The 288,358-nt window shown below is 37.9% G+C and overlaps 11 protein-coding genes, 3 long non-coding RNA genes and 1 other non-coding gene across 36 annotated transcripts in view; 6 read left to right on the forward strand and 9 right to left on the reverse strand.

Moving 5' to 3' along the window:
- Positions 1–15,665: 15,665 nt before the first annotated feature.
- mdm1 (Mdm1 nuclear protein) lies at positions 15,666–30,740 on the reverse strand. 2 transcript variants are annotated; one of them, XM_032589888.1, is made up of 16 exons: positions 30,495–30,740; positions 29,595–29,694; positions 29,359–29,481; positions 28,266–28,346; positions 28,132–28,193; positions 27,977–28,072; positions 25,986–26,138; positions 25,522–25,655; positions 25,353–25,440; positions 22,114–22,331; positions 20,374–20,499; positions 20,089–20,171; positions 18,661–18,725; positions 18,334–18,583; positions 16,981–17,043; positions 15,666–16,168 (listed from the first exon to the last, which is right to left on the reverse strand). In XM_032589888.1, exons 1-16 carry the CDS (start codon positions 30,510–30,512, stop codon positions 16,059–16,061), a joined length of 1,770 nt encoding a protein of 589 aa, XP_032445779.1. In that variant the 5' UTR covers positions 30,513–30,740; the 3' UTR covers positions 15,666–16,058. The 2 variants fall into 2 exon arrangements, with proteins under 2 accessions (XP_032445779.1, XP_032445780.1); XM_032589889.1 differs by having other exon boundaries at positions 25,353–25,395; positions 30,495–30,738.
- A 1,303-nt stretch (positions 30,741–32,043) lies between these two features.
- Positions 32,044–45,387, reverse strand: LOC116736693 (ras-related protein Rap-1b). Of its 2 annotated transcripts, none has more exons than XM_032589344.1 (8): positions 45,280–45,387; positions 39,554–39,626; positions 38,463–38,531; positions 37,484–37,540; positions 37,270–37,410; positions 36,186–36,329; positions 36,017–36,109; positions 32,044–35,019 (listed from the first exon to the last, which is right to left on the reverse strand). In XM_032589344.1, the coding sequence occupies exons 2-7, from the start codon at positions 39,608–39,610 to the stop codon at positions 36,023–36,025; spliced, it is 555 nt and encodes a 184-aa protein (XP_032445235.1). In that variant the 5' UTR covers positions 39,611–39,626; positions 45,280–45,387; the 3' UTR covers positions 32,044–35,019; positions 36,017–36,022. The 2 variants fall into 2 exon arrangements, with proteins under 2 accessions (XP_032445235.1, XP_032445236.1); XM_032589345.1 differs by having other exon boundaries at positions 39,554–39,623; positions 45,280–45,383.
- On the forward strand, positions 39,610–45,273 carry LOC116736694 (uncharacterized). The gene is made up of 3 exons (XR_004342656.1): positions 39,610–39,728; positions 44,648–44,709; positions 44,869–45,273. It is a non-coding gene; the product is annotated as an uncharacterized LOC116736694 (long non-coding RNA).
- A 5,107-nt stretch (positions 45,388–50,494) lies between the features above and the next one.
- cand1 (cullin-associated and neddylation-dissociated 1) lies at positions 50,495–69,831 on the reverse strand. Its single transcript, XM_032589465.1, has 26 exons — positions 69,521–69,831; positions 64,730–64,805; positions 64,583–64,650; positions 64,346–64,500; positions 64,105–64,228; positions 62,957–63,044; positions 62,714–62,882; positions 62,538–62,643; positions 62,320–62,465; positions 61,469–61,620; positions 60,309–60,449; positions 58,964–59,105; positions 57,695–57,903; positions 57,452–57,620; positions 57,254–57,343; positions 56,195–56,348; positions 55,884–56,121; positions 55,485–55,673; positions 55,256–55,399; positions 54,744–54,879; positions 54,133–54,309; positions 53,961–54,056; positions 53,272–53,441; positions 53,029–53,193; positions 52,307–52,414; positions 50,495–51,668 (listed from the first exon to the last, which is right to left on the reverse strand). Exons 1-26 carry the CDS (start codon positions 69,586–69,588, stop codon positions 51,444–51,446), a joined length of 3,705 nt encoding a protein of 1,234 aa, XP_032445356.1. The 5' UTR covers positions 69,589–69,831; the 3' UTR covers positions 50,495–51,443.
- grip1 (glutamate receptor interacting protein 1) lies at positions 68,648–136,286 on the forward strand. Of its 13 annotated transcripts, none has more exons than XM_032589478.1 (26): positions 68,648–68,722; positions 111,180–111,260; positions 113,928–114,063; positions 114,714–114,859; positions 115,920–116,003; positions 116,081–116,156; positions 116,231–116,376; positions 117,483–117,630; positions 118,868–119,037; positions 120,082–120,219; positions 120,309–120,458; positions 121,301–121,487; positions 122,061–122,206; positions 123,132–123,212; positions 123,825–123,894; positions 124,502–124,647; positions 124,749–124,893; positions 125,704–125,843; positions 126,104–126,301; positions 126,372–126,510; positions 126,855–126,893; positions 127,107–127,218; positions 129,671–129,781; positions 129,866–129,982; positions 130,053–130,199; positions 130,386–136,286. In XM_032589478.1, the coding sequence occupies exons 3-26, from the start codon at positions 113,960–113,962 to the stop codon at positions 130,680–130,682; spliced, it is 3,237 nt and encodes a 1,078-aa protein (XP_032445369.1). In that variant the 5' UTR covers positions 68,648–68,722; positions 111,180–111,260; positions 113,928–113,959; the 3' UTR covers positions 130,683–136,286. The 13 variants fall into 13 exon arrangements, with proteins under 13 accessions (XP_032445369.1, XP_032445363.1, XP_032445365.1 ...); XM_032589472.1 differs by lacking the exon at positions 68,648–68,722 and adding an exon at positions 79,187–79,549 and having other exon boundaries at positions 113,913–114,063; XM_032589474.1 differs by lacking the exon at positions 68,648–68,722 and adding an exon at positions 79,188–79,549.
- Positions 136,287–137,080: 794 nt separating this feature from the next.
- On the forward strand, positions 137,081–139,750 carry lsm8 (LSM8 homolog, U6 small nuclear RNA associated). The gene is made up of 4 exons (XM_032589482.1): positions 137,081–137,283; positions 138,133–138,173; positions 138,491–138,618; positions 139,423–139,750. Exons 1-4 carry the CDS (start codon positions 137,253–137,255, stop codon positions 139,511–139,513), a joined length of 291 nt encoding a protein of 96 aa, XP_032445373.1. The 5' UTR covers positions 137,081–137,252; the 3' UTR covers positions 139,514–139,750.
- Positions 139,751–139,772: 22 nt separating this feature from the next.
- tymp (thymidine phosphorylase) lies at positions 139,773–187,128 on the reverse strand. Its single transcript, XM_032589480.1, has 10 exons — positions 187,111–187,128; positions 183,927–184,050; positions 183,658–183,860; positions 146,423–146,521; positions 146,221–146,350; positions 146,029–146,147; positions 145,014–145,176; positions 141,856–142,083; positions 141,131–141,271; positions 139,773–141,062 (listed from the first exon to the last, which is right to left on the reverse strand). Exons 2-10 carry the CDS (start codon positions 184,042–184,044, stop codon positions 140,893–140,895), a joined length of 1,371 nt encoding a protein of 456 aa, XP_032445371.1. The 5' UTR covers positions 184,045–184,050; positions 187,111–187,128; the 3' UTR covers positions 139,773–140,892.
- On the forward strand, positions 140,069–140,140 carry trnad-guc (transfer RNA aspartic acid (anticodon GUC)). Its single transcript has one exon. It is a non-coding gene; the product is annotated as a tRNA-Asp (tRNA).
- Positions 155,265–156,699, reverse strand: LOC116736742 (uncharacterized). The gene is made up of 4 exons (XR_004342662.1): positions 156,679–156,699; positions 156,314–156,504; positions 155,883–155,954; positions 155,265–155,437 (listed from the first exon to the last, which is right to left on the reverse strand). It is a non-coding gene; the product is annotated as an uncharacterized LOC116736742 (long non-coding RNA).
- A 2,068-nt stretch (positions 187,129–189,196) lies between the features above and the next one.
- On the reverse strand, positions 189,197–236,016 carry shank3b (SH3 and multiple ankyrin repeat domains 3b). Of its 5 annotated transcripts, XM_032589056.1 has the most exons (28): positions 235,756–236,015; positions 226,094–226,463; positions 212,958–213,129; positions 212,779–212,818; positions 212,615–212,710; positions 211,085–211,156; positions 210,895–211,003; positions 210,325–210,476; positions 210,122–210,251; positions 209,934–209,971; positions 209,715–209,831; positions 209,553–209,630; positions 208,631–208,697; positions 207,479–207,701; positions 207,234–207,409; positions 206,525–206,638; positions 206,368–206,443; positions 205,768–205,850; positions 205,397–205,521; positions 205,191–205,323; positions 203,922–204,002; positions 203,778–203,795; positions 202,378–202,508; positions 201,530–201,623; positions 199,555–200,115; positions 198,391–198,681; positions 195,866–196,824; positions 189,197–189,387 (listed from the first exon to the last, which is right to left on the reverse strand). In XM_032589056.1, the coding sequence occupies exons 3-28, from the start codon at positions 213,092–213,094 to the stop codon at positions 189,253–189,255; spliced, it is 4,236 nt and encodes a 1,411-aa protein (XP_032444947.1). In that variant the 5' UTR covers positions 213,095–213,129; positions 226,094–226,463; positions 235,756–236,015; the 3' UTR covers positions 189,197–189,252. The 5 variants fall into 5 exon arrangements, with proteins under 5 accessions (XP_032444947.1, XP_032444948.1, XP_032444945.1 ...); XM_032589057.1 differs by lacking the exon at positions 212,779–212,818; XM_032589054.1 differs by having other exon boundaries at positions 212,615–212,818.
- Positions 189,269–207,598, forward strand: LOC116736556 (uncharacterized). Its single transcript, XR_004342609.1, has 3 exons — positions 189,269–189,446; positions 200,511–200,514; positions 207,566–207,598. It is a non-coding gene; the product is annotated as an uncharacterized LOC116736556 (long non-coding RNA).
- An 11,902-nt stretch (positions 236,017–247,918) lies between the features above and the next one.
- Positions 247,919–257,464, forward strand: LOC116737074 (bestrophin-3). The gene is made up of 13 exons (XM_032590035.1): positions 247,919–248,334; positions 249,646–249,740; positions 250,466–250,553; positions 251,055–251,200; positions 251,527–251,681; positions 252,837–252,914; positions 253,030–253,182; positions 253,806–253,886; positions 255,269–255,420; positions 255,531–255,621; positions 256,233–256,351; positions 256,433–256,693; positions 257,092–257,464. The coding sequence occupies exons 1-13, from the start codon at positions 248,183–248,185 to the stop codon at positions 257,456–257,458; spliced, it is 1,938 nt and encodes a 645-aa protein (XP_032445926.1). The 5' UTR covers positions 247,919–248,182; the 3' UTR covers positions 257,459–257,464.
- Positions 257,465–258,551: 1,087 nt separating this feature from the next.
- On the reverse strand, positions 258,552–264,943 carry nots (nothepsin). The gene is made up of 9 exons (XM_032590037.1): positions 264,328–264,943; positions 263,419–263,599; positions 262,590–262,707; positions 262,267–262,385; positions 261,981–262,180; positions 261,077–261,202; positions 260,842–260,986; positions 259,815–259,913; positions 258,552–258,763 (listed from the first exon to the last, which is right to left on the reverse strand). Exons 1-9 carry the CDS (start codon positions 264,381–264,383, stop codon positions 258,590–258,592), a joined length of 1,218 nt encoding a protein of 405 aa, XP_032445928.1. The 5' UTR covers positions 264,384–264,943; the 3' UTR covers positions 258,552–258,589.
- Positions 264,944–268,219: 3,276 nt separating this feature from the next.
- cct2 (chaperonin containing TCP1, subunit 2 (beta)) lies at positions 268,220–276,872 on the reverse strand. Of its 2 annotated transcripts, none has more exons than XM_032589842.1 (16): positions 276,759–276,872; positions 275,375–275,450; positions 275,196–275,261; positions 274,997–275,108; positions 274,412–274,488; positions 274,231–274,343; positions 273,187–273,389; positions 273,008–273,108; positions 271,812–271,939; positions 271,136–271,239; positions 270,902–271,021; positions 270,254–270,382; positions 269,624–269,727; positions 269,441–269,540; positions 268,521–268,662; positions 268,220–268,442 (listed from the first exon to the last, which is right to left on the reverse strand). In XM_032589842.1, coding segments are annotated over exons 1-16 (1,608 nt in total). In that variant the 5' UTR covers positions 276,761–276,872; the 3' UTR covers positions 268,220–268,411. The 2 variants fall into 2 exon arrangements, with proteins under 2 accessions (XP_032445733.1, XP_032445734.1); XM_032589843.1 differs by having other exon boundaries at positions 275,375–275,449; positions 276,755–276,868.
- Positions 276,873–283,066: 6,194 nt separating this feature from the next.
- myrfl (myelin regulatory factor like) overlaps positions 283,067–288,358 on the reverse strand; it is a 23,506-nt gene continuing 18,214 nt past the window's right edge. For all 3 annotated transcript variants that reach the window (XM_032590211.1, XM_032590209.1, XM_032590210.1), the window contains exons 18-24: positions 286,992–287,165; positions 286,860–286,904; positions 286,609–286,693; positions 286,431–286,505; positions 285,482–285,593; positions 284,603–284,674; positions 283,067–284,384 (exon numbers count right to left, since the gene is read on the reverse strand). In XM_032590211.1, the coding sequence (XP_032446102.1) occupies positions 284,292–284,384; positions 284,603–284,674; positions 285,482–285,593; positions 286,431–286,505; positions 286,609–286,693; positions 286,860–286,904; positions 286,992–287,165 (656 nt within the window). In that variant the 3' untranslated portion in view covers positions 283,067–284,291. The remainder of the gene's footprint in view (positions 284,385–284,602; positions 284,675–285,481; positions 285,594–286,430; positions 286,506–286,608; positions 286,694–286,859; positions 286,905–286,991; positions 287,166–288,358) is intronic.

Consider the following 288,358-nt stretch of genomic DNA (forward strand, 5'->3'; position numbering starts at 1 on the left):
GTTAGAGGTGTGGACCTTCGAATTTTTCTTGTCTTCTGGTTTCTGACTGCAAATTCTCCAATATATTGATTTATCGATTTGTTGTCATAGAACAGTACTTAAAGAAAAGGAAGTTATATTATTTTTTACAGTCTTTAGTACTTTAGATAATATGCAATATGTATTTAGTTGACAAAGGATGGGCCTGTTGTAAGTTTAGACGGAGAGATAACTTCTGCTCAGTGAGATCAGGGAAAACTCACTTCTGTTTCTAAGCTGTTAAACCAAGCTTTTCATGTTTCTTTTTGTATATTTATCACCTATTTCCATTTGCGGAAAGTCAGATTTCTTTTTTTTTGTTTGCTCGTTTGAGTGAAACTTTCCAAAAAGTTTCGCCTAAAATTTCTTTCAGTCGGTTTCTGTTGTACATTTAACACTGTAACTGGAAAACATTTAAAATATCCAAAATAAACAAACAAGCGAACAATAATTAAAATGGATTATGAAATCTGCGTAACCACAATGGTTCAGTGCAAACTAACTACTTCATAGTGGGTCTCAAAATGGCGGCTTTTTAACCAAATTTAGTCTGTCGTCCAAATAAAAATTATTATGGTTGTAATTTAATCAGGCGATTAATTGATTTATTGCTAAATGTGACAGGCTCACTGGATTGATTATTGCTTATTAAAGCAACTGTACCTAAATACAACTTATTCTGATATTTTAAGAATTTGCCACATTTTGGCCGCACAATTTGCTTCCCTCAGATGAAAGAAAATTAGTTTGGATGTTCAGAAACAACCCAGGAATCAAAAATACTGACCTCATGGTGAATACTGTGGCGTTGTCCACAGTGAGCTTCTGCCTACCTGGATGGGTCAAATTCACTCTGCTGAAAAGTTTTATGCTCAAAATTGAGCCATTTGACCAAAATGTCGGAAATTATCATACTTTCAATAGTCTTTTAATAGTCTTAAAAATGTAAAATGTTGATCTAAAACACTTTTTAAAGAGGTTTTAGAGTATTAGAGCCTAATATTATGTTAAAGTGATGGCAGAAACTTGTTGATGGCCACAGGAAGTTTTCATTTAATCATGTTTGTTAGGCACAGTGTCCATGCATCCTTAAAAAGTCTTAAATTAGCATATCTAAAATTAAAGCCTTAAAAAGTCTTAAATTAGCACATCTAAAATTAAAGCCTTAAAATGGCTTAAATTGATTGTAAGACAGCAAGTTGGCCTTTAATATTCTACTTACAAGTCTTAAATTTTGTCTCGACTGAAGTATTTAATCTAATATATTCTATGTGTTTTGTTTTTTCCAGCGGGAATATTCTGTCAATGGTTTGAGTCACACGCAGACATCTTCACCTCAGGCTACAGCTAACTAGCAGCTAACATATCCTTGCTAGCTAACTAGCTATCTTGGAAGCTTTTTTGCTTCATCCAGCCTACTGGCTGGATAAAGTTTGTACATTTTTGTGGAGATATACAGTACAGACCAAAAGTTTGGACACAAAGTTGTGTCCAAACTTTTGGTCTGTACTGTAGGTCTTAAATTCCATTCATAATGGTCTTAAAAAGTCTTCAAGTTGACAAAACCTTCAGAAATCTTGTTTGTGTGCATGATTTCATTTGACCCTGAATGGATTGGAGAAAATCTAAAGCAAATCATTTTAGCAACATCCATTCTCATGATAAGTGGGTGGAAATTTGTATCCAGACCCAAAACCAGTTGAAGTAATCCCTGAAGACCAGTATGAAATACTTCAGTAAAGCTTTAAGCTACAAGCCAATTTGCTGTGACTCAGAACAGCCACTCCTACAATCATCTCAGGTCACAAAGCTGCAGACTAGCAACTTTTTAGCATGCCCAGATGCAGCAGAAAGCACCAGTGTCCTATTTAAGAGCTGCTGCCACAGAATGTTCTAACCACTGCTCACCCAGCGGGCGTCGTAGCGCTTAACTCTGCTGACTGTGTGGGGCGGGAGGGAAACAAATGACTGAGATGACAACCTGCAGATTCATTACCTGCTCTTTAGTTTTGGATTTCCCGGGAAAACTTTAACTCCAGCAGAAACTCAGAGGTTTCTGGTTAGAACATGTTATGTTTGGATTTATTGCAAATAAAAGTTTCATAAATAAGAATTGGTGACTGGGCCAGTCACAATAATCAGTAAATCAATTAATCGGATAATAAATTAAAACGGGCTCAATCATTTTCATTGTTATGATCATTTTTCTCTCTTTCTACCAGACTGGATAATAAAACTCTTCAGTTTGGGGCTTTGGTCTGTTAGAAGGACAGTGTTGTTTCCAGAAACTTCATAATTCATTTTATTTGTTGTTTCTGTTGTTTAAAATGTTTTCCAGTTCCAGTGTTAATTTTTTATAAGAATTTAAAGTTTATTGATCTTTGAGAATGTGTTCTTGCATTATTATAATGTCATTAAAATGGCCTCAAAACAACATTATTGTTTATCGCAGAAACTTCTGAGACAATTTATCATCCAACAAAATTTATCATGACAGGCCGATTGGTGATATAATGTTAATCTAAGAACTAAAACCTTTCAGAAGCTGCTGAGAAACATTTTGTTTCAGGGATTTCTGTGAATTTACTAATAAATACACCCATTTTGAATTGTTTTATAAATGACTCTCTCCTGTAATAAATAGGGTTTATTCTGCGCTCGTCTGAAAGAGCTTTAACAGCAGCATTTCAAATCAAAGCAAACCTACTGCATAGAAATAAACCACTGGCACATATTCGGTTTCATTTCCAAGCTTTTAAAGTTGTGCGTCAATGAAGCGATACTCGTTTAGATGATTTAAACGGTTTCTATCTTATAACGACAGCAGATACTAATGAATCGCTGACATCAGCGGCGAGTCGGCCTCTGCAAACTTCTCACTCGTCTTAATTTTGGCCCGTTTTCTTATTCCCAAACTTGTTCGGAAACTGTTGGTGATGTCGATGCGTTTAGAGTGTCGTGAGAATAGACTGTAAAATACTTCTGCTAGCTTTTAAATCTCCAAACGTCTGGTCGACTCTGGTTCTGGTTCTGATTCTGCAAAACTGCCAAAACACGATCTTTGTTTTCCCTTAGTTTGCCAGTGAAGTATAATATTTGTTGCTTGTTTTCTTTCTAATCATGTGAAGCACTTTGAATTATTACCCTGTTGATGTACAAATAAAGTTGCCTTGTATCACCTAAACTATTGAAACATGTAGTGATTAAAACACATTTTAAAAATTAGAAATAAACCAAACAATTCACATTAATTTAGCAAATTGATATTTTTGATTAAAATATAAATTTATTATAAATTTTATTTACATGATCCAGATATATATTACTTAGAAAAGTAATTATATTACTTTTCTAAGTAATGTAATTTTCTAAGTAATTATATTACTTAGAAAATTAACACTCAACTAAAGTACACTGCTCAAAAAAATAAAGGGAACACTCAAATAACACATCCTAGATCTGAATGAAAGAAATATTCTCATTGAATACTTTGTTCTGTACAAAGTTGAATGTGCTAACAAAATCACACAAAAATCAATGGAAATCAAATTTATTAACCAATGGAGGCCTGGATTTGGAGCCACACACAAAATTAAAGTGAAATAACACTACACGCTGATCCAACTCTAATGTAATGTCCTTAAAACAAGTCAAAATGAGGCTCAGTATTGTGTGTGGCCTCCACGTGCCTGTATGACCTCCCTACAACGCCTGGGCATGCTCCTGATGAGGTGGCGGATGGTCTCCTGAGGGATCTCCTCCCAGACCTGGACTAAAGCATCCGCCAACTCCTGGACAGTCTGTGGTGCAACGTGACGTTGGTGGATGGAGCGAGACATGATGTCCCAGATGTGCTCAATCGGATTCAGGTCTGGGGAACGGGCTGGCCAGTCCATAGCTTCAATGCCTTCATCTTGCAGGAACTGCTGACACACTCCAGCCACATGAGGTCTAGCATTGTCCTGCATTAGGAGGAACCCAGGGCCAACCGCACCAGCATATGGTCTCACAAGGGGTCTGAGGATCTCATCTCGGTACCTAATGGCAGTCAGGCTACCTCTGGTGAGCACATGGAGGGCTCTCCAAAGAAATGCCACCCCACACCATTACTGACCCACTGCCAAACCGGTCATGCTGAAGGATGTTGCAGGCAGCAGACCGCTCTCCATGGCGTCTCCAGACTCTGTCACGTCTGACACATGTGCTCAGTGTGAACCTGCTTTCATCTGTGAAGAGCACAAGGCGCCAGTGGCGAATTTGCCAATCCTGGTGTTCTCTGGCAAATGCCAAGCGTCCTGCACGGTGTTGGGCTGTGAGCACAACCCCCATCTGTGGACGTCGGGCCCTCATACCATCCTCATGGAGTCGGTTTCTAACCGTTTGTGCAGACACATGCACATTTGTGGCCTGCTGGAGGTCATTTTGCAGGGCTCTGGCAGTGCTCCTCCTGTTCCTTCTTGCACAAAGGCGGAGGTAGCGGTCCTGCTGCTGGGTTGTTGCCCTCCTACGGCCTCCTCCACGTTTCCTGGTGTACTGGCCTGTCTCCTGGTAGCGCCTCCAGCCTCTGGACACTACGCTGACAGACACAGCAAACCTTCTTGCCACAGCTCGCATTGGTGTGCCATCCTGGATGAGCTGCACTACCTGAGCCACTTGTGTGGGTTGTGGAGTCCGTCTCATGCTACCACGAGTGTGAAAGCACCACCAACATTCAAAACTGACCAAAACATCAGCCAGACAGCATAGGTACTGAGAAGTGGTCTGTGGTCCCAACTGCAGAACCACTCCTTTATTGAGTGTGTCTTGCTAATTGCCAATAATTTCCACCTGTTGTCTATTCCATCTGCACAACAGCAGGTGAAATTGATTGTCAATCAGTGTTGCTTCCTAAGTGGACAGTTTGATTTCACAGAAGTTTGATTTACTTGGAGTTATATTGTGTTGTTTAAGTGTTCCCTTTATTTTTTTGAGCAGTGTATGTTAAAAAAACAAACAGGTAAAAATGTTTTAATCAGATTTGATTTTATAGTGGATTGGTACAGAAAAATAACCAATCTGAATAATGGGAGATTAGGTGGCGCTAATGGGAGATTAGCGCCACCTACTGGTGTTTTTCCAATTAAACTCTCACCAGTTTCCAGACAGTTTGATGGTTCCATTGGTTTTAGCTGGTCAGATCCTGTTTCCTGTGAATGAAATAAGTTTTTAATAAAACTAGTCTCAAAGTGAGTTAACGGTTTTACATTTTGGTCAGTCTGGACCAAAACGATGATTCAGTTCAATCTAATGTCACGTTCCTGGTCAGAATCATGAAATTTACATTTGAATAAATAAATAAACTCCTTCCACATTTATTCTCTTTCCACTATAAGAAGTAATCTTTCAATGTCAGAAAAAACCTAAATAAACACAAGAAGCTGTTTTTAAAATTATTTCATTTGTTAAAGTGAAAGTTTATAACGTTAATGAACCACAAAACCTTTGTTCATTTTCACCCACATGTGGACTCAGCGCATCAATAGAACCGAACTGACGACTTGAAGTGGGCGAGAAAATATCAGCTCAATCTGGGGCTGAAACAATTAATCATGATGAATAAATTATTACAATTATCGTCAGATAGTTTAGTAACTGATTAATCGTGAACTGGACCATGCTGACTCAGTAAAGGACCATTTCCCGAAAGAAAAACAACCAATTCAGGGCAGTAATTAAACCAAAACTGTACTAAATATTTCACATTCAATATGTTTGACCCAAAACTCCTCCAGTGGCATTCTTTACATTCACACAGTTCAAATTCACTGAAGATTCAGGCAACAAAATGTTTATTTTTTTATTTTAAAAAGGAGTTGAATGAATTCTTTATTTTCATATTTGAATGTATTTGTGATATTGCACAAAAAAGGCTTATTTATTTTATAAAAAACTGCTAAATGTGCCAATTTTTTTAGCCGATTAATTATCAGAATCATTTATAGATTATTCGGTTACTAGAATAATCATTAGTTGCATTAGTAATCATTAGAAAATCCGCCTGCTTTTCTGGGTTTTTCTGGGGAAAAGCTAAGAAAAGCAGCCATCTTGTTTCACAGATTTGATTTTATTTTATTTTATTTTGTATTTCAGTTACTCAGAGATAAATATGAATTTTCTCTTTAATAAATTAAGGTTATGTCATCCGCAAATAAGATGAACTTGAAAAATGTAGAAACTAGAAGAATATCATTAATATACATAAGAGAAAGTAAAGTATCTGTCCGAGGACGGATCCCTGTGGTACTCAAAACTAATATGGTAATAAACAGCAGATTTTCTATTATTAACAAACTCATTTCCTCTGACTCCATTTTTCTATCCAGTAATATTGTATGATCATTCGTATCAAAGGCTACAGAAATACTAAATATTTTTTATCTAATGTTGTGAAATTTCTTCTGCCGGTTAAATTCAGGTTCTTTAGTCGGTCGACTGCATGCAGGAAGTGAAGCAGTCCTCACTTACAGACAACACAATCGATGTTTTCCAAGCTTTTTTCACTTGAAACAGTAAATATTACTGTTTGAACATTAAGCTACTACTCGGATATTATGGGAAATACTCCCAGTTTGTTTGAATATATTTAGATAAAAACTATTATGAGGATTTTTGAGCTTAGTTTTTAAAACTCCCCTCAGTCTTTGGATGTTGAAGATGTGATTTTATCTTGTTTTTGTTTATTATTTCAGTTATTTATTGACTCATTTATTCAGTTTTCCTTCAGGCGCAGCAGCGTGGATGAAGCTGTTAAAGTTTGTGTTTTTATAAATGTGATTTAGTGAGAAGAAAACAAACCAATAATGATTTTATAAGTTACATAAAATAAAATGTGACCCATCAGTGTTTTCTGGCGATAAACTGATATGATGGAGATAAACTGATAGTTTCTGTATGGAGATAAAAAAACGAATCACAAGACTTAAAGTGTTTTTTCTTTATTTTAAAAACGTTGCCAATAAAACATATAGCAAGCAGTTCAATGAGCACAACCAGGTTGTCTGAGGTCCAAATACTGTAACTGTTTTAAAACTCAGCCATAAAATGGCAACAACATAATGAACACCAAAACCTTCTCAGCTCCGGCATTCAACAACAAATATAAATATTTTACGTGCGTAATAATAAAAAAAGAAATTTAATATAATTTTCAATTAAATAGACCAATAAATAAAAGTACAAAAGTTGCTGCAATAAAAATTTAAATAAAATAAATATGTTAGGAAGGAAGCAGTCGGGGAATCAGTTCCTGGCGGCGCCGGTGGCGTTGGCGTTGGCGGCGGCTCTGGGCTCCTTGCAGAAATCGTGCAGGTACGTAAAAAGGATGTCGATTTCTCCAACGGCTTTGTTGATGCCGCGCTCGCCCTCCATCTGAACAAAACCATCAAAAGGAACATTTATTAAATCAATTTAAAGCTAACAACTAAATCCAAACATGGATTAATAATGGAAATTAATTTTGTTTCTTAAATGGTTTTCAGATTTGGACCTTTGCTAATAATATAAGTTCTTCTGTAGAATATTATATTATAAGCTTTTTAACAACAATGTCATAAATTTCACACTAGAGAGGCTGATGGAAGTGTAAATTGAAATAAAATTTAACCTTCAGCCTTTATTCCAAATCCTCAAAGGCAATTGTTTTGGTTTCACTGCAAAAACTCAACTCTCACAAAGTATTTTTGGTTTTGCTTTTAGTGCAAATATCTTAGTAGACTTGGAAAAAATACAAAACCAACTTTTCAGGAAGACATTTGCGCTTATTTAAGTAAATAAAAAGTCAGATTATTTCATTAACAAGACATTTTTCCCATGTCATAAATGAAATAATCTGCCAATGGAAGTAGAACTTTTTCTTCAATATTAAGAAATTATTGACTTAAAACAAACTCCTATATATTCCTGAAAAGATTCTTGTAAGTTAGTTTTGTGCTTTTCCAAGTTTCTAGTCAAGTCAAAGTTTATTTATACAGCACATTTACAACAACCTGACCAAAAAGCTTCACAACAATTAAAACATCACAGATAACTGACAAAATAAGAAACAAAATTAAGTTTGATAATAAATGAAGAAAAGAAATTAATAACCTGAACAGAAACCAAGACATAATTTCAGTTGCAGCAATTTTCCAAAAACTCTAATCAATCGATTCTGTACTTTTTGTCAGATATTTACACTAGAAACCAGATTTAGCAGTTATTAAAGGAGCTAAATAAGGACTTTATTTAATATGTTGACGATCCAAATTATTGCCAATCTTTCTATTTTTTTGCAGTCTTTTGATACGAATTTCTTTCTGTTGTAATAATAAAACCCAGGCAGCTTTAAAGAAGTAATAGAATCAAACAACGGGCTGAAATCATGAACTCACCCTCTCCAGCTTCCTGCGAAACTCGACGGCGTGGCGATGGTCGTGGTAGTGAGTGACGTTCTGCAGACAGAGGAAGATTCAGAGGGTTATCAGTTTGATCTTTCTGTCTGCGAGCGCGAACCGCAGGGAGTCGTTATCAGCGCTGGAATCGACCGCAGCGACAGAAATAGCCGGTTTCACGTCTGTTCTACAGCCCTGATATGAAGTACAGTTCTAGCCTCAGACTGTAGCGCTTCCTGTGCAGCTTTATGAAAGAAGTGAAGACTTACGCAGCCTTGGGTCTGCAGGTCGCTGCTGACGCGATGGAGGTCGGTCTGCAGCCGGTGCATGCTGGGATGCTCCTCGCTGTATTTGTTCAGGATGTTGTTCAGGTAGAAGTTGAGGATGTTGGCGTGGAGGCAGCAGATCTCCATGTGGTTCTGGAGGAGACGGAGATCTTCAGTAAAGGTTGGAAGCTCTGATGGAAATGTTTTAGCTGAATGGGAACCAGACTCACCTGGTCGGTGTTGACTCTGGGCATCAGCCTGATGCTGGTGTCCTCCTCCAGCTCTTTCCTCTGAGCCTAAAAAACAGAAATAAACACCTTTAATCAAACAAAGCCACTCAGAAAACATCCGCCATGTTCTTTTTTGCGTGAACTTACATGCTGCGACAGTTCCCGGATATCCCCGTGCGTCTTCGGGTCGTTCAGCGGCGGGGAGAGGTGCGCTTGGTGCACGGGGTGCGACACCACCTGCCCGGTCCAGCCAATCAGGAACAGGACGGCGAGCGCGGCAGTGGCCGTTCGCAGGCAGGAGAGAATCGTAGCGTTGTTGAGCTTCATGATGATCCGTTTGAGGAGAGCAGAGACGTTTCAGCTGAAAGAAAAAGGCAGAAATGTTAAAAAAATTAAAATATCTGCAGCAGGTGATGGAGGAAGCAGATCTGCTGCTGAGTGTTCACCAACCTGTCTGCAGGTGCTGTAGTGAAGATGCTGCAGCGTCTCGGCCCTTTATAGTGATCAGCCCTCCGCCCCCACTCCAAGAATCTAGGACAAGCAAAAAACCCCAGCACACACACGCCAACACACACGCCAACACACACACAGGTCAACGCTGGTCTGGCGTGTTTACTGTTAACAACACAAAGAGGAAATTACAGGTGTCATTCAAGGTGTGACGACTAATATTACTCTTTATCCACTTGTATAAAAATATTTCAATTATACTTCTACGTACAATTTCCTCTCTGTATCTATTTGTGTGTGGGTGTGTGTGCGTGCGCATCAGTTCCCAGGTGAGTCAAAAACTGGAAGTGACTATTTCCCTAGCAGGTAAAAAAACACGTTCACGTCGGCTCTGCTTACAAGTCAAAGTTGCGGGGTTATTGTTACGGTTCAGAGAGCAGTTAGCATGAAGAGAGTTTCACTGCTGCAAACTCATTACTGCTTAAAAACAAAACGCTAAAAATGTGCATCAGATCTAACCTGCAAAAAAACTGATCGACATTATTCAGCTGTGATGTCATTGCATGACGTTTCCCCTAATTATTTACCTCTGAATGGAAATGACCTTCAGTCTGTTGGCATCATATTTTGCTGATTTATGTGAAAAAGTCGCCACAGTTTATTTGCAACAGTGACCTTTCACCTCGCAGCACCACAAGCGTGGATGTTATGTAACCTGGCTTTGGCACAGTGATGGTTATCTAGATCAATGTCAGCGTTTGTGCTGTGGTTCAGTGTCAGCTGTCGAATGGAGAGCAGCCCTTTATTTATTCATGTGGGACTTGAATAAATAAGTCCCACATTTATTAATCGGTGCCAACTGGGCTGATCCTCACTTACATAACTCAACAACAAAAACTATTGTAAAATCTCAGGAAGTCACCTGAGATTAAGTTGAGAAAAAGTTAATTTGGATGCAAGATTTTTTTTCCCTCATTACATAAACGGATAAACGTCTTTTAAAGCTCATTTACAATGCCTTTTCTCTCCTGGTAAGAACCAACGCCGCTTTTCCCGTCAGCCATCCAAGTTTTCCTGGTTCCGCCTTTAAAGATCAAGTGGCTCCTTCCTTTGTGTTTTCCCTCTTATTGTGTCGGTTGTGGGTGTGAATCCCGCGGAGGTGTAAAGGTTTTCTAAACTGTGGCATCAGGGGACAAATTGCCTCATCTAGTAAAATACAACAGAAAGAGACAATCCTCCTGTCTAACTAAGAGATAAACAAATTGGTTTTCTGCATGATTTTAACTGATTTGTGGTCAAAAATTGTGATTTTATGCAAAACGCAGTAAAAATATTCAAATTATCTAACAAAGATTGAACTAACTTGAGTCACAGGAAAAAATCTGAAGGCCGGATAATCGTCTTTATGGTTGATTCAAAATGGAGGCAAATGACTGAATGAATGAATTTTACAACATAATGACAGAAATAGCCATGAAGACACAGGATTATGACCTCCAAATGAAAACAAAGATAAAATCTATCAACGCTATCGTATTGCTGAACATGATGGAATGTAATTAAAGCATAATTAAATCTTTTACAACACAAAATGTTTCAATTTATGGTCAGAATTTAAATATAAGCTTCTATTTGGATTTAGCCGATTTCAGCTGCGTTCAAAAGCAAGTTGATCATTGATGTGCAAGGTCTTCTGAAACTACGCTGCGGTTCTTTTTGCTGGAACTTTTTTCATTATTTCAAATAAAACTGACAGAATAACTCGTAGCATCAGGTCTGCGTCACAGACGATGTCCCCGCTCGTGACCCGTTGACACACTTTCTGTCTGTTTTGAAAAGGCAGCGTAAATCCGGAGCGCCGAGTCAGCAAAAAAAAACAAAAAACGATTTAATCACAAATCCAGAGAAATTTGATGTAATCAGGAGCAAGTTAGTGGAGCTGACCCTGGTTTTTAACGAGTTTATATTTATATTCTGCTCAGTTTGAAAAGTAGAAATGTTCAGATTTGCATGATGTGACCACAAACTGAACTTTCCGATTGATTGCATATCCTGTTGCCCTAAAATTCAGTGTCACGCAGTGTAGTATCAGAAACCTGCATCCTTTACACAAATACAATGTCTTACCATCTCATGCAGTAACAATGCATCCAGGCTGCACTGCAGAAACAGGAAAACGATCATTTCTAAAGCAATTATGCAGAAACTAAAGAATAACTAAATGTTTTGAGGAACAAAAACTAATTTTCCATTTTCTGAATCTCATTAAACCTGTCAGGTTGAATATTTTAGGTTTCAGTCAATCTTATGACAAGTTGATGTGACATTTATTACAGTATCTGGGAATTGAACCGATAACTGTCCTGCTTCTCGAAACAAACTCAGTAAAACCCTGAATTGGAAATTACTGTAAGGTCTGTTTAGATTATTATTTTTCAGCCCAAATATTCTTTATTTTCTCTTGCTAATAGTGTGAATTATTATAAATCTATTCCTGTGTTTTAAGATCTAACGCTCTGCAGTACTATTGTAAGAACAATGAAAGTGTTTATTTTGTCTTTTTTAGGTTACTGTGTCACATTAATTATAGCCCCACAAACACAAATACTGTTCTTGAAGAACGTTCACATTTCTTTCTTTAGGACTCCAATCACATTAAGAAGTCTGTTTTATGTCACTAATCTGCAATATTTTCAAATTTATTGGTATTAATTGATGGTTTCAATAAACAAACTGTGGAAAAAAATAGCAAAACTATCAATCCTGACAATAAAACTTGTTTTGTTTTTTATTAAAACATCATTAAATGAAGTTTATTATGATGATAAATCTAAATTTTTATCAATGATAAATGATAAACAATAAGTGCCGACCCCTATTTTTTGGGAAATTGTTTTTTCAACAAAATAGGTTAAATGTACAATACCTAGAATACCAGTTGCTTGTTTGGTAAACGTTGCCGTGTTTTCTTTAAGTTTGATCTATGTGATAGTTTTTGCAGTGTAGCATAACAATTAATTATTAATTAGGTAGACTGATTTTTTTTTTTTTTATCGCCCCACAAGGGGTCTTTTTGTGGGCTCTAGTGTCCCTTTTTCAAAGTAGGCTGACAGGAAAGGAGAGGGGGGAAGACATGCGGTAAACATCGTCAGGTCCGGGAGTCGAACCCGCGACGGCCGCGTCGAGGCCACGTTGCCTCTGAATGTGGGTCGCGCTAACCCCTCCGCCACCACGGCACGCCAGGTAGACTGATGTTTTATTTAAACTGGTCGAATCCTGTTTAAGACCAGAAGTAGAAATCGGTTTATCGGACTCAATCCAAAAGATGTTCAACTGAATTCGACGAGTTTTTCAAACATTTACATAATGTTCATTTGTATTGAAGATTGAAAAAGACAATAATATTTACATTTATGGTAAACAAATGTACAATAAAAGTTTTCCTGGACGATAAATTACCCCTGTAATAATTGCGATAAACAATACTGATCGTCGTTTATCGCTCTCTCAAAGAACGATATTGCAGGAAAACAGATGTGCAATAACAAAAATGAGTAAAAAGAGAAATACAAATACAGTAATTTCTATAATATCCATCCATTACCCAACACATTTGTCCTTGATTACTGTTATGATTTAAGGTCATTTTAATATGTCACTATAAAAACTTTTGCTGGATGATAAATTGTCCCAATAATTATTGTGATAAAAGATATTATTATTGTTTTGAGTTTTAAAATAATCTAATGAAAGTGACAGTAATACAAGTTCGCTCTATAAAGAACTAGACGACATTTTAAGTATCCAAAATAAAACCATAAGCAAAACTGAAACCATAAGTACTATGGATTATCAAAAAATATTAATTATCAGAATGGAAATTATTGAGATCATTTAAATTTATGTTGCAATTAATTTCTTATTGCCACAGGCTTAGAAAGACAGAAAGTTTACGAAACAGTTTTACTGTAAAACTTGTAAAGCTCATGAAAAGTAGATTAATAAGACTATTTCCCAGAAGTAGGTCATTAATATATTAGAGATTACATGCGAAATTTAGCTTGAGTCCATTCTCATAAAGGATAATAAAGCAGTTAATGACTAATGTTTCGTTTTCTGTTACGTCTGTGGGAGATTTAGTGAAATCTGTGAAAGTCCTCTGGTCAAACGGCTGCAGCGAGGATTCGTGTTCGGAGACGTTTCCTCTGATGAAATGGTTTGAGCGACGTCACGGGAGCGCCCGCCGCCGCCTCCGTGAGCTCAGCGCTGTTTGTTCTGCTCTGAGTTTATGAGGGGAATTCACGGTCAGCCGCCGCTCTGCAGCACGGACACACCTGGAGGCGTGGCCAGGTGTGTTTGTTCAGAGCCGGCGCTGTTTGTTCTGCCGCAGCGTCACCGCGGAGCCTGGAAAAGGTTCTGTGTTTCTGCTGGAAATTCCTGCTTTAATTAAGATCTCTGAACACACACTGGATTTTACTGCACTGATTTATCGCTAATTCCAGTGAACTGTAAAACATAAATAAAAACAAAAACAGAATACAGAGATTTGCAACTTAATTCACTACAAAGACAAGATATTTAATGTTCAAATGTCTTTTTCAGATATTTGGTTTTGCTCATCATCATTTCAGTTTTTACTTATGTTTTACACGTTGTCCCAGCTAAGCCTGTCGCAATAATCAATCAATTAATTGCAAAGTAAATTTAAATCAGCTCAATAATTTCAATTCTGATTATTTTTTTGAAGGACAATTTTGTTATAATCCGGGTTTTTTTAAATAGTTTTGGTTTTGAGTTGTTGTTTTGGATATTTCAAATGTCTTTCTGTTCCACCATTATTTACAAAATATAAATTTATTGATTTTTGAGAGAGAAAAAAATCAATACATTACTATCATTATTTGAAAATAGTCTCAGAACAACAATATAATTGTTTATTGCAATAATTTGAGACAGTTTATCATCCAGTAAAATGTTATCTATTCTTCATCGGGTGTTATTTTTAAAAGTTTATTCGCTTTACTGTCAGGTTTTGATGCTTACTGCCCTCTTGTGGCAACATTTAAAACGACAACAACAAAACTCGACGTTTCTGGATAGATTGATGTTAAACAGTTTAAAGTTTTACAGTTCTGCCCAGCAGGTGGCACTAATCTAAATATCAAACCAATGCATTTTATTTCCTTCAGGAGAGACAGGCCAAAAGTATTCATACAGCAGGCTTGGTTTGTTTTTGAATGTCTTTATATCAGGACACTATGGGTTTATTTGTAATGTGCTGCTGAAATTAAACCCAACTTTCCAAAAACACGATAATTCATGACTTTTAAAGGTGAATTACGTTTTCACAAAGTGCCAGTTTGGTTTGGATAGAAAATAAAATCATAAAAACTGTTTGTTGTATTTACTCGGGTTGTCTACATTACCAAAAAATCCCAAAACCACAAGAAAAAAAAAAACAAGCAACAAATTTATTGATAAAAAAAACAACATTTAATTGAGTAATTTTCCTTCAACTTTACAATTTTGCACTACATTTTCCCCAATACATTACAATCAATTAAACTGAGCGGAAAAGAAAATTGTTACAAATAATTGTCACGAGCCGAGAAACAAATCTGCAAATCTAGAAAATAGAAGAAATTGAATAATTTAAACAAATCAGGAAATTGTTGGCATGTAGGAGGTTCAACACAAACAAATGTATCACATTCATAAGTGCTTTCTGTCATTTTCATACCTATTGGCTCAAATCAGCTGAGTTTATTGGTTGTTCGTTACGGCAACATGTTTTTACTCAAGTAAAAGTAAAAAGTAGCCGTCCATGAAATAACTCAGAGTAAAAAAGGTCTTTTTTACTTTTTAAATCATATTAAATGATTAAAACTTGTGGAAATTCTGGGATTTCAAATGGTCAAAATAATGAAAATAGTTCATATAAATAGCATAATAACAAAATCAGACAAATGATTTTCTTTCCAAATCAAATTCTCGTGATTTAAAACTCGTTAACATTAAGAAAAGCTGCATGTTATTTGGTGAATTTTTGATTAAAATAAGTTTATTTTTCATTCAGTGAAGTTACAGATGCTTTTACTCATTTAAAGTAGCGATACTTCATGATAAAATATAAAAACACTCATCTCAACAAAGTAAATTTTGGTACACTGCAAAAATCTTACCAAGTAACTTTGGTTAAGTTTCTAAATATTTCTAAACAGATAAAACTAACTTACAAATACAAGAAATTGGAGCTTATTTTAAGTAAATGATTCCTTATAATTTAAGAAAAATTATTTGTTCCACTGACAGATTATTTCACTTACTGTAACAAGACATTTTTTCCCAGGTGTACTAAGATATTTGCACTAGAAATTAGACAAAAACTACTTGGTAATGTTTTGTGCTTTTGCAGTGCAGTTACTACCAAACTCTGGATTACATTCTCACTACAAACAAACCGCTCCACTTTGCTTTGGTCCGGTTCCTGCAACCGAGTCGCACCAAGACAGGGAGCAGTTTTACACAAACTAAACACCTCGGGTGTAAAAACAAGAGAAGTCCTGCTGGCTTCTACTTAAAAACTTATCATGTTCACTTAAGATAAAAACAATTCTGTTAAACATAATTTACATCTGCTACAAAAATAAAGATCTCTACTGTCTACAACGTTTGAGTTTACAGCGTCATCTCTTTCCCCAGAAGTCTTCCCGTCTCTTCTGAGCGCGCTCCAGGACGGCGGACGCTGCCGAGCACGAAGCCGCCGAGCGCCATGACATCACTGACAGTCGGTCGTCTGGGTGACAAAACGTAAAAAGATTTACTGTCGAGTTTTGAATGTTTTCTATCAATCAAGTTTATTTTTATAACACATTTCAGCAATAAGCTTTGCATCATAAAAACACAAAAATCAATAATTGAAACGTTACATTTTGCCATCATTACACTTAAAAAATGTTGGTTAATGTTTCATTTTTTATGTTCCAAAGCAACATTTGGGTTTTTAGTCTAGGTTTAAAAGAACTCTGTGATTCAGCGAAGGATCCATGATATATTGGCACCAACGTCGGTATCGGCCGATATTAGTCATTTTTTAACATATCAATATCGGCCCAATAAATACAATTGGGCCAATATTAGCAACCAATATTTATTTTCATCTTGTTGCCTTTGTTTCTGGTCAGTTTTTTGGAGATATAATAATAAATAACATCAGTAAGTATTGGTTATTGGCCAAAACAGCAATATTAATATCAGATATTGATATTGGTCTAAATGTTCATATCGGTGCCTCCCTGGTTTCAGCTGTTTTGCAGTTTTTTGGAAATTTGTTCCAAATTTGTGGTGTATAGAAGCTGAATGCTACTGGTTCTGATTCTGTAGAGCAGACCAGAACCAGAACAGCAGATGTCTGATGTGAAAGAAGACTGACTTTGTAATTGTCTTTATGTGTCTCTGAAGGTCCAAATATGTCAGTATTTTAATGCTAAGCTGTTAGTGATTTCTAAACTAACAGAAGTGTTTTAAAGTCTATTCTCTCTGGAAGGACTTCAGAACCGGGTGATGTGCTCCATCTTCAGATCAGAGTCCGTTTAATGGTTTTCTCACCTTCATCAGAACCGCAGCCTCCTCTGGAACATGGCAGCTCCCTGAACCTCAAACCCAAATCACCTGAAGAGGAAAAAACCTAATTAGTCTCAGAACCACAACAATCGCCGCCTTCCTCTTTTCTCATTCATGCGTTTGTCAAATCTTCCATCTTTTATATGAAAACTGATCCGTTGAGAAATAGATGAGGAAGTAAAGAGGGACAAACCCGTGTTGTTATCCAACACTCTCTCCTCTCTCTGTGTGGGTTTAGTTTCCCTCTAATGCCTCAGCTGTTGGGCTGCACGGCATAACGTGACAATAAAAAGGGTTTTTCTTGCTGATTCAGCTGCAGAGCATCGACTTTCTTTGATTCTCTGTAACTGGAAGGAGGAACTTTTTATCTCCTTTCCCTTCTAATTTTCTGAATTTAAGCAGAAACCAGTGGGTTTTTGTGATTTACTCCTGGAAGTATATTGTTTAAATCCTCTTTAAAGTTTAAATATTATATTAAGATGCGTTTCTAATGCATGAACTGACAAACTAGACAAAAATTTAATCAATGCAATCCAAACAAGTCAGTTCCTTCCTCAATTTTAGATTTTATATTAACTATAAAACAAATATTAATTCAGTATTATTATTATTTGTATATTTATTTTAGTTTTTTTTTATTTTTATCTGCACCAGTAACACTTTTATATATGTATTTATAGTTACAGTTAACAGTTTTTTGTATATTTTGTTCCCAAATTCACTGTTGTGTTTTTGTGCAATAAAAACAAAGTTGATTATTTTGATTTTATTGAAATCATAAAACCTTAGTGTAAAATATTAATTATGGGAAGCCTTCAGTGCCAGAAATGCTTCATGAAAGCCTTTTTTAATCAGTAGGAATAATTTTTACAGTTTGATCAGAGATGCAGATTAAAGTGATCACAACTGTTCTAATTATTAAACTTTCTCTGACCTGAAACTGGTTTTAATTCAGTTTTACTGAATTACTCATCCGGCTTTTACGTTTCCGATGAGTCTGGCGTTGCCGTTCTTTGCTTTTGTACGGCCTGAGATTAATCCCATGTTGGTCTGATTTCACTGTTTTTGTTGGCATTGTGGACTCGGCTGTTGCATCATGAGGAAACCTGATGCACAAAAATGGCTCAAATTACAACCTCCAAGTCGAAACTCATCCCTAAATACGTTCTAGAACCGTTTACGAACCCGTAGTGGAAACGGATCTCAGTAGGAAGACTTCTGATTTGTTGGTAAATAAATAAGAAACTAGTTGTTCACAAAGCATTTCAATAGAAAGTTTAGTGGAAGGAAGGATGTAGAAAACCAGAAACAGGAACCGCACAGGATTCTGAAGCTCACCGTTGTGCTGGAAGTCCGGGTGTCTCAGCATTCCCTGGATCCCATGCTGCGGCGGGGAGCCCAGAGGGGGCGGGGCTACTGGAGAAGGAGGCGCCTGCTTCGTCCTGATTGGTTGAGGCTGAGGGCTGGGGGTCTGTTTGTTGGTAGGAGGGGGGTTTAAAGACATGGGGGTGTTCTCTGGCCACGCCTCCTTCAGTTTGACCGGCTTGTTGACGCTGACCTCTGACCCAAATTCTGGTGAAGCGAATTTCTGGACAGATAAAAGGTCACATGACCCTTTATTGTGTGACATCATATATATAAAAAGTTTTATTAGAACTAAGTTACCTGTTTTTGTTTGATAGGAGAAGAATCATCCCTGTTGGTCGGCTTTCCAACAAGAATAGCTCCCCCTGGAGGGCAAACAGGACATATGTTTGGTATGTTTGGCTGTAGAATATGACTGAAAAACTCAAATGAAATGGATACAGAGAAAGTAATTATTAAAAATACCACCAGGATGTATGCAGAAGTTTGACATGTGCAGCGCTGCATGTATGAGCCTCAACAACAGAAAGATGTCCGAGCATGCTGTCAAATCTAAGATCATGCTGTGATTTTAGCTCATCGTGGATATTTTGGGTTGGAATGCATACGTGCTGACCGGATCGCTCCAAAAGAGCAGGGCATTCTGGGTAAATACACCCAAAACAAACATGTTAGCCTAGTGCTAGCAGGAAAAAATTACTCGTTGTTCTTTTACCAAAGACAAAAGAGAAATCCTAAAACTCCTCAAATCTGACGCTACTCCATTTTTGTTTGCATTTAGTGAAGAGGAAAGCTGCATTCAGCGTCTTATTCAGAGGTTTTTCTGTTGTTTCCTTCAGTGGTTCTTTGTGCAGCGGGTGAAAAATAACATTTTGCAGTTGCGATCTTTCCATTAAATAAGAAATGTAATTAAAATCACATGTGAATAAGTTAGCTCATGTGATAAGTGCACATGAACTAACTTTTTCTTTGTTGTCTCCAGCAGTAGTAACATCTGTTTGTTGATCATGTGACTCGTATGATTAAAAAATTGTTTCCATTGCAGTTTTGCAAAATAAATCAGCTTCTCATTCTAGTGCAAAAACCTTTTATCTAAAATAAAGTGATTTCAAAAATGACGTGTTTCCATTAAACAAATCTAATTTCAAAATGTCAAATTGTGCAATTATATTGTTCATGGAAACGCATCTACTGCCTCTGCATGTATGAAACCTTATGTTATACAGCGTGACTGCTTATTGCATTGTGATGTTTTATCATTACCTTAGAAGTAAAAACAGTCAGTCAGTTCTGTGTTCGCTGCATCTGAGCGAGGAAGTGGTTTATTAATTGCAGTGAGCACAATAGAGAGAGGAAATGTTGCATGTTTCTGCAGGAAAAGAACATCCTTTAGAGAAACAAACACTAGAAGCTGCAGCCTGATCAGTTGTCTTCTGCTCTACCAGCTAACAGAAGTGTAATTTCTTTTCTGAGTCGTTTTCTCGGAAAGCTTTCTAGGTCAAGCTGAGGTCTTTGAGACCTCAGCTTGACCTCTGATCTTCCTGGAAACACTTGACTCTCTGTCAGCTGCGCATGCAGCTTCTTAAAATGGCCAAATCTGTAAGAACTTTGTCTTTAACTCTAAACCAGGATTGCATGCAATTTTTTCCTTGTTGGGAATCAGAAACGTTAAGGTATCATCAGGTTTTACGGCGCTGGGTGGTTTCCGTGTCCTGTAGGAATGTGTACCTGTGGCAGGTGTGGTCAGGTCGTGGTGGGTCCTCTGAACCGGCCTCGTTTTCAGTCTGGGAGTCGGTAACCTTCCCTCCTCTCTGAAAACACACGGTTGGTTCCTGAAAGCTGAGGTGGCTTTGATCTGACTTTCACACTTTTGACACACTTTCTGTCAGTGCTGGAGATTATCTTCAGGCAAAAATAGACTCAAGTTACAACTGCTTAATTAAAACACCACAAACACTTCAAAACAAAGTCAAGAATATATAATTACTATAATAGAAAAAGAAAAAAACCTACTCCTCTGTCTCTTCTTCTTCTTCTGCCCAGGCTGTGTGGCGTTCAGCTCCGGGTCCTGGAGGCGTTTCCCTCCCAGCGTTTCTCTGAGTTTTTCCTCCACTGACTGACGACCTCCTACTGGACATACTGGAGCGACCAGACAGAAACCAGTTCAGGTCAGAGGTCAGATCAGGTTCCAGCCTCCTGCCTAGAGCTGGGCGATACGGCTTAAGAATAAAATCTCAAATTTTTTTTTTATTTATTTATACCAAATCCGATTTTAATCTGTTTTTTTTCTCTACAAATGAAATTATTTTCAACAAGTGGCTTTTATTTCAATCATCTCTTTTGTGAGTGGGACAACGGAGCATCGGGATTAATTACGAGAATATATTCAGAATATTAGCAGAAAAAAGGCACAATTCTACCGAAAAAACTTTACAATAAAAAGTTGTTCTATTGAAAAAAAAAGGCTTTTTTAAAATCAGGATGGGATGTGAGCAGCTCAGGTCATGTGGATCTTTCTTCAAAATAAACTCATTGTTTGCAGGATCGATTCAAAGTTTTGTTGCTGATAATAATTTGATGCTGGTGTGTTAAACAAATAAGCATTTCTTATTTGTAAAACTTATGGAGCCTGTTGCATGTTATTGTTTACCTTTGGAAATTTTGCGAATGCGTACGAAGCTGGACGGCAAAAAGACGATTAACAAAATGAAACCGGGAGATGAAGGCATTAGTTTAGTGCAGTGTGTCACAGCAAAGGGAAAAACTGTTACAGAATTACTCAAAACCACTTTTTTTCTCGCTCTGTGTGTCGGCTGTACTACACCCACACCTGTTGCCACGGCAACTGACAACAACACCACTTTATGTTTTATGAGTCAACACCATAAAACACGTAAACATTTTCCCACACAAAGAATAAAATATTCAGTCCATTATAGTTTGTTTTCGGGCTTGATGAGATTATTGATAAGTGATCGCTGTGGCAGATTAGCTACCGCTAACCGCTGCTATTAGCTAAGCTAACACAGTGGTGGTTGATTAGCTAATTTAAACACCTGATGTACTAATGGTCTGTTAGAGTGGGTGTTTAGGTTTCCTTTTTTATTTTAACTGAACCGAAACACCAAATTCCACAGCACATCTACATAAGATTGTCATAGTCAAGCTAGCATAACTGAATTATTTCCTTTTCCCTTGCTATTTTCTTCTTAATTAAAACTTTGTCCTGACTTTGTTATCAAGCTGTCCTAGTGTTGATAATTAGTAGCAGAGCACTGCGTCCCTTTTTATTTTATTTATCAGGCTCACATTTAAGATTTAGCTCATTATGTTGACAACAGCTAAAACCAATGCTAGTCATAATCTGCTAGCAGTTTTTTGCCCTCTCGCAGAGAGATGGGGTGTGAATTTGTGCAGTTACGTTGCAACGGTCCATACCAAAATATAACTTCACAAAATGCTCCACATTCCTCATTTTTGTTATTTTTTATTTTGGTGTTTTTATAAAATTCTCATTTTATTCTCATAATTAGAAGAAAATCAAAGTAGTCTAGTCCTAATATTCTGTCATAGAGTTGACTTGAATTCAAAGTCCAAATAAATAGAAGCTGTAAAACAAGATGGCCGCTCTGGGCGTGATGACATCACTTTGAGGACTGCATTGGTGGAAAAAAAAAAATCCAGATTTTCTCTAAATTAATCGCTAAAATTGATTTATCGCCCAGCTCCACTCCTACCTGCGTCGCTCCTCACCTGGCCAGGTCCAGGGCTTCTACGCAGGAAGCGCTGCGGCTGTCCGGCTCAGGTGAAAGGTCACGGTTGGGTGGTGGGGTGGAGGGGTCTGAGTGGGAGTCGGTGGGCTCCCACAGAGCGTTGTGTTCGGACAGCAACTGGCTCAGATGGTCCCTGGAGAAGTTGGTTCCCCAGGCTCTGCGTCGGTACGCCTGGGCCTGCTGCCTGCGCTCCTTCACCTGGACAAACAGGTGAAACTCTGAGCCTAAAACCCACCTGGTCAGCGGCTTCCAACCAATAATCACTGACCAACATATTGATGAGTTTAACAAAGACAAAATATTAGTTACTAGTTTCTCAACTGGTGACTGTATGATGCGTTTATGACTTTTTATTTCTGTGTTTTATATTTCTGTGTTTGAACTGCATTTGAAACTTGATTTTATTAATAAATAATTTGGGTTTTATTTAAAAAATCTCACAGTCAGAAAACAGGAGATGCAATAATTTTTTCCACTGGTGAATTCCTCATTTTAAATAAGATCAGAAACATTGAGAGAATTTTGAGCCATAAAATATGACTTCAAAACATCAATTTTTCCATATTTATTGATAAAAATCTATTTATTATCTTAAAAATATTGACTTTAAAAGAGAAATAAAAAGTTTGATATGCTCTGAGAGAAATCTGGTAGTTTGTGGCGTTAATTATTCTGTCTGCCGTCAACCTCAGCTGCTTCGCTCCAGTCGTGTCACTGCAGCTGAAGTCGTAGATTCTGGTAAACCCGACGTTCTGGACCCTGGATAACCTCTGACCCCGTTTGTGAAGCTAACCTCAGTCTGTCCACGGCCCAACCTCGACAGGAATCACCTGTCAGCGTTTCATCACTTCCTCCCACTGGTTTGTTCGTGACGTCGGCTCAGAAAAGAAAAAGACTGAGTCAAAAAGACGGAGAGAAAATTGATGTGATTCATTTAGAGGATTAAAACTTTTGATGATGATATTTAAAAAACACATAAAAGCTCCACTAGAGAGGTAACTTTTAAAAAGTTTGGACTCAGTAGTTTTTATTTGAGTCTCAGCAGGTGACTCACTGCATCTGCATCGTTTCCATTCGAAAGGTGGAACTGAAGTAACGAGCTGACGGGTCAGAACCCCGCCCAACAAGATGGCCGCCGAAAATATAAAAACCCCCAACAGACAGAAAAATGTCTCCTCTGCTTTTCCACCAGTTCAGCCTGAATTAGTTTGACTTCTAAGCAAGAATATTTCAGAAAGCTCAACAAAAGTTATAATTTATCTCCAAGTTATTGACTTTACGGTGATTTTTCTCGAGTTTTAGCTTCTTTACAAGCAGCTCCACATTTTCTCTCAGGGTTTCCTGATACTCATAATAAGACATTGAAATGATTGAACAACTTCACACCAGAGTTTTAGATCTTTCTTAACATTTTAAGATGTTTTTCTGGTAAAATTATTACTATATTCTCATGATTAAACAAAAAAAATGTCCTGTCATGATAACAAACTTTGCTTCGTCCCAGAATTATCGCGATAAACGATACTATTGAGACCATTTTCAGGTAATATAATGGTAACGGCATAATAATAATAATGCAAGAACTGAGTCTTAAATATCAATAAATCTTAAATTTAAATGAACATTTGACAGTGGAACTGGAAGACACTTTAAATATCCAAAATAAATAAAATAACAGAAACAACAAATAAAATGAATTATTAAAAAAAGAGATAGTCGCGACTGAAAAGAGAAAAACAGTAAATGATGCAAATGGAAATTATAAAATTATTGTTTTAATTGTCATATAGATTAAATAAAAGCAAATTTTTTGGAAATATTTTCTGTCATCCATAATATAAAAATAGATTAAAATTGAATCTTGTATGAAATAAAATCTGATTTTGTTTTTAAAAATCACCCAGCTCTGGTTTTGCTGCACTCACCTCCCTGTTTTTGCCACCAGGTGGCGCAGCAACTATTCGTTTTAGCTTAAATTTTTCCAACTGGACCTCTGGGAACATTTTAGGTGTTGTTAAAAGTCGAATGCAACTGAAACGCGTGGTATTGTTTTGGATTGTTGGTCATTTCAGGCCCTGTTATTGGTGCTGCATTGATTTTTTTCTATTTATTACATCAGCAGATTAACAGCTGGTGGTTTGAAAACACACCAGCAGCTGCAGAAACGGTTTTTTCCTGCAGAGCAAACAGATGCAGGTGCTTTTCTTAGTATTTTTGATGCCTTGAGGCGAAATCTTTGATGTTGTGCAAACGGCTGCCCCCCTCCTCAACAACATTTTCCACAGGGCTGTTGGGAACCGACCTGCCTGTGAGTAACGCAGAGAAGTTTCCCTGAAACGAACCACTGTGGTTTCTTCTGCTGACACTCAGCACTTTGGTTTTTCATGAGCAACACAGAAAAACACACACCGGCCGAAACAATCCCCTAAAACACAACTTCAGTGAGATTTCCTGCTTCTCCTGCAGACAGTGAACTCACCACAGGCGCTGGACTGTCCTGCTGCTTCAAACCCCCCTCCTCCACCTGATCTGCTTTCCTCTTCTCTTTTAAAGAGGCAGAGCTTTTATTTTCTGTATTCTGTTTGGTTAAAGGCAGAAACGATCATTTAAACTTCCCGTGTGAGTAACTAAGGACTCAAACCAAAACTGTCCGTCCTGCCAAAGGATGAGAGGAAAATTGTTGCTGCTTAAAACTGTGAAGTTTTATTTTTGCAGCCAAGAGCAGAAAGAGAGAGGGAAGAAGTTCAAACCATCTCTTCTTTCTTTCATATTGCACAATGATCATATCCCCTACTCCAACATCTCTCTAACCACTTGGCCAGAGATTCAAAGACGAGTAGCAAAAGCAAAGGAGGTGGATTAGCAGCTGAAGATGTCATCCAGGACGTTACTTATGAACATTGAGCTGTCAGCATGTCAGGATACTAAGTGCCATACTGCAACATTCTTCTGTCAGAGATTTCTTCAGATTCGTTGCGAGACTGACTGCTACAGAAAACCTTAGAATTTCATTGAATTTCTAACTTCAAAGTTCAACTGAAACTTGTAGGTGGAGTTTCGATATCGAAGGCGGCATTTGAAGTCTTTTTATAACTTTCCAACAAGGCAGACTCTGATGTTCAATTGTTCTCTACCAAAATATTTTACAGTAGGAAATAAAAAGTGCTGAATGTCACAGAAAGTGAAAGGCGGTGTGATGAATGTAAATTGACCTCTGACCTGCTCGGTGAAGTCGTCCGTGGCTCCGCCCCCTTTTGGGTTCCTGCAGAGAGGAGAACGAAAGCTGGACTGATACTCAGTCAACATCCTGCCAGACACACAGGAACGGTTCCACGCATCATTTCACCGGCCTGTCAGAGACGCTGAACACACTCGGCCTGGAACTCACCTGTGTCTCCTCCGCACCTGAGCGGGCGGAAGGGCCGTCGTCAGGGGCAACCGGGACCCACCGTCGCCCTGAGCGGTTTCCTGTTTGACAGGAAGTTTGTTATTCTGTCCATCCAAACTTTTCCTTCTGTGAGTCTGCAGGTAAAAACAGGACAGCAGGTCAGTTAGCAGGTCAAAGGTCAAAGAGCAGAGCTGAACAGAGTGGCTTCAAGATAATAACAAAAAATCAGATATTTTTTATTCTTTTTTTTTTTTTGCTTGATTTCTTTTCTAAAAAAGAAATTACAAATGACAAATTTTCTAAAAATTTTAATCTTAAAGAATTAAAAATTAGATAAGATCAATTAGAAGCAAGAAGATTTCCTCTCCTACAGTCTGCATAGTGTGTGTGTGTGTGTGTGTGTGTGTGTGTGTGTGTGTGTGTGCGTGTGTGTGTGTGTGTGTAGGCGTGTGTGTGTTACCTACTCTGTATGTGTGAAACACCGGATGTCCCAGATTTCTCCGAAGGCGCAGACCGGAAGGCGGGGCCAGACCCTGGAAGCTCCGGCGGTACTCCGTTTCCATGGGGACGGGGTTCTTCTTAAAGGGCGGGATGGACCTGCTGCTGGAGTGCAACACCTGCGAGATGGGGTCAAAGGTCAGCAACTGAACAACCACTCAGAAAACCTCCAAAGAGTTGCGACCTAATCGGTTTGGATGAGGCTGGTGTGCCGCCATCTGGTGGACAAACAGGAGAATTACAGTTATCGTTCACTGATAATCAACTGAATTCTATCAATTTCTTTCTTCTGTTCATCTATTAATGTTTTTTTTTTACCCAGAATGAAATTTTAAAATGACTAACTTTTATTTGTGCAATATTTCACATAAAAACTGCATCAGAATGTGATAAATTACACTTACATTTAAATTACAATTTTAAAATACAACTTTATTTCATTTAGTTAGTAACAAACACATTTTCTACCTTAATAAAAACAATTATTTACTGAATGTGTTTACGGTTCCCTTATCTGATGAGTTTGATTCATTTTGGTGGAAAATAATTTTGAGAAAAGTCTGATTTAAAAAACGCTGCCCCCTGCTGAGATAGTTAAGGTAAAACATTTGCTGCTTTTTTTATCTACAAAATCTGATTGAGATAAAAGCTGCTTCAAGAAACAGTGGATGGCAAAAATTGTGACAGATGTTTATTATTATGCAACAGTCCGATAAGATGAGAAATCATTCATTTACCAATAAAAAATTATTATTATCTGTATTACTGACTAATATAACACAGACTCCGCCTCTCTGTGGTCACATTAAGAAATTTCTCTGAAGCGACTGAAGTTGCTTACCTCATCATGATACCTAAACTGAATTAATCTGATTAAATTCAGAATTTTGCTGTTAAACAAAAAGAAAAACTTTCTGTGATGTAATAAAAGCAAATTAAAACCTCCTGAATTTAGTCAAAATTTCTGTTTTACATTTAATATTTCATTATTCTATGTTTTATATCCAAATTCAGTTAGCTGTATTTTGTTGGACATTATTTTACATTTTATCACAATTATTTTGATATTTGTATTTCTGTTTACTGTTTAAATTTCTAGTTTTACTAAACCGCTGAGTTCCTCATTCTGTCGTAGTTTGACTGTTTTTGTTTCTTTTTCCTTTAATAAATCAGAAATGAATCCTAGTGATATTCATAATAAAATAAACAGTATGCTGTGAGCTTTTTTGTGAAATTAACTGATTAATTAATATTCATTTATCCCACTCAGCTCATTCCAAGGTCTGATGGGATTAATAATCCCCCCGGTGAGATTTGGGTAACAACATTTGTTACTCAGCTGCTGTGGTTCTCTTTGAATAACTTGTTCCCCTCCTGGCCTATAGGGGCGCTGCACCAAGAACCACTGAAGGAAATGACATGAAAACCTCAGAAGAAGATGCTGTGTGATACTTCGCAAAACAAAAAAAAATGGAGTGGCATCAGATTTCTGGTCTTTGGCTAAAAACGTCTCCCGCTAGTGCTAGGCTAGCGCGTTTGTTTTGGTTGTATTTACCCAGAATGCCCTGGGCTGCAGTCTACTTTCTGCTTTTTGGAGTGGTCTACACCTCAGACATCTCTGTAAAGATGTTTTTCCATCAGATTGGGAACCAATCAAACCCTTTGAGCAACTTGTTCCCCTCCTCGCCTGCGGGGGCGCTGCACCAAGAACCACTGAAGGAAACAAATCGACACTGAGCACAACTTGTTTCTTCACGAAACGTAAATAAAGATGGAGAGGCGTCAGGTTTTAGCGGTTGGAGGATTTTCCTTTTGTCTTTGGTAAAAAAAGACCATGAGTCATTTCTCCTGTTAGCGCTAAGCTAACTCCGATTAGCATTCACGCCTCCCCAAGCGAACGGAGTTCATGCTTCCTGATGGAAAACAGGAAGTTGTCATGCTTAGACGTCTTTCTCACCTGCTCTGCTGTCAGTAATGGCGACGCTGCAGGTACAGGCTTCTTCCAGCCAAACTGCCTGTGGTACTCTGACCTCTGACCCCACGCCTTGCCGACCTGCAACACAAACCGGTCACATCCTGCTGCTTCCGGTTCAGCGTTCCAGATGGTCTCACCTGGTTTCCCGGCTGCTGCTCCGGTTCTGCAGGTCCGCCGGGCTCAAAGGGGCGGAGCTTCACTGAGGACACAGAGCAGATGTGAGACCAGCGACGATCTGGGGCGACAGAACCTCAAAGTTCTGCACATTTACCGGATGTTCCATCAGCTACTGGTCTGGATCCAGGTTCTGGTTCCGATCCAGAAACATTTGGTGGTTTAGAAACTGGAGAATCTGGAATTTAATGCAGAATCATGGTGATCATGTGAAACATCCAGATTATTAAAATCCTGGAAAATCCTTGAATTTGGAAAGTTCTTGGTTTTCAGTAAGTTTATTAATAAAATCTAATCTAATATTTTTATAAAAGCCTGAAATTTGGAAACAATATTTACAATTGAAACCAAATGTTTTTACACACCTAATAAAAAAAGGCACATTTTTTTCTGACCATCTAAAGTTAAATCAGATCAAATTTTTCTTGTTTTAGGTTCGGCAGAATGAATAAAATTATTTCTATTTGCTAAAAAAAAAACGAGAATATATTTTAGTGCTTTTTTAATTTGAGCAGGAAGGAAATTTACTTTATCATAATTTGCTTGGATTACTTGAATGTAATGAATATTTATTACTCCTAATTTCTCAGTGAATTATTGATCTGATCTGTTTATTTGAAATAAATTAATTAAGCGTTATTGAAATTGGGGGATTTTTTTGTTAAATTAGTGTTTGGTTCTCAGATAACTCAAAACATAAAATAATTTCTTTTACCTAGAATACTACCACAACAAGTTATTAATAACATTAATAAATTATAGTGAAATGAAACTGTCTTTTTTAGTTACTTTGTATTTTTTTATTATTGCCAAAGTTTGATGCAGAAAAGGTTTGATAACTTGAAAATTAAAATTTTACTGTGAGAAAATTTAGAAGCAAAATTTTGAGATGAATCTAAAAATCTTTTGATTCTTTTTAGTTTTTCAAATAAAAAAAATTAATAATGGTAATAATTTTTTTTTCCTGGTGCTTGTTCGACATTTCAAAGACGCTTTGCAAGAGAAAAAATAATCCCTTCTAGAAAATTGATTGACTAGATTATTTCCAAAATTCCTAGAAATTAACTTTTTTCCTTTTACTCCTTTTTATTCTTTCATGATTTTTAAGAGGAAATTGTTAAAAAAAAAAAAAGTAAAATAATTTCACCCAGACAGAAACGATCATCTCCTGTTCTCCTGCAGACACTCACCTTTCCTGCCAGTAGAGGGTGCTGTTCTGCAAACTGGATCTGCTGGAGAACCAGGCAGGAAGTCACCGGACTCGGCCGGACCGGGTCTCTTCAGTGGTTGAAGACTCAGAGGTCTGCTGATGCCTGCAGACACAAACACAGCAGGAAGCTGCTGATTCTTAAAGTATCTCCATTTGTTGCTTCTAGATCTTTTTTTGTTTTGTTTTTTAGATAAAAACATCATAAGAGGTTCTTACGGTTCTGATCAGGGCGGAATCTGGCCAGCGGACGGCAGCGCTGAGGCGACACGCTTCTGGAGCGAGGGACACCGTAGCTCTTCTGGTACTCGCTCTGACTCTGAAACAGAAACAGCTTAGCTCTGAACTATCATAAAATAAAAATTACCAACATCTCAGACCAAAGACAAGCAAATATATCGAAAGAATGTCGTTTCTCTAAAGTTGAAATAATAAAATAAATTAATTGTCCTGGATTATTCTATCTGTTGGTGAAAAAGCTCTGCTAATCAAGCTCCTTTGCTTTTGCAATTGATTGTGTACTTCTGTGGTTGTCCTTATTTCCATACTGGAGCAAAATGACAAATTGAATCATAAATGATGTTTAAAAAATAAGTAATGATAGCAGCTATATTACACACTTAGAGTAGTCTTGAAATGAAGTATCTGGCGCTGACCTGTTTGTAAAATTCAAATTCAGAAATGTCTGAATATGAATTTGAATGGGGGGCCCAAAATAAAAATTCGCCTAGGGCCCCTAAAAGGCTCGGACCGGCCCTGTTTGGGCTACTAGACTACAAACAAACTCTGTGCCTGTAAAAATCTGTTCATATTAGAATAAAAAACAGTAAAGTCAACATTTAACTTTCCAAATTGGTCTAGATGGGTAATAAAAAATAATCAGTCAGAGGGAATCCAAACTTGATAAATTGGATTATCAGATTATATCAGATTAAAACCTTATTGATCCCGTTTCTACTGAGCTGTAAACCGAAACGACGCTTCACGACAACTCAAACTTAATGTAATGCATTTTATTATTTCACAGCGATCTTTATTCGGATTCCCAGCGGTTTTTAATCGTGATTAGCAGCAGCTACGACCGCTAGCATCCCTCTGTTTGTATCACCTGTTGTTTACCTTGAAGCGGACCGTCATGGCGCTCCTGCTTGTTCAGGTAACACCGGGAAAAGTCGCTCCCCGGAAACAAAACCCCAAACTGGGCGTCCTAACTGGCGCTTTTAGTTCGGTTTACCGCTGATTCACCCGGAGCTACGCGCTAGCTACAAGCGTCAAGCTACAGGTGTTGTGCCGAGCTGAGTTACCCCCCTAGCTAATCGCTTCCCTACCATTTGCGCCTCTACACCTGGAGTTACGGCCGCGGTTGATAATATGGTGCATTCAAGTCAAATCGTACATTAGAAAATCTATACTGAAATTACTCTAAAATGAATAAATGTATTTTTTTTATCAAATTGCACTGAGGTGTTAATCAATGATTTATATATATATTAAAAAACAGCTGTGATTATTTTCAAATGTTCCGTGTTGTTAAACAATTGTTTCATTATATTTTCAAATATTTTAAATTGTGAATTGTAAAGAAATTACTGAAGTTTTTTGTTGTTTTGTTGTTGTTTTCTTTGCCAGATTTAACTTTTTACTTTTGTTACGTCCATTGTAGAACAAAAATCTGCCAAAACACGCAGAAATTTTTAGATTAATCTAAAAAATTCTCTGAAACCCCTTCCCCCCAAAACCTTAGTTTCAAATGTTTGACTATTGAAATTCAGAAATGTCTGAAATTAACCTAAAAATTTCTTTCTTTCTTTTTTTTTTACCCCACCAGGGGCTCTTTTTGTGGGCTCTAGTGTCCCCCATATGACAGTAGGCCGACAGGAAACGGGGAAGGAGAGGAGGGAAGACACGCGGCAAACGTCGTCGGGTCCGGGAGTTGAACCCGCGACGGCCGCGCCGAGGACCCAAGGCCTCCAAATACGGGTCGCGCTAACCGCTACGCCATCACGGCACGCCCCAACCTAAAAATTTCTGAGTTTTTCCTATCAAAATTTTGACTTTCCATATTCAGAAATGTTTTTATTTTTTCTGTGATTTTTGGCTGGAATTAAGTCACTTTTTTTGTCTACAACGACCCACTTACATCGTCATAACCCTTTATTAAAAACTTACAATAAAATTAAATTACGATATTAATGATGTGTTGAAAACAATTACAGTATATTCCTGTTAACGTAGATATTCCAATGTACGAGGTGTACTTGAATGCACCATCGGATCAGCAGGGCCGACCAGATGGGAAATCACATCCTTACGGTGGAACTCCTCCCGACTCAACACCAGCGTTGCCATGGCAGCGAGGCGTCACACGCAAGCGCGTTATGACATCGTTTTTCTTTTTTTTCCCATTTAATCAAATGTAATTATTTTGTAATTACTGAGAATTCAGGACAAAATGTAAATGTAACAATCATTAACTCCGAGGGGCTAAATACAGATTTTTATTTTAAAAAACTTTGGAAAACGATGCATCCTTTTCCTACCACCTAATTATATATTATTATGTCAACTTATTTTGCAACCCCAATAAAAATCAGAGTTTATAGGATAATGTGAAACTTTTAAATTCGTCCTTCTCCATCAATAACAGGGAATAACCGACCAACACGTGTTTCTGTTACAAAATTGCACCAGTTTTATTCATTTAAGGCTTCTTAGTTTTGTTTTGTTTTTACATTTGGCTTCGCCCCCCTCCACTCTGCTGCCTCTCCTGCTGCTGCGGGTTTCTGGAATGAAAAAACCAGTTCAGACGACCTCCATACCAGTTCTAGCCTGGTGCTTCACTGGCTGAACTGGTTTCTTTTACATTTCACTGGTCACTGTGCCATACAGTGTAAAAAAAAGAAAAAAAGACGTTATTTCAATCAAGGGAAACTTTTTCCACTTTGCATTTAGCTGCAGTTGCAATCGTCACTTCAGCGTAAAGTTGGGCGTTTTGGGGAATTCCAACAATTTAAATTAAACGTATAAAATGGTTCATAAAACATTGTAATGTGGGTGTAAGCAGATAGATGGACAGGAGAAGTTTATTATTGCACACCATTTGAACTTTTGTTACATTTCCTTTGAAAGCATCACACAAACATATCTGCTTATAGCTACATCACAAAGTTTTATTCCATTTACTACATTTTTTTACAAACCCCACAACTGAAAAATGCTAATTATTAGTACAACCACTACTGTTAAGGCCTCAATATTCTTTAAAACAAAGAGATTTCCAAGCAGACATCCAGAATCTGAGTTTGGCAAATGACGAAAGCCCCTGCAGCCCGATGTTTGGAGGCCGGAAAGGTCCGCCTGCAGCCACGGCTCCCACAAAACACACCAACTCACTGAAACGTCCGAGGAAATCAGTGTAAAAGTAGCTGGAAAGAGGTAAAAGGACATTCATAGGCATTTATAAAACAGGCATTTATAAAACACATTCTTAGAAAGCCGGGGAAAATAAATTACCAAGCACTGAAAAACGAGACATTAATGTGTTAGATTCTGTTTAAGCACACTGTCGCCCCCTGCTGGCAGAAACGTAGCGGTCCGATCACCGCGGCTGCAAATAGACCCTCCGTCTCCTCTGACCGGCATGCAAACCGTCACAGCACCTCCTGGAGGTCAGACCGAGTACTTACTGAACATCAACATGCTACATGACTGAACGTACTGGAGGAGAAGCAGAATACTGGCAGCAGTACCGCGCCGTACCACAGTACAACACCGCAGCAGAACTCACAGAGGTCCGACGTACTGGTTCTGTAACGCCACCACACTCATTAAAAACAAAAATAATCTGCTGTTCACCGACTTTGTGCAGCTTCACAGGCTGAATCCCCACCTGGGGAATGAATCTGAAACCCAAACTACAAACACTTTTTCTGTTTTCTGTAACTCCATCTCAGCTGTTCTGCCCAAATAAATATTCTGGACCAGTGTGAGTCTGCTGTCTGAAGGCAACATGTTCGCCCATCACAGCAGGTTCTGACTGAGCTCACTGTGCTGCTAACACGTTCGCTAACTCACTAGCTTCGCCCTTTCATCAAAGTTTTCTCTTCCTCAGCTGATATTTATCCACAAGTTTACAGCAACGTACAAATATTTATTACTCAACAAAAAGAAAAGCTTTCAAAAATAAGCACAGAACGGTTGCAAAAGCTAACTTACTAGCAACTAATTTTAGAATTTTCTTCAGCGACAGGCACTTCAAGCTAACAGCTAAAGCTAGCATTACTTAAAACTAATAGTTTCATTGGTAGTATATACTTTTATCTATAACCTAACCTACAAGATCCTAAAGTTAATAATTAAAGCTAGTATTAGCATTAATGCTAACATTAGCTATTGGCTTTAAGTGGCAGTAGCTAGTAACTTTAGCAACTAGAGCTTAAAAGTTATGTAGCCTCAAGAGCATCAAGATAATGTATTAATTTAGCTAAAAGCAGCGCTAACGTTTTAGGCTAGCCAGGTAGCATTTAATTTTATTGTATTTTATGAAGCTAATACCTTCCAAATAGTGGAGTATTAGTGTTTATAGCGATTAATTATTTTATATATTATAATTATTCTTAAAATTACAGTTTACTGAATTAGAAGAAAGCTGTTAGCATACCTTCTAGCTAAATCAATTATTTCTTTGGAATAATGCCATCAAAAACAAAAAGTCTGAATTCACTAACAAATCTTCCATAATTCACACATTTTCCTATTTCTCTTCTCAGTTTCCCAATAAATCCCAGTAGAACCATAAATCGCAGCTGATCTGCTTTAATAATCAATTTATAAATTGATTTTTTTATTGATAGTGACGAGTGTCCTGTGGAACAACATGAACATGATTCACTCTGAAAATCTCCTCAGCTTTATTGAAACCTGGATTTTAAACTTCTGCATCGTCACTTGATGAAACTTTTAGTTTTGAACTGAACCGGTTTGAACTTTAGCAACACAGTGAGCTGACCTATGACCTGCTGACATCGTTAGCCCCGCCCACCCGGAAATTAAAACTAAAAAACATCAACTGACTTTAGATTTGTTTTTTTCTTTTTACACAGAATTATAATAATAAGCACTGCCATAATAATACTACTAATAATAATAACCACTGTAAGGATCCACAGGTTTAACCAGAGCGGTACACACAGACAGCCGTCACCGTGGCAACAGCAGGGCCAAGATGGCTGACGGTCAAGCTGCATGCGGTTGAATTAGAAAAAAATGCTGGAAAACGAAAAGTGAAAGAAAAAGAAATGATAAGGAACAAAAAATATAAAAATAAAAAAAGTTGGAGGCGGCTCCCCCAGCCCAGAGCAGAGCCTCAGCAGAGAGGATGATGGGAACTGGAGTTTTAATCTGGGAAGTTGTTTGGAAAAGCCCGCCCTCCTCCATCACCGTCATCATCATCGGATGTTTTTGAGGGATCTTTTCATGTTTCCAAGGCAACAGTCTCCGCTGAGGGGATGGGACTTGGTCGTCATGGTAACAGAGGGTATAGCGGTGGCTGATATTGATGATGCCGTGGTTGTGTTAAAGGGGCGTGGCCAGCTGGAAGATGCTCTGTGATTGGTTGGCTTGAAGGTTGTCGGTCAAGTTGGAACTAAAAGACAGAATGTAAACAGGAAGTGATGGATGAAGAGTTTTCAACATTTAAATATCAAACTAATGTTAATATTGCAAATCTTTGGGTATTTTTATTTTTTGCCTGAACACGAGAACAGCCAGCAGAGGGCGCCGGAGAGAGGCTGTAAAAACGCTAAAACTCTACATTTTCTTTTTAAAGAGTTTTAAATTAAAGGGTTGCAACTATTAATTTAGTAATTGAGTCATTTGATTAAAAAAAATTAAATGTAACCACATAAGCCTTTTTAATGCAGTATTAGAAACCCATTAAAAGATACAAATAAACAATTTATTGCCTAAAATGCAGTAACATTTTATTCCTTTAGTGAATTTGAACCAGGTGAAAATGAAATTTCAGGAGTTTTGGGTAAAACGTATTTGGAGATAAAAAATTTTATTCTGTATAAATACATACTTTTTACTGCTCTGATTGTTTTTTATTGCCTTTATTTGAGACTGTATACTCCAGTGAATGTTTAATTAATTAGTTGATTATTTGAATAATCAATTAATTGGGACCAATACAAATTAATTGTTTCTGAAATAAATATAAAATCTAATAAATTTCACTGTAAAAAGGCCAACAAAGTTCACAAAAATTATTCTGAATAGGGTAGAAATGTTTCTTTAAAATATTTAATTATAGGCAGTAACGACAATTTTAGCTGAAATTTGTAAATACAGTTCTATATTATATATTTAATGTCAAAATATTTAAACCAGGCAGAAACAAACTCCTAGGCTTCGTCTTTGTTTCTCTTCTTTTCCATTTTAATTCAATTATCTGGTAAACGAAGAGCTGCGAAGTTTAAACCATGGTGGCTTTAACTAGGACAGTTAGAAAATTGAAGATCCTGAGAGGCAAATGGACTTACTGCCGGGTTAATAAATGAAAACGGCTTTTTTCCCGTTGACTGGCTCTACAAGCTGTTTGGTCTGAAACATATCGACGTGGAAAAGCGTTTTGGACTCACCTGTCTTTAGAGAAGTTGGCAGACGGGCTTTTTGCGAGTATTTCCTGGAACGGGAGTCTTCCTGTTGATCTGCCGGACGAGGTCGTAGAAGATCTGCGGAAACAAACGTCGCGTCGTCGGTTTGTGGAGGGCGAAGGCGTCGTTTGCTTTTCGGTTCAGGTGCGCTCACCTCGTTGACGTTTATCTTGCTCTTGGCCGACGTTTCCAGGAAGGCGCAGGAGTTCCACTGGCGGGCGAGGCCGACGCCCGACTCTTTGGCCACGACGCGCTCCACCTCCAGGTCGCATTTGTTCCCCACCAGGATCATGGGAACCTGCGGCGTCGCAGCAGAGGCGCTTAAATCACCTTATGTTTAATTACTTCATCCTGACCTTTTCCTTCTGGTTCCTAATAATCTGACAAAATGTAACATTTAAAATTCAATTTATTTTATTCAAAGTCTAGTTCTTAAAAAAAAAACTGTTAGACAATCCTGATGTTTTTATTTGTTAAAGTTGGACTTTAATACTTTTTAAAATTGTTTTATTGAAAGTAGAAAAATAAAAACGTTTAAATCTAATTCTTAAAAAAACTATTAAGACAACCCTGACTTTTTACATTTAAATCCTAATTATTTATTAGAATCTGACAAAAATGAAATATAAACAATTATTATTATTTGATAAAATTGTGTTTTCGTCAATAAAATGCAAAATGGACTCAAATAAATTATGTTATTCAAAAAAAATTAAACCTAATTCTAAAACTTTTAAGTGAAGTAATTTCTTATCGTCTTAAAAAATAAATAAATATATATGGTAAATGTTTTAATTGAGGTAACTTATTACTGCAAAGACTCTCCATGTTAATTATCCCAGGTAAACAAAACCCTTCACATCATTTACAGGTGAAAGGAAGCAGGAAGAGGGAAAACTGTGACCAGCAGGGGGCAGCACAGCTAAAGGTCAGTTATTTTTAACATCTAACCTTTAAAATTAGTTTTTATACACAGAGTTAAAAAAATTTAAGCTGCATAATTCTGACTTTTAAGACTGAAATTATGTTTTGTTTCTCGCCGTCTTTCCTAAATCTTCTATTAATTATTTATAGATGGATTATAATCTGACATTTGTAGCCAAAGCTTTAAATATTTTACAGGAAGTAGTTTCTTTTTAATTACAGGAATACTTTAGTACTTTCTGACAGCTGAATATTTATGACCATCCTGGTTTGTGGACTCGTGTTGAAGCGACGTGTGTGTGTGTGTGTCGTACGTCCTCGGTGTCCTTCACTCTGAGGATCTGCTCTCTCAGGTCCTGAAGGTCGTTGAAGGTCGACTGAGCGGTGATGGAGTAAACCAGAGCGAAGCCCTGGCCGTTCTTCATGTACAGGTCCCTCATGGCCGTGAACTGCTCCTGTGGAAACACCGGCGGAGGTGAGGAGACGCTCAAACGCACGGCTGACCTCTGACCTCTGACCGGCTCTTACTGTTCCAGCCGTGTCCAGGATCTCCAGCATGCACTGCTGCCCGTCCACCTCCACTTGCTGCAGGGACAGGAAGTCAAAACTCAACTTTATTCTCCGACTTTTTACATAAACTTACTCACTACGTAGCTTAAAACCTCATTTTGTTTTTACAGTTTATTGTTTTCTTAAAAATCTATAAATTGAAATATGTTTAGCTTAACATAATAAAACAACAAAGAAAATCCAAATGCAGAAAAATTCACACTAATTAAAACATATATATATACATATATATAATAAATCAATAGAATTTATTGATAAATAGAATATAAAATGTTTAATTTAATACATATTAGTATGAAAAATAATTAGAACTATGATATAAAAAAATATAAACGATTAAAAGTGATAACTGAAAGACATTTTATTTCTAAATAAAATACATGAATAAAACAAATTAAGCCATGCATTGGTCATGTAATATAGAAAATATGTTATAATGAATACATCAGTAAAAAAACTACAATATGTAAATTAAAAAATACTAAATTATAGGTCTCTGAATAAATCTAGAACCAATTAAAATAATTAATAAAAAACATTTTAAAATGTTATTCCTGTTTAGAAATAAAATGTTACTAAAAGTCATGTACAAATATAATATATAAACAAATACATTAAAAAAATAAAACTATTAAAAATAAATACATAAATTAAGTATTGATCAAAAATAGTAAAGAATTAGAAATATGATTAAAAAAAATTGTGAAGAGTGATAGATTTATTCCTAATTAATTTCAAATTTAAATATTTAAATTTTGTTTAGTCTCTGGTTTTCACACGTTGATTAAATAATTTGTAAGGTGACATTTCTACATCTAATCTTTCTGGATTATTTCTACATCTAATCTTGCTGGATTGGAGAGGAGTCCGCCTCAGGACATCCCATAATATCAGTTTCTCTGCTTTCAGCCAATCAGAAACAATGCGGCGCTCCTACCTTCCTGTACGAGTCCTCTATCGTCGGGTCGTATTTCTCCACAAAGATTCCCTGAACAAACTGGACCGTCTGCACAGAGAGAGGAAGAGGAGGAGATGAAGAGCAGCTTCATCAGGATGGAAACCAGTTTACTGATTAAAAAGCAACATGTCTAAATGTTTACAGGTATTTATGCTTCATTTTCCAGGTCTGGTTAACAATTAGTCCTTTTATCAACAGATGAAATCTGAATTTCTAAACAATAAAATGCTTTTTACTCTGATTTGTATGTAATTTAGACCATTTACTCTTAAATCTTTGTAAACTCTGTGAAAATAATTTAAGTAAATAATAAACCAGAAGCTTTTACTGGGTTAAAACCCAACTTTAACATCGTTGGATCATAATTTCTAGGATGAATTTGGTTTTTGGAGATTTTATTTTTGGAAAATTGGGATTTTTTTTTTTGTCACCAACGTGATGTCAGCCAGGGCGGCCATCTTGTTTTACAGCTTCTATTTATTTACACGTCAACTCTACCATGGAGTATTAAAGCTAGCATAATTTATTATTATTATTATTGTCATTATAAAAACAAAGTAATTATATCAGCAAAATAAAATCTTAATTTTACAAGAATTGCAACATTAAAATAAAATTTGATTGGTTGAGCATCTTGTGAAGTTATACTTTGATATAAGTGTTACAAATAATATTTAATACTAAATACAAGTATATAATCTTTCTTTAACCACATTAGCATAAAATTATCAGTAGTATCAGGACAGAGTTGGTCATGTCAGATTTTAACTTTTCTCTCATTAAAACAAAGTTTCTATCGTGATTTAATTATTTTCTAATATTATGACTATTTTCTGTAATTAAACAGAAATTCTCATAGAACTTCATCAAATAACACCCAGAAGGTGAGAAAGACAACAAGCAAAAACAAGTATTAAAATCTGAAAATATTTTATTGTAACATAATGTTTTGCTACTTGTTATAAACATTTTAAAAAAAAAAGTTGATTTAAATGTGTTTTTGTTTGCAGAGCAGCTCTGAGATGTTTACAGGCAGGAAAACACAACCAGGAAGTGTTAGCAGGACTTACCAGCGCTGACTTCCCGACGCCTCCTGATCCTAAAACAACCAGTTTATATTCACGCATCCTGACCGTCTGTCTGCTGGGCGAGGGACAGGGAGAGAGAGAGACAGAGGGAGAGAGAGAGGAGTGTTAGAGCGGCCAATCAGAGCGCAGCTCACTCCACCTGCAGCTGAGCCTTCAGGTAAACTCAGAACAGCTTCAGGTCATGTGATCACACAGCTGGCGGAATTCTCCCCTTCCTGGTTACGGTTGCTATGCGCAGGCATGTGAGCAGCTAGCGTCGTCACGGCAACGCAGGCAGAAGAACTTTAGAGTCAAACAGATCTGACCATGAAAAAAGGCTGAAATAAATCAAAAGTTTTAATGTGGTTTAAAATGTTTTGAACCTTTATATGCTTTTATTTAATAAGAACATCTAAATCTGGACTATTCTTTAAAAAAAATCTGAATCCATAAACATGAAATAAATATATTTTTATAAGGAAGCTATATTAAAATTAAAGGTTTCTGCCTCTTGATAGTTTCATAGTACTCACAGTAAACTTTAAACCAAAAACATATCTAATTTCTTTCAATTAAAAACTAAATCTATTTAACATTCTATAACATTTATTTATTATTTTAATTTTGATGCTAATAGTTGAATTAGAGGATTTATATGTACTAAAGTAACATTTTTAAAGAGCTTGTTGTGTAAGATATTTAATCTTTTCTCAGAGCTGAGGTCGGCTGTTAACAACTCAACTTTAAATACTTAAAAAAAATTTTTTTAGCATGTTTACAGGTAATTGATAAAGATTTTATGCTTGTAAATTGTTTAAGCATAAGTAAATCTGTTATTAAAACAATGTCCTACTTTTACCAACATTAATAACTACAATACTACTAAGATCAGCTGTTTTAACAGAAGATATGTGGAAGAAATCACTTTAACAGGAGGAGGAGATTTTTAACACTTAAAACATGCAGTGCAGATCATTCTGACAGCCCATAATACTCTGGTTGAATGTTATTTGGCTGAATTTAGACAGAAAGCTCATAAAAGGTGCAGAAACTGAGAGGAACTGATCATCTGGCAGTAATACTGTCAGCATTTCTGCTGCTTTCTAAAAATAAATGTAAAAATAAACTGAAAACAAACTGAACACCTGTCGCCTTTTCGGGATCATTTAAAGTGTTCGGCTTAGATCTAAAATAAGAAACGGCCACAGCGTCCGCACAAGCATAGACAATCTCTCACAATCAGCTAATGAGGGCCACTGAGGTTGCCATGACGATGAGGTAACCATGTTTAAAGCAGGAAAACAGAGATTTCATCCGAAACATCTAAGAGACAAACCGATCAAACACTAAGAAAAAAATCTGATTTTTCTCTCTTATTGTAGATAAACTCAGAAATCCACCATTTCCTCTCATTTTTTTTACATGTAGCAGTCATTTTCACCACTTTGGAGTGAAATTAACTCTGAACTTTGACTAGACCATTCCAAAACTTAAATCTAACTCTTGTAAGATTACTTTAAAAACACAACAGAGTCCAGCTGTGAAGCGATACTTAGCTGATTAGCTGTTTGCTACTCATATCTTCATCTAATCCCCTAGCAACAGTAACCAGGGAACCGTAATTTGAGAAAACATTCTCAAATTACGCAGAAACTCTTGCATAGCAACAACATCCCATTTAAACCTTGTTTGTGTTGCTCTGATGTTTAAATTCAGTACCAGCTGAGAATCAGAGAAAAACAGCCGATTTAAAATGTTTTTAAATTTTTAAAGGTCGATATTAGTGGATAAAGTGACATCTAGTGGTGCGAAGGCGGAACTGCAATCTTCTCCACTGTTGCAACGTTAAACTTGGGAGATTTAATCTGGATTTTTAATCTAGAAACTAGATTCTCCAAACTCTAAAATGAGAGCAATTTGTAAAAGTTTGAAATTGCTGACTTAAAACGAAAAATTACAATTATTGTAATGTTAATTCCAGAATCGAGGTATGCATGCTGAACCGTCATGATTAATGCGATTAATCCTGATGATTCTCACTAAATTAGAATCAAAAAGTTCTTTTATTCCAGAATTTATTGGTGTTAATTTTCATAATTATGACTTACAGCCAACACAAAATTCAGTTTCTCAAAAAACGGATTCAAATTAGCAATAAAATAAGTAGGCCTGAGTCGATTAATCAGATTAATCATGATGAAACGAATATGGAAATAATCGTCAACCAATTTAGCAATCGATTAATCACTAACCGGATCATACAGACTCTGAAAAATGGGTGAAAAAACAACCAAAACTGCATAAAATATATATCCACATTTAAGACAAAAACCTTCTTAATATGTTTTAGCTTCACCTGGTTTGAATTCTATAATATTGCATTTTCAGCAATAAAATGTTTATTTTCTTACTTGAATAAGAAACAGTCGTTTATTTGGATACTTTAATGGATTTCTAATGTTGTGTAAATTAATACTCAGCAGAATGTGCCAATTTTTTATCCGATTAATCATCAAAATAATCGTTAGTTGCATTTCTAGAGTTATTCCTGCATTTCAGGCTGCAACATATCCCCAACAAATGAAGCAGGGACAGATTTTAATCCTGATTTGTTCCTGAAGATGTTTCTTTGTGGAGCGGAGACGTTCAGGAGATTGTAATGAAAAACAAAATCATTAAAATGACAAAAAACAGAAAGCAATCTGCAGATTTCTCCATCTGCAGAGCATTATAGGAATCTCAGCACGCAAGCCTGAACTAGACATCCATGACTCTGAGTTTCAATGTTCGGACTGCTCCTGAATGCATCAGCAGAGGCAGATTTTATTGCCTCAGGCTCTGTAAAAAGGCTTGTTTCTCAATGATGCGGCTCACGTCGATGCTACAAGTCTACACGAGTCAGGACTCAGGAATCTGAAGTTTCCCAGAACATCACGACTAAAACACGAAACCTTGAACACGTCACAACAGGAGGCGAGTTAAAGATCAGAGATAAGCTTCCAAACGCCTCATTTTACCATCAAATAACAATAAACACAACAGCAAGCTTAAATGAGGCGCTACGTTGATTTTACTGCTATTTAAATGATGATTTAAATCCAATCAAAAACCTAAGTGAAGTTTTCAGTCGAGTCCGAAAGACCAGCTGCTGTTATTCATTATTCGTTTGAATATAAATGTTTAATTCATGCCGTTTTCGCCCAAAAATATAGACGGAAGTAAAAGAAATTACAGAAATAAATCAAAAGAAAAGCAAATATTTACGTAAATAAGTAGCCCCAATAGAAATAAAATTGAATTTTTCTTTTTGTTTAATAAAAAGGCTAAAAAAATGAAGTGGTGATTTAAATTTAGAAGAAGACCAAATAGAGACTAAATATCAGAATCATTCAGTTTTCCCTCAAGGTAATGAAATATCTGATTTTCTTTTTAAGTCATCAAAACTGAGAATTGCCACCATTTTTAACCTGAAATCAAACAGCAGCATGCAGTTTGAGATTAATAACATAGTAAATTATATAAATATAATCCAGAGATGGGGATAATCCTGTAATTTCTTTGTTAAAAAATAAATCGATGAGATTTCTCCCAGTCGGAACCAGAACTTTTTAGTTTTCTTTGCTCCACAAACAACTGAAGTCTCAGAAAAACTATCAATTTTAACTCTCTAAAACCTGAAAAACAATTAAATAAGCTGATTAAAGAACGACTTTGACGCATCAGAAATATATTTAAAGATTTGGGTGATTCCTGCTGGATATTTTATTAAAATATCTCTAATAAAACCAAAACCAGCAGCTGGAAAGTCACTGAAATCTGAAGATGTCTGTCTTTTGTTCATTTCTGCATTCAAGTATTAAAAGGAAGTCCTGGTTTATAAAAAGATCCGTTATTTTAATCCAGTGTGATCATTAATAGTATTAATCTCAGTGCTAGAAGGATAAAACAGCAGCTGAGACGTGACATTTAATGGTTTTGAAGATTAAATCTTCTAACTTTTTAAAACACTTTGGTTCTACTTCGTGTAATAATCACCCAAACATATCAAGATAATGTATTTTTGTATGATTTCTGGGTAGTTTGAAGCAAAATGGATCCTATATCAGGTTGTAAAGCGTTTTGAGTTGTAATTAAAGCAACAGAAAACCAATTAGTCCAGTAAGGCTTGGAGCTGCGCTGGACTGATGGAAACGGTTCAACTTCTGCTTCTCTGCAGCTCAGAAAGTTTAACTTCACAAATTTATCAAATGTTTAGTTTCAAAATTCAGCAAAGAAACTGAAATTACCTCGTTTTCATGCTCAGCTGTGACGAGTTCATGTTTTTAGACAACTTCCTCTTTATTTTCTATTTTTTTACCCAACTCTGACATTTGAACTCTGTCCTTGCATGAGAAACATTTTTAATTTGCTAAAAAAATAAATAAAAGCTCGGATAAGATCTTGTAGATAAATTTACATTTTTCTTCAACTTTAGCTGGAGCGTAAGATCCTGATGGTTAATGTATTAAATAAAAACACTTTAAAAATGCTCATCTATTTCTGCTTAATCAACTAATTAAACTTAATTTTTATTATTTTTTTCTCATTTTCAGGACTTAACTATAATATTTATTTGTTAAATAACTTTGTCTTAAATGTGATTTTCTAACTGGACAAACTTCATCATGAATACTTTGGCTTAACATTTAAAATTAAATTCAGGATTTATTGTGATTATTTTCTGTAAATATTGTTGACGGACATAAATTACAGCAGAATTTTGTATTTTTACTCCCTCAGATTTGATTATTTGTTAATTTTGTTATTATTTCAGATTAAATACAATTTAAGCTGCTGTTATATCAATATAAAAAGACTTGCATTTTAACACCGAGTACGTTCTTCGCCTGCATACCCACACATGTTGGTACCAGGCCTTATTTGTGTTGTTTGTTGTTTCTGACACCAGCATCTGCAGTTTGTTTATATGTGACACAACAGGCCCAGTTAGTGAAAGTGCCGCTGATTAAACAGAACTTTATCAGAACCTATTGTTTTTTTTCATCACCATGCAGCTTTATTAGCCAACCTGCCTTTTTGCCTGTTTCCTGACTGCAGGTTAATCTGCTGGAGTGAAGTTGGACCGAACCGCCACAGATCCCTGAGTCCAGCAGAACTAGGTGGGGCCTGTCAATACTCCTCTGTTTGCTGCTGACATTACAGCAAGCAAGGGAATAAACCCGAGCTTTGTGTGGAAATAACAGATCCAGTGTGAGGCAGACAGGATCCTCTGAACTCCTCCACTCAGTCTCACTTCACTTCCTTTCTTTATCCTCCAGCGGAGCAGCGGGGGTTCCTCCGTGCCGCGGCCGCCCCACAGCGCTCCCTGTCCGGGCTGCTCATGCGGCAGGCCCCGCTCCCCTGGAGAACCTGATGCCAAGTATAAGCTAGAGCCCTAACATTGTGCTAGCGATCGGATACAGAGTCGGAGCCGGGTAGACAGCCGCCCTGATGCCACCCAGCTGTCTAACATCCGTTAGCTGTCCGTCGGTCTGTCCGCCGGTCGGTCGCTTCCGCAAACCCAGCCCAGCTCGGTTCGCCTCGGCACCGGACAGTCCACCTCCCTGACCGTTCCTATCTGCCTAAACCAGCCCTCCTACGACCGGAGGTTAACCTCCATCCAATAAATGAGAATGAAATCAGAAGAAAAGGAATAAAAAAAAGAGGAAATCAGCAGCGACGGTACTTACAGTCATCCACCCGTCCGCTGTGCTGCGCGTCGCTCTCTCTCCCGCTCTCCGTGAAGCTCTCTCGACCAGAGCCGCTCCCTCCTGCCGCTCCTGCGCGTTGACGTCAAGCTGGACGCCGTAAACGTGACCGTTTCCGGAAAAAACCTTTCAAAATAAAACCATCAACGAACCAGAACATGTTCTAGGAGGAAAAACATGTTCTCCACGCCACAAAAGTTTACTTATATAGTACATTTACAACAACGTGCTTCACAATAATCACACCAACACAGGTAGATACAAGATCAAATAGATAAAATGAACTTTGATTGAAAAAATGTGACAATAAAATTTATTGTATTTTTTTGACATATTTACATTTTAAAATTATCAATAGACTGCTTGGTAGATGAAATACTGGCATTATTACTTCATAGCAATAAACTCTGGTGTTCAAAACCCAAACTAAATAGTTTTAACCCACAAACTTGTCTTTTTGACAAAATTAAGGTATATTCATTCATTGGAAACATAATTAGTAAGAACAAATGAAAGTAACACTGTTTAAAATGTTATATAATTATTTCATTTTATCATGTAACAAAAACTGGTTACATTCCAGATACTTCTGTTGTTTGCACATTTCAGAAATTAGCTTGGATGACACCGAGTTTCTTTTTGTTAGTTTTATTATTTAAAATACATCTATAAAACTAAAACAGGAAATTCTTAGCATCTTGCTTTAAAATGAGCATTGATAAAACTTTTATTTGTAACAGCAATAGATTCAGTTATTCTGGCCTCCTTGGTTTTTGTTGTTTTGGTAACACTTTATTTTGAAGGCAGAAAGTCTAATTTCCAGTCTTGCTCTAATTCTGTCATTTAACATCTTTTTTCGATCTCTTACAGCTGGTTCCCGCTTCCTGAAGCATAAATTACTTTTATTCTGTTTCAGTTTAATTTCAAATATTAGATTAACACAACCAGTGTTTAAAAATCCAAAACAGAAATACATTTCCTTGTCAAAATACACTGTAGTCATGGAAGCTATGTTAGTTTAGCCACAAGAAAACCACTAATCAGTGATGCTGAGTGTATAAAATGGCTTCAGTTTGCAAGAAAGTGTGGAAATAGGTCATGTGGTCCAGATTTACCCTCTTCCACACTGATGGGCACATCAGGATTTGAAGAAAGGCTGATACTGTAGCTGCCTGTGGGGTCAACTCTCTGACCTGAGTTTCCTGCAGTTGGTCACATAAAAGCTCAACAACATTATGAGGTCAGCAGACTACCTGAAAGTGCTAAATGACCTTATTTATTTAATTTATTTCATAAATGGATTGTTTCTTCACTGATGACAATGCAGGCTCCTTCTTGACCTGGCAGATATTTCCTGCCAGGTCTTACAGGAACAAAACATAACCAAAATAAACATTGGCAAACATTGTTGCTGTTGTGTGAGTCGCATTAGAGTACACATTGATGAATCTAAGTATTACACAGTGGAGCAACACAGAATCTACAGCGTAACATAAACAGGTTAATTATGGTAAACAGCAGAAAACTCCGGTTTGGCTTTTCCCAAACTAACAATTAAGGTAACGCAGAGCAACACCGGAGTTGTTTGCTCTCTTGGTTGCTGGTTCTCCAACTTTATTGATTCACTGTAACTTTAAAACTTCAAAATGCTGCATTTTACTCAGAAAAAATATCTATCTAATATTCAGATCCAGCAATTTAATGTAGTGGAGTTCATGAATCTTTCAATAGTTCACTGGTTGAGCGAGTTTATTTAATGGAGTTCCTCAGGGCTGTAATCTCGGCTCACTATTATATTTCAGTCTAATTGCAGTTTTATGTGTTTGGTATGTTTTACTCCTGCCAGTTAAAGTCTTAATTATGATTTTGATTGTTAAACTTTCACTCAACACATGCAAAAAAGATGATACATTCAATAATAATTTAACAAATCTACTGAAGATGCAAAATGTTTTGACAAGTTAGACAAACAAAATAATGATACAATAATAAACATTTCTCTAAACAGTTACAGCAATAAAAAATTGTTTTCTTAAAAAATATATCTGTCTACTTTTTTGAGGTAATGGCTGGCAGAAACTGAAGTAACAAAAATTTAGAATTTTATTTGAAATTGTTTATTATTGAGCAGTTAAACTTTAAAAAAATAAAATATCATTTCAAATTTATTTTTGCAGTTTAAATTTAATAAATTTTGTGCCTCACAAGTAGTTTAAATTTACCAGTTTTGGCCTCAGGTGCAAAAATGTTTTTACAGCCCAGTTGAAGTCTTCATTGTGATTCTGATCATTAATCTTTCACTCAACACATAGACATAAAAACATATATAGAAGATAAATTAAATAAAAACGCTGAAATGTTTTGACAGAAGTTGTAATTAAACTTATTAACACAACTAAATAATGCAAACTATCCTTCAACAGTTACGGCAATTAAAAATTGTGGTTTATTTAAATATCTATTTTTTCTCTCCATTTTGAGATGGTGACTGGGCAGAAACTGAAATAATTGTCCTTCCTGTTTGCAGTTTGTGTCAGAATGACAACAAAAAGAACCGAAAATGACGTGGCGATCTGTGGGTGGGTGTCACACTGTAGAGGTGATGCTAACACCTTGACGGCCCCACATGCTTCTCAGTTACTGAAACTGATCTTCAAAAGCCCAGCATACATATCTGCAGGATGTCCAGCCAGCCGAAGCCCCGCAGGACGAGGCGTTTTCTGCTGTGAAGCCACACCCAAACAGGAAGGAGTCACCGAGAATAGAGCGGCCCTCCACCCAACCAGCTTCCCTTTCACTGACACACACTTCCTCTAAGTCTGTTTGTTTGCTTCATGCAAAGTTCTGCTCATTTTCCACCCAGAACTACAAGAAATTAACAACCTGCACACAACAATAGAGGAGATTCCAACTCCTTGTTGTTAAATTGTGACACTTGGTCATTTTTACCTTGTTTTTTCCCCCAAATGAAATTATTCTGCTCCCTCCCACACAGCTCTCACCTTTTCTACAGGCGGCCCATCAGAGCAGAATAAATTACCGAGCTTCAAAGAGGTAAAATCATCAGCATGTCAATGAGCCGGCTCCAGGCTCGCCAATATTCACATGTTGCTAAGAGACCAGATGAATGAGCATCACTGCGTTTGTTTACTCTCTAACGAGTTTCTGCCTCATTTAAGCAGCCAATCAGAGGCGGAAGCAGCCGAGCGAGAAGAAAGTCATGTGATGGAAAAATCCATGTCCAGGTGAACACTGCGCCAGGTAAGAAGCTGAGTTTTATTCACAGGAAATATCTCCGATTAAACTCAGCACTGAAGTGAACTTTGGCTCCATCTGCTGCTGTGGAAACAGAGCAGAAACTTTAGAATACGGGTGTCCAGAATAAAAAATAAAAATCACCAAAAAGGTTATTTTTTATCTACTCAACAATAAACTCAGCATAATCTATTTTAACTAAATATACTATCAGATCTTTTTTTATAAAAACAGGATTGTTTTCTTTGCTAAATTGTAAAATTTTGGGCTCAATTGAATAAAATTGGAAATTGTTCTCAAGAATAAAAACAAGATCTAGATTATTTACTTTAGAGTATAAGTCAATGGACAGATGTGGCGAGTAGAAGAAATCCAAAAAGCTTGGAAATGATTATTACTTTGTGTATTTTGGGTTCTACAATTTTACCTTTGAAACTCCAAAATACAGTTTTCTTCTGAAAAAAACAGCCCATCAAATATTGATGTACCGGAATTCCTCAGGGCACTAATCTCAGCTCACTGTTACAGTATGTTCATCGCTTTGTGGATGACAATAACATATTTCAGTCTAATCCTAGTTTTATTTGTTTGGTATTGTTCTACAGAAAGGAGTATTTTTTTATGTAAAAGTTGTAGTTTTGTGCTAATTAATCCTGGTGGCCCCAATCGGCCCTCTGACCCTACTTTGAACACCCTTACTTAACAATTGTGTGACTGAATTGTTTGTCAACTTTCTAAATGAAGCTAAATGTAACTAAAAATCTTCTGATTTCACATTTTTATCCAATTTTCTGAATGTTTAAAATATTTTTTAATTTTCTAACATAAAAATCTCACTAAAGCTGTTCATAGATCCTGGAAATAAGTTTTCAGGATCAGTTTCAGATTTGACTGAATCCTGTTTGTGACTAGCAGTTCAGTGGAAACATTACAAAAACGAAGGAAATGATCTAATTTAGCAGCTCATGCTGACACACGCTGGGATTTCCTCACCACGGTGAAGCAGGATAACTTCCAGTTTCAACATGAAAATATTTCCCAATATCTTCTCCCTCGATGTTCACCTCAGGTCAGAAATGAATCCTGTTTGAAGACATTAGTTTCTCCCTAAAGCAGAACTAGATCACTGTACTGTTAATGTGTAAACAACTCAAAATATGCATTTTAAGTTTAATAATTATCTAGAATACACTTTATATCTAAGTTTTAAGCAATGTTTTAAAATGTAGAGTCACAAAAATGCATTTTCATGAAATTCACATGCAGTATTTCCATAAGATTGTTTTTTTTGGTTGATAGGTTACAAACTACACCCGTTTTGAATAAATTTTTTATAATAATAAAATGACTAATTGAAGAAAATTTTACTTTTGTGGATGTAAGCAATCTTTACAACTGAACTTAAGGCATTTATTTATATTTGCGTACTTTGGGGTTCAGCCAATCAGCGTTAAGGAAAATAAATTAGCTTCTTAGCACATTAGCTATTAGCATGTCATGTAGCATTGTGGCTACATATTTAGCTTCCCAAGCTGCATTTTAAAACAATATTTCAGGTATGAAAGATGAAAAAGCTGTAAATATGATCATTTTTCACTTGAAGTTCTGCTAATAATTTTGACCTGCTAACACAGTACCGACATGAAGACTTTTATTTATAAACTCACTTTGCTTTTTGCTGTATATGGAGCTAAAATAACACCGACGTCTCACTGCTATTTTAATCATATATTCTTTCTTATTATTAATATTTGGAATACTTTTTATTTGATAAAGTAACAGATTATTGCTAAAAAAAAAAATTAAAAGGCCAAATAAGATTTCTTGGCCTCCTTTTTCCCTATATGTAATGCAGCCACAGTGTTTTATTGCTACACAAGTGGCTCATTAATGCGTGTTTGTTTATGTAATCTGATTCAAACACAAATAAAGCAAGTTGGAGTACGTAGGCAGGCAGAAATGGACCTTTTTTTATTTTTCTCGGGTGATAAACAACAGTGGATTGTCCTGACCAGACCAAACCGGATTAAACCGGTCTAGGCCAGACTAAAACAAGCGAGACATAGTAGAACCAAAATCCAACCACAGCTTATCAGACCGAACCGACCGGAACCGGTTCAAGGCAGCTGAACTCCCAGAACAGCCAACAGAAAATCAATACTTTGTTTTACTCTATGTAACCATGGCAACAGCCAGCGTGGTCCAGTCGGGTCTGGTCAGAAGTAACCTGGTCCGGTAATCTCTCCTCTTTCTTGCTTCCTTCCCTCCTTGGATTGAAGAAGTCAAGGGCACATCTACTTACTCAGAAGAACGGAGAAGCTGATTGGTCCACAAACAGTAAAGCCCCGCCCATCAGTTCTCTCCCCCTCCTATTGGTTGCCTATATCATTTGCAAGGATTAGGGCGGGCCTTTCTCCAATTGGTCGCCACAGCCTGAGGCAGAAAAGGCTCTTTCTCATATATTTTCCTCCTATTGGTCCATTCAAATAACACGCCAACTGTCAGTCACTCAGCAGCGGCCAATCAGGTTACAGTACCTGCAGAACTTTCTGGAATTATGTAGAAAAGAAAGAAAAGAAAAAAAACGATGCACAGGGAGATCAACCAATCATTTCAACTCATGGGAGGAGCTTCCAATTTTTTTTTCTAGATTTCATTTTTTCAATCTTTGTGTTTTGTCCGTGTGAGCCGTCCGTCAGTCTTCGTCCTTTTTTCCAAACGCAAAAATCAGTGCAATGCATCATGGAAACAATCGATCGCGAGGAGAGGGTGTATCACTACAACTTGGTGTGTGTGTGTGTGTGTGTGTTATGTTGGTATGGAAACATGCTGCGGGGTTAGCGCTCCAGCAGCGGGATGGTGCATTGTGTTAATTTGTTCTGTCCGCGTGTTTAGCTGGTGTCCATGGACTCCATGTTGGCGGAGCTGGAGTCTCTCTGGATGGAGTCAAAGATGGCCGCTAGCTCCTGATTGGACGAGATCTGGGACTGGAACTCTGACATCAGCGGCGACTTCTCGGCCTCTGGGATCGTCAGCAGTGCGACGACCGCTCGCATCGCCGACCGCTTCAGCTCGTCCTGCTTCTCAAACTCCTGTTTCACCGAGTTTGCCTTCACCTGCAGAGAAGCGCCATTTTTATTCTGCTGGTAGGCGGCAGCTCATCTCATCCAACACACTCCAATTTAATTTACTACACACAGCCCAATTCAATTTCTATTTATGTCGCAGACAGTCCAAAACATTTAAATTGACCAGAAAATTTATAATTTTTCAATGTAGTTAGCTAAAATTCTCCACTGTAAAAGTTCAATAAACAGTCATAAACGGTGTAATCCATTCCTGTTGAAAATACATTTAATTATTTTATGTTTAAGTTGCACACAGTCCAAATCGGGGATGCCCAAAGTGTGGCGCAGGGGCCATTTGTGGCTCTTGAAATTCTTATTTGGACCCCTGACTACAACTGGTAAAAATTTGGCCAACAAAACAGAAAACAACTGATGATCCCCCCAAAATGTGGAAATTGTATGCCGTTATATACAGATTTCATACAATTTTGTTTGTTGTCAAGTAAAAAACAAACAACAAAAATCGGAGTAAACTAATTTTTGCATTTTTAATTTAAATTTGCCAGACACCTCTGGTCCAAAACATCTCAACTGAATCAAATTCAAGAATCAATATAGTATCAACTAAAGACAGAATGGAAGAAGCTCAATTTGAGAAGAAACCAGGTGTGTGTTTGTAGCTGTACCTTTGTGGTGCAGGTGGCTCTCAGCGGCTCCACCAGTCTGTCCAGTCTCTGCAGCACAGCACTGGGACAAAGTGACGACAGTCTAGCCAGCATCAGGAAGGTCAGCATCTATCCGAACCAACGAGAATTCAACCATCACTTACTGGAACCGACCATATATAAGAAAAACCATTAACCCATTACTCTGGTTAATGAGGGCAATAATAAAAACTGAGACTAACAACCAGGATTAAATGATGAACTATTTCCTTATTTTTTAAAACTGATACCAAAGTATAACTTTACAAGATGCTCAACATCCCAAAATTTTTATTTTGTATTTTTTTGTGTTGGAGTTCTCATAAAATTACTAATTTATTCTCCTAACATTAACACTTTATTCTGTTAATACTGTGGCACTTTATTTAATAATAATAAAGTCGTATTATTTTGACTTTATTTATTCTTGTAAATTTTGACTTTATTCTTATAATTAAACATAAAAAATCATAGCCTTGTCCTAATATTCCATCATAGAATTGACCTGAATTCAAATAAATAGAAGCTGTAAAGCAAGATGGCCGCCCTGGGTGTGCTGACATCACTGTGAACTATGGAAACCCAGGAAAAAAAAAAGTACATTTTTCAAAAATGAAACCTTCAAAAGCCAAAGTACTGATCAATCGCCCAGCCTTAGTAACAACAGAACCCGGACCGGTGTGGTTTCGGGTCAACAGACCGACCTTGATGTCGTAGTGGTCCTTCAGCCCGTCCTCTACGTGGTTCAGGAAGGTGAAGATGTCCAGCCGGTCCAAGCAGCTGTCCAGCAGAGTATACATGCACTCGAACGCAGCCTTCCTCAGGTCCAGCCCGTCGTCCACCGTGTGTTTGAAGGGACCCATCTCCACCTACGCACAGCCAACAGTTGGTCAGCCACCTGGGCCACGCCCCCCTGCAGGTCTCCGCCCGGCGCCGGCTCTCCTCACCTCTCGGATCAGCTCCTTCCTCACTTTGGTCTCGTTGTAAAGATGCGGTAAAACTGAGTCCAGCAGTTCTCGGATCAGGCTGGGTTTGTTGTGGGCAGCGGAGTTAAAGGTTACCAAGGCAACGCGGCGCACGTTCAGGTCCGGGTCTTCCAGCGTCTTCAGGAAATCACCTGGGAGAAAAAGCAACCAATGAGGGATCAGACTCTTAACCTTCTACTGAAAATATTCAGTTCAACTTCTCAAGTAAAACCAGATGACCACTGAAATTAAAACGGTGAGAAAGTGTTTCACGATGGCGGCTTGACCAATTTCCGTGGTTAAGGTGCAACAAATCCCATAAAATAATGTATTTACTGGAAAGACTGGAGCTTCTTGTCTGAAATAGTACTTCATGAGAAAAATGGCTTAAACATAAAGAAATGTTGAGTTTAGGGTTGCAACTAACAATTATTTTAGTAATCTATTAATCTGATTAATCGGATAAAAAATTTGGCACATACTGCAGATTTTTCACGTAATCATATAAGCTAAAAGATTAAAAATACATTAAATATAAAACAAACAAACAATTACATTCTTTATTAAATAAGAAAATGAAAATTTATTGCAGTGTTGTCAGTGTTAACACAAAATCTGCTTACAAAAAGAATAAAAATCCCACATATTTAGGATAAAAACAGAGGAATTACCTATGCAGTTCTTGAGCAGTGGGTCGATCGGCTGCGGCTGATCAGAGATGGTGAACTTTACCGCTGTTACCACGGAGCTCCTGGCATACGATGAGCCTACAGACAGAACCCGATAAACGTCTGACTCTAATGCTACTGCTGTTGGTTATCTGGTGATTTTAGTTCTGCTGACCTGACAGCAGGTATCCCTTGAGGCGGGGCAGCAGAGTTTCCGGGTCGATCAGCGTCAGTTTGCCCAAACATTCGGCCACAACGTTCCTGGTCCCCTCCTCCTGACACTCGCAGTGTTTGAGCAGCAGAGACCAAACCGACTCCACGTAGGGCTTCAGGCCCGACACGGACGCCGAACCTGGACACACACATGTTAAAACCAAACACACACACACACTACTACAGGCCTTTCTAACATCATAGAATACAGATTTGTAAAGCAGAAGTGGAGCCTCCTGCACAACCAACAAGAATGTAGCAAGTTGTTTCTGTAAGTCAACAACAAAACACTTGTCTTTTCCAGCGGCCATTGTATAGCAGTAAAACCAACTGAACAAATGTTCTGGAACTCAGTTTGGGTTGCTAGGTAACGAGTGGAACTCTGCTGAGGTTATTAAGTAACAAGGTTGCTTGTTCAAATTGTGACTGAACAATCTGGAGAGATGTCTTAATTTACTAATACGTCTAGTGATAAACCAGCATCAGATCTCTGGGATGTAAGTGTGGTGAATCTGATTTTATGATAAACCAGCCTGCCATACACACAGAGCGTTAGCGGATGCTGTTTCTTACTAATGATTTCTTTGAGGGAGTGCAGCAGCAGGTACTGCCTCTTGGAGGAGGAGATCTCCTGCAGGACGAAGGGCAGATACTCCGGAAGATTCCCCACTGCGATGCTGCCGAGCGCGTACGACGCCGCAGACTTCACCTGAGACACAGCAAGCCCAGGTCAGAGGTCAAGTCACTTCACACACTCAAATATTCCAAGTATGGTTGGGCAATAAATATAATTTTAGGGAAATGTGGGCGGCCATCTTGTTTTACAGCTTCTGTTTATTTGGACTTTGAATATTAATTAGGGCCAGGCTAAATTTTTTAACAATAATAAAATAATAATATTAGGAAGTCCAACACAAAAAATAACAGAAAAGATTAAATCAGATGTTTTTGCATTATTACCATTATGTTACTTGAAAATGGCCTCAAAACAATATTATCGTTTATCGTGATAAATTCTGGGACCATTAATTGTCCAGCTAAATTTGCTTGTTAGCCCGTTCCAGCAGAAAACTGGTTGTGTTTACCTCTTCACTGGACGAGGAGAACGCATCCAGGATGACGGTCTTGAGTTCTGGTTGGCCGCTGAGGTCCACATGGTGTCCCACCTCGCCCAATGAGAGCAGAGCTAGCAACCTGATGGAGTCTGTGGAGCGACTGTTCTTCACATCCTGGCAATCCAAAAGACAGAAATCAGATTTCACAAGCAGAACGTGGAATAATCTAAACTTCCTCCATGAGGTTTTATTGTCTCACCTGGATGAACTGCCCCACCACAGCTGGCCCCTCGTTGGGGCAGGCTCTGGTCAGAGCCGCCACGCATTTAGCGATGGAGCAGTACGCCTGTTTGTGAGGCAGAGCGGCGCTCTGACTGTACACTGGACCCGTCAGCATCCTCAGCAGGTCCATGTAACCCAAACCAGAGGTTTTAGTGGCGACCAGAGCCTGAACAGAGTTAATAAACCTGTGATTATCACAAAGTCATAGTCAAAAAGTTCATTTGGTTCAGGATTTATTACTTAATTTTCATTATTCTGACTTACAGCCAACACAAATACTTTGGTCCCATATCAGGTGAGAACGATACTTTGGTACCGTTCTCACCTGACAGTCTACCGGACGGCCAGGTGAAACCAGAAAGAAATGAGTGTGAACCTGGTAGAAGTCCAGCATGGCGGCGAGCGCTCCTCCCTGCAGCAGCGGTGACCGGACCAGCGTGATGAGCTGCTGCAAGATGTTTCCGCCGGCCAGCTGGCCCAGTGAGGACGGGTGCGTCACAGCCAGCGTGGACAGGAAGCTCAGCGCCATCTGAGACACGTGCATGTCGCTCTCCGAGATGAGAGGCGGCAGCTCGGCCAGGACGGCGTCCACCATGACGGGCGTCACCGCGGAGCTGCAGGGCAGAAACGAGCGATGAAGTGGGCGGAGCTCAAGCGGTGGGCGGGCCGCGCAGGTGTGGCGGCTACCTGTAGTTTCTGAGCAGGATGTCCAGAGCAGCCAGCGTGCAGAGCTTCAGGGCCCGCTGGTTCTTCCTGAGGAAGGAGGCGAGGATGGGAACGGCGTCAGGAAGTACGGGTCGAAGGTCGATTTTCAACGGAGAGCCGGCGATCAGCGTCAGAGCTGCAAACAAAACGACAACATTACGCCTACTGGTTGCTGCTCGCCGCTGCATGGTCCGTACCATCGACTCACAAGAAATACTTTAGGATTATTCTTAAAGGTGAGCTATTACACTTCCTTCAACTGGTTAGGGTAGACCTATGGCATAAACAAAACATTTTTATTACACTTTTTGCACAAAATAATTCTTAGATAAGGGGATTTTAGTTTAAGACATTTTAGGGCATCTTGTCACTTGTAATTCAATAAACTGCTGCTGGCCACGCCCCCAAATCAACGTTTAGAATGTCTGCAAATAGATGCGCAATTTCACCATCATACATGTTTGAAAAGCATTAGTAGCGACTCCTGTACAACCAACAGGAGGGCAGTAATTGGTTTCTGGATGTAAGTGAACAACAAAACTCTTGTCTGTTCCAGCAGCCACTGTGCATCGCATACAGGGGTAAAACCAGCGGACCAGATGTGTAGAACTCAGATTGGGTTGCTAGGTAAGGAGCGAAACTCTGCTGGGGTTGCTAGGTAATGTGTCACTGCCGTTGAAGATGACTTAATCGGGAGGTTTTGAAACTGCTCACTTTCCAGACCACAAAAAATATTAACTTGTTGCTAAAAAAACCAGCTGCATATTTGTTTTTTAAGCTCTTGCTCTGTTTCAGGAGCAGTTAAGACCCAAATGGAAGCACAAAAACGTGCAAAATGTGAAATAAAGAAAATACTCCTAGCTATAAGATGGCCTATTTCCTTGACAATATTGTAATTATCTTAATGAATAATAATAATTTAGTTCAAAGAAAATAATTCAGTAGAAAATTGTGTATCAATTAGGGTTGAGCATTTATCAAATAATTTATCACTGAAGTATTTCTTTTAGCTCCTGTGCGAATTAGCTGATGCCACCTGACCTTTGACCGTCGTCAGCCGTGTGATCTCGTTCTTCAGACGCTCCAGAAAGATCAGCAGCGTTCCTGGAAGCTCGCTGGGCAGACGGTCACCTGCACAACAAAACCAGTTAGGAGCAAAACATTTGATGATGTCACGTCTTATTTTTATTTATTTCTTTTTTCTAATGTCACATCATGTGACTGACAGGTGGCTGTTACCTAGGTTACAGATGATCTGCCCCATACAGGAAATGGCTCGCTCTTTGACCTCCTGGTCAATGTCGGCGGCTTTCAGGCGTTTGATCGTGCAGGTGAAGAGGTCATTGATGTAGGGGGAGGGGTCAAAGCTGTCCGAGCCTTCTGATTGGTTATCCAGAGGTCTGATCACCTGGAGACCGTAAACACATCAATAAACACCGTTTGAGACGCCGAATCCATTACAGTCGCTGGTTTGAATCCCACCTTGACGAGCTGCTGGGTGACGAGCAGAGCCTCTGAGGTGATCTTGTAAAAGGGGTCTCCCACGCAGGCCACCACGGGCGGCACGAGGGCGGGAACATGGGCGTGGAAGGCGTGAGCGGGGTGCGTCACCATGATGACGTGGAGGCAAGACAGAGCGTCGATCTTCAGGTTGGAGCTGCTGGACTTATCGTTCAGAGAGAAGATGATACCTGAGACACAAAAACCATCACAGGTTAACAATCAGTAATATCATAAGTTTAATAATGTGTTTTCTGCTGGAATGGACAGTAAAACATGTTTGTTCTATTTTAAATCTGAATATTTTTATTATTTTGACACATCAAAGTATTTCCAAACCCTACAGATTTTTTTAATTAGCTTTTTTTGGTCATATTTTAGTTTGTCCGATCAAACAAATTTACAGTTTTACTAGCCCGACCTGATTGATTTAGGGTGTTTTCACACCTGATCGTCCTGAAGATTCGCTTTGATTCGGGACCAAAGTTGTAACAATTGTTACATTTTCAGCAGCTGCTGTTCTCTTTCTCACTGAACTGGGTCCCGTTGAGCAGCCTGTTCCCCTCCTGGCCTGTGGGGGCGCTGCATCAAGAACCACTGAAGGAAACGATGCAAAAACCTCTCAAGACACTGAGCGCAACTTCCTTCTTCACCAGATGGAAACAAAAATGGAGCGGCGTCTGATTTTAGCTGTTGTAGAATTTCTTTTTTGTCCACCAGCCATTTCTCCTGTTAGCGCTAGATAGCTAGTTTGTTATGGTTGTATTTACCCAGAATGCCCGGCGTCGTAGTCCATTTCCTGCTTTTAGAGGAGTCTCCAATCCGCTTGATGTTTGCATTTGCATTCCCGAGTTCTTTTCAACCTCTTTTCGACCGAGGTTTTTAAGTGGACCAGAGTTTGCTTTTTTGGTCTGATTAGCATTCAGACCTCACCAAACAAACCGGACTTTCTATGCAAATGAACTCTAGAAAGAAAATGACCCAAAACCTCATCAATGACTCGTCCAGAAGAACTTTATGGAGTTGCTTAGTCACTAAATCAGATTTACCAGCTAAGATATCACCTTAAATAAGCAGTTTATTCTCAAAAACTCCATTCTGAAAAATCCTCCCGAGTGATAATGTTGCAAACACTGATGGTAATTTTTGCTGCCAATGGGGGCAGAACTACGTATTAGGTTTGGGGGGTGAATACTTTTTAATTTCACTGTAAATCTACAGGGTTTCTGTTTATTTGTGGCGCCGCATTACCTGGTATTAGTACTGGGATGTGCTGCGTCAGCGCTCCTGGGAGGACGTTGACCAGTTCGGTCAACATGTTGAAGCAACACTGCCGGGTTTTCACGCTTTTCTCCTTCAGCTGTTTGTGAAGAGCTTTGACGATCATGGGCACCTGCAAAGGACGAGCAACATTAACAGAGAGAGAGAGAGAGTGCTACTTCCTGTCACCTGCTTCAGTCTGTTTGGTAGAGCAGGATGCTGATGATTTCCTGTCACCGTGGGAACGGGTGAGAAAAAACCAGCAGCATCACTAAGTAAGCAACAGTGCCCCCTGCAGCACAGAAACTACACTGCAGACATTGTGGTCCAGTTAAAACATAAAATCTAGACTACAACCACTTTTTTATTAAGATTTTATTCTAAATTATGAAGAAATCAAAACTGAACCATGTTAAAGGATTCAGTGTTGTTTGCAAAGAGATTTAAAGACAAATAAATAAAAGTTTTTAAACATTTTCTTGTTACTTTACCAATAAAGTAAAGTAACACCAAAATATCTCAAATTAAACTTTGAAACTTCTGCTCTGACCTCAGTTCATCAGCCAAAGTGTGAGACAGGTTTTAAAATCAGGTTAGAAATCACATTAGAAAGGCTGAGAGGAAAAATGCAAATACATGGGTTGAAAAAGCTAAAAATATTTAATTAATGGCAAAAATAAAAGGATGTTTATCAAAAACAGAGGATTAGGGCAAGGCTAAGAAAACAAATTTTAATTAGAAGAATAAAGTCATGGCATAGAGAGAAAAAAGTCATACGACGAGAAAAAAAGTTGTCATAAAGTCACAATATCACCAGAATAAAGTTATAATAAAAGTCGTACGACAAAAAAAATAATGTTCATTAAAAAATAATAAGTTAAAATAAAAAAGTAAAACATCTTGTGATGTTATACTTTGGTATTGATTTTACAAATAAGAAAATACTTCATCTTTTAACACATCAGCAGCTAATTATTATTTTGTTTATTCTGCTAATATATTGACTTTATCCTCTTAAATAAAAAAGGAAATTAAAACAATCCCTTTAATTTGACTCTATAGCTCTGTTTTAGATACATGGCCGTCCAAACGTGATAAAAAGTGGAACAAAGTTGATTCTGACGGCGCCATCTAGAGGGAAGAAACTGAATTCCCAGTTTAATTGGGAATCATCACTGAAGAGGAAATTAATATGATAGATTACTGTCCCTCTCAAAGGCATCCTGACCGTTTACACATTTTCTCACGATAAAACAACAAAATCTCATGTTATTGAGATTTCATGCGCCAGCCCATGAAGTCGAGCATAACGAGTCGTCTGCCTTGTTTTTCCCACCTGACTCTGCAGCATCGTTAGCGGCGTCTCGCCCTGCTCCATGGCGTCCGGGTCGGCCAACCAGCTCTGAGCCGGCCTGGTCTGTTTCAGCAGCGACAGGTAGGCGTGGAAAACATCCGCCTTCACGTTCTCCTCTCTCTCCTGAACACACAGGAAGCAGACGGCCGTCACCGCCGGGACCGGAGAACCGCCGACAAATATCACCGGACCCGGCACGCGCCACCGCTACGCGTCGAGTCCAGAGAGAAACGCAATAACGCAAAGAATCTGAAAACTAACCAACTCGCTCTTCGGTTGCCTAGCAACAACCTGATGGGTAACAGTTTCAAGTTCCGCCCCCCTCAACTTCTGTTACCTAGCAACGAGTAATTTCGCAACAGAGAAAGTTTTACTGCTATTCTTCATAACTGCTTAAAAATAAAAAATTATTTGAAGAAAAGACTGGATAAAACAGGAAGTAATGCTATTTCATTTAAAACAAAAAAAACCTAGTCAATAATTATCAATTATCAATATCAAAACGCTGATATCGTTACAAGTTGTTCAGCTCAGGCTTAAAAATATAAAACTATAACGGACCGAATGTTCGGTTCTGTGTAGTAAATGGATTTACCACAAAGTACTTCTGGTCTAACTTCTAATGCAAAAATCTTAGTACACTTTAAATAAAATAAAACTCACTCGTAGATAACCTTTCAACAAGATATAGGAAATTTATTTAAGTCAATAATTTCTTAATATTAGCTTAACGATCATCAAATATGATAAAAATATTTCAGAAAATATTTAAACTATGTCTCCTAAAGGGCAATTATGTAAAATTAAATAAACTGTGCAATATAAAAGAGAAATCTGCTCTCTTTCATCTCGACAGAAAACAAACTGTTTATAGATTTATTTTATGGAGAATCTATATTTCACACATCAAAACATTATACATTTTGTCAGTCTTAATTTTACAGAAATCAGATAAGAAATAAAGACATTATAAAGGTTTTGGTAACATGTTCCAGCTCAACCTGCATTAGGCTGGTTTTGTGAACAGGACTCTGTGTAGTAATGGCGTCGCTAGCGATGGTGGCTAATAGCTGCTGTCCTGTCCAGTGATAAATGTTCATGTCAGAAATGTTCAGCGGCAGAAACGGGATGTTTGAAGTTACCTTGAAGCGGCAGACGAGCGCAGGCGAAATGGAGCGGTAGAACTCCGGCAGCATCTCGTGGCGCGTTGAAACGACGGCGTCCAGACATTTGGCCGCCGCCCTGCGGACCTTCCAGCTCATGTCGTCGTCGTCGCTGTATTCATCATCGCTACCTGGACAGGTAAGAGAAAAACAAGTTCAACTAAAACCCAGAGCTGGCTGAAAAATTGATTTTATTGATTAATCAAATTTCTGGTTTTTGAAGATTTAACTTTTAGAAAATCTGGATTCTTTTTTTCCCAATGCAAACCGAAGGAATGCATTGACAGAATAGAAAATCCAGATTTTCTCAAAAATTCTCCTAGCCTGGCCTGGAAACATCTCAAATTTTGAAATTAATCTCAAGAATTTAAAAGAAAATGTTTTTACTTTTGAAACTTTGAGATCAATCTAGAAAATTTATGAGGTTATGAGATTTTTTTAAGCACATTTTCCACTTTTTAAACTCAGAAATGTCCAAGTTTTTTCTAAAACAATTTCTGTTTTTCTAGAAAGTTTTGACTTTTCAAGTACAGAAATTTCCCAAGTTTTTTTCTGAAAATTTTCTGAAATTAATCTGAAAGTTTTGGCAGAAATTTGCACCCTTTACTCTTTCTTTTTTATTGAAAATTCCTCTGATATGCTCCCGTAGCCGTACAACTCAGTCTGGAATAAAAGCCAGTTTTTGAAAAATATTTTCCCTCATTTGTAATTTCTTTTTTAGAAAAGAAATCAGATTGTATTTTTTAGCCATATCATCCAGTTCTATTAAAACCGCTCCCATTTTTCCAGGTTGGTTCCAACATGGCGGCGCCGATAAAAACATTTGTTACCCTGGTAGTCTTCATCGTTCTGCTCAGCGTCCATGGCGTTGTCGTCCTCGTCTTCGTCGTCAAAGTTGTAGTTGGGGTCGTAGGTCAAGTAGCGGAGGCAGATGGAGATGATGGTTGGAACGTGGGGATAAACTTCTTTGGGACACCTGCAGAGAGACGAATTAAGCCAACAGAAGAAGAAGAAGAAGAAGAGCTGCCTCCGCCGCGCCACGCTGTACCTCCTGACGAAGGACTCGAAGGCCTGGATGCAGTACTCTCTCAGCTCGTCGTCGTCTATGTTGCAGAACTTCACCACCAGAGGGATGATCTTCTCCAGGTACTCCCCTGAAGAGACAGGTCAAAGGTCAGCTCTGCGTCCGGTCAGAACGGTCGGACTCTTCAGGCTGCGTCTCACCGATGCGGTGTCCCGCTTGCCGGCTGATGGCCGCCGTGCACTGGATGTAGGTGCGCGTGGTGGACATGTTGTCGTTCCGGCCCAGCTCCGTCAGCAGATGCTCGATCAGGTCGATGAAGACCAGGTTCCCGCACGACATCACCAAGTGGCCCAGAGCCATGATGGTCCTCTGGAAACAGGAAGCAAAAACACGCTCAAGAGGGATTCATGGCAGCGGATTTAACGTGAAGTTCCTGAATGCACCTTTCTGACCGCCAGCCGGGGGGAAGTTAGCTGAGGCAGCAAGCAGCTGAGGATGGAGGGATGGAAATTCACCAGCAGGCCGCCTTGTCTGGAAAAACAACAGGTTTGATCACTTAAACAACATCAGGGACACATTTCTGATATAACTAACTAAAATATAACATAATGTCCTTTTCACACCCTTTTCTCCTGACCAGTCAGAAAACAAAACACTAATATAATTTTATAAAAATCCCTCAATTTCAATAATTTTGTTTAATGTATAAAATATAAGATGGTTAATAAATTATTGATCCATTAGTAATAACAAATATTAATTATACTGAAGCAATCTAAGCAAATTTTGTTGAGGTAAATTACCTTCCTGCTTAAATTAAATGCTTAAACTGAATTTACTAAGAAAGCAACAAATAAATCTCTAAAAAAACATTTTCTGGAATTTAGCAAATAGAAATAATTTCTTAAATTTGAACTGATCTAAAACCAGAAAAGTTTAATCTGATTCAACTTCAGATGGTGAGAAAAAAAAAAGTTATGTGACTTTATTAGGTGTATGCACTTTATCACAAAACTGTGCAGTTTGAATATCAAGTACTTTCCAAAATTTGGGAAACACTTAATTGGAGGAGTTTGGAGCACAGAGCAACAGTCTAGTCCAAGTAAGTCGTTCCTGAGGTTTTCTCTGGTTCTGGAGGAAGACGGCGGCTTCCTGTACGGAGTTTAAACTCTGACTTCAGTTGTCCCTGTTTGAATTTTAATATCACACTTTTTCCTTCCACTCAACTTTCCATACAGCAGCTTCTTTTGTGGTTTACTCTACTTATGACCGTCTTTCTCATGGTTTCATCGGCCATAAAGTCACTTTTCTCTTTAAAAAAATAATTTTTATTGATCTGGTGAAATTATCTAATTTTAAACTGAAAGCTAAAATGTTTTTAATTTTAACTTTACTGAAATAAATTAGCTTTTAGTTTTTATGACTCTTTATTTTTGTATCTTTCTGAAACGTCTTGTTGCTGAAATATACAAATAAACTTGATTGATTGATTGATTTGATGACATCATCAGCAACCTTCACAGTTTATTCTGGTTTCTTTACGTTCCTGCGGCTCTGAGCTGCATCCAGGTGCATCCAGGTGTTTCCGTACCTGCACAACATGTCCGCCATGATGTCCAGCGCCTCCAGCTGCACCGACACGTCTTCCTGTTTGGCGATGGCGCTCGTCAGGCGGCCCGTTATCTTCTTACAAACACTGGCAGCTAAAGCAGAGCCTGAAACACGGACAAGGTAAACGAGACTCGTATTAAAGTAAATTATATAATTTTATTGGCAAAAAAAGGAAAATAAAAATTATTATTATTAGGAATAATTTTAACGTCCTGTTTTACCGCTGGAAGCCGGCGGTAACTCTCCGATCACGGTTTTGAGGCCGATGGAGGAAATGTCTCGCAGCTGTTCTTTGTCTGACAGCATGTTTGTGCACAGAGTGTCCACGATCGTCTCCACCTGATACTCCTTCACTTTGCTGACCAGCGGCCCCAGGCTGGCGAATCAAACGCACCCAGTTACCCGCAGCAATTAAAACACAGACGTTTCAAAACAGATGCATTTCTTTTTTCTTTTACCATTTGACAGCCAGGTTCTGAACTTCTCCGTTTTTGTCTTCCAACAATTTCAGGATCATTCTCACCACCTGTCAATAATCACAATTAATCGATGGATTAGGCCAGAAATTAAAGCGTTCACAGTGGATTTCATCCGTACGAACCGACCTTCCTCTCGCTGTCGTCGTCCAGTTTGATCGAGTCTTTCTGAAGTTCTGTCATCAGGTCGTTTGTGGCCATAAACCTAAAACCAAAAACAAATTCAACCGTTTATTCTCAGGGTTCAAAGGTCAAAGATTTACCAACCTCCCTTTTACATTAAAATCTTACATTTTTATTGACACACAAACATAAAGTGTTGTTATGGAGAATGAGATGCTGTTCTAATTTTTTACACATAAAAATCTAAAAATAAAGTGAAGACAAATGGAGTCAAAAATCTAAAACCTGATACGGGTTTCAGATTCAGATGTTAGGATGGCCTAGTCAAAGTCCAAACACACATTTGAGGCAAGAATTAATGTTTACATATGTTTGCCATCCAATCTGACTAAACTTGAGCTGCTTTATAAAGAACAATGAGCAACAATTTCACTGATAATAAATCAGTTAAAAAATTTCACATTTTACAGATTTCAAATTTAACCTCTTAAGCTTTTATGTACAATTTTAAAAATATATTAAAAGGTGCAAATAAATAAATAAATTCCTCTTTTAAATAATAAAATAAACATTTTATTTGCCTAATTCCTTTAGTGAATTTGAACTGGATGAAGCTAAAACTGCCACTGGAGGAGTTTTGGATAAATGTATAAATATTTTGTAAAATTTCAGCATAATTACTGCTTTTAATAAGTTATTTTAAAAGCAAATTGTGTTTTTGGAGTCTGTATACAGTAGTTAGTTAATAATTCATTAATCAATCATTATTATAGTCATACTCTAGATATTCAAACATGTTGCAAAGGATTTTCAGATGGACCTTCAGCAAAGACAAAAGCATGCCACACTTTTCAGATCTTCTCTTGTTTTCAGCTTTGCTCTACTTTGTGCTGATCCATCACTTTTCCAACTACCTCAAGCTTTTTATCTTTTATTTATCTTGGTAAAGAATTACAGGAATGAGATGAAGTTTCTCTTTTCTGCACCAACATTTTGAAAGCTGAAGAGGAAAACCAGATCAGGGCAGCTGGAGATTCATAACTAATTATTTGTTGTTTTTAGCTCCAGGAATGAACTCGGTGGCGTCTGTAAAACAATCCGTCTTTATGCAGAAACCTTAAGAAAAACATAAAACACCAACAAAATTAGGACAGATCTTCTCCGTTTGCTTCAGATCCAGATCAAAGAAATCTAAAGTTGTTTTTTTATTAACTTCTTCACTGGAGCCTTCTTCCTTTTTTTTTTTTTTGCTATTAATCCAAATCCTTTAATGCTAAATGAGATCTGCTGACAGCGAGTCCAATCCAATAATCACGCTTTCCTCTGCGACACATCCTGCGTGCACGGCGACTCATTTGCATATGTTTGACAGCGACGCAGCAAAGCTTTAAGAAGATCATTTGTGAAGACTCCAGCAGCGACACTCCACCTAAAAAAGACATTTCCTCTCCTGCTGAGCATCCGCTGATTTGGTATTAAAGCGCTCCGATAAGAACGGCTCCTCAGCTCCGCTCAGCCGAGGTCACGAGCAATTTCCACAGCGAGCGCGGCCGGGGCGCATTTTTTCACAGATTTATGGGACAGACGCGGCTGCTGTCGGAAGCGATGAAACCGATAACGTCGCCGTGGAGCTTCTCACCAAACAAGCTGCTTTGCTCCCAGAGTTTGATGAGATTTTAGGAGTTTCACTGCCGTCTGTTTAACGTTTCAGTTGAAACATCAAGCAAATGAACCACAACAAAGTCAAATAATTACCAACTTATTTTATATCACACAAAACAACTTTTTGTCTAATTATAAGAGATTTATTCTATAGACTGTCGCACTTCCTAGTCCTGGGAATTCTGAATTGTTTCTAAATATTTAATAATCAACTTTAATCTGCTGTTGTCTTTGTAAAATTTGATTTAGAATAATTATTTGTTTTATTTATTTGAAAAAGCCATTTGTTCAAGAAACACTGAAGAAAAGAACCACAGCGTAACAACATAGTCAATAATTAGAAACAACTTATTTTCTATCACACTCAAAAACTTTCTGTCCAACATTACAAACGCAGGAAATAATTATTGTACAGAAAATCACAATTCTTACTGCTGGGAATTCTGGATTGTTTCAAAATGCTTCATATTCTATTTTAATCTGATGAAATATTATTTGAATAATATTTGTAATATTATAAGTAGAATAATTCTTTAATGTGTTTTTTGTTTCAGAAAAAGCCATTTGTTTGACAAACACTGAACAAAACAAGCAACATAAAAATATAGTCAAATAATTAGCAACACAACCGATTTTATATCACACAAGAACTTTTTGTCCAATTATTAGAAATGTATTCTATATAAAATCATAATTCTTAGTCCTGGGAATTCAGAATCAATTCAGTGTTTAAAAATCAACTTTAGTTAGATTAATTTTTTGTACAATTATATTTAGAATAATTCTCAGATTTTTTTATTTAAGAAAAAGCCATGCAGCTGAGCTAACCTCATACTGATAATTTAAGTTACAGAATTTTCTGCAAACATATTTTTGTTAAAATATAAACTGATGGGAATTGATGCAGTTCGAAACAATGTAGAATTGTATTAAAAATATTCTATTTGCATTACAATGAATTTTTAAACCGCTTAAATAGAAAAATTGGTTTCTGAATTGAATCGTGATCCTAAAAAGGTCAATCGAGACAAATACATTTTAACACCAGCATAAAATGACATTTAAATTATTTTATCATTTATTTTGATCTTTGAGGAAAACCTGAATGACTCAGACTAAAGCTACCCTAACATCTTTATTTTTGGTCAACACATTTTTAAATTTCAGGAATTTTATGTTTGATTTTTAATATAAGTTAATATGGAAACATTACAACCTAATTTTATTTGTTTTTATAATGCTCCAATGTTAATTCTATGTGTAAAATTCAAATAGTTTAGAACACATTGTATTGATACATTTTATTTTGTGGAATATGTATGATAATCTTTTGAAGAAAAAAAGTTTTTCAGAAGAAAATAATTCTTTAATAAATTATTAAGTAATAAAGAAAGTACTGGCAATTTGAATAAAGTGATAAAAAGCATTAAGCACCACAAGCAGTGATCCAGTTTGAACTCAAACAGTTTGTGGTGATATTATTGATGGATACTAACAATGTTAACAGAGATTAATCGACATTCTTTACCAATATAACAGAACTTTGGAATGAAGGATTAAAACACAATCACAGTTTAAGTGGTTAATCATATAAACTCATAAATATTAAACAAGGGCTACACAAAAATCAGAAAAATGTGTTATAATGATATTATTACAGAAAACTGAATACTTGTGTCTTTTTTAGCCAATTAAGAGTCCATTCTGGTCAAATGTATTCAGCGTCTGATTTTCTGACACTTTAAATCCCGTATCCATTCAAATATTGAATCCCTGTATTGATTTGCAATTTTAATATGGCGGCTATGATACGTTGTGCAGCGCTATCCTACTAAATATTCTCTACCAGCAAGCTCTGATTAGCATGCGATAACGACTGCGATTCAGAATCTAATGGAGCAATGAATCTTCAGTAACAGTCAGTCTTGCAACCTGAATAACCTGAATAGGCCTCTGATGGAAGAATGTTGCTATGACAGCCTAGTAACTGTTATGCTAACATCTAATTGGCGATATTCTACATTAGCATGTCCAAAGCAATGCTAAACCAAGACATTTGCTTTAGCCGCTCCTTTTTAAGTCTGGTCGTATAGCTAGAAAGATGTTGGAGTAGGGGATAAGATCCTTTACGGTCAATGGAAGGGATGGTTAGGACTTTCTCCTTTTCTCACACAGCTCTACCAAGTTTAAAATCCTTGTTTTGTCATAAACTCCAGACTCTAACTCTCTCTCTCTTTCTTTCTAAACAGATCCTGTGAAGTTGCCAGGAAGCTGCCAAGTACCCATAATGCACCCCTGTGTGATGATGTCTTCAGGGATTCCCTGTGAGCCAGTCAGGTAAGTGTTAAGAGGAGCAAGTGTGACAGAGGTATCAGAAAATGAGCTGGAATACCCCAGATGTCAGGTCCCTGAGAAACACTGGATACTAAATACAATATGGCCGCCTCCTGTATGTGACACAGTGGGCTGCAGAAACAAACGCCTTATCTGAACCCTAGTGGACTGCTGTCTCATTAAATCCATCATCCATAGACAAAACTGTCCCACTTCTGTCAGAAAACTTGCTGGACAGAGTCTGAATGCCCCAAACCAACACAAGCCATGTTTATTGGTTTGCTAATGGTAGTTAGCATCGCTTCTGATCACAACTTCACGGTCAAATCCAACCGGCTTCGAGTCAGAACACGGTTAAGTTGGAGGTGACGTCATCCCCGGACCTGAGTTCGGGGTTCAGACCCAGCTGTAATGCAGCAGAACCTCACAGTTCTGCTGCATGACTGAAGTTGGTGGCAACCATCTAGCAGGCGGGCTAGCTGCTAACCAACGGCCGTTAACACGCAGCTCAGCTGTCTGTTAACCGGCATCTCCAGCTGGTTAAAATCTTAACGCCCCGTTCGTTACCCTGATAACCAGCAGCTAGCAGCAAAACACCGGCTGTCACATCAAATCTAACCCGAGGATCGGGCCTAACTACCAGGCTAACGGGGTGACGATGATCAGACAGGTGGAAGCTAGCAGCTAGCACATTAGCCTCAGGCCTTACTGAGGCTGCACTGGGTTTAACAAACAACAGCAGCGGGTTTAACAGGAACCTAGAACCGATCCATAAAGCGGAACCACTTGTGTCGATTTTACCTGAAATCTTTGTCGCTGGATGTCATTTTCTCCAGCAGGTTGGAGATGTGGTACGAGGCGCTCGCCATGTCGGTGCTGTTAGCTGTTAGCCTCCCGCTAGCACACTGCGCTCAGTGAGAGTTCCTGCGAGCCCCGCTGCGTGTCTCTGCGTGTTTCTGCGTGTGCGTGATTTTTTTAAGACTAAAAGGGTGTGTTGTTGCTGCTGAAGCCACCGTCCTCTCCGTCTACAGCGACTGTCGCATCCCGGGGCGCGGAGTTTGTTTGAATGGAGCAGCCGTTTCTCTCTGCAGAGGGGCGGAGTGATCAAGGATGGACGCAGCGGGGTCGAAGGTCACGGTTCCCACATTTCGTTGCTGTTAAAAACAGTGCTGTATCTGTGGAGGCAGGATTGACGATGGTTTTCTTACCTGCTTCTTCTATTTTTTAGCAAAAATATAACTAATCGGGTTGTTTTAACTGGATCACTAATATTAGAGACAGAGCTAAGGACTTGGAATCGAGTCAAACTCAATTCGCAAGTTTATTGAGTTTAAACTGACTGAATAAATCAAAAGACTTGGACTTTCACACCCGGTGGTGGCTTTTGATATGGACCACATGGGTGGCATTAGAGACAGTGTGGCATAATGTATGGCCTTACATTCCTGTCAAAAATCCAAGGAGCTTCTTACTAAATTACAACCATCATTTATTAGTTGAGATGGTGCATAGCTATTTGCTTTGTGATTAATATAAACGCTGTAGTTATTTCTTAATAAGTACCCCGTGGTTTTTGGCAGGAATGTGAAATCATACACAAATACTAGATAAAGAATATAACCATCAGTTGTGCCTTTAACAAGTTATTTTTTGTTTTTACAAATACATTGTGCTATAAAAAAACATCTCATGCAGCATAGTTTTGAACATCTCTGTTAAAAGATCTTTAGCAATATTTTGAAACCAAATAAAGTGTTTGTATCAGTGGTTGTAGCAAAATTGTATGGGATGCCATTGTTGTCAAAAATGTGTTGCATTGTGCTGGGTGATAGGAAAGCGCAGAGTACTCTAGAATAGAGAACACTCCATAATGTTTTCGCTGAAATCAAAATTCAAAGTATTTTCTTCACTTTCAACAGAAAAAACATTTCCAAATACAAGATTTCACTGTGATTTGCTTCCCCAGGCTCCTGGTTGAAAAAATTTTTTTCTACCTTCCACTTAATTTTCATTCACATGCTTGAATAGATCACATAGTTAAGTAAGCTATAATATAACATTTCTGAATAAAATGAAATCACGTTTATCTGTCCAATGTTATATTCTCTGTTTCTAAGAAGTTGCATTTTGGCAAAATCATTAAAATGAACAGAAAATCACCCCTTGAAATAAATAATTCTGTGGATAATGGATTTAAATTATATATGCCTCACTCGTTGAGTTGATGAAGCAATTAACTATCTTTGCTTTTTGAGAACATCATCTCCTTACATATTTGATCATTTATAATTTTTTATTATCTGATTGTCTCTGTACCCTAAGCTGAAGTCCTTTCCTGTCACACATTGTGCATGAAGAACCAAACGTGTTTTAATGATTAAGGCAGCCGGGGTTCTGGTTTAAGCACCAGAATGATACCATTTATTATATGACCTTAATCTGCAGCTGTTTGAATGCAGTTTTCTGCTTTATTAATCCACTGTTTAGCGCAGCCAATCAGGGCCCCTAACCTCTCTGCAGCAGGTGTAGTCATAGAAAATGTCATCAATGAGAGCGTCTGTCGCGCACCGGATCAGTAAACAGAAAGAAAATCAAATACAGCTGCAGAGAGACGCTGCAGCTTTCTGTGTGTGCAGATTTATTTATTTAGGACATTATTCTCGGCTCAGAAATGATTCATCACAAACACACATCCACAGTGGATTTGTAGCTGCAGGAGACAAATTAGGGATGCTGTTCATGCTGTGGGTGTTAGTGTGCACCTGTATTAGTCATGTTGCAGAGACATAAATTCCTTCGGACAGTCATGTTCCCGTTGCAGAGGGAAATAAAACCCTAAAAAAAAGAACATTTTAACATTTCATAGACCTCTTTGGTTTAGGTTTGGAGGAGAAAAAGTTTCACTTACATTGAGATGGTGTATGTATGGAGGTTTTTGTTTATATCAAGTTAAAAGCTAGGTTTAAAATTAATTTGGGACAATATTTCAGGTCAAATCTAGTGATAGTGAAGCCTATGTTTTGAATATAATTTATTAAAGTCTACATTAAGGTAAAAATTAAGATGTAGGTGTGATCAAGCGGTAATTCTCTTGCTTAAATCTGTGATTTAAAAAAATCTTTCTCAAAAATTTTATGCACATAAGACTCAGGGAAAGTTTTGGTAAACATTTTATTAGGTTAGATTTAGGAATGGATTTGTTTGAGGTTATCATTATGACACAAATATCCAGGTCATTAAATCATGGTGACTTTGAGGTTTTCTTGTTTATGAATGAATTTAAGGTTTACATTCAGCATAAGTTTGCTTCAAATTGTCACTAAAGGTGTAACTGTGTACAAAAATCACATTTCGGAACATTTTCAACACACTACATTAAACATTTATATTCATGCTCTTATTTTGAAGTGATTCCATTTCCTCTCTTCATATTCATATCAAAATAAAACTCAGACAGTAGAGAACAAAATATAAATATAAATACAACATCTAAGAGCATTATCAAATACATGAAATATAATCTCAAATTTTAATTGGTTGTTGAGGGTTGCAGTCTTTCAAGAGAAGATAGAATTTGAATTGAAGTTAGCATTAGCATATTAGCATTAGCTTCTGCTAAATACCGTGTTGGTGTAGTGCTTTGTGGTGCTAATGTTTATGATTAGAGCTTTAGGGTTAGTGCAACTAACTTTCCAGTTAGCGGTTACCATGGTAATGATGAGTGTTCCACCCCTCCCTTTTTTTCCCCAGTAATGCTGGGAATCACCATAGCAACCAATGACTCAGCAGAACATCCTTAAGAAATGTTCTGGTTTTCAGATGAGATCTAAACCAGGTTGTGATAAAGAAAGTTTAGATTGCCTCTGTTTGCTTATGGTTGGTTTTAAGTTTTATGTTCAGATGAAACCAAACTGAAATTACAAAAAGTTAAGGTTTAAATTAGACTGGATGTGGACGTTGGTTCGCTTCAAGGTTAAGTTTGGCTTTATGTGAATGAGGCTCCTCAGAAAGGACAGACGTTTAAACGTGTGATGAGTCACAGATCAGCGGCGTGGGATGTTGACGAACCCCCGGGCGCTCTCCATGTTGACACATAATGCAGCTGCTGACATATGCAGGCTGTGATTCCAGTGTAGGTGTATCCATCTACTATACATGTGCTAATGTTTGCACATGACTTTGTGTTAAGGCTTCAACAGCAGCTGGCAATAATCTCTGAAATTTGGCTGCAGCTGCATCACAAACACTCCTTCAGATTCCTGTCAGGAACGAAATTAAGAAGCTAAATAATATGATGAAGGTGTAAAGAAGAGGATTATTTTTCAGTCATTCTGCTCTCATTAGTTGTTTGATGAAGACGAGGGGAAAATCAAGCCGGGATGAGTCACTGTAATTATCTTCCCAGACATTAAACAGGATTTTGTTGGACGTGGCGGAGTTTGGAGATGAGAACCGCGGGTGGATATTTGCAGAGATGTGAAGCGTCTGTCGTGTCACCACAGACCAGAAGGACACTGACACCGAGTCCTTTCCGTTTCCCTCGCCATGGACGAGGATAACACCTGAAACCATGGTAACCGTACACAAAAGGATGTCATCTAATGAGTCAAAATGTTCAGGGGGAAGATGGAGAAACTGGACGCAAGAGATTTCTGGTTCTCTTCGACACAAAAAGCTTGTTTAAAGAGTTCAGAAGATTTTCTTCAGAATTTTTATGCTTTTACTAACTTCAATCCTCACCAAAATAACAAATTTTACAAATGTTATGAATTTTTACACCTTAAATGTCAGCTTCATTAGTTACTGTCTATGTTTTGTTTTCTTTATTGCTTTTCTCCCAGCATGTATTATTATTTAAAACTAGGAAAGTCAGAAATTAGCAACAAAAGTGATTCTGTTCCATTTTTATTCTTTGTGTAAAGTTAAATTAAATAATTATAAATTGAATCAAATTGTAATAGTAGTGTGTTCAAAACTGCAGAAAAAACAAATTATTCTATTTAGTTAAACAAACTCATAAAAGACTCAAACAAAAGAAAATAATTTCTCCAAAAAACACGCCCTGATTAGATTTCAATGCATTTTGGATAAAACATACAAAGCTTAAAATCATCACTATTAAAAAAATAAAAGAAAATGCCAAGAGATTTAAGGGAGCTAAAATCTAAAAACTAATAAATATTTTAGGTTTTATTTCATCAGCCGTATTTAATCTGGCTTTTTGGCGACTGCTCAGAAACAGAAGGAAAAGGATTTGGATATTTTCCTATTATGTCAAATCTTATTAAACTGCTCAGGGAATCTGGAGAAATGTCAAGAAGAAGGCCTGAGGCTAAACATCAAGAACATCCAGAAAATGTATCCATCAACAGCTGGTGGTCCAAATCAAGAGACAGAGTTACTTTTACAGACTTTACTGTGCAGGAAAGAGGCTTCATGCTAACCCTGTTAATGGAAAAATCCAGCAGACATTTAAAGTCAAGTCAAGTTTATTTGTATAGCATTTTTCAGCAACAAGCAGTTCAAAGCGCTTTATAACATAAAAACATAACACAGTAACTATGAAACAATCAATAAACATTACATTTAATCAAATGTTATCAGCAGATATACATCAGAAATGTTGATCAGCGTCCCAGTTAGTGATAATCAAAGGCAACTCCAAATAGGTGGGTCTTTAATGTTGACTTAAAGGAACTCTATGTTTTGGCAGTTTTGCAGTTTTCTGGAAGTTTGTTCCAGACTTGTGATGCATAGAAGCTGAATGCTGCTTCTCCATGTTTGGTTCTGGTTCTGGACGAAGAGCAGACCAGAACCAGATGATCTGAGAGGTCTGAAAGGGTGAGACAACAACAGCAGATCTTAAATGTGATGGAAGCCTAACTTTGTAATTGTTTCTATGTGTCTCTTAATGTCCAGACATGTCAGTATTTTGGTGCTAGGCCATTCAGTGATTTATAAACTAACAGAGGTTTTTTAAAGCCTATTCTCTGAGCTACAGTGGAAGGACCTTAGCACTGGGTGATGTGCTCTATCTTCCTGGTTTTCGTCAGAACTCCAGCAGCAGCGTTCTGGATATGAATGATTTTTTTGAGGCAGACCTGTGAAGACACGGTTGCAGTGATTAATGCGACTAAAGAGAAACACATGGAGTTTCTTTAGATCTTTCTGGGACATTAGCTCTTTAATCTTGAAAATGTTCTTCAGGTGATAGAAGGCTGACTTTGTAGCCGTCTTTCTGTGACTCTGAAGGTTCAGTAGTTCATTACTACACCCAGATTTTGGGCCTGATCTCTAGTTTCCAGCTGTAATAATAACTGAAGCTCTGCTGACTCTTGATTGCTTTTCTTTTGGTTGAAAGATAATGACTTCAGTTTCTGTTCATCCAGAGAAAGTTATGGCACTTCCTGCTCAGTGTTCGGACAGGTTCAGAGTCACCCTGTGACATTGTACTGTAGAGCTGAGTATCATCTGGTTACTAATCACATTGCTTTTTATAACTTCAGCTAGCGGGAGCAAGTAGCTCTTAAATATAAAGGACCCCAGGATCAAACCTTGAGGTACCCCACATATGACTTCTGTTACCTGTAGACACAAAGAATCCCTCTGAGCTAGTTAGTTTTGAACCAAGTGATTACTAAACCAGAGAGTCCAGGCTATTTCATGCTGTCACAAGAACACACATCCCAGTTTAAGGTGAACCCACCTGTGTTTCACTGACTGGGGAGGATTTGCGTGCCATTAATTCCACTCTTATTCTGAAGGGCAGTCAAATTGCGTGGATTCCCTGTGAGACAGTCACATGTCTCTGTCTGTATTTCTGTTCATATTGAGGTCATTCTCTGCTTTTTGTCTCGTAGCCTGCAGAGACCCATTCTTCCACTTCACTGGGTCTTTTCCTGCTCTCTCTCCCCCCATCCATCTCTGGAAAACTCTGCTGGGAGCAAAGATGGATGCTTGTCACAGTGAAGGCTGTCAGTTAATCACTGTCGCCGTTGCGAACAATATGGTGTTTTTATTTGTTTGTTTTGATCCAGTGGGGGTTTTGGTTTCCTCCTCCTGTCAAACCATCAGATCCAGTCCACTGCAGACACAATGGTGACTTTTTCTGCTTTAAGAAACTTATTTTTAGCTAATTCTGATCTGAAGATCATGGTTTACATAATGGAGGATTTAAACAACTCCAGTATTTGGTTATATGAAATGAAAAAAATTTACTATTTTATCTATAAAAAGTGAATTAATTTGCGACTCTATGAAGACGAGCTCTTAATGCAAAGATTTGAACAAATCGGAACAAAAGATGCTCACATTGGTTTAAGTTTTATTTATTGGACAGATCCCAGTTACTGTATATCAAAAACATGTTTTCCAAGCTTATTCAAATTCCTTATGGTGTTCCACAGGGGTTTAGATTAGGACCACATCTGTTCTTTGGGAAGTATCATCTGGAATGATGGAGAACTTGTTACGCTGATGATGTCAAATTTTATTTATCAATAAAACTTGAGTTGGCGGATCATTTTCTTCTTCTAATCTGAGAAAACTTATTTAAACTGATTTTATTCACTCAGTGTTTCACAATCAAACCTTAAAGCTGCTTACTAAAGATTTGAATATCTCTCTGAGGAACCACAGAGGATGGTTTCAACAGGATTTCTGTTTAGATTGATACACTGAGCAGGTTTTCATCTTTACTGATTTTATTATGTGTATATGTTTATTAGTTTATATGCTGAATATCTGGTTAGTAGCTCTGACAGCGACTCTAATTATTAATTAATCTTTAGTTTGATTACTCATTCAGGCTCCAGCTTTGCTTTATCTCCATAACTCACTTCAATTTTACTTTAACTTGAAGAGTTTTCAATAAAAATTAAGTATAACAAACTTTTTTGTTGTAAATATTTAACTATTTTCTGGATTTTGACCCTCAGAAACACAGGAAATCTAATGAGTTCACTAAAAATTAACACAACCTTGATTATCACTATAATTGTTTATTTCATTATTAATAAATAGTACTTGTTCCATTGGCAGATTATTTAACTTATAACGACATTTTTCCAATGTTATAAGTGAAATAAACTGCTAATGGAACATGTACTTTTTCATCAGTATTAAGGATTTTTTGACAAGTTCACATATTTTGCTTGAAAGTTATTTGTAAGTAACTTTAAGTTTTGTCTTATGTCAAATGTTCAGTAGAAACAGGACCAAAAATACTTGGTAAGATATTTTGTTTTTGCAGTGTTTGTTACATGTAACCAAATTCAGTTTGTCAAACTTAATTTATTTAACATGACAACTTATTAAATTTAATAGATTTACTTGGATAAACTTAGTTTGATTGCTTTTAACTTTTTAAAATTAAATTGTATCACTTGTTTTCTTTTTTCAGCATAACGAAATTTGAACCTAAAACAGAAACAAAGCTGTGATTCTTCCATACTTATTTCCATTTCTTCTATACTTTGCCTTTAAGAGGCGTCTTTTTTGGCAGAATGGCCCTTTAATTCCCAGCTGAGTGGAGCTGGAGGCTGAATTCCTCCGAGGCGAGTCCGGACAGGATCCAGACTTCAGATGCCGCTGTGCAGCTTTGTGTGTGTGGTCTCTGCAGATTCATTAGCGTCGCATCTTCAAACAGCATTGTGTCTTCTTGGATCTGCGTATTTTATCTCCCTACATCGTGTGTGGAAAACACACGCTGAGTTGTAACAGATACTGACATTTAATCTAATCTATACTGTATTTTATCAAAACAGCCTCAGCTGGGTGGAAAAAAACAGAGCAAGAAAACTGCTGCAAGTATTGTGTGAAATAAATATTTTAGTCACTGTTTAGTTTTATATTTTAAAAGCTTAAGCTGCCCTAAAGTGCTAATATGATGGTTATTATTACAAACAGCTAATATTTGCATGCAAGTTTTGTTTGTTTCCTAAAGCTTCATAATGACACATTAGTGAGAAATTTCATAAGTTCTGAGATATAAATCACTGATATAATTCTCCTCCTGCTTTCATAAATGAATAAACACACAATTATGGTTATTAGCAGAGATGAGTGTGAACATGTCTGCATAATTAGTATATTTTTTTTCCATTAAGCTGCATGAAAACAAGTTTTTAAAGGAATGAAAGTCACGTCATCACCTTCCTAAATTAGTAGCAAAGGTCATTTTTTGCTAAAAGTGATTTTTTGTTGCCTGAAACATATTTTGGAAAGAAAGAGGTGGTGATTTTCTTTTTTTATTTAGGAATTACTTAGGAAAAAAATATTTTAGGACGGTGACGATACTTCTACACTGCTTTTCATAACAACATTAGCCAACAATAATAACTTTTTATTTATATAAAATATAGATTTTATTTATGAAACACTTACCAGCAAATGTTGAACCAAGATTTAGAGTTAAACACATATTATATATAATACATTATATATAATATTACTAATCAAATAATAAAAACGTACGAGTCACTGGTTTACCTGGCGGAAAACACAAACGTTTCAGTTTCAGTTGTTGAAACAGGTGGGACATTGTTTGGGGGACTCCAAGTTTTGCTCCAAAAATACTCATAATTTACATGTAATTAGTGCCTAAGCTACAGATGTTAAACCAGGTCAGATATTTAAATACACAGAAGCCATCCATCCATCTGTCCAGGGGCAGACTGGCCGTTGGGAGGACCGAGACATTTCCCAGTGGGCTGGCCCACTCAGGATCATTGAATGGTTGGGGCAAAGGTTCGGTTTGGGTCGTACTTAAAAAAAACATCACTTATGTAGTTTGGGTGTTTGCCTGGCTCAAACTCCCACGGACTGCAGGAAACTGTTGTTGCTAAGGTGTTAAAGAGATTTATGTACCCCCAAGATTCTGGGGAGCAATTACTGTCTCAGTTTGATGCTTTAAATAGGACAGAAACCTGCTGGAGTGTAGACACAACAACACTGGTTCATCCAAAAGAGCTTAGGAGTCTTTTTTATGATAAACAGTCAGAACAGACCCCATCGGTTTGGAGATGGGGGTGCCACTACATACTTTTTGAGTGCTGTTAAATACAGAAAATCCCACCTAGAAATAACTTCTTCTCCATTTTCTGGCGCCCCCCCAAGTTCAGCGCCCCTATGCCTTGCATATAATGCAGTCACGTTTTATGCAACTGTCTGAAGCAAAAAGTTAACTGAAACACAGTGAAAAGTCAAAACACCTGGAGAACTATTGATCATTACATTATAATAAAACTAGAGAGAACTGATTTGACGAAGAATATTTACATTTTACACAGTGTGTAAGTTTGTGTTAAAGTAGTTAAAGGACGGAAACGTGCTACGTTTATCTTTGCATCGATCTCCATCCTCTCTCCTGATCCTGCCACGAATGAATGATGCGCGTGCACAGCGGTGTTGTGAAACCAGTTGACAGCCCGGTAAATGGAGCGTTAATTTGGACCAGTCCGAGCTCCATCTGTGGATATAACGGAGCAGACCGCGGAGCTGGCGGCTTCACAAACCGTCCGCCCCGCTCTCCTTCACGGTCATCACGTCACCCTCTCTCTCGTGCTCCCCCGGAGACCACAGAGGCTCGAGGGATAGAGTTACAAGAGAGGGAGGGGGTAGAGAGACCAAGAGGAGGAGTGGGAGGAGGAGAGAGAGGGAGGTGAAGCAGTTGAAGCTACGGCTAACTAGCCATGTTGCTGTCCCCGCCGCCGCTGCTGTTGGTGTGTGACTGCTAGCGGGCCGCCCTGGACTCCCTAACCGCCCTGAGGTGCATCATGCCCGGCTGGAAGAAGAACATTCCGGCCTGTCTCCAACCGGACCAGGAAGGAGGTAAGAGCGGACCCGGACTGGACCGTGCGTGTTCACTGCCACACAGACCGGTGAGCGTGCGTCTCCTGGCGCGTGTGTGTTTGTGGTGCTGCGCGCGCGCGCGGTAATTATCAGTAGAACCGCTCGTGCAGCTTGGTATTGGCTGGGTGTGTTTTCTTTTTTTTTTTAATTAGTGAAACTTGACACCGTGAATGTGTGCGCGTGCCTCTGAGATATCTCGTGCTAATCTCACGCGCAGTGACGTCCCCGTGATTTTTTTTTTCTTATTAATTTTCCTTACGCTGTGTGCTATAACGTGTTGGTGATCACCGGTAACCGGTTAACGAGCTGGCAGGTTAGCAGGGCTGCTAACAAGCTAGCCCGTTCTGGACCACCGGTGGGTCAGCCGGAGAGTCTGCCCTTGGTGTCCGTGTAACGACCACCTTCACCGGGCTGAGAGCGGCAGTCGGCAGCCTCTTGGTTCGCCCGGAGGTGAAATCTGTTGGTTTGAATTAAATATTGACAGAAGAAGCCGTAATGTTTTAACACGTTTTAGTTTCGGAAAGGATCATCATCGGTTTTCCGTCTTAAACCGTGTCAGCATTCTTCCTGTGTGAGCTTATAAAGGCAAAAAGTTACTAATAGTAGGCATGTAAACAAAATGTTCCAAAGAGTTGTAAATGATCTGAAAGCAAAAACAGGTGCAGTGAAAAGGAGTTAAGTGAGCTTCATTCCCCAGTGGTCATAATGTTATGCCTGATTGACGCGTAGCTGCAATCAAGTGTTAGGTGCACAAATTTGAATTTATGGTGGACATAATTCTGGCTGAAATTTGGACCAGACTTTTTGCCAGAAGTGGTGGAGTTTCATTACAGTTGGCTGGTTTCTTCTAAACCTGAGCTGTAAGCATGGTCCACAAATATTGGGAGACCACAAGTTTCCACATTTTAACCCACAAGTTTCCACATTTTAACCCACAAGTTTCCCCATTTTAACCCACAAGTTTCCACATTTTAACCCACAAGTTTCCACATTTTAACACTCAAGTTTCCCCATTTTAACCCACAAGTTTCCACATTTTAACCCACAAGTTTCCACATTTTAACACTCAAGTTTCCACATTTTAACACTCAAGTTTCCACATTTTAACCCACAAGTTTCCACATTTTAACCCACAAGTTTCCACATTTTAACACTCAAGTTTCCCCATTTTAACCCACAAGTTTCCACATTTTAACCCACAAGTTTCCACATTTTAACCCACAAGTTTCCACATTTTAACACTCAAGTTTCCACATTTTAACCCACAAGTTTCCACATTTTAACACTCAAGTTTCCACATTTTAACCCACAAGTTTCCACATTGTAACCCAGAAGTTTCCACATTGTAACCCACAAGTTTCCACATTTTAACCCACAAGTTTCCACATTGTAACCCACAAGTTTCCACATTGTAACCCACAAGTTTCCACATTTTAACACTCAAGTTTCCAAATTTCAACCCACAAGTTTCCACATTTTAACACTCAAGTTTCCACATTTTAACCCACAAGTTTCCACATTTTTACTCGTTTCTAAATTTTAATCCACAGGTTTCTATATTTTATCCCACGTTTACAAACTTGAACCCATCGTTTTAAAATTTAACCCACATTTCCAAATTCAGCCCCCATTTTCTGAATTTTCACCTACACGTTTCCAAATTTTTACCCACATGTTATATAAAACGTAACATGGAAAAGTTTTAATATGAAAGCTGTTGTTTTATTTCAGTTTTTGACTGATCTAGCTAAGTAACGTTTTCTTTCTTAAAAACATGCATTTTACTAAAATGTTTACTTTGACTTACTGCTGACTTACTTTTAGAAAATATTTTTCTGCTATTGAAGTAAAGTCCAGCTGAGTACGCCCACTTTATGACTCATTAGTGCTTGTTAAATCTGTTCAGATGAAGCAGAAAACAAGTCGTCCATCATCGTGATGGACGTCGCGTTGTGGTCAAACCAAAAACACGAATGTAATTTATTCCACTTGTCACATTCAGCAAACCATTTTTAGCTCTTATTTATGAGGTCTGAACCCCACAGACTGGTCATCACAGCTCCTGAAGAAAATATGGTTTTAAATTGTATTGAGTTCATTTCAACAACATAAAACTCAACAAAGATAATTAACAATGAACGTCTTAATTGTGCATTAAGTGGCAGGAAAAGCTGTTTATTTTCAGAGTGCCTGTTTAAGGAAAGAGACTCGGGTATGGATTATAACTTCTTCGGGGAGGAAGCCAACCTTGAGTCATTCAGAACCAAACATGACAGATTCAGCGTTTTCTTTTATCTGACCGCCAATAAAAGATTAATTTGTTTTGCTTCTTTTTATCGATCGGTTCATTAAAGCTGCAGAGTTTACGACAGAAGATTGCTTTACAGTTGCAAGGCTGAGAGATGTTATCTACAGACTGAAAGAAAACAGAGCGCTGGAAGTGTGAGGAGAATGCGAAGCTGTGGTGCAGTGAAGGCCGTCGTTTTTACACACTGCAGATGCATTTTGGGGTTTAATAGTTGGAGTTTTCCTGGAGTAATGAGCCTGCAACCGCCAGAGATAAATCAATTCTATTGATTAAATGAATTTTTGGTTTTTGAAGAATTGATTTCTTGGAAAACCTGGAATTTTTTACACCAAACTTCAATGGAAACTATGGCACTCCCATGGCGGCCATCTTGTTTCACAACTGTATTTTATAGCTTGTATTTATTTGAATTCAGTTCTTTTCCATAATATTAAGTTGAGGCTACAATTTTAAATTTTTAATTATGAGAATAAAGCCATAATATTACAAAAAATACAGTCATACGATAAGTCAAAATAATGAGAGAATACAGTGTTAATATTGCTGGAATAAAGTTGTGATACTAGAAAAATTACAGTTTTTCTGGAGTAACGAGCCTGAAACCAGTAGGAAGAAAATGGTTTTAGAGATTAACAAAATTTTTGGTTTATAAAGATATAAATTTTTGGAAAAACTTCTTTTTTTTTTCCACCAAACTATGTCAGCATTCCCAGGGCGGCCATCTTGTTTCACAAGCGTGTTTTACAGCTTTTAATTATCTGAATTCAGGTCGATTCCACGGCATAATATTAGAGCCAGACTGATACTTTTTATTTTTCATTACGAGAATAAAGTTAGAATGCCTCAAAAATGCAGTCGTACAACAATATAGTGGAAATATTGTGAGAATAAAGTGTTATTATTACCGCAATAAAGTCGTAATCTTACAAAAAAAACAGTTGTACGAGAATAAAGTTAAATGAACCAATCTTGATTCATCAGAATTGGTTCTCCTTTAGGAAAACTTTGATTTTTAAATGGTAAAATAGGGAAATTACCAAGACAAAAGCAAAAATCACATAAATCCCGTTTAAGTTAGTCATTTATTAAACAGAAAATGCCAATTTGTTAGTTTTTTTTGCAGATGAAGATGAGAATTTCTCTCGTCTTCTATCGGATCCAGACTTTTTACATAAAAGTTTCAGCCTAATTAGCTCCAGAAATAGTTGGCAGATGATCCATCATGGGGTCAAGCGCCGGCCCGGCCCAGTTTGAGCCTCCAGTCGGAGATACAGCTTAAATTTACAGTAGCGATGTTAAACCTGTGTGTGGAGATCCTGCAGAGGTGATGATGCACTCTGGATGTGTTTACCTTCCAGCCACTTCACTCCCCCAACAGCCGGAGACACAAAAACAGAGGCTGGAACCTCCAGCCACAAGCAGGAGAGTAAAAATAGAGAATGGGTAAATAATTGATCAGGAAACCAAAAGAAAGCCGGTGAAGCGCTGCGCTACGGAGCCGGAGCATGTAGGAAATCAGATTCATCTGTACAGCCTGATGTTAGCCTGGTGTTACGCTGATGTCACCCTGATGTTAGCGTTATGTTAGCCTGATCTTAGCATGATGTCAGTCTGGTGTTACGCTAATGTCACCCTGATTTTCTGTCTGATGTTAGCATTATGTTACCCGGATGTTAGCCTGGTGTTACGCTAATGTCACCCTGATTTTCTGCCTGATGTTAGCGTTATGTTATCCTGATGTTAGCCTGGTATTACGCTAATGTCACCCTGATGTCACCCTGATGTTAGCGTTATGTTAGCCTGATGTTAGCCTGGTGTTACGCTAATGTCACCCTGATGTTAGCGTTATGTTAGCCTGATGTTAGCATGATGTCAGCCTGATTTTACGCTAATGTCAGTGTGATGTCAGCGTTATATTGGCCTTGTGTCAGCCTGATGTTAGCCTGGTGTTGGCCTGACGTCAGTGTGATGTTTGCCTGATGTTACCATGATGTCAACCTGGTGTCAGCCTGATTTTAGGCTGATCTTAGCCGGATGTTAGCCTGATGTCAACATGATGTTAGGCTGACGATAGCCTGATGTCAGTGTGACGTCAGCCTGACTTTAGCCTGATGTTAGCCTTATGTCAGTGTGATATTAGCCTGGTGTTAGCTGATATCAGCTGATAAGGAATTCAACTGAAGTTAAAATGCATTAGTTCATCCATCCGTCCATTTTACCTTTGATTTAGCCACCCGTCCATCTTTTATTTTTTATTTACTTTATAGTTTTATGGTGAATTTTGGATTTATTATATATAGTTTTTATTATTAATTCATAAGGAAACGAAAACAGCACAGCGGCAACATGTTTGAAATGAGCTTTATTTGTCCCGCCTCATGTCGCCCTGATGTCGGCCGTCCTCTCAGCAGGGTTTACTGCACAGCTGATGAGGAATTCAGGCTGAACACGAGTCAAAAGAAAAGAGGGAATTCAAAGTGGAGACAAAATGGCAGCTGCAGATGTTGAAACAGGAGTTTTGTCATGTTAATTAGTCAAATTTATCCCCTGAGTTTGGATCAGGAATTCAAATTAGATGATAAATATTCTGAGGACTAAGTCTGTTTGCTTCTTTTCTGTTGACATGATCTTCCTGCTGCTCACCAACCACTTTGTATCAGTGATTCTTTTTTGGTTCCATTTTGTGTTTGTCTCAGGTTTTATTAAAAGGGAAGCTCTGTTTACTCTCTGGGGTCGTTTTGTTAGCCTGATTTCTTCGAGGTTGATGGATCAGAGCGACTCAGAAAATGGAGCCTAAAGGGGATTTCTGGACATAAATGTTTATTTTTCTAACAGTAAATGATCTTCTGTGTTTCTCATATTCAACAGCTTGGTTGAGATATGAACTTTGACTAGACCATTTTAAGTCCTTGGTTCCTTTCTTTGGATGCACAGATATGAACATTTGGGCCGATATCAATATCTGATATTAATTTGGATTATACGGCCGATAATCAATATTGACTGATCACCCATCCATCCATCCATCCATCCATCCATCCATCCATCCATCCATCCATCCATCCATCCATCCATCCATCCATCCATCCATCCATCCATCCATCCATCCATCCATTTCTTTCATTTTTATCTACTTTATAGTTTATGTATATAGTTTTTATTTTTTAATATCTGATGTCGGATCTGGTTCTGCTGTTCAGTCTGGACCGTCGGCACCAGCTGGGTAAACCCGGCTTGTGTTGGTGTTGCGGCTGAAAGCTCGGGGAGCGGCTGAGTAAATGAAGCGCGGGAGGATGTTCTGAGCGGAGCGGCGGAGCCACCGCGTGTGTGTCAGAGCATGACATCATCCTGCCGTTTTAAGCTTTTGGACTAAGAAGCAGAGAAAATGGTTTTAACACAAACATACGCTGAAACACACACTGAGGCACACACAGCGTCCTTTAAGAGGTGCTGATGTCAGAACTCTGCTCATCTTTGTGCTCAGGATTACTGAAGCAGACCTGACTCTGTCTCTGTGTGTGTGTGTGTGTGTGTGTGTGTGTTTACATCCATTTCCCTCAGCTTAGTGTATTATCTCCTCCGTTTCTCACAGATTTTACCCTTACTTCCTCCCTCTCTGTTTCTCTGAAGAACAAACTGCTGACTCTCTGCGCGACTTTTACCCATTTTCATGCGTTTGTTTCAAGTGCAAATATTGTTTCCAAAGCGAGTTACTCTGCCTGTGCAAAGCGGCACTCAGAAGTTTATATAAGGCTGGAAAAATATATCAAAATAAAAGACAGAAGAGCGTTACCTCCAACTGTCAGACATTTACAGAAACATCCAAAAGAAATGCAGGATTGTGAAAAAAATCAATATTTTTGTCCCTCAATTCATTCATCAAACACCGAGAGAAATATTCAAAGTCTTTATTTCTTGTACAGAGAATAAAAACTCAGAATTTGTTGCCTCAGAAAAATACATCAGATTAACAAAAAACAAAAAAATTATATTTTGAACAGAAATTCATGACTTCCCTCAGAAAAACTCGATAGAGGCGCTGTGGCAGGAATCAAGCATTATTTGAGTTAAAAAATGTTTAAACTTGACAAGAAATTTCATATGACAAGATAATCATGTTATTATAAAACATTATTAACAATTCCTAAACACTAACTATAAAGTCTTAACCACCTCCCTTTGTGTTCACAAACTGACCAGACCATGTAGCCATCGTTTGGCCCCTCATAATAATCAATAAATCAATTAATCGCATGATAAATTAAAACAAGGTCAGTCATTTCCATTTGCATGATTTTTTTTAAACGAAAACTGAAGGATAAAAGTCTTTGGTTTGGTGCTTAGGTCCTTTTTTGACATTTTGGAGGACTTTTTAATTAATTTTATTTGTTGTTTCTGATGGTTTGTTTATTATTTTGGATGTTTAAAGAGTTTTCCAGTTCCAGTGTTAAATATTCATTAGAATTTAAACTTTATTGATTTTTGAGAATGATTTCTTGCATTATTATGCTATTATATTACTTGAAAAGGATCTCAGAACAACAATATTATTGTTTATCGCGATAACTTCTAGGACAATTTATCATCAAGCTAAATTTATTATGGTTTTTCATCATTAGGGAAATATTGTCAAAGTTTTGCAGACATTTGTAATGAAAACACAAAGGCCAGTCACAATAGCAAATTTCAGTGGATGATAAATTTATCCCAGAATTTATTGCGATAAATGATAATATTGTTATAATTATGCAAGAAGAAATATGAAGTCTGTAAACAAAATTGTCCTTTAAGAAAAACACTAGTTGAGACCAAACTGAAGACTTTTATCATTCAGTTTTTTTCAGAAAGAGAGAAAAGAGGAATAAATATAAATTATTCAGATGTAAATTATTGAGTTTATTTTTATGTGTTATTGCGACAGGCCTGGATGTCTGAAGCTCTGTGTTGGACATCTGAAGTGCACGTGTTGGGGAGGTCTCTGCTTGGCCCATCTCTGTTAATTTAGCTTAAATGCATCAATATTTGTTAGTTGTCTTTGAAAACTGAGAGACGGTTGAATGGCTGGAGGCTCAGTTGAATAAAACCTCGGAGAATTGCTTTGTTTTTTCAAAATTTTTAACTTTTTGATGTTGCTCTGCAGTTTTACTAGCAACAGCCTGATGTTTTTTCTCAGAATGTGATCGCTAATAATTTCTCTGCCATTATAGGAATAAGCTCCCTATGAACAGGCTGGATGCTAATCTCAGGATTACAGTCACCTGTTGGAAACAAGATTATTAATCTGTCTTTGTTGCTCACAACGACTTGCTGATATTCAGCGTTCAGCTTTGGTTTTCAGCTTAAATTTAGCATTTTGAAAATCTGAGCAGAAAAAATTAAGACACAACAAAAAAAATAGGATTTTAATTCCAGATGGAAGTGAGTGTAAGACCCACACACACACACACACACCCACACACACACACACACACACACACACTCACTCTGAGCCCTGGCAGCTTCCAGGTGGACATGCTGGCATCACACACAGTCATTTTCCACGTGGATAAACCCAGCGTGGACGCAGAGCCGTTCACACCTTGCGTCCCAGCGTGTCTCTGATGGTCCAGCACTCGGCCCGGCTCCACAGCCTGCAGAGACGGACTCCTCTCTGATCCGCTTCATCCTCTATTGTGTGCCTGTCTGCCTCCTGCACTCGTCTGATAACTGATTTTTTTGTTGCTTCCTCCTTTTGAGGTTGTGCTCTGAGACAAAACGCTGCAGGTTCGGTTCAGTCCGGCGTGAACTGCCGTAAGGTGTGGATTCTGGGAAACCGGTGCTTGTTTTCTCCAGGAATGCAGCTCAGTCATGGATTTTTCTCCTGCACAGATGTACTAACCACAGGGAATACAAATGATGTTGCTTGTTTGTGAGCTGCAGATTCACGCCGTGGGTTTGTGTGGATCAGTTCTTCTTGCAGAATGAATTCCTCCTCAGGAAGTCTGGTGATTGAAAATACATTTTTCTGCTTCCCAATAAGACTTCTGGTCTCTTCTATGGACCGTCTTCTTAAACGTCATCATAATTATTTCTGTAAGTGTACAATAAGGAGCTAAAGCTTTAAACTACAGTGGATTCTCACCTATTCATTGATTTTTCTGTGGAGTGTAACTCCAAATTCATCGCAGAAAAAACAATTATTTGCTTTTTTTTGTACAGTAGAAGTAAAAAGGCAGTTTGGGAAGCTAAAATACTTTGGTCGTAATGCTAGACCGAGACTACCAAATTGCAACATTTGTTACATTTTCAGTTGCTGCGATTCTCTTTCACACTTCATTGTATCAAAAGAACCAAAATGTTTTTTAAAAAAGCAGTTCTCCTCCTCGCCTGTGGGGGCGCTGCACCAAGAATCACTGAAGGAAACAACATGAAGAAGACACTGAACGCAACTTTCTTAGTCACAAAATGGAAACAAAAATGGAGGCATCAGATTTTCTCTTTTGTCACTGGCAAAAGACCACGAGTCATTTCTAGCGCTAGGCTAGTCCGCTTGTTTTGGTTGTATTTACCCAGAATGCTCTGCATTGTAGTCCACTTCCTGCTTTTGGAGCGGTTTCCTCCTAACCAAGACCGAGGTTTGTAGGGGGACCAGAGTTCGGTTAGCATTCACACTTCCCGAATTCACGAACCGGACTTTCTAGGCAAACGGACTGGAGTTGGACTGAAGCGGATTACTGTACGTCAAGCATCTGTCATTTTTTTATGTGGTTTTTCATATAGTTATTTTATATTTTTACTCTCTTTGACTCTGTTAAGAGGTGGGAATCTGTTGAGCAGCCAACATCCAAAGAAAAACATTCAAACCTGGACAATTTTTGATCAAGACAGTTGGAAGGAAAGTGTTTTACAGTAGGTGCTTTGGTTGAAAGTTTCTTACTCTAAAAGACTAAAAACTTTGTCAGGAATTTAAGGTAGTAATGAAATGGATCTTCATAAACTTACTTGAAGTTTCCTCCAGAAGCATCTATGGATATATCAGAACTTTCCCCTGTTTTTGGTTGTTTGGTCTTGTTTTTGTCCTCCAACTGGATGTGGGTCCAGGTTGGACCGAGCCTTTGGTGAATGATCGGAGGTCGATGCCTTGTGTGTTTTTGTGTCCATTAGGAACCAGGGTCGGCCACTCTGCAGTCCATTAGAACCACTGATTCTCTCTTTTTAACCTCTTTTACTTCGTTTCCATCCGTCTCACTCGGCCTCAGGAGTCATCAATCATTGCCTGACTCTGCCCCACTGCATTATGGGTAGTTTCCAGTGTAAAAACCCAACAGAAACGTTCGGTTTTCCTCTCCAGACTGCTGGGTGTAACTTACAGCTCCACACGCTGCAGTTCCTCAAAGTGGACAGCAGGTGGCAGCAGAGGATAAACTGCTTGCATGCTTGTGTTTAAGTGGAGCGTGGAGAACCAGATTACACACACGCAGACACACACACACACACACACTCACAGATGTGCCGTCCAATCACGTTACAGAGCAGCAGAAGCCTGGAAGCGATATGGAAATGAGCTTCTCCACTTTAGCAGCCTCTTTCTCTCTCCGTCTTTCTCAGTCAGCGCCTCTCGACCCGGCGGTCGGTTGTCAGTTCTGTGAGCGTAAAGCTTTGCTGAATTAGCTTTTGGGCTGCTGAAGCCCTCGGGAACGTCTGACAGGTGAGGAGGGAGGAGTCGAGCTTTCCTCCTGGTCCTCAAAGATGCTGATCCAACTTTACCTTCAAACATCCCTCTTGGATTCTTCTTCTCACATCCAGATTGTCGCTGTAGGTCCGGTGATGCGCCACACATTAAATCCACGTTTCACTTCTCCAGTTTACAGGTTAAAATGCTCGTAGTTGGGGCAATAAACCTCAAAACTGCTGCTGGTGAGTTTCTATTCCAGCCCCCAAAAGTCCAAATAATGCAGACTCTGCAGCTTTGGACTCAAGGAGATTTGAGTGACTTTATGCTGGCGCCAGATGGGCCGGTCTGAGTATTTCAGAACCAGCTGATCTACTGGGATTTTCACACACGACCGTCTCTGAGGTCCCAAAAAGAGAAAATATCCGGTTGGAAAACGCCTGGTTGGTCAGAGTAGAGACAAAAGCAACAAATAACCACAAACAGTTACATTTACATTTTACTACACTGCACTTTTTACTTTTGCTTGAGAAATTTTATTATGAAGTCAAACAAAGAGTAAAATTTCTGGATTTTGTTTTAACATGTTTTCACCAAAAATTCACCTGACAACGACACAGCTACAGTTTTTGTTAAAGTTTCATCAGTTTTTAATTAAAAGAAACTGATTTGGAACATTTTCTTTAGTCTGATTTTATTTTTTGTTACTTGTATGAATTTTTGTCATATTTGTCCTTAAAATACTAAAATTTCCACGTAACTTTAGATTTTGGTCCATCTGATGATGTAATTTTTGAATATTAAATTATTAATTTGATCATCTACTCAGTACTTTTTACCAAATACTTTTTTACTCTTACTTGACTCATTTCTACATCTCATTGCTTGTACTTGTGACAGTGCAATGACAATAAAGTTGAATTCTATTCTATTCTAATTCTATTCTTGGATGGCTACTTTTGACGTTTTTTTTATTATTACATAATGATTTCAAAACAACAATAGTATCGTTTATTGCAATAACTTCTGGGACAATTTATCGTCCAGAAAAGTTTGTTTAATTTGATAAAGTATTTTTGAATTAAACTGCAGTGAGTTTTTAGAGTCTGAACACTTTAAACTCTAAACTCACGTCGCTGCTGCTGGTGGCGTCCGTGTTTCAGGATTCTCCGTCAGCGTTTCTGCGTCTGCAACAGGAGCTGTCAGAGCATGACAGAGGTCAAAGGTTAACACAAGACCCTACATATTTTCTAGTGTGTGACTGAACTCCCTGCAGACCGGCTGTCAGTCAGAGCGAATCAGGAATCAAGCGATGGTTACCGAGCGTCACAGTGTTTTACGGTTCCTGCAGTCAGTTTTTAATGCAACTTTTACACCTTTTCTCACCTTACAGACACAAACCAGGGATTTCCCTGAGATTTTATACGATAAACCAGCTGTCTGCAACCTTTAGTTGTAAAAACACAGCCTTTTGATAAATATCTACTATGAGACGTTTGTCATCTTTGCAGAACCGCCTTCTTATTTGCTATTTTTTAGGTTATAAAATAAATAAAACTTAATTTTTTTTTTCTGTTATTGGGTGCTGATATTTAGATATTTAGATTTCCAAACCCTAATTAGTTAGACTTTTATGATATCGTTTATCATTTATTGTGATAAATTTGGAATTCCAGAGTTTGAAAAATCACTTGCTAGAAAAAACTCAGAAATCTTCTCAAAAATTCCTGTTTTAAAAGTCAATTTTTTTTACTTTTGACACTGGAAAATGTTCTTTTTTTTTCTAGAAAAATTCAGATTTTTTGCTAGCAAATTTGCAACTTTTGTAGCTCAAACATTTCCAAGATTCATCTCAAAATCTCTACCAAATTATCAACTTTACAAACTCAGAAATTTCTAAGTTTTTCTAGAAAATTTCAGACATTTTTTGGCAGAAATTCACTCCTACTTTTTCATAAGTGTTTTTTGTCTGCAATGAATCTAATACGCCGTGGTGTAATCTAGTGTGGAAATTGAATACAGTAGTTTCTGATTTCTGCAGAGTGCAGATCAGTCTAGTTTGATGAATTTGCCTCGTTCTGTTTCTTTCGGCCTGATCTTCAGTCTGTGTTGTAGTTTTTGCTGCTCCAGCATCTTTTCCTCTGGATTCTTATTAAAAACGAACTCAGACGTTTCCCATCACCTCCCGTCTGTCGTCCGTCTGAACCTTTCCCAGGAATCCCATCAGGTTCTGGGCTCAGAAACGACCCTTTTGAAACATGAAGACTTTAATTTTAGTCCAACCTGGAAGCGTCAGACGGTGTTAATTTGTCTCCTGTGTTTTTGATTTTTCTGCTCTCGGCTTGTTTGGCTTTTCTTCTGCCAACTGGGATCTGCTTGGATCAGCGATGAGCTTCTGCTGGATCAACAGTTTGGTTTGTGGATTAAAAAAGGAATTGCAGTAATTGAAGAGTTGATATTTTAGTATTTTATAGTAAATCTGACCACATTTATCCCATCACCTACTCTAAAGAAGACTTTAGTGGATCCAAATATGCAGTTAATTAACTTATTAATTAAATACAGCAGGTGTTTTCAGAGGGAGTCGCCTGAATCTGGTTTAGTGCAGATGAAATGCAAACTGGTTCCCTGTTAATGACGCAAACATGCAAAAGTCCTTTTTAACAAAAATAATTGGGTTTGGATTCTTAGTTTGTTGTTGAGCAGGTAACAAAAAATTAAAATAGATGTTTTAGCTTTTAAAAAAGTTATTTACTACTTTTTGTTTAACAGACTAACATTTTCTGCTCTCTCAGGTTGAAAACATTGCTTTTCCAGTTTGTTCAGGTTGTAAAGTATATCTAGGTTTGGGCTTTGACTAGGCCATTCTGGGATGTAAAAGATATTCATGAATATTGTTGGGTGATTTTATTTAGAGTATCAGAATAAAGGGGTCGGAGTAAAAATTCAGGTTGCTCTTTTCAGTAGAGCTGAGCGATATGGCTAAAAAATATCAGATTTTTTTCATTCCAGATTTGATTTTTGATTTTAGTTGATTTCTTTTCTAAAACATAATTTACAAAATATTTTCAAAATGTGGCTTTTTGTGTTGGATTTCTCATAATATTACAACTTTTTCTGACTTTATTCTGGTAATATTGCGACTTTATTCAGGTAATTAATAAATAAATTGAATCCTGGCCTTAATATCCCATCATAAATTTAATCTTAATTCAAATGTAAGAAGAAGTAAAACAAGATGGCCACCGTAGGCGTGAAAAAATCCTTATTCTCCAAAAGTCAAACATTTAATTAATTGATCAAATTGATTTCTCACCCTGCCCTGCTTTTCAGATTTCTGAGTGAAATTTTTAGTTGGTCTGTTGCATAAAATCTCCATAAAAAGCATGAAGTTTGTGATTTCTGTGACACATTGTGGTAAAATATTGGTCTATGGTGGCAGAATCGGAAACTTCTGAGCGTTTTCCGGGGAATGCTGGTGTTGCTCTTTGGTCCGGTCGGAGTGAGCAAACTGAGAAACGCTGACCAGGTGTTGTTTCCAGAAAGGTGGAAGACAGAAAACCAGTGGAGATAAAAAACAAAACAAAAAAAACCCCGCCGCCTCTTCCTCTCAGCGCGCAATTACAGACGATGCCGAGGAATCCAGAGCCCTCCCCTCCCCCTTGGAGTGTGAAGAGGAGGAGGAAGGTGGCAATCATGGATGAGAAGGAGGAAAGGATGACAAAGAAAGGGAGGAAGGAGCTAATGAAGGAGAGGAAGCACACAATGGAGAGCTGAGATGAAGGAGTGTTTTGTGTGTGTGAGGCGAGGTTTTTGATTGGCCGAGGCCGCTGAAAGAAGACTGGAACAGAGGAGGAGAGGAAGGCTGCAGAGAATACAAAGAGCAAGTGTGTCAGAGAGAGTGTGTGTGAGGCGTCCAGAGGTGTGTGTGTGTGTGTGTGTGTGTGTGTGAGTGCAGCAGCAAGCAAAAAGCCAAGAGGAGGAGGAGGAAACCTGATCCCACTCCCTCTCCCCGTCTGCCTGTGTGTAGCTCGCTCATCGTCCTCAGCATCGCTGCTAGCTTAGCCCGGCCCGGTTTGGACCCGGTTTGGACCCGTGGTGCGCCGGGATGGAGAGGTTCCTGGCCCTGCTGCGCCTCCTGAGCCGGAGGCGGCGAGGGAGGCGGTACCGGGCGGACGACGACTACCAGGAAGGCTATGAAGACGTTTACTACTACACCAGCAAGTACAACACACACCTTCTGAGTGAGTGCTGCAGGCAGGGCAGCTTATCAACAGATTATCACTGCTGAAGGAGCTCCAAGCTGGGGCTGGAGTCCTTCTCAGAGGACGCCGGGGCATTTAAAGCGGCCCGGCTGGGCGCAGGGAGCAGGTGCACGTGAGGTTCCCTTCGATTTGACTTTAAAATGAGGTGAAAATAGGAGCGCGTGGCGGCTTCTCCATTATAGATGAAGGTCTTTTCTCAGTTACGGCACACACGCCTGCTCAGGTGTCCAGGTGGATCGTTGGTAATAACAAGGCAGGAAGTGTTTACAGGAGGAAGGAATGTGGGAAATTCATATAATTCCAGGTTTCTGTTGCGGTGAAATCCTGCTGAACTTCAACAAGCGTTGCAGGAATCCTCTTCTTAGCTTTTATTTACGGATCAGACTTCTCCTGGTGGACATGATTTATCGTGATTAATCTAATTTAGTAATCGCAAGCTGGAGTATACACTCTAAAAAAGAAAATTTGCTGAAAGAACACAGCATGTTTTTCTTCCAGTCTAAGAAAAATGAGTAAAAGTATAAAACCTGCGACTGCAGCTGCTTTGTATGTACTTTATCTTAGCGCTAAAACAATTAATCGTGATGATTTGATTATTGAAATAACTAATTTAGTAATTGATTAATCATGAACTGGTATTCTTTAGAAATTAAAGTTTATTGATCTTTGAGAGAAACTGGATCAAACTGGATGTTGTTGGTTTATAAGAAAGTAGTTTGAATTGTTAGTTTAGAACAATTTAGAGCAAAAACCTTCTTTGTAAAAAGCCATTTTAAGCAATATGGCTTAAAAATGTAATCTTTTGAATACTTTTTTGTTTTCTTTCCTAAAAAAAAAATTACAAATGAGAGAATATTTTTAAAAAGTGTTTTTTTATTTCAGTCATCCCTTCTGTGAGTTGCACAACGCAGGATTTTGGTGTAATTATAACAACATAGTCAAAATATTAGCAGTAAAAAGATGCAATTTTACCAGTAGAAATCTTAAAATTATGTGAAAATTGTTTTTTGTAAGAAAAAGCTTCTGCCGCATCCAGCTCAGTTTGTCTTGTTCTTTCTTCAAAATACTCAGTAATTTCTACAAAAGTTTCAAAGTTCTGCTACTGATAATAATTTGATGCTGATGTGTTAAAATATTAAGTGTTTCCTTATTTGTAAAACCAACATATAGCTTCACAAGATGCTCTACTTTTACTTTTTTGTTATTTTTGGAGTTTTCATGAAGTCGCCACTTTATTCTCGTATTATTAAGTGTGCTTGTCAACCAAGATGGCCGCCCTGGGCAAGGACTACATTGGTGAAAGAAAAATCCAAATTTTCCAAAGAGTCAATCTTCAAAAACCAAAAATTTGATTAATAGATAAAATCAGTTTAATGCTCAACCGTAGAAGAATTAATAAAAAAATATATTTTCCATCTTCAGACTTTCCAATCAATCAGGCCTGTTCCAATCTTTATTCTCTCATCTTTAATTTCAGTTTAAATTTGACCGTTTTCAGGTGTTTGCTTCATCAACAACCCAAACCCTTTTATTTCTAACACGGCCGTGTCGGACAAAGCTGAGCTGTCTTTGTTCTGACAGCTTCTTCCATCCGTCCCTGAATAAATTTACAAATCAGGCCTCTGTGGATCTGATGCCGTCAGATCAGACTGGATCTGTTGCTAAAAAGGTGGCAGGGCGTGGTGGCGCTTTCAGCCTGATGCTGCAGGTTTTTTACTTTTTTAGACTCTGATTTACCCTCTGAGGCCAGTTTGGATCTAAATATACCAAACAAATCAATCTATTGAAGTGACAACGTTCAGACTTGTTTCAGGCACCTGGGACATCAAAAGAAGGACATTTGCTTAAAGAACAACAGACAAAAAGCAGCAATTAAGCCAAAACTGTACAAAAAAATATATAAATATTGCATTTAAAATATAAATAACCTTCTTTGCATGTAAATTTGTTCCTCCCATAACTCCTAAAGTCGCAGTTTAGCTTCACCTGGTTTAAAAAATCCTATTTAAAATTTGAAGTCTGGCTCTCTCTCTCTCTTTCACAGCCTGGATGAAACAGACATATTGGATTTAACAGTTCGCTCAAGTTTATTTCTGAATACTTGTGACATACTGTATATCATACTGTACATGTCATTGTAGTGTTTGCAGTTCACAGGATTGGATGCTAATATTTATTTTCCGGTTGGATGGAGTGTTAGTGGAGCAGATGCCCAGAATGCTGAAGGTAATGGTGAACAAAATGGGATTTATTGCACCTGTTATCATGTAGTCTTGATGAAAATTGCGAAGAGGTTGTAATGTAGTTACAGTTTCCACAGTTTGGTTTGTTCTGCTGATTTTTTAGGTGGTTTATGGTCTGGAAATGTCGGAGAAATGTTGTTAAAATCTGAAGTTTCATCCCGATTTCTGGGCTTTAAAGGATGGGATTTTTAAAAAAAGCACCAACATATTTGCTTCTAGATGACTAGAGAGGATATTTAGTGTTTGATTTCCTGCAGCTGGTTTTCATGGGTGAACCCTGGTTCCTGTCGCCATCTGCGAACCTTCAGAGAAACCGCCGACTGGACTTTTCCAAACTGATTAACGATTCTGTTTGGCCGCCTCTCGCTGGTTTTCCCCAAAGAAGACCCAACAAACAACTCTGTGTGCGAATTTAATCGTCTAAAACATGACTTCTGAGCGTGTTTATATGCTGAGATTTACTGCTGAACTTTGACCCTGCTTTGGGAATGTACAGTTTGTGTGTGTTTGTGCTGCAGAGCTGCCAAAAGGCATTTCTCGAAGCCATCGTCCGATTCAGGGTGTGTGTTGTGGTCATTGCAGCGTGTGATTATATTTGAAAGCGATTTATGGCTGGTTGACTGACTAACCCGGAGACAAACACAGAAACTCTCCTCAGACCTGCTTTATTGGGGCTTTACTCCCTGATTTAATGTCTTTACCAACATTAACGTGACAATCGGTGATACCTGGGTTTTTACATCTTTTCCCCCTCATGAGTCACATTTCTATTCAAAGGGGAGATGTGTTTATGTGCTAGGCTCATTTTTACAAATCTAACATTTTAATCATCGATGTAGTTTAATTGATCTACTCCAATCAACTATGTAGCTTAATTATTACTGTATGAATACATGAATCCGTTTCTCATAAATATTAGAAAACAAAATGTATGCAGACTAAGTGATCAATGTCTCAGGTAGAAGTTGGGACCGATATAAATTCCTAAAAAATACTTTTTGGACATAAATCTAAATTTTATAACATTATAATCTATTATTTATCACAGGACATAAAAAACAATTTTCTGAGCAAATGAGCAAAAACAAAGCAGTACATCAGAGGATTTACCAGAGTGGAGAAGCAGACATTTTTCTAGAGGTCCCACCACAGTTAACAGTCTAGACTTTGACTAGGCCTTTGCAGCACCTTGAATCTTCTCTATTTACTCCCTGAATCAATCTTGGACAGATTGACTCATGTCTGACAATCAACCAGCAGCAAAAAATAAATATGTATTTTTTGCAGCTTGAAGCTAACTATGCATCTCTGACCTAAATATTTAGTTGTCAAGCTAAATATTTAGCATCAATCTAATTAAAAGGGGCCTTTATAATAGAACAAATGGTAACTGTACGGCTTTGGGAAATCAAGCCCCATTTTTCCTCTTATTACAGGCTAAATAACCCAAATTATTGCTGTTAATTTATGACTGTGTAACTTTAAAAACGGCGCCCCCTACATCTTTATTTATTATGCTGTATTAATAAATATTGTCTTGAACTTTTTCACATTTCGTGATGTTACACCAACAAACAGCAGCGTGTTTTATTGGGACTTTATGTGGTACAGCAACATAAAGTCGCTCATAAATATGAAATGAGGGATAAATCCTTTCAGTTTGTGGTGCAACATGACAAAATGTCAGACTTTGAACTTCTCAGATTAAATGTTTCCCCCTCAGATCTGTTGATGATGAGCAGCTTTCTAATATTTTTAGCAGTCACTGTCTCCTGTCTCACCTTCCCTCTCCGACCGCTCCGTCGTCTCATCATGTGCAGAAATATTATGATGCATACATTAACACACAGAGAAAGTGACGGTTGGATGATCCAGAGCTCAGAGCTGTGCAGCTCACAGCCGTCATGTGTGATGCGAAGGCTGCTGACATAGAAAACGTGCTAATTAATGCCTTAAATCGGCGCTCGGTTAACATCTCTGTGTCCAACGTGACGGAGATGAAAGATCAGGAAGCTCTGCTTTGTCTGATTGTTCCTGTTTGGAGGAAACAAATCTGTTAAAAGCAGGAACATCTTTGTTTTTATCCCTTCCTGGCTGCCATTAGCAGACCCATCATGAAGCGTTCGCCTACATGTTTTTTACCATGTGTGAATGTGTTAGACTCCCCTCGACTCCGCCGGCTCCAAGGCCCACGTCCTCCACTCGTCCGTCAGCTGCCGTTGGCGCCGAGCCGCTCCGTCCGGAGGCGGCGTTCTTCTCCCGATTATCTTCACAGCCCATGAACACACACGAGCGAGCGGCGGAAAGTAGAGCAGAAATCCACGCAATTAATTAATCTGCAGGCCTCTCAGGATTCACTACGCTTTCCCCTCATTATTTGGATTTGATGTTTAATTAGTTCTTTTAAATTAAAGAACAACTTCCTCATTTTTCCCCCTCTGATTCCCTGCAGACAGTTGCCAGTTCATTAGGTACATCTGGCTCTGAGTGATGCAACAAACCCGGCGCTTTCCATATTTCTAACGCTCAGGACGTCCTGCTGGTTTCTGTTCTTGCTGATGTTTTATTCTCTTAATCTGCAGCTTCATATTTTACTCACATGGCTGGGAAAATTGGTCAATGTGGCAATTTGAATAATTTCTTTTTAGTTTGAGAAAAACTTACTCTTTGAAACAACTTTCTCTATAATCTGTGTTGAAACTCTGGGACTGCTGAAATTCCACACCACATCTTTAGTCCGCTTTAATCCAACGTCCAGTTCGTTCAAGTGCTAATGCTAATCAGCCCAAAAATGCGAACTCTGGTTCGTCTTCAAACCTCGGTCACTGTTCAGTTAAAGTGAACTCTGGTGCGATTTCAATGTTAACGCCAAGACTGCTCCAAAAGCAGGAAGTGGAGAACAATGCAAAGCATTCTGGGTAAATACAACCAAAGCAAACTAGCTAGCGTTAGCAAAAGAAATGAATTGTGGTCTTTAGCTAAAGACAAAAGAGAAGTCCTGCAACTGCTAAAATCAGATGGCACTCAATTTTTGTTTACATTTCATGAAGAAGGAAGTAGAGCTCAGTGTTTCCTTCAGTGGTTCTTGGTGCAGCGCCCCCACAGGCGAGGAGGGGAACAGGATGCTGAAAGGGTTTGGTTGGTTTGACTCAGTGTAATGTGAAAGAGAACCACAGCTGGAAATAGAACAAATGTTGCAGTTTTGGTCCCAGATTGAACCGAGTCTAACGGACTAGCTAAAGCTGGTTGTCTTTTGCTTTTTTAGTTACCTTCATTCCACATACGGCACAGGTCGGTCGGTGCGGTTTGGTCCGCCGTATTCAGGAGAGCGTTTCCACCGCCACCTGGACCCAAAGTTGATTTAGACACCAATACATATTTCCCAGGTGTCGACACACTTCTGTGGATTCGTATTTGATGCTTTAAGCTGCGCTTGCCTACCAAGATGGCGGTCACGTTTGTGGACTCAGAGGGATTCAAAACTAGGACCTTTTTGCTTTAGGACAACAATGCAAACAACTTGGATTCTTTGTCACGTCTTGTTTTTATTCTTACTCCACCTGGAAAAGTCGGAGGCAGAGTTCTGGTTCTGGTCGGACTCAGTGTGTCGTGGCTTCATCCCATCTTCACCGCCTCTCACATGAGCCGGTCTGTTGGGCCGAGACTATTCTCTCTAATTAAGGGGTGGCACGTCTCTTCTTCTTCTTCCCGTCACAGAGGCGTGTTATTAACACCCAGTTTATGTGCGCACACAGAAGAAGATGTCATGGTGACTCAAAACCTCGTGTTCACACACACACGCACACACACCCCCCACCCCCCCCCCCCCACCCCACCCCACACACACACGCATGCACACACGCGCACACGCACGCACGCACACACACACCGATTTTGTTGTTTTGCCAGCAGCTGTGATGATAACCTGGAATGTGTGTGTGTGGTTGGGGGGTTGGTGTGTGTGTGTGTGTGTGTGTGTGTGTGTGTGTGTGTGTGTCTGTCTGTGTGTGTGTGAGCTCTGCTTTCATCTGTAAAATCACTCTTTTGTACGTCGCGGGTCGCTCTCGCCCCTCAATTATTCATCGGCCTGTTTCCATGGTAACCGCTGCGGCCGCATGCGCGTGTGTTCGGCAGCAGCGGGACGGGCTTCATCAGCTCGCGACGGTGTATTATTACACGCGAGGTGCGTTCAGGGACGTCCGTAAACTTGGGCACTTGGCAGCAGAACCTTTCTGCGCTGGAACCGGTTGGCTTGCATCGATGCTGAATCTGGTTCTGGTTTCTTTTGGTTCTACTTCCTGTAACTCTTTTCCTGGTTCTGATTCTTCAGATTTTGAAAACTTTCCCCAGTTCTAGTCGCGATAGCGGCTTATCTTGGCCCGGTTTCTCGGTTCTGCTGGATCCACCTTCTGATTTATGATACAACTAGTTCTGTTCGTTAGCTGGTTCTGGTTCATTAGCTGGTTCTGCCCCAGTTTGTTGGATTTTAACAGATTTTTTTCATTTTATCTTGTTTGAATTCTTTGGATCTTTCAGAACCAGTTTTATAGATAACAGTTGGTTCTGTTTTTAGACTCTCGAGGAACACTGTGATCCATGTAGTTCTGGTTCTTTTGGTTCAGAATCCCAGAGTCCAGATCTATCTGGGTTCTGGTTCTGATGGGTTTATGGATCTCAGCTGGTTCTTCTTCATTTCTGATGTTCTCTTAACGGTTTTACTGGTACTGATCCAAGATACATTCGATGGTTCTTCTGAGTCCAGTTCTGTCTGGATTTATCTGATCTGCTCAGCTGGTTTTGAGTTGTTGGGTTTAGCTCGGATTGAATCCCATTGCTTGAAGGTTTCAGAACCATTGTCAGGTAGGATGGGTTCTGTTTGGTTTGGACCTCCACTGAACCAGAATGTTTCTTATTTTTGGTAATTTGTTGGGTTTGAAGTGTTCTGGTTCTGTTTCGAACTGCTCTGGGATCTTTTCTGGCTTATTATTTGATTTGGGTCTGGGTTCAGTCTGGTTCTGAACCAGCTCTGGTCTTTCTGAATGTGCTGGTCCTGAAACTCCACAGTGGTTCTAATCTAACTGGTTACTGGTTCTGGTTTCTGTTGGGTTTTATTGATTTAAACTGGTTGTGAATGGTTTGGGTTCTTTTATATTGTATCCTCTTGGTACTGGTACTGTTACTGGTTCTGGTTCTGGCTTTAAATTATTTAGGTTTTCTGGTTTCGGTTCTGACTGATTTGGGTCTTTGCTTTGATGAATCTGCTTCTCGCAGGTTCTGGTTTTAAATATTTTCTAAATTAATCTGGTTGGAGTTGGTTCTGCTGATTCCGAACCATTTGTCTGGTTCTGGCTGGATCTTTCAGAACTTTTGTCAGACCCATTTCTGACTGGTCTGATGGTTAATCGGATAGAACTTCCTGTGGTTCTGGTGTTGGATTCATGTCTTTATTTCCTCCACATTTCTCTGGTTCTTGGGTGTTACACTTCCTCCATCTTTGATTCTGTTCGGTTCTGGTACCTTTAAATTCTGGTTCTGTTCCAGTTCTGAACGGGTTCAGTAATTTCTCCAGAATCTCAATCTTTAAGCTGTAATCTCTGCCCTTTTTCAGCTGGTTCTGATTTTATGTTGCTCTTTCTATTTTGTGATTTATTTTTTCTGATTTTTAGAGCCAAATACTGAGATTAAATATTACTGGAAGTTAAAAAAAGAAGAAGAAAAGTAAAAAGTTTGGTTTAAAGATAAACAGTAGAGCTGTAGCTTCAAGCTGCGGCGCTGTCGTATCATCATCAGGAGGCGTAACAGTCTCAAGGTGAATCTGATGTAAATCTGACCAGCAGGGGGCAGCAGACATCAGATTCTGAGACATAAGAAGTCTTTGTTGGACTGAGGATGATGATGCTGGTGGGGAGACACGGACTGAGGAAGGCTCACAGAGAGAGAGAGACAGAGCGGTTATAGTAAAATATCACAGATTATACCTTTAATACACAATGACTGACGTTAATCTGCTGTAATCTGCTGCCGGAACACTGACCTACATGTCTGACCACTTCCTACTGCAGGACACGCCCCCTTATCAGCTGCCGGCCAATCACATGGCACACTACGCAGGAGCTGAGCGCTGATTGGTCCTCACAGCGTCAGGAGTTAAACAGCTGCAACCTCCAGAATCGGACCGTTTAATTAGTCTGGGTCAATTTAATAATTGATTTTATCGGATTTGTTGTTAATAATGCTGCTCATTTTGGCTGTTTAATCTTTTTCTGCTGATTTGTCGTCTCTCTTTTCATTTTGTGGTTAAATTTAACATGGAACAATTTATAATATTTAATATTAATATTAATAATAATATTTATTACAATATTTATTATTGTAATAAATATTATTAAGTAGAAAATCAGTTATTTTCTTCTGAGGGTTCAGAGGAACTCAAAGTAAAAATATAATTTTTTAATTAAAAAAATATATAAGAAACTAAAATATAAATTATTAAAAATTAAATTAAAATAACAAAAGTAGAACATTTATCACAGAACTTATTTTAGTTTATAACCAAAACAGTAAAATTGATCCATCCATCCATCCATCCATCCATCCATCCATCCATCCATCCACCCATCCAAATATCCAAACATCCGTCCATCCATCCATCCATCCATCCATCCATCCATCCATCCATCCATCCATCCATCCATCCATCCAAATAGCCAAACATCCGTCCATCTATCCATCCATCCAAATATCCAAACATCCATCCATCCATCCATCCATCCATCCATCCATCCATCCATCCATCCATCCATCCATCCATCCATCCAAATAGCCAAACATCCGTCCATCCATCCATCCATCCATCCATCCATCCATCCATCCATCCATCCATCCATCCATCCATCCAAATATCCATCCATCCATCCATCCATCCAAATATCCATCCATCCATCCATCCATCCATCCATCCATCCATCCAAATATCCATCCATCCATCCATCCAAATAGCCAAACATCCGTCCGTACATCCATCCATCCAAATATCCAAACATCCATCCATCCATCCATCCATCCATCCATCCATCCATCCATCCAAATAGCCAAACATCCATCCGTCCATCCATCCATCCATCCATCCATCCATCCATCCATCCATCCATCCATCCATCCAAATAGCCAAACATCCGTCCGTCCATCCATCCATCCAAATATCCAAACATCCGTCCGTCCATCCATCCATCCATCCATCCATCCATCCATCCATCCATCCATCCATCCATCCATCCATCCAAATAGCCAAACATCCGTCCGTCCATCCATCCATCCAAATATCCAAACATCCGTCCGTCCATCCATCCATCCATCCATCCATCCATCCATCCATCCATCTATCATCCATCCATCCATCCAAATATCCAAACATCCGTTCGTCCATCCATCCATCCATCCATCCATCCATCCATCCATCCATCCATCTATCATCCATCCATCCATCCAAATATCCAAACATCCGTTTGTCCATCCATCCATCCATCCATCCATCCATCCATCCATCCATCCATCCATCCATCCAGATGCTCAGTCCAGTGGTGAGATACAGCATCCTCCCTCGTCCCTCCTCCCTCCTCCTCTTCCTCCTCCAGTCTGCGCAGACTCTTCCTCCCCCTCCCCCTCTCCTCCCTCTCTTCCCCTCTGGCTGATTTTTTTATTTTTTTATCTGAGAGCTTCACATCTGCAGCGCTCTCTGCCTCCCTCTCCCGCCTTCAATGACAGTTTCGTTTTGAGGAGCTCCTCCGTCTCTCAGCCGCTCGCAGAGGAAGAGGAGGAGAAAGAGGAGGAGGAAGAGTAGTATTTCCCATTTTTCCTGTCTTTCTTTCCCGTTCTTCATCGGCGGCTGCTGCACCTGCATGGCGCTCGGGGGGGAGGCGACGCTCGGCTCGGCTTCACTATGATCGCCGTGTCGTTTAAGTGTCGCTGCCAGATTCTGCGTAGGGTGAACAAAGGTAGAGACAGCATGCATGTGCATGTGTGTGTGGGTGTGTGTCTGTGCGTGTGTCTGTGCGTTAGCATGCAACATACATGCTGCATGCTGGTCGTGTGTCTCTGGCGGCAAACTGCTGACATTGAACATGAAGAGAGGAGAAGGGGTTATTGGGCATTACAGCCAGCTGTGTGTGTGTGTGTGTGTGTGTGTGGGTGGGCGTGTGTGTGTGCGTGTGCTACACGATCTCCTGATGGATCCATCCAGTTGATGGCTGCAGGTTGCTGCGGCTCCGGGCAGCGTCCTATTATCCAGGATCTAATATTCATGTGTGAACAGGAAGCAGAGCAGGCAGGCGATGGCTGGTTGTTTGTTTGTTTCTGATCAGATTCTCCGTCTCTCCATCCGGTTTGAAGCTTCAGGTGTTTCTTGGCTGCTTCTTTTTTTTTTGCTTTTCATCGCTGTGACACAACTTTCAGGGCGAAACTGTGAGCTCGAGCTTTTTTCTCTCCTGTCGGAAAGAGTTTGTGTCACGCTGAAATATTATTCTCCGAGATTAAAGTCAAACTTCTCATACTCGACTCTTCAGGTCCACCTCAAAGCCTCGATTCTTACACTGACTGTGTTCAGTCCACTTGAATTAAATTCTAGTTTGTTTGCCTACAAAGTCTGGTTCTTTTGGAGAGAACCCAAAAGAACCAGACTTCTTTTGGGTTCTCCCAAGTTGAAGTTTGGTCTACTTACAAACCTAGGATGTTTTTATACCTGATAGTCTGGTAAACTCGGTTTGATTGGGACCAAAACAGCAAAATTTTTTTACATTTTCAGCTGCTGTGGTTCTTTTTCACACCAACCAAATTAAATGAACAACCTGTTCCCCTCCTCCCCTGTGGGGGCGCTGCACCAAGAACCACTGAAGGAAACTGCATGAAAACCTAGAAAGATGACACTGAGCTCAACTTTCTTCCCAAAATGTAAACAAAAATGGAGTGGCGTCAGATTTTAGCGGTTGGAGTGTTTTGCTTTTGTCTTTTGTAAAAACATACATCACATTTTTCATGCTAGCTGTAGCCTAGTGTGTGTGTTTTGCTTGTATTTACCCACAATGCCCTGCGATTTAGTCCACTTTCTGCTCTTGTCTGTTTGGCTTTTACAGATGTATTTGAACTACACCAGAGTTCGCTACCAAAACAAGACCTACATTCTTCTCTTGTTTTGATTAAAGTGAACTCAGTCCGCTTTAACGCAACTCCAGTTTGTTTGCCTAGAAGGTTCGGTTCGTTTGGGGGAGTGTGAATGTGTAATCGGACCAAAACCGCTTAAAAATCTTGGTGTGGACTCGGTTGAAGTGAACTCTGGTGCAATTCGAATGCATATTTGAACACCAAGCAGACCAGAGACCGCTCCGAAAGCAGGAAGTGGACTACAACGCAGAGTATTCTGGGTAAATACAACCAAAACAAACCTGTGGGCCTAAATTGCTTGTGGTTTTTAGCCAAAGACAAAAGAACAACCACTAAAACCTGTGGAGACCATTTTTCTTTGCATGTTGTGAAGAAAGAAGTTGAGGTCAGTGTCTTCTTTGGTTTTTGTGTTGTTTCTTTCAGTAGTTCTTGGTGCAGCGCCCCCATAGGCGAGGAGGGGAACAGGTTTTTCAAAGGATTTGGTTGGTTTGACTCAGTGTAGTGTGAAAACCACAGCAGCTGTAAATGTAACGGATGTTGCAATTTTTGTCCCCAATCAAACCGAGTCAGGTGGAAAAATCCTAAATTGTTCAAATGTGAAGTGTTTTTCTCTCAGTCCTGGCTAAGACAGGATAATTTACCTGACTTAACAGCCAAAAACAGCTCTTCTTTCAACCGTTTGCTTTCTTAAAATGTCAAATCAAACATCAACATGAATATGACAAGAAGCATGCATCATTCATCAAACCCTTCAGGGAGTCAAAGCCTTGACTTTTTCTAAAAAATGAGTCAGTTTCTGCTGTATGGAGCCAGGAATCTGTCCATGGAGGTTTGCATGTCATCCGGCTTCTTTTTACACGAAAGTATCAATATTTTAAAGAGACAGTTGTCTATTTAACTGTAACCCTCCAGGTTCCAATGTCAGGAGTGCTATCCTGGGATCTTTGTTGAATTTGTCATTATAAATGTTTAGGATTTACAGAGATTTCTCCCTATAATCACTCTTGTTAGACAGGTTTTCTTTTCATTATTGTTTTACCTTGTAGCTATGCAGTTATATACATTTGATTGTCTAAAATAAATAAATATATTGTATAACGTGAAAGAATAATCTTGGTCGAAAACACTGAATTTTTCGAACATAACAAAAAGACAAAAATGAGCTTCAATTAAAGTTTATCTAGTGATTTATCTTTTGAAAAATCCAAGTGAAACTTCTATGAAATGAGAGACTTGACAATCCAGCACCATACAGAGAGATTTAAAAGCTCTTGTTGGGGAGCACAGTCCACTGAGGTTGGACTTTAGTGACTAAAAACTTTCATTTGAAGCTTGATTTCTGTCAAAACTCAGCTAGACATTCCTCTAACTGATTCAGACTTTCCATTTTTCTAAATAACTGTTTGAACAGAATAAGTTTTTTTAGGAAGCCAAATGATTACCATTCAACTTCCTCTCTTCTCTACATAAGAGTTGAGAAAAGTTCAAGTTTAACTCGTGTATTTAGTTGCGTTACATTAATGCCGCTGTCGTAATGTTATGTTAGTTAAGATGCTGAAATGTTAGCTTCAGTCACACATTCTCTCCTTATTGTTGCAAATTTATTTTACTAAAAATGAAAAGTAGGAACTTTTAGATTTATTTTTGTTGTAATTTCAGAGGCTTGTTTTTTGTTTTGCTTATTTTTTTAAAGAAAAAATTCAGTCCATATCAAATGTAAACTCCTTTTTAATTTCTCTGATTTTATGGCTTGTGCTTCTCTTCATGTTTCGGTTTGTATGTTTTTTATCTGCTGTTTCTTTTCGTTTGTGCTTCTTTCTCTTGTTTACACAGTTCAAAAGTTAGCTGGTTCAATGTCACGGTTTACTGGGACGTTACAGATTCAATTGAATTATCATTATACAACCAGGATTGTGCTGCAGCCTCACAGACGAGGTGAAAACAACATCCAGATTAGGTCTGAATGGCTAAATCCTGAACAAACAGCAACAGTGTTGGAACAAAACATTTTTGGCAGCTGGAGTTTATTTCAGGACACTTTCTGCTCTGTTTATATCACGTGTACTTTTGATTTTATGTCTGTTTTTACATCAAATAATGAATCAGTGGAGAAATAAAAATAGTAGTGAGTTGCTATTGGATGTAAAATGTAAAAAATTATCTTTCCTTCCTCTGACAACATCAGTAAAATCAAACATTATTTCTAATCTGTGCTGTCAGTGTTCAAGTCAGGTGTGGCTGACTTTAATACTCTATCGTTCAACTCAGTGACCGGTTGATTGAAATAAAATCCACTTTTTGAAAATATTTTCTCTTGTTTTAGAAAAGAAAGTCATTTAATTGGATCTGATATGAAAAAAATCAGGATGTTATTTTTAAGCCGTATTCCCAGACACGTAATTTATTGGATTAATTTTGTGTATTCACAAATTAACAAGAACACCTGATCTGAATGTGCTTTCCTTTTGTTATCTATATTTAGATGTCTATAAAAAATACCCCTAATATTTAACCTTTTGAACAGCAGATGGTTTATTGGATTAAACGAGCCGCTTCCTCCGTGTCCCAGCAGCAGAACCAGACTGGAAACCAGAACCTCGTCTGCCTGAAATCCGTTGAGACTCTGACTTTGGCTCCGCTCTTCCCCTCTTCTTCCTTTTTAATTACGGGAATCACAGCAAACACTTGAGCAAGTTGGACCCCGTCCTCCACTCCAAGCCCCAGGACTCCCAGGATCAAGCTGGGGAATAACTTTCATCATTTTTGGCTCCATTTGAAGTTTCGCAGCTCTTTTTAAGTGGCTCAGTAGGTTTCCTCTCGCAGCCAAACATCTTGACTCGGTGGTTTTTAAAGCAGCACCTCAACATCTGAATTTAACCCTCGGAGAAAAGCTTTGTCTCCGTCGCAGCGGCTGCTCCTTCGGTTCGCCTGTGTATTTTAAACGGCTTTGAATGAGTCTATAATAAGGTACGGAGCGTCAGTGTGTCGCTGTGCTCCTCAGAGAATATTAAATATACAACTGAAAGCACAGCTCAGCTTTGAAACCCCACATAGTAGCTGCAGGACAAGAGTTATGAATGTAAATGCAAATATTGTTTATTTTTAATAAGCAGCAAGCCTTAGATCATTTTTAAAGACATTTAGGGGATATAATGAGGTAAATTATTACATTATTCGTTCCCAAAATGAAAGCCAGGACCTGAGAAGTGTTATCCAGTCGGTTTCTGCCAGCACCGCTCAGTTTATAGCCATCGATCTGTTCAGGGACCCCCTGCTGCTTCACCACGGGACGAAGGGAATTACTCAGAACAACCGTATCGATCTGCAGGCGCTGTGAGGAGACCTTCGTCAAAACAACAAACTGACCTGAGCTGTTTGTTACACCTGTTATCTGAAGCTCTCTTAAGGTCTGAGCTTTGACTGGGACGTTTCGACACCTCAATTCTTTTTATTCTTGTTTGTCCATTTGTCCAGCCCTGCTTGGACAAATGGACTCATTTAAATCTAGATTACTGTGCAGGGTTTGTCCAGGTGATCGATGATTCCTTTGAACAAATTAGGGTAGGTGTGTGGCCTATACAAAACATGTTCGGTAGGGGGCATGCCGTGGTGGCGGAGGGGTTAGCGCGACCCACATTCAGGCAAACGTAGCCTCGACGCTGCTGTCGCGGGTTCGACTCCCAGACCCGACGACGTTTACCGCATGTCTTCCCCCAACCCCCTTTCCTGCCAGCCTACTTTGAAAAAATGGACACTAGAGCCCACAAAAAGAGCCCTTGCGGGGCGATAAAAAAAAAACATGTTCGGTAGATTTTTTTGCATAATAATGAAATTTTTGTCTCTTTAGTTCTGCCCAGTTTTAGTTATTCGTCACTTTACATCCAAATAAACTCAACATTTCAAACAGATGCACAATTATACAACCATACATCTTTAAAAAGCATTAGTAACGCCTCCTGCACAACCAACGGGAATGCAGCAAGGGGTTTCTGGATGGTAAGTCAACAATAAAACACTTGACTTTTCCAGCAGTCATTGTACAACACACACACACCGGTTAAACCAGCTGACCAAATGTGCTGGAGCTCTGCTTTGGTTGCTAGGTAACGGTTGGAACTCTGCCTATGTTGCTAAGCAACGGGCAGTGCCTGCTTGCATTCCAGAGGTTTTTCAAACAACTCATTTTCCAGATGCCAAAAAACATGAATTTATTGTAGAATTACTCATAAAAGTCAACTGGATCCAATCATTTTTGCTCAAAATCTAAAATACATCAGGAAATCTTTATTCTGTTTGTAAAAACACAAAATCAGAACAACAAACCAATGAGTCAAACTAAGACTAGGTTATTATTTTACCCTGGTTGCAGAAGTACAGACTCCTTTTAAACGTTTTTAAAGATCCTTTGCTGTTACTTTCCCTCATGTAGTGATGGATAGGGCTGGTTTTCACTCCCCGCTCCTGCTTTTGGGTTTCATGTCTTTTGAATAAATAATGAGATGGTGCGAAGTGTCATGTTTTGTTGGTGTTCACCTGATTTTAGGATGTTCTGACGCAACAAACATCGCTTGTTTATATTTTAGCATCACTGAAAATGCAAATTTAATCCTCAGTCTGAGTGAATTTACGTCAGCATTTCATCCAAAGCTTTTATTTGAGCCTTATGCAGTATTATACGGAGCATGTTGAGTACATAGTAGTGTTGCTGAGCACAGAAAAGGCTGGATGCTGCTGCCCTACATCTGAAGGAGGAGGAGGAGGCTCAGCTTTCATCTTCACTTAGATATGGTCTGAATGTGAGTGTGTGTGTTACAAGTGTACTGGGGACCAAAACGTGAAACAATCACATTCAGGGGATTCAATTTGGAGAACGAAATAAAAACAATCCTGAAATTTTATTAGAACGACGTAGATTTAGGGTCAGAAACGATCTTCAGTGCAAGCTGAACCTACAGGGTAGCGATGTCCTCACAATGGCTGGAAAACATTGAAGTGTTTCCACAATCTCATTTTGCTTCTGAGCCCGGCTGCTGGAACCGAACAGAGCCGATCCAGATCAGATTAGAATAAATTACAGCCCAACAGGAAGCCAAAATACAATAACAGTAAAGAGCTCGACGGAAAACTTTTGGTTATTTTGATGTTTTCTTTTAATAATCTGAGATTCTAACTGGATTAAAACTCATAATTAAATCAAACCATCAGTCTGTATTTACTGACAGTTTTTTTATCTTAAACTTTTTGTTTTACTCATTAAACAAAAGATAAACAAAAGATTGTCTTCTAGACAAGTAAAAAGTTTGTATTGTTTTTTGTGTTGATAAATTGTCTAAATATGTTATTTAGGGTGACATCTTTATGTTTCTGTGTGAATTTTGATGTTTTTTGCACATTTATGTAGTTTTGCAATATTTTTGCCTGAAACTGTCTCAGTGCTGCCCTCTTTTGGTCGAACGTTGGCTACTGCAGTGGAATTTTTCCATCTGTATCAACTGACCGATCAAAAACAAAACACTTGTCTTGCATACAGCTGTAGAACCATGCTTCAATTCTGCTTGGGTTGCTAGGTAACGGGCAGAACTCTGCTTGGGTTGCTAGGTAACGGTGCAGTGCACGCGGAATGTGACTTAACAGTTAGGAGTTTTTGAAATGACTCCTTCAGACACCAAAAAACATGCCTTGCTGTTTTTTTTAAGCGCTTTAGTTGTTTTTAGAAGCAGTAGAAACAAAAAAGGGAAGTACAAAGATTTGCAAATTGTGAATTTTCCATTATAATTCCCCTTTAAATGAATGGCTAGAGCTTGAAAACCAGTTTAAGGAACTGATGAAACAGAAAGTTTTTCTTTTTCCCCAGAATGATTTAAGATATGTTTAAAACTAACCAGTAGTTGTTGGTGGGATGTCTGAAGCAAATGTTGTTCTGAATCCAGCTGACTGGAGTTTAAATCAATAAATGATGGTGTGTTTTTCTGTGTTTTCCTTTCAGATGAAGGGCCGTACACGAAGCACTCGGCCGGGTCGCGACCTCCAGATGGAGCGCTGGCCATCAGGAGGCAGAGTATTCCAGGTAACACTCCCACCATCATCCTGCTGATGGTTTAAAATGTGTTACTGGGATTCCTGTGGTTGGGAGTAATGAAGACGGCAGCTAAAAGTGGAGAACAGGAACAGCTGATGTTTTCCTCCCGTTAGTTGTAGGAAGATGCTTTGTTTGCACTTTATCTGCTCCCACCTGGAGCTGCTGTCCCAGTTAGGACTGCTTTCTGTGAAAACGAGCGAGAAATTGGTGCTTGTTATAAGGAAGAGTTTAAACCATTTACAGAAACTGGTGGAAATGTTTGTTTAATGTGTTTACACCAGTGAGACCAGTAAGAAGAAAATCTCTTGGAGACATATGATGGTTTCCACTCCTCTGAAACCGTTGCTGCTAGAAACACTTTAGTATTTTTTTTGGTTTTATTATATTAGTTATTTAGATTCTTTTTTTAATTGCCTTCTTATATTTATTGACTTAATTTGGATTTTCTTTAATTTTTTTATATTTTTGTGTTCTATCTTAAGATCTTAAAAATTGTTTATCGAATTTTGTTAAGCGTTATTTACTTATATTTTTATGTGCTGTAACTACTTGGTTTGGATTTTTTGGAAGAATATGTTTTTAAAATTATTTTAATTAATTATATTTTGGCATATTTAATTGTTTTTTTGGGGGGTTAATAAAGTAGTATATTCTTTTAATTGTTTTGCATTGACTGGATTATATTTTAGTTATTTAGTTTTGGTTAAAATATTTTTTAAATTTTAATTTTATTTCATCTTGTTTTTTATTATTTTGATTAAATGTAATGTGTCTGACAGTTTATTTGTTTTGACATAAAATATTGCTTCAAATTTAATATATTATAATTTTTGCAATGCTTTGTTATTATTATTATTTTTTAATACATTCCACTGCATTTAGTCTGAATTATTTTTAATGTAATTGCACTATTTATTTATTTTTTGCTGTGTTTTATTTGCTTTTTTACATTTGCTTAAATTTTTAATTAATTTAATTTTACTGTATTATTTTATTTAAGTGTTTAATACATAAAGTCAAGTAGATATTCCTATTTGACGTTTTACATTCCCAGTTGGATTCACTTTGTTGGTATCCAGTGACAAGCAGTTGGTAAAATTAAATGTTTTTTGCATTTCCATTAAATCACAGCCTTAAAAAAGTGCTGCGGGTTAAATTTCCCGATTGAACTTCTGGCACAGAGACTGGAGGTTGATGCTGCTTCATCAGCGGTGAAACAGAGGAGGCACAGTTCACATTCAGGCTGCAAAGAGCCCGTCTACAGAAATAGAGCTTCCTGTGAGGCTGGCTTTCTTCCTCAGCTCCTTTAAGTCAAAAAAGCCGTTTTGTGAAAAAACAATTTTAGAAGTCGCTCCTCTGCAGCTGCAGGGAGCTGCTTCATCAAACATGGGAGCAGAATCAAAGATTGGAGGTTTTCTTTTTTTAGATGGAGTCGCTGTTCGCTGCTGTTTGTGAAACCGTCGTAATCCTGGCTGAATGAACTGAGGTGAATCCCTGACTCATTAATATTAAAATCCAACGACTGAGTGAAATCCAGATTTCTGTTTTATCACCTGAGGACGGTTCACATCGCGCGGCAGCAGCTCTGTAGTTTCCTCGCGCCCAGCGCTTCCTCTGCTGAATAATTCAGAGGTTTGATAAAAAATAGATGGCCGACAGACCAGACTTCTTTTCTGTTTGTTGGGGTTATTATTTAATTTCTCCTTGTGTTTTAGAGAAACACTACGGCAGCGTGTTAGGGTCATTGTAGATGGAAAAAGAAGTCCATTTCCACCAAAAAAACTCTGAAATTTTATAGAAAATACAAGAACATTTCTAAGTTTGAAAAGTAAAAAAATTGCTTAAAAAAACCCCTGAAACTTTGAGATTAATCTCAGAAATGTTATTGAAATAACTTGCACATTTTTGAATTTCAAAGGTAAAACATCTCAAAATTTCAGTATTTTTCTAGCTAATTTGTGACTTTTCAAGCTTAGAAAGTTTCTTGTCTTTTCAATAAAATTTCAAGTTTGAGTCTTTTTTAAATCAAACTTTTGACTTGTCAAACTAAAATTTACAAGTTTTATTAAGAAAATTTCTCAAATTACTTTCAAAATTTTAGAGTCTTTTTAGTATTTTTTTTACTTTTGAAACAGAAGCTTATAAAGTCTTTCAAGCAAAATTCAACTTTTGGATTTCAGAAATGTCATTTGTTTTAGTTTCTAAAATTAATCTCAATTTCTGAGCTTTTTTTCAAGCTCTTTTCAAACTCACATTTCTTTATTTTTTATAGAAAATTTCTGAGATGTTTTGAGCAAATATTGACTTTTGCAGCTCAGAAATTCCTTTTTTTGCTTTTCTTTTCTTTTTTTTAAGAACATTTTTCAGATAACTTTTCTGAGCTTTGTTTCTAGCAGATTTTCTACTTTTCAAACTGAGAAATTTCTTCTTTTTTAAAAGAAAATTTCTAAGGTTAATCTCAGAATTTCTGAACTTTTTTCAAGCTGATTTTTCTCCTTTGAAACTCAAATTTCATAATTTTTTTGGAAATTTTCTGAGATTAATCTGAAAATTGCTGAGTTTTTTGGTGGAAATTTACTTCTTTTTTTATCTACGATTGCGCTGTTACGCTGTCGTAGAAACACTGACGATGACCCGCAGTGACTTGTTTTTCAGATGAGTTTCGGGGCTGCACGGTGGTGGAGCTGATGAAGAAGGAGGGAACGACGCTTGGACTCACCGTTTCAGGAGGAATTGACAAAGACGGAAAGCCTCGGGTTTCAAACCTGCGACAAGGAGGGATTGCTGCCAGGTGATATCGATTAATTTTGTCTACATTTAAAAGATATCGCTGCCTGGAAACTGCTACAGGTATTTTTGGATGTTGTTTGGGGAAAGGTTCCCCGTTTATTTTTGGAAAAGCTGTAGTTGCCATGCCAAGCCGCTAGATGGCGCTGTGATTTTAGTATTACACTGAACGCGCATGCGCTTTTGACCTTTAGCTTCCATCTAAATAGCTTCCACTTCATTCCGGTATTTTCCTTATTAGAGGTTGTGTTAAGCTTAACAGATTAAGTAATACACATAGCATAACGTTATACGCCATTTTTGTTGTTGTTATTTGCCGGTTTATTCATATAAAAATGCTGCGTTCCAGTTGCTTGTGAAGCGGAAACTCGAAGCTGGGTTTGACGTCAGACCCGAGGTAACTACGTCAGAATTTCAACAGGGAGGCGCCTATAAACATTGGCTGTATTATCTTACACTCAGAATTTTAAGCTTTACGTTCCATAAACAAACACGAATTTTTAATTTATTCGCTTTAAAGTTTATTCAAAACGCACTGTTACTTGTGTGTCTTGTAAAATAAACATGTTTCCTCCATATATATATATATGTCTCAGAATTATCAGCTTTAAATTAAGCATTTCATAAAACTCACAGCCATCTCTGTTTGTTCAGGAGCGACCAGCTGAATGTGGGCGACTACATCCGCTCGGTCAACGGCATCAACCTGGCCAAGTTCAGACACGACGAGATCATCAGCCTGCTGAAGAACGTCGGGGAGCGAGTGGTGCTGGAGGTCGAGTACGAGCTGCCGCCTGTCTGTACGTGACTCAGCATGTTCATACTTTCCTTCCAAGGAGCTGAAATTTATTGAGTTTTGAATCTAGGAGCTACTTTAATCTTCCAAAAGCATTTACATTCCTTGAATTTTTTTAAACATTTTGACATGTTGAAGCAATATTTAAGTACAATGGTGCATTAGATCCATTGTAGACAGAGAAGAAGAATACATTTCTGAAAAAAAAACTCCCAGAAATTTTCACAATAAACCTCAGAAATTTTCTAGGAAAAATGGAATTTCTGAGTTACAAATATCTAAAAATTTGTGAAAAATAAACTTAAAAATTTTGAGATTAATCTCAAATCTCTTCTTGAAAAAACTTGAACATTTTCAACTTTTGAAACTCAAAAATTTCTAAGTTTCTTTCTAGAAAATTTCTGATAGTAATCTAAACGTTTCTTAGTTTTTGGCAGAATTAAATCTTAAACTAATTTAGTAATTGATTAATTGTTATCTAGAGTAACAATCTAGTTATACTCTAGTTAACGAATGTGTACTCGTTATCTGTCAGCAAAAACTCATTTGCTGACATAAACAACATACTCAGAACAGTAGTTAAGCCAAAACTGTACAAAAGATATAAACATTTTGCATTTAAGATAAAATCTTAATTGTCTGTAAATATATTTTACCCAAAACTCCTTAAGTGGCATTTTTTTCCTATTCACCCAATTCAAATTTACTAAAGGAATGCTGCGTTATGGCATCTTACACAATAAAATGTTTATTTTCTTATTTTAAAAAGGAATTTATTTGTTTATTTCTATTCTTTAATGTATTTCTAATATTGTATAGAAAATGCTTAAGCAGTTTAATGAAAAATCTGCAGAATGTGACAATTTTTTATCCAATTAATGATCAGGATAATCATTAACCGGAATATCTGATTAATCCGATTAATAAAATAATCGCTAGTTGCAGCCCTAAATGCGACATGACCCTTCAGATTGCAGACGCTTTTATAACAGTCGGATCTGATTTAGTTCCACATATGGAAGATTTGTACCAGTGTGTGCGTTGACAATGTGTTTCTGTTGCAGCCGTGCAGGGGTCAGGGGTCATTTTTAAAAATGTGGAACTGACGCTTCACAAAGAAGGGAACAGCTTCGGCTTCGTCATCAGAGGTGAGCGCAGCTCGGTTTGTGTTTGAGCATCTCAAAAATAAATACAAACAAAATTATAAAGCCACTCGTTCTTATAGGAGGAACGCACGAGGACAGGAATAAGACCCGCCCCATCGTCATAACAACCGTCCGGCCGGGTGGACCCGCCGAAAGGTACCGACCTCTGCAGACTTTTTGTCCCTCTGGAGCTTCTGTAGGAGCTAAAACCTGACGCTGTCGTTCTGCAGAGAAGGAACGATCAAGCCGGGCGATCGGTTGCTAAGCATCGATGGGATTCGTCTCCATGGCAGCACGCTGTCGGAGGCCATGAGCATCCTGAAGCAGTGCGGCCAGGAAGCCACGCTGCTGATCGAGTACGACGTGTCGGTGATGGGTCAGTTCGGTTTTTATGTTGACAGGAAGTCATGATTTCAGCAGCTTCAGTGTAAAATGTGTGTTTTGTTGTTTAGGATGTTTGTTATTTGTGATTACAACCTTAACATCTGCAATTTCCAGGAGAAGTTACAGAAAAGTTTTAAATAACAAAACCTTGTTTATTTATTCAATTTTAGTCAGTTTGTTGATAATTTAGATAAGATAAGATTTATTGTCATCAACAGATTACAACGAGATTGAGATTTGCTCGACTCGAGTTAAGATGCAGGTTATGTGTATTTACATAATATACAAAGATAAAGAAATAAATAGTACAAAATGAGAAATAAATAGACATCAGAAGATGGTTGCAGCGCCTGGAGGTGTCGCAACAGAATTTAACTTCAAACAAGACATAACTGCAGGATTCTTTCTCTGTTCAGAAAAGTATGAGAAAGTGTAACTTTCTTTTAGTACTTTTTTTGAAGGAAACATCTTTAAATTCCCTGATCGTCTTCTGTTCTTTAAAATGAAAATTTCCAAAAATAAACAAGCAGATTGTTTGCACATTGATTAGACCTTAAATATGCAACTATTTTGTTCCTTGGAAGAAAAGTAAATAATCAGTTTATGATCATGATTTTAAATTTAGTAAATTAAAACAGCTGACAAAACTTTTAGAAGCTTTTTCTGCATTTACCAATTTATTTTATGTGAAAACTTAAAATAAGATGGTAAGTGTAAGAGAAATTAATTAGTTAAGGTAGAGAAATTGATCAATCCTGGATACATTATCGTATATATTTGGGAATAAAAGCAGCTTGTAAGTAAACTTTGCGTTTTGTAAGTTTCAGGGAAAGTAATAACTTCCAGAACCTATAAGTTGGATTAAAATAACTCTATAAAGTCCAGAAAAAATTTAAATCCGCTTTGAAGGAAAATTAGCTTGTAACTTCCTGGACAGGAAAAGGGGAGTTTTGAAAAAAATTACTTGTAATTTCCAGATAAATTAACCCACAAACTGCTGCCATAAAACCATCTGAGTGCATGAAATGTAAGCTTACTGAGGACGGAGCCCTGTGGAACGCAACCAGTGAGCACCAGTGACTGTTTTCACCCTTTTAGACTCGGTTGCCACGGCGTCGGGGCCCCTGCTGGTTGAGGTTGCCAAGGCGGCAGGATCCAGTCTGGGCGTGGCTCTGTCCACCTCCATGTTCTGCAGCAAGCAGGTCATCATCATCGACAAAGTCAAACCAGCCAGCATAGCAGACAGGTATGAGTCTGATGCTCTCTGATCCAATTCAGGTGTAGATTGAAGATCTTTTATTATTTCTTTCTGGATTTATTTGCAGCTTAATTTATATTTGGACTAAACCTTTGTGCTAAACCTAAAGAAAAATCACAAATATTAGTCCTGCTAATGCTAAAGTGCTATACCAATATGGTATTCAGTGCAAGCTAATGCTAAAACGCTAAATCACTACCTTCATTACACACCTACCTGCGCTTCAGGAAGTGATTCTTTGGTACTGACCTTTCACTCGTAGTTCAGTTTTATAGTTGTTGAGTTTCGCTAACTGTTACTGCTTATATCTAATTGACAACGATAGCGTTTCAGTCAGAAAGCAAGCAGGACATCACTAGATTTTAATCTCTACTGCAATGCACTCTGGGAACAGAATAAATGTCATTTGCTAAGTGCGCCAGACGTTTTCAAAGTTAGCAAAAGCGCTAGGCAAAACAATTTTCTGTGATACTAGCGCATTAGTGGACATATTTCCACCAATGATTTTTTAAAAAGTTTTTTTGACAACTTATTTAGAGGAAGCTAAGTGTGCTAAACATTTTCATAATAAGGCAAAGCATAAAACAAAAAAAATTAGCTCCACTATTGGCAGATTTCAGAAGTGCACCCAGCACTGATTTTTGCCAATTTGTTTTAAGAAACTTTAACTTATGTGGGGGAAGCTAAGTGTGCTAAAAATCTTCAAAGCTAGCAGAAGTGCTAAACAAAAAAACTAGCTCTGCTATTAGCATCTTACCATACCATACCATACCAACTTTATTTATGAAGCACTTTATACACCGACAGGACCAAAGTGCTATACACAATCATCAAATACAATGCGATTATAAAATCTTAGAAGAAGCTTATTTAGGGAAAGCTAACCAACGATTCTGAAAGTTAGCAACAGCGCTATGTCAAAAATTACCTCTACTATTAGCAGATTAGCGGACGTGCCCAGTACTGATTTTTGCTAAGTTGTTTTCTCTACCTTTAGCTTATTTAAGGGAGGCTAAGTGCGCTAAGCAGTTTCTAAGTTGGCTAAATGAAAAATTAGCTCCACTATTAGCAGATTAGCGGAAGTGTGTCCACCACTGATGTTCACCAAGTTGTTTTCCCTACGTTTGGCTTCTGATCTTGACATAGTACCTAGAATAATGTATTGAATTAGCTTCTCACCCTTCATGCACAATGTTTACGCCCAGACGGTCATGTGGTTGTGCAGGTGTGGCGCTCTTCATGCCGGGGATCACATCCTGTCAGTCGACGGGAAGTCGATGGAGTTCTGTTCTCTGGCTGAAGCCACTCAGCTTCTCTCTGCTTCCTGTCAAACCGTCCGCATGGAGATTCTGCCACAACACCAGGCCCGACCGGCCCTGAACGCACCGCAGCACGGTAACACAGAAAAACTGCAGTTAGAGAGCCTGCGGATTTATGCCCAACTCCCCTGAAAGGCAGTTTGGAGCCACATTTAATGTGTCAGATCTCTGCAGAAACAAAGTGTTTATGAGGTGGAGCAGAACGTCCCCAAGCGTGGTGTAAACATATAGACATCAAACTTAATGAGCCCTGAACAAACTCAGTGCACTGAGAGGCCTTGAATGCACCTCAGAGTGATTTTTAAAGTAGATGTATGGCGGCTTTTTTTCACAAGCTGAATTAAATTTCTGCAGAGGCTCGTAGATACGGCTCAGAAGTAAAATCTCCAATTATTTTTCATCCAATTTGAATCAATTTTATTTATTTTTTTTGCTTGTTTTCTTTTTGAAAAAATGACATAAAATATTTTTAAAAATGTATTTTTATTTCAGTCATCAGTATTAGGGCCAGGCTATAATTTTTTTGTGTTTAATTACGAAAATATGGTAGTTTAAATACAATTTTACCAGAAAAAATATTAAAATAAAACATTGTTTTTTTTATTTATCATGATTTAATGTGAGCAACTCAATTCATGTAGGTCTTTCTTCTAGAGTCAGTTGTTTGACAATAATTTTATGCTTAATTAATTATTAAGTATAACTTCACAAGATGCCCAACAAACCTTTATACTTTTTGTTATTTTTTGTGTCTGAATCCTCATAAAATGTTGACTTTATTCTAGTAGCATTGTAACTTTATTCTTGTAATCAGAAATATAAGAAATCATAGCCTGAGCCTCATAGAGTTGATTTAAATTCAAATAGATTCAGATAAATAGAAGCTGTAAACAAGATGGCCGCCGTGGGTGTGATGACATCACCTTGGGGGGGAAATAAATCCACATTTTCCAAAAATTAGACTCCTTGTGACGTGCTCCCGCTAGCAAACCGCTAAAAATGAAACGTTCTTAATGTCGAGACCTACCCCGACGTTTGACCTTTGACCCTCGTCCTGTCCCTTTGTTTTAACCTCTCCTTCCTCCTGCGTGTGCATGGTTGTGCCCGTGTGCATGTGCAGTCAAGGTGCAGCGTAGTCCCCGCCCCCTTCCCTGGGAAACTGGAGGCTCCGCCCCCATCCTCCCTCCCTACCACTACAACACCTACCACCCCGACCAATCAGGCGCCAGATCCCACAACCGCCATACAAACAACCCTCGTACGTGTTCTCTCCTTGGTTTTCGGTTTGGTTTGATGAGATAAACCAAGAACAAAAACCCGATAATGGGGATTTCCGTATCTCTGCAGCTCTCAGCCACTCGTTCTCTCCCGGCTCCATGTCGGCCTACAGCCTGTCGTCCCTCAACATGAGCACTCTGCCCAGGAACATGTATCCCACGAGTCCGCGCAGCACCATGATGAGGAGGAAGGCCAAGAAGAAGGACTTCAAAAGCTCCTGTGAGTCTTTCTCCGGATAAAAAGCCGACTGATTCGCTTTCTTTTCTGAAAAAGAAACCAGAAATTATCCCATCTTTCAGTTGCACAATGGAGTATCAGGACCAGGCTATGAGCATTTTTGCTTAATTACGAGAATATAGTTGTAATATTAGCAGCAAAAGACAAAACTTTACTACAAAATGGTTTTAAGCTTATTTATCAGTTTGTGATTCTTTCTTCAAAATAAGCTCAGTTTAAAAAAAAAAATTTGTTAAAAAATAAACCATGATCGCTTCGTGATAATAAGTTTATGCTAATCTGCTAAAAGATTACGTATTTCTATTTAGCATTATTTGAAAGACGTACACCAAAGTATAACTTTAATAACACATTTTAGTTCTAATTTTTTTTTATATTTTAAGTTGGAGTTCTCATAAAAGTACGACTTTATTCTGGTAATTTTGTGATTTTATTCTAGTAGTATTTATCTGTAAATCTTACACCAAAATATAACTTCACAAGATGCTCAACAATTCTCATTTTATTTTTTATTTCTCCTAAAGTTTTGACTCTATTCTCCTAATATTACAACTTTTTTATATAATTTTGATTTTTTTTTTTTGTCATACAACTTTATTCTTGTAATATTATGACTTTTTTCTCTTAATTAAAAATAAAAAATTGTAACCCGGCCCTAATATTCCATCATAGAGTTCATCTGAATTCAAAGTGTGAACGGTTGTGAAGCAAGATGGCCGCCCTGGGAAATAACAATTTTCCAGAAGATTAAATCTTAAAAAATCCAAACTGATAACATTGATTTATCGGCCCAGCAGTAACTGAGCTGTGATGTTCGTCTGCAGTGTCTCTGGCCTCCAGCACGGTCGGCCTCGCCGGTCAGGTGGTCCACACGGAAACCACAGAGGTCACGTTGCTAGGCGACGGCATCATGGGGTTTGGCCTGCAGCTCCAAGGCGGAGTCTTTGCGACAGAGACGCTGTCGTCACCGCCGCTCATCGCCTACATTGACCCAGACAGCCCTGCAGAGAGGTGAGCAGGTTCACTTTGAACATTTTATACTGTCAGTAATTTCACAAATTTTAACCAAAAATTCACCAGATTGAGACACAAACCTGCAGTTTTTGTCTCTTATGGAAAGAAATTGATTTGGAAAAATGTTTGTGTTTGCCTGATTTTATTTTATAACTTTGTTTTTATTAATTATTCTCATTTTGGTCTTTAAAATACCAAAACTTCAACATAACTTTACATTTTGGTCTGTCTGATGATGTTATTTTCATACTTCATTTGGACACATTATATAATTAATAAAACATGTACACTATATTATTTTGGTGATGATTCTTGTCCTTAGTGATTGTTTGTTAATGTATATATTTGTGTCTAAGTGGATGTAAGTATATTTTCTCTTTTCTCCAGTGAACGTTACAATATGCATGTTTTTCTTTTAAATGGCTCAAAATAAAGCAATAATAATGTTTATCAAGATTAGTTTTTTTCATGGAGGGTTCTGTAATTCTAATTACTGTTGTTAAAACATTCAGTTAGGAACTTTTCAGTTTGAAATGTATGTAAGTCTTTCTGATTTCTGTGTTTGTGCAGGTGTGGCATCCTGCAGATCGGTGACAGGATCCTGTCGATTAACGGCGTCCCGACCGAAGACTCGACCTTGGAGGAAACCAACCAGCTGCTCAGAGACTCGTCCATCACGGCGCAGCTCACGCTGGAGATTGAGTTTGATGTGGCAGGTGAGCGCGACGTTTACCCGCTTTCCCAGGCTGCGGGGATGTTTGTTGTTCTGACTGATGAACAGCGACAGTCTGTGCCGGGTTCTGCTTTGTGAATGAAACGCGTCCGGCTGGTATAAATAACCGCCCACGTCTGAGTTTAATACAACAACACAGCATGCTGTCAGGGATGACTCACAGATACATTGTGTGGCTTTTACAGGCGGAGTGGTGGAGATTCCTCTGATACCACTGGTTTTATACTTCATAAAACTTGAGACAATCTCCAGTTGTTTGGCTTTTAGAGGACACCTTCTATGCAAAATTCCCATTTTGCATGTCTTATGCTTCAATTTTGGTCTCAACTGCTTCTAAAAACAGGCCAAGCGTTTATTTAAAAATCACCCAGCTGTTTTTGCCAATAAGTTAATATTTTTTTGGTGTCTAAAAAACAAGCTGTTTCAAAAATCTTCTGAATGTAACGTCACATTCCACTGTTGCCAGGCAACCCCAGCAACCCACTGTTGCTGGGGTTACCTAGCAACCCCAGGAGAGTTCCGCCCGTTACTTGGCAACCCAGGCAGAGTTCCAGCACATTTAGTCAGCTGGTTTTACATAGACAAATATTTTTTTGTTCACTTACCTTCCCGAAACTACTTCCTGCATTCTTGCTGTTTGTGCAGGACGCTCTACTAATGCTTTTCAAAGATGTACAATTCTATAATTGCGCATCTGTTTGCAGCCATTTTCATGTGAGAGTAAATGTTGAGTTTGGGGGCGTGGCCAGCAGTTTATTTGGATTTAACGTGACAAAGGTCCTAAAACATTACCTAAGAATGACTTTGTGCAGTAATGTAATGAATATGTTTTGTATAGGCCATCTCTATCCTGGCCTCAGTGCTGTGACCTACTCATGATATTGAAATGAACTTTCTTTCTGTCTCAGAGTCCGTCATTCCCAGTTCGGGGACGTTCCATGTGAAACTCCCAAAAAAACCAGGAGTGGAGCTGGGAATCACCATCAGCTGTGAGTTCACAAATAAACTGGCAAAACATTATAACCACTGGCATAAAAATGGAAGCTAATTGTGAACAAATCATCCAACCATTTTATTTAATCATCTATCCATCCATCCATAGTATTTATTTTGTTATTTAAAAATTTATTTAATTATTCTATTGTATGTTTAATGTGCTTTTAGTATTGTATAAAAACAGTTAAGTGCTTAAATGAACAATCTGCAGATTGTGTCATTTTTTTATCTGAATAATTGATAATCGATCACTAAAATAATCTTTAGCTGCAGCTTTAGTCAGGCTGGCCTGTTTCTCTTCCGAAGGTCTTTGTTACAGTTTGTGCCGTCAGGAGATTTTAAGCAAAAATCAGCCAACAATCTGCAAATGGGTCATCACAGCAGAATAATTAACACAAAGATGGTTCATCAGACACAAAATCAACCTGGTTTCACGGCCATCTTTGACCCAAATCCTGCTGAAAGCAGGAGTAGAGCATCAAAAGCACAAAGCATTTACACCAGGGTTTCCGTTATCTCTGAGCTTCTCTTAATTTTGCTCCGGTGTTTTTCTTTTTTTAATGACTAACACCTAAAATTGATAAATTTCCCTCTTGTGTGTGAAGCTCCGTCCAACAGGAAACCAGGCGACCCTCTGATCATCTCTGACATCAAGAAAGGCAGCGTCGCTCACAGGTAAAAACCCAGACTCACCTGCAGGTTCGGCTCATGGAAACGGTTTATTTTAGATGCATTGAGACGCTTTCAGCTGTGATTCTGGTTAACTGGGCTAGCAGAACCGGGTCTCATGTTCTGGAGCGTAAAGCAGCAGTTTGTTGCTTGTAACCAGATGGGGCAGAACAGAAATCATGTCACCTTTTACTCCATAAACAGGGATGAGGCTGGATAAGAATTTAGTGATAAGAATTCCATTATTGATCTCACTAATCGACTCAAATAGAGTTTGAAATTACAAGAACTGGTTCTTTTTCTATAAGAACTGGTTCTTTTTCTACAAGAACTGGTTCTTTTTCTACAAGAACTGGTACTTTTTCTACAATAACTGGTTCATTACAAGAACTGGTTCTTTTCCTACAAGAACTGGCTTTTTCTCTACAAGAACTGGTTCATTACAGGAATTGGTTCTTTTTCTACAATAACTGGTTCACTACAAGAGCTGGTTCTTCAGAAGAACTGACTCTCTACTGCAAACCATTACTATGAGAACATAAAGGAGTCAGAGCGTTGGTCCTGTTCAGCTGCAGGAATTCAAGTTGTTCATGTTGGCATGTTTTCCTCCCAGGACGGGAACCTTGGAGCTGGGAGACAAGCTGCTGGCCATCGATAACATCCGGGTGGAGAACTGCTCCATGGAGGAGGCCGTGCAGATCCTCCAGCAGTGCGAGGAACTCGTCAAACTCAAGATCCGCAAAGACGAAGACAACTCTGGTACCAGTTCCAATCAGATCCTCCACTGATTAAAATTTTTTCTTTTTGTTTTAAACTAAATGAACATGTTCATGTTTTCCACCATTTTCTCGATGTTCCAGATGAGCAGGAAGTGTCCGGCAGCATCATCTACACAGTGGAACTGCAGAGGTACGGTGGCCCATTAGGCATCACCATCTCAGGCACAGAGGAGCCCTTTGACCCCATCATCATCTCCTCGCTGAGCAAAGGAGGGCTGGCTGAGAGGTACGCCAATTTTCCTGCAAAAATAGTCAGAAAACTTGATTATTCAGAGGTTTGTCAGGTTAAAACCACAAAATTTAATGTTTTGATGGGATTTTATTTCATAAACAAACAAAAAGTTGGTGTTAGAATGGACAAATCAAAGTCAAAGATAAAGTCAAACTCAAGGTACTTCACAAAGAAAAGCAAAAAGATATCCAGTTTAAGTAATTAATTACATTTAATTCAGTTGAATTATACAGACAAATTTGTTAAATCAAAGTCTAGCAAGGTGAAAACATCTCCCATTTGTTTTATTTTATTTAACAAATAGATTCTCTTCTCGTTTAATTAAGAGAAGCTGGTGAAAAGAAGAAGCGCAATCCATAAAAATAATAAAAGAAGTCAAATCGATTAAATATTTGTTTCTGTTACACAATGACACGGATGACAGGAATAAAACATGAAGTGCAGCAGAGTCAGATTTCTATAACCAGGATGTGGAATAATGTGGGAAATGTCGCCCCCTGCTGTTTGTAGAAATACTACAACTTAGGTTTATTTTTGCTGCTTTTTACACAATTTTCATAATTATTTAAAGTGCTATTTAGATTTAAGAGTTGAAACTTAGTTTTTAACTTAAAGTGTTTTTTATCTGTTTTGAACAAGACTTTCTATTTAAACCTGATTTAAAAATGAATTAAAAATATTTCTCACTCTGACTGATGTAGTGTCTAGTGTTCACTCAAACGTAAAAAACAAACAAACTATTTTTTATGTAAAGCAATCATGAAGAAAGTGTCAGAAATGTGTGTCTGTGTTTGTTTCCTGCAGGACGGGGGCGATCCACGTGGGCGACCGCATCCTGGCGATCAACAGCAGCAGCCTGAAGGGGAAGCCTCTGAGCGAAGCCATCAGTCTGCTGCAGCAGGCGGGAGAGACGGTCACTCTGAAGATCAAGAAGCAAGGAGAGCGTGAGTATGAAGCTCTAAACGTCACATTTATTATACTAACGCAGAATATTACTGTAAAAATTATAAACTTGATCATTCTCAAGATGGCCACCATTTCTGAGCCTTTTAAATTAATTATTGCCTTGGTGGCCATCTTGAGTTTGAAATGTTTTTTTTTTTTTCCGATAAGAATAAACTTTAAAAAAGCCTGAAGATATTTCGCTATTTTCCTTTTTCTGTTGAAAATAAAAACGTCCCCTGAACGCCTCGTCTGTCTGCAGTGTCGAGCCCAAAGACCTGCGTGATTGGTCCAGGCCTGGGGGCGGGGCTTAACCTGGATGGCCAGGATGGGGAGGAGGAGCCTGTCATCACTGTGGTGCCTCCGACTAATCAGAGAGCGTTCAGCACGCTGCCGTCAGTGGACAGCGCCGTGGACTCCTGGGACGGGTCCAACATGGACAGCAGCTTCTCCACCACAGGTTCGCCGCCCGCCGTTAGTCTTCACGCCCCGCCCTGAGTCCGTTTGCACCAACCTGTCTGTCTCTGTAGCTCCTTTTCAGTCGTACAGCTTCCATGAGTGGCGCGGCGTCAAGACGACCAACAGCCAATCGTCCGCCAGGCAGAGAGCCAATCCGCTGTCAGATCTGGGACTGAGCGACGACGACTGGGACCGCCCGCCGCTCGGAGGGTGAGAGGTCGCTCTGTGGTGGTGATAGTGTTCAGGGGCAGACTGGTTCCACTGGTGAGACTGGTCCGAAATACAGGGTTTATTGTCTGGTGGCCATTTAATTTAAGCTTTTTCCGGGAGCGAAGAAGCATCCATCTGTCCGTCCGTTCATCCGTCCGTCCTGGTGACAGCTGATTTTCATGTTAAATTGCTCCTTGATGATGAATACATTTTATTGAATTGAATATTGTAATTTTTTTACTGATCCGTGTTAATCTCCTTGCTGAGCATCTTTGACCTTTGACCTGTGTCTGGGTTTAAGTTCCTCCAGTTCCTTTGTAACAGCAGTGTGTCTCTGTCTGCAGCGGCTCTAATCTGCCCAGCGGAAAAATCACTGACAGCAGGTATCAAATTGACCTTTGACCCCCCACCACACGAACACACAGTCCCCTGTCCACCCTCACCTGGTGACCTTTGACCCCTCTGACACATCCACAAGCGGGATGTGTGGACCGTCTTTGTTCCCTCGCCAGCATGAGCGGTTCGCTGTGTGTTTCTGTGTCCGGGTCGAGCTGCTCCTCGCTCTGATTGGTCGATTCTTCCACCCTCCTCGGCAGGTTCTCCGTGGGTCACGACGGAACCGAACCCGACCAGGAGGAGAACTTCTGGTCTCAGGCGCTGGAGGACTTGGAGACGTGCGGTCAGAGCGGCATCTTACGAGAGCTGGAGGTACGTAAAGACATCGAGAACGGCTTTTAGTGTGAAGGAGCCTTAAGGTTTATAAGGCTATGAACAGATTCCCAAACTCTGAACAGGTTCCCAAACTCTGAACAGGTTCCCAAACTCTGAACGGATTCCCAGATCCTGAACAGTTTTATAGACTCTGAACAGATTCCTTATTTTCATCAGATTCATTAATCTGAACATGATTCCCAGTCATTTACAGATTTTTAGAGGATTACTGACACCAACAACAATCCAGACTTTTCTTGAGTTTTAACGTTTTCACTGAACAGATTCTTTTTTTGTTTCTAAACTGATTCCTGAACAGATTGTTTTTCAACAGGTATTGATCGGTAGTTATTTCCAGTTTGTTTCTGCATTTGTTTTCATTGCAAATTCAGTGCTGGAGTTTAGCCAATAGAATCACAATTATAATGTTGGTTTTTTTTACAGTTTTAATAACTTTTCCTCAAACATTTAGACGCTCACATCAGTAAAAGAGAGAAACGATTGCTTTTCTTCCAGGATTCTGGAAACCAGACGGGCCTCCTCACTCTGGTATCCTCCCTCGACTCCTTCACTAACCGTTTTACTCCTCCATAACTGGTTTTTACTGCTGTCAGACTGGTTTTAACTGGTTTTAAACGTGTGTCTAAGAGCAAAACGCAGAGATGACTTCATGGCGTCTTACTTGCACCAGGCATGGCGGCTGATTGAAGCATGCTGGGACAGTTTGCACACGGCCTGACGTAGAGATTGGCCTGCTAGATGTGCATGGTGTGAATCCCTGGTTCTGATCTGACGTACCTGGACGTTTGACTGCAGCAAAATAATTAACTCAAAAATGCACTGCAAAAACACAAAATCCTACCAAATGTTTTTGGTCTAATGCAAATATATTTGTACACTTAAAATCAGACAAAATTAACTTTTCAGTTTTATTTTAAGTCAATAATTCCTTAATATTAATGAAAAAGTTCCACGTTATTTCCCTTATCACATAGAAAAAATATCTATTAAATCTACCAAAATAGCAAGAACTTTCACATCAATATTAAGGAATTATTGACTTAAAAAAGCTCCTTTTTCTTGCTGAAAAGTTTATTTTATCTCATTTTGCACTAAAAATACTTGATAAGATTTAGTGTTTTTACAGTGTTTATATTACATCACAGTTTTCTCTATTTATGGTTAATTGTAGCAATTACAGGTATATATTATAAAATAAAATCTCAAATTATTTTCATACCAGAACTGATCAGTTTTTTTCTTGCTTTCTTTTCTAAAAATGAAATTACTAATGACAGAAAATATTTAAAAATATTCATTTAGTTCATTGGTCTTTTCTATGAGGCAGAATATTAAACAAAATATTTTGTTTAATTACGACAATATTGTTATAAAGAGACGCTATTTCACCAGAAAAAAAAAAGTAATTTTGAGAAAAAAGTTGTGGATATTAGAAGCACAAATGCTTATAATACCATCTACATTTTCTAAAAATAGATACTTTCAGTTTCAACAGCAACATCATATTATCTGACATAAGTAAAATCTTAATTTCTTACAATTATTTGTTTAGCTTGACCTCTTCAGTGTTTGTAATAAGCTTGAAGTGGGTTTTAGATTCTGGGTTAACTTCTATGCAGATGTTTCATTTTCAAACTTATTGCAACAAGTTTTATATTATATTAAAATTTAAATATCTTCTTGTTTAAATAAGAAAAGTCGTAACAGTAAAACAACAGCGTAATCTGAAGTTGTAATCTGTCCCATGATCATGTTGTATTGCATTAAAACGAGAAACATTATTGTTTTAATGAGATATAAACCTCATCTCATTAAAACAGAAATTTTCTTGTTTAACGAGACATAAAACTGGTGTTTTTATAATGAGACATTTTAATTTTAAGGTAATGTTACGCAAGAACATTTCTGTTTTAACAAAAAGAGATTTCTATCTCGTTAAAACAAGAATGTTTCTTGATATAATAAAATACAAAACTTGTTATAACAAGAAACTTTCTCAAGAAAATGAGACGCAAGTCAGAAAGTTTCTCGTTATAACGAGATGAGGTTTAGGTTTCATTTGAAGCAAAATTGTTTAAGAGAGTTTTCATAATAAAACGAGTTTTGAATATCTTTTCATCAAGAAAGTTTCTCATTTTAACAAGTTGATTTACAGGTCATATTAAAACATAAAACTTTTTCGTTTGAACAAGTTCTACATCTTGTTATAACGTAAATATTTCTCATTATAACGAGATGATGCTCCTGAATTATTTCCAAACTCTGGCAGGTAAACAATTCTGTCCAATAATCTGCATCTGGCTGTTAAACCTGATTAACACCACAAACTAAAAGTCTTTGTTCTTAGTAAAGTTGAGCATCCTAAGACGACCTTGGATTGACCTTCCAGTGGTTTTAATGCTTGCTGGTTTCCTCTCCTCATCTCCAGGCAACCATCATGTCGGGCTCCACGCTCAGCCTGAACCATGACCCCACGCCGCTGCGCAGCACGCTGGGTCGCCAGTCCAGCTTCCAGGAGCGAAACAGCTCCAAACCGCAGGTACCAGAATCCTTTTGGTCTCGTTGACGAACTCTGACTGTTCGCCGTTTTCCGAGTGTTTTCAGTGACGCTCGGTTTCCGCAGGTGAACCCGCGATCCAACACCTTGCCCTCTGACCCCCAACGCAGAGCCTTTGCAATGAAAAAGATGAGGCAAGAAGTGAACGACATCCTAAACCAGAACCCTGTGGAACTCCATAAGGTAGGGAATTCCCCCTTCATGCGTTGCCGTCTCCTGAATCACATTTTAACTCTGGTTCTGCATTTTTTAGCTCACCTTGGAGAAGGCCTCAGACCTGGAGGATTTCGGATTCAGTGTCTCCGACGGACTGTTGGATCGTGGCGTTTACGTAAATAACATCCGACCAGGTGGGCCGGCCGAACGGGGCGGCCTCCATGCCTATGACCGAATACTACAGGTACCGAACCACAAACAGAACCTGGCAGCTAATGTTTGGAGAATTTTATTACAATATTTTGAGGTACTATTGCGATAACGATAAAAGTTGTACCTTATAAACATAAATACTGCTCTGAAAAAACTTACTTAAAACACTGTATTATCCAGTCCAGCCTGGTTCTGACAACCCAACTTGTCCCGTTAGATTAACCACGTCCGGACCAGGGACTTCGACTGCTGCCTCGTTGTTCCTCTCATCGCAGAGTCTCCAAACCGGCTGGAAGTGGTCATCAGCCGAAACCCCTCCTCTTCCTCCACCGCCGCCCCGGTGGCCAACCACAACGACGGCATGGCCAACAGCAGGCACTCCCCTCAGCCAATCAGCGCTGAGCTGGGGCCGTCAGAGATCTCTGTGGAACAGGTGGAAGACTGCGGTCCGATCAAGTGGAACCAACCGGGAGACGTGTTGGGGGTGGGGCAGGTCACCAACAGCTCCTTATAGCAGACAAGAACCGGATCAAACTGGAATCAGCCGCTTAAGACCAGAGTGGACCGGAGAGGTCAGTGGGGAAGCCAGAAATATATCATGGAGATCAAACTGGTTTGCTTAAACTGGTTCAAAGTGGACCTCTCGTGGTGCTACACACACCCTCTGGATGGACGTTGGCCTTTGACCTCTTAAGTTTGACCCTTGGGACTGCTGAAGCAGCTTAAAAGCACACCACTGGACTGGAAGAAGCCTCCTCACACCGTCACCAGAACCAGTTCAAGATACTGGGCCAACAGATCCCACTGGAGTCACAGCTGGAGCTACAGGAATAAGTGGTTCCTTGAGTCCAAAGCCAGATCTACTGGTCCAACTGAAGCCACAAACGCAGCCACCAGCATCTGCAGGATCGAGGCCCAACGAAACCAGAACCACATTGGATGGTTTTATTCTTCTGGGTCAATGGTTCTTGGTTCTAGGAGCTCAACTCAGGACTTATTGTCCTGCCTGTCTGGTGAAAGATATGTTGGTTCTGGTCTTGGCCAGAACCGCAGCCAGTGGGCTTCACTGGTCCAAGACATTGATTCTGGTCTCGGTTACAAAGCCTGGTTCCAAGCGGGCCAAAGCCACAGGTAATGGGCTTACTGGTCCAAGCAGTCCAGAACCACCTCCTGGTTCTAGTTGTGGTCTTTGTGGCAGAGATGTGGCCACTGCTTCATGGCTTCTGGTTCCAGTATAACGGCTTCGGGCTCTAGTGGTTGCAGAACCACAGCAGCACAACTACCGACTGGGTTTGAGTCCTGAATCCAGAACCCAACAATAGATAAAAAAGGTTGCCAAGGAGACGAGGGATGCTCCAATCTGAGGGTCTAGATCTGATTTTTTTTCTCTTAAGACACCTGAAGTAAAGGTGTAATTCAGTTTAATCTTTAATAATCTGAAATCACCGGTCCAAAGTAAGACCGTATCACTGCTATGTGTTTCAGAAAATCTGCTTTGGATGCACCTGTTCAAAATGATATTTAACCTTAATGAAGATAACCTTTCAAACACTGTTTAACATTCTGGTGAGCAATAAAAGAAACCCAAACTTGACTGAATGAGGTTTCAGGTTAAGGAAGGCAGAGAGTTTCTGGACCTAACCGGTTTGGTTTAGGGTGTATTTCCTACAGCCCTGTTTAGTCCGCTTTTATCAAACTCTACTTTGTTTGTCTACAAACTCCAGTTTGTTTGGGAAGGTGTGAATACAAATTCAATCTCTAAAAAATAATCTGTCAGATTTTCTGAAATGTACTATTTTTTAGCTGAAATATTTCAATTTGGACATTTTGAAACGTGTTTCTGAATCAGTTGGTACTGATTGGAGCATCCCTACCAACCCAGACACAAAGATGGAGAATTTACTGTAGGGATTTTTAGTTTTGTGCCATAAATGAGCTGCTGAAGGAAAGATGCAGAGTAATTATGATGATGGCACTGAGCAGTTCAATAAGAATCTTTTTCTACGGTTTACAGCTGTTGGACTGGCCACACTGTGTATGTCTGTGTTTGTGTGTGTGTGTGTGCGGGCGTGTGTGTGTGTGTGTGTGTGTTACAAACGAGGCCAGTTAACTTTGTTTCCTGTCTTGGCTTTACCCTAACGTCTCTCCTTCCCTCAACCAATCAGCAGCCAGGACGAGAGACGACGGCACATCAGCTGATTGGCTGGAACCAATCAGAAAGCAAACAGTTCCCTGCCTGTGTGTGATTGGTTAGTGTATGTGTTGAGGAGAGCCAATCAGCTCCCAGAAAAGAGGCCAAGCATGTCCCCTCTCCCCTCCCTTTTCCAGCCCCAGTAACGGTGACCTATTATGCTAATCAATAAGTGTGATTTTGATTGACTGTTGTCAGTTCTCTGTTCGTTTCAGTGGCAACCAAACCTAAAAAGATGTACAGAAGATTAAAAAGAGAAATGGTTGACGTCGCTGTTCACATCTAGACCATCAACTCCCAGTAACCTTCACCACATAACCACAAAAACGATGTTACACGAGAAAAAAACCTGTCGAATCAGGAAAACTGTGACAGTAAACACATTTTCTGTGTGTGTTTGAGCGAATGATGTGTAACTGTTTACGTTGGATGTCAGCATCTTCCTGCTCTTCTCAGTCTGAACTCACTATTTAAACTGGCCAATCAGAACCCTCCCTCAGCATCAACAACCAATAGGAACCCTCCCTGAGCTGGGAGGGTCCAATGCAGTGGATTATTGACTGGTTGACTCTGATTCTCTAATCTGAATAAGCACATTACCTGCATATGGTTAGCAAACATCGAGCACAGGGCTAACACAGCACAAAGGTAGTCAGGACTAGTTTAATCACCTAGTAGATTGTTAGTAATCAAACCCAGGGCAAGCACGGCCAGTCTGTAACTAGCACAGACCTTGCACAATGCCACAATAGGGCTAACGTTTACTAACTGAGCAGCTGATTAGCATGTGGCTTGCACATTAGGTTTTGTATGGATGCTTCTCAAAGTCAAGGAACTTCCTGATCTTGAATGTGAAGTTAAATTAGATTTGTTTTGACGTCAAGGCTCCATCAGATCATTAAATATTCCAAAAAGTGCCTGGTGGGTAACCAGTCGGCTAGCAATTGGCATCCAAGGGCTGAATCTTTCAAGGGTTGATGAAGTAGCCAATGAAGGTTGTCAAATGTAACCATGAATACAGCCTCTGAAAAGCTAGACTGTCAAGTTCACAGCTGCTCACTTCTGGTCTGTGCAGACAACAAAGTACCCGGTTATCAACTGGGTAGGGCGGATTCTTTGAAGTATGTCTTTGCAACCATTAGCATTACGTTGTAGGATTACCTTTTTTCTAACTTTAAGAGAGGAGGAACTATGAAGTCTTTAGTGTGGCTGTGAAACTTTGTTGGTAGCTCGTGTTTTGTTGGACTAAATGGCCACTTAGTTCATTTGGTCCCAGTAAAACCAGAGTGAGAAGTTAGGTCACATCCCGGATAACAAGTTTCACTCTTTCCAGTACTAAGGTTTCTGTAATTACCTTCCTCTGTACGGTGGCTAAGCTTTGCCTTAGAGATGAGGTGATAAGGAGGAACTTGGAGTAGAGAATCTGCTTCGCAGCAAAGAAGTCACCAAAGATGGTACGGGATTTTTTAAAGATTCCTCCTAGACACTCCCCTTTGGAGCTATCCTAACCACATTGCACCTGGAGAAGAATAGCCTAGGTCAACATTCAGCAATCCTCTCTGGCCAAGAGATATTGTGGAAGTTGTTTAGTGCCGATGGACCTGGTGCCTCCTCAACTTGATCTCATAGGCAGATATTCATCCATCAGTCACTTGCGTCCGGAAAACCTAAAACCTTTCCTACCGCTGGTCAAAATCAAGAAGGCAGGTTTTCAAGCTCCTCTATCATTACAACCAATTTTTGTGTTACTTTGGTGTGGAGTGCCTTTGATATCTTTGTTCTCCCATTTTGTGATAAAACAGAACACATGCGAGTGCCCTCTCAAATCTGGACTTCTGGCAGCTCCTTTTATAGCTGAGCATAAATGTCTGTGAGAAAGAGTAGCACCTCTAAGTTTGAAACTATGGTTGTAAGAAGGCAAAGTGTGCATTGCTACTTTGGAGTTTGAAATGCCTGAAGTAGAGTGAAGTACTGGAGCGTACTTCACTCTGGAGAGGTCCATTCACTCGAAGTGGACGTCCACCGGACACATCTGTGCAAAGGTACATTTTCACAACCATGTATTCGTACTCTGTGTTGCTGATGAGGTTAAGAGTTGGCACAAACAGTTGCAAGGATGCACAGCCTGACTGTCGCGCACTTTGCTGCACTGACAGGTTTGTGGTCGCTGCCATGGTGGCGAAGAAATTGAGAAGGCAACCATCTAGCTCATCAATCTTTCTAGCATTCATTCAGATTGTCTGAAATTAAGAAATTTGTCACAAGAAATATATGCAGTCGATATACTGGCCTATGAAATCATGACCGACCGCGGAGAGTGCATGGAGTCCGCGTTGTTCACAGATTGTGCACAGTATGTCTGAGTATGTGGGGGCCGTAGGTTCTGCTTTCCACTGAGTGCTTTTATGCTTCTGCCACATTTGCTATGCCACTCTCAACACACTTCAATAGACAACCGAGGGTTGAGTCCATTGGCCAAAAGCACCTCAAAATGTGGTGGGAAGGTCTAGAATTGAATTCACAGTCTTTTGTCTGGAAGATGGCTACTTCCACCTTACTTTGGAATTAGGTAGACTTGACAGCGTTGGAGTCTCTCCTTCTCTGCACGGAGCGACGCCACTTGAGATGGTTTCAAATCTGGTTGAAATGCTTTCTAGATGCCTTTTACTGGAGATCTTTGCTAGTGCCACTGGAAGGAACCATGAAGCCTGGTCTCCATGATTTTGTGGAGAGATTTCATCTAACAAAAGACATGCGAATATCTCAGAATTTCTACAGTTGAGCTGGACATTTGGGGATATTCCTGATGCTGTTGCACCACAAGCCAGATGGATAGATGAATAGGTAGAAGGAAGTAAAGAAGTACAACGATGACAAAGATGAACATAGCATCCTTGGGATATCCTTGACTTTGGAAGGCACCCGTAGGGTCAGCCCTAAAAATGATGTTCTAAGAGTGAGAACAATGATAGTACCAAATCTTGGCCTACGCCACAAAGCAGGATTAGTCAAACCCTCCTCACTTCTTACCACGTTGTTTTATTTATACAAAGATAACTTCTACTGCATAGAAGTTACGTTTGAGAGGAGAATCCAAGTTAAAAATGTGTCAACATCCTTCACATTCATCAGTTTTACTTCCTTAGACAGCTGAAACAATGGTTCTGCAGCCAACTTACAATGATTTGACCCATAATTTAGCACCATACTTTGTTTTTTTCTTATAACATTTGTAGCTTCAGCTCTGTGGATGGGATTGTCTTGGATTTGTGAAACCAGCTTTGTAGTTGAGGCCAAGTTATCCTGAATGTTCATGTACGATTGGGAGGTAAAACGTGGCTAGTATCAATATATGCAAGCATGGCAAACAAACCAGGCTACCATATGAACAAAACATTAGCCAACGGCAACATTTTAGCGCTCAGTCAACACAAACTTCTTGACCAATGAGAACAGCCACAGAGCTGAGGGGCGTGGCTTCAGAAGGTTTGACAGTGAGGTCCAAAGCCATACACACTGTGCTTGCGTGTATGTAAATAAAAAGTGTGTGCGTATGTTAGAGTGTGCGTTTGTATTTGTGTGTATGTGTGTGTAATATTGCAGGAATTTGCACTCTGGTGATTAACCTCAGCAAAACATGTGCACACAGACACACACACATATATACACACGTGCACTGCACTGCCATTTAAAATAGTGGGTCAGATTAGATTCCATGTAGCTTCACCAACCAACCAAACTGTATTTTTCTTTTTCTTTAAAGGAACAGGGATGTTGTAAAGTATTTTTGTACAAATTTAATACTTTGGTAGCATGACGTTCCTGGTGTTTGTCCTGGTCCTGTCGGGCTCCACTGATCTACTCCACCCTCCCCCCCCTTTGTATGGACTACTACTGAGCAACAATAAAGATGAAAACCTACTGAAATCCATGTTTTTCACATTATTGCCCACACAGACACACATTTGTTCCCATCAACTTTAGCTCCTTTGTCAGGAATACAATGTTAAAATATGTGATGATATATCTGTATCTGCTGATGTTTGTCATTTTTAAAGGTATCGGCTTCATCAACTCTGGTTTTAAGGATTTTCCCAGAAGCTGATTGGCAGACCTAAGCATCTGGATCAGAGAGGTATTGAGCAAAGAGCAACTTCGGTAACCCTTCATACATACTAGGACCCTTTAATTGCAATAAAACAGAACCCTATATATATGTTTAAGTATACACTTGTCAGCTTACATGTAACTTCTTTATGTTTGTTGAATTATGTCACTTTTTCAAACATTGTTTCAAATCAATTTAATATATCTTGCACTGTTTATTCACTATTTTTGGTAAGGATAAGTTGGCAACCCTTCCAAACAAATAGTTAAGATCTTAAATAATTATCATAAAATATTTTTCTTGAGTTCTCATTAACACTATGAAAAACTAAATATGGCCTATGGAGTTAATCATTAGTCTATAATATGTGTTGTTTGCTTAAATTGAACAAAATGTGATTTCCGGTCACCATCTTGCAACTTTGATGACATTTAAGATTTTTATTTTTATGCGTAGTGTGGCCAGTTATTTTCCATCCAAGAACATGAATGGGTATTAAAGCATTTTAGTACTTTATCAGAAAACGGTAAGGTGGACTAATTTATTTTAATTTTATTTATTTATTTACGTTAAACCAAACCGGATGTAACTTCTTCACTCGGGGCTCTCCTCTTCTGCCTGACCTGCTCGGTGAATCGGTGGGAGACTCGTCTGGACTTTTCTCCGGTTTGTTGCCGTTACCTCCCGTTGCTGCTTTTGAACGTGGATAATTAAAGAAAACGGGAAGAAATTTCTTTCTACTAATTTATCTGCTGGAGAAATAAACGCCGAGCTCCGGACTAAGGATGTCCACCGCCTTGGAGAGTTACATCAACCGTATCCCTGATGCTGTTAGCTCGCTAACCTGCTAATCAATGTCCGTTTAAATGAATAGAGACATGCTAGTTAGCCTAGCCAGCTAACAGGCACACTCCGCGTTAAAAAGAATGAAGACATGCTAGTTAGCTTAACACGCTAACCTTACTAACTACGAGGAATATTTGGTTTATTTTCTTTATTTGAAGGAGTGACCGCAACAGTGAGACAAAAATTGAGAGAAATGTTAATATAGAAAAATCTGAGAACTCGTTTGCTGGTTTTCGGAAGCTAATGTTATAAACATTATTTTATAAAAATATCTAGATACGGAAATTGTTAGTTTTAAGATTAGTTAATAATGCATTAACATTTGGTCTGTTTTTTTAAAAAAAAAAGGTTTTATCTGGAATAGAAAGCCAGAATAATAAAATACGTCTTTTAGCTTTATAATTGTATCTTCATACAGAAGATCTATGCAATGTGTTTTTCTTGTAGCCACAGTAATACAGTCGTATTCAATGAATTAGAATATTATAGAAAAGTTTATTATTTCAGTTACACTCATAGATTAATTACACAGCAGCATTTATTGTGTTAATTATAATTTTCTACTTGCACCAAATGAAAACACATTTGTTATTCCTACTATTACTAATTATTACATCATAGTGGCAGTTCTGCAGAAACCTCTGGATGTCTTTGACTTCTCATTGAAATTAATTTACCTGTTGAAATGGTGCAGAAGGAAGATTTTTGTGTTTTAGAAACTTAATTTGAAAACTTCAGAATGACATCAGCATTTTAAACGTCTCTGTTGTGACTGTATGAAGTTGCAGATGTTTGTTTCTTTAACTGCTGCTGCTTCAGGCACCGTGGCCATTGTCACATCAGATGGCAGGATGATTGTGGTGAGTAAAAGCATTTTAGCTGGAGGACATTAAGAACTGATGGATTAATCGGTTAATTATAATAGTTAATTATAATCAGATTTCATCCTCACAATTTTAAGGAATATATATTTTTTCTTGATACTGTTCAACACTAATTGACGCTAAGTGGGGCATGAAAGATTAATCTTTTATATTTTATCAGAAAACATATTTGTTTTGCTGAACAGCTCTTTTACAGTCGACTTCAAATCAAATCTGTGTTTTATATCTGGAGAAAAATACAATTTTTAAGAACTGACTGTATTTTTTAAAATGTGACCTGATTATTTGTTCAGGGAACTCTGAAGGGCTTCGATCAGACCATCAATCTGATCCTGGACGAGAGTCATGAGCGAGTTTTCAGCTCCACTCAGGGGGTGGAGCAGGTGGTGCTGGGACTCTATATCGTCAGAGGAGACAATGTGTGAGTTGTTTGTTTCCTGCCTATTAATCAGTCAAGTCATATTAGCTAAAAAGTCTAAAATTCACTTTCAAAATAAAAAAATCAGCTGGAGCAGGTTTTTCAAAGGGTTTTGCTGGTTTGACTCCGAGCAGAGAGAAAGGGAACCACAGCAGCTGAAAATATAAAAAATGTTTTCATTTTGGTCACTTATCGAACCCATTTTATCGGACTCTCATGTGGGAAAACATCCTTAAAATTTAAAACTACCTCTTGGCCTGCTAGAATGCTATTAACCAACCTCTGCAGAGTCTTGGTTTAAAAGCAGAGACTTAAATCATCGAGGCTTTTATTTCACACGTCTTTAATGTGATTAACTATATATTCATGAGTCATTGTTGCTGAATATTAAGTAATAATTCAAGCTCTATTGTAATTTGTTGTTTACCTGATAGTATGTCAGACAGTGTTTTGGTTCAGACAGTGAGGAGGGGAATGAGTTTGTGTTTTTATGCATTTTGTTTAAATGTCTTGTTTTAACTGGACTGCGCTAAGCACTGAGCTCTGAGGTTCTCCACAGCGAACTCCAAGGTAAAGGTAATTTTATTTATATAGCACATTTTCAGCAACAAGGCAATACAAAGTGCTTTACAGGATTTAAAAGGAAATACAAACAAAATAAACCAAAGGAAAGAGCAAAAGAAGAAAAAGAATCTGATGATCTAAAGTATGTGAGCTGGGTGCTCCTGTTCAGGGTTGTTCTGGTTACTGGTTAAACTGGTTACTAAGTATCCTCTGGTCGAAGCTCATGGGTTTGTTGTGTTTCAGAGCCGTCATCGGAGAGATCGACGAGGAGACGGACTCCACCCTGGATCTGGGAAACATCAGAGCCGAGCCGCTCAACTCCGTTGTCCACTGACCTTTAAGCTCCTCCGTACCTTACTCTGCTGTGATCACTGTTGTCACGGCAACCAAGCACAGCAGGACTGGGTTGTGTTCGTTTGCTAACTGAATAATGACTTTATCCTCTTATGTACCTCTGTTTGTTTGTGGGATTTTATAAATAAAGATAATTGAATTGTTTGATATTGAAAGTTGCTTTTCTGTGCTTCAATAGGAGACATTTTTAATAAACTTACATTTCTTGTCTTTGTAATGGATCTCATTTGGGTTTTTTCTAGGACACATAGATTCACTTTACTTTAAGACCCTGGTATTTAAAAAAAAATGTGTGAGACAGATTTGTTTCTGTGGAACTGAGAAATTCTGAAGGTTTTATTTTGTATTTTTATTAAAACATAATGTTAAATTAATTCTCAAATACATTCACAATATACCGGTGCATCTCTTTCAGTTTTGACAAGATCCGACAGTGACTGGGAAGCGATCCAACCGACATGAGCCGAGAAAACGTCACGACCATAACGGAGTAGTTTGAACTTTATAAAGTGTACTGACGTTAAATATCGCTACTTCCTCGTTAGTATAGTGGTGAGTATCCCCGCCTGTCACGCGGGAGACCGGGGTTCGATTCCCCGACGGGGAGAAGTTACCTTTTTTAAAAATGTTTTTATTTTTTTCCGCTTTACGTCTTAGTGTATATACTATTCGCCATCTCCTTGACAAATTGTGCGCCTTTTACGCTGATGCACATAAAAATATTCTTAATTTAAAATTAAGATTATGCGTGTTGTCGCTTAACATTTTCCTCCAATATTTGTTGTCATTCATTTGTTTCGTGCTCTGTTATGCTACTGATTGCTGTATAAAATTAGAGGCAGTCTATCTGGGACGTCGGTCAGTTTATTGAAAATAGTTGAAATTATTCTTTTCTTACGTTTCACAGCATGCTGCGTATTTTCTAACTGTCCAGCAGAGGGCGCCAAGAACCCAAACATACAATGTTCTGAAGAGACGTATATTGATTACTAGAAAGGAAAGGTTTGTCACTAAAATAATGATTTTGAAACTTAGCTTTCTTTATTTATCTTCCATTTAATACACTTAGAATTGTTTTTATTTTGCAATTATCTTTGAATGTTCTTTTGTAAAGTCCTTGAATTACTGTTTTGGTAGTAAACTAACAAAAATACGATTGTACTGTCTTCAATTTAATTGTGTTATAATCCCGGCACACTGAAAAAGTATATGCATCCCTTAAGTTTAACAAAATTTAAAAGTTATTACCTAAAAAGGTGGAAGTTTAATGGGTAGATGGAAAGATATACAGAAACTGCTTTTTGATTTGAAGATTTGCTACTTTTTGTTAGGATTGTAACAGAAACCATACAGTGTGGATCAGTGTGACATAATCTCACGGTGAGGCGGCAGTATTTCTGCTACTAAAGTGCACACATGTTCTGCTTCGCTGTTATTGTTTTTTCCTACAGTCAGAGCTTTCTGCAGCAGGTTGATCTGGTCTGGACCCGGAGCCGGATCCTCATAATGAATCCGCAACCAGGAGGCACCTGGAACAACAACAAAAAGGACAAATTAATCAGGTAAAAACCAGGTAACAAGCTTTCATCAGTCTCACCTTTTTGTACAGTCTGACCGGGAGACACCAGAAGCTCCGCCCCCACGCTGTGATTGATTGGCTCCCCTGCCTTCGATCGCCCCGCCCCCAATTTCTGCAGAACCTGAGCCAGAACCAAACCATCCACACCTACAACAACTCCTGGATGAAGACAAAGGGGTGTAAGTGTTAATTCAAGAAATTGACCATAGTTATATTTGAATTACTTTGGAAATGACGAAGGTGTAAGATAGAGTGAACATGTGAGGTGTGCTGTATGAGGAGTTCAAGGAACAGAGGAAATTAGTGTATTGCTGTTATCCAGTCACTAGCAGTTCAAACCAGCTTTAAATACAAGCGGATCCTCTATTTTTTAACCAGTTTATAATCAGTAATCAGCAGAAGAATATTATGGCCACAAGAGAAAAAAAAATCTGTATTTAATCTCATTATTCTGAGATTTTTTTTTCCAGAAGATTAAACTCAGAAATTTGACTTTTTTCCTCAGAATTCGGATTTTCCTCTGAATTCTGACTTTTTTTCAGAAATAAGATTTTTTTTTTCTCAAAATTTGTACTTTTTCTCAGAATGTTTACTTTTTGATCTCTAAAGATTAAAGTCAGAATTCTGAGGGGAGACAAATTAGGACCTTTTCTCAAAATTATGATTTTTTTTTTCTCAGATTTTTGACATTTAATCTCAGAAAATTAAAGTCAGAATCATTATTCATCATGTTTAAACTTTACCATCTGTAGGAGTCTTAAGTTCCAGTTGATGGTCAGACTTCCTCAGGACGCTGTAGTAATCTGTGTGGGTGGAGCAAAGCGTCCGGGCCGTCTGATTGGCCACGCCCTGAGCCGTCATCATGGCCTCGAATTTAGACAAGGCAGCTCCACCAATCACAGCGTCGTAAATCTGCTTTCTGCCCTCTGATAGGCCCGGCGTCAGGTTCGTCATCTCCAGCAGCATTCCACCTGCCGGAACCAATAGTGATGCGTTCTCGGTCAAATTCTGCCATTTAGCAGCTTTTAATATTAATTTTAACACCAAACAACTTGACTCCCAAGGAGTTATTAAGTCAAAACAAGTCTAATCTTTGCTGAGTAGTTTGGGATGGCAGAATAAGCAGTTATTGCCTGCTAATGGACTGAAAGTAAGTGCAAAAAGCAGCAGCCACAGTCTTAATAAAAACAACAAGATCTTCATAAAGTCTTGGACACTGTTGACAAAGACCATTGTGGTGGATTATTTAAAATGTAGAATCAAAATGCCTGAAAAACATCAATCCAAATGTAAACGCAGTGATTTCCCAGTTTTCCTGAACTCCTCATTGAGCTGTTTGCGCACCAGATGCTAATGAGGCTAACATTAGCTCAGCGAACCACTGCAACGTCGGAGTTTAATAAATGCCAACTCCTTTCAACGCTTCCAAACGACGGTAAACATTAATATATGCTTTTTTCCCCGCCACATTTAGCCGTGTATGTCAATTAAATTCCTATTGAGACGATATTAAATTCCAAAATGTAGATAATTAGCTGTGCAGCCGACCGCGGCACTTAGCTAATTGGCGACAGTTGGAGGTAAAGTTTTTCAGCCCATTTTAGCTGGTTTTTTTTTTTTTTTTTTTTTGTAACCCCTCCAGGGGGTCTTTTTGTGGGCTCTAGTGTCCCTTCTTATGAAGTAGGCTGACAGGAAAGGGGGAGGGAGAGGGGGGAAGACATGCGGCAAATGTCGCCGGGTCCGGGAGTCGAACCCGCGACCGCCGCGTCGAGGACTTGAGGCCTCCAAATGTGGGTCGCGCTAACCCCTACGCCACCACGGCACGCCCAGCTGGTTTTAATATACTACAAGAAAATTATCGGTTAGTTCAGTTTTGACAAAAATGTGTGATAGAAATGCTTCATATTTTCAAAACCTAGTAAAATACAACACTAGGTTAAGGCTTTACTGCGGGTTGCCTTAGTTCATTCTTCACTGGTTAATGATTAATTACATTCCTTCTAGAGTTTATGTTGAATAAATTATTACTTTGCCGTCTGGAAACATGCAGAAGTTAATTTAAATATTAAATATATTTATTGATTTAAATAAGTATGGAAAATTAAAGAATGTTAATATTTAAAATATTGATCCTCATCCTATTGTTTATTAATCTATTATTAGCCCATTCATTAATCCTTTTGAATTAAATGTCTTAGCAAAATATTAAATTTCTTTATGTGTTTGGAAGACTTTTGTAATGGATTCTTCCCTTTTCAGTTTATATGGTTGTTGTAATGTGAAGGGTTTGTTGATGCAGATCATCTGTTGTCATTTATTACCAGTAAATATTGTTGTGGAAACTTTTATTACCAAACCCTGTCAGGTGAAATCACTCAATCAGGGCTATTCATATGTTGTGCAAAACACAGAGAGCCTGCAAGACAACCAATAATGAAGCAGTTCTGAATGAAAACTCTTAACAATCAGAGACAACACAGGAGTTTTATACCAAGGATAAGATCCAAAACAAGAGGAGATTCAGTCTGCTTCTCATGCAGCTGTAGGAAAACGGCTCCCAACCTTCAACATGTAACCCAAAGAGTTTCGTTTGGTAGGAATTCACAAGAAAGGTCAATTTAAACGTAAAAACAAAAGATGTTTTAGGATTTAAAAAAACAAAATATGGCATATATAAACATAAAACTGCAGCGCTTTAAATTTTAGGGAATTTTCTTTATATTTTTCTTTTGTTTTTAGGAAAATGGTTGACCAGACTGAAACCTCTGGAGGGACTGCTGCTGCTGCTTGTTCTGGTAAGATCAATCTGAATTACTTTTATTAATTTTCTGTCTGTAAGTGTTAAATACGTTGCTGTTCAGTTTTGAGAAGGACCAGAAATATGCTTAGCTGTTTACGTTTAATTAGTGCAGAACATTTTTAGCATTAATTAGATGAATAAGAAGCATATTATTAAATAAATTAATCAATTAGTTTTATTTATAATATAAACGTTTATTGAAAGCAACCCAAATTAAAAAGGAAAATAATAATAAGAATCTTATCGATTGAGACCAGACCAGCTAAGTTTTAACTGTTGATTTCAGGAGGATGTCGACCTGGAAGAGGTTTGGTGGATTTCAGCGAATGGTGAGTTTTCTTTTCTTAATGTAAATTAACAGAATATCAAGAAGCTACAACAATTAACCAGAAAAATGTTTTGTTGTTAATTGTTGTAGCTCCTTGTTGCTGCTGTAGCTTCTTCTTGTTGGACTGTTTTTTGTCTTTTTCATGTTGATCCATTTGGCTAGTGTATAAAAATACTCAAAAGTCACATGTAGTTAAAATTTCTTATATTATTTTTTGGCAACGTATTTCACCCCATTTCCATTTGTTGTTATCGGACAGTTGACTCTTATGAATGTGACGTTTGATGGAGATTTTGACCTCATCAAACCAAAGCAACTCTGACGGGGCTTAGGCCTTAGTCCTCGACGCGGACGTCGCGGGTTCGACTCCCGGTCCCGACGACCTTTGCCGCATGTCTTCCTCTCCTCTCCTCACCCTCCTTCCTGTCTGCCTACTGTCGAAAAAATACGAGCCACTAGCGCTGCAAAAACTTTTTGGAGAAAAAAAAGAAAAGAAAAAAAGACTGTGAGTAGATAATGGACGTTGACTTTAACTGTTGGTTGTGAAGCTGAAAGTTTGTGGTTGGGAAGAAAAGCAGGCAGACGGAGGACGCCTCCAGGTGGAACTCCAACCCCGTTTCTACGGTTTGTTCTGAGTATTTCAGACTCTGCTGTGGCTTCCTGTTTGGCAGTGATTTCATTCCCAAAACGCAGATTTAGCTTTCAGTAGATGCTTGGTTTGATCTATAAACCATTGTGGGTCTAATTGGTACCAAAAAGGTTCTTGTTGTTACCGAGTGTCGTGACCAGCTCCATCAGGTCGTCGGGTCCGTTTCCCTTCAGCGTCTCCAGGGATTCGATCACCTCCAGGCTGTTTCCCACACATCGGCCGATCGTCCCGTCCATGCGGCTCAGCACGGCGCCCGTTCGGATGCCCAGGCTGTCGCCTGCTTCCATCTGAGAGAAACATCAAGGCTTTACTAGAGCTGGGCGAAACCGCTTAGAAATAAAATCTACAACACATACAATTTTAATAGATTTAAAAACAAAATGTTTCACTTGATTTCTTTTCCAAAAAATAGCAAATGACGGAAAATATTTTCAAAAAGTGTTTTTTGAGTTGTACAATGGATAATTCTTGTTTAATTACGATAAAATAGTCATAATAATAACAGAATAAAGATGCAGTTTTTCCAGAACAGCATCTTTAAATTACGAGAAAGTCATTTTAATGAAAAAGTTAATAAATATTGAGATTTAACGTGAGCAGTTCAGTCCGTGCTGATATTTACGGTATTTGTTTAGTTGTTGGCTCAAACTCCATCTGCTGAAAATGATTTTATGTGTTCAAATTTGAAGTATTACCTCGTCTCTAAAACCGATGTTAAATTTCATAAAAGCTCAACATTTCTCACATTTTACGTTAATTTTCATGTAGGAATTCTGATTAAATTATTTATTCTCTTAATATCATAACTTCATTCTGGTAATATTAACACTTTAATATTATTTTGACTTTATCCTCGTATTAGTACGACTGTATTACCATGAATTTATCCTCAGAATTTTAAAAAATAAAAAATTGTATCTTGGCTTTAATATTCTGTCGTAGAGTTGATCTAAATTTAAAGTCCCAATAAACAGAAGCTGCGAAACAAGATGGCCGCCCTTGGCGCGCTGACATCACTCTGAACTATGGAAACATTTCAGATTCTTCCAAAAATTTGATTGTGTTTCTCCAACGCTGTAATTTAGCCGTTTTTTTTTTTAACATAAACTGTTAAACGGCCATCTTGGAACTGGACTCACTAAGAGCTGAGCGAGCTGCTTGGCACTCTGCAGGTCTTTGTACAGCGCCGCGCGTCCGAACTTCACGTCCAGCACCAGAGCGGACAGAGACTCGGCTCCTTTCTTTGAGATGATGGAACCTGAAAAACCCAACAGCGGCTCGTTCACATGTATGCCCCAATCCCAGCCGTCCCACTGATCCCAGTTCAGTACCAGTAATGAGTGGGAGGCTGTCCACGGTGCTGGTAGCGTCCCTCAGAGCGTACAGAACCCGATCAGCCGGAACCAGCATCTCCGTCTGACCCACGATGCAGCAGCCCACGGCGGCCAGGATGGTCCGGATCTGCAGACAGGAAACACCTGGTTGGTCACTTCCTGTTTCCACATCTGGAGGAATAGTCTGGTTCTCCTTCACCTGGTCGGCTGATTGCTGGACGCTGAATCCTGGAATGGATTCCAGTTTATCCAGAGTTCCTCCGGTGTGAGCCAAGCCCCGCCCACTGATCATCGGCACCTGGCGAAGACGAAACGAGCGCTGAGTTTACTGCAGGTGAAGGGTTAGCGTTAGATCAGGGTTCGGATAAAGGTTCGGGTAAAGGTTCGGGTTCCCTGAGCATCTTCTGCTTCCCGGTGTCACGGCTAGGAGAGGTCGCATTTTAATCAAATTATATCAACTAATTAAGCAACAATTTCAATTCAGAAAATCCTTTCTCCTTCTAAATTATTGAATAAATAGAGAAACGATAAAAATATTTATTATTTATAATATGTTATTTTGGTTATACAGTCTTCAAATTTGAGATTTGAGGAACTCTAATTCATGGAAAAATGACACATGCTAAACTATGACGTCAAAAATCCACAAAAATGACACAATGTAGTGGAAAAATTAAAGTAAGGTCACACCTGCTAGTTGTATTGCTATATGTTTATTCTAAGTTCCAGTATATTCCCACCAAGTTAAACTATTTTGGTTACATGTTCAAGGTTGGACGTTGTTTTTCAAAGCTGCATGGGAACCAGCCTGTTTCCAGGCTTAGGATCCCTTTGTATAAAACTCATGTGTTTCTCTGCCTGGCAGCTTTTCATCCAGACCTGCTTCGTTACTGATTGTCTCTGTATTGTGCACAATATATGAATAAACCGGATTGAGTGATTTTACCTGAACAGTGCTTGGAAATAGTTTTTTTCCACGACAGTTTGGTGCCGTGACCCGGATCCCTCGACTGGACATCCAAGGACGTCGACGAACAGCGTTTGGCCAACCTGGACTAAATTCCAGCCTCAAACCTCGATTTAAGAGAGGAGGGCTGTTGGTCGGCTCCACGGCTCCAGCGCTGGGATCAACGAACTCAAAACCACTGTTTTCAGGTGGGATACTCACTCAGGCTAATAAATTTAATTTTGCAAATTCCAAATTATTAAATCTAAAACAGTGAAGGATCCGATAAACCTTTCACCCTGGGGAATAGAGATTGACGGTGTTAAGAGGAAACGTTGGATTAAAATCCCACGGGGAAAATTAATAAGAAAAAATAATAATTAATAAAAAAAAAGAGAAAACAACGGATGGGAAAGAGTTCCTCCGGAATTATTTGAGTTTCAGTCTCAAACTGAAGAGAAAAAGGGAACCACGGGTTTCTAGGCTCAGGGTCCTAGTTAAAGACCTTATCGGTGAATAAGGCAGGTATTTCCTTTAGTTTTGGTTTTCTAAATTAGGGGAACTAAACCTTTAGAGAATCCTAAAGACCTTTATCGGAAATAAAGGCCCATCTTAAAGGAGTAAGAGGCAGAGCTACCACAAAGCTGATTTGTTGGATTCTGTGAAGATGTTTGCAGTCTAAAGAGGAAATCCCACCCAATTCAAGAAGAACGGGTCTACGTGGTTCCAGAACGCAATCTCCTCCTCAGAGTGAAATGTTTCACTATTTGATAATGAAATATTGAAAAGAAAAAAAAAGGAGTGTGCTTGGTGTGAATGAATGTGGAATGACTTTAAATGGTGGAATTTTTCCCTGCAAAGTGAATTAGAAGCAGAGGAGAAACGAATAAAGAATAAAAATGCTGAATATAATTCTTTCATAAATTACAGGCCTTACTCTCTTTAAACATTTTTTATTGTGTATTTGAATAAACAAGATGATTTTATTTCTTAAGAGGATCAATCAATCAATTTTATTTATAAGGGAGCCTGTACAAACAATTTCCCTCAGGTTTCTCTGATGATCATGCAATAGGTTAAAATAATATTCATAAATACATATGTAGAGGAAAAAACAAGGCAAACTACAAAACAAGCCTAATCAATTTCTACTTGTTTTTTCTCTTTCCCTCTGTCTGAGCTTCGCTGCAGTGCATCTGACCTCTGACCTCAACTCCTCAAACCTGTCCTCCCATGGATCAGATGCTGTTCCTCCTACAAAACCAGCTGATGAAAGTGACCGAGAGGATCCAGAAGATGAAGAAGACAAAGAAGACCTCTATCACCTCCAGGCACTGAAGTGTCTGTTGATCCTAATTTTGTTTTTGACACCAGAGAACTGATGAAACATTTACATTCAGGGGACGACTGTCGGTCTCCTGTTGGACATTTGGACTGAAACTGAGTCCAACTGAACTTTTAGAACCTCCGCTGTCTTGTGTCAGCGTGGAGAAGGAAAAGATAAACAAGCTTCAGAGCTGTGGGAGAAGAAGACTCTGAACTGTTGATGCTTGTTTCATCTGTGGACAACATGGACATTGACTGAGGGACGATCTGGACAACCCAAAGATCCAACACCAGAACCCAAAGATCCAACACCAGAACCCAAAGATCCAACGCCAGAACCCAAAGATCCAACGCCAGAACCCAAAGATCCAACGCCAGAACCCAAAGATCCAACACCAGAACCCAAAGATCCAACGCCAGAACCCAAAGATCCAACGCCAGAACCCAAAGATCCAACGCCAGAACCCAAAGATCCAACGCCAGAACCCAAAGATCCAACGCCAGAACCAGTTGGACTGACAGGAAGCCGGAGGAGAGAGACGGGAGGATTTTGCTGCAGCGACGCCAGAAAGAGGCAAGAGGAGGGGGAGAGGAAAGAAAAGAGACGTTCAAGATAAGTGCCACACACACACACACACACACCCACACACACCCACACACACACACAGGCTACTAGACAGACTTACTAGAACAATTTTTGCCTTTTTCAACAACCTGCAAATCAATCTTCTGAATTACTTTGAAAATGATTAAGAATTCAAGTTTTGTTGAGTCTATTCACACATCAATCTTGGACCAACTTGGAAATCAGAGCACATTATAGAAAACTACTCCAAAAATAAACAAGCAAACAAAACCAAAAAAAGGTGAAGCTTAAAAACAAAACACCTTTTCCTTTAAATGTTACTTTTAACAGCACATAATCTCTAATATAATGAGCCGTTTATACTCACCTAAGAGTTGAATTTCTGGGTTTTTATTTTTTTAAACTAAAGAATGCTTGAAAGTTCTTAAGGTTTTGTTTAGAACATCTTGGCTCAAGATTTATCTGACATTTTTAGCTTTTTCTTTTTGGACACACCACGATTTCTAACAAAGTCTCTTATGTTCTGAAGTGAGCGATTTATTAAAGCAGGATGTTCTGCCTGTTGACACTGTTAAATTTCAACAAAACTTGCCAGCTTCCCAGTGTCAATGTGTTTCTGAAAATGTTTCAACACCGCTGCAATTTCTGTAGGAGACCAGGGCCGTTTTTGATTTCTCTGAGGATGGTCCTTTTCAGGATAATCTACAAACAAGAGAAACAATTTTACTTTTTAAAATATAAATCATATGTAGGAGTCTGCTATAAAAGTATGCTTGTGATAAAGTTTTACATTCCAGTTCTGTTTATTGTGTTCATTGAAGACAACCCTTTGACAATTAGATTTCTCAACGTGCATTTAGTCACCACATGAATCAAATATGTATCCACTAAAATTATTTTTCTCCAATTTTTTTTAATTATTAAATTGATTACTAAGTTGTGATACACTGCATTTATTACACTTAGAAATCATGAAGCTACAGCCCTGGCACGTCAAATATAAACTATCACTCAAAGCTTCATTTTATACTACACTGCAAGCTTTATGACCTGTTGTTATAGAACCAGGTCATGCTTATCGTTCATATTCTGTCCTGTCCATTCTGGTTTTAAGCAGTTTATTACTTGATCATAATCAGCAACTAACTTTGTAAGATTGTTTCAGCCTTATTTTTTAAAAAATTGCACAGTCCCAACCCCTTCTCTGCATGTTTCTTACTGGGCTTTTTAAAGCTCAGGATAATACTCAATTCTTGTAATATGTTATGATGAGCCTTAAAACAGTATCTCTAAACCGTACCACTAAGTAAAGAACCACCATGAATAGGAAGACAGTCATACCATCTTGGGGTTCTGAGGGTTTTTCAGTTGGTGGTGCAATAATCTCCGTTCCCTTTCCTACAATACATTAGTAATACTTCAGGCCAACAAAATAAAAGATACAAAATTAAAAATCAGTTACTAAATGTCCAATGAAAGGTTAATTGAAATAAGTCATACCAGAAGAGGTCCCAGGTAATTCAACAGGAGATTGAGGTTTTCTGCATCCTGTCAAATTAGAGATACAAAACAAGTTGTCTGCTATATTAGTCTTATCTGCACAGAAACCTAACCTTTAGCCAAAATTAAAGATCATTATTATATTGTGCAATGATTACTATGTTAAGTTATTGAAACTAAATTATTAACCGTGAGGTGGGGGGAGGGTTGTTAAGGAAGTCATATCTTCTACTGTGCCTGAAGGCTTCTCAGCAGATGGCATAGAGGATGTTCTCCCTAGAATAAAGCATAAACACTTCAACAATGCTGTCAAGGAGGGTAAAGAAAAACCTTAAGAAATGGCAAAATCTTCTAGCAATGAGTAATCAAAATTTAAAGGAAAACAAGGTACCTTGTGATGTCTCTTCTCCTAAACCATCTGTAATTGGATAAGTAAACAGAACACACCTGAATGTCTAATTTTAAAAACGTGTAATATTACATCAGGCATGACGATTGATATTCATACCACCAGAAGATTCATTAGATTCTTGATTTGTAGAGCATTGAGTATCATTTACAAGTGGGGATGGGTCACTTTGGCTCTTTGGTAGAGTAGTCGTCTTGCGATCGGAAGGTTGTAGGTTCGATTCCAGCTTCCTCCTGCCACATGTCGATGCGCCTCTGGGCAAGGCACTTAACCCCAAATTGCCTACTGATCTGCGTATCGGTGTATAAATATGTGCGTGCTTGTGAGTGCGACTGGGTGAATGTGACTCTAGTGTAAAGCGCTTTGAGTGGTCAAAAATGACTGGAAAAGCGCTATATAAGTTCAGTCCATTTACCATTCAGTCCATTTACAATCAACCTCACTTCGTCCACTTTCAGTGTCAGTCAGTTCCAACTCATCTAAAAAAGAAAAATTAAAACCAGTTCAGTAACAAATAAAAACGCTAATCCAAACAAGTACATAGAATTTTGAAAAGTACCTTCAATTTCAATCTCCTCCAGTGTTTTGCCTTGCAGATTTGCCAAAGTCCCCCTTTCCATTGCCAGAAGCAATTTAGAAATTTTTGCCAGTTGAGTCGTAGCCTCTGGTAGCCTGTAATACTCTCTATGAACACGTATATCATGTCCCAGAAAGTCTGCAACTTGGTCCAGTTCGTGATTTCGTAGGTTTAAAACTTGGGACAATGTTGCAACATGCTTGCGAAGTTGTGTTGATCTTAAAAGTTCAGGGTTTTGGGCACCACTATCATTTGCATAAACCCTCAGACAGTCTTGTCCTCTGTAAGGGGTTAGACAGTTGGGTCTAGCAAAAAGAAAGGTGTTTTTGTCTGGCACTCCACACTCCCTTCTTCTGCTAATGAGCTGGATGATGGCTTCAACCATGTCTGGTGATAAAAGCACAGCAACTTTTCGTCCCCTTTTCCCCTTTATTTCTACCCTGCTGAAATGGGCACAAAGTTGTCGTTCAAACTCTGTAAGACCAACTGCAACATCTTTATGCAAGGGAGTGGTGTCCCTCTCTAGAAAGGCAGACAGCTGCATTTTAGAAACCTCTCCACCTCGTCTTCGGTTGAACAAAATGATTTTTGCCAATGTAGTTCTGCACAGTTCCCTATAGGCTTGTGGTGACGGATCACTTTTCAAAGTGTCAGATGCTAAATTTGCAACCTTTTCCAAATGCTGGTGAAGATGCTGAACATCCTCAGTGAAAGGAAGCGTGGAAGGCTTGTTAAAGCGCTTGTCACTCAAGGTTGTTAAAGCTGTGTGAGAGACAAGTTCTGACCACTTTGATAAATAAAGTGTTTTGAAAGCCTGACATGACTTTTTAAGCTCATCATTCCCTGATGGTAAAGCTGTGCAGCATATAAGGTCACTGATCTTGTGCAACGAGTGTCCTAATTTCAGAGCAAGGCTAGGAGTTTTATATGAATGACTGTCTTCATCAAAGCCAGATACTCTCTTGACTGCTTGAACAACTACATGGAAGTTTGAGGGCCTGACAGCATCTTCAATGTTGTATATTGTCACCTTTTTAAAATAATTGCCTTAGTCATTTTTTTTCAAAAATGATTTTTTGCCTAAATCATCTCTTCATGATGCTGGCCACCTCTGGTAAAATTGCCAACATCCTCAATTAAACAGATCATGCCATTCTACCCCTTTTGTATAATTGCCTATGTTAAGAGTGTGACTTAGGCAGTTTTATTTTGCTTAAGTCACCAGACAAATTGACTTAGGCAATTTTAGAAGTTTTTCAAGATGGCGGATGATTCAAGGAGACGAAAATTCTACACAGCTGCTGATGCTATTTCCAAGATTCAGGACTCTTCCCATGTTGGGATGACACCAGTCTGTCCTCATCTACTGAGGATGACAATGAGACCATCAATAAAGAGATGATGCAGCATGTTGATAATGATGCACCATCTACTCCCATGGATAAAGTTAAAGATGCCAAGCAGACACATCCACACCAAGAAGAGGCGATATCAAATGATGATGGCGATGATGGTGATGATGTCATTCAAGATCCGGACTATACCCCAACCTGTGATGAGTCCTCCTCTCCTGAAGACGAAAACAGCCTATCTATGGTGGCAACAACTTTAGAACAGCAGGATGAGGATGTTGCATTGAAAGATGCAGGCAAAAAGAAAAGACATAAACACCTCAGTCCAAGAACATGGAAGCAAAATGAATCCAAGCAGAAACGTCTGAAAGGAATGTCATACAAGAGCAAAAGTGGCAAAGAAATAAGTGCAAAGACTATGGGTCCTCCCTGCAACTCCAAGTTCTGTCAGCGAGTCTCAACTCGAGACTGCCAAGTCCTTACAGAAGAGCAGCGGCAGTGGGTATTTGACAAGATTTGGGCAATGAACACCTGGGAAGAACGTCGGTTATATGTCACCACTTTGGTCACAAAGACTAGCATGAAGCAAAAAATAGTTACTGAGGGATCCCGACGCAATTCATCATTTTCCTACCAACTGAAGCTTGAAGATGGAACAAGTGTTAAAGTGTGCAAGGCACTTTTTTCTTCTACACTTGGTCTTCCTGAAAGAACCATTACAAAATGGCTGGATGACCCCATCAACCCTCAAAAACAAGCAGAGGTGCCATCAAAATCTGGACCCAAAAGTGGCAAGCATACAAAGGTTGAAACTGATGTCAAGGATTTCCTTAAGAACTAGTTGAGGGACCTGCCCAGTGTTGACTCACACTACTGCAGAAGCACAGCTACCTACAAAGACAAGAAGTTCCTTTACCAAGGCACAACCATCTCCCAACTACATCGTGAATATGGACAGGCAGCTGCAACTGCTGGAGTGAGAGCTGTTGGAATCCAATATTTCACAGCTGTGTTCCATGAGGAGAACTACTCCGTATTTATTCCAAGAAAAGATCAGTGTGATGTTTGTGTTTCATTCAAACATGGAAATATCAGTAAGGCTGCATACCAAGCACATGTCACCAAGAAGGATGAAGCGAGGCAAGAGAAATCTAGGGACAAGGATTCTGCTGATGAAGAGAAGTCCGTTTGGACAATGGACTTGCAAGCTGTACTACTGTGTCCAAAAACCCAAGCCAGCAGCCTGTATTACAAAACAAAACTGCAGGTCCACAACTTTACTCTTTTCAACTTGAGATCAAAGGAAGGCTACTGCTACGTTTGGGACGAATCAGAAGGTGACCTCTGTAGCGAGGTATTTGCACATTTTCAGTATCATCATTTTGAAGGTGTGATCAAAGGCCATCCAGACCTCAAGGAGATCATAGTGTGGAGCGACGGTTGCGGTTTTCAGAATCGCAATACATGTGTAGCGAATGCATACTCTGAGCTTGCAAGGAAATATGGGGTGCTAATAACCCAGAAATACCTTCTTGCAGGTCATACACAAATGGAGTGTGACAGTATGCATAGTACTATTGAACGAAAAATAGTTGCAGATATCTTCACCCCAAGAGACTATGTCGTTGTACTCCAGACTGCAAGAATCAGGCCATCACCTTACTCTGTAAAAGTGCTCAAACACGATGAGTTCCTGAAGCTGAATGGATCTTACTTCTTCAGCATCAGACCAGACAAAAAAGTTGGAGACCCGACTGTGCATGACTTGCGGGCTCTTCAGTTTAGCAGTGAAGGCAAAGTCCATTTCAAGCTGTCCTTTTCAGAAGACTCTGTGTGGGAAGAACTGCCACAAAGGGTGCAGGTGCCAAATTGGTCAATGGCATGGATAAGTTTGTTTCCATGTGCTCTGCCAATCAAAGAGAGAACGTTCCAGGACCTCCAGTCAATGAAACCCATCATGCCTGTAGAGTGTCATCACTTCTTTGACAATTTGCCACATTAATAGGCATCACACAAGAACCCAGCAAAGAAGAGCTGGAAGGAGAAGTGGGAAAAATGCACATGCCTCCTCAGCATTATATTTTGTTAGTTTGTGCTGTAAAATTGCCTAGGTCACAAAGGCATGTTCAAAAATTTGCCTAAGTCATTTAATTCTGTCATGTTCCATGTTTGACTGACCTTGCTGTTTGTATGTCAAAAGACAAAGTTACAACTTTTTTGATTAAAATTGTTTGTAAATATCATTTATTTAACAAATGGTTCAGTTTTTTGTGTTTCCTGAAAAATGGCAAAAAATGACTTAGGCAATTATTTTAAGAAGGTGACGATATAGAAAACTCATTCCGGAGGATTAGTTTTCCTAAATTTCCTTGAAAATACTAAAGGAGTAATAACCACACAAGGAAAACTCACCTTTACATTTCAGACCATTCCACTTGAGGGCAACAAAAGGTCCCAAGCAATGTGTGCATTTTTCAATGCTTGAAAATGATGAGCGCAGTACAACATGATTGCATTTCTGGAGAAAAAACATTGCATCATTAAAAAAGTAAGAGTGCAATTCTGATGTAAAAGGGTTTTTAATTTCAGAAACTGAATATTGAGGGATGCATTTCATTTATAAAAGAAGTCACTGAAAGCATTCAGTGATAATTTTGTAGGCAACTTCCAGGCATGTGCAAACACAAACTATGCAGTTCTGGGAATCTTGTTCCCTAACTTTGGTAACATTGTGTAAAAAGCTATGGAAAGCTAGACAAATTGCCAAGAAAAGGTGGAGAAACAAAATTAAAGCAGGCTCCCAAAAACATTACACTACGGGTTATCGACACACAGTCCTCATAATTCTGTCCCCTGACAGGAACAAGCATTGCTGGGACTGCCTCTTTGCTCTCAAAAACCCATGTCCACTAATATACCTGTCAGAAAAATTACAAAGATTTCCAAGTCAGACAGCTGTTCACCTGTGGTTCAAGAGACGAGGATAGTGATCCCATCGGTTCTTCACCTACAGTTTTGTCAGGGTGAGCAGAAACCTGTGGAGAAGACAGCAAACGAGTCATTAAGATTAATTTAACATTAACTGCATGATACAGTAACATTGTATATAGAGCTAAGGCAATGCTAGGTAAGCCAATTGGCCAAAGAATTTTAAGCAAGGTCCTAGTGATAGAAAACAATATTACTCTTCGGGTTATCTATACACAGTCTTAGGAATGCTGTGCCTTGACAGGAATAACCATTGCTGGGACTGTCGAGCAGACACCTTAGGAGTAGACCGCAAACAGACTGTGTATTCTGTTAAATTTTGGTATTTTTACCAAAATACAATGGATTGTATTTTGGTAAAATGTTATTGACTGTCAAATAGCTTTCAGAAATTCTAGTTATTTACCTTCACTCTCCATGGCCATTCAGTGTTTCCATAGTTATAGGTAATCTCTTCCCCTGGATTTATGTCCTTAATTGCAGAGACAGAGATGAGGTTTTCCATTCACTGTTATTGTCTTCATTTTACTGTTAGGGATCAAATGGTCGTCATTAACCAGTCTTCCCAAAGACCCATCCTCTCTCGCTGCATCAACACTGAAAGAAGAAGAAAAATCTAAATGGCCAAGGATGACGGGATATAAAACAGTGTCCATATAATTCTGGGATGATTTCAAGTTTTTAAAAACTAATAATAGAAGGCATTAAATATTTCAACGATTAAAACTTAATTTTTATAATTGCTTTTAGTTATTTTTAAAATTTACATACCACAACTTTTATGAAAAAACTTCTGGTAATAATTATTTATTTTTACATTAACTGCACCATAAATTGCAAAAGGGATATGGATTAAGAGGTATGCACTGTGAATCACTGTATTCTATGATGAAACTATTCTTGAACATTTATAAAACGAAAATGTAAAACAGTAGACAAGGTTAGCTGCACATGCTAACATCATAGCTGAAGTGAGCAGCCATTAGCCCATGTTGTCGTTTTTGTTTCTAGTTGACATCGAGTCAGTTTTAACACAAATGTAACATTCTAATTCCTGTTTTTAAATGGCCATTCCATTTAACACATGGAGTGTTTAAACCTTGTTCTAAGTGGTCACTTGTTCTCAACACAAGCTAGCTTTTGCTCATTAGCGGTGCCCTAATTAGGAAGTGCTGCATGAAAATATATGTCAGTCACATTGCAAATATCAGTAAAACTTTGCCAACCTTGCTTATGTTCAAATCACTTGAACAAAGACTTACCTACATACTTCTCCACATCCATCCGAGTTGCAGTGCAGTATAATTGTACATTCCTCGCAGAGAGCGCAACGTCAGTCTTGGGAGGAAAATGGCAGGTGGGGAGGGGTTAAGGCTCCACCCCTTTTCCTTTCTCCAATTTGGTGATCTTTGATGAACAAATCATTCACTAGGTTTTGTGATAGATTAATTATTTATCCACTACCTGGGACCTTCATGATAGTGATTTCCAAAATTATTACAGGTGTCATTTCCATAGTGACCAAAGTTATATAGTATATGAAGACAAATAATATATATATATATATTACTTAAATCTTAGTAGCTAGGTAGTTGTTTCAGCATCTGCATGCCTTGATTTGCTTTTCAAATTAAATGAATTCAGTCTTATTCAAGTACTTTTTGACAATATTTATTGTCATGAAACAGGGAGCTGAACATGTATGTTTGATTTCTGATTTTTGATGTTCTCTCATTCACTGAGTAAAAGTAGGATGTCAAGTCAAAAGAAGAACCTAAGTAAAACAAGAAAACTGCATGTTCACAAGTGACTGACCTCAGAAAAAAACAAATTGAAGAAAGCTTGATTTATATTTTTTGTTTACCATCTGGACTTAAACTATTTAAAAATGAACAGATTTAATAACTGAACATTTTTAGACTTAGATCACTTATTACTTTTGCTTTCAGTAACAGAAGTGAGCTCTTGCTTGTCATGCCATAATTTTAACCTGTGCTTGAATGATGTCAGAACCAGTCTCATGCATGTGTGGATGTGCTCATTGGTGAGCCAGGAACAATATTTGGTTTCTATAATATTAATTGTAGAGAAAGCTGGCTCACGGTTGTGTGTGGAACCAAACATAATTAAGATTTGCAGGTCTACTGTCCTCAGAGCTGGGAAAGCTCTGAGGACAGTAGCCCTTTGGAGCCAGGGGATCAGTCCTTACAGACTGTTCCTGCAGGGATAAATCTGCTTAGACCAGTGTTTCTCAACCCCGGTCCTCACGCCCCCCTGCTCTGCATGTTTTAGATGTGCCTCTATTCCAGAACAGATGATTCAAATGATTGCATGACCATCAAGCACTGCAGAAGCCTGTTAATCACCCAGAGATACAATTCAGGTGTGTGGCAGAAGGCCTAAAACATGCAGGACAGGGGGGGCTGTGAGGATCAGGGTTGAGAAACACTGGCTTAGACGGTAAAATCTGCACCAGTAAATCAGACAGTGCTCAACAAGATTTTAGGTTGTCATTTTTGTTTTGGTATCAGTTTTGGGTCCGCATGAGACATAATTTTAGTCTAGATGCAGACCAGGGTCCACCTATTAGTGACCTGTGGTGTATATCTTGATCTCATTGGGTCTTTATTCAATTAAATTCAAAAGTAATTTGCTTATTCAAAACGGAAATTAAACTCCTAGCTAATTAAGGAGTTATGATGGATTGTGATGGCAAAGAAAGATCTCCTGTAGCAGTTCGTTTTACAACCAATCTGAAGAAACGTCTGGCTGAAGAGACTCGGATTTGAAATAACAGGATGGTCAGCATTGTCTAAAACTTTTTTTGATTTTATGCAAAATCAAAAAAATCATGATGAAGATCATCATCTTCAGAATTTTGACAGTCGTCCCCAGAACAGAACCAGTCTTCTTTATCAAGTTGTCTTCTTTATCAAGTTAAGTCCCTGGCTTAAAAGGCTCAACAGCAGAGGAGACGGTGCTCTCAACAACAGACTTATAAAAGATCTGCAGGATCTTGCTGCAAACCTTGAAGGACCTTAGCTTCCTCAAGAAATACAGTCTGCTCTGTCCTTTCTTGTAGACGGTTTCACTGTTGAGTTTCCAGTCTAGTCTGTTATCTAGTTAAACACCAAGGCATTTATTTTCCTCAACCACCTCCACTTCTTCTCCCCTGATGGAAATGGGGCTTGATCTGACACTGTTTCTCCTGAAATCAACAATCATCTCCTTTGTTTTGTTTACATTCAGGATGAGATAATTGTCCCCACACCATGCCACAAAGCGGTCCATCAGCTCTCTATACTCAGCCTCTTGTCCATCTCTGATGCATCCCACAACTGCAGAGTCATCCGAGTATTTTCATAGGTGACAGAAGTCAGACTTATGCTGGAAGCATGGCGTGTACAGAGTGAAACGGAATGGTGAGAGTACAATGCCCTGTGGAGCTCCTGTGTTGCTGACCACCTGGTTAGACACACAGTCCTTCAGTCTCACAAACTGTGGTCTGTTTGTGAGGTAGTCATAGATCCAGTTGACTGTTGAGGCCTCCATCTGTGTCTTCTGATCTGCTTCTCACAGAGCAGATCAGGCTGAATTGTGTTAAATGCACTGGAGAAATCAAAGAACATGATCCTCAAAGTGCTGCCTTTGTCCAGATGACAGTGGGTTTGATGAAGCAGGTGTATGATGGCATTATCAATTCCAACTCCATGGCAATAAGCAAACTGCAGGGGGTCCTGATATGTGCTTGTCAGCTTATTCAAGTTGGCCAACAGGAGTCTTTCCAGGACCTTCATGATATGGGATATCAGGGCAACAGGTCTATAGTCATTGATAACTGATGATGAGCACAGAAGTCCAACAACAGAATACCACTCAGGTTCAGATCAGGAGATCCATTTCTTCCTACCGTGCCCCTCCAGGTCTCACTGTTATTGCCCATGTGAGCATTGAAGTCTCCAAGCAGAACAAGGGAGTCCCCAGGAGGTGCACTCTCCAGTAACACTCAAAGGACTCCAAAAAGGGTGGGTAATCTGAACTGCTGTTTGGTGCACATGCACAAACAACCATCAGGTCCCATCCCCCCACTTCTAAGCAGAGGGAGGCTACCCTCTCGCTCACCGGGACGAAGCTCAATGTGTAAGCACCGAGATGGGGGGCAACAAGTATGTCCACTCCGGCCAAACGTCTGTCTCTGGGGGCAACTCCAGAGAGAAGGAGTGTCCAACCCCTCTCAAGGAGACTGGTTCCAGAACCCGAGCCATGGGTCAAGGTGAGACTGACTATTTCCAGATGGAACCTCTCAACCTCCCGCACCTGCTCAGGCTTCTTCCCCACCAGAGAGGTGATGTTCCGCTGGCTCCCAAGAGCCAGCTTCTGTAGCCAGGGGTCGGATTCTCGGTTCTTCTCTCTCAAAAGAGGAACATTGGAGTAACCATAGGGTACTTGGTTACCTTCCTCACTAAGGCCCTTCTCTCCTGATCACTCAATTTAGACAACCAACTAGCTCAATAGAGAGTCCTAGTGATTCCAAACTGATTCCATTTATGAATGAAGAAGGCTACTGAGCTCATTGGGGCCTTCAAAGCAGCAGAATTTTTTATATTCTTCCCCAGATTTTTGCCTCAAAACAATGCTGTCTCTGAGGTCTACAGACAACATATTTTATTTCATGCTTGGTGTTTGCATACTGATATCCATTGTCCATTTTGGGACTTTATAAAGACAGGTGTGTGCCTTTCCAGATCTAATCAAATCAACAGAATTTATTACAGGTGGACTCTATTTAAGTTGTAGAACTTAATCTCTGCAATTATCAGTGAAAATAACTCTATTTTGAGCTTCATGATAAAGGCTGTGAATACTTATGTATGTAAATGTAATTTCTAAGTTATTCTATTTTTAGTTAGTTTGCAAAAATTACACACTTTTTCACACATTGTGTCATAATAGGACATTTGTTTTATGAATCTTGAGGAAAGGGATTAATACAATTTGGAAAAATGTTATAAATAGCCAAACATGGAAAAAGTGAAGCGTTGTGAATACTTTCCAGATTCACTGTATATATGGATAAAAAGGTGTTATCCAGAGATGTTCACATAACCTCTTACAAGTCTAAGTCTCTTTTTAGTAAAATTAAGGGTGGTGAAAACTGCCCAGTATATCGCCGGGGCACCGCTCCCTGCCATCAAGGACATCTACAGGAAGCGGTGTTTGAAAAGGGCCGGGAAAATCACAAAGGACTCCACTCACCCAGCACACACACTCTTTTCCCTCCTGCCCTCTGGGAGGCATTACAGAAGCCTACGGACCAGAACCACCAGGCACCGGAACAGCTTCTTTCCCACAGCTGTCACGCTTTTGAACGCCTCCTGACATAAAATAAACTATAAGGACTGTACTCCCCTATCCTCTCATACAACAATGGACTATCCTCACACACACACACACATCACGGACTGTTTTCTTCACACACACATACAACCTGTAAATTTTATCTGCCATTATTTATCTATAATCCATTCCCTAACATTCTTGTATATTCTGTATAATCTGTGCATTTAGCTCCCATATTTATATTTATACACAATATCTATATCTCTTGCTATACAGTAAGTCTTATCAGGATTCGAGCAGCATTTTTATACCTGTGCAGTTTAATATATGTATTTCAATGTAAAGAGTTCAGATTGTGATGTTGTGCTTTGCGGTTTGTTTGTGGTCTTTTGCTGCCATCTGGTGGACAAATTAGAAATAACCGTCTGTAGCGAGCAGAAATAATGGCTTTGATTTTATTGTTTTTTGTGTTTTTGTAGAGCCACTCTCAGCTCGATTAAAAAACCAAGACCGGAAAACTCTCCTCATTCTTTACCGGATGCTCGTGGTGGCTGTACTATTTAATTAACTAACACACAAAATAAAGGGAGCACAACACTACTAGTTATGAAAAAATAAAAATAATTAATGAAGCGCTTCAGCAAAAACTGGATCAATTTGTTGGTGTAATCCTAAATTATATTGAGATCTCTTTTGTATGTGTACACATAGCTTAAAACTTTAAACAGGATCTTGTACATTGGAGTTGAATTCAAACATTAAAATATGTGGTTAAAAAGAAACAATTGAGGAAATTTTGAAGCTTCAGTAAATTTGATAATTGCAATTTAAGAAAATATACAACATGAGAACTGACTGTAAAAGTTTTATTGATGGACTTTTGACTGACTCCAAATTCTGATAGCAACGTTTGTGTGTTTCAATGTTGGAGTGAATGTTTGTTTGTATGTTTGTGTTTGATAAATGTTGTTTGCTAGACTAAAAAATTATAAAAGGTTTTGTATCCCCTGATCTTCACTAACTGAAATCTTCTGACTGAACCAATGCAGTTTATTGATGGCTCTGCATCATGTGACCAAGCTATTGATCTAACCTTGTTTGCTTTTTGCATAAATCACCTATCTTTGGCTCTATGTTCAAACATTTTCCTGCTAAAACGTCTGCACTAGTAGCACTAACTGAAGCAGGTAAACTAGTTGATTGTGTGCTATTATTCTTACTGATTCCAAGATTCTTATTATGTTGTCTTATTGCTAAAACCTGTCCACTTTGCTTTGTCAAACCTCACAGACTGTGAAAACCTTCCTGCCAAAGTGCTGCTGCAGCCATCAGACCAGCTGATGGGTCTTGATGAGGGATTTCCAGAGGAAGGACTGGAACTCCAACCGCTGGCAGAGGCCGATCCAGAGGCTATTCCAGGTGTAACTGGTGACCAACACACCTGCTAAAGTCCAGGAAGGAGCTACCTGAATCCACACTGTGACAGACTACCTGTCTGTAATACCCATCTAGATCACAACTCTAGATCTGAAACAACAGAGTGAGGAGCAAAACTTCACTCTACCAAGTATCCAGTTCAACAACTTCTGACACCCAGGAGGACAAAGTCCAGAGCAACAGCTACTTTAAAAGTTTCTGAAAGTTTCTCCACTCAAAGAACTATTGCTGGTCCACTGGCGAGTGGTCGAAGCGGAGAGTGAAGATTTGGACCAACACTTTTCTGACGGGATGTAACAAATCATTCTGAGCAGATCGACTATCAGTGTTCCTGTTTCTACAGCATTTTCCCTACTTTCTAGATGGGAAAATCTACGCTTTCTTAATGGGGTTTTTATTTATTACTTTACTTTCTTTTCTTTTATTTTTTTTAGGGGTTTTCCTAGAAACACGTGACATTTACTAACTTAATTATGATCATTCTGAGTTCTTTCACTTCAAAAGAGTTTAAGAATTTAGAAATTCATTCTTCTAGGCATAATGAAGTCAACTTAACATAACTCAAATGTGTGTAAAATTAAAGTTTAGCTGATAAGTTTAAAGGTATAGAGTTAGTTAATTATAAGTTAAGCACCGGAAATATACAAATTTATGTTCTCTGTACCACATTAAAAATAAGAACTTAAGATTTAGGTTAAACAAATAAACTACATGTCTTAATGTTCAAAGTCAGGTTGTAACACAAAAAAGAGAAAATCGACTTCGGACATTACTTGTTTTTTCATGTCTACTGTTAACCAAAGGGGATGAAATCAGATGTTGTTTATGATTTGGGTTTATTTAGGAACAAAGAAGATGAACTTTAATTTGAAATTGTTTTGTTTTATTTTGAAGTGTCTGCATTAGATTGAGATGGGGCAACTTTAAAATTTTACTTGTTGATTATTAATACAACATGGGTTATATTAAAATCAAAGAGGATGAGATTGTATTAGATTTTAATTAGATTTTCATAGGAGGATGACTTACCATTACATAAACTTTAAATTTACATTTAGGATTAAAATTAGTGTGAAACCTACATTTTCATTACCATAAGCAACATAAAATGAAATAATTCATAAAGATCATGTGTTAGGGAAGTTTAATGATTGAAATGCATGCACTTATTTTGCAGAGAAGAATTTGGGATTAAAATAATTACTTATTAAAGCAATTAGAAATATTAATTAGAAAATGGGTTGGTATTCCTCTGGTGTTTATTTCCAAATACATTATTTCAAATTTCTCCTTTTGAAGTTTCCTTAAAGATGACAAAACATATAAAGGACTGCCTCCCTGGCAAGGAGGATAACTGCAGGATAACTTTTCCTGCCAAACACAATCATATGGTTACAGGATGAATGGATGACTGCCGGGAGGTTTTTCGTATCTTGCGTATATGTTTTTGTTTCATCGTACAGAATAATGTTTCAATGACTAAATGAATATGTAATGTCTTAAAATGTAAGGGATAATCTTTACTTCTCACCATAAAAATTGTAGAAATTTCCTTTTATATAATCAGTGGGATGGAATAAATTCAACGTATGATTAATATTAAATATTACATATTTACTTATAATCAAAAGGGGGGAAATGTAGTGGAAAGATTAAAGTAAAGTCACACCTGCTAGTTGTATTGCTATATGTTTATTCTAAGTTCCAGTATATTCCCACCAAGTTAAACTATTTTGGTTACATGTTCACGGTTGGACGTTGTTTTTCAAAGCTGCATGGGAATCAGTCTGTTTCCAGGCTTAGGATCCCTTTGTATAAAACTCATGTGTTTCTCTGCCTGGCAGCTTTTCATCCAGACCTGCTTCGTTACTGATTGTCTCTGTATTGTGCACAATATATGAATAAACCTGATTAACTGATTTCACCTGAACAGTGCTGGGAAATAGTTTTTTTCCACGACACACATGCTATACTATGACGTCCAAAAACAACAAAAATGACTCATGCTATACTATGACGTCATATTACAGTATGTCATTTTTTGGACATTTTCGACGTCAGAGTTTTTGGACATTTTTGACGTCATAGTATAGTATGTCATTTTTTGGACATTTTCGACGTCATAGTATAGTATGTCATTTTTTGGACATTTTCGACGTCATAGTATAGTATGTCATTTTTAGTAGTATAGTAAGTCATTTTTTGGACATTTTCGACGTCAGAGTTTTTGGACATTTTTGACGTCATAGTATAGTATGTCATTTTTTGGACATTTTTGACGTCATAGTATAGTATGTCATTTTTTTGACATTTTCGACGTCATACTATAGTATGTCATTTTTTGGACATTTTCGACATCATAGTATAGTATGTCATTTTTTTGGACATTATCGACGTCATAGTATAGTATGTCATTTTTTTGGACATTTTCGACGTCATAGTATAGTATGTCATTTTTTGGACATTTTCGACGTCATAGTATAGTATGTCATTTTTAGTAGTATAGTAAGTCATTTTTTGGACATTTTCGACGTCAGAGTTTTTGGACATTTTTGACGTCATAGTATAGTATGTCATTTTTTGGACATTTTTGACGTCATAGTATAGTATGTCATTTTTTTGACATTTTCGACGTCATACTATAGTATGTCATTTTTTGGACATTTTCGACATCATAGTATAGTATGTCATTTTTTTGGACATTATCGACGTCATAGTATAGTATGTCATTTTTTTGGACATTTTCGACGTCATAGTATAGTATGTCATTTTTTTGGACATTTTCGACGTCATAGTATAGTATGTCATTTTTTGGACATTTTTGACGTCATACTATAGTATGTCATGTTTTGGACATTTTCGACGTCATAGTATAGTATGTCATTTTTTGGACATTTTCGACGTCATAGTATATATAGTATGTCATTTTATTGGACATTTTCGACGTCACAGTATATCTAGTATGTCATTTTTTTGACATTTTCGACGTCATACTATAGTATGTCATTTTTTTGGACATTTTCGACGTCATACTATAGTATGTCATTTTTTGGACATTTTCGACGTCATAGTATAGTATGTCATTTTTTGGACATTTTCGACGTCATAGTATAGTATGTCATTTTTTGGACATTTTCGACATCATAGTATAGTATGTCTTTTTCTTGGACATTTTCGACGTCAGAGTTTTTGGACATTTTTGACGTCATAGTATAGTATGTCATTTTTAGTAGTATAGTAAGTCATGTTTTGGACATTTTCGACGTCATGCTTTAGTATGTCATTTTTTGGACATTTTCGACGTCAGAGTTTTTGGACATTTTTGACGTCATAGTATAGTATGTCATTTTTAGTAGTATAGTAAGTCATGTTTTGGACATTTTCGACGTCATGCTTTAGTATGTCATTTTTTGGACATTTTCGACGTCAGAGTTTTTGGACATTTTTGACGTCATAGTATAGTATGTCATTTTTTGGACATTTTTGACGTCATAGTATAGTATGTCATTTTTTGGACATTTTTGACGTCATACTATAGTATGTCATGTTTTGGACATTTTCGACGTCATAGTATAGTATGTCATTTATTGGACATTTTTGACGTCATAGTATATATAGTATGTCATTTTTTTGACATTTTCGACGTCATACTATAGTATGTCATTTTTTGGACATTTTCGACATCATAGTATAGTATGTCATTTTTTTGGACATTATCGACGTCATAGTATAGTATGTCATTTTTTTGGACATTTTCGACGTCATAGTATAGTATGTCATTTTTTTGGACATTTTCGACGTCATAGTATAGTATGTCATGTTTTGGACATTTTCGACGTCATAGTATAGTATGTCATTTTTTGGACATTTTCGACGTCATAGTATATATAGTATGTCATTTTATTGGACATTTTCGACGTCACAGTATATATAGTATGTCATTTTTTGGACATTTTCGACGTCATAGTATATATAGTATGTCATTTTTTTGACATTTTCGACGTCATACTATAGTATGTCATTTTTTTGGACATTTTCGACGTCATACTATAGTATGTCATTTTTTGGACATTTTCGACGTCATAGTATAGTATGTCATTTTTTGGACATTTTCGACGTCATAGTATAGTATGTCATTTTTTGGACATTTTCGACATCATAGTATAGTATGTCTTTTTCTTGGACATTTTCGACGTCAGAGTTTTTGGACATTTTTGACGTCATAGTATAGTATGTCATTTTTAGTAGTATAGTAAGTCATGTTTTGGACATTTTCGACGTCATGCTTTAGTATGTCATTTTTTGGACATTTTCGACGTCAGAGTTTTTGGACATTTTTGACGTCATAGTATAGTATGTCATTTTTTTGGACATTATCGACGTCATACTATACTATGTCATTTTTTGGACATTTTCGACGTCATAGTATAGTATGTCATTTTTTGGACATTTTTGACGTCATACTATAGTATGTCATGTTTTGGACATTTTCGACGTCATAGTATAGTATGTCATTTATTGGACATTTTCGACGTCATAGTTTATATAGTATGTCATTTTATTGGACATTTTCGATGTCACAGTATATCTAGTATGTCATTTTTTTGACATTTTCGACGTCATACAATAGTATGTCATTTTTTGGACATTTTCGACATCATAGTATAGTATGTCATTTTTTTGGACATTATCGACGTCATACTATACTATGTCATTTTTTGGACATTTTCGACGTCATAGTATAGTATGTCATTTTTTTGGACATTTTCGACGTCATAGTATAGTATGTCATTTTTTGGACATTTTCGACGTCATAGTATAGTATGTCATTTTTTGGACATTTTCGACGTCATAGTATAGTATGTCATTTTTTGGACATTTTCGACATCATAGTATAGTATGTCTTTTTCTTGGACATTTTCGACGTCAGAGTTTTTGGACATTTTTGACGTCATAGTATAGTATGTCATTTTTAGTAGTATAGTAAGTCATGTTTTGGACATTTTCGACGTCATGCTTTAGTATGTCATTTTTTGGACATTTTCGACGTCAGAGTTTTTGGACATTTTTGACGTCATAGTATAGTATGTCATTTTTTTGGACATTATCGACGTCATACTATACTATGTCATTTTTTGGACATTTTCGACGTCATAGTATAGTATGTCATTTTTTGGACATTTTTGACGTCATACTATAGTATGTCATTTATTGGACATTTTCTTCGTCATAGTATATATAGTATGTCATTTTATTGGACATTTTCGATGTCACAGTATATCTAGTATGTCATTTTTTTGACATTTTCGACGTCATACTATAGTATGTCATTTTTTGGACATTTTCGACATCATAGTATAGTATGTCATTTTTTTGGACATTATCGACGTCATACTATACTATGTCATTTTTTGGACATTTTCGACGTCATAGTATAGTATGTCATTTTTTTGGACATTTTCGACGTCATAGTATAGTATGTCATTTTTTGGACATTTTCGACATCATACTATAGTATGTCATGTTTTGGACATTTTCGATGTCATAGTATAGTGTGTAATTTTTTTGACGTTTTCGACGTCATATTACAGTATGTCATTTTTTTTTACATTTTCGACGTCATAGTATAGTATGTCATGTTTTGGACATTTTCGACGTCATAGTATAGTATGTCATTTTTTTGGACATTTTCGACGTCATACTATAGTATGTCATTTTTAGTAGTATAGTATGTCATGTTTTGGACATTTTCGACGTCATAGTATAGTATGTAATTTTATTGGACATTTTCGACGTCATAGTATAGTATGTCATGTTTTGGACATTTTCGACGTCATAGTATAGTATGTTAATTTTTTGGACATTTTCGACGTCATACTATAGTATGTCATTTTTTGGACATTTTCGACGTCAGAGTTTTTGGACATTTTTGACGTCATACTATAGTATGTCATTTTTTGTACATTTTCGACGTCATAGTATAGTGTGTCATTTTTGTTGACATTTTTGACGTCATAGTATAGTATGTCATTTTATTGGACATTTTCGATGTCATAGCATAGTATGTCATTTTTTGGACATTTTTGACGTCATAGTATAGTATGTCATTTTTTGGACATTTTCGACGTCATATATAGTATGTCATGTTTTGGACATTTTCGACATCATAGTATAGTGTGTTATTTTTTTGGACATTTTCGACGTCATACTATAGTATGTCATTTTTTGGACATTTTCGACGTCAGAGTTTTTGGACATTTTTGACGTCATATTACAGTATGTCATTTTTTTGGACATTTTCGACGCCATACTATAGTATGTCATTTTTTGGACATTTTCGACGTCATAGTATAGTGTGTCATTTTTGTTGACATTTTTGATGTCATAGTATAGTATGTCATTTTATTGGACATTTTCGACGTCATAGTATAGTATGTCATTTTTTGGACATTTTTGACGTCATGCTATAGTATGTCTTTTTTTTAAACGTTTTCGACGTCATACTATAGTATGTCATTTTTTGGACATTTTCGACGTCAGAGTTTTTGGACATTTTTGACGTCATATTACAGTATGTCATTTTTTTGGACATTTTCGACGCCATACTATAGTATGTCATTTTTTGGACATTTTCGACGTCATAGTATAGTGTGTCATTTTTGTTGACATTTTTGACGTCATAGTATAGTATGTCATTTTATTGGACATTTTCGATGTCATAGCATAGTATGTCATTTTTTGGACATTTTTGACGTCATAGTATGGTATGTCATTTTTTGGACATTTTCGACGTCATATATAGTATGTCATGTTTTTGACATTTTCGACATCATAGTATAGTATGTCATTTTTTTGGACAATTTCGACATCATAAGTATAGTATGTCATTTTTTGGACATTTTCGACGTCATAGTATAGTATGTCATTTTTTTGGACATTTTCGATGTCATACTATAGTATGTCATGTTTTGGACATTTTCGATGTCATAGTATAGTGTGTAATTTTTTGGACATTTTCGACGTCATACTATAAGTATGTCTTTTTTTTGACGTTTTCGACGTCATAGTATAGCATGTCATTTTTTTGGACATTTTCGACGTCATAGTATAGTATGTCATTTTTTTGGATATTTTCGACGTCAGAGTTTTTGGACATTTTTGACGTCATAGTATAGTATGTAATTTTATTGGACATTTTCGACTTCATAGTATAGTATGTCATGTTTTGGACATTTTCGACGTCATAGTACAGTATGTCATTTTATTGGACATTTTCGACTTCATACTATAGTATGTCTTTTTTTTGAACATTTTTGACGTCATAGTATAGTATGTCATTTTTTTGGACATTTTCGACGCCATACTATAGTATGTCATTTTTTTGGACATTTTCGACGTCATATTACAGTATGTCATTTTTTTGGACATTTTCGACGCCATAGTGTGTCATTTTTTGGACATTTTCGACGTCATAGTATAGTATGTCATGTTTTGGACATTTTCGACGTCATAGTATAGTATGTCATTTTTTGGACATTTTTGACGTCATAGTATAGTATGTCATTTTTTTGGACATTTTCGACGTCATACTATAGTATGTCATTTTTTGGACATTTTCGACGTCAGACTTTTTGGACATTTTTGACGTCATAGTATAGTATGTCATTTTATTGGACATTTTCGACGCCATACTATAGTATGTCATTTTTTGGACATTTTCGACGTCATAGTATAGTATGTCATTTTTGTGGACATTTTCGACGTCATAGTATAGTATGTCATTTTTTTGGACATTTTCGACGTCATACTATAGTATGTCATTTTTTGGACATTTTCGACGTCAGAGCTTTTGGACATTTTTGACGTCATAGTATAGTATGTAATTTTATTGGACATTTTCGACGTCATAGTATAGTATGTCATGTTTTGGACATTTTCGACGTCATAGTATAGTATGTCATTTTTTGGACATTTTTGACGTCATAGTATAGTGTGTCATTTTTTTGACATTTTCGACGTCATACTATAGTATGTCATTTTTAGTAGTATAGTATGTCATGTTTTGGACATTTTTGACGTCATAGTATAGTATGTAATTTTATTGGACATTTTCGACGTCATATATAGTATGTCATGTTTTGGACATTTTCGACATCATAGTATAGTATGTTATTTTTTTGGACATTTTCGACGTCATATTATAGTATGTCATTTTTTGGACATTTTCGACGTCAGAGTTTTTGGACATTTTTGACGTCATATTACAGTATGTCATTTTTTTGGACATTTTCGACGCCATACTATAGTATGTCATTTTTTGGACATTTTTGACGTCATAGTATAGTATGTCATTTTTTGGACATTTTCGACGTCATATATAGTATGTCATGTTTTTGACATTTTCGACATCATAGTATAGTATGTCATTTTTTTGGACAATTTCGACATCATAAGTATAGTATGTCATTTTTTGGACATTTTCGACGTCATAGTATAGTATGTCATTTTTTTGGACATTTTCGATGTCATACTATAGTATGTCATGTTTTGGACATTTTCGATGTCATACTATAAGTATGTCTTTTTTTTGACGTTTTCGACGTCATAGTATAGCATGTCATTTTTTTGGACATTTTCGACGTCATAGTATAGTATGTCATTTTTTTGGATATTTTCGACGTCAGAGTTTTTGGACATTTTTGACGTCATAGTATAGTATGTAATTTTATTGGACATTTTCGACGTCATAGTATAGTATGTCATGTTTTGGACATTTTCGACGTCATAGTACAGTATGTCATTTTATTGGACATTTTCGACTTCATACTATAGTATGTCTTTTTTTTGAACATTTTTGACGTCATAGTATAGTATGTCATTTTTTTGGACATTTTCGACGCCATACTATAGTATGTCATTTTTTTGGACATTTTCGACGCCATACTATAGTATGTCATTTTTTGGACATTTTCGACGCCATACTATAGTATGTCATTTTTTTGACATTTTCGACGTCATAGTATAGTATGTCATTTTATTGGACATTTTCGACGTCATACTATAGTATGTCATTTTTAGTAGTATAGTATGTCATTTTTTGGACAATTTCGGCGTCATATATAGTATGTCATGTTTTGGACATTTTCGACATCATAGTATAGTATGTCATTTTTTGGACATTTTCGACGTCATAGTATAGTATGTCATTTTTTGGACATTTTTGACGCCATACTATAGTATATCTTTTTTTTTAACATTTTCGACGTCATACTATAGTATGTCATGTTTTGGACATTTTCGATGTCATAGTATAGTGTGTCATTTTATTTTACATGTTCGACTTCATACTATAGTATGTCATTTTTAGTAGTATAGTATGTAATTTTTTGGACATTTTCGACGTCATATATAGTATGTCATTTTTTGGACATTTTCGATGTCATAGTATAGTATGTCATTTTTTTGGACATTTTCGACGTCAGAGTTTATGGACATTTTTGACGTCATAGTATAGTATGTCATTTTATTGGACATTTTCGACGTCATAGTATAGTATGTCATGTTTTGGACATTTTCGACGTCATAGTATAGTATGTCATTTTATTGGATATTTTCGACTTCACCCTGTAGTATGTCTTTTTTTTTTTTACATTTTTGACGTCATAGTATAGTATGTCATTTTTTTGGACATTTTCGACGCCATACTATAGTATGTCATTTTTTTGGACATTTTCGACGTCATATTACAGTATGTCATTTTTTTGGACATTTTCGACGCCATAGTGTGTCATTTTTTGGACATTTTCGACGTCATAGTATAGTATGTCATGTTTTGGACATTTTCGACGTCATAGTATAGTATGTCATTTTTTGGACATTTTTGACGTCATACTATAGTATGTCATTTTTTGGACATTTTCGACGTCAGACTTTTTGGACATTTTTGACGTCATAGTATAGTATGTCATTTTATTGGACATTTTCGACGCCATACTATAGTATGTCATTTTTTGGACATTTTCGACGTCAGAGCTTTTGGACATTTTCGACGTCATAGTATAGTATGTCATGTTTTGGAAATTTTCGACGTCATAGTATAGTATGTCATTTTTTTGGACATTTTTGACGTCATAGTATAGTGTGTCATTTTTTTGACATTTTCGACGTCATACTATAGTATGTCATTTTTAGTAGTATAGTATGTCATGTTTTGGACATTTTTGACGTCATAGTATAGTATGTAATTTTATTGGACATTTTCGACGTCATAGTATAGTATGTCATGTTTTGGACATTTTCGACGTCATAGTATAGTATGTTATTTTTTTGGACATTTTCGACGTCATACTATAGTATGTCATTTTTTGGACATTTTCGACGTCAGAGTTTTTGGACATTTTTGACGTCATATTACAGTATGTCATTTTTTTGGACATTTTCGACGCCATACTATAGTATGTCATTTTTTGGACATTTTCGACGTCATAGTATAGTATGTCATTTTTTGGACATTTTTTACGTCATAGTATAGTATGTCATTTTTTGGACATTTTCGACGTCATATATAGTATGTCATGTTTTGGACATTTTCGACATCATAGTATAGTATGTTATTTTTTTGGACATTTTCGACGTCATACTATAGTATGTCATTTTTTGGACATTTTCGACGTCAGAGTTTTTGGACATTTTTGACGTCATATTACAGTATGTCATTTTTTTGGACATTTTCGACGCCATACTATAGTATGTCATTTTTTGGACATTTTCGACGTCATAGTATAGTGTGTCATTTTTGTTGACATTTTTGACGTCATAGTATAGTATGTCATTTTATTGGACATTTTCGATGTCATAGCATAGTATGTCATTTTTTGGACATTTTTGACGTCATAGTATAGTATGTCATTTTTTGGACATTTTCAACGTCATATATAGTATGTCATGTTTTTGACATTTTCGACATCATAGTATAGTATGTCATTTTTTTGGACAATTTCGACATCATAAGTATAGTATGTCATTTTTTTGGACATTTTCGATGTCATACTATAGTATGTCATGTTTTGGACATTTTCGATGTCATAGTATAGTGTGTAATTTTTTGGACATTTTCGACGTCATACTATAAGTATGTCTTTTTTTTGACGTTTTCGACGTCATAGTATAGCATGTCATTTTTTTGGACATTTTCGACGTCATAGTATAGTATGTCATTTTTTTGGATATTTTCGACGTCAGAGTTTTTGGACATTTTTGACGTCATACTATAGTATGTCATGTTTTGGACATTTTCGATGTCATAGTATAGTGTGTAATTTTTTGGACATTTTCGACGTCATACTATAAGTATGTCTTTTTTTTGACGTTTTCGACGTCATATTACAGTATGTCATTTTTTTTTACATTTTCGACGTCATAGTATAGTATGTCATGTTTTGGACATTTTCGATGTCATAGTATAGTGTGTAATTTTTTGGACATTTTCGACGTCATACTATAAGTATGTCTTTTTTTTGACGTTTTCGACGTCATATTACAGTATGTCATTTTTTTTTACATTTTCGACGTCATAGTATAGTATGTCATTTTTTTGGACATTTTCGACGTCATACTATAGTATGTCATTTTTAGTAGTATAGTATGTCATGTTTTGGACATTTTTGACGTCATAGTATAGTATGTAATTTTATTGGACATTTTCGACGTCATAGTATAGTATGTCATGTTTTGGACATTTTCGACGTCATAGTATAGTATGTTATTTTTTTGGACATTTTCGACGTCATACTATAGTATGTCATTTTTTGGACATTTTCGACGTCATAGTATAGTGTGTCATTTTTTTGGACAATTTCGACATCATAAGTATAGTATGTCATTTTTTGGACATTTTCGACGTCATAGTATAGTATGTCATTTTTTTAAACGTTTTCGACGTCATACTATAGTATGTCATATTTTGGACATTTTCGACGTCATAGTATAGTATGTCATTTTCTTGGACATTTTCGATGTCATAGTATAGTGTGTAATTTTTTGGACATTTTCGACGTCATACTATAAGTATGTCTTTTTTTTGACGTTTTCGACGTCATAGTATAGCATGTCATTTTTTTGGACATTTTCGACGTCATAGTATAGTATGTCATTTTTTTGGATATTTTCGACGTCAGAGTTTTTGGACATTTTCGACGTCATAGTATAGTATGTAATTTTATTGGACATTTTCGACGTCATAGTATAGTATGTCATGTTTTGGACATTTTCGACGTCATAGTATAGTATGTCATTTTATTGGACATTTTCGACTTCATACTATAGTATGTCTTTTTTTTGAACATTTTTGACGTCATAGTATAGTATGTCATTTTTTTGGACATTTTCGACGCCATACTATAGTATGTCATTTTTTTGGACATTTTCGACGCCATACTATAGTATGTCATTTTTTGGACATTTTCGACGTCATAGCATAGTATGTCATTTTTTTGATATTTTCGACGTCATAGTATAGTATGTCATTTTATTGGACATTTTCGACGTCATACTATAGTATGTCATTTTTAGTAGTATAGTATGTCATTTTTTGGACAATTTCGGCGTCATATATAGTATGTCATTTTTTGGACATTTTCGACGTCATAGTATAGTATGTCATTTTTTGGACATTTTTGACGTCATGCTATAGTATATCTTTTTTTTTAACATTTTCGACGTCATACTATAGTATGTCATGTTTTGGACATTTTCGATGTCATAGTATAGTGTGTCATTTTATTTTACATGTTCGACTTCATACTATAGTATGTCATTTTTAGTAGTATAGTATGTAATTTTTTGGAAATTTTCGACGTCATATATAGTATGTCATTTTTTGGACATTTTCGATGTCATATATAGTATGTCATGTTTTGGACATTTTCGACGTCATAGTATAGTGTGTCATTTTTTGGACATTTTCGACGTCATACTATAAGTATGTCATTTTTTTGGACATTTTCGACGTCATAGTATGGTGTGTCATTTTATTGACATTTTCGACGTTATAGTATAGTGTGTCATTTTTTGGACATTTTCGACGTCATAGTATAGTGTGTCATTTTTTTGGACAATTTCGACATCATAAGTATAGTATGTCATTTTTTGGACATTTTCGACGTCATAGTATAGTATGTCATTTTTTTAAACGTTTTCGACGTCATACTATAGTATGTCATGTTTTGGACATTTTCGACGTCATAGTATAGTGTGTAATTTTTTGGACATTTTCGACGTCATACTATAAGTATGTCTTTTTTTTGACGTTTTCGACGTCATAGTATAGCATGTCATTTTTTTGGACATTTTCGACGTCATAGTATAGTATGTCATTTTTTTGGATATTTTCGACGTCAGAGTTTTTGGACATTTTCGACGTCATAGTATAGTATGTCATTTTCTTGGACATTTTCGATGTCATAGTATAGTGTGTAATTTTTTGGACATTTTCGACGTCATACTATAAGTATGTCTTTTTTTTGACGTTTTCGACGTCATAGTATAGTATGTAATTTTATTGGACATTTTCGACGTCATAGTATAGTATGTCATGTTTTGGACATTTTCGACGTCATAGTATAGTATGTCATTTTATTGGACATTTTCGACTTCATACTATAGTATGTCTTTTTTTTGAACATTTTTGACGTCATAGTATAGTATGTCATTTTTTTGGACATTTTCGACGCCATACTATAGTATGTCATTTTTTTGGACATTTTCGACGCCATACTATAGTATGGCGTCAAAAATGTCATTTTTTGGACATTTTCGACGTCATAGCATAGTATGTCATTTTTTTGATATTTTCGACGTCATAGTATAGTATGTCATTTTATTGGACATTTTCGACGTCATACTATAGTATGTCATTTTTAGTAGTATAGTATGTCATTTTTTGGACAATTTCGGCGTCATATATAGTATGTCATTTTTTGGACATTTTCGACGTCATAGTATAGTATGTCATTTTTTGGACATTTTTGACGTCATGCTATAGTATATCTTTTTTTTTTAACATTTTCGACGTCATACTATAGTATGTCATGTTTTGGACATTTTCGATGTCATAGTATAGTGTGTCATTTTATTTTACATGTTCGACTTCATACTATAGTATGTCATTTTTAGTAGTATAGTATGTAATTTTTTGGACATTTTCGACGTCATATATAGTATGTCATTTTTTGGACATTTTCGATGTCATATATAGTATGTCATGTTTTGGACATTTTCGACGTCATAGTATAGTGTGTCATTTTTTGGACATTTTCGACGTCATACTATAAGTATGTCATTTTTTTGGACATTTTCGACGTCATAGTATGGTGTGTCATTTTATTGACATTTTCGACGTTATAGTATAGTGTGTCATTTTTTGGACATTTTCGACGTCATAGCATAGTATGTCATTTTTTTGACATTTTCGACGTCATAGTATGGTGTGTCATTTTATTGACATTTTCGACGTTATAGTATAGTGTGTCATTTTTTGGACATTTTCGACGTCATAGTATGGTGTGTCATTTTATTGACATTTTCGACGTTATAGTATAGTGTGTCATTTTTTGGACATTTTCGACGTCATAGCATAGTATGTCATTTTATTGGACATTTTCGACGTCATACTATAGTATGTCATTTTTAGTAGTATAGTATGTCATTTTTTGGACATTTTCGACGTCATATATAGTATGTCATGTTTTGGACATTTTCGACATCATAGTATAGTATGTCATTTTTTGGACATTTTCGACGTCATAGTATAGTATGTCATTTTTTGGACATTTTCGACGTCATACTATAGTATGTCATGTTTTGGACATTTTCGACATCATAGTATAGTATGTCATTTTTTGGACATTTTCGACGTCATAGCATAGTATGTCATTTTATTGGACATTTTCGACGTCATAGCATAGTATGTCATTTTATTGGACATTTTCGACGTCATACTATAGTATGTCATTTTTAGTAGTATAGTATGTCATTTTTTGGACATTTTCGACGTCATATATAGTATGTCATGTTTTGGACATTTTCGACATCATAGTATAGTATGTCATTTTTTGGACATTTTCGACGTCATGGTATAGTATGTCATTTTTTTGGACATTTTCGACGTCATACTATAGTATGTCATGTTTTGGACATTTTCGACGTCATAGTATAGTATGTCATTTTCTTGGACATTTTCGATGTCATAGTATAGTGTGTCATTTTATTTTACATGTTCGACTTCATACTATAGTATGTCATTTTTTGGACATTTTTGAAGTCATACTATAGTATGTCATTTTATTGAACATTTTTGACGTCATACTATAGTATGTCATTTTTTGGACATTTTTGACGTCATAGTATAGTATGTAATTTTTTGGACATTTTCGACGTCATAGTATAGTATGTAATTTTTTGGACATTTTCGACGTCATAGTATAGTGTGTCATTTTTTAGACATTTTCGACGTCATACTATAAGTATGTCATTTTTTTGGACATTTTCGACGTCATAGTATGGTGTGTCATTTTTTTGGACATTTTCGACGTCATAGTATAGTGTGTCATTTTTTGGACATTTTCGACGTCATAGTATAGCATGTCATTTTTTGGACATTTTCGACATCATAGTATGGTGTGTCATTTTATTGACATTTTCGACGTTATAGTATAGTGTGTCTTTTTTTGGACATTTTCGACGTCATAGTATAGTATCTCATGGTTTGGACATTTTCGACGTCATACTATAAGTATGTCTTTTTTTTTATATTTTTGACGTCATAGTATAGTGTGTCATTTTTTGGACATTTTCGACGTCATACTATAAGTATGTCATTTTTTTGGACATTTTCGACGTCATAGTATGGTGTGTCATTTTATTGACATTTTCGACGTTATAGTATAGTGTGTCATTTTTTGGACATTTTCGACGTCATAGCATAGTATGTCATTTTTTTGACATTTTCGACGTCATAGTATGGTGTGTCATTTTATTGACATTTTCGACGTTATAGTATAGTGTGTCATTTTTTGGACATTTTCGACGTCATAGTATGGTGTGTCATTTTATTGACATTTTCGACGTTATAGTATAGTGTGTCATTTTATTGGACATTTTCGACGTCATACTATAGTATGTCATTTTTAGTAGTATAGTATGTCATTTTTTGGACATTTTTGACGTCATATATAGTATGTCATGTTTTGGACATTTTCGACATCATAGTATAGTATGTCATTTTTTGGACATTTTCGACGTCATAGTATAGTATGTCATTTTTTGGACATTTTCGACGTCATACTATAGTATGTCATGTTTTGGACATTTTCGACATCATAGTATAGTATGTCATTTTTTGGACATTTTCGACGTCATGGTATAGTATGTCATTTTTTTGGACATTTTCGACGTCATAGCATAGTATGTCATTTTATTGGACATTTTCGACGTCATACTATAGTATGTCATTTTTAGTAGTATAGTATGTCATTTTTTGGACATTTTCGACGTCATATATAGTATGTCATGTTTTGGACATTTTCGACATCATAGTATAGTATGTCATTTTTTGGACATTTTCGACGTCATGGTATAGTATGTCATTTTTTTGGACATTTTCGACGTCATACTATAGTATGTCATGTTTTGGACATTTTCGACGTCATAGTATAGTATGTCATTTTCTTGGACATTTTCGATGTCATAGTATAGTGTGTCATTTTATTTTACATGTTCGACTTCATACTATAGTATGTCATTTTTTGGACATTTTTGAAGTCATACTATAGTATGTCATTTTATTGAACATTTTTGACGTCATACTATAGTATGTCATTTTTTGGACATTTTTGACGTCATAGTATAGTATGTAATTTTTTGGACATTTTCGACGTCATAGTATAGTATGTAATTTTTTGGACATTTTCGACGTCATAGTATAGTGTGTCATTTTTTGGACATTTTCGACGTCATACTATAAGTATGTCATTTTTTTGGACATTTTCGACGTCATAGTATGGTGTGTCATTTTTTTGGACATTTTCGACGTCATAGTATAGTGTGTCATTTTTTGGACATTTTCGACGTCATAGTATAGCATGTCATTTTTTGGACATTTTCGACATCATAGTATGGTGTGTCATTTTATTGACATTTTCGACGTTATAGTATAGTGTGTCTTTTTTTGGACATTTTCGACGTCATAGTATAGTATCTCATGGTTTGGACATTTTCGACGTCATACTATAAGTATGTCTTTTTTTTGATATTTTTGACGTCATAGTATAGTATGTCATTTTTTTGGACATTTTCGACGTCATAGTATAGTGTGTCATTTTATTGACATTTTCGACATTATAGTATAGTATGTCATTTTTTGGACATTGTCGACGTCATAGTAAAAAATCTGACACATGCTAAACTATGACTTCAAAAAACGACAAAAATGACACATGCTATACTATGACGTCAAAAACGACAAAATTGACACATGCTACACTATGACTTCAAAAACGACACATGCAATACTATGACGTCAAAAACGACAAAATTGACACATGCTACGCTATGACGTCAAAAAACTACAAAAATGACATGCTACACTATGACGTCAAAAACGACACATGCAATACTATGACGTCAAAAACGACAAAATTGACACATGCTACACTATGACGTCAAAAATCTACAAAAATGACATGCTATACTATGACGTCAAAAACGACACATGCAATACTATGACGTCAAAAACCGACAAAATTGACATATGCTACACTATGACGTCAAAAACGATAAAAATGACATGTTACACTATGACGTCAAAAAACGACAAAATTGACACATGCTACACTATGACGTCAAAAATGCACAACAATGACACAAAATGACACAAAAAATGACACGTCATATACTATGACGTCAAAAACGACAAAAATGACACATGCTACACTATGACGTCAAAAACGTCAAAAATGACACATGCTACACTATGACGTCAAAAACCGACAAAAATGACACATGCTACACTATGACGTCAAAAACCGACAAAAATGACACATGCTACACTATGACGTCAAAAACGTCAAAAATGACACATGCTACACTATGACGTCAAAAATCTACAAAAATGACACATGCTATACTATGACGTCAAAAATCTACAAAAATGACACATGCTACACTATGACGTCAAAAACTGACAAAAATGACACATGCTATACTATGACGTCAAAAACGACACATGCAATACTATGACGTCAAAAACCGACAAAATTGACACATGCTACACTATGACGTCAAAAAACGACAAAAATGACACATGCTATACGATGACGTCAAAAATATACAACGACACAAAATGACACAAAAAATGACACGTCATATTATATTATGACGTCAAATAACGACAAAATTGACACGTCAAATAACGACAAAATTGACACATGCTTTACTATGACGTCAAATAACGACAAAAATGACACATGCTATACTATGACGTCAAAAATATACAACAATGACACAAAATGACACAAAAAATGACACGTCATATTATACTATGACGTCAAATAACGACAAAATTGACACATGCTATACTATGACGTCAAATAACGACAAAAATGACACATGCTACACTATGACGTCAAATAACGACAAAAATGACACATGCTATACTATGACGTCAAATAACGACAAAAATGACACATGCTATACTATGACGTCAAAAACCGACAAAAATGACACATGCTATACTATGACATCAAAAAACGACAAAATTGACACATGGTATACTATGACGTCAAAAACCGACAAAAATGACACATGCTATACACGTCAAAAACTGACAAAATTGACACATGCTATACTATGACATCAAAAACCGACAAAAATGACACATGCTATACACGTCAAAAACTGACAAAATTGACACATGCTATACTATGACATCAAAAACCGACAAAAATGACACATGGTATACTATGACGTCAAAAATATACAACGACACAAAATGACACAAAAAATGACACGTCATATTATACTATGACGTCAAATAACGACAAAATTGACACATGCTATACTATGACGTCAAAAACCGACAAAATTGACACATGCTACACTATGACGTCAAATAACGACAAAATTGACTCATGCTACACTATGACGTCAAATAACGACAAAATTGACACATGCTATACTATGACGTCAAATAACGACAAAATTGACACATGCTTTACTATGACGTCAAATAACGACAAAATTGACACATGCTACACTATGACGTCAAATAACGACAAAATTGACTCGTGCTATACTATGACGTCAAATAACGACAAAATTGACACATGGTATACTATGACGTCAAATAACGACAAAAATGACACATGCTATACTATGACGTCAAATAACGACAAAATTGACACATGGTATACTATGACGTCAAATAACGACAAAAATGACACATGCTATACTATGACGTCAAATAACGACAAAATTGACACATGCTTTACTATGACGTCAAAAACTGACAAAATTGACACATGCTATACTATGACGTCAAAAACTGACAAAATTGACACATGCTATACTATGACGTCAAAAACTGACAAAATTGACACATGCTATACTATGACGTCAAAAACTGACAAAATTGACACATGCTATACTATGACGTCAAAAAACGACAAAAATGACACATGCTATACTATGACGTCAAAAAACGACAAAAATGACACATGCTATACTATGACGTCAAATAACGACAAAAATGACACATGCTATACTATGACGTCAAAAATGAAACATGCTATACTATGACGTCAAAAATGAAACATGCTATACTATGACGTCAAAAATGACACATGCTATACTATGACGTCAAAAATCTACAAAAATGACACATGCTATACTATGACGTCAAAAATGAAACATGCTATACTATGACGTCAAAAATGACACATGCTATACTATGACGTCAAAAACCGACAAAAATGAAACATGCTATACTATGACGTCAAAAATGACACATGCTATACTATGACGTCAAAAATGAAACATGCTATACTATGACGTCAAAAACCGACAAAAATGACACATGCTATACTATGACGTCAAAAATGAAACATGCTATACTATGACGTCAAAAATGAAACATGCTATACTATGACGTCAAAAATGTACAACAATGACACAAAATGACACAAAAAATGACACGTCATATTATACTATGACATCAAATAACGACAAAATTGACACATGCTACACTATGACGTCAGAAATACATTAAAGTTGCAAATAAACAAATGATTAAATTTTTTTCCAAGTAATGAAATAAACATTTTACTGCCTAAAATAACAGCATTCCTTTAATGAACACTTGATTATTGGTAGCAAAGGATTGAAGCATTTCTGCTCAGATTATCATGTCTGCGTTGGGCTGATCTGGTGATTTATTGTGTTCTTTTGGATTAACATGCAATAATTTTATTATCAAAAGGAGTTCAATAGGTGATCTTGTTTTGTAAGCTAAAACTGTTGCGCTTGGAGTTTTGGGTCAAACTTATTTGTGAAGGTTTTTTCCCATCTTGTTTTGTACAGTTTTGGCTTAATTACAGTTCTGAACTTGTTGTTCTTTTAGTAAATGACCTTTTTTTTGAGTCTCCAGTTACCAATTAATCGATTACAAAATTTGTTATTTCAATAACCAATGAATCACAATTAATTCAATTGATTGTTTCAGCCCTAGTTTAAAGTCTACTACATGAAACGCCAGAGAGACCAGAGTTCCCTCATCAGTGCTTCCCCTCCCCCACCTGTTGCCTACCCTAAATATAAAGTGTCATTAGAGGAGAATAAAAGGGAAGGACTCCTTATTGAATCGTTGTACCAGTAACTATTTAAGGTTTTCCAGTAAAAACGCTGAGCGGGTCCAGGTGTTACCTTACAGCCACAAGCCGCCAGCGCCGGCGCCAGCACCAGGCTCACTTTGTCCCCCACCCCTCCAGTTGAGTGTTTGTCCACCATCAGCCTCTTCCAGTCGTCCGGCCACCTCATCACCTCCCCAGATACCATCATCCCCCGGGTCAGCGTGCGAATCTCCGCGGCCACCATCCCTCGCTGCCAGATCGCCATCAGCATGGCCCCTTAAGGCAGAGGCAGAAATGAAAGCCGCTCGGCTTCAGTTTGGCTCTGAATCGAGCCGTTCCTACCGATCTGGCAGTCCTGCATCCGTTTGGTTGTTACAGACTCGATGAAGAATTTGATCTCCTCATCGGTCAGCTGACCTCCGTCCCTCTTCTTCCTGATCAGATCTACGATGGACAGCATGGCGGCCTGGAGAAACACGAATATTCAGCTAAAATATTTACGCTTGGATGTGTTTATTGAGGCAACACCAACTTTTTATTGAGTTTTAATTGGGGCTGAATGATCAAAGAATGACATTATAACATGATAAAAACCTTGAAAAATTAAATTTTACACTATTCCCTAATATTACAAAGTAGATGAGCTAAAATAATGTTTTCCATTTGTCAGATTGTAGTATTGTTTTGAAGTGAAGTTTATTAGTATAGCACATTTCAGCAACATGACAATTTAAATTGTTTTACATGATGAAAACATAGATCATTAAATAAAGAGAAGTTATAATCCAGAATTAATATATTTTCTAGTTATATTGATCAAATTCAGCTCTAAATAAATGGTGTTTTTAGCCTTGATTTAAAGGAACTCAGTGTTTTGGTTGTTTTGCAGTTTTCTGGTCGTTTGTTTCAAATTAGAGGAGCATAAAAACTGAAAGCTTATTCTCCATTTTTGGTCATTTATTTAATCTCTTTTGGTGATTAAATAAATTATTTTTTAACTGAATTGAATAGAAAAAATACTTAAATTTAGTTGGTACTACTACATAAAAAACAACCTAGTTTTTGTGTCTAAAATGCAGATTTGTCTAGTTTGAGGCTCTTTAATTCAAAAATGAATAAACTTTATCATTTAAGTGCTTGTTAAAAAGTCACGCAGACGGTGTTGTTGCACAACCCGCCCTCTCTCTCTCTACTTCCTCTTCTGAGAGGTGAGATGTGCTACCAGCTCTCTGTCTAACGGGTGAAATGAGTTTCCTAAATCTGCTGGGATTTACCCTGTCCAGAACTGAAGTAAACTCTGTTTAATCTGGCATCGAGAAAAGATTCGCCTGGTTTTCTGACGGCCTACATCCAGGTGTCCCACCCTTCTTCCCCCTGTGAATCAGCCAGACTGAGCAGCCTGCAGCCAACTAGTTTCACAGAGCACACCTGTTAACGGTCGCTCCTTCTCTATATTACAACTTGCATTTGTTATTGAACCAGGTAGGTTTTAGTGACTCGGTGAGTCCCAAGGATGATGTTTTATATATGGGCTACCAGCAACCTAAAAACATTTTCCACTTTTTCCTCTCCAGAATCAAACATCACAGCTATTTTACAACCATCAAAGAACTTTAAGGCGACTCATTAACTGAATGTCCACAACATCTTTTAGATTTTCTTTATGCTAAATATTTTATTAGTAAAGCATTTTTGCAAGGGTCAGTACAGCTTAATTCAGTAGCAGAAATAATCAAATAAGTAAAATCAATCATCTAGTCTATCTTTCCCTACTGCTGACACTGAGAACTAAAAAAGGGAACCTTTGAGAGAGACGGACGGAGTTTGGTGTTTCGAACCCCAGACCTGGCCTGACGATGAAGAAGGTGCTGCAGCAGGAGGAGGAAGTTGATCGATGAAGGCAGGGATCTCTGTAGGTCTGATGAGCTTCTTCTCTGCATGGATGGTGAGGTCACACAGGACTTGGGTTCTGGCAGGAAGAGTCTGAAGCTCCTTTCATCTTGTCTCACAATCTTCCGGGTCCGTTGAGCTGTAGACGCGCTGACCTCATGGAAGGAAGGCACCAGTTCTTCTTCTTTGTTCTTTGTTCTTTGTTCTTTGTCTTCATCTTTATCTTTATCTTTGTCTTTGGGGTCTGAACCCAGCTGATGAGAGAAGTGCGATTCAAAGCCACAGGTTGTGGGCCTGACGGGTTGGTCCCCATGCGCAGGTCAGTCTTCGGCTCTGTGGCCCCGGCTCTTCTTCAGCTGCAGAGTTCTTTGTCCATCTGGATCTCGGCTCGAAGCTGCCCGGAGGATCCAACCAAAGGTTCCTCTTTTGGTGCGTTTGCATTGGCTAGCACTGATGCTGTGTTTATTTCATTGACTGTCTGATCAGACAGATGATCTCATATCCATCACTGTCTTAGACTCATTATGTCCTGATGTCTGTTCTAATGTCTCAGGGTTGCTCAACCTCCTACATCCGTTGCCTGCACAACCTTTTCTTTGAAAAGTTTAAGTTGTTCAACAATCTGTTTCCAAGTAAAGCGTTGATCATCTCTGCTCTCCTGTTAGTTCCCCTTTTTCCCTTAACCTTTCACCTTTCACCTACTATCTACCTCCAACACATCAGTGATGTTTAATTGCAGTTACACGTTTTACACCATTTCAAGTTCAATGTCAAAATCACATTTAAAATTTCTTTAGCTTCTCTGATTTAGCTTTCATTTATAATTTTATGATAACCATGACTTATTAGTTACTCTTATTATAATCTTAATTTGAGTTATTACATATGTTTCCTGAGAATCAACCAAGAATAATCCATGATTCTAATTATTTGATACCAAAGTTTTTTACTTGTTTTACTTCTATTTCCACAAATGTAAGTGTAAGTATTCTTACAAGTAAACCAATATTAATATAAGTATTTTACTTTGAATTTTATCCAATTACTCAAAATGTTTAGACTTTATTCTTTAAAACTTTCATGCTTTGAATAAGGAATAGTCTCAGCTATTTTTATAAATCTTCACGCTGGAAACCTACTTTCTCTTTTTCCAGGAAACCTGCTCCTCCTGTCTCATCTCTCTGTCTGACTATAATTTCTTATGATTAGATAGAAAAAAGAAATACAATTAAAGCAAAGTTTGCAGGAAACAAAAACAACACACACAACCAGATTGATCTTATTGAAGTTTAAGTCTACTGTTGGGTCTTGATGTCACTTGTGTGATAAATTTTAAAGGTAACTTTATGTATTGTTACTGTTAAACTAAATTCTCCAGCATGGAGAAGTGGGATGGTCTCGGGTTTTCTTGACAACGGTAAATCATTTAACTAAAAATCTGCTACAAATAAGCAGATTTTCTGCCAGTTTATTGTCTCCTCAGCAGTAACAACTTTTTATTTTACGACTAATCTTCAGCATCATTAACCAACCAATAAAATCTGCTTTAAATTGAGAAATAAATTATTTAAATGTAGCTCTTAGCTGGTCATAAAAGTCAAAGTGACTGAGGCGTCGCGCAGCAGATGGATCCTACCTGTTCTGCAGTCGAAGTGGCGTTGACCTGTTGGCAGAATGACCCACCTGCAGGTCGGCGCGCCGTCAGCCAATCAGACAGCAGGGGGAGGAGCCAATCGGTTTACAGGAAACTCCTGGGTCAAGTTGAAGTTCATGTTGTGGTTATCTCGGTTTTGTTTGCACACTGTCGTGTACCTTCATGTCAGGATATGCAGTTTGGAGAAAAGCCAAACTAACTCGCTTTAAAAACAACGAATAACAAGCAGTTCATACAGAAAACTTCATTAATCTGACCAGAATATTTAAGATTTTACAGAAAACTTCATTAATCTGGCCAAATTATGTAAGATATTACTGCAACTCTGATAATTAATACCATCAGGAGTTTCTTGTTCTGTTTTATTCAACTTTTCTGTCCCAGGATTTTCTTAAGTATATACAGAAGAAGAAAGAAAAGTAAAATTAATCCATAGTTTTAAAGGTAAAAGGCAATTTTATTTTTAAAGCACATTTTTAGCAACAAGGCAAGACAATGTGCTTTACAAGAATTAAAAGAAATTACAAACAAAATAAACCAAAGGAAAGAAAAAGAATCTAATGTTGATCTAAACTGGGTGCTCCTGTTCAGGGTTGGTAGAAAAGTATCCTCTGGTCTGATTCCTTTTCTAGGTTGCAACTGTAGGAGTCTATCTGCATAATAATCTAAAAATATATCTAGTATAATATTGGTCTAAATAGTGAGTACAGTTTCTAAAAATATAAGCTAAAGAGTGACTAAACTAGAGTCTCTGGATTCCAAGTTTGTTCCAATTCCTTTCTGGGTTAAAAGTGAGTACTCCACAGTTTCTAACAAAATAAAATAAGACAGAGGAAAGGACACATTAGAGCAAATGGCAACATTCAGACAAAACACAGGTATGAGTGAAGGGGGTGACATCAGGGGCCATGAAACTACGTTGCTCAGAAGTCCGATAAGATGTTATTATCAAGGCATGTCCTTGGGAGCGCTCAGCTCCACAGCTGCATGGATAACAGGAGGTGGGAAGGAGCGTTATGTTTACATATCTTCAAGGATTGGAGACATGCAGCCCTTCCAAGGCAACACGGGGAAAGCCAATTCAGATACAGAATGTGTTAGGTCGAGTAGATTATGAATTTCAATCTTCCCTAAAGTCTCTCCGATACATGTCAGTTCCCAATTATCCAAATTAGTTTGGTCGTTCCACTGAGCCGAAACTAGCAACTTTTCCCAGATCGATTCCATCCTGTTAGTGAGTTTTGAGTCCTCACCTGGGCTGCGAGTCTCAGCAAGACTCATATCTAACTCTGTCCCCACTCTGTCCGCTAGTTCGACCAAATCCGTCACAAATCTGTCGATAAGCCAGGTATCCGCAAGCTCCAAACAGCAGGAATCATGTTATCATGAATAAATCCAGGGTGAATCCCGCCGGGTGTGTCCCTGCAGGACAAGAGGCTCTCCTGTGCCCAGTCTTCTCATCGAGAAAATTTGAGCAATCGCATTGCTGAACTGCTTTCAACAAATAAAAATGAAAAAGCTATCAATAAAAAAAGAGGTAAAATTATGAAAAAATTGTCCTGCTTCAGAAATGATTTACCATGACCAGCAGAGTTAGTCTAAAGTAATTATTTAACATAATGTAGGGAAGTTGTGCTGGCTTTAATGAGCCTATAATAACCTTCCTAAAGAAAAGAAACTGATTATTTGGGTCAGTTTCCTCTGTAAAGTCGGACCTTTTTATTGTTTTCAGGAATTTGCATCAAACAAATAGAAAAATAACTTTTTTTACTTCCTTTTTGAAATAGTTTCAACATTTGTATGACATTTTTGTCTTTATCACCCCATATTTTATCAGAAAAGTATCAATTATAAATATACATTTTATTTTAATGTAATAGTTCAAGAATATGCTAAAGAAAATGCTCAGTTTGCATTAAATTACTGCTAGTAACTAAAAGTTAAATAAAGTATATAAATCCATGAAAAATGCCACTAACCACTAGATAATCTATTAGCATTAGCATCCGTCACCAGAATTCACGCTTATTGGGTCTTATTTTGAAAGAATCAGACAGGAAGCCAGCGCTCAGTTTGTAATAAATGACGGTTTATTATAAAGATTACAATCTGTCAAAGAGCTCATCAGCTGTCATCGTGTGCTCTCCGGAGCTTAGAAAAGAGAAAAACTGCACGTACACGCACGCCACTCACTCCAGAAGAAACCACAGACATACTGTAAAAAGAGGAAGCTAGAGAGGAAGAGGAGGAGGAGGAGGAAGGATTTACACGCAGGTTCAGAGAGTCGGGATCTCAGCCGGTCAGCAGGAAGCAGAAGAGTTTTCCTGATCGTTATTCCGTCTTTTTCCAGATTTGTCCTGGTTTTCATAACTAGCTGCTGATCTGTTAGCGATCCCTGTTTTAGTTTAGCTTCACTCTGCAGCGCCCCCTGCTGTGAAAATCTCCAAAATAACCAGTTATAAACAACTCATAAAAGCACATATACTGTAGTATAGATGAGCGGAAACCAGGAAACTTTATAATTCATGAATTAAAACGGATTAACATGGTGGATAATAAAAATAAACTGAAGCAGTTTCAGCTTTGCCTCAATTTGTTCAGGTTTTCAGCTTCACGTCTCAGATTGGATATATTGTTGATTTTCTTGCACATCCTAAAGTCACTTTTTATACATAATTTTTGGTTGATTTTAGCTTTCAAACTATTAACTAGATCATAATTAATTCACTATTTTTATATTTTGTTTGGTAAAAGCAAAATTAAAAGTATTTTCCAGCTCATTCTGCAACAGAAATATTAAATTATATTTTTCCACAAACAAAAATATATATATATATATTTCCTCGCCTTAATTATTAGCTGAAAATGAATTTGTCAGCGTCCTCTAGTGGCTGAAAGTTGTAAAAACGATTTGAAAACAATGTTTTGCATTTATGGGTTTCCTGTTTTAGTATTGGATTTAAACTGTAAAAAACTTTACAACATTTTGACGCGTTTCCTGTCATGTTTCTGAATCACAGCGAGGCTGAAAAACAATTTAAATTAAATATTTATTGGTCTTTTGTAACGTTCTAATTTTTACCTGCTGGACCAGAACTTGACGTCTGACCCGTCCAGTGTTTTTTTTCACCAACAGCTACTCTAACAGATATTATAAAGGCTTTACTCTAATATAATGTTTTGCTAATAGACTGTACATTCTGCATTTCAGGGGTTTCTATAAAATATTGGCTTTGTACAACTTTGGGATCATGATTGTAGCTCGGCAGAAGGACTGAGATGTGTTGTCATGGTAACAGGCACTGAGCATTGATTGTGATTCGGGGGGGGGGGTTGATCCATATGGGAGGGGGGTTACAAGAAGTTTTAACTGGGGCCTCGGTTCCCACCAAACTGATTCCAGTTCAGATTCAAAGACTAAAACCTGCAGGATGTTCCTGGACTTCCTGATGTGTAAAATCTGAGACGCTCACTGAAAACTTTTCAACATAGTGCTGCGTTCACAGTTATCGTCCGTTTTCACTGGATTTACAAGCTTTCGCCTGTTTGGAAAAAGATTTTAAAAGATATTAATTCCACGCATCCTTAAAAAGTCTTAAATTAATTTAGAGTAAAGAAAGTTGATCTTAAATGTTATTGTGTCTGAACTATTTAATTTTGTATGTAGTTTTGTTTTATTGTTTTGTTCTTGATGGACTTCTCTATCTAGCAAACGTTTGAGTTGCGCACAAAGATCTTCAGCGGTTTAGCTAAGATACTCTTGGTAGCACGCTAGCTAGCATTTTTGGGTCCATCATTAGTATGTTTGTTTTTGCTACTGGTTCACTTTTAAGTATTATATATTTATTCCCTACATTTGTAGTTTTTTCTGTCTTAAATTTCATTCAAGCTGGCATTAAAAAAGTCTTTAAAAGTCTTAAATTTGATTTCCTGACACCAGTAGATAACCTGTATTTTATGGAAGATAACAACTAGCTCATTATTCGTGCATCTATTGTTGATTTTTACCAACAATATTCTGGTGGCACACGGGTGTAATTACACTGCAAACCTCATAATATAGGGAATTAATGATTTGTGTGGGGAAATGTTGCCATGAAGCCATTTTACTGGCTTAGTTTTGGATTTTTACTATATCAAAATCTAAATATTTTGCTAGTTTTATACTAAAATAGGATTTCAGTAAATAAAACATATTTAACAGTTATGATATAATAGCTATCTAAGCTAGGGGCTAATAATACAGTTTAATTTGGTAAGGTTTTATTTAATTTGCTTCAGCTAAAAGATTGAATATATTAACTTAAAATTAGGGCAGCACTAAAGAAACGGCTAGGATTTACTTAATTTTTGGAGATTGGCAATCAATTGATACTTAAACAAGAAACCAATCATATCCACTGATCTTAGATCCAGTTGATATATTTAATGATTTTTCAGACAAAAGAAATTTGCATCGGCTTTTTTTTGGCCAGGCTTTTTAAAAAATTGGTTATCGGCCAGAAACTGTAGTCGGTGCACGATTATGTAAAATAAGTTGGAATTTGTCATAATTTGTGGGTGTTACATTTAAATACTAGTGGTCCAAATTATAATTTTGTATTTAATTTTCTACTTTCTAACAAAAAAATGCTCAAAAAATAAACCAAATTTCAGAAAAATGATCTTTTTCCTCATGATTGCCCCAGAAGCTGTTCAACATTTTGGTAGTTTTGGTTTTCTGGGTCGTTTCAACGGATGTGTGGATGACCTGCATCAGAAGATGAGCTTAAAGGAACTACCACTGGGGCCAGTTTGGTGTTTTTAGAAAGACGTACTGTTTCTTTAAGAGCTCCTGTTAATCAGGATGGGCCATAAAGTGCAACAAGCATTAATTGGCTAAACATCAGGAACTGAACGACATGTGAAACTAATTAATTTATTAGCTTTATTACAGCAGCTCAGATGTTTCGATGTGAACTGGATCAGAACTTTTAAAACCAGTAATTTAACATTTCACTGCAGCTTTGTACTGGGAATAAGACACTATATATTCGTACTTATATATGTTTTATATACACAATATAATTTATTTAACTATAGCTCTGAACTATTAAATATTCCTTTGGAAGTTGAGCGTATTGGAACGTTTTCAGTGTGGTTCATCAAAGTCTGATAATATATAAATCTAACTGCTGTAAACATGTAGCTGTTTTTTAACTAAGTTCTAGTTAAATTTTCCTCTTTATTGGCACAAAAATTGACCCTGTTCAGGGTTATAAAAACTTACAAACATCTGGATGCGACGGTGTTCCCGTTTGCCTGTTTTTATGTTTGGATTCAACTCCACTTATGGCAGGGAAAGCATCCCGTATATGGCAGGGGAGGAAACTCCTTTTATGGCCTGTTCCCATGCGACCTTGGTCAGGGCGTTGTGATGGTTTAGTTCCTGGCTGGGATGGGAAGATGCATGAGGAGGAGGAAGGTAGAGTCTGTACAGATGGCTTTGAGCAGATAGCACCGTGTACAGTTAGCCCTCAGAAAGCAGGTAAAACCCTGAAACACACCAACGCCACCACGTCACACTCATCGACAAATCATCATGAACCCCAGAGCCTCCGCCGGGAATTCAACTCATTGTCAAATCATAACTACACATCTGTTTCCAGACGACTAAAAGCTCTGCACGGCATCACCATTATTATTATTGTCATTATTATTACTTATTGATTAATTCTAAATGATCCATTAACATATGAATTCATGTTTGAAGTAACACAAAACTTTATGAGTGATATTTGATGGGGGGGGAAACCACAACAGCCAAAAAAAAAATGTCCCAGAACTTTCCGGATCATTTAGATAAACCGGCATGGATCGGCTCATTGATCGGCTCATTGATCGGCTCATTGATCAGAACTCTGAGTCCAACTGCAACTTTTACTAAAAACATAAGAAAAGAAATATGTTTATTGTGATTAAACTGATAAAATTCTAACAGCCAAAAGTTAATCTTTATTTGCCTGTTTTGATTGTTTTCTGTTATTCAACATGTTTTGATATTTTTTGATTTTGGTTTAAAGTTTCCATAAAAACGAGTTTGTAAGCCTGAAATTTCCTCAAATTTAAGATTCAAAATGTGTTTTATTTTTTAAGGCAGCAACTAACAATTATTTTCTTAGTTGATTATTCTGACAATCAGTTAATCATCAGAATAATTGATTATTCTGATGATTAATCGGTTATTCGTTTGGCAGAATAATTGATAACATTGACGTTTACTGATTAATCGTCAAAATAAGCGATTAATCAGGAAAAAATGACACATTCTTCAGATTATCTGTTTAACCACTGAAGCCTTTTTATAGAATATTATAATTATTACATTTCTTTTTTAAAATAAGAAAATAAAGAGTTTATTGCCTAAAATGCAGTACATAGCTTTACTTTAGTGAATGTGAACCAAACTTCTACTGATGAGTTTTAGTTGAATTTATATTTTTGTGCAGTTTTAGCTTAATTACTGCTGTGAACATGGATTTTCACTAATTGGCCTTTTGTTTTAGTTTATATTCTCCAGTTAATCAGTTACCAAATTAGTTGCTGGTTATTTCTATAAATTAATCCAGTTAATTGTTTCAGCCCAAATATTTTAGTTTTAGTGGGAAAAGTGTGGAAAGTTGCCAATGTTTGAATTAAAGAACCACAAACTGGACAAATCTGTATTTTAACCAACTAAATTCAGGATTTTTTCTCCAATTCCTCTGAAATATAATCATGTTTATATTTGTTGTTTATATTGTACGTTTATTTTGGATATTTAAAATGTCTTCCAGTGTTAAATGTTCATCATAATTTAATGTTCTTGCATTTTTATGCCATTATTGTCATATTAGTAAAACATGATTATTGATTATGGCAATAACGTCTGGGACAATTTATCGTCTGGGTCGGATCTGTGTTGATCGGACTTTTATGAAAAGATCGGCTAGAGGTTGCATTGAGACAAAAACATTGAATTTGGGTCACAGTGTGGACGTGAATTGTTTGCTATGTGAGTTGCAGGTCAGAGGTCAGAGCTGCTGATTAAAGAGCTGATGAGCCGAAACGTTTCTGCGATCTGGCATCAACGAAACCGGGGCGGTTCTGTAATGGCTGAGATAGTGGATTAAAGAGATGGCCCGGGGTCTGACTTGAGGTCAGGGGTCGTGAGGTCAGAGTTCTGGACGCCTAGAGGTGACTGGTTGGAGGCGATGGGTCAAGTGGAGCTGTCCAGTAACTGTCTGAGGGCCCTCTCGATGTTGATGCGGTGGCCCAGTCTGGTGACGCCCAGCTCCACGTAGTCCTCCTTGGTGAGCGCCGGCAGGTGGGAGCCTTCGATCTCGTGCTCCTGGAAGCGCTGGCGGTGTTCGGCCAGGCCCATGCTCTCCAGCCAGTCGCCCACGTCGTACTTATTCCACAGGTTGAGGGGCCGCTGCCTCCAGGGCCGCAGGGCCAGCAGGGGCCCGCTGAGGACCGGGGAGGGGCAGGGCGAGGCGTGAGGCGAGGGCGAAGGCGAGCGGGACCTGGTTCGTGCGCTGGCGCTCCTCATGACGAAACGGACCTCCTTTGGTTCCGACGGCAGGCTGAGACTTGAAGACTTGAGGATGGTCAGACCTCGACCAGAGCTCAGGTCGGGCCGCTCGGAGCAAGGCGCCGGCGAGGAGCCCAGGCCCATGGAACGGTCTGAGGGGGAGGGAGACGGGGACGGACTTCGGCGGGTGACGGGGTAACGACTTCCTGGGCGGACCGTGTAGCTGGCGCCGTATCCTCGCTGGGAGATGGTGTGAAGTTCACCGAGGCTGGAGAACAACCTGCAGGACATCAAACAGGAAGTCACTCAAACAGTTTCCTTATTGGACCATCGGTGACCTTATTGGACCATCGGTGACCTTATTGGACCATCGGTGTCCTTATTGGACCATTGTTGTCCTTATTGGACCATCGGTGACCTTATTGGACCATTGTTGTCCTTATTGGACCATTGTTGTCCTTATTGGACCATCGGTGACCTTATTGGACCATCGGTGACCTTATTGGACCATCGGTGACCTTATTGGACCATCGGTGACCTTATTGGACCATCGGTGACCTTATTGGACCATCGGTGACCTTATTGGACCATCGGTGACCTTAATGACCTACTGGTGTCTAAGAAGGATTCCAACTGGTGTGATTATTCTTACTCAAGCTTGTAAACTTGTTGCTTCAGAACTGAAGAAACCTTTCAGAGAAATAGTAAAACTTCTTCAGCGTATTGTTGAAGAAGAATATAAAAAGTGAAGTTATTCAGTGTTTAGTATTGATGTAAAGCTTGATTTACCCTCTGAACCGACTACACTTCTATAAACCCATTTAGGAATACGGTACCAGGCAGTTGAACGTACCTTGCGCCCCCTACAGGAGACCTGCGGCCCGGGTCCAGTGGACTCGGTTCTTCCCCCAGAGAGTGGCTGTCTTTGTTGAGCAGCTGTAGCCGATTGGCCAGGTCCAGTCCCGACCCGGCCCGGCCGCTCAGCTCCAGGGCGGACGCCGAGCGGGCCGTCAGGTCCACCGCCGACCCGGAGCTCTGTCCTCCCAGTGCCGCCGGTCGGCCGCCGCCTTCATCAGGGCTGAACCCGCGCCGCTCGTCGTCTCCGCCCCCCCACAGCTTGGACCGCCTCTGGAACAGGTAGCGAGGCTGCCGGCTGCTGCCGCTGGTGGGGGAGGAGCAGAGCGGGGAGGAGGGGGAGGAGGAGGCGGCGGAGGGGAGGAGCTCGCTGTCGGACGACTGCTTTAGCAGCGGGTCGCGCAGCACGGAGCGGCCGCGGCCGATCGGCGACCGCAGGCGGGGCTTCAGAGCCGATGGGGAGGTAGCGGAGGGGGAGGGGGCGGGGTGAGCAGCAGGGGGGGAGGAGGGAGAGGTCGGGGCGGGGGGGGACGCCAGCGTGATGGACGGAGGGAGCGAACTGGGGGACAAGGAGCTGTCATGGAGACGCTCGTCACCTCCTTCTTCCTCGTCTCCTCGCTTCACGAGGGACTCCGGGCCGCTCTCCCCTCCCCCCTCACCTCCTCGCCGTGGCAACAGGGACAGGGAGGTGGGGGGAGGCGGGGCAGGGGAGCTGGCAAAGGCGGGGGGCGGAGTCACCAGGCCGATCCTGCGCAGCTCCTCCCTGGTTTCCTCGTCGCTAGAGGACAGCAGGGCAGGTGGGAGCGTCACGGTGTAAGCCCCGCCCTCTTCCTCCGAGCTGCCAACCGTGAGGCTTCGCCGCCGGTCGATCAGCGCCGAGTGGCTCTCATTGGCCAGCGCCGGCAGAGGGGAGGGTCTCCATCGTTCGGGGGAGGGAGCGGCGGGTGACGTCACCCCCCCCTCCGTCTCGGGTCGCTCCACCTGTCCGTCGGGGAACAGCGGCGGCGTGATTCGCTTGTGCCTCAGCTCGGGGCTGGTCTGAGGCGTCGAGTGTTTGGTCCGCTGCTCCGGACTCGTCTGAGGAGAGGTGCGCTTGGATCGAGGCTCGGGGCTGCCCTGTGGGGTGGTGAACGGCGTGCGTTTGTGTCTGGTCTCTGGACTGGCAGCTGGGGTGGGGACGGGCGTGGTGGAGGCAGAGGAGTGTTTGATTCGAGGCTCGGGACTCGGCGTTCGGGCGGTGAGCGCTCGCTCTCTCGCGGCAAGAGCCAGTGCGAGTGGAGACGATGGATCTGAGGAAACAAAAAACGGGGAAACGTTTAATCAGGACTGGATTTGAATATCACATATTGGTGAGAAAGCAGAGCTGGATTGTTTTCTGAGCTCCATTTTGTCTGCATCCTGTAATCTGTTTCAGTTGGCCTTTATATTTATGGAGTGCATCAAGGCAGTGTCCTCGGTCCCATTCTGTTTTTGTTTTTTTTATTATTTGAAGCTCTTCTATGAATCGATGGCAGAGCCACTAAGGAGAACTCCACCTGGTGAAGAACTTGACAATATTTACTATATTAACTAATATAAGTTAAAACTACAAAACCTAAGTAGCAACATTTTTTATGGGTCTTTAAGGATTTTTTGCCTTTGCAAATTGAGTACAGATGTAGTTATATGTTTTCCTGTTGGAGGCGCTATTGTAAAGCAGTTTTGCTGTTTCTTCACTAGCAATAGAAAACATTTTTCCAAACTCAGTTTAAAATATTTTTTACATTGAAAGAACACAAGATCTTACAAAGTGCTAGTTCAAATATCTTAGTTTGTTCTTATTTCAAATGTACAAACTAAAGTAAACAACGGACAATACTTGGAGAGGTTTTGCGTTTTTACAGTGCAGTATTTGAACATACGCTAAACCTACATTTCCACGGAAATGCAGTTTTAGGGAACCATCAATGTTTTTTGTAATTATCTTTAATCGAGTTACACAACAAAAATCAAAAATGTTTATCGTTAATCGTTTGAGGAATTCTTATGGCCTGTACTCCATGATTAGCGCCACCTACAGGTCTGGTGGAGTAAAACAAGCATTTTATGTTTTCTGTGTTTCTGTGGGGATGAAAACATTTCTGGAAACGCTTCCATGTGGACAGAGTCTAACGCTGCTCAGCATTAAACTTTAAGGACATGAAAGAAATAATAAAAAAGTTTTTTATTTCTTAATACATATATATGTTTTCCTCAAATCCCTCACACTAAAACTATACGGTCAATCATGAACTGAAACAAGTAGAGCAGGTGTCAAACTCATGGCCTGGGGGCCAAAACCGGCCCTCCCTAGTTTTTTTTTGTGGCCCTTTAGACTCATAAGTAGAACTTTGAAATTACATCAGTCAAATCAGAGCAGTTTTGATCTGCTGCCAAATGTCAGTTCCTCCAGTTTTTCTGCAAAATCAACAGATTGTTGCAGGTTTTTTGTTTTATTGTGCATAATTGTGTTGTGAGTTTATTGCAAATTTTCCACAAAAATTGGTAAAAACCTTTGGGTTTAAGTGATGCTAACTCCCACCTGCAAGTGGTGGTACTTCTTACTTTAACGCCGCTGCTGCCTCGCATTAATTGATGTCAAGTTATAGACTGTGACCGATAAGCGGAAATATCATAAATATTTCTACATTAACTCCACAAAACTGATTACAAAAATGACAAAAACAATGAAATCCTGGAGGAAGTGATAAATGTGAAAAGATGTTAAATATTATTTAATTTACTTATCAAATGCAGAGACTTCTAACATTCTATACCACCGGCCCTTTAAGAACATTCATGACCTTGACGTGACCCAAAATGAAAATGTGTTTGACCTAGAGGTTTCCCCGTCAGCGGGTGGAGGAAGGTGTGCGGAGTCGGTGATGGCGACAGGACCGGCGCCGGAGGCGGAAGCTCGCCCAGGTCGTCCATGGAGTGGCTCTGGGTCAGGAGGGGCGGAGCCTGGCTGTCTGACCCCGCCCCCTCCACCGACAGGAAGAGAGAGGAGCGGCGACCCTGAACCCGGGCGCGCTCGGACAGAACCTGCTGCTGGTACAGCTCGGCTCGGCTCGGGCTCATCAGTCCACCACAGTCGGGTTTGAACGGATCGTCTTTGATCCCAAGACCTGAAAGGAAAGAAACTGGACTGATTCTGAACAGAGAGGCGGCGCAAACATTTCAGTTTCCTGCTCGGAGGTTTGACCTTCAGGCGACCTCAGGATTCAGAGATGAAGATGTTTAAAGTGATGAGGAAGGACAGAATCACCAAACGTTCACAGTTTGAACAATTTAATGACCACAGAGCAACAGAAAGTATTAGCAGGATACATTTAAGCCAGATTAGAAAACGGCCTATTTAAAACATGTTAGCATAACGGCTCGTTGCATTTTCTGTTCGAACGCCTCACTAAAGTACTCTCACATTTTATCGCATTGCAGCCGTAAACTCTGCCGGATTTATGCAACAATTTCTAACCATAAAGAAAAAATAAGCATTATTTTCAGTGATTCCTTCAGAAAACCTGCTTAGCCTGGTGCTAGGGGGCGCTAGAGCACCACCGTGTTTCCAATTAATAACCGGTTAATCCAAATAATAAACAGATCAGCCCTTCGCTGTTTAGATGCTAAAAGTATTTTTTAGCTGCAGGTGATTCGTTTGCTACAAATGATGTGTTCGCTAAAGGAATGCTGTTATTGCACTTTAGGCAATAAAATGTTTATTTTCTTACATTAAAAAAAATTGAGTTGCATATTTTCTCATCTTTTAATATATTTTTAATATGATATAAAAAGGTTTAAGTGGTTAAATGAAAAATGAGCAGATTGATCCGTGGGAATCATGGTTTTGTTTCTTAACGTCTTCCTGTTGGTTTATCTCTTTAGGAGTTTGTGGGTGTGAATACTTTAGCCAGGCGCCGTGACCTCTGAAGGTCGCGTTTTCTACTCTGGATGACGAACAACACAGTGAAGTCAGACAGATGATGACGGGCGATGCTAACCCTGCTCCTCAACAGGAAGTTGTTTCAACAGAGGAGACTTCCTCCTCTGGGGCTTGTTGGGCGCGGCTTGATGTCCCACGTTGGCGTACGGGTTTTCTATCGGTCGTCCCCGGCGACGGGAGAGCGGCGAGTGTCCGAGGGCGGGGCTGGTGCTGTGGATGGACAGTGTGGAGGTCTGCATGGCGGTGTGGAGCGCGGCGCCGGCGGCGTGTCCGTCGGGCTGCGGCGGTGGTGGTGGCGTGTCCTGCAGGATGATCATGGACCGCGCTTTGCGCTGGCGCTCGGCGTGGGCGTGGCTCCTGGCGTCTGACAGCTCCTGCAGCCGCGGCTCCGCCCCCGGCTTGAAGCTGGAGCGAGTCAGGCCCTCGCCTCGGGCCGGCGGAGGCGGCGGCAGGAAGGACGGCGGCGGGCCGGAGTCGAAGAGGTACAGCGCAGAGGGGGACGGCGGCGGGGGCGGCGCCGTCTGAGGGGGCGGCGGGATGGAGCCGTCCGTCAGAGACGAGCTGCGAGGGAAACGGCTCTCGTGGATCAGAGCCGAGATTCTGTCGTCGTCCGGGGTGCCTGTCGATGTAACCATGGAAACGGGAGCATAAACAGCTGGGAACCGCAGAGAGTGAATTTTCCCCTCCCCCTCCAAATCTAACAAAAATTGTGTCAAGTTTATGCAGCAAAAAAAAGAATTGTGCTTCTTCAATGTTAGAGAAATTTATAAAAATGTTTCCAGAGGTCATGAAAGGTCAACATCAATGTCTTCAAAAGAAAAGCAGCACAATTTAAATTTATTGCTGCTCAAACGTAGATGCGTTGAAGATGCCAAAAAAATTTAAATTTTGAAAAAAAAATGAGCGGGGATGTAGGGGTGGTGGTTGACCTCTGACCTCTGGAAACAGTTTTATTAGTATCTTTTGAAGTAATTGCAGCACAAATTAACATTTTTGCGGAACAGACGTTTGTAGGGCTGTTGTAATCGAATATTTTAGTAATCGAGTAATCTATCGATTATTCTTACGATTAATCGCGTAATCAGATAAAAAAAAGATAAAATAAAACATTGGTAAATCTAACAGCAGTATTACTATCGCATATCAACATCAGTCCAATTTTTCACATTTGAGCTTCCCTAACAATTACTTCTCTGTAGTCTAGAAAATTAACTTGTAACAATAATAGCTCAGTTTCTAAGTTAACCTGAAGAAAAGTTATACAAAGATTTGAAATTATATTCAGTGTAATAAAGAGGCAGGCTATTATTAAAAATGTTTATACTCCAGGTTTTCGTTCATGTTTTCATCTTCAGTCAGTTTAATAGATGAACTCTCACCTTGCCCAGACATTGATAGCGTTTGTGTTCATGTTAGCGACGGGATTTGACACCTGCATTCGTCACACACAGAAACATCTACCAGGTATGTAACGTCACGATGCTGTTCGCCACCCACTTGTTGCACCCGGAATGATATGAAATTTATTTTCGGGTATTTTGATGAAAACTACGCATCTAAAGCACAGCCGCCCCCAGTGTTCAGTCTATCCGCTCACCTTTATAAATAATCCCGCCGTTCGCTGAGCCAGCGGCTCCGGGAGGAGAAAAGCTGCCGTACTCCAAGCATCGCTCCCGTCATTTTAAAGATGTTTATTGGTCCCCCAAAAAGCGGCAAAAACCCGGACATTATCATGAATCAGTAAAATCCTCCCAGGCCGAACTTAAAAATTGGACGTTATGCTGCTAACTCTTAGCTTTCGTCCACAACTCAGGCGGAAGTGACAATGCAAATAAAGTCCCGGCCGGAACATGGTGCCTAAATAATAAAACATAATATAACGAGACTTCGAGGCAGATAAATTTTCCTCGAGGAATTTTAATAATCGAGGGACTCAAATCACTCGAGGAATCGTTTCAGCCCTAAACGTTTGACACCATTTTTGGAGAAGGCGGGGAAACGCCACTCAGAGGCGGAGAGTTGACGGGTCTCACCGAAGCTCTTTGTTCTGGACATCCCTCTGGGCAGCGGCATGGTGCTCTTCTCCGGGGCGGAGGGCGGGACCAGACCCTGGCGCTCAAACAGAGACTGCAAACACAACACGCTCTTTAGCTCCCCCACTGGAGAAAACTGGAACTGCTGCATTCACACAGCACGTCTTGATGCTTAAGTCACATATTTTGCTGAAATCAGATTTTTTTGAATGGTTTTTCTCATTGATATATATTACTGGCTTGGACAGCACTGATTAGCCGCTGTAGCTAATAGCCAACAACATTTACCCCAGAAAAGCTCGGTGGTAGAGGTGCGATGGCAGTCCTCCAGCAGCCTGCTGTGTTTTTGAGTTAAAAAATGTTTAAAGTTGACAGAAATTTTTTTAATATTTAAGTATGTGTTACTAGAAGAAATGATTAATAATATCAAAACCCTAACCTTAAAGTCTTAAAAAACGCAAACTTGAAAAAAAATAAACAAAAAGTCAAAAAACATTTATCCTTCATCCATGATTTGTCACTTTATTCGCTGACGTTGTTAGCATGTAGATCAGTAAAGACAGAAAGTATTTGGTTTCAGTGAATAATAAAATCTTTAATAAAGTTTAGGCTGGCAGGACCTAAGTATAGCCTGGTGGCCCGCCAGGCTGATAAAACACTGAGGGAATCCCTGAACCAAGGTTATTCGCTTTTTGTTAAAAATACCAAAAACGAAAATTATTTTTATTTCTGCGTAGTTCATTTTATGTCAGTCATGGGAGGTTAAATAGTTCATGATTTTTGTTTGTTTTGGTGTTAGAATCGTTCATCTACACGTAGAGTCGCTAATCGTGTTCTGCTCGTCTTACGTTGATCTCCGCCTGCGTGATGCGTCGGCTCGTCGGCCGCTGCTTGACCGTCGCCGCCCTGAAGTCGTCGGTGGGGCGGGCCCTCAGAACCACTTCCTGTTGACCTCCGGCCAGCATCTCATCTAGTTTCTCTGCAGGAGGAGAAAAAGATCAACAAATTGGAGGACAAACACAGAAAACACGACAAATGCAACAGAGACGCCACCACAGAGCGACTTATCGGGGCCGCAGAAACAAACATGGCCGACGGAGACTTCTCTATTGTTAAACCGTGAAGTGATTTTCTCAGACGAAAATCTGTTTGAAGATCAGTTCTGACATAATTAGAGCTGTCACAATAAATCATGATAAATTACTTTCACTTCTGATTATTAATATTTTTTGAAGGACAATTTTGTTTAGAGAAATTTCATAAACCATTTTATTTATGGTTTTGGTGATTTTATTTATTTAGTGTCCAGACTTACATTTTCTTTGAGAAATAAAACTTGCATTATTCTAAACTTCAGCATTGTTGGACCATCTGGTCTGTTGTGGTACTGCAGGTGTGACCTTTGCCCTCTGGCGGTTGTTGCTGGTTCTGTGGTTTTAGCAGTTGAATTTAGATGCATTCAGATGCATTTTTAAAATCTTAATTTTCAGTTTCAGTGCTGCATTTGAGGTATGATGAAGCACACAAACGTCAGCTGTGCTTTAAAGTAATTTATTTTCCACTACAGTGAGAGAGAGCAACACGTTCAGTGGATAACAGGAAGGATGGATGGAGCTTTTTGCTTAAGAGTTGTATGGAAAATACTGGATTTAAATTCTGCAGTTTTCTGCAGAATTTATTAATTTGTTGAGCAGAACTGCTTGCTTTTTAAATATTATGACAAATGCATCATTGATCCTAAGGAAAAATTTAATTTTGTTGTAACTTATTTAAAAATGGGGCAGGAAGGATCTCCTGTAGCAGTTTGTGTTACAGCGAATTTGAAGGAGCCTCTGTTTTTCAATGGTGTAATTGAACTGTATTTATTTTCCTTATTTTGCTTTTATTTGGTGCTAATAGAAAGTTCACAAACACCCAGAAATATTTACTAAAACAAAGACAAAAAATGAGGAAACTGCATGTTTTATTAAAATAATGTTTAATTTATTACCGAACAGCTAAAAAAAAAACTGCAGTTCTCAATAAATGTGTCAGAACTGTCGGGTCGGTTCTGAATGATTCCTCAGAAATGTTTGGCTGCGGCTCTGAAACGTCACAAACACCAATCAGAGATGCACAGCGTAGCTCCACCTCCAGGTGTTTAAATCTCAGGCTCTGATTGGCTGAGAGGAGGAGAACGCTGTGCGTCCCGAACATTAAGACACAGAACCTGACCAGAACCACACTGAGTACCACACAAGTGACTCACCGTAACGGCGCCTCCTGGCTGCAGACAGAGCAAACGTCAGCAATAAAAGACATCAAACTGATCAGTGTGTTTTTAACTCTGAGTTGGTTTCTAAACTCTGGTTTAAATAAACTCTGTGTTTGTTTTTAACTCTGAGTTTCTTACCGATCTCCTCCAGGTCGGCCGTCATGGACTTGGACCGCAGCGTCAGCGACGTGCTTGGGGCTCGCTTCGGAGGGGGCGGGGCTACGAGGTACGAAACAGGAAGTTACCATGACTTGGTTCAACAAAGCCGGACTTTAACTATCCCTTAAGTCCAAACGGGTTTTATGTCCTGATAGAAGTTACTGTTAGATACTTTATTTAGTTTTAAGGTGGAGAACCAACAGATTGAATTACCGTATTCTCTGGACTATGAGTTGCTCTTTTTGTCTCTTTCCCTGTCCGTGTTTAAAACCCATATAAAAACTTGTTTTTCATTATTTGGCTTTCAACCCATTTTTATTACTTTTAACTGTGAAACTGTCACTTTATAGTGTTTTTGATTCATTATTGTGTGCTTGGCTTTGTGACTTTTTTTGTTTTTTATTAGTGTGCACTGCAAAAATATAAAATCACACAAAGTATTTTTGTCTTGATCTCAGTACAATATCTTACTACACTTGAAAAAAGATAAAACCAACTTACAAGCAGCTTTTCAGTAAGTTTTAAGTTAACATTTCAAAAATATTAATTCCATTGGCAAATTTGTCATAAAAAATAGTTGCCAATGAAACTAGAACTATTTGTAAATATTCAACAATTGTTCACTTCAAAGTTCTCATGTTTTGCAGAAAAGTTACTTAACTTTTTTTAAGGGCTAGACAAAAAAAACTCTTGGTAAGATTTTGAGTTTTTGCAGTGCGCTTGCAAACGAACCACACCACCAGCCAATCAGAGTATTCCTTTCATTTGCATTTTCTACAGTAAAATCCTGAAATATTACCTCAGATAAACAATGTAAGTTTACCTAAATGCTCTCAGTCTGAAGAATTGAAGCATTTTTTTTAATCTTACTGTTTTATTTTGTAGTTTCTGATAATTATTCTGATTTGCTGGCTGTGAGATTTAAAAATACACATCGATAGTTATTGTTGGTTCAGAAAATGGCAACAAATGAAGTCGTGGAAAAGTGACAAGTTTAACTGTTGGATAAATCATTTTGGCTTCATCTTAAAATCTGAACTGTACCTTTAAGACGAACCTCTGATGTCAAATTCAGTCACATTAATTTTATGCAGGAGGTTATAAAAGCAAAACTCTGCTGTCTGACTTTAATAACTTCAGGAATTACAGCTTTAACCTGTTTCTGCAGCATAAAACCACCTGCATTTACAAACATTTTACAGAACAAGTGAACGTTGTTGCTGAAAAGTGACGCATCAGCAGCTGCACCTTTCTTCCTGATCAGGTTTGTTTCTGACTTCCTGGAAACCGAGACGACCTTCATCAGCAGGCGACTTCCTCCCTGTCGGATCAGAGAGACGACCTGGCGGTGACCCACCTTCACCACGTCGCTGCCGTTCACCTTCACATAGCAGAGGTCAGAGGTCAATCTCAGGAACGGTTTAAATTCGACTGGCGGATCAGTGACCTCTCACCTCTATCAGGAAGTCTCCGGTCCTTAGCCCCGCCCTCCAGGCCACGCCCCCCTGATCCACCGACTCCAGGTACTGTAGAGCAGGAAACGCCGGCGTGGGAGCAAACTCCTCAATGGGCGTCTCAGCTGGATAAAGGTCAAAGGTCAGTGAAAACTTTAATTTAGTTACTTTTGTAACTTCAACATTAACTCTATTGTAGAGGAGTTTAATCAACAGCTTTCCAGCATTGACTGGAAACCAGTGCTGCCATGTGATCACGGCTCTGTGGCTGTTATGCAACAACGCAACGAGGAGTTTTCCTCTCTAGGTTTCAGATTAAAATATCTGTGTTGGTTTCTCCGTCCAAACACCCACCACTCCTCCGTTTCTACCTTTAGCTCCTCGCAGGACGAAGCCGAATCCTTCGCTTTCTCTCTTCTGCAGCACGGCCGTCTTCTCCTCGATCACATAGTCACTGGAACCAGATGCAGATTGGAGAAAACAACTGAGATTATTTGGTAATTCAGATTACTGTCCTGTAAATAAATGATTGCCTCAACTTCGAAGGTCACTTTACAATTTGTTCTTCCATTTTAATTTCAGATATATTTATAGCCATATAAATATTGACTAGTAAATATTTATATGGTTATGTGGAGTATTTAAAAGCAGGCAGTATCTTCCCTGTTGGAGGGATCGATGCTAACGATCAGAAACCATTTATACTTAAGATTTATACCTCTGGTTTTCTGAGGAAGCTGTCCTGCTGTGTTTAGACTAAAGTTGGTTTGAACTTTAGGTTCTGACCAGAACAATAATCATCAGTAAGATGGAAATCAGTGAACACACTGACTGCTCAGAAATACTCCACAGAACCGCAAAGACTCAAAGCAGGCTTTGACCGAGGGTCAAATGTGTGTTAGGTCTGAGTTGGAAAAGACTAACTAGTCAATATTTATGTTTGATGAAAACATGCAGTTCCTGAATCTCACCTGTAGGAGGTGTAATTGTCGTAGGAGCCCACGGTGTAGTGTCTGAAGAGCCGCTTCGTTCGGTCCTCTCTCGTCTCTGAAACACAGACATTACATGTTGGAAGCTGCTGGGAAGGAGATGGGGGCCAGCAGAGGTCAGGGGTCATCAGGTCGTTACCCAGTCGCGGGTCGTATTGTCTCATCTGGACTTCCTCCACGCAGTCGGCAGGAAACCAGCCGGTTCTGCCCTTCACCGTTCCCTCCCAGAAGCCTCCTTCACCGATCGACAGCACTGCAGACACAAACCGGGTCAGAACCGGCCCAGACAATAACTGAGTGACTTTACTTTAGTATTTACTTTTTGGAAACTTATGACTTTCACTGCGCTACATTTCAAAGACAAATATTAACGGCGTAGAGTTTTTGTAGCGGAGTGGTTCTACATGTCAGGTGGTTTCAGCAAGTTACAAAGTTCTGTAGAAACACTCAAAGTATAATTTATACTTTTGAATACTTAAAGTACTTTAACTTCAGTAAAGTTTTGACTCAGCAAAATTTATTTGTGGTAAAAAAGACTAAACAATGAGTATCAATAAATAGTTCCCAAAATTCTGAACAGGAATTGCTGTGCACCACGGAACTGCCATCTTGGTAGGTAAGCGCAGCGTAAAGCATAGCTGAACCATCATGGCTTCCAGACCAACAAAAAGGAAATGTATATCGGGAAATGAAGTTATCCCGATCAATGATAAAATTATTGTTTTGAGATTGTTTACTGTTGCCAAGACAGTCGGTTACAGTTCCTACCAAGATGGCCGTCGGCTACAAAGTTCCTGGAAGTGTTTTGTACTCAAGTACGAGAGTTGAGCACTTTGTCTCCCACTGACCTTTGACCCGCTCGCCCCTGTGCAGCTGGATTTCTCCAGACCCCTGGGGGACGTGGGACCGTGTGGCGATGAAGGTGCGCCCTGGCACGGCACTGTAGAGCCTCCTCTTCCTCATCTGTGGCGTGTGGGGGGGTGAGGAGGGGGGACTGGTCTCCGCGTGGCCCCCCCCACCGGGGCTGCGGGGCGACACACCAGTGAGAGGCGGTGGCCGGACCGCAGCGTGGTGCGTGTGCAGCGGGGCGTACCTGAGGCGGCGCGGGTGGCGTCTCAGGGAGTGCGTGTGCGAGTCGTGATGCGTCTCCAGGCTCTGGAGGGAGGGGCCGGGCGAGGAGGCGGGGCTTTCCAGGGCGTTGTCGCTGGCAGAGCGAATCAGAGAGCGAGGAGACGACAGGCCATTCCCAGCAGGGGTTCTGGTGGCGCCGACCCGGCGGCGCTTGGTATAGGACGGGGTTTCTCTGAAGGGAACTACTTGGACACATGAAGACACACAGAGTTCACCTCAGCAGCGGCGCCAGCAGGAAAAACGCCACAGACATTTCATTTTAGATTTTATAAGTAATTCTATTTCATATTCAAATTACTTACAATATCACAGTTAATTATATATGTTTTAGCAATTTTATATTGCTTATCATTTGTATTTACTAAAATTAAACGATTCTATGCTATTCTTTTTTTATGTGATGCAAGATTTAATTTTTACAATAAAAAAATATGATTAAAAGTATGTATGCATGTGTGTATACACACATATATATATATATATACAGTACAGACCAAAAGTTTGGACACACAGTTGTGTTCAAACCTTTGGTCTGTACTGTATATATAAAAATCAGAGTGAATAATTAAGAAATATTCATTTAAAATGTTTGGGTTCTCAAATGAAACCAAGTGGAGAGCAGCTGAAAAGCCTTCATCATATTAAAACAGCATTAGGCCACTGCAGGTATATTAATAAAATAAAAGAAAAACTTTTATAAAGGAGTAAATTTCCGCCAAAAATTTTGAGAATAATTTGGAATTTTCTACAAAAAACAAACCAAATCTTAAACTTTTCAAACTCAGAAATTCCCTCATTTTTGCTATAAAATTCTCAAAATTTCAGTTTTTGACAGAAACATACTCTTCTTATTTAGCTTTTTCCTACCTACAAAGTCCCTAACGTGCCGCCATATTGGATTAGATTCTGTTTCACAGCCATAAAAAGGACCGATTCAAACTCTGTTAATTTTTTTAAAGCCCAGAATCTGATAAAACTTTTAAACATTTTGTTGCCATTTAGTTCTGCTGAGATGTTAGAAATGTGAAATTAAACCAGAAAGTTTCTTTAAGCGATAATTAATGTGCATCTGGGTGTTTTTTCCAGTCTGACTCTGAATTGTGTTTAAACTCACCAACATCAGAAGTTTTGTGGATCTTGATTATTTCAGCCAAATCAAAGTTCCCCGCAATGATCGCCACCTGAACACAGACCAGAGGATTAACAATTAGTGAAGAGATTACATGTTTATTAAAAATAAATCTATTTGGTTTGTCTTTTAGCTAAAATGAATCATTATTAGCCAAGCATTATTTTATCAGTTTGCTTCTATATTTATCTTATCTGCCTGGTTGGGTTTAGAATAGAATAGAATAGAATAGAATAGAATAGAATAGAATAGAATAGAATAGAATAGAAGTACTTTATTCATCCCAGCAGGGAAATTACTTTGCAGTTACAGCATAGAGACAAGACACAATAACAACTACCACGGAGTAGTAGTTGTAGATAAAATAAAAAATAAAAATAAAACATAAAATGCTATGAATTGTAAAAATATAAAATGCTGTTAATATAAAAAGCAACTTAGAGCAGTCCTTGCAAAGATTCAAAAAATGCAGATATGTATATTTAAATATATGTACAGCAAGTATGCCACAGTGCAGTTGTGCAAAATCGGACTGATTAGTGCAGAACAATGATTTAGCTTTTATTGTACAGTGAGATGGCATGTGGCAGGAAGGATTTCCTGTATCTGTCCCTACGGACAGATATTTATAAATCTCTTATTCACAGATTTATAAATATATATTTATAAATTTATAAGTATAAATATATATTTTGTTTTTTTGGAGGGGGTGTAAATTCTGAGCGAAAGAAAGATTTGGGTCGCTTTTATTGAAAAAGATTTTTTTTTTTAAAATAAAAGTTAAAAAATATATATATATATATGTAATATTCATTTTCCAATAAAAGTAATTTATGTATGTTTTTCCAAAAATAATGACCTAAACACATATAAATATATGAATCTATATTTTCTGTCTTGTTTTCACCTGAAAGGCTGTCTGGTTGTTGTAGTTCTTTATGTCCTTGTTGGCTCCTCTGAACAGCAGAACCCGGGCGCAGCTGTCCTGCAGAACCGACACCAGACATGTCAACGCGACCATGTGACCGGGTCACACACATACCGGCGTGTGTGTGTGTGTGTGTGTTACCTGGTTGTACAAGGCACACAGGTGCAGCGCCGTGTTTCCTGAGGCATTCTGGGAACTCATGTCGGCACCGTAGAACAGCAGGTGCTCCAAGTGCTGCACGTTGCCATAGCGACACGCCTGAACACCAAAAAAAAAAAACACGCCCACACACAGGGAATCAGAACTGAACAGAACCAGTCATCAGTGGAGCAATGGTGTGTGTGGGTGTGTGTGTGTCACCTGGTGGATTTCCTGCCACCCGTTCTCATCAGTGATCCCTGTAACCATGGCAACAAAAACACTTTCAGTGACAAAGTGCTGTTTTTTTTGTTTTTTTTTACAGATAAATCATCACTGATAGTGTTTAAGCAGCACAGAGGTCATTCCCTCACACACACACACACACACACACACCCCCGCACACTCACCGATGGTGGCGTGGTCCTGCAGCAGCAGCTCGCAGCAGTAGGGGGCGCCGCCCACCATGGCAGAGTGGTAGAGCGGAGTCAGGCCTCTGCTGTCCTTGTAGTCTGGCGACGCGCCGAGGTCCAGCAGCGTCTGTGGAGTCAAAGCGCGGGGTCAGAAGTCGGGTTGGGACCGGGCCGGGGGCCGGCCGGGCGGGCGGACTCACCGTCAGGGCGGCGCTGTTCCTGCACAGAACGGCCCGGTGCAGAGCCGTGATGCCATCTCTGGTTCTGAAGTCCAGGTGGGCCCCGCCGCTGCGCAGAACCTTGATGAGCTCACAGCTGTCCTCCAGCTGGACAGCCAGGGTCAAAGGGCATTCTGGGGGGGCGGGGAGAGTGTCTCTGTTAGCAATCAGAACCGAGTCGACCCAACACCGAAACAGATCAGAGTTAAACGGCTAAAAACAGAAAAAAGCTGAAAATCCAGAGAATTTCTAACATTTTCTAACAAATTTCAAAGTTTGTGTTTAATAATCAAACTAAAATCATAAAATAAAAAAAACTGTATGGAGACAAGTTTTTTTATATTTACATGTAAATATGAATCAGAATGAAAAATTAAGAAAAATTCATTTAGAAAGTGTTAATGTAATGAACTGAAACCAAAGCCTCCAAAAAGTCAGAGAATCAGTTCAGAGACTGCACTGTTCAAATAAGGAATCGGTTTAGTGAATCTGATTTCCGTTCTATTTAAAGCTTTATTTATAACAAGGCGGTGGACAGACAGTCCGGCTCACCTCCGCTGTCCGAGTCGTGGAAGTTCGGGTCCAGGCCTTTCTCCAACCATTTGGCCACTTTCTCTGCATTCTTCTGGTGAACATGTTCCATGAATCGCTTCAGATTGGCCTGAAACATCAAAACATTCGGTTTGAACAGTCACCATGGCAACAAACGCAGCCAGAAGTCGCTGTCCGAGCCGTTTGCTACCTTAGTGTGAAGCTTTGCCAGCTGTTTGTCATCAACGTAGCTCTGAGTGTAAACTCGTCTCTTATAGCGAAACTGAAACAGAGAGAGCGCAGATCATGAAACCGGAGTTATTTAACGGATCCTCGTTAAGCAGCAGAACCAGACGTGTTAACGAGGTCAACGAGACAAACACAGGAGCTGCTGAGGAAACTGATGCTCAGAGAAACACAACGAGAACTGGGAACTGAACTGAGTTTTTTCCCCAGAGGTTCACTGAATTGTTTGAGATGCTAATGAAAAATTTCTGACATTTTAAATCTGAGAACAATCGAAACGCTGCATTCAAGCAGAGACGTTTGACCCCAGAAAGTATTGGTAGTTTTAGCTTCGCCATCATTCCCCGTTTGAATTTTTTGTTATTTTGTTGTGTTGTTTTCTTTTAAAATTACAATTTTATTCTCATTATATTATGACTTTATTTTATTAATTGAAAAAAAAATCTTAGCCTGATTCCAACGTTGTGTCGTAAAGTTGACATGAATTCAAAGTGCAAATAAACAGAATCTGTAAAACAAAATGGCCGCCCTGTGGGTGATAAACTATGGAGACCCAGTGAAGCCATTGGTGGAAAAAAAAATCCTGATTTTCCAAAAATTAAATCTTCAAAAACAAAAAATTTGATTGATCGCCCAGTCACAGGAAATATGTTACATCTTTAAAACCAGCTGTTCTTTAGCAGTAAATGAGTCTGAATGAGGCAAAAATCTAGTAAATATTCAGAAAGTTGTAACAGTTACAAAAATACATTTACTTAATTGAAACACACCAATTAAAAAATAAAAAATCATGTTTTTTGTTAAAGTTTTTGCTTTAGGATTATTTGGTTTTTCAGCCGAAGCAAAACGCTTTTTTCACGTCACAACAACAGATGGATTTTACTACTGGTGAAAACGTAGAAGAAGACAACAGGAAGTGGTCGTCTTCCTGATTTGTAGGTTTTTTGTTGTTTATAAAACCTTGTAATTGTAACGCATTGAGTTCATAGCGCTTCAATAAAATGGCAGACTACAATTTCCCTAAAATGCCACATTAGATTCTCCCAAGTATAAGGAGCTTGTCGCTGAATAAGCCCGACGTCTCTTCCAATCAATCAACCAATCATCAATCAATCAATCAATCAATTAATCAAGGTTATTTGTGTATCACATTTCAGGAACAAGGCATTTCAAAGTGTTTTACATCATAAAAACACAAAAATAATGTCATAAAAATAACATACAGTTGACAATTGGGGAAACCACATTATTACATTTTGATGAGTGCTATCATTAATACATGTGGAATATTTTGGTCAATGTTTAACTTATTATGGTTCAAAAGCAAATCAAAACTTGGTTTAAGTCTTGATTTAAATTCTGATTAGATGAATTATATTTGAATCTGTGGCTGCCTTTATTTTAGTGACTTATCACATGAACAAGCTTCTTCGCGTGTGACTTTAATTTAATTTCACATTTAACGGAAACGCTGGTGATGGTAAATCTGGTTTACCTCCAGATACGGGATGGGAGTGATGTTGGGCAGAGGATACTCCTTCAGCAGGCGCTCCTCGTCCAGAAACTTTCCGGCTCGGCCGTTGAACGCCGGCTGGAAGAGACCATAGTTCAAAACATCCGACAGAGACTGAGTCAACGTCACCAGAACCCTCTGCTTACTGGTCCAAACTGGTAACTCTGGGTCCAACCGCAAACACTTCTGAGAGAGCCGGAGCCAGAGAGACAGACAGACAGGGGGGGACGGACAGAGAAAGAGACAGGACGGACACACAGACAGGTTTGTGTTGTGTTTCATGATCCACGCTTCGGTCCGCGCTGGCGCCCTGTGCGCGCGTTACCGTCTGCTGCAGGTCCGGGATCCCGATTCGGACCACGACGCTGTTTCCAGAGGGCGGGTCCTCCCCGTCGTCGTCCCTGGCGACAGCAGAGCCTGTTGGGTTGCCGTTAGTAACCGCCTGTTGCCGCGGGCGATCATGTTTGGTGTCAGCGGTCGGACTCAGAGGCATGTGGCTGGAGGTCAGAGGAAAAACTTTATTTATTTATTTACAGTTTGAAATGAACATGTCACATGTTGACAAAAAATATAAATGAAAAGGTATTGGAATTTTAAAGACCAAACAAAAAAAAATTTAAATAAATACCATAAATACAAATTAACAAAATCAGGTGAAATAAACATTTTTCCAAATAAGTTTTGGAAAAACAAAAACTTTTTGCTGAATTTCTGGTTAAAATATGTTTGTTTTTTATTTAGTGGGTAGAGAATCTAGACATTTTCCTCAACAGTAGAAAGTAGTTTAGTAAAAATACTCCTAAAAATAAATTTTTTCCAAAACGTTACTCAAGTAAATGTAACTAATTACTGCCCAACTCTGACTAAACCATAAGAAACTAAACAGTCAACCATCCTTCTACATCTTTAAACACAAATCAGAAAAATTGCAAATGTAAATATAATAATACATAAAAATATATCCATCAGAAATGATAAAACAATTTACTGACTCAATATATTTGATAGTTTTTTTTAAAAGTGACAGTTGATTTACTCTCTTTAGACAGATTTGTTCCATAAAACAGAAATACAACTTTCCATTTGCTTACTTCTGAAAAATACCCCCAATCATCTCAAATGATTAACACAAAATATTTTAATAGTCTACCAAGTTGTGAAATTTCATTAATTTTAAGTAAAAACTTTACCTAAAATAACTTGCCTAATATTAAAATGTTTTATTATTTCATCAACCAGGTTAAAAAAAGCCCTGTTGTGAAGCCGTTCTGATTCCAACATAAATTAATGATGAGTCACAATAAAATAGTTTTATATTCAATATGTGGAGACAGACATGACCCTGAAATCCTCCCACAGATATTTTACACCTCATCTGGTCCAAGGCGGCAGGAACCTCCAGTCTGACCTCCGGACGTCGCATCACTTCCTGTTTTTCACACTCAACAGTTACAGTTTAAGCAGCGTCGCTTAAACTGGCCAGAAACATTTCCATTTATACCAGTTTAAATAACCTAACTAGGGTAGAAACAATTAATCGGATGAAATGATCAATAGTTAACTGGAATATACCGACTCTAAAAAATAAAATTTCCTGACAGAACAACACACTCAGAGCAAAAACTGAGCCTAAAATATTTACATTTTACATGTAAGATTAAAAAAAATCTTCTTGTCTATTAATATGTTCTACCCAAAAATCTTAAAGGGGCAGTTTCAATTTCTATTTAAAAAAAAAAAAAGCTTTTGATAGTTTGCTATCAAAATTAACTTCAAAACTAAAAACAGGACTTTTTTATCTAAATATTTAGTTTGCTAGCTAAATCATTTTCTTCCAAACTAAATATTTAGCTTGAAAATTAAATACTTTAAAAACTAAATAATTTTCTTCCAAATATTCAGTAGATAGTAAAATTTTTACCCAAAAGTATATACTTAGATTTCTAGCAAAAAATATTTAGTTTGAAAACTATTTAGCTTCCTAGCTAAATCAGTCCCTCACCTAAATATTTAGGTCTCAATGAAATATTCAACTTCAAACTAAATATTTAGCTTCAAAAATACATATTTAGCTTCCCAGCTAAATAATTAGCTAAATATTTAGTTTGAAAACTACACTTTCACTAGCTAAATACACAAAATATTTAACCTGTTAGCTAAATATTTTGCTTGCTTATTAAACTTTTGTTTGAAACTGTGACATTTATAAATGAATCAATAACATGGTTTAAAAAATGCTGATGTTCAAAAATGAGTTGCCATTTTTTTAAATCATGTAACAAGCTGAATAACTGCAAAATTGTTGCTGTTCATTTTTTGCAGTGCAAGCAGCACTCCATAGCTTCCAGATGATCCTGATGAAATAAATGCTGAGCAGGGAACTCAGATTGATGCAGAAGTTGGAGCTACCCTTCAGCTACTTTGTAATTTGCTAATAAAAGCTAATTTGCTGCAGGTTTCCTTTGACGACAGAGTTTGGAGCCGCTGCAGTCGATGATGTTCCAACGAAAACATCCCGTCTTTTAATTATCGTTTTCTATTAATCTCCACTGCTGGTAATTGCTAGCTTGCGCGGCGGCGATGCCGACGGAGTCAGAAGTTTGTTTGGGGCTCCATCACAGTCGGGGATGAAAGCGAGGCAGACGGGGAGGCGAGGCGCGAGTTGTGAGTTGTCATAGAAACTGGATTAGCAGGGAATCCTGTGCTAACCTCTCTGTCACCATATGTGTGTATCTGTGTGTGTATGTGTTAAAAACTCCTGATCTACATGCTCACTGTTGCCATGGCAACACGGTTGAACAATTTCTCAGTACCTGCTGACTCGCTCTCTCTCTCTCTGTCGACCCACTAAATTGCCTTCTTGTCACAGCAGGATCAGCCAGATGTGAACAAATTCATCAGCAGTTATCGATTTCCAATATCAGATCAATATCAAAGGTTCTTAACAATGTGAATAAAGTTTTTAAGCCATTTGTTTTGGCTGCATTTACCCAGAATGCCCTTCGACGTAGTCCACTTCCTGCTTTAAGTCAGAGTAAAAACTTTTCAGCGCAACGAATCGTCCCAGTGAGGCAGCCATGTTTACAGATGAGGGCCATTAATGGATCGTATCCAGGGGCGAAGCAATAATTATGAGTGAAGGGGGACGTGCCCCCCCTCATATCTGAAAAATATTTGTTTTGACCTCACCACATTTACAGTAAAATATTACCACCTTCAGCACTATTGTTATTACTTTGTCAAAGAATCCATTCCTGATACAACAGTAAAACTTCACTTCAGGTCTTTTACCTTTCAGCACACAAATAACTTCATCAAATAAAGGGACAAGTTAGGAAAAAACTACCAAAAAACGTTGGAAACTTTGTGGACAGAAGGGAAATGCTGTCATTTACATTGTGACAGAGTCCTAGCTAGCACAGATGTCACACCTGTTATAGTGTCACCTACCTGAGACTGATGTGAGCGCATATATCTATGTGAACAAAGAACAATACGTGTTCTGTAGCTCTATGTCTATGTTTGCAACTAAACGAGTCTCACTACCGGTCAGGCCTTTTTCATCCAATTATACCAAAAAATGGCACTAAGCATTGTCAAACAAACCAAACCCTTTAAAAAACCTGTTCCCATCCTCGCCTGTGGGGGCGCTGCACCAAGAACTATTGAAGGAAACGACACAAAACCATCAAAACGACACTGAGCGCAACATCAGATTTGAGCAGTTTTACGATTTCTCTTTTGTCTTTGATAAAAAACTACGATCCATTTTTCCCTCTAGCGCTGGACTAGTACGTTTGTTTTGGTTGTATTTACCCAGAATGCTCTGCGCTGTAGTTCACTTCCTGCCGCTGACTGCTAGGCGTTCACATATGCATTCAAACCGCGCCGGAGTTCACTTCAACTGAACTGAGACTCACTAGTTCACTTTTTCCGAGTCGTTGCTCTTGTGGACGTTGGATTTTGTTTTTCACATTCTCCTTTAGTAACTTTTCATTTTGAGATTAAAATAAGTGATGAAAGTTGGATGAAATAATCTTCCTCTGGAATTCTTTCAGCTCTTCAATCAGCTTTAATTCTTATAGAAAAGAACAATAAACAGTGTGTAGCTGAGACTTGGAACTGTTTCTATTTGAGTTTTATCCCTTAATAAATAATAAATCTGAAAACAAGGAATCTTTTCCTAACTCTTAACATCAAATGAAGAGAAATCCCTGCATCCAGTTTTCTTTAAACTCTGTGAGATTGACCTTTACCCGAAACGAAGCGGTCTCTTCTGGGTCGTTTATCTCCACGCCCCATTTTGTGAACTTCTTCCCAACATCCTCAGGAAACCGAGTCGTGCAGTTTGGGGATCAGAAGACAGAGTTTGCATTTTCCTGAGATGAAATATCAGCCGGCTCCGAGACCCCGGCAGCTCTTTAACTCATAATGATGATTGAAATTTGCAATAAAAGCCAAATCTCCAAACACATTTCAAGATGATTTTCAAAGCCTGCAGAAATGAGGCGAGGGGAACCGAGCAGCTAACTGGAGTCACTAATGACCTCAACATCATTTCCTTCATCCCAACAGCTTCTGACATAAAGATGTCAATACTACACTGGTTTTACCTAAAAATGTAAAAATCTCAGCTTTTTAGAAAGTTTTTGTAAAACTAAATGACTAGTACTTGTAACCACTTGTAACATTTTTTCTCTAAATGTCAGTTTCTGATTAAATTTGATAAAAGCTAATCCTAAACTTCTAGAAACGCATTTCAGATATCAGAACAGATAAACTGGAAGAATGAAAGGAGTTGGTTAAGGACAACATAACAAGCGGGGATGAACTCCAATCGGATTATTTGTGATTAATCAATTATAAAAATAATCATCAGCTAATTTAGTAACCGATTAGTCGTGAATTGAAGTATACAGACTCAAAAAAAGTACATTTTCTGAAAGAATGAGGCATTCAGAGCAGTAACTAAGGCACAGCTGTACAAAACATTTACATTTAAAATAAAAAAGAACATCTTTGTTCGTAAATATGTTCAACCCAGAACTCTTGGAGTGATAGTTTTAGCTTCACCTGGTTCAAATTCTGCAAAAAAAAAAAAAAAAATCACATTTTGCCTTCCAATTATTATTAAATTATTCCAGAAATAACCAACAGATCAGCAGAAAGGCCTGAGCTTTTCACAGGTTGATGCTAGAAGGATTTTTAGCTGCAGATGCAACAAATGATCAAGTGTTCACTAAAGGAAAGCCGTTTAGACAATAAAACATAAATTTGAATGTGTTTATTAACATATTAATATTTCAAAAAAAGATGTAAGTGGTTAAGCAGAATGTAGCAAACTTTTTTATGTGATTAATCAATTAATTGTCAAAATAACTGATTACTAAAATAATCCCTAGCTGCAGCTCTGTCTATATGCATGATGTTATTACACTGTGGGGGAAAAATCAGCTGAAATAAGTTGTTAAATTACCAAAAATAATGCAATTTATGCCCACAACTTTATAATAATTCTTGGATATTAAGTTTATGAAAGTGTACAATCAATTTCTCCAATTTTAGCCTCTCTTTAAAATAGAATATGACATAAATTATGTTTTCCTCAAATATAAAAGTCTGCAGTTTCAGATATTCAATAGGAGGGATTTCTAATTTTGATCCTCATGACGCAAATTTGAGGTGATCATCAACTATTGGTAAAAAAAAAAAAAAAAGGCGATAAAAGCTTTTGTTTTGCAAAATGTTTTGGTTCTGCAGTGAAAACATCCTTTAGAGTTTCTGCCATCTGATTGGCTGGTTAACATTCATGTAAATTAACAAAAAAGAATCCATCTGTTGCTTATTCTGACGATTAATCGATTAATCGTATATATATATAAAAAAAAAGTAACATTCAAAAGATTTTTCATTTAGCCACTTAAACATCTTTATACAATGTTAGAAATACATTAAAATATGCAAATAATTAAAATCCTTTATAAAATAAGAGAAACATTTTGTTGCCTAAAATGCAATAACACCATTCCTTTAGTAAATATGAACGAAGTGAAGCAAAACACCACTGGAGAAGTTTTGGTTAAACATAGATACAGACAAAAGTGTTTTTTTTATCTTAAATTCAAAATGTATATATTTTTGTACAGATTTAGCATAATATGTTAACTTTTTTTTAGCAATTTGCCTTTTTTGAGTTTATACTCCAGTTAACGATTAATCATTTAGTAAATTTGTTTGCATTAATTACGATTAATCTGATTAATTGTTTCAGCAGAAAGTTTCTCCTTTCAGATATTCCAGCTGTTGGTTCTGGTGTTCATTTCAGTTTCCCTACGATAAACACTGGAAGAGGAAGCCATTCCAAAGCTTTGTTCTGCTGCTTTTGTTCTGGAGTATCACAGAACCCGTGTTTATGTCCATTCTGTCCACCTCCAGCCTCAACAATTTTCTCTTTAATCATTTCAGAGCTGAAGGGTTTGATTTTCAGCCTCCACTTCTCAAAGTGCTTCACATCCTCCAATCAGAGGCTGTGAATCATCTGCTGGCATTTATAAAACCCTTCCTCCTCCTCCTCCTCCTCATCCTCGGATGCTCGATCGGACCTGCAGTGGTCCAGTCAGGCATCACTGCAGCTCAGACAGATGATGGTTCCTTTTGTTTAGACAGCAACCCCCTGACTGCCCACTGTCCAACAGAAAGCATTTGTTGTTTCCTCTTTGTGTTTATCTTCACCTGTTTTCACCATGTTGAACTGAGTCACTGCTTACTCAAAACAAATCAACAAAACAGGTGAATAAAAACAAAAGCATCCAATGAAATCCAGTTTTTCACTGGCAGCTTCACCTGAAAGGAGCTTTGTGACGGCTGTTCAAACAGAGATCTGAGTCAGACTCCTGTTCACCAGAAAGGTGAACCAACGATTAATTCAGATTATGCTTCATCTGGTAGCATTTCCCTCAACTTTATGTATCTTTGTGGATCAGGAGCACCCAGAAAAACCTTAAACCCTCCGGATGGAGAGCTGAAAATAAAAAGGAAATTAGATTTAAGATGGGAAATAACAGCCAGAATCTGTGATTAGCTAATCATCAATAGCCTCTAGAAAAACATCAGCAATTATCTTAGAATAGCAACCGCCTCTGTAATGGTGCAGCATATTACTGTAGAAATCTTTCAAACGTGGAAACAAGCATAAAAGTTTGTTTGCTCACCATTCAAATCTTATGTGACTGACATTTTTCATATCTGAGCCTTTTAAAGCCATTATTAGCATAAAATGTTCATTTTCAAAACTTGTATAAGGTTTATACCACATCTGTTTTTGACTATTGGTCGTCATGTTCATACAACATTAAAGTAATATTATGTTGCATTTCACAGGCTTAATGATTAGCATTAGCTTCAGCTAATATTTTATATGGTTAGCGGTTTGGCAATTAATATTCTTGTTTAGCCGATTAGTGGTTAGTGAACCAACTATTTGGTTAGCTGTAATATCTACTGCTTGTTTTAGTACAAACAGATATTCTCCATTACAACTTTGGCAGCCATTTTGAAAAATGGCCACCATGAAAAGAAGATCAAGAAAATATGTATAATATGTATGATTTTACACCAAACACATTCATTTAATTGCTTACGTTAGTGCAAACAGAAATTCTCCATTATGACCATAATGGCCGCCAGATAAGGGAAACAAGATCAAGATCATCTTCAAATATGGCCGCCATCTTTTTACAAATATTGTCAGAGTAAAATTTGTTGTTTCTGTCCACTTGAGGTAAAGTTTAAAACTTTTTGACAAAGAGGATCTAGAGTCAGCACACAGGTTCAGTTATTACAGCTGGAAGCTAGCAACCTGAACCTTCAGAGCCACATAAAGACGGTTACAAAGTCGGCCTTCTATTACATTAAAGATTTTCTGTTGCTGCATCAACCTTCCAGACCTCTCAGGTCTTCCGGTTCCAGAACCAGAACCAAACATGGAGAAGCAGCATTCAGCTTCTATGCACCACAAATCTAGAACAAACTTCCAGAAAACTACAAAAGTGCTGAAACACTGAGTTCCTTTAAATCTAGACTAAACCCCGGTTAGAGCTGCCTTTGATTAGAGGTAACTAGAACATTTATCAACATATTTGCTGATGATTTTTATGATGTCTTGACAAAATGAAATGTTTAATTCTTGTTTCAAACTCCGTCAACTGCCTTGTTGTTGAAATGTGCTTTACAAATAAACTTGATGCAAATAATTTTAAAAACGTGATGCAAATATTTAACGGCATCACGTAAAAACTCTCTTTTTTACTGCAATGGTAAAATCTAAATTAATGGGAGGAATTCTAGTAGGTTTTGTTACATTTTTATAGATATTTTGTGGAAATTGTATTTGTAGCTTTTTGTTTTCAGGACTGAATGATGTAAATCCTCAGAGCTGCTGAATTTTAACCAACAGAAGCTGAAAGAGGAAGAAGCGCAGCTTCTCTTCTCCTGTTTCTTCTATTTTCTGCTCTCATTAGCTCTTCTATTCAAGCCCTTTCCTGCAGGCTTCAGACCCAGTCGATGGTTTCAGCGTTTTATGCAGAAGCTGCAGCTTCTTTCATCCTTATTCCTGCTGCTGTAACTGTGAATGGGTCCTCCAGGTACCACTCAGTGGGAGCAGAAGCACAGCGGTTCTTTCCCTGCACTCATCTCTGCAGAGCGCTTCGTTACATAATGTCTCCTCAGACCTTCACCGTTCTTTCGGGAGAGAGCGGATCCAGGAATTTTCAGAGCTTCAGATGGTCGTTCTGGGAATGAAAGGTGAAATTCTTTGAGGATTAGATCAGCGGGAGGCTCGGTCCTGAAATAACTCGGGGTCGCCATTGATCATTTCCAGCTTTTGTCCTGGGCAGAGCCGCTGTCCTCCCACACAGCCTGAACAATGCAGCAGCTATGCTCTACAGCTGGATGTGGCTCTGCGGGGCTGAGAGGATGTTTCAACTGTCTGTCACACAGTTTGGAGGAATAAAAGTCAAAAATATGATAGCAGATCACTTCCTTTTGTTTTATAATAATTCAAACCTCAAGTTCTTGTCTATATCCTGCTGCCAAAATCCCAAATTTGTCTTAAAATTGTACATATCAGCCAGAAGAATCCTCCAAATGAGGAAACAAGCATAAAAGTTACTGGTTTTCAAAATGGCTGCTCTTTTAAAGCAACTATTGACATGAAATGTTACTTTCACAACTTTTCATGTTATGTCACATCATATGTTTTTAACTTTGGTTATCATATTCAGACAACTTTAGAGTAATAATATGTACCATTTCAAAGACTGAGTGACAGTAGTCTTAATGGTTAGAGTTAGCTTCAGCTAACTATTTGGTTAGCTGTGCCAACCTCTAGTAATACCTACTGTTTATTTTAGTGCAAACAGATATTCTCCATTACAACCATAGTGGCCATTTTTAAAAAATGGCTGCTCATATCTTCTTCAGAGGTTTCAAGCATGGAAACACCCTTAATTCATAAGCAACCTAATAAAACGTGTTATAAATAAGTTCCAGTAAATTCAAGATTTCTAAACCCAGAACTAAATAATCGTCACTTGTCTTCGATCATTCGTTGCACACAATTCAAAAAGACATTGGTGTTTGATAAAAAGAGAAATCCACCACCAACTGTTTTCACAGGGTCATAAAACATGACTGGGAGGGCTGACTGTTTCTGTACAGTAAGCGAACCCTTGTAAAGACATTTCCTCTAAGAAGTGTAAGGATTTCTGCCAAGAATAAATGTGAGAAGAAATGTCCCTCCACGTTGCGCTTGTATAATTCAGAGACAGAATGTTCCTCTTCAGTGTGAAGAGAGTCTGTGTTTCCAGCTGACAATCATCACAGTCTGGCAGTTTCACACGTCAAGCAATCAGAATAAAAAAATAAAAAAGAATCGGCTTCACAACCTCAAATGCAAATGATGGGTTTTACAGGCTCAGAGTGAACAAGACAAACCCCTTCAGTCTGTGAGCTGCATCTATATTTTCTAGGAGTCTGATTGGCATTAAAGAACCCTTAAAGAAACAATTCAATGTGTAGAATATTCCCAATTTTTGACCTAATATGCTTCCTTGAAAAGGTTAGGATAGGTCTATGGTCTATACAAAACATGTCCATCACATTATCTCCATAAAATAATTATTAAATAATGAGATTTTATTCTGCTCACTTTAGAATGAGTTGTTTTAGGGCCTCCAGTCACTTTAAATGCAATAATTTTCTACTGGCCACGCCCACCAACTGAACGTTTACACTCAGACTTGGAAAATAGCTGCAAACTGATGCTTAATTATACAACCATACATTTTTGAAAAGCAGTAGTGGAGCCTCCTGCACAAACAACAAGAATGTAGCAAGTAGTTTCTGGATGGTAAGTCGACAACAAAACACTTTGTTTTTTCCCGCAGCCATTGTACAGTGCACACTGTGATAAAACCAGCTGACCAAACGTGCTAACAGGCGGAACTCTGCTGGGGTTGCTAAGTAACGGACTGGGCTTTGCTGGAGTTGCTAGGTAACGGGGAAGCGCCTGCTGATCTGAAACATTAAATTCAAAAGGTTTTTGAAATGGCTCAATTTTTAGACACTAAAAACCTCAATTTGTTGTCAAAAATCGGCAATAACAGAAATACAAAACGTACAAAAGGTGAATTCTGCATAATACGTCCCCTTCAACATGGTTTTTAGAGCATCATAATAATCGGGGCGTCGTTAAGATTGTTGAAGGGGGAAAATTGGTATGTGAACTAAGTATCACTGATAACAGTTTATATATTTAACTTTTGGTACCTGGAACAAAGATGTGGAAAAACAAACAAGAAAATGTTTTACTCCAGAAACGTATTTCAAAGACTAACCTTTAACAATTGTTAAAGGTTAACAAATGTTAACCTTTGCTGGAGTAGCATTTGTAGCTAATGCTACTCCAGAACCTCCTATTTTACTAAGACATAAATAGATAAAGTACATTTTTCTTTGCTTCTTAAAATATGGAAAATACAAGAGAACTTGCCACTCTTGATCAATATTCCTCAGAAATTAATGGCTACAAGGTCATAGTTACTGGCACTAAAGCACGCCATAATTACAGCTGGAGCAATAATTAAGTTTAAAACTGGAACATGACAAACAAAACCAGAACCCAAACATATTCCATCTGCATGGCTGCTGTAACAGAGCTTTCAAATGGGTGAATTATCTCCTCAGCATCTCATTAAGCTCTCTGGAGGCCTGCTAATGCATCAATTATTTGATAAGGGGGGCTGAAGCAGGTGAACATCAAAAACATGACAAACACCGCAGAGGAATGAGATCGGACACCACTGATCTGGAGCATACAGGAATCTCTCTGTACGCTCAGATGCTGAGACACGTCTAAGAGCTTTCTCCTATTACTGTTAGCAGGACACCAATACTTGTAGCACTGCTCATTTTCTGCTCTAAATAAATGTAAAAGTTCAGTTTGGAGGATTTTCTTTTACTTTTAAACGTTCAATGTGAGATTTTTCAGGTATAAAACATAATTTTATAGTTTTTTTACTGATCTTTACCAGGAGTATTAAGTAGTAGCTGTACCTTTTAATCAGTTTACCACAGAAACACTGAGAGTTAACTGCTTTAAGTTGGTGAAGATGAAAGTTTTGTTGTAGTTTGAGCACAGAGAAGGCTATGAGGCATGTTTTACTCTGATAGGTTCATTTCAATGCCGTTTATGACCTAAACGATCCCAGGATACAGTCATACAGCTCTGGCATAGTTGGCGTTTTTATGCCACTGAAAAGGATTTTCTATTCAGGTGTTTCAAGGTCTGTAACACCGTACCGAACTACGATGAGATGACTAATGCTGCAATTTTATGGTTTTAATAAGCTGAAATGTTTGAAGGCTGCCACATTTATTTACAAGGACAAACAACTACACAATAGACTCAATGGTGACTAAATTTAACAATGAAAAGATAAATAAAAGGAACTAAATTCAAACTAAAAACAAACAAACCAGAAGCTCTGGCTCAAAGAGAAGAGTCTACAGAAACAATTAATTACCGATTTGGGAGAAGGGCACAATTAACCTTAATTAAAAACCTAACAAACAAACAGTAATTGATGAGCTTCCATTTTAGAGCCTCTTGATACCCTGAATTTAGTCCTGTGGAGGAAATTCTTGGTCCATATTATTTGCAAAAGAGGTAAATCAGACTGAATCCAGTTCTAAAGCCTCTGTACTTTTAATGTTGACTCTTGGACTTCTGGCACTTAAGACACAATTAGAATATAGCAATCAAGATTTTCTCCATTTCAAACTGTTGTTTTTTTACACATATTGAAACAACTGAACAAATATTTGTGATACAGTGAGTAATTACCATGTCTGTGTTTTCTGTGGATCTAAATCTGAAGATATTAAGCATATTCTTAATGTCCACCTAAAGACCTCGGTTTCAGTTCGGTTGAAGTGAACTCAGTTCGAATTCATATGTGAATGCCAAGCGGACTGGCGGCCGCTCCAAAAGCAGGAAGTGGACTACAACGCAGGGCGTTCTGGGTAAACACAACTAAAACAAACTTGCTAACCTAGTGCTAGCAGAAGAAATGGATCCTGGTCTTTTACTGAAGACAAAAGAGAAATAAAATCTGATGCCACTCCATTTTTGTTTACATTTCATGAAGAAGGAAGTTGCACTTAGAGTTTTTTTTGTCATTTTCTTCATTGGTTCTTGTTGCAGTGCCCCCACAGGCGAGGAGGGAAGCAGGTTGTTCAATTAGTTTGGATTGCTTAGATATAGGACAGTGTGAAAGAAAACAGCAGCAGCAGAAAATGGAACAAATTTAGCAATTTTGGTCCCCAATCAAACCAAATCTACAGGACTATCAGGTGTGAAAACATCCTAAATGACTTGAAGTTGGAAGTTTAATGCCTTATACACAACCTATGGATGGAAAACTAATTATTTGCTGGATTGTTGTGGAAATAGTTTAGACTGCAGCTGGTTTGAGGCATTTAAAGCATGCTGAGGTGAGCTTAATCTTCATCAGTGCAGACAGAATGTCTGCATTGCGTAGCATGACATTATGTAATCTTATTATTCGTCCTTGCTGTGACATTTGAGAAGCTCTTGCGGTAATTTTTCAGTAGTGATGAATACTTGACAAAGCTTCTGATCAAACTGCTAATGCTACGGTGTCACAAGAACAGAGATGCTGCTGATGCATAATTTACTTAAAGCTGCAAGTCTTCCTGCTCTACTGAAGCAAGATATGCAACAGTGTGATAAAAGTATGAAATTCAACCTAACAGTTTAAAGTTTATTCTGTTAAAATACCTGCTTTTAAAATAAAATAAAAAATCATTTTATATCTTTTAGGAGAAATAATAAACAGATTCTTCAGAGCATGTAGATGAAACCTAGTAAGATCCACTCACCTATTGTCAGCAGTCCCATCAAACTTTTCCACAGGACTTTACCAATTTCCACTGATCTCTTCTGGCTTGTTGAGGTTCTCAGATTCTGCCAGGTGTCTCGTTTGGTTCTGGTCCAGTCTGATGATCCAGTTTTCCAGCTTCTATTGCCTCTACGTTTTGTTATAAGTGTGGGTGTCGGAAATCTTGAGTTGATGAAGTTAAAATTTCATGAATACTTCTTTAATACTAGATGAAGGAGTTCCTGTGGATGTTGTTGTTCCTCTTGGAGAATAAGGCTTTGGTAACCTTCAAGTGTTTTCTTCTGTATAATAGTTGAGAAGTAACAGGTCTCAGGGTTTCAGATTGTTTTCAGAGAGCTGCCCTGCCCATCCTGTAGAAAGGGAGGAAGAGTGGGAGGATGTGGGTGGGAAGTAATGGAGAGGAAAGCGAGGATATAGAGGAAGGGAGGAGAGGAAGAAGAATTGAAGGGTTAGAATATGAAGGGTCAGTTCAACTGCTAAAAATCTGTTTTTTAACAAGTTTTCAAGCTGAGCAGAGCTACTTTACTGAACCCTACAGTAGTGCAGGTTTACAATGGGCTTTACCGAAATGTTAGAGTATATATACACATAATTTTAATTATTAAAGCACCAAAGGGAGGTTATAAATTCCCATAAAGAGATGACATGGCCATGCAGTGACAGATGCACAGTAAGACACACAACAAAGAGGTATGACAGAAACAAAAGAAAGAAGAAAGATTTAAAAAATGCAACAATTTGTCTCTAAAGACTCAAAACTGCCAAAAGATAAACAATAAAAAACATGAAAAGATCCAGAACAAAAGAGACACAATGGCAATCAAGAGATTCAGACAAATTAACATGGATGGATGGTTGCTTCAAAGAGACAAATAACCACAGAACTACACCAAACCCTATCTGCTAATGGGATCGAAATTATATCCATACACACAATAGGTTTGGTTTTGCAATTAAACATATTGACACACACTTTAACAGATTTAAAAAAATTTTTTTTACTTTTAGTTTTATAGATGGACTGTTGTATAGATGGATGAATATGTGAAATAATTTGTGGCTGTCAAGTTAGATAAATTATTCATGTTTGGATGTAGATAAAATGCATGAATTTATTTATTATTGTGCTTAAACATTTTCCTGCTAATGAGACAAGAGATTGAAATTAGGTAGCTGGCTATAATCTTATGTATTTACATGGAACTGTTCTTTAATATATATTGTCCCATTTTTAAAAACAAACTTGAACTTGCTTGGATGAATGGTAAAAAATAAAGTACATCTAAGTAGCAAAATAGATTTCACAATGTCGTTATTAATTAAGAAGTTGCTAAACATTGTAACTATGGCTGCACAAAATGTGAAAATATTGTGATGATTTCCATTGCGAGATCTGCCTGTTTTCTTCTTTCCTCTCTTCCTAATCTGTGCTTCCATCACTCCATGACCTTCAGCATTTTGGGTAATGTCATTTCTGTCTGATGTCTGCAACTGACTAAATATTATACTAGCATGAAAAATACTTATAACATCTAGAATATATTAGTCGTCAATTATTGCACTGAAAAAAGTCCTTTGTTATTTAAATTTTGAACAAGTTGATATTGCGATGATGATATATAAGCTAAAACAATCCCAAAACACTAAATATCATGTAAAACCATAATACTTTCTTTTTACCATAATTATAAATAAGGATGTTTGAAAGTATATTTTAAGCTATTTATGGACAAATGAATGTTGTATTGTGCTTCTAGTTACTTCAGGAACTAAATAAAAAAATTGTGAACATATTAGAGTATTCTGGAAACTCCAGAGTTTTTATAAAATCAGTTTGAAAAGAAATCCCAGAAAAATAGAATAATTATTAAGTTGCCAAATTTTCTGGTTTTAACAGCTTCATGAGAAATTTTCAGTCACAACAACTTTTACAAATCGGGGCTTTCAATCTGTACTGTGAGGATTGTTTTTTCAGTTGGTGAAATTTAAAAACTTGTTGCTTGTAATCTGCTAATTAGTGACAAACTTCTATAAGGCTGTTATACAGCAGATACAGCTACAGATATTTATGTCCACTTATGTTGAAGAGTAAATTATGTTAATCTCATCTTTATCTCTTTTAAGACCAAGGAGAAATGCAACATTACATATTTACTTCTTATATTACATGCAAATATTTAACTTTTGATATTTTCAAAACTTTTATGAGAGCACAGTATAGAGAAAGGAAATAATAACTGCCTTTGGGAAAGCCTCTTAGCTTATGTTAGCATACTGGCAGGCAGTTGGTTAGTCGCTAATTGCTAACAGCATGCTAACCAGCTGGTCTGTGTGGGTCTGGTTATGAAAGTAAAATGTTTCCACAGCAGTGCAGACAGCAGGAGGACATATTGGAGACAAGAAAACAACTGAAGAAAAAGAACCTACTTGACAATGATTAGAAGTAGTTCCTGTGACTCACACTTCCTATTTCCTGTCTCGGTTGCCAAGGAAACGGATGTTTGGCAGGAAAATCTGGGAAGCTGTACAGCACTGATAACAGATACACTTTGTGAGGGCCCTCACTGTCTAAAACCTGAGTTTGAATCAATAAAAAGCCCTGTGATGAGACGAGGACCTGCTATTGCATATGAAATTACAAGGTCCCCACGAAAGGGTTATACAAGTGCACACACATGCCTACACACACCAACACACACACTGTTGATGTTTCTAAAAATTTTAATATCTAAATATGATGTCAAATATAATACAAATAATACATGATATACAATGCAAATGAGCAACAGGGCTCCAGATGTGGCTAGCACCGTTAGCCTTCAGAGTTTTCTTCAGATTATTTTAGGCAGCGTTTTTTTCTGCTTCCCAACCTCTTCACTGGAAACCGCCTCCCTCTAACCGTTGCCAAGTCTGAACAGGCAGTTCTTATATACTCATAAACCAAAAGAACAAACTTCACTCAAAGATGTTGATACAGTAATGACTGGAGTGATCCAAGCCAAGGTTTTCGTCTTTATTGTAACAAAGGCTGACGGCTGTTTCTGAAAGACGCCAAGCAAGCCTCTATGTGTGCAACGTCATAAATAATCACAAACAAGCAGAGTATATCAGTTGGCAAAGAAAATCCTGGCTGAGCTACTCCACATTCCTAAGGCCATAAATCTAGAGGTCCAAAAACAACAATTAATTTAGTAAATAGGGTTTCAGTAGATGAGAAATAAAGTAAAAGCATCATCTAAATGAATGAGCAAAAATGTTTAGTTTCATCGAACTGTTTCAACTGCAGTGGAAACTTTTCTGTCTTTGTCTCTAAAGAGTTAATATGATCAGATTATAAAGTCATAATCAGACAGTGAAGTTTATTTTCAAATCTAGTGGCGCGGCTCAATTAAAATTTTAAACAAGTTCAAGTAAGGTTTCTTCCTAAGTCTGTTTACTTTGTTTATTTAGTGTAGCAGATGAACTAAGACAGAAATCCCTGCAATGATTAAAACATATTTTAAGGCCAATTAAAGCAACCTACCATTTATTCTTTTGTTGTGAAAACAACTGTCTGTCTTATAAACTTGGTCTGTGCAAAGATTAGTCTGAATTTATTAATATACAAATTAACACCAATAATAATAATACAAAATCAATCCAATATTGATGATAAGTAGAACATAATAATCATGATAGTACATTTTAATATCTTTACATGCTAACAATAAACTGGGCAACAATGGCGTCCAGGGGAAATTTCTGCTTACCAAAAAGAAAAGTCTGTTTCATATTTGCCAAAAACAAATAAAAAATATTTGTTATTTGCCAAATAAAAGTGTAACTTTTTGTCACAAAAGTGTAACATTTTAGAAAGTCTGGCGTAAAACTAACAGCATTTCAGAAAAAGAAAGAACCCACATTGAAACATAGTGGTGGTGGTGTGATGCTATGGGGCCGCTCTGAGACCAGAACAATTTGCAGTAATGAATGGAATCATGTAAGTCATGTAATGGAGTCATGCCCAGTTATTATGCGTAGGGGGTAATTACTTTTTCACAGAGAGACTGGCTGCTCCTGGCAGCTTATTGTTCCCTTTATTAAATTAAATAATCTAAAAATGGCTTTCTGTGTTCATTTTGGTATTAAAATTAGTTGGAACAATTATTTTTAAATAATTAAGTGCTTTCAAATACCAGAAAAAGAAACTGGATCAGGGAGTTAACAGTCAGACCAAAGAGGCAACCATGGTTCATCACATAAAAATACTTTATTATACAACATTTTGTATAAAAATGTTTTGCAAAAGTGACTAAAGTCATTTTAAGTTTTGTTAAACCAACAGTCTGTCTAAGCAGTTTGGAAACAGTTAGCTTCTGTTGTGGCTAAATTCTTTCTCTGTGTCTGAGCCAAATGACTGCAGCTGCTTTAACGTCACAATCTAGATACAAAATTTGGTTTCAGTAAATTTTTTCAAACTAAGTTGTAGGGAAATTAACTTAAGATGGGTGGTAGTGCTTGGCTTTTTAAAAATCTACAAATGCTAAATCTAAGACAATTAAACAGATGAAATCTTGATTAAATGTTTCTTTTCATTTCACTGACTGTATTCATGCATGAAAATGAAACCTGGATTCTTGAGTGTCTCATTCGCAGCAGGAACAAACCTGTGCAGCTGCCGTCAGAACACCAAACATGCATTTCATTGTTACGTGTGAACAGGATGTGTCTCTGTGCTGCCTTGTCCATCACCATGGAAACCAATGGCAGGAGCAGATAATATTTGCTGTATTCTCCCCCATGATAGACACTCTGTCTCGTCAAGTTTCTCACACACAGTCGAGAAGACAGAAACTAAGGAAAATCTGCTCGATTTCCTCAACAATCATGGCGGTGGTGAACGGCGACCCAAACGGTGCGACTTCACAACAATCGAGAACAAACCGACAAACCCGAGTTTACAGGAACGAGGTGTTCTGAAACACAACGCCGATCTCAGTTCATTCCTACAGACAGATACAGTCAATCGCACTAACATTTTCATCCAGATGAATACAACCATCTGCTAACTTCACCTTGACTTTTACATAAAAGAGTTTCCTGGTGGTTTACGCTCAAGGACCAGATTCACTGCATGACTCAGAAATTCGCTGAATTACATCAGAACAGATTGAAACGAGGAACAAATTAACCAACTAACTAACTGGCTAAAGTGAGAATAAAACATGCTGACAGAAATCCTTCTGAGGAAAGTATAATATTTATATAAAACATGCTAATTTTGACACGCTAAAAGCCAAAATTGCTCTGAGCATAAAATCTCAAAACAAAGAGGATTTTTTTTTTTTTTTTGCAATTTGTCAAAAAAAACAAAAAAAAGATTTCTCATAACTAAATGCCTGTAAAAATTATTCAACCTTTTGGATGTTTTACTCTTTAGTTGCTTTTACAAATCAGTCATGATCCACTACTTGACAATTAAAATAAAAAGTCTCTTTGTTTACAAAGTGAAAATTGATTTCTACAATATAATGACAGTTAAATAAAAATATGAAACATAAAATAAGTCACTAAATAGAAAATCATTCTCTTTAAAGTGATCTGTGTCTCCAGTGATGTCTTTTGGAGAAAATTAATTTTCCAGCAAGACAACGACTGGAAACATGAAGCTACACAGAAATGGTTTAGAGGCTCTGGTGTGGCCTATTCAAAGCCCAGACCTGCTCACAGCTGACTACTAAATACTGACTTTACATTCACTTCACAAATATTTATGCAACCACTTATTTCAGGTGGAATGTTATTGAACTGTCAGACTTCATTTTCACATTAAAGGGTTTTTTTTGTACAATTTTTTGTCAAAAAAGTTAAATTTTGATCATCCTGATCGATTTGTAAACCGTCCAAGAGTGTGAATACTTTTTATAGGCCTGTTGCATCACGTTGTGCATTTTTTGGATACACAAAACACTCAAAACAACCAGTTTGCCAAAGTGTAATGTCTTCAGCAATAGAATAAATTGTTGCTGTCCAGAAGGAGGTTGATATTGTAATCAAGTAAAAGTAGCGATACTTAAACTTAAAAAAAAAAAAAAAAGGTAAAATGTAGCCATCCAAGAAATTAATCAAATAAGAGTAGAAAAGTATTTGGTAAAAAATTTTTAAAAAAAGTCTACTAAAGTACTGAGTAAATATTCAAATTATAAATCATTTAATATTTTAAAAATTACACCAGACGGTCAAAAATATAAAGTTGAGTGGAAATGTTGGTATTTTAAGGACAAAAATGACAATAAGTAACAAAAAAATAACAAAATCAGGCATAAATACATTTTCCTAATCCATTTCTTTCAATAGAAAACTTATGAAACTTTAACAGAAGCTGCAGTTGTGTCTGTCTGGTGAATTTCTGGTTGAAACATGTTTGTTTTTCATTCAGTGGGTAGAAAACCAAGAAACTACTTAAGATCAGAAATACTTCAAAATAAAGTTACTCGAGTAAAAATACTCCTAAAAGTAATTTTTTTCCAAAAAGTTACTCAAGTAGATGTAACTGAGTAAATGTAGGCACAGTTACTATCCAACTCTGTTGCTGTCAAACCATAAGCAAGAGTTATAAAACCATTTCTAAATAACCTGAAGTTCATCTAGGATCATTCAGTTAAATCAATGCTTCTGGTTTGGGTTCAGTTTCTGTTCAATAAATAATAAAGTGGAATTATTCATCCAAGGCTGGAGTTGCTTTAAATCATAATAAATGCTCAATTTGACTGTTTTTGATGCATTTTCTTGTATAAGTCGTAAATTAAATGCCTAAAAAAATCAGTTTTTGAGATGCATAATGTGTTCAAAAATGTTATTTTGAAGCTAGCAGACATCGTTTTAACCCATCGGTTATGAAGCTATGTTTTAGGTTCTGAGATGTTTGTTTACTTAATTTAGTTTTAATGTTTGCCGTTTGTATAAGCGATGAAAGACGACGCAGACAGCATGAACTAGTTTCAGAGCCTTCACAAACTCCCACAGCTCATCGTCTTCCTACAGAATCTAAATTTACATTCCTCCACTTAACATCCAAGTAACGTTTCAAATAAGCATGAAACATTACTCATGGGTCATAAATATCCTGAACTGCCACCAGCTCCTCCCTTATCTGAAATTGTGTGAATCTCCACAGTATTAGAGATTCAAGTTCAGTAAAAAAATAAAAATAAAAATGGCAGATTTGATGCCACATCGTTACATCATTGAAATTTCTCTTCCAGCAAGTTTTCCCAAAGATTTGCTGAGGACAAAATCACCAGTTGAATTTATTTACACAGTTTTAATCAAGCTGTTTTGTGAAGTGAATGAAATCCTGACATCTGTCTGATTGCATCAAATTGGGGTTACACAGTTTTCAAAGCAAAATATTAACATTATCTAAAAATATTAAAGACCAGCCAGTCTGTGTGTGTTGCTATCAAACTATGTGAGGATTAGCATCAAAATAGTGGAAAAATTAAGAAACTAAAGCTGCTAGTTTTTATACATTTGGTCTCCTGTATGAAAACATAGTCAGTTTTTCTGTTTGTTTTGGTATTTTGCTGTAAATTCAATCTAAAATAATAAAAAAATGCAATTAAAAGAATAAGGTTGTAAAATTACGATAATATTGTCATACAAGAATAAAGTCATAAAACTGGGAGCATAATATTGACTTAATTCTTGTATTATTTTTACTATTCTTGTCGTATTGTGACTTTATTCACATGTCAACTTTATTCTTGTTATTATGACTAATCTCTAAACACTGACTTTATTCTCATTATCGGGACTTTATTCTTGCATTATTTTCACCTTATTCTCAAAATATTATGACTTTATTCTCATTATCAGAACTTTATTCTGACTATTTCAAATTTTTCTTAGTAATACTTCTCTAATACTTTGTCATACTGGTGATATCAAGTAAGGTTCAACTTTTTTCCTGTTTACTTTTAATCAAATTTTGTTTTCAATCCTATTAACTTTTATTTTGTAGACTTGCAGAAAATGATTCCAGGAAAACTGGTGACAATAAACAAACATTAAAGGATAAAGATGAGCAGGAAAAATCACATTTCATTAATAAAGTCTCTTGGTGATCATTTTAGGAGTCACTGCAGTTAAACTAACTTAAATACACTGCTGGGATGTTTTAGCCTCTTATTGGCTTTACAAATCAATCACGATCAACAAAAATGGTTTATTTAGCCAAAAAACAACTTTTAATGCCAAGGGGAAACTGATTTCTACAAGTAAATAAAAATATTCACATGATATAAGTGAACTTCTGCATTTATGCATCCAGGATTTAATCCTGATCTTTACTTCAGCTTTGGTTGATTCATGTTGGTTGAAATGTTTGTATTGTTAGTTCTCCATTTTAAGCTTTAATTAATTGCTAAAATGTTGTTTTTTTTAGTAACTGACCCATTTTTCACAGATCAGAGATGGAAGCTCCAATCTCTGGCCAACTGATGATCTCCGGTTATCCAAAGCAATGAAACGGCCATTTTTATTCAGTGTTTGTCTTTCTTCATTTCAGAATCATATTTGGAGAAGTTGGAGTTAAATTTAAATCAACTGAAAGATTAAAAGTACAAAAAATTACCAGAAAGACATAAATTTCTGTTCTGGTTAGAGACAAAATATGGAACCTGGAAAAAAACAAAAATGGCAAAGATGGACAGATGGAAAGATGGGTAAAGCGACGGACAGACGGATGGGTGGATGGATGGATTATTGGTTGGATGAATAAAAAATGGATGGATGGATGGTTGGTTGGATGGTTGGTTGGTTGGTTTTTTGGGGTAAAACATGTTAATCTTTCTTGGAGCCTCTGAGTTTCTCAACGCTGGAATCGGATCTTGCATGTGAAAATGGAGCGACCCGGTTCTGACCCATCACCAGTTTAGAGCCCAGGACAGAATAGAACCAGCGTCAATCTGGACCCGGAACAACTTCAGATGAAAAATTCATCCCACCAAACAAAACTTCAACTTCAGTAACAATTCTGATTCCAGACGAAACCTCGATCTTTGGCAGCAAGTTTCCAAACTCAACACGAGCAAATTGCCCTCCAGGGCAACAACGGGGGCAACTTCCTGTTCCTGTTTGCTTCTGTTTTATCTGAAGGGGGGCAGATTGCTCCTGTAGATGTCAGTCTGAGATTACAGCCTACACACTCACTGCTGAGGTTATGTAACACACACACACGCACACACACGGGACAGTGAAGTGATGCTGGAGGAAACAGGAAGAAGAAATAAGAGGGAGAAAAATCAAAAAGAGAAGAAGAAAAAGAAATAATGAAATAAATGATTGGGGAGGAAAACTGGAAAAATGAATGAGGATGGAGGGAAAGGAGAAATAAAACCCAGAGAGTTTGGATGGAGAACAACAGAAAAAGGTGAAAAGAAACAAAAACTGAAATAAATGAAACAAAAATGAAGAGATGGAGAAAGAAAACTCGCAGACAAGAATAATGAAAATGGAAAAACGTTCAGAAAATGTAGTTTTAAAGTTAGAGAGCGACAGCAGGTGAGTGGCGCACACGCACCAACACGCCCACACACACACACGCACGCGCACACACACACAGTGTGAGGGGAAAACATGCAGAAAGCTGCAGAGACTCACCCTGAAGATCAGCGACTAGCTCTCCATGATGGAAAAACTGAACATAAAAAAACAAAACGAGAGATGGAGAGAAGAACCGAGGAGGAGGAGGAGAGGAAGAGGTGATGGAGAATGGAGAAAAGAAGAGGAAGAGGAGGTGGAGTATCCGGAGACGTGGAGGGAGAGAGGAGAAGAAGAAGTGGGAGAGGCAGGACGAGTGGAGGGCTGCTAGGTTCAGCCCACACACTGCCAGCATGACACACACTCTCTGTGGTTCTGCGAGTGTGTGTGCTTGTGTGTGTGTGTGCACGTCGTCTCCCACTCCAATGCGTGGGTTAGAAAACACACCTCTCTCTTTCTCTCCCTCTTTTTTTCGCTGTAAGCTGAAGAGAGAGAGAGAGAGAGAGAGAGAGGAGCGGAGGAGCAGTCCCATCACCATGGCAACGGTGCAACTGGGATTCAGGTTCCAGCCAGCATCAGCACCAGAAACACCGGCGCCGCCGGCGGCATCACCATCATCATGAACCTGATCTGAAGATTTATTCGTCCAAAACTCAAAACAAAACGCTTCGGATTCAAAGATTCTTTCAGCTTCCACCAATCGGATCGCACGTGGCCGGAGTCACGTGACTCAGGGGTGTTTTCCACATGTCAACCCCCCCACAACCCCCGTTCTTTCTGCGCTGCAGTGATGAGGCGCCGTACTGTACAACACCTCCATTCATGCCGCTGCCTGCAGCAGCTACAGTGTTCAGACTGAAGGAACAAAAATTCATCAAAAAGTTAATCTATTCCAGACACTCGGCTCAAAAATCAAGTTGGTACATATATTTATTACACCAAATAAAAACACAAAATCTCAGGAAATCAGAACATCACATAAAACCAATAAAAAATATTTTTAAGGCTGAAATGTTGCCTGAAAAAGTTAAGTGGAAGGAAAAACTGTGGTAGAAAACAGATAAGAGGACACAGACCCATTTTCAAGGCAAGTTTTCAAACTTTCCACAGTTTAGAGACAAAAACAACACAAAAGAACTGAAAAAGGCTGATCAATTCTTTATTATATATATATATATAATTTATTATATATATATATATATGTAGATATAGATCTATATCTATATATATATATAAATTATTGATTATTAGCTATTAATAATGTCTTGTGAGAGTATTCTACAAAGTTTTATGTTTTGAGATGTTTCTCATACACCCTAAACGTCCGACTGGTCTGAGAACAAAACACTAATTTAACAAAAAGTTCTACAATTTCAATAACTTTGTTTAATATATACCGTATTTTCCGCATTATAAGGTGCATAGAATAGACGCTACAGTAGAGGTTGGGGTTACGTTATGCATCCATTAGATGGAGCTGCACTAAAGGGAATGTCAACAAAACAGTCAGATAGGTCAGTCAAACTTTATTAATAAATTACAAACCAGCGTTCTGAAAACTCCATTCATTCCCAAAATGAATAAACAGCTGTTTTATTATTTTCCCCGAGGTAAAGTAAGTGACGTGGTATTTTCATGACACAATTTATCTTTTAACAACAGCAAGGTATAACATATAGTGGAGGGGAACTTTTCCTCGATTCAATAAACACGTAAAAAACAGTCTGATACTGTTACGGTAAATCAAACGTTAGTGCAATCACAATATACTGTATATCCACTTCTGCTATAACCATTGATTCGTTCATGTTAAATTCTCTCGCTGCTGCCCTGTTCCCGTGTTCTACTGCATGACTGATCGCCTGGAGCTTAAACTCTGCATCGTAAGCGTGTCTCTTAATAGGAGCCATTTTGGGGTCTTTACACAAAACCCAGCGTGCACTGCGCGCTTCTTCTTCTACGGGGGAAAATGAAGTCGGAGGCTGCTTACCGTAGTTGCGAGACCTGTTGTGGCTCAATATTGGTTCATATAAGGCGCACCGGATTATAAGGCGCACTGTCGGCTTTTGAGAAAATTGAAGGTTTTTAGGTGCGCCTTATAGTGCGGAAAATACGGTATAAAACATAAAATGATTAATAAGTCACTGAGCCATTAGGGATAATAAATATTAATAATCCAAACTAATCATGTGAAAGTAAATAACCTTCCTGCTTAAATTAAATGTTAAAAACACAAAATATACAAAAAGGTTTTTAAAAAAATCTCTAAAACATTTTCCGTTTCTCACTGCAGTACTTTATAACCACTTCATCTAATTTATAATGAAACAAAGCAGGAAATTTATCTTTAATACTGGTTTAAATATCAAAAACATTTCTGTATTTTTACCACAGGAATCTTTATTACTGCTTCACAGAAATCTATTTGGACTTTTAGAGCTAAACTGAAATCTGGAAATTTGTTTCCGACTGAAATCAGGCTATTAATTAATGGAAATGTTTTGGTGCAGTAGCTAAGAAACGCAAAATATAACCAGAGTAAAAGTTAATGAGGTTTAGAGGCTGAAAAGCAAAACGCTGGACAGAATCCAACTGTAACTGACAGAGAGAGAGAGAGAAGGAAAGGAGGGAAAACCAGACAGGCAAAAGAAAAACAGTCAAAGATTGAAAGAATGACAAAGAAAAGGACCTAAACAAAAATAGAAACAAAGAGAAAGAACAGATGGAAAATCAAAAAGAAAGAAACAGAAAAAGAAAACATCAAAAGAAGTACAAAGATAAGAAAACAGACAAAAAACAGTCAAAGATGGAAAGAATGACAAAGAAAAAGACAGAAAGAACAGGTGGAAAAGCAGAGAGAAAAAAGGAAGGCAGAAAAAAGAAAAACAGAAAAAAGAACAGCTAAAAAGAAGAAAAAAAAAGAAAGAATGCAGAAAAACAGATGGAGAGACAGACAAGAAAAGCAGAAAGAAAGAAAAACAGACAGAAAACTGGACAGAAAGAAAGAAAGTCAGGAAGAAAAAAGAAAAAGACAGATAGAAAGAACTGAGTTTATATCAGTTTGTCTGTGATCAGATATCAGTGATAGATAATATTTGATCAGAGGTTCAATCATAAACTCCATGTTGGTAAATAAACTTTGATTTCTCTGCTGGCTGCTGTGATGCCTGTCTGAAATGACAGTTTCTGCATAAAGTGAAGGAAACAAACATCCAGTCAGGCGATCGCTCTGCTGCCGAAGGATCAGACGTGTTGGTGACTCAGCAGTTAAACCTGTAATCTTCAGCTTCCCTCCTCTTCTTCTGCCAATACCGTTTGTAGACGAGAACCGACTTAAAATCTGCTTTTGGTGAATAAACAGCGGGAGCAGATGGAGTTTAAATGTTCTGAATGGGTTCGTCATCCGGTCACATAAGGACGCTCCGCAGTCTCTGCTGCTTCAGACTGCAGCATATTTCTGTGGGATAACATTCCCAATGTGTCAGATTACTGACTGTAATAATGCAGCCGGCCAAAAACACAACGAGCCCACGGTCCAATCACAGCTCAGCGAGGAGTACAACCTGATGATGTCATCGAGGAGGTGGAGCCTGTTTACCGGTCGATTAATCAATTAACTGTATAAAGAAATATCACATTCTACAGATTTTCCTTTCACCACTTAAACTTTTTCACAATATTTAAAATATATTAAATGATTGTAGTAAACAAAGGACTTGATTCCTTTTTTAAATCAGAAAATAAACATTTTATTGTTTAAATGTACTTTAATTGAACCGGATAAAACTAAAACTAAGTCATATTTACAGAGAGGTGTTTTTATCTTAAATTCAAAATGTATAAATATTTTGTACAGTTTTGGCTCAATTACTGCTCTGAATATTTTAGTTTTTTGAGTCTGTATACACCAGCTAAATAATTGATTAGTAAATCAGTTGACGACTATTTCAATAATCAATTAATTACGATTAATCCAATTAATCGTTTCAGCCCTAATGCAGATCAACACAAATTAGTGCAGAAATTGAGGGAAGTTATATGTAATTTTTAATACTTATGAAGATCTGAAAAGTGTGGTGTGCTTTTTATAACCACCTCATGTTATAAGCTTATAATTCAATCATCTTCGAACATCTAGAGAACAGAAAGTTTCATCTCTTCTTCTCTGCAACAGTCTCTAAGGCAGTGGTTCTTAACCTTTTTTGAGGTACCGAACCCATCAGTTTCATGTTTCATATGTGCAGTCACCGAACCCTTCTTTAGTGATAAATAAAATAATTTTTTTTTCCAAATTCAAGACATAGGTATATGTTTTTTTGCTGGTGCACAAAATGAGCCATGCATGAACGTCACCTTTGCTCAAAGAACAAAACCATGAACTCACAGCAAGTTACAGTGTTATTTTATTCTGGCCCCCCAAAAAATATTTTGGCCCCATAAAAGAATTTCAGCCCCCCAAAATATTTTTTTTACTATTTTACTAATTAAAAATACATTTGGATTTTTTCAAAGAATTACATTTTTTTTAATAACTTCATTTTTTAATTTTAAACTTAATTTGTTTTTTGTCGTTTTGAATCCACAAAATACTTTTTTGGGGCCAGAATAAAGTTTTGCACAAATGACATACCTGCAAATCAGTGTGACTCCTGCTGTTGTCTTTGGGAGACCAGTTCAGAGAGGCGTGGCTTCACCTTGGCAAGTGCATCTTCAGAGCAAAGTCTGTTCATTTTCTTCTTTTTTTGCTCGACATATTTAGTATAGATTAAAATATTAAGAAAGAAACCATGCGACGTACAACTACGACAGCCGCTGATACTGCGCGCACTAAATTCCCCGCAGCACTGATTGGCCTAGCAATGTAACATGATCCTCTGCAGCCAGTGATGGCCAAGCGGGGCGCGTCATCACGACTTTACACAAGTGTGTCTTTACCTCCGCGGCAGAGGCTCCGCCGAACCCCTGAGACCGACTCATCGAACCCCTGGGGTTCGATCGAACCCAGGTTAAGAACCACTGCTCTAAGGGATGCAAGTCCAGACTTTGACTGGGCCATTTGATAAACAGTCCCATCCAGTCTCTGGTTCTTTGTTCAGGGTGGTTGTCTCCATCCCTGTCTCAGGTTTTCTCCAGTTCCAACAGGTTTTCTTCCAGGATTGTCCTGGATTTAGCTCCATATCCAAAGTTTCACATGTAGCCCAAAAAGTTAAATTTTTGTATCCCTGTGACAATAAAAAAAAAAAAAATCTTCCATGCGTTTACTATGTCCAGGTTTTTCCAACTCAAATACTATTTAAGAACCTTATGAATGTAATTTAAGACATATCTCCAAAGAAATGTACAAATCCAGCCAATTTGGGAATGTTTGATCTCGGTTTGGTTGAAGTAAATGTTGGCGCGGTTTGAATCCATATGCTAATGAAAGAGAACCAGCGACCGCTCCAAAAGCAAAAGGCGAACTATACCACAAGGCATTCTGGGTAAGTACAATCAAATCAGACATGCTAACCAGTGCTAGCTGGAGAAACGGCTTGCGGTCTTTTATCAAAGACAAAAGAGAAATCCTACAACTGGGAAAATCCGATGACACTACACCTTTATTTGAATTTCGTAAAGGAGGAAGTTTCGCTCAGTGTCTTTTTCAGTGGTTCTTGGTGTAGCGCCCTCACAGGTGAGGAGGGCAACATGTTTTCCAAAAGGTTTGGCTGGTTTAACTCAGTGCAGTGTGAAAGTGAACAGACTGAAAATGTAACAAATGTTCCTACTTTGTTCCCCAATCAAACCAAATATACAGGTGGATTTACAGTAAAGGAGACTGGATACAAATGCAAGCCACACTTCTGAGATTTTTATTTCTAAATAAAAATGGCAACTGTGTACGGTACTATTTGAGTTTTATTTCACAATTATCCACTACTTTGTGTTGGTGCATAACAAGAAATCTCAAAATAAAATAAAATTCAGAGGTTATAATGTGGCAAGGCTGAAGGGGTGTGAAAACTTCTGGCTTTTTATACATGCAGTTTTTTCCAGTTGAAACTTTTCCACCATGTAGGATGGAAAGCTTTGACGATTGTGGAATTACAGCGCCCCCTGTTGGATTGAAGGTAATCAAACAATAACATTTAATTAGTCAATTTAAATTTTGATTAACCCAAAAACCTACACAGATTTTAGTTTGCGTTTACTTTCATACGAAAAATGTCCATTAAAAGCTTCACTTTTTAATTATATTTAACCAAATAGTCTTTCTATCTGGTAAAATATTCATTTATTGCAGTTCTAGTTTGACTCCGCATCACTTGTTCACGATTTTATGGCACAACAAATCCCCAGCAGGAAGGAGATCATTTTAAATTTCCTTTCAGTAGAAATCAAACTGAATATTTATAAACATGACACAAACTGTAAAAAAAAAACAGAATGATTTCAAAAATGTTTATTTAGAAAAAGAAATCAGGACATTATATGAATGTTTCCTCCTAGTTTTTACAGATCAGCACACACAAAACTAACATTTTATTTAAACTCTTGGATACTTTGTTCACTGTAATCTGATTACAATGTAACTGTGATGCTTTAAGCCTCTTTTTGTCCCTGCAGTATCAGGTCCATGTACGCTCCGGTCACCAGATGGTCCTCTGAGACGCCCAGCTGCTCCATCAGCTCCACAGCCACCTGGGAAACAGGAAGCAAAGCAGGTTTTCATCCTCTGGAAACAGGAAGTGTTGCAGCAAAAATGTGCATCTAATATTTATTTTAAAAATCTAAATCTAATGCTGGAGATGATTCTGCATGAATAGCAGGAAAGAGAAATAAAAGCAAGACAAATATCTGAACACATTTATAGAAAAGTAAAAATAATTAACAAATATTTTAGTAATGCAAAAAAATTGGCATATTTTTCATTTAAACACGTAAGCGTTTATATTCTACAAATGGTAGAAAACGGTTAGTAGAAAGAAATGTCTTGTTATAAGTAAAACAATCTGCCAATGTTTAGGTACCGACGTGTTTTAATTTCTTTTTAAACAAAAATGTAAAAACATGTAAAAATGGCTCCAAATGTTTTGCTCCATTTACCTTCTGTCCTTCATCGACGCTTTGCTGCGGCCGCATCACCACCTGATAAACAGACACATTCCTCCATCAGCAGGTTCACATTCCCGTGGCTCTGGGTCGATCTGCACACCTGTCTGAGGCGCACCTGTTCATCTCTGACGCACAGCGTAGTCGCTCAGCACCTCCTCTCACTGTCTCTGCTATAGTTACCGTGGAAACGCTCGCAACGCTTCGATGACAAAAGGCTTTTCTGATCCAGTAGCAAAATTAGTAGAGTGCGCAAAAATTGTACTCAAGTAAGAGAAGCGCTACTTCAACATATTTTTACTCAAGTAAAAGAAATTACTCAAGTAAGAGTAAAAAAGTATTTGGTAAAAAGTATTGAAGAACTGATCAAATTATCAATCATTTAATATTTAAAAGGTACAACATCAGATGGACCAAAATGACAGTGGAAATTTTGGTATTTTAAGGACAACAGTAATAACAATTCATATAAGCAACAAAAAATAAAATCAGGCAAAATAAATTTTTTCCAAATCAGTTTCTTTCAGTAAAAAACTTATGAAACTTTAACAAAAACTGCAGGTGGTTATAAATTTTCTGGTTAAAACATGTTTTTCATTCAGCGAAGCCGGAAATTTTACTCAAGTATAAGTATTATCATAATAAAATTATTCAAGTAAAAGTGAAAGTACAGCGTAGTAAAAATAATCCTAAAATAACACTTTTTCAAAAAAATCACACAAGTAAATGTAATTGAGTAAATGTAACTAGTTACTACCGAACTCTATTCAGTAGTTTGATTCTTGCAGCTTGAAAACTGATTGGACGGTTTTACTGAGTCGTCGTGTTTTAAATCAGCAGTGTGTGTGTGTGTGTGTGTGTGCTGACCTCCAGCTCCATGAAGTGTCCCAGTCCCTCCACTGTGTCCAGGTGGACTCTTGTCTGACCAATCAGGAACAGCCGCCGCTCCTTCCGGACTTCACCTTTAACTCCGAGCGCTTCCGACAGCACAACCTGCAGAGCACATCGTTACTACCGCCATCATCATCATCATCACCACCATGTTTACGCTGTAAGGGGGCGGAGCTTCACCTTCAGGCTCGGCGGGTCGCTGGTCGGGCTGATGGAGTAGCGAGATAGTTTGGGTCCATCAGTGTCTGGACGCTCGTAGAAGATCAGCTGACCCGATCCGTTCTGAAACAAACAAACTCAGCATTTTTCTCTCTCTTTACACTGCAAAAACTCAAATTCTGACCAAGTATTTTTGGTCTTGTTTCTAGACTTCTTTTTGGTCTTGCAAAACTAACTTGCAAATAGCTTTTTAGAACTAAATAATTTTTTATGATGAAAACGTACTAGTTCCACACTGGTCTATAAATCTTACCTAATTTATACACCCAAAATACTTGAAATATTATAACTCTTTAATATCATTATTAAGGAATTATTGACCTAAAACAAGCTCTTATATCTTGCTGAAAAGTTGATTGTAAGTTACTTTTGTCTTATTTCAAGTTTACTAAGATATTTGCACAGAAACTAAACCAAACGCAGTAAGATTTTGTGTTTTTGCAGTGCACAGAGCAGTATTTCAGTATTGATCTGTAATTTCCTCCCATTTTCCTTCTAACCTGTTTTAAAACCAGTCTGAAACCAATCTGGGTGCACTGCAGAGATAAACAGATTTTTACCGAGCTACTCTGGTTCTGCTCGTACCATGAAGTCCCGCAGCTTCAGTCGTCCTCGGCTGCAGTTGAAGAAAGTATCGTGCTGGCGTATTATCGTGCCCTCTGATTGGCTGAGCTGGGCGGCCATCTTGGCAAACTCCTCTGGGTCGCTCACTTTGGCCTTGATCTCCACATTGGACGGCATGGCTCTACTGAGCATGTGCAGGACAGACAGAAAATGAAACCTCAGACTCATGCTTATTGCTAACCTGATTCAGAAACGTGCCAGTTAATTTTGTCTTTGTCCAGGAGTTTGTAATTGTTAAAAACAATTATTCCATATTTCTCATATGGAAAGATAAGAAGCAATTATTTTATCTTACAACTTGTTGAGCAAATATTCATTAATAATTCATTTAGTAGAGAAAACCAAAATGTTGATGACATTTCAGAAATCTATCAAAACAAAAAACAACTAATATTTGAGTCCGCAGTAATTACAAAACAACTGTATTGTATCTAAATAAATATCAGCCAAAATCAGGTCAGGAAGGGTAACAACTCCAGGCACTGTCTTTCCTTTAAAATGTAGATTTTCTGGGTTTTTAAAACACATTTTCTATGAGATCGAAGCATCTTAAACTGTTTGTTAATTATTTTTATATATATATTCTCAGTAGTATTCCAGAAAGATAAAGAATATTTTTTTAAATTAGCTAATTTAAGTAAAATTTTGTTGTAATGGAAAAGGAAATTTTGGAAATTTTGTTGTAATGGTAAATGCTACCATCTGCTGGTCCTGAATGAGATTAGGTCGGAACTTATATACAGTTTTCTTTGACATCTAATTTTCTGATTCTGATACAGCAAAATGTTCAGTCTTGTCTTTCAACACATAAGAAAAAAATTGCTCAAGGTAGTAAAATACAAATCAAAGAATCAATTAGTTTTTCAGCTTTGATGCATTAACAAAAAGGAAAAAAAAACATTCAATAAAAAATAATTATAGCATTTATTAGCTAATTGTGGATCAAAGAAAAATTGGCCAATTTTCTGGTCTATTGATTGGTTCATTCTCTATCATTTTAACCAATTCATTCTGAAGCTAGGATGCAGCAATAACTGCAACATGCAGAAATAATGTCAAATTTATCTACATGCATTCGGAGACCATTTTAAGTAAATATCAAACTGCCTTTGCCTGTTGTGACGTCACCCAAACAACTGTAAATACCATCATAATTCTACATCCAGTTTGTGCTTTATTTAATTCTGACCAGATTTACTTCGTAACTCAACATAAATATTACATTTTTCCACTGAAAGTACATGTAAATCTAGTCTTTTCAAGTTTATTTCTCCTTTAACGGAACTTCTAATTACAAGACTGTAATTTGTTTCATAGTTTTAGCCTGAAAAATAAAATGTTAAAGCTAAAGTCAATAATTATACATTTATAATATTAAGTAACTAATCTAACGATAGATTTATTCATATATCGCACAGGTAGCAGATGAAATAAGAACGCCAGATTTTCTCACTAAAATACAGCGAAAACGTCGAATTTAAAACAAAGATGGCGACCTAACGGTTAGTTTGACGGAGTTATAAAGCAACAGAGAGCACAAAAAGGTTAAATAAACGATGATTTAATGAAAAAGACAGTTTGTTTTAAGGTTTTATTCACATTTAGTGTTCCTACCTGCATGTGCTTCCGCAGCTGCTTTCTAGCGTCTAATTAACGCTTGATTTTACCGCGGGATGCTGCCTCCTCCGGCTCGGAGCAGCAGCGCAGACCTGAGATCAGCTCCCTGAGAAACGGAAGGCAGAGGCGAGGCTGCAGAGACGAGACCAAACTGACCGGAGAACAGCGCTGAGGGTGTGACTCGAAATGCGTCAGTCTGCGTCACTTCCTGGAACGGATCGAGTAAAGATAAAAAATACTAAGATGTCTCACTCCTCAAATATTTACAAGCGCTTTTTCAAAAATAAAATGATCAAATTAGGCTTATTAGTTTGGTGTATAAAGTTAATTAATTTTGATTTTATTTGATATTATAGAGTTGTTGATACATATTTTAATCATATTTGTCTCCATCACAATTAACTAATCCTCCTTATTCCATTTAATAATAGGTCTTTTTGTCATCTCGGTAAAATAATTTGAAAACTACTCTTTGAATTTATGTAGCTACTCATTGTCTAATATTAAATTTAGTTTGATGATCTGGAACATGAAGTTGTGGCAGTTTTTAAAAATATATGTGAATTGACACATTTTTTTAGGCACTATATCAACAAGTACTCAAAAATCGTAGAAATCATGGAAAAACTTTAATATTTTTCATCCCTCATACTAGAAAGTGAAACTCATCTATTACATACTGCAAACTTATGGCACACAAAATGAACCATCTCATTTATTTACCCATAAATCCATGTCTCAGAAAATTTGAATATTATTTTGCTATAGTCTATTCATACAAAGTTGAGTGAAAGGGGAAAAGTGTGGTCAAGTCCAAAGTCAACAATCATCCTTATGTAATATTTACATGTTGTTGTTTTTTTGAGAAATTGAATTTTGAATTTCTATTTACAGAAACATGACTCTGTTTCAAACTGTCCCAGTCTCTGCTCTTTGGGACCAGAGGTGTTTTTTGTTGTTTTGCTCCTCTTAGTAACATGATCTGTGAAGCCTTTTTAACATTCACGAGTCTAATGCGTCATCAGGCACCTTTGCGACCTTTCACCTTTGTTCAACAATTTTGCTGTCAGTATCATTTATTTACTTCTAAAACCAAACCAGAGAATTTGGGCCACTGGAAAAAATAATGGAATTTGAACTCTTTTTTTCTCTCAGAACTCTGACTTTTTTCTTATAATTGCCAAAAAAATTAAGAATTCAGATTTTTTTTCTCAGAATTTAAACTTTTTGTCTCTGAATTCTGACCATTTTTCCCCTCAGAATTATTTTTTCTCTGGTTTTTAGCTTTTTTCTCAGAGTTCATTTTCTCAGAATCGATTTTCTTGCAGTGTTCCTTTTATTCTCAACATTCCGACTTTTTTTCTTAGAATTCTGACTTTTTTTCAGAATTTTGTCCTTTTTTCTCAGAATTTTGACTTCAAAGTTTTTACCTTTGATCTCAGAAGATTAAAGTCAGAATTTTAAGAAAAAAATCTGAATTCTTGTTTTTCTGGAGCCCAATCTTCTTGCATAGAGAGCTGTAACAAGTGCCAGAAGACAAAACACACAGTACGTTGACTAACACAGCTGCTATTCTTCAAATAACCACTAGATGATGGTAAATTCCAACTAGAAAAATGAACAAATTGTGATGCTAAAAACATTTTTTATATTTTAAACATTTAAAACTTCCTTTAGCAGCTTAAGTAAAGCCACTGCCTCTAACCAGCTGCTTTCATCTATTTTCTGCCACTGACTGTGTTTCTGTTTTTGCACGTTTACCTCCACAGCTGTCTATGCCAACACACACTGCTGAAACATGACCACATTTAGCCCAGTGGCTCATCAATGTAACCCACAGTGTGTGTGCTTGTGTGTGTGTGCTGCCTTGCATTACTGGGCAACTGGACAGCATCATGATGAAGAGAAACAGGAGCGAGAGAGAAGGGGTTGGGTTGGAGCAAAAACAAATCTGGACAGCAGCCTGATGGAAAGCAGCTCTGAAACGGAACTGAAGATGATTGTTTGGATTAATTTTGCTGCAGTAGTCTTAAGTAAACAGGAAATAAGAGTCATGAGAAGCTAGTGGGAGCGTCAAAGTCCTGTGGATTCAGGTTGCCGTCTCAGGATGACCGTCACTTATTCCAGTAAAGTAGCCAACGCCACCTTCCTGAGTTTCCACCGGCTGCTGCTGCGCTGGAAGGGGAGCATCTACAAGCTGCTGTACCGGGAGTTCATCCTGTTTGCTCTGCTCTACACCGTCCTCAGCCTCGTTTACAGGTCACACACTTCAAAAAACTAATTACACACTTTAAATAGACGAAATAAACTGTCATAAAAGCATAAAAGTAATATTGTGTTTGCATTGTAGCTGTGTCCGTGTTTAACGAGCTTTAGTTAGGGTCCAAAAGTCTCTGTCAGGTTTATTTTATGGGTCAGATGCTGAAATGTAAAGAAATCTAGAAAAAGTATGAAAATTTCTTGATCCTGTGAAATATCTGGATCATTCTCTGCTGATTGGCTGAAGTATCTCATGCGTTCAAATATTTTACAAAAGAGCTAAACAAATGATCAAAAACGTACTGGTATTCATGAAACTGGTTTAAATTTCTTCATGTCACAATTTGAGTTTTCTGAAAAGTGTGGCATGCATTTGTATTGATGAATAATTACAAAGATTTTGACGCATTAAAAATCTTAATGCAATTAGTTTTTGTTTTTTTAATATACAAAAAGTTCAGGAACTTTTGTATTCATACGTTTCTGGTACGCCAGTAAGTCTGTCGCACAAGTGACATCCACTAGCAGCCGCTTCACTCGGGGCTCATTTTTGCTTCTAAAATCGATCTGATTGGACGCTCAAAAAAACTATTATTGTGTTCAAGCTGTGCTGACAGAAGTTAGCCTATTGGTGAACCTATTCGGGTCTAAAATAGCATCTCAATGCTAAACATGTAGCAGCAGCACTGACGTCCCCAATGCTAATATTAGCATCCACATTTCTAAAGGAGTTCCATGAAAGTTCAGAGGTTCCTAAAACACTTTGCACCAATGTGATTTCTAAATATAACAGATTAAACATATTACATGTATTTGATCTTGAGCTCATGTCTATTTATTCAATAATTTAGCAGAAAATTTGTTTAATTGGAAATGTAGCTAATTTGTGTCAATACATTTTTGCAATTAATAACAGGCCTTGCAATTAATTTGATTACAAATTTTAATCAAGTCCCTCCACTAATTTGTATTGAAGTCTCTTTTCTGTCTCTTCTATGTTGTTGCATGTCTGTATTATTGACAAATTCATCAATATAGGAGCTTTTCCATCAAGTATTTAATACCCTGAAAATGACTGAGATTTTATTAGGAAGTGAGAACTTCAAAATCTTCAGATTATTTTGTATTTAAAAAGAGTTTCTCTACAATAAATCAAATAGTTTGCTAAATTTGGTCAGCTACTGAAGAAAAACTAGCAGCACAAACATCCTGCAACAAAACTGTCTTCCTTTGTCTCAGTTATTGTTGTTTTCGCTTTAATTCAACAAACGTTTCTGTTTTTTCCCTGATGGCGTCTTCTCCGTCCTGCAGACTCGTCCTCTCAGAGCAGCAGAAGAGATTATTTGAGAAACTTTCCATCTACTGCGACAGATACGCCGAGCAGATCCCCGTCACCTTCGTCCTGGGTATACGTTTGCTTCCCAAAATTAATTTTATAGGGAGTTTTATTAATATGATATACTATATGTGTTTATAATGTTTGCATTTTCCATCCAGATAGCACTTTTAAAATAAATTAGTTTTTCTTTCTTTCTAAATATTGACAAATATGAGCTATATTTTTGGCTTTCTATGGGTTTTTATGTCCTTCTTTATTAATTTGGTCATTATTATTCTTTTATATGTGGATTAAATGGGGAAGTAGAAACATCGTGAGTAAATTTTAAGTCGGTAAGACTATTAGAAATATTTCTGCTCAAATACGGACATCAATTTCATGAGTTGTTGGACATCTTGTTCCACAAGAATGAAAAAATGGGCACTTTGGCGTAAGAAGCACAAATGTCTGAAATTTATAAGCATGTTTTGTGCTTCCAGAGAAAGCAGAGCCGTGCAGAGACTGATGGGGTTTTGATTGCCTCATTAGCAGAGTACTAATGGAAACAGATCATTAAAGAACACAGAAAACTAAAAGCAGGATGAGTTTTTCCTCGATTTTGTTCAAACTCATTCACTCTGGCACTGTGGATGTAACATGGATGCCTTCGCCAAAATAAGTTAAAGTTTCTCTTAGGTGGTTGCTATAAATTAATAAAAACATGATTAGTATTCTTCCTACTTTAAATTTTTTTTTAATGTGTTCTACTTTTGAGACAGGATGAGGAATCTGAGTATTCTTTGAATTTTTTAGGTTTTTATGTCACTTTGGTGGTAAATCGATGGTGGAATCAGTTCGTTAATCTTCCCTGGACAGACAGACTCATGTTCCTCATCTCCAGGTAAGTAAAGGTGCGCTCACACCACCAACCATGTTTAGTCCTCTTTGATAAAAGTCCAGTTCGTTTGTCTATGAGTCTGATTCATTTCGGGAGGCGTGGATGCAAAATTTAACCAAATAAGCTAATTCTGGTCCGTCTACATGCCTCGGTCTGGGCTCAATTGAAGTGAACTCTGGCTTCACTTCAACCAATCGAACCAATGGACGCATTGGCTCGAATGCATACATTGCAAATTTGTCTGGGTAAATAAAACCAAAACAAACACAAGAAACCAGCGCTAACGGGAGAAATGGCTCCTGGTGTTTTACCAAAAACAAAAGAGAAATCCTCCAACTGCTAACATCTGACGCCGCTCTTTTTTTGTATCCATTTTGTGTAGAAGGAAGTTGCGCTCAGTGTTTTCAGAGGTTTTCGAATCGTCTCTTTCAGTGGTTCTTGGTGCAGCGCCCCCACATGGCAGTTATTTCACTTCATCGTGTTTGTTTTCTCTGCTTCCTTTAGTTGTGTTCACGGTAAAGATGAATACGGACGCCTTCTCCGACGGACGCTGGTTCGCTACATCAACCTGACATCGCTGCTCATCTTCCGCTCCGTCAGTACGGCCGTCTGCAAGCGATTCCCAACCATCGATCATGTGGTTGAGGCAGGTGTGAAGCGATTTGTTTGGATTATAATGTTTGAGTCCAAACTCAAAATGGTGAATGACAGATGAAGGGTTGCATCTTTCCTGGTTCTGTCTGTTCCTGATGAGGCATTTGAGATCGGCTCGTTAAACATTAGAGCAGGACTGTGAGCAACAGATTAAATTAAGAGTTAAAATCTCAGAGGCTCCACAACACAAAGAAAATTCAAATGAGTCGGTTGATTTTACAATAATTAAGTTTCGAATCAGAGGTTGATTCTCTTTTCAAGTTTAACCAAAACATCAACATCCAAAGGAGAAAGTTTGGTTAATGCGTCCTTTCATCGGCAGGTTTCATGACTCCTGAGGAGAGGAAGGTGTTTGAGAACGTCCGTTCTCCTCACCTGAAGTACTGGATACCTGTTGTCTGGTTCTCCAACCTGGCATCTAAAGCCCGGCAGGAAGAACGCATAAAAGACAGCATCGACCTGCAGAATATTCTGAACGTGAGATTAACTCTGTCAGAGCGTCGGTTGAGCTTTTGATATCTTTTAATCGCCAATGCCTTAAGGCCATATCCACATAAATATTGATATATAAAGCCAATATTTCAAAATCCCCAGAAGTTTGTTAAAGTTTGACATATATAAAAATTGAGAAACATCCAAAAATGACCGTTTGGTCCAAAATGGCCGACTTTCTGTTGGGTTTAGGGCATACCTCCGAGAGATTTCTTTTTCTTGTTTCAAAGGATTCTGCCTATGTACCAAATATCAGCTCTCTATCTCACGCTAGGGGGCGCTGTAGAGCCATTTAGCTGTGCCCATTTTTAATTACACTAAGTTATTAAAATTTCCCTCAGGGGACAAATTTGGCCAAAACTTTATGAGTTTTAAGCTTCCAGAATGTCACTTCTATTCTGTCAAGAATAATATTTAAAAACATTTGGATTAAAATAGGATTTGGCTGCATGTTCTTCATAATAATAATGCTAAATACAATCAATAATTATTTGACGTCTTTTGATCCAATTATTAGTGTGATTTGCAAAATTAAAACTAGAAAACAGAAATTATTTCACATTTGTTTAAGAGAATCATTCTTGCTAAATCTGCTAGAAACCACAGAACCCATTACATATACAGATCCATAAAAAATAATTGGTATAAAGTATTTAATTGTAAACTTTTTAATCCTTTAAACTTGCTAAATTCCTAAATAATTCAGCTAAAATTATAAATAAGTGGCTTGAACACAAAAAAACATCTTTTCACTAACGTCTGAAATCAAAAGAAATAAAATGCGTATGAATAATAACTTTCCAATTTGCGCAAATTTACTCGACAAAAAGTACCAACATGCAGAATTAAACGTTTAATGAGTTCTTCGTTTTAAAACAGATATTGATGATTTACCAGGATTTTAAAAACTCTTTCAAAATTACATTTGAAAACATTATTTTTGAGATAAAAAGCTCTACTGCAATCACAAACCCATTTATATCCCACTTAGCGACCACAGAAACCAGCAATGTGGGTATAATATGACACTGGGTTTGCTCCAGAGAGACGGATGACGGCGTTTTTCCATTTACTGTATCAGCTTACAAAAATCTGAGGTCTGTAGCTGGTGACAAACAGCTGCTTCCTGTCTGTACTCAGGAGATGAATCTGTTCAGGACGTGGTGTGCGACTCTTTTCGGCTATGACTGGGTCGGCGTCCCGCTGGTTTATACGCAGGTCAGTCCTGAAAAACGGATGCAGCTCGTGTAATCTCATCAGGGGTAATCACTGTAACCAAATCAGAGCTCTGGGTGGGATGCACTGTTTGTGAAATCCGTCTTTCTGTCTTCAGGTCGTCACTCTTGCTGTCTACACCTTCTTCTTCGCCTGTCTAATTGGTCGGCAGTTCCTCGACCCTACTCAGGGTCACCCCGGCCACGACCTCGACCTTTACATCCCCATCTTCACCCTGCTGCAGTTTTTTTTCTACTGTGGCTGGCTTAAGGTTTGATAACAATTCCTTAACTACAGGTTGTAAAAATAACCTTGAATCTATGAATGTAAAGTAAGTGAAAAGTTTTAAAACTAAGAAAACAGAATTAAAATATGCAAGATTTGCTAATCATGCTAAGAAACTAGTCAGGGTCAGCGCAAAAATTAGTGCGCTAACTCTAAAACACTAATTGTAAACATTTCTTCTGCTAATGCTAACATACTCTAAAATCATATTTAATGAAAGTTAATGCTAAAGCGCAAAATTAAATGACACATGTCCTCAAAGAGGCTCAAATTTTTCATTACACGCCTACCCAAGTTGTTTTCGCTTCAGAAAGTTAGCTTAGCTTACAGCATATTAGTGTAATTGTGCCCACTACTACTGTACATTAATCTGCACAATAATGTAAAGCTGTTGTGTTGAGATATTTTGCAAATGTCAAAAAAAAGTTTAAATGACCAGCGGCTATGGCCTGGTTCTAGGCTTTCATACCTACTTTAATCTAAAGTAAATAAATTAAAAAAGAGATAAAACTAGCCTTGATCTGTCAGTTTTCAGCACCAGAGAAGCCAGAAAACAACCAGAAAAAGTTTGTTATAAGTCTGAATCAAGTGATATTTGTATTTTCTCAGGTAGCAGAGCAACTGATTAACCCATTTGGAGAAGATGATGATGACTTCGAGGCCAACTGGATCATTGACAGAAACCTTCAGGTCAGCAACTTTAAAAAAATAAAATCTTAATAATATCTTAATTATTTTCTGCCCAGTAGGTGGCAAAAGATGGCGGCATTTGTCTTTATTTTACTAATAATGTCTATCAGGGAGAAAGCAATTGGAAACAGGCTTGATTATTAGCTAATGATGTCGGTGGGTTATTATGGGATGTTAACGGCTCAGAACAATATGTTTATGTTAGCTGTAGCTTTATAATAATGACCACATTAATGTTTCTTCAATTTAACGCTGTATTAAATTACTTTGCCTCATGTAAGAACAAAATAAACGTGACTTACCGCCGACAATTTCTCGCTGCTAAGCTAACGGCTACGTTACAAGGACACTTCCTGCTAAGAATATCAAAATAAAAGCGCTTCCAGTTCAGTTCAATCAGATTTCTTTACTTTCTGGAACAATTTGTCTCGTTCATGTAATTTAGAGAATACCGAAATTCAAAATTAATTAACCAAATTTTTTTTATTCAGCATAAATGCACATTTTTATTGGTGAATCTCAAATCTGACCAGTTTTCTAATATTAATTAACCTTTAGCTGTTTTTTTAAAGGTAAATAAGTTATTAAAATAGGAAAAAAATATCTACCAGTAAATATTAAAAGGTATTCATTAAATGTTCATGCAATAATCTAGGCTTTAGAACAAATGGTAGGTTTTGATTGGTAACTAAAGAGCTAAATTGGGGACATAAAGTTTGTTAAAAAGAACTAAAAGTAAAATGAAAAATTATTTTGAAACTGAAAAAAAGTTTTAAACTAAAACATAAAAGTTTTGTAACTGAACAAAATTATGCTGAAAATAAAGATTTGAATCTGGAAAAAAAGGATATGACATTTTAAAAAAATGTTCAAAACTAATTTTTAGACTCAAGTTTTATTTCAGTTAAAATTTTTGTCTTTATGGCCCCAATTTAGCTCCATAGTAACCTACTAAACAACTTAACATCTCAACATGGTCTACGAGACTTAAATAGGAGTTACTTTACTACTACATACCAGTTTAGTTCTGGTATATTTTCAAACTTTAATGAGTTTTGGGCACAATATTCAAATTAACTCTAAACTAAAAATACATAACAATAGCTATTTATAATAGGACAAACCCATGTTTACAAAGTTATCAAAATAAATTAGATAACTTGGCATTGTCTCTGGATTACTACTTGTTTTGTTTTTTTCATTTTCTTTTTACTTTCTTTGGAAACTGTTTTGAAACATGCTTTTTTCTGAAATTAATTTTGGAAACTAAACAGAGTTTTATTTAATCTGGAACATAAAACATATGTGCATTGTGAATAAACTTCAAATTCCTGAAAAGGAGGAAAACGTTTGGTTCAGCTTTGGCTCACCTGTTCCTCCAGGTGTCTCTGCTGGCGGTGGACGAGATGCACATGAACCTTCCTCACATGACCAAAGACGTTTACTGGAACGACAGCGACGCTCGTCCGCCGTACACTCTGGCTGCTGCAGATTACTGCATCCCCTCTTTCCTCGGCTCCACCACCGACATGGGGTCAAATTTACCAACATAACCCTTCATTCATTATGTTTATACGTTGATTTGGAGAATAAGTGAGTTTATTTCCATCATTTTAACAAGGTTTATATGCATAATTTTTGCAGACTTTCTGACATCCTGCAGCTTGATGAATGTGAGGTTCCAGACTGTCGACCACAGCAGCAGGAGCCTCTGCTGACTCGACGACAAGAGTCGGTAAAGCTACGCCTTATATTTTATAATATTTTACATCTTTTTAATTATTTTACCCTAATATTAGGAGTGTAGAGAAAATATAAGAACAGGAATGTGACTAAATGTGTGTTTTTCTAATACATTTAAGGCTTAATGGAAAAAAACAAGCTACAAAAAGAAAAAAACAGAAGAAATTGCAATCTTTTCAAATTTAATTTCTGCTGAGGAATAAATTTGGACAGCCTCACATTTATACCCAATTAAATGATAAATAAAATAAAAAATAGGTGGCTAACATCTAGCGAGCATAAATAAACCACCATTAATATTTAGTTTATGATTCTTTAGATTTAAAAACAAGATCGTGTTGGATCTGGAATAATTTACACAACAATCTAACTACTTTTTTGTTGTTTACTTAAAGCACCAATGTTTTGTTGTTAAGCAAAGAACTTCTTCTTTGGTTCTAAAGTCCTTTTGACTCAACAATTTTGGTCCAAAAAAGTTTTAATACCCCTGATCTATGCTTTTCCCTTGCCTACCAAGATGGCGGTTCAGTGGTGAGGCTCACTTCCTGTTCAGACTTGTGGGAACTGAAGAATTTCATGTGATTGTTGTTTTATTGTTTTCAGGTTCTGGGTCGAGTCCGACGCTTGCTCAGTGTTCAGGAACCCCCTGACCTCCGACATCCTCGACCCGTCTTCAAGCGGCACAGCAGCGACGCAACTAGCAGCTTCTTCCTGGACTTCAGGTATCGGCGCCTTAAACACAATCCAGTAGTAATATTCTGATGTTTTTCATGGTTTTAATTTTTCTGGTAAAATTCTGTCAGGGGGAACGCAGGCTCGGCAGACATGGTTCCCCCCTGTTCCTTAGCCATCCCTCCATCGTCTCTGGACACCCTGTCCACCTTAAGGGAGGTCAACAGCAACCCGCCGTCACCTGAGAGTTCATCCTCAGTTGTTTTCCCGCGGCTGGTTGTCAGCCCGCCATTGTTCTCTGATGCCTGTCACAATGGGGACTCTTTTGGGAAACATCAGAACGGTCTGGATCGCTCCCCAACTGAGGAACAACCAAACGTGGAAACTACAAGGTGACCATTGATTCAACTGCTGTAGACATCTTCTGGTAATTTCACCAAAGTCTGGCTAATCAAGAAAATCTCATGAATACAACATGAAGTAGGTGAAAAGATTTTGAAAATAAGTGTTTCCTGCCCTCCGCTAAAGAAATCCAAAAACAGGTCAGATGACTGACATCCGTCTGAAGAGGAAAGCCATTACGAAATCCTTCAGACTTTAGGGAACCACAGTAACCGAGTTTTCATTGACCACATAACTGCGCCATTTGATATTAAAAAATTTTCACTTAAGTAAACGTATTTGAGTAAGTTTAGCTAATTACTACCTAACTCTGAAAGGTTTAAATACTTTAAAAAAAAATACTTGTAGCTCTTGTGTGTTTTATTGCTCCAACTCTTTCTATCTTCAGTATTTCTAGGACCGACTCCATTTGTTGTTCCCCAACTCAACTTGGACCGAAGGAGTTCCGCTGGACGACGGTCACTGTGAAGAACCGGCCGCCAACCAGGCCGCGGGGCCGGCAGTTCTCCCTGCAGTTCTCCCGGCAGAGCTCCAAGGCGTCGATCCGCAGCCTGCCGAGTCCCAAAGGCCTGGGGCGCCGGAGAAGAGGCCTGGGTCGGCATCAGTCCCGCAGATCGCCCAGTCCGACCGCCAACACGCTCCAACTGCCAGAACCGGATTACGACGGCGAGTTCCAGGGAACAGCGGGAAATGAGGACGATGAGGAGGAAACGGACCAGAACGACGAGCTCAAAGACGCAAAATCTCAGCCGTAAAGTTTGGATTAGAAGAGAGAAAATGGAGAACATTTCGTTCTTTGAAAAATACTGACCTCATTAGGAGAATTTGAGGAAAGGAAAAGAGTATTAAAATACAAGAGATGGCAGTAGTGCAACATTGATGGATGCAAGCCGCCATCAAAAACTGGAGAAGAAGAAGAAAACGAAGAAAACTGGATTCTGGTTGTTTGAGGTGCTAAACGTGGTTTTGATCCCAATCCTGAGCTAAAAACACAGACCTGGCAACTTCCAACAATTTATTTCAGAGTCAGGAGTTTGAGTTTGGTTGGCCAGTTTGTTGTTATAGGCGGATCTACTGCATTTCTTGCCAATTTTTCTAATTGGGTCTTGATGGTACAACGAGGTACTGGAGCCATTTTAGATAGAAAAGAAAGGAGTACATTTCCACCAAAAAAAGCTTTTTCTAGAAAAATTTAATTTAAAACTCAAAAAATCTTGATTTTTCTAGAAAGGTTCTGAGATTAATCTAAAAATGTCCGAGTTTTTTCTCAAACTTTCAACTTTTCAAGATTTTTTTTTTTTTAGAAAGATTCTGAGGTTAATCACAAATGTAGAATTTTTTTCTTGCAAATTTTCAACTTTTCAAACTCCTAAATTTCCATGTTTTTTCTAGAAATTTAAACGTTTTTTACTGGACATTTACTCTTTTTTTTATCTAAAATGGCCCAATGATGGGTCATATTGAAGTTGCACTAAAATTAAATAAAAACACAAAAGTAAACAAGCCAAATGTATTAGAAATTGGTGATCAACACAAAACGAACAAAGCATAAAAAGTAAACAATAAAAGAAAAGACAATTATGGTTTATGGTTTTTAATCTAAATACACATTAGATGACAAGATGGAAGCTAAATTAGCCGCCAACAGCCCAAAATGTCATCCACATGATCGCCATCTAGTGGTCAAAGACGAGACTGCAGTCCTCATTATTGTGACTGAGAGGAAAGGGGAGCAAACCTCTCAGCTGTAGTGTGAATATTGGTTGTTTAGGAAACTTTAACATAAAAGATAAATATCCAGATTTATCTTAAAAATAAAACTTCAGCCTGTTTCATGAAGAGGCACAGAAAAAGTTATTATCTCCTCGTGCCAGAGGAAGTACTCATCATCCGGTGGGGTGTCTGGCATGGGCAAGCCCGATTCGGTCCAGTCCTCTGTCGAAGATGCTGTAGTACTCAGTCAGAAATACATCTCCCAGAATCCACAGCGGGCCTTCAGGGGAAATGATGTCAATGGCCTCGAAGCCGCTGAAACACAGATCCTTGTTGCCATACGCCTCCTGACGGCCGCAGGCCAACAAGGAAGAGGATAAAAACTGATTTTCATGACAAATTATCACTTTGTGAAACATGTGATGTTGGAGGCTTAACTTTTTAATTTGACTAAACTCTTGCTTTACGCAGCTTTGCAAATTTATTCTGCTTCCATGAAGAAGTACTAAGTGGATTTTTATTCATTTTTCATAACAGAATAAAGTTGAAATGTTGAGAACAAAATGGAAATAATATCTTTAATAAAAGGCAGAATGTTTAAACTGCAGTTCTTTCCAAACAAGATGTTTATTTTCTAAAAATATAATTTCTCTGTTCATTTGCACGTAGTAGTTTCAGTTTTTGCTTTTTAAGTTAAACGTTTTTTTCTCTAACAGTTTATTTTCTCATAATGTTGAGCTTTTTCAATATTTTTTACTCATAATTTAAACTTTTTCAATATTTTTTTCCTTATAATTTTAACTTTTAATTTTCTCATTTTAAATTTTTCTCATAATTTTGACTTTTTTCACATATTTTTTGTTGCAGTTTTCTCCTTTCTCATAATTTTGTCTTTTTATTAATAATTGTAACTTTTTTCTCATTAAAATTTTTTTAACTCCAACTTTCCTCTCATAATTTTGACATTTTTCCCACAATAAAATTTTTATGTTGCTTTTTTTCCTTTAATTTTAAACATTTTCTCATAATTCAAACTTTTCTCTTGTAAATCATACTGTTTCTGTGTTTTTGTCACTCTTAAATGTTTCTAATCATAAAACATATTTTAAGAATTTGAATAAAAACAAAAGACAATTTTCAAAAGCTAATCTTATTTATGAAGGGAAAAACTGTTCAATCCAATTTTTGTCAACAAAGAAAAACTTCGCAAATTTTATGTCTACTCTTCTTATCTCTGCTTGATATTAACGTCAAAATTTGACAAAAAAAGCAAGCAGGAGAAATCATTAAGGTTTAAACACCCAAAAAACCATTTAAACAAGCAAACGTCATCAGCAAAGAACATGACATCCAACAACAAGCTGAAGTTTCCGTCAGCAGAGCAGACGGCGCCCTTACCCTCCTAACATAATGCTCTGCTGTCAGCGTGTATTCCTTCCCACCCAGGATGAATGTGACGTGAGGCAAACTGGACAATCGGGCACAATCGATGAGAAACTGAAACAAACAAAACATTTCTACAAATTAGTAAACAAGCTAATATGACTACATTTAGCTAAGTTTGCTAAACAAAAGCAGATTTTCTTCAATGTTCCTCAGAGATTTGGTAGAGAATAATCAGCATCATGCTGTGGGACGACACATTTTAGATTAGAGAGGAGGTTCACCTTCCTGCACGATAACAACCTGAAACATGTAGCCAGACACAATGTTTAAGTAAAAGCTTATCTATGTTTAACAATGGCCTACTCAAAGTATGTATCTAAATCCATCTTAGAATCTGTGAAAATTTTTAAACTTATAAAAAAATTTTTTTTGCAAAATGGGTGAAAATTTCATTGTGTAGATGAGAAAAGCTGGAAAAGAAAAGCCTCAAAATATCTGAAACTGTGTTGACCAAAGGGGTTGAATTCAAATTCAAAGGCATGCCACACTTTCCAGATTTTAATTTGTAAAAATAACCTAAGATCCCAATAGAAAATTTGGAATAAAAAACTTGGAATTTTCTGGGTTTCAAAAGTCAAAAATACATTTGATTTTGGAAACTTAGAAAATTTCAAAGTTGAAAATTTTAGAACTTCTTGGCGACCAAGAAAAAATATTTTTCTTGCAAATTTTCGACTTTTAAAATTCAGATATTTCTTTGTTGGTTTTTTTGGTTGTTTTTTTTTTTTTTTTAGAAAATTTCAAATTAATCTGAAAATTTCAGGGGTTTTTTTAAAACTCAGAAATTTCCAAGTGTCTTCTGGAAAATTTCTGAGATTAATCTGAAAATTTCACATTTTTTTCATGCAAATTTTTGACTTTTAATACTCAAATTTTAAAGTTGGTTCTGGAAAATATTTTGAGATCAATCTGTAAATTTCTGAGTTTCTTTGTTAATACGGCGTCGTATTATGCCCACGCTGGGTTTCAAGAGCCCCACCTCTCCGACATTTGTGGGCGTGGCTCCAAGCAGCTGCTGCAGACTCAGGATCTCATTGGTCGGTCCCCCAATTAGGGAGGTTCCAGTATCAATGATGGCATGACATCCACGGCTACAGAAGGAGCTCACGCCTTGCACCGCCACACTGAAACAAGACGGCCATGTTTATTTTCTGCAGCATTTACATTCTTTACTGACACCTAGTGGTAGCAGAGCGTAATGCATCTTAATTTACCTTTCCATCTTAATCTGCCAGTATCCTTTTGCAGTGACAGGCAGCCAGTTGATTGGTCTGTTGTACATCGCTTCATCTATTCCTCCCAGCAGCAGTTCTCCTTCTGGATTGCTGGTCCTCGTTCTCCTGCAGAAACAGAGAAAAGTTTCACTAAATACGATAAATCGCAAATAAAACAAAACAAGTGCTTAATAGTACTTGTTTTGTTTTATTAGTTTTGCTTTTTTGCCAGTAGTTAGTTTTATCAATGTTCATGTTTTTTTGGTGTCTGGAAATTGAGTCGTTTCATAAACCTTCATAATATTAAGTCGCAATCTGTGGGCACTACATTGTTACCTAGCAACCCCAGCAGAGTTCCGCCCGTTACCTAGCAACCCAAAGGGAGATACAGCCTATTTGTTCAGCTTGTTTTACCGCTGTACAAAGACTGCTGGAAAAAACAAGTGCTTTGTTGTTGACTTACCTTCCAAAAACCACTTTCTGTATTTTTGTTGGGTGTGCAGGAGGCACCACTTCTGCTTTTCAAAGACGTATGGTTGGTTGTATAATTGTGCACCAGTTTGCAGATATTTTCACGTAGAAGTGTAAATGTTGAGTTGGGAGGTACTAAGTATCTTTATCTAAAACTGATTTTATGCAAAAATGTAATGATTGTTTTATTTGGCTCATACACCCTAACTTGTTCATAGTAGGTGACCTTTAAGACCTGTCATGGTCTTAAAGGTTCCTGGTGTCAAACATACCATAAACCAGAACTCAAGGTAAGACCAATCAAATTATGTACATGTAAATTAATAGAGATTTGTCTAGGAAACCCTTCAATCACTACCTTATTGGTAAGGAAAGCCATCTTCAACCAACCACCCAACGAGCCTTTCGAGGATCTAAGCAGGTGTAAATGTACCTGCTGAGGTAGAAGGAGAATACCGGCTGGTCCACTATCTTCTGCGCCAGCATGTTGTCAAAGACGGGATTTCCCATGATCTCTGCCAATGATTGGTAGGCCAGTCCGAGAACGCCATCAAACTTTGCCGTCACAAAAGCAGAACCTGGTTCGTACACGGATTCGCCAAACTCTTGGTTCAAGATGGTCATTTCCCCGATCTGGAACAAATTACATCCAGAAGAAATGCAGAAAGTTACTCTCCAGGTTGAACAAACATCTCCGCAGGTCAAAACGGACACCTGACCTGCACTGTGTCTCTACCCATTACTCCCATCAGGTGTCCCGATCCGTAGTGGATCCCAAATATCCGTCCGTCATGGTGGAAAGTTGTGGATTCGAAGGCCTTGAAACGTCGGTGCAATGCTGCAAACAGACAGGAATGCTCTCAGACAGGACGCTACAGTGACACACAGACCTTGAACTTCTTATCAGTTTGCAGCAAACTACACCAAAGTCATGCCGTCCTGACCAGAATACATCCCACTAATATTAGAAGATATCCTGGTACAGATTCTTTGGTAGACTGTGGGAACTGCTTAGCTCCACGGTGTGTTTCTGATGGCGTACCACAGGCCTGGCTGACGCAGTACGATGACGGGACCCAGAGGTCGGCCGATCCGGTGTCAAAAATCACAGAGAAGTTCTGCGGCGGAGTCCCCACGCTGATTTCACCGTAATACTGAGCCTAGGACACAAAACACCAGAGTTTACTAAGTAAAACCACTGCTACCATGCTAATACTTTGTTTAGCTAATGCTAAAGTGCTACACCAGCACAGTATTTAGCATATGCTAATGCTAAAGTGCTACACCAACATGTTATTTAGTGGAAGCTAATGCTAAAGCAATACATCAACACGGTATTTAGCTTAAGCTAATGCTAAATTGCTACAGCAACATAGCATTTGGTGGAAGCCAACACTAAAGCAATAGGCTACATCAACATGATACTTTGTTGAAGTAAATGCTAACGCAACATGGTATTTAGTGAAAACTAATGTTAAAGCGCAATACCAACAACAGTATTCAGCAGAAGCTAATGCTAACGTGCTACAACAACGCGGTATGTAGCTGGTTCCAACTTTTAATAAAGTTTTTAAATTTAAGCTTTTAATCAAACAATACTTTATTGCCAAACTGTGCAGTTTGAATGCCAAGCACCTAATTGAAATTCAAGTATTTTCAAAAATTTCAAGAACCCTGCAACAAAGACAATGTTTTGGAGTGAACATCATTTAGTCGTGGACTTTGACTAGGCCATTGTAACGCATGGATAAGCTTTCATTAGGTGTATTCAGCAGAACTGAATTTAGTTTAGCATTGTCGGTTTTCAGGTTCAGAAATATCTCCTCGTTTTGGTCTGTAACATAAAAACTCTAAGCAGTTGCTTCACTTACATCCATAAAGTTGTAGATCTTCTCACTGGAGCGTCTGAGTCGGAGGGACGGCGTTCCGGGTGGGAAGCACTGAGCATAGCGGCGGTTAAACATGTCCGGCCTGTGGTCCTTCAAGAAGTTCTCCAGCAGACCCTGAGTTCTCAGCTGAGCACGGATGGAGGGAACCCGCCTCAAGGGAACCCTGAGGTGATAAAACTTTGACTAGATCAGGGGTTCCCAAACCAAAAATATGTGAAGAAACATCAACTTTCTAATGTTTTTTATTCACTATTCAATAATTATTACATCATTTAGCACAACTGTTGCCTTGTATTATCTGATTTTAATTGACTCTGTCGCCATGTTATCAGTTAATATATTATGACTTTACTACCAAATAATAAATGTTTTCATCAAAATCTCCTTTTTTGATTACAAGAAAATATATTTTATATTAATCAAATGAAATTGTATTTTATTCATACAGTTCTTATGGCTTTTGTAGCAGAGTTGGTCTTTTTTGTTGTAAACTTTTACATTTATTGCTTACTAAGCTAACTTGAGAAGCGAAGCAGTTTGATGAATGAATCAGAAATAAAATTTAAATCAATTATTTTATATTATAATTTATATTGGGGGAAAAAAAGATTGAATAAGATAAAACAAGAAGTATGATAACATTTTTTTTTACAGATTTCAATTTTTTTTTTTAATCTGTGACCCCCTCATCACCTCCTGAAGCCCCGCAGGGTACTGCGCCCCCCACTTTGAACAACACTGGATCACTAAAATCTGCATTTTCTGTAAAAAATAAAATAAAATAAAGAGATCCCAACTCCTTTAGTTTTAGATATTTTAGGGGGAAGTATTAATCTTGATTCACCTCATTTGTAAACTTGTGGCTGAATAAGAAGCTGTTGTTTGTCCTACCTGACCATCGCTGAGCCCGTCCATGTGGACAGCAGCAGGAGCAGCAGCCTCAGCATGTCGGTCCGGGTCGGAGTGACAGACTGATGGGCAGCAGAGGTCCTAAAGGTTTATCAGAGCTACTAGCTGCTCTGATTGGATGTCACAGGACAAGCTGAGCTCCTCCTTCAAACTGCACTCAATCCAGCTAAATATTTCAACACCAAACTTCACTCAGAGATAAAACATCTTTCTTGATCAAAATTAAAAGGTTAAGCAACACTGGCGCTTGTTTTGGGCACCGCTAGCTAAAAAGTTAGCTAAAAGCACAAATCATAAACATTAGTTCTGCTAATGCTAAAGCTCTACACTAACACTGTATTTTATGGAAACTAATGCTAAAGTAGGAGACTAAACTCTGCCAGCTGAAGGAGGAACAGCTTATCCTGCTCTCTCTCGTCCTCACTGATAACTCTGGCAGCCAGTTATTTTTAAAGTCACAGATTTTATAGTTATATTTACATTATAGACATCATAACTGGATTACTTCAAATCTAAGGACTGGGGGGTTTGCTTACTTTTATTTTTACCATACATTTCTTTACCTCCAAGTTGAACCAGGGCAAAATGCCTCCAGCCGACCCCGGGGACATTAGCAGTATTATACAACCACTTCAGTCTATAGAAATTAAGATTCAACAGCTGGAGGTGAACTTTGAGATCAACACTAACTGTGGAAATCAGACAACTCTTCCTCAAATCAACGGAGAGGTTGTACGCCTCGCATCAAGCAGCTCACCCTGGAACGCTCTGGGTGCCAAGCCAAAACAAAAGTCTCACACCGCAGATCCGATGAGGCGACTGACAGGGAGAACCCCTCACCTGGACGAATCAGCGTGGCCGGCTCTGAGCCGAAACCCACCTTCAACCTCAACACCTGCTTCACCAAAGAAAAACAAACAACCAGCTGCAACCAAAACGGTTCCACCGACCCGGCTCCCAAGGACAGAGCGACCAGCCTGGGCCTCAAAACATTCTGACTCTGTGGGAATCCCACTGAAAAACAGATTTTCTGTACTCCAGCCTGAGCCTCTGAGTGAAACCTCGCTTTCAAACATCAACAATGAGGCAAGACCATCACATCCACCCCCTAAAGACAAAGCGGCTACCAGGAAAACGAAAGGTATGCCAAAAGTGCTTATTGTTGGAGATGAGGCAGTAAATGGAATCAGTCACGTTTGTAATCCCAAGAAAACGAGAGTGATTTCCTTTCCTGGTGAAAATAAATCTTTTGAGTATCTTGGAATTGAGGTTAAAGGCCACAAACGAACTTCGACACTAACTTTATACAAAACTCCAACAAACGTGAAAAATGTCTTTACTGACTTGAATGAACTTCTATCTCTTATATCTATTGATTATGATTGTTTAATAATTGTTGGTGATTTCAACATTCATGTTGACAACCCCCAAGACAGAGGGGCAAAAAAGCTCGCTAATATTTTAGAGACTTTTGGTCTAACACAACATGTGAAACAAGCAACACACACTCAAGGACACACACTGGACCTGGTTATCAGTAAGGGTGTGAATATTTCCAATGTCTCTGTAACTGATGTCGCCTGTCGCATCACTTCCTGTTATCTTTGAAAGTTCTTTATCTTTTAACCCACTTGGACAAACAGCAACCATCACAAAACGTTCTCTCACTGAAAACACAGCAGAAACTTTTAATCAAATCTACTCTTCTTCCTCACCCTTAAGCTGTAATGATGTAGATAAGTTGGTAAATGATTTTCAGTCTAAAGTCTCAGATATCAATGACTCCACTGCCCCAATTAAAATGAAGGTTGTGTCTGGTAGGAAGAAATCTCCATGGAGAAAACCTATCCAGAAAAATAACTTAGCCAAAGCTAAATGTGTTAACGAAGCACTTTCAAAATTAGCAAAGATGCTAAAGCGCTAACTTACCTCTCCTACTGGCGCATTAGCAGAAATTATTAGCGATGTACATCCACATGGATTTAGGAGAATTTCAGAAAACGGCAGATGCATCCAAAAATTAAATTTGATTTTCCACAAAATGGAGGTCGACAACATCTCTGGATACGAGTTCTGATTGGACGTTAAATGGTTGAATGTTGAACTTCTTTTGCCTGATGACAAACTGCCAGCCATAACAATTTCTGTCTTTTTTTGTCAGTTAATTTAAAAACATCAAGTAAATCTTTAAGGGACTAGCAGATTAAACTAATCTGTCTTCATTAAAAAAATTACTTTGCAAAGTAGCAAAAATTAATGAGGGAAAAATGGATCCAGCAGCAACATGTATGGTTCAAACAAGGACAAGCGAAGGAAAATGTACATTTGTGTTTAAGGTGACAAGATTTGAGTTTTTGATTTGTTTTGGACGATGAAAAAACTATTTTCCTTCAGTAAAACCGGACCATGTGGTCCTGTTGGTTTTGTAACATTATATTTAAACTTTGAGGTCTTGGTCACTCTGACCTGAAGAGGAATATTGTTGCATCACAGAGAAAACTTCCTTAAGCCTCTGAAACTGGAGTTATGATGGAGAAGAAGCCATCATGCTGCACAGATTTTGGTTTGATTGTTTTAAGCACAACAGAAAATAACAGCGCCTTTATTTTTGAAAGGATTTTTAGTAATCTAGATGTATTTCAGGAATTACTTGAGGTCTAAAGTTCAGGTTTCATTGTGTAAACTGGACCAAACTGCAGGCCTGCAAGTTAAAATTAACTTCTAAATGTTCAGCTGGAATATTTGTTTGGAAACTTTATCAACTGGACCTATTAGATGTTTGTTTTATAGCTGTTACAGTCTATTACACAAGTAAAATAACTCAGAACCTGAAACGATTATTGGAAACTAAGATTTTAGGTCTGTGAAAAAAGACAAAGTACTAAAAAAAAAAAGAAAGGGAAAGAAAAGGATGATTTACAGTCAAAAAATGTTTAAAGTTGACATTTTGCTCAGCCATTACAAATTTTGACAGGAAATGTGCGGCAGATTTTTTAAAACTTACATTTGTGGAAAGTTTGTGGAAATCAGAATTTAGACACAAAAATAAAAACATCCATTCATTTTTTTGCATTTATTAGTGATGTCCATTCAAATAAATTAGAATATCATCAAAACAAATTAATTCAGAAATGTCTTATGGTCTACACCACTGACGAAAACTGACAATTAAGGACGCAAGCAATTAAATTGTCGATTAATTGCGTATTAGATTGAAATTAGTTCCGTTAGATTAACTAATAAAGTCCGCTTAGACCTTCTTTCATTGTTGTAGGTTGGCCGCCATCCAGTAGAGGGCGCCGCTGATCATTCTTACGCGATACAAAATTAAAGATGGCGGCGTAGTTAATCCAGAACGGAAATAAAAATGATCGAGTAAGGTGGTATGTAAAAGTAACTTAATGCGGTTCTATTTAGAAATATAAACACTCAAAAAGCTCCTTACATTTCCATATTTTATTTTTCTGCACAGTAACTGAAGAGGTTCCCGTTTTGTTATATTTTATAAATGTCTTAAGTTTAATAATGTCTATTGAGTCTTTAATACAGCTGACAAAATAATGTTAAAATTAAATGTTTTTTTAAATTCAGTATATTATAAAACATTTAGCTCCTTATGTCATAGGAAGACATTCATACAAGAGAAAAGTGAGGTTTTTAAGAAAATGGCCACTTAAAATTGATCGTTAGTCCATAACACAGGAAGATTTGGACACAAAATGTCACTGCTAAGGACCTGGCCACTTAGAGTGCTGCAAACAGAAAGTTGAGTGGAAGGAAAAAAGTAGACATGCAATAAGGATAACCGAAGCCTCAAGTTTAATATTTTAACCATCAACGCGCTGCACCAAAAACATTTCACTCACAAGAGGCAGAAACTTGAGCTTTCGTTTTTATTTCAGTAAACAAAAACAACATCCAAACTTCCTTATCTAAATGTTTGACAGCAAATTGTAGCCAGATATCTGCGGCGCTGCGATGCTAACGGGAAAAAAGAAACCGTCTGGATTACACAGAGGTGATAAATAAATCTCATCCGTCTCCTGTTTGTCGTCTGAATCCTGGTTCAGCAGGGGTGATGGTCGGGGACTCTCTTCCTGCGGGAACAGTCAAAGTAAATTCAGATGAGGTGAATAAATGGGAGGAAATTGTCTGCAGATTAGTGAAAGTCTCACCTGGGAGCAGCTTTGATGATGTTGTCGACTCTGAGGATCATCTCCGCCGCCTCGGAGGCGCTCAGCAGCATCTGGCGCTTCACCTGGAACGACTCGGTGATTCCCAGAGTCACCATGTCGCCTATCGAGCCTTCGGACATGTCTGCCGCAAAACCAGGAGGCTCACACAAAAACTCAAGGACTTTTCAAGCATTTTCAAGGTAAGATGTCAAACTTTTCCAGCACAATACAAATAAGCTAAAAAAAATAAGCGTTTATTACTGTTATTAATTTTTTGTGGTAATATTTCACATATTAGAGCAAGGAAAAGGAAACTAAATTAAATGTTATGTTTTGACTGATTCAATGTTCAAAACACTAATTTAACAAAAACAACCCCCAATTTTAACATTTCAGATATAAAATATAAAATTATCAATAAGTCATAGTTTAAATTATGTCACTGAAAAAAGGAAAAGACAATGTAAATAATAAATATATTTATTTAAAACATTCATATATTTGGTCATACTGTATTAAATCCCATCAGTTTATATTTAAACAAAAATATGTTGTATTGACCAGTATCAGGTCATCAGGTTAGTTTTCTGGCTTTTTCTTAAATAAAAAAAATAAGGGAATTATTCCAAATATAATTTTCTAAAAACATAAATAAACAAGCAAACTAACGTTGATTTTTAATTATTTTGAATCGATTTAAAACTTCCAGGAGTCGAAATTTTGATTCTCTATAAACTTTATTTTTTTCTGCACCTTTAATAAAGAATAATAAACATTCATTAAATTGAAACAACCTAAATAAATCTTGTTGAACTTACTGCTGAATTTAAATAATTAAACAAAATACGAAGAAAGTTAGCAAACAAATATTCGATGGTGTTTTTGACAGAAAAATAGAAACAAGCTGCTGGTTCTCTCACCCAGTCCATATGTGGTTTTGTTCTCTTGGTGTGCAGCTCTCAGTTGAGCCACCAGGTCGGCGCTGTCGTATCCGGCGTTGTCTGCGATGATGGTGGGCAACTAAAGAAGAAAACAGGAAAAAAAGGGAAAGATGTTCAGTTTGTGCAAGTTTTGATGTTAATTTTTAATAGAAACAAACGCACCATCGTGAGCGCTTTGGCAAATGACTCCATGGCAACCGCTTCCTTTCCTGGCGTCCTATTGGCCAAATCGCTCACCACCTTCGCCATCAGCATCTCAGAGCAGCCTGAAGGGGGCGATAACGAGGGTATGGGGGCAATGAGTGACCACTTCAGCAGAAGCTCCTCAGTTTCAACTGAATCCCTTGAATTTTAATAAAATCTCATAAAAAAAAGTCCAGATTTTCCTCCAGAAGTTTCTGTCCAGGAATCTGGACTAATCCTTCAAAAAGCTTAAAATACACACAATTAATTTTCAGGATTTAATTTTTTTTTATTTGCCATTGGGTTTCCATAGTTACTACTGGTGCCATCTTGTTTGACAAGCGTGTTTTACAGCTTCTATTTATTTACACTTTGAATTCAGGTATGACAGAATGTTAGAGCCAGGATACTTTTTTTTTTATTACAAGAATAAAGTTATACGACAATATAGTCAAAATAATACAATAAACAAAATTCTAGTATGTGGCACTAATAATCCATCATACAACTCAGAGAAAAGGTGATTGAAACAAAGATCAATTAAAATTGGAAATCAGTCTTAATCTGAGACTTTATTTTTAAAAGACATCTGAGATTTTGTCACTGTACCTCCTCCGTAGACGGTGCACGGCTCCTTCACAGTCTGAGCCAAAACGCAGAGGGCGTCGTGCAGCGAGCGCTCCGCCTCGTCCAGGATCTGCTGCGTCGCTCCGCGCAGGACGACGGTGCAAGCCTCACCTGGGAGGAGGGCCGGGTCAAAGGTTAAACTCTCACTGACTGATATCTACAACAAAGGTGTCACAAAACGGCAGCTTCAATCTGCATTAAGGTGGTCAAATAACGTCACTGTATGGAACAACAAAAGTGCCCTAAAACATGAAAACCATTTTAATTTTAGGTTTTACGACAGGAATCCCAAAAAAGTCTCCACATGAATTAGTAAAATTTTAAAAAGGGCACTAACTGCGTTTAATAATTATATTTAAATCTGAAATATTTATTACGGTTACTTGTCATGCATTTATCATTAAATGTACAATCCAAAAATTTGATTTATACAATAAAAATATGTAAAAATGTAATACTTACTCCAATAGAAACATAATGCTTCAATAAAAATAAACTTTTACTAAGACTAAAGTCTCAAACCATGAATCCAAGTGAAGTTGGAAGACATTTACTTCCTCCAATAAAATGTTTTTTTCTCCCCTGAAAGAGAAATCGTTTCCTTTCTGAAGAGGATTCGTATGTTCGTACCCATGGCAACCCCAGAGAAGTGGATGAGCATGTCCTCGCCGATCATCACCTCCTCGATCAGCTTGCAGTGACCGAGCTTCACCATCTCCGGGTGGTCGAAGGTGGAGGTGATCTCGCCGCCTGCGGACACGGATCCATCAGAACCGGAGCTCAAAATCCGCCCGGTAACAGCAAATAAATCCATTTACAAACCGTCTGACATGACGGATAATCAGAGGTGAGGATGAAACGTACCTGTGACGAGAGCGAGGCGCTCGACGCCGGCGAAGTCGGCGTGCTCGATGGCCATGACTCCAGCCTGAGCGAACAGCTGCTCTGGGTAGTTATAGATCAGCTGCCTGTGGCAAGAACAGAAACATGAAGTATTTACACCCCTGGCTCTCATGTAAGTGGTTTAGAAACACAAACTTCTGTTTATTTTATTAGGACCAACACTGACTGCTGGACCATAAAACTGAGCAGCTGGATTTGCGTAAACTATATTCAGTAATGGGAAATCACCACTTTTGATAATGATTGTGAACCAGGATTACGTCATTTTCACATTAATGAAATCAGCGCATTTCCCAAAACTGCAATGGCGACTTTTCTTGCATCAGGCAAGTCGACATTAGCGGAATATTAAAGTTCTGCGCAAATTTGTAATGGAAAGCTACCAGCTGAGTATCTACTGACTGAAAAATGTGCAAACTGGAATAAAAAAAGAAACATTGCTTCATGGAAAAAGGCTAATTTAGAAAAAATAAACAACAAAAGCTGATTTTTTCAAGCTAAACATTTTTTGTGTTAGAATGAGGTGGTTTTTCTGTTAAACTGCGATTTAAACATGTTTTTAAATCCAAAACAACATAAACGTGAAACGACATGCTGCGGTACCTTTGACCTCTATCGCCACCCTGAGCGTTTTTACCTGTTGATGAAGCAGTTGATGCCGTGCTTCAGGATTCGGTCGACTTTCTCCTTCATCTTCTGCTTCTCGGCTAGCTCGATCTCCGCAACCTTTGCCGTGGAGTCAACGCGAACTCTGGAGCCAAAGATCTGCCCGACGTCAGAGCAGAACAAGAAATTAGTTCTGATAGATGGAGCGACTAATAACGCCCACATAGACTTTTAGTAGTGTAGTTTGGCCTCCAGCCAGCAGAGGACGCCACAGATCATCCATTAGCGGAGCCAGTTGATACAAAAACAAAGATGGTGGACCCATACCAGAATGGGAAAGAGAAACGGCCCAGACAGAGTTCGTTGTGGGGTGTGAAACGAACTTTATGCAGTTCTGTTTTGAAATTTAAACAATTGACAAACTCTTTCAGCTTGTGAGGCGTAGCGTCAACCTCTCAACCAAACTCATTCATTTTAATTTGCATGATTTATCCTTTTTCTCTTTCTACCAAAAATTGGATAATAAAAGTCTTCAGTCTGATGTTTTAATCTCAAACTTTTTTTTAAAGGACAACTTTGTTTACAGATACTTTATGATTCATTTTATTTGTTGTTTCTAGTCCCAGTGTTAAAATGTTCATTAGAATGTAAAATTTATTGATCTTTGAGAATGTGTTCCTGCGTTATTGTATTACTGGAAAATGGTCTCAAAACCACAATATTATCGCAATAACTTCTGGGACGATTTATCGTCCAGAATAATTTACTATCATGGCAGGCCTACCAGTATTTAACAGCTGACAAAAATATTGATAAAATATAATATACTTTTAAAAAATTCAGCATATCATGACAAATGTTGCCCTTTATGTTACGAGGACGGTCAGCTTTCTAGAGAAACTGCAGGTTTTTAAGAAAATGGTCGCTTATCAATCGTTAGTCGATACATAAAACCAATCAACTTTAGACCAACTCAAATCGATAATTTGTATCCCTATTGGATATTAATGAGATTGTCTTAGAAAAACAGAGTCTTTAGTCAGAGGTTTCTTCAAATTCGCTGCAACACAGACTGCAACAGCCACCACCATCTACAAAAACTAAATTTTGAATTAAAATGAGTTGAAACAGGATTTAATTTGCGTTTAGGATCAGTAAAGTATTTCTGAACTGAATGTTTTAATTGACTTTAGATGTTATGCGGCGCTGATCTGGAGCGTTTTCTACCTTGATCTTGTCGGTGTCCATGCCGGTGTTGGCGATCAGAATCTTGACGTTCTCCATCCTCTTCGGTTGGTTCACCCCGATCTTCTTGTCCAACAGGAAACCTAAACGTTTTCACCGAAACGTCACAACGAGCCAATCGTACAGCAGAGCCCCCTCCGTCCGCCTGACGTGAGCCTCACCTTCGTCCAGGTAAGAGTCGGTGAGGCTTCCTCCCAGCTTCTTGATGACGTGGATCGCCTCCAGGTTGCCGGAGCCTTTCAGCCTCATGACGGCTTTCACCGCCAGCTTGGAGAAGTGGTCTTTGTGGTGCGTCAGCAGCTTGGACGACAGCGTGGTGCGGGCGATGTTCAGCAGGTCCTCCTGGAAGCGGTCCGGGTCGTTGCTGTGGAGACCAAACAGGACGATCATGGGAAATTTGTTTCATGAGCTACAGGGGTTAAATTAAGTTTGAAGACAACGCTAAATCTATCATGTATTATTGTTGTGAATTTTTTATGGTAGTACAGGGTTTCTGCAGGTCTGACCAACTCAAATTTAAGACTTTAAGACCTTTCTAAGACCACCATGAATAGAATTTAAAGACATTTTAAAAAATTTGATCAGAATTTGAGACTTTTTAAGACCATTATGAAAGAAATTTAACACTTTGCAAGCTTTTTAAGACTTTGACATGTAAAATGTTTAAATTTAAATGTTTTAAATGTTTGAATTTAAAATGTTTAAAGACCATTATGAGTAGAACTCAAGACTTTTAAAGACCTTTTAAGTTTTTTATCTGAATTTAAGATTTTTAAGACCATTATGAATTGAGTTTAAGATCTATATATCCAGAGAAATCTACAAACTTCGTCCAACCAACTGGTGATAAATTTGCACTGATCCATGATTCATGCAAAAAATAAAAGCAAGCTAGCTAGCTACCAATGTATGTTAGCATCTAGTTAGCGGTAGCCTCAACAGGCTTGAGTGACGGAACGAAGTGAAAATATCTGAGTGTGACTCAAATTTTTTCTTGACAGAAATGTCGCAAGAAAAAATAAAAATGGAGTGCAAGATTAGACAAAGAAAAATTGTGTTTTTCGTCATTAGTAGAATATTTTTATTCAACTGGAAATAAAGTTTTGACTCAAACATATACAGAAATCAGTTTCCAAACCTTGAAAACACCTGATTGAAATTCAAGCATTCTCAAGGATTTCCAGCGCCTGTGGATGTTTTCTGACCTGTGGTCGGCAGCAGCCTCTCTCAGAGCCTCCCTGGCCGCCTGAGTCGCCTTCCTCCAGCCTGAGATGATGGTCTGAGGGTGGAGCTTCCTGGCAATCAGAAGCTCCGCCTCCTGAACCAGGAAGAGGAAGATTAAGTGGAAGGAAAATCTCAGCTGCCTCCCAGTAGTACTGTATTTACCCTCAGCAGCTCGGCAGCGAGCACAGTGACCGAGGTCGTCCCGTCTCCGACTTCATCGTCCTGAACCTTCGACATGTCTGCAGAGAAATTACATCAGTTTGGTTCAACGTTTCAGGAGCCGCCTCATACAAACAAACAGCTTTTAAAGTTAAAATGTAACCAGCTGGTTAAATGAAACAATTTCCCAGGTCAGAAGGTCAATAGCAAGTTTTTCATTTAACTCAAAAACAACTTTTATAGTGAAAATAAAAAACTAAGCATGAAGGAGAGAAAAACAGGGGGTGAGTGAACAGATGGATGATCATAATGATAGACGGATGGATGTACAGTTGGATGGATGAACAAGCAAACGGATGGTTGGATGCACAGTTGGATGGATGGCAGGATGAACAATCATTAACAGAACCAGATGTAAAAGACGAACGAACAAATTAAAAGGATGGAAACAACTTTCAGACGACAGGAAGTAGAATAAAGTTTGGAAACCAAAGTAATTTTCACGACACTTAAACAATCAGAAGCTGCTTAACATCAGGAATTCAGAGAAACCCGTTTCTCTAGGAGCAACGTTCGGTTTCCACCCACCAACAAGAACTTTGGCAGCCGGGTTGTCGACGCCGATGGCCTTCAAGATGGTCGCTCCGTCGTTGGTTACCGTCACCATGCCGCCTTTTGCTCCACTGAGCAAAATCTTATCCTGCAAAACAATCACCGCACGTTATTCACCACAGAAAACTGATGGTATATTTACGAATAATAGCTCCAGGTTTTTTAGGCGACTCACCATTCCCTTCGGCCCCAGAGTGCTCTTCACCAGATCGCCAATGGCGATGGCGCCAACGAAAGACGACTGCAGATAAAAAAAACCCCAAAACAACCAATAAATTATCATTTCACCCATTTATTTAAATGCCAGAGAGTAAAATGATGCTCCAAAATAAACATTTGCTCAAAAAACCCCACCAGTCGTGCAGTTTCTGCTTTTTCTTCATCGGCTCCGTGTTTGAAGATGCTGACCGGGGCCATGGATAGGGACGCCTGAGGAAGAGGAGGCTTTGAATTAACAAATTCACCGCTGATCTTCTTTAGCTCAACATGTAAATTATTTCAGTTTATCAAATGTTATGTGTGAAAACAATAATGTTTAATATAAACACAACAATTCATCAACTGATAACTCAAACTGGTCAATTTTCACCCAATGCTGCTACATGTTATTTTTTCTGTTAGAATGAAATTTTGGTCAATAAAAGAAACAATTACCGTATTAACATAACTTTGGGGGAAAAAAATAGCTATTTTACCTCTTGGTTATATTGTTAATTTATGACGGATATCTTTAAGAAAAATTTACTGTTAATGTTTTCTTTAAATATATAGAAAACTTGAAATAAACAAAACCTGTTTAAAATGATGACAAATAAAAATGATTAACATATAAAAGGGACTTTCATACATCATCATGATGGCATTGAATAAGCTGATGTTTTGCTGTGTATTTGAACAATGGAGTAGTTTTCTGAATTACGTAGCTAATTTTCTCTTTATCTGAATAAGTTTATATGCATTTCTGCTCCTTTTCATTTATGGTTTCTTGTTGTTACATAAACTATTCATATTTATTTAATCGAATTAATGAAATACAAATAAATTGGGATAAAATGCAGTGAAAAACAATTTTTTGATCCTTTAGGGGGCTACAATTATAGACACGAGGTGTGGCCACAACTTTTATTTTCCGAGTCCATGTGAACGCAGCAGAAGCAGCTTAGCCCCGCCCCTCTGGAAACCGCTAGAAGCTTTAACATTAATTAAAAAAAATAACACAAAAGCATAAAATATCATGAACACACACCACTAATAAATTATCATAAATTGAGTTGTTTTTATCTCTCCGTCAGCTCATGCTAGTCAAGGTCCAGTTCTTTATTCCTGACAGATTTATTTCGCTCATTTGTTCCTGAATGAGCCACAAAAGAGCAGCGCTGAGCTAACTAGCATGCTATAGGCCAGCAGGGAAGAACATAACCAACCACACTGAAAATAAGACCAACATATGAACTTAGAGCAATATGTTCGCAGATGTAAACCCGACAGCTTTGCCGCAGTAGAGTGACTATAAAACTTAAAACACAGCCGTTAGCTTTTAGCCGCTAGCGCAACCACACCGCCCCATGTGCCTGCTCTTCACCGGTTTAGCACATCCTGCTCAAATACCGTTCAATTACCTCAAAAACTACGGAAAACAACTACGGGACCGATTAAAAATCTGCTTAGCGGTCCGTTACTGTAAAAACTCTCATCTTAAGATCTGAAATGAGTTTAAATAAGAAGAAAACTCACCATGATGTCTGTAATTCAAGGGTGGAAGCAAAGCACGCACACCGAGGAAGGGCTGGACGTGACCGTGACGCAAAGACGTATCTGCGTGATGGTGCGTTCAAAGTACATAACGGAAAAAAAAATCCATCGTACAGCTAATTAGAATTAACATACCTTTTGTGATATAACATAAAATTTAAGAAGATCTTCATACTTTTAAAGATGTTTAAATACTTAGAGCTGACTTACAAATTAAGATACATTTTAATATTATGGAAACACATTAACCTCACTGGGATCCACAAGCCTTTTTTCCTGAAACAAAACCGATCAAATTTCCCTTTAACTTCAGTGTGTTGCTAAATTCTCAGTGATTAGGCTAAATAGTTTCAGATCTTGTAGTTCCAGCATGAGGAAACTGAAAATAAGTGACAGAGATGATGAATAAAAGTGGTACGTGTATAAAGCCTTGTGGTAATTTAATTTGAATCCAATCATATTCTTTTTGAGATAATTTAAACATGAGAAGTTTAATTTTTTACATATATAAATTGAAGAGTACCGAATTAAATTGTAATGAAGTAAGAGTAGCAATACTTCAACATATTTTTACTCAAGGTATCCGTCCAAGAAATTACTCAAGAGTAAAAAAGTATGTGGTAAAAAGTTTACTCAAGTACTGAGTATCTGATCAAATTATCATTTAATATTTAAAAATTACATAAACACAGACAGTGTAGAAAAAATGACTCAAGTAAATGTAACTAGTAACCACCCAACTCTGATAAATTGCCAAAATCCAAAAGTGAGTCCAGTTCTCCATGGTGGAAAACCACATTTGGTGTTTCCTCTCATCCACTCAAAGGAGCTAAATGATTGAGACACAAGTGAGCTGAAAATGTCACATTTATTTCCTCATGTGGTATTTTAACTTCTGATTTTGCATCATATCTTCCTGCGCCTCCTGCCGTTGTGGCAGGAAGACTGGACCGGGAGGCAGTAGATGTGCATGGGAAACTTCCTGAAGTAGCTGCTCACCCAGGGTCTGCAGGAAATCATAGGAAACTCACTTCATGTAAGTGACTTTTATGAAAATGTATAAAAATTGAAAGCATTGTTGATGCGTGTTCAGCTCTGTGCCTGTAATTACTTGGCCACACGCTGGCTCAGACTCAGGAAACACAGATTCTGCCACAGGAGTATGTTTTCCTGCTGACGGACGAATTGAGCTTCCTGCTGCTGCGCAACGTCCAAACGCTGAGACTCCCGCAGCTCTCCTTCAATGTGCGTCAGCTGGGAAACAGCAGCAAGAAAATAAATAAATCCACTCCGTGTAGGTCACCAGATTTCAATATTGGGTTATTATCTACCAAATAAAGGAAAATCAGAATAAATAATTGAAGATAAAACATCAAATGAATATCAAAATCTAATCTCATAATTTTATTCTCACATCATTTCAACTTTATTCTAGTAATATTATGATGTTATTCTCAAAGTATTTTATTCAATAATAAAATAATTATTCTCAAATATTTTTATTTGAAAGTGAAAATATTAAATTTAAGAGAACAAAGTTACTCTCATTTTATGACATTTTACCTACAATTTATTTATTACTTTTATGGTTGTGTTTGTAATTATTGTTTTGGTTTAAAAAATACAGATGTTTCCTGTAAATAAAATCTTGGATCTCAATGAGAAAATCTAAAGGTCAAATAAAAAATAAAATATTTATTTAATCTCATATCAAATATTTCCATTTTATTGACATTTACAGTAACTAATTTTCATTCTGACAGTTAAGATTTTTTGTAATTTTTTACAATTAAAACAGAAAAACTTTGTTGATCACAATTGATTTGTAAAGACAATAAAAGGCTAAAATGTTTAAGGGGTGAATATTTTTTAGTGTTTTTAAAGGTTTCAAATGCAGAATTGGTTTGAAATATCCAAATGTTATGATGTTACAATATACAGCATTGTGCAAAAGTTCTGGGTCATGTCTTGACTGTTTATTTATTCCTTCACAGCAGCCTGAAATAAAGTTTTCATCCTTCACTTGTCCAGATTTTCTCTGTCGGCTGAAGGAAAAAGGACAGAAAATCAACAGTTTCCATAAACATCACCTCCTCTAACAGAGTCCTGCTCTTCTCCAGCTTCCTTGGCTGATCATAAACAGCCAGAGGAACAGAGTTGGACCGAAGCCGAACGTCTCGTCTCTCTGTCCTGGTCACACCTGGTTTACCTGTTCCACCTGTCTGCTGCTGCCGATGGGCGATCAAAGGCAGGAAGCCAGTGCTATCAGACCAGGAGAGAAAGAGAGAGAGAGAGTGATGAGTTCATATTTCACCTCATCGTGTTGTCATCTTGTTGAACAGCATGTGTGTGTGTTGACTGACACTGCTAATAAAACCCAAACACACACAACCGAGTCCTCTCCAGATGTAAACATCAGCAGGAAACAAAAATACATTTAAAATATCGAATCTGATGGAGCCTGATGCAGTAAAACCTGCAGCATCCTGAGTGTTTTTCTGACATATTTTGACCTTCCAGGACACATAAACACAGTTACAAAGTCAACCTTCTATCACCTGAAGAACATTTCTGGGATTAAAGGACTAATGTCCCAAGATCTAGAAAAATTGTCTTTAGAGTTTCCTAACTTATCAGTCAAAATATCAAGGTAAGCCTGTTTTGAGTAAAAGGTCACTGGGGATTTGTGGCCCTACTTACTACGCCATTAAAATAAAAGTAAAACATTGGTTTTGTCCCTACAATTTTCTATTTTGGATATAAATTTGTCATTACAAATTTTATAGAAAGAGTAACACAAAAAGTATCCATCTGCACCTGTACTGTTTAAACCGTTCCTAAGTTGATCCGAGGGCCACTCGAAACTACTCAACGGACCGCAAATGGCTCCTGGGCCACACATTGGAAACCCCTGCTTTAAATCAAGACTAAAAACCATATTTGATATGTATTGATGATTTAGATCAGGGGTCTCAAACTCCAGTCCTCGAGGGCAGCAGTCCTGCAACTTTTAGATGTTCCTCTGCTGCACCACACCTGAACAGAATAATTAGGTCATTAAGGCTCTGGAGAACTGATCTACACAAGGAGGAGGTCATTAAGCCATTTCGTTCCAGTGTTTTGTACCTGTGGCACATCTAAAAACTGAAGGACTGCGGCCCTCGAGGCCTGGAGTTTGAGACCCCTGATTTAGATGAAGGAATTTGACAAAATGTCACGTTCATTTCTTGCTTCATAATTGGTAACTATATTATATTTTATATTATGTGTAAAGCAATTTGAACTGCCTCGTAAAAGCAAATAAAGTTGACTTAAATGGGTCTTTAACGTCAACTTTAACTATGTAGAAAAATTCAAGTAGCATAAACTAACATTAAAAACAGAAGATTTTTTTTTTTGAGAATTAAAATTTGACAAGTAAAATTAAAAAAAAACTGTCAAAACCCTCACTTTTATTTCCACATCAGATGCATTTAAATCAGCTAGGTTGGAGCAGAGACACTCACTCTAATGCAGAGTTTTGTAGTAACTAGTTACTTTTACTTGAGTAACTTTTGTAAAAAAATTACTTCTAGGAGTGTTTTTACTACGCTGTGCTTTGAGTAGTTTGATTATGAAGTATTTCTATTCTTACATGAGTATAATAAAACCCTCTACTCTGATGTACAATAAAACCCAGTTCTCCTAACAGTTTGCCCCAAAATGTCCTAGGAAGCAAATATAAAGGTTGATTTGGTCCCCACAAACAGAAAAACAAACCGAACACGTTTCTGTTTCAGATTTGTTTTCAGATCCATCTGATCAGGGTAATGTATCCCACAGCCGAGATCCGCCGCAGAGTATCACAAACACACACGCTTATCAAATTCATCCGACCCGACCGAGTTTCCGTCGCCGCTTCAGACGGCGGCAGTTCTGCAACACGCCGTTACGAAATCTACCTTCCCTTTTCAACGCTTTCTCTCCGTAAACCAGCCGTACAATCCCACAAAACCTCGCTGTGAGACGGTCCGATTCGTTTACCTGTGCTCTCTGCTTTCAGATTCCTCCTGGATCTGAGAGAGATGTCTGGCTCCCATCCTGCCCTGAAACAACAAAAACAAGAAACAAACACAAAGGATACAGTGTCAGTTAATTACAGACGGAGACCTGGAGGAGGAGAGAGACTGTTTCACCAGACAACGTTACCGCGGTGACAAGAGACATCTGCCCATCAGTATGGGGGCTGATAGACGATACCAAACACACACACACAAAGACAGCCGAGTGGAGATTAGTTACCTTTATCCTCTTAGGAAAGTTACACCTGGTTTTGTCTTCTTTTATGAGGTTTTACTTCACGGCTGGAGCTGAATTACGGTTCTCCACAAACAAATTAATATATAAAAACACAACATTTCTGCAAGCAGAGGCGATGGCAATCAAGAATTTAACAAGATTTGTATTTTTTATAAAATAAGAATTAATATTTCTGACAACAAAAAAAAGAAAATACTACTAACTACAGATTTTGTTTGGCCCTGACCAGATGTCAAGAATGGTACAAATTTGGGCAACAAAAACAAAAATCACGTAAAGACCCCAAAACTTGGAAATTATCTGAAGCCCTTTTTATGTTTTATTGATATACATATTTCATAAAAATGATGTTTTTTGTTGAGCAGGTAAAACAAATAAAATAAAAAAAACCCTGTAGTTTCAATTTGCCAATTTTGATGCCAAAAAGTTTGGACACCGCAGTTAAATTAATGTTTGTACAAACATTAATTTAACCTGAAATAATTAGAAATCAGCGATTAGTACTTAGAAACTAATATCCGTACGTCTGAAATATTAAATTAAATCATAAATATCAGTCATCAATCCAAACATCCCCCATATTTTAATTGGTAATTTTACACAGCAATATTATGACAACAAATATTAACAATAATGAACTGAATATTAAACTAGAAAGTGTGCATTTCCTATGAAAATGCAAGTGTGAATGCTGAATGCATTTGGTGAAAATCGCAAAAGCGTTGAAGTCAACTGCTGAAGACTTGCAGAAAGGTAAGAAATCGTCCATACAGTGTGAAAAACCCAGGTAAAGGCCAAAATTAGCTAAAACTAGCTGAAATACTAATGATAGCATCTAGGATGCCACTAGCATGCTGGGTTATAGTAATATATTCCTTACAATGTAAAAACAAACAAACTGTGAAACCTAAAATTTGAAAAGGACAGTTTAACACACTAACTATGTTATTAGTGTGAACGCCTACAGCATTCACACTAATAACATAGTTAGGTTTGCTGGTACTTACAGGGTCCATTTCTGGTCACGTCTTGTTTCCGTCCAGTAACTCAGCCTTCCTCTCTTCAGACGAGGCGTTTCGCTCTGAGACCTCAGGAGTTTGCCGTTTGTGCTGTTCGTCCTCCACCTGAATTAGTCATCAGTCTGCTAGTGAGTAATCAGCTCAGGTAGATGACATCATTAAGAAGGGAAATACTTAATGTGATAAATATTACATTTACAGAAATCCAGAAATAATTTTACCCAACACTCTCAGTATGATGGCATCTTATTTTGATAAAGGAATGCTAATAAATTTAATTTATCTTGCAGCATACAGATCTTTAGGTAATTAAGGCCTCATCTTGGATAAAAACAGGTTTTTTGTTGAGACTTCTTTCAAATAAACAAATAAATCAGTCTAATCTATCAAAAATCTGAGTGGACACAAACATCTAAAGAAATATAAAATAACAGTAATTACATTATGCTGATTATTTAAATAAGCTATAAGAATAATGAAACAACAAATTTCAAGACCAAAACTCCAAATAAATACTACTGACGGCTAGGAAGGTAACTTCTATAAAAATATTAAATTGATTAAAGGTGACCTATAACTCTGAAAAATGAGCCATTTCAAAAACTTCCAAAATGTAACATCATAAATCTGTAGGCACTTTCCGTTACCTAGCAACCCCAGCCAGCCAGCCCGTTACCTAGCAACCCCAAACCATTCCAACAGTTTGGTCAGCTAGTTTTACCGCTTTATGTACTTTACAAGTGTTTAAATAAAGAAGAATTAAATAAAGAAGTGTTAAACCGTCTTTTATATCCAGCTTATTCTTCACTCCTCTTAGTTGTAAAAATCTTCTGGTTTCTGAAGTCTAAATTAGTTGCAGTTCTGTCAGTAGAGTGAATTAAATATGTAAAAAATGAGAAGTCTGGATGGTAAAAAAAAGCTCTCAAACTCTAAAACATCATGCAAAAATGTTAAAAAATTAAAACAACCATGCAAGAACATTTAAAAATATTTTTATTAAAGCAGTTGGGATTCACTCAGCTCATAGAAAAGATTAAGTTAAACACTTTTACATCCATAAATAACTCACGACGTCACTATATCTTTCTTTCAGATAACCACAGCATTTTTGTATTATTTAGACTCAATCCCATTTCATCCAGTCCACCCAATTGCAAAACTGTGTTGTTGTTTTTTTACATTAGCAGAATATTGTAAAAGTTTTGCGCACTTTTGTAATGGAAATAAAGTTGGTGTTTTCTTCGAAAGGTTTTGTGTTTCTTCCTTCAGTAGTTATTGGTGCAGCGCCCCCACAGGCGAGGAGGGAAACAGGTTTTTCAGAGGGTGTGATTTGTTTGACAGTGCAGAGTGAAAGTGAACTGCAGCAGCTGAAAATATAACAAATATTGCAATCTTGTCACCAATCAAACCAGGTGTGAAAACACACTAAATTTTGTCTCAAATGTCAGTAAGACCTTATTTCAATCAAGAGGCTTTCAGAAACTAACATCTAACATAAACAGAACAAAACATCCGAGACACCGGCCCAGTAAGACCAGAACCACCACCACCAACCCAGGTTTACATCAAAATAATCCACAGAATCTGGGTCAGTGAACATTTACAGGCCTGGACATGAAATGGGATTGGGTTTCAGAAGTCCATGTTTGTATTTAATAATTTATAAAGTTGGCATTGTAATTTCAGATTTTTGTTAAAAATATATATTTTTCCCCATTTTGTGTACTACTTTAGTCTCACAACAACAGAAACATCAACTAATTGAAATATTTTAAATACTTAACAGATTTAAGACATTCGTTTCTTTAAGTAGCCAACAGAAGTGTAAACTACTAACCAGCCATTTCTAATCCCCTCAGCAAAGATTTCTTCATCTACAAATACAGGCTTTACATAAACAAAGGAAAAACTTTCAAGTGCTTCACTGGGGAAAAAGATACAAAAAAAGCAGGTTTTTTAATTTATTTTGTTTTAAATTTTTCTGAGTCGAGATCAACAAAGCGAGAAGTGTCCAAACTTAAAGTGAGAAGTTACGTAATCTGAAGAATTGCCTTCCTTTCACAATAAAATGCATTTGCAATTTATAAAAAACAACATTACAACAGTGCAGTAAAAGTTTTCAGGGTGTTTTTGTCAGTACAAGCAGAGATCTGCTAAATGAGATCATTTGTTTTAATTAATTTTCAGGAAGAAGCTAATGTTTATGTCTTTATGCAGCGTCTGTAGAAGTGGAAGTAATAATCTGTAAAGAGCGCCCCCGCGAAGTGGTGGTCAGTACTGCAGTTTGCTTGACCCTGGAGAAACATGCAACAGTTAAAAATATTTCCATGGTTTAAATAAATGTTTATATAAATTATCCAGGGGATTTTAATGCTTGGAATAAAATTAAAATTTGTCAAATATAGTTAGCTGCTGTTTAAATTAAATGAATGTGCTTAATTTCCTGATTCTCTTATAAACTTGTAGATAGCTAGCTATTTGTGATTTGAAATAGAAATAATTTGTTTCTTACAGCTACTGAGGACCGGAAGTGATATGAGCTGTAATGAAGGCGAGCCACATGAAGAGGCCACTCATGTTCCCCCTGCAGAAACAGACAAATTAAACAAATAAGTTAATTATTTTTCAACTCTATCCACTGTATGAAGAATTTTTCAGTTTATATTAATGAAATGTCTGTCAGGACTGTGGGGTTTCTGGGTTTGGTTTTGTTTATCTCTCTTTTTTATGTTCTTAATTTATCTTTTCTGTCATGGTCTACCTCCATCCTTCCTCTGATTCTAGTTAGGTTTATTTCTATGTCTAGTCCTTTTAGTTATTCTAGTTTCTGTGTTCTTAGTTCTTGGTATTAGATCAGTTTTAATTCTTTTACGGTTTCTCCTTATGTCTTTGTCTCTTCCTAGTTTATAAAGTTTTCTCTAGTCTTGGTGTTTCTTCAGTGTTAAGAGTTACTGTATCTCCCGCTCTCTTGTGTTCCCCTGTGCATCTTCCTAGCTTCTCCTCTCCCCTTAGCTGACTCCTGCTCCAACTATTCTCATCTGTTATCAATTAGCTCATCTGCCCTGGTCCATGGTTCTCACTCACTACTGAATTTTTGTAAGCATCATCATTTTTTAAATTAAATCTTCATCTCCACTTACGTCTTCAGCCTTTTGGTCTACAACTACCAATAACATGACAAAGTATGAATTTTCAAATTTTCTGTTATTTATTAAGCTATTTATAACTGAACAACTTGGACCAAATACATAAAAATCTTCCAGAGAGGGTAAAATCAATTTCTAAAAGGTTTTTTCTATGATTATTAACCGTTTGTAGACATGTTTTCCTATTTTTGGTGTAATATTAAAGCTTATTTATACAGAACTGCAATAAAAACTAAAAAATGTACCTGTGTATTTGATGGGTACCTATGTTCAGAGTCATCGCCTTCTTTCATTCCCGCAGAACAAGGGGTGGACTCATCTACAGCACATAGATGAACCACCAACAATTCATCAGAACTGAAACATAATAAATAACAACATTTCACACAATTAAACAATCTTCAAAGAAAGTAACTTAGTTTATTGTTAACCAGAAATTAGTTAGCAATACACTAACTGATGATGTCAAGCTTGGATAATTTATTATTTAAAATTTTATTCAAAGCAGCTTAGTTTACTATTGGCCAGGGAGCAAAAAAAAGCTACTGCTAGTAAACAACAAAAATATGGTGCTAACTGCTATTAGTTAGCCAATAATAATATAATTATTATTATATTAATAATTAAAATAGTAAGACGTTACATACTGTATAGGGCCTAAATATGAGGGGAGCAATTTTGTCATTATACAGTAAATTTTACCTTGAAATATTGTTCAGACATAGAAAGCCAGTATGCTGTCAGCTAGGGAGCAAAAAGACTTCTGCTAGCTAACAGCAACAGTATGATGCTGTTAGCTAGCAGTAATTTTGAGTAGTTTCGACAATTTTGGGCAAAATGTTTAATAAACTTCGACTTCATAGGAAGCAGCGACAGTAAAGGCCACAGATCTGATCTGATACCAGATTTAAAATGATTTATTAGGGGTATGTTTTTATCCTTTGGCAGCAAATTAATAGCAGCTAATTTTACCTTAAGCTACGAAGCAATTATTAGAAATCTGTTGATGCTGACAAGTTAATGGCAGCTGAAGTGTGAAAAGGTTTCAAGGGTAAGACTACTTTTGCAATATTCTTAAATCTGTCAAGGAAAAAGTTGAGTTCTTACATGAGAGACGAGGAGTTTCTGCAAAATATTTATGTAAAATGTAGAAATTTGTTTTATTTCCTGTGTTTTGATTCCATCAGTCCTTACTTCATAAGCAGCGTGACTCTCATGTTGACAGGGACAAACTGGCTGATAGGAACTCTAAAAACGTATCTCTCAGGCCTAAATAAAACAAAACAGACAGAAATGTTACTACAGCTACTCCAAAGAAGCAAATTAAGATTAAATGTTGATTTATCGTTTAATGTTTTATTAATCTACCTACCCACATTCATCCCTCATGCAGTATTTGCCGTCAATCACCTGGTGGTTCTCTTTAATAACGAACGTATGAATGGTTGTGTTTCGCCCTGATGGAGAGGAAATAGTCCATCAATCACATAAAACACAAACATTAAAGCTTATGTTTGCAAAATGATATTGTTCATGGTGTATGAATACTTTTGCAAGCTTCTTTTATTTTGAAAACATGTTTAAATTTAGTTGTCCTTTTAATTAGTAATATGTAATACTCACAGTCTCCAGTAGCTTTCAGGTGATTAATTATTTCTTTTCCTGCTCCTGTTGACAAAAACACCAGCCTGATTCTGCTCTTTCATGATGCTGTTCATCTGAATAACTCATGCGGGTCTTCTGTGCTGCTGTTACCTGTTATTGTTATGTTTCTGGCTGGATCAGAGGTCGGCCTGATGGAGAAAGTGCTGCCCACTGAAGCCGAAGGGCAGCAGAACACCTCATCGCAGAACAGCAGGTCACAGAAGCTCACGTCAGGAGGCCAGGAACCACGAGGCGTTGTTTTTGAGACACGAATTGTTGCTGAGACTGGAAGTGCAACTTCCTGTTAGCATATTCACTTTATTTTCTTGCTTTATTTAATAATAGTTTGGGTTTTTCTATTTTAGACCCGTTGCAGCATGACATCATGCGCGCCAGATCCCGCCCCCATCTCTCGGCTGGAGGCTCAAAAAAGCTGCTGACTGACAATAATTAGCATTGGTTTCAGCTGTCAAGTTGTCAAAATAACACGCTAAATCTTAAATATAAGCTTGGTATATAAAATAAAAAGGGACACAGTGTTTGCTACTAATTGCCAACAGTAGGACAGCTAGATAACAAGGTCAGAAAAAAGTTTTCATTAAGAAGTAAATAGCAAGGGAGAAGGAAGTAGTACAGTTATGCTAGCTTGACTATGACAACCTTAACATGTAGATCTGCTGTGGGATTAAATGTGTTTCAGTTCAGTTAAAAAATAAAGAAGGCGACCTAAACACCCACTCTGACAGATCATCAGTAGAGCAGGTGTTTAAATTAGGTAATCAACCAACGCAGTTAGCTTAGCTACTAGCAGAGGTAGCTAATCTGCCACAGTGATCACTCATTAATAATCTCAAAATAAACATCAAGCCTGAAAACATAACACTGTAATGGACTGAATGTTCTGTTCTTCGTGTGGGAAATGTTTGAGTGTTTCTGGTGTTAAATCCTGAAACATAAAGTGGCGTTGTCAACGTGTAGCATAGCCGACACAGAGAGAAAGAAAAAGGTGGCTTTATTTTATTCTTCAACGGTTTTCTGTGTTATTTTTCCCTTTGCTGTCAAACTGCACTAAATTAATAATACCATCATCTCCAGGTTTTATTAACGGGATCATTCTACCACAGCAGAGCAGCGATGGATGGTAAGAATCGTCCTTCTGCCCTCCAGCATTGTGCGCATGTGTGAAACTTCCAGATATAAACAATAACATGCAACAAACCTAGTTTTATTTTATTTCTAATAACTAATAACTAATTCATTTAGTTTTAATTAATGTGTTAACTAGTTCTCAATAGTCATTATTAGTTAAATAATGTTTAGTTTTTATTACTTATAGTAGTACGTTTTTATTTTTCATACATTTTGCCTCCTCTGGAGTACCGTAAATTGTCAACAGCTGACGAAAACAGTTCTAAAAACTAATGAATATATTCATAAATATAAAAAAGAAGATTAGTGATAGATATTTATTTCAGTTA

This window comes from Xiphophorus hellerii, chromosome 17, assembly GCF_003331165.1.
Source record: "Xiphophorus hellerii strain 12219 chromosome 17, Xiphophorus_hellerii-4.1, whole genome shotgun sequence".
Taxonomy (NCBI): Eukaryota; Metazoa; Chordata; class Actinopteri; order Cyprinodontiformes; family Poeciliidae; genus Xiphophorus; species Xiphophorus hellerii.

Coding starts and splice junctions, on each gene's coding strand:
- mdm1 (XM_032589888.1), bottom strand. Junction 20,172..20,373: donor GAAGAAGAAGAGACAGAGGA/GTAGGTTTTTTT, acceptor GTGTGTTTTCAG/AGAGGAGGGAAGGTTACCGA. Junction 18,726..20,088: donor CCTGACCACACCTGCCACAG/GTACACATTCCT, acceptor TTTGCCCTCCAG/GGGGAGCTATTCTTGTTGGA.
- LOC116736693 (XM_032589344.1), bottom strand. CDS start 39,610: ATGCGTGAATATAAACTGGTTGTTTTAGGATCAGGAGGCGTCGGGAAG. Junction 38,532..39,553: donor GCGTCGGGAAGTCAGCGCTG/GTAAGTCCTGCT, acceptor CTCTCTGTGCAG/ACGGTCCAGTTTGTTCAGGG. Junction 37,541..38,462: donor TAGAGGACTCGTACAGGAAG/GTAGGAGCGCCG, acceptor CTGTCCCTGCAG/CAAGTGGAGGTGGACGGGCA.
- cand1 (XM_032589465.1), bottom strand. CDS start 69,588: ATGGCGAGCGCCTCGTACCACATCTCCAACCTGCTGGAGAAAATGACA. Junction 61,621..62,319: donor GAACGATGAAGACTACCAGG/GTAACAAATGTT, acceptor TTACCTGTCCAG/GTAGCGATGATGAATACAGC. Junction 57,621..57,694: donor TCACCCAGCAGCTCGTCAAG/GTGGGATTCAAA, acceptor TACGGTCTCCAG/GTGATCAGACCTCTGGATAA.
- grip1 (XM_032589466.1), top strand. CDS start 93,638: ATGGAGAGGTTCCTGGCCCTGCTGCGCCTCCTGAGCCGGAGGCGGCGA. Junction 114,064..114,713: donor CAAGGAGGGATTGCTGCCAG/GTGATATCGATT, acceptor CTGTTTGTTCAG/GAGCGACCAGCTGAATGTGG. Junction 126,302..126,371: donor CAGCAGCTTCTCCACCACAG/GTTCGCCGCCCG, acceptor CTGTCTCTGTAG/CTCCTTTTCAGTCGTACAGC.
- lsm8 (XM_032589482.1), top strand. CDS start 137,253: ATGTCCACCGCCTTGGAGAGTTACATCAACC. Junction 137,284..138,132: donor CTTGGAGAGTTACATCAACC/GTATCCCTGATG, acceptor CTGCTGCTTCAG/GCACCGTGGCCATTGTCACA. Junction 138,174..138,490: donor CAGATGGCAGGATGATTGTG/GTGAGTAAAAGC, acceptor TTATTTGTTCAG/GGAACTCTGAAGGGCTTCGA.
- tymp (XM_032589480.1), bottom strand. CDS start 184,044: ATGCTGTCCATCGTAGATCTGATCAGGAAGAAGAGGGACGGAGGTCAG. Junction 146,522..183,657: donor TGGCGGCTTGTGGCTGTAAG/GTAACACCTGGA, acceptor CGTCTTCGCCAG/GTGCCGATGATCAGTGGGCG. Junction 142,084..145,013: donor GGAGCTGGTCACGACACTCG/GTAACAACAAGA, acceptor TGGTTCCGGCAG/GTGGAATGCTGCTGGAGATG.
- shank3b (XM_032589053.1), bottom strand. CDS start 213,125: ATGCCTCTGAGTCCGACCGCTGACACCAAACATGATCGCCCGCGGCAA. Junction 211,157..212,614: donor CTCCCATCCCGTATCTGGAG/GTAAACCAGATT, acceptor TCTCTGTTTCAG/TTTCGCTATAAGAGACGAGT. Junction 207,699..208,630: donor CCACAAAACTTCTGATGTTG/GTGAGTTTAAAC, acceptor GTGTCCAAGTAG/TTCCCTTCAGAGAAACCCCG.
- LOC116737074 (XM_032590035.1), top strand. CDS start 248,183: ATGACCGTCACTTATTCCAGTAAAGTAGCCAACGCCACCTTCCTGAGT. Junction 256,352..256,432: donor AGCTTCTTCCTGGACTTCAG/GTATCGGCGCCT, acceptor AAATTCTGTCAG/GGGGAACGCAGGCTCGGCAG. Junction 256,694..257,091: donor CCAAACGTGGAAACTACAAG/GTGACCATTGAT, acceptor TTCTATCTTCAG/TATTTCTAGGACCGACTCCA.
- nots (XM_032590037.1), bottom strand. CDS start 264,383: ATGCTGAGGCTGCTGCTCCTGCTGCTGTCCACATGGACGGGCTCAGCG. Junction 262,708..263,418: donor AGATCTACAACTTTATGGAT/GTAAGTGAAGCA, acceptor TTTGTGTCCTAG/GCTCAGTATTACGGTGAAAT. Junction 259,914..260,841: donor CGCCCACAAATGTCGGAGAG/GTGGGGCTCTTG, acceptor TGTTTGTTTCAG/TTTCTCATCGATTGTGCCCG.
- cct2 (XM_032589842.1), bottom strand. Junction 269,728..270,253: donor GTGCACCGTCTACGGAGGAG/GTACAGTGACAA, acceptor CGCCCCCTTCAG/GCTGCTCTGAGATGCTGATG. Junction 268,443..268,520: donor ATCATCAAAGCTGCTCCCAG/GTGAGACTTTCA, acceptor CTGTTCCCGCAG/GAAGAGAGTCCCCGACCATC.